Source organism: Chelonia mydas, chromosome 8, assembly GCF_015237465.2.
Source record: "Chelonia mydas isolate rCheMyd1 chromosome 8, rCheMyd1.pri.v2, whole genome shotgun sequence".
NCBI classification, from domain to species: Eukaryota; Metazoa; Chordata; order Testudines; family Cheloniidae; genus Chelonia; species Chelonia mydas.
Window position 1 is genome coordinate 88,214,734 of NC_057854.1, and position 222,531 is coordinate 88,437,264.

Here is a 222,531-nt window from a genome sequence, read left to right on the forward strand (position 1 = left end):
TCCTTTCTTCCCCAGCCTCTCCTGTATGTACATGCTACCTTTACGCTGTGCCAAGGGAGGGGGCTGGAGCCAGTAGTATTAGGGTGACCAGACAGCAAATGTGAAAAATCGGGACAGGCAGTGGGGGGTAATAGGAGCCTATATAAGAAAAAGACCCAAAAATCGGGACTGTCCCTATAAAATTAATTTTTATCAATGACACGGGAGAAAACATGAAATAATTTTTGATAACATTTTCAGGCAACACAAAGATTAGAGGAGTGGTAGATAATGAAGAGGACAAGTCACTGATGCAGAGCAATCTGCAACACTTGTTAAGCTAGGCATAAGCAAACAACATGCATTTCAATATAGTCAAGTGCAAGGGCATACAAAACAAAGAAAGAATGTAGGCCATACTTGCAGGATGGGGGACTCTATCATGCAAAGCAGTGACTGAAAAAACTTGGGAGTTATGGTGGATAATCAGCTGAACATTCGCTCCCAATGCAATGCTTTGAGCAAAAGAGCTAATGCAATCATTGAATACATAAACAAGGAAATATTAAGTAGGAATAGGGAGGTCATAATACTTCTGTATTGGGCTCGGCTGAGACTGCTACTGGAATACTGTGTCCAGTTCTGGTGTCCACACTTCAAGAGGCATGTTGATGAATAGAAAAGAGGTCAGAGAAGAGCCACAAGAATGATTGTAGATTGGAAAAAATCTATTCTAAATAAGTTTTTATACCATGCTCATCAACATAGTATCTGAGCTCCTTCCAAGAGTGCATTAAGCAACATGACAACACATCTGTCGTGTGTTTGTTCTCTCATCTTCTTTGCATAAGGAGAAGCATGTGCAGTGGAGTGTCTTGTTTTGATAGGGTTGTTTTTGTTTTGGTTAAGTAAATATACCTGTGGCTGTGTGTTTATATAAGGCAAGGTCAAAGAAATGCACCCTGCACTTAGAGCAGAAAGTGGTGCAGTTTGTGATGTTCCTTCGTTCATGGGGAGTTCATTCCGCACAGTCGTTATATATGTTCTATAGAGAGACTCAAGTAACAATCTATTTATCTTATCAAAAAGGTTAAGTTACTGGATCACAGTCTCTAACGATCTACATGGACAACAGACACTTGATAACGGAGGTCTCTCCAATAGACAAAGGTATAATAAGATCCAATACCTGGAAGTTGAAGCTAGACAAATTCACACTAGAAATAAAACACTTTTTTTTTTTTTTTTTAAAACAGTGAGGGTTAATTAACCATTATACAACCTCCTAAGGGTTATAATGGATTCTCTATCACTAGCAATTATTAAATCAAGATTTGATGTTTTTCTAAAATATATGCTCTAGTTCAACCACAGCTACTGGATATGAAACAGGGGAGTGCTGTTATTATTAATTAATTATATTAATTCAGGGGAGTGCTGTGGCCTGTGTTACGTGAGGTCAGACGAGATGATCACAAAAGTCAAATGTACCTACTCAGGTATTTCACCACTCACACAGCTACGCTACTGGCAGCACTGTTGAGAATGCAATGTACACAGGGATCAGACTCTCTTTATCACAGGGTCATCTAACCCAGAACTTGTCAACGCTACAGCTTTCACCATTGCTCCACCAGAGCTAAGGTACACACTCTAATTTTCCTAGTATGGACAACCAAGCTATTGGGGCAACATGCTGAAAAGAATATTGTGGTATCAGACAGGGGACTTCTGGGAAACTGTTTCTGTATTCATTGGGAAAAGGATGTCAAAATTATTTTCTAGGGACAGAAAACAAAATAAGTGAGACCAAAGGGTCTCCAAATAAGGGTCACCAAAGAGAAAGGGAAACTAAACAAAAAAACCCAAACCAAACCGAACCATGAAAAGTACCATGAAAATTGTGAAATCAAACCATTGGGCCAGACGCTCTGTTGTGTAAATCAGCATAGCCCCATTACTACTCTCATGTACACCAACTGAGAACATGGCTCTTTGTGGAAAGAAGAACTTGACAAAAATCCAGAGAAGTATTGAGAATTGTATGTGTTTTGTTCTATCTCTGTAATGCATTGTCACTCAAGTCACACAGTAAGTGACTGAATAACTGGCACATATTGAGAGAGGGTCACATACATCTCACTGTCACTGGTGTACAGTCTGATAGCTAGCTTGTAATTTACCATTGCAAGACATTAGAGTTTAGAGTGGACATTACACAATAATTCATAACTCTGTCCCTAAAAATGCAATAACTTATTAAAATGTGGAAAATTGTCAACACAGAAACCTTCCCACGGGCATTTTAAATTTATGTGAGTTTAAACTATTTTGCTCTTCAATAATAAAAAGGAATGGTTTCCACAGAAACTGTAATGTGACTTCTTTGCTGTTTGTGAGATACAGAAACACTTACCGATGTCTCAGACTGACTTCTGTATTTTTTTTTGTTTTTATGAGGAGGAAAAAAAAATCCACTCTCCTGTTATCCAGGTTTTCTGGATGAGGTTACAAAAATAACTTCCTTTGGTTTATGTTTTCAGAAACATTTTTTTCAGTCTGGCTGCAATTAAAATAAACAGATTTTGAGCTGTTAATATTATTGTGCAAGAATTACATCTTGTAGATTCATTACTAGAACTTGCAACTCTCGAAACTGTGTGAGACTCAAACAGAAATTCAACATTATGCCATTGGAATTCACAGTAGAATTCAACTAAATAAAATTTCTCTGAGAGAGAAAATTGGAGACAGAATATACATTTGGACCATAACTATTTCACAGACTTTCTTTTTTGCCAAATTATTTCAGCACACATCTGATTTTATTACCTATAGTTATGGTTTTAAGTTATCAGTTTAATCCATCAATTAAAATAAAGCTGGAAATGTTTAACATTCTAATGCAAGACCAGTCCATTACTCAACTGCCATCACACCATGAGATGCAAAATAAAGAATGAAGACAGGCATGTTTTTAAGGACTTCTGTATGGCATGGTGCAACAGGCTCCCTTCTCCAGCCTTTAGACCACCACCAACAGGCCAGATGCTTTTGAATTTATAAACACCAGTATTTTATTCATTGGGTCTCCTTCCCCAGATCACCAGTATAGCCTTGTGCAGCAAGTATCTTTCTTCCTTTTATCAGATTTTTCTTACGTGTCACCAGCTTTGCAACAATTTGAACAAATTTCTTTTGTGATCATAATTTTTGTTTCACCCCTTTGAACAGAACCTTACAACCCTGGTACTCACTATCATCGGCACTCATATACTGCTGCTTTTGTGAGTACTTCATGAATTATCTTGTTCCCTCTCTCACTTTGAATGGGCAAGGTTCAGATAACTTTTCATGATTTAAGTGCCTGATAAAATGCCTCTAGACAACTCATAACCAACTTTCCTTTCAAAATCACGTTGCCAAAGCAATAATTCCAACAAGTAAAAATAATCTCCTTTTATCCATTGTGAAGCTATAAATCCTGAACATGTAAACAGCTTCACTGAGCTGAGTGAACTAGCTGGGTTACTTGTCAGAGCCATACTTACACAATAGCCATAAAATCATCAACACACCATAATCTGTTAAAATTACTGAAGGCATTAAGATCATTTAGGATCAATGAACACATATATAATGAAGCTCATCATATCTTTAATACTGAACAGGCTTTAAAAAATTCATTTTCCTGGAAGAATGAAGAGAAAACGTGTGTAATGAGGCTGACTTAATTGACAGAGTTTCAGAAATCAAAGCAAGTAAAAATTAATGAAAGGCCACATGGTCTATTGGTTAGAGCTAAGATCCAGCAGGCTCCTGGGAACTCATCTGAGCACACAGTTCACTGTAGGTCCTTGAACCTCAGTCAACACAGCTGACTAACTGGGGAGGGAATGGCAGCAAGACCCTCATTAAAAAGAAAAATGCTGCAGCTCATCTTTTCTGGTTACATTTATTTCATTCTCTCACTCCACTAAGCATCCTCCTGTAGACAAACACTCGCACCTCTTTATATACTGGACTTTTTGTTTTGTCAGTCCAATAAATGTCTCACAGTGAAGCAGATTTGCCAAGAGCATATGTCCCTGAATGGGCATGGCCAGCTTTCAGCTATCAAAGTGCTTGGATTTGGGATTTGATTCACCTGTACATTCTGTAGACTATGAAACTGTGTCCTTGTTTGGCACTCTACAATAAAACAAGGGTATCACAGAAATTACAGTTGTCCTGTGTTCAACTGCATCTAAAAATAGCTAAAATTGAGAGGTCAAAACAGAGAACGGTTACTCCCTTTTCAGGGTGGCTGATTTAAGGGTTGGGGCAAAGAACCAGGCACTGTGTTGACAGTATGTTTGTCCTTATGTAAATCTAGGAAGGAACACATGTGAGAAAGGGCTAAGAACTTTGCCATTCACCTGGGAGAGATGACAATCACAGTACAACTACTTTGATTGCCAGGGTAGGGGCTTATATGGAGCTATTCACAGGCTCACTAATGATACCTTGTTGTTTCAGACTTGTACCACCTATCAGCTCAGGGCTTTAAGATGGCTACAGATCTAGAAACTCTCATAATGAAGTTAATAGTCTGCCAACACACCTCTTCTTATTTCTCAAGTTATGTAATAGCAGAAGCTTCAGCTGGTCTCATTATTGCAAGCACATATCAGGTGTCCCTCTCCATAGGAACTGGGCATACTGTAAATAGTTAAGAATAAAAACAACAAAACAGGTACGAAATACACACACCATGACCCCTTGCAGCTCAGCAACCTTCAAGGCTGATTGCTGGGGTTTTAGATTAAGCAACTAGCAGAAAGCCTGGACAAAGGAGATATGTCATACGATGCTTCCTGAATGCAGCTTAGATGTATTTCTGACAGAAGCAACTTCCAGAAACTAAGGCTTGCTACTGAGAACACACTGCTGTCTGTTTCTATCCACATTAGTAGGCAATGTTTTAATTTAAAAACAACTAGGTAAAATATTTCAGTTAAAAAAATTAGTAATTTACTTTCCGCTAAGTGGTTTAAGTATTATTAATCTGTTTTCCTGTCTGCATTCACACACATCAATAAAATAATTAGATATTATACATAGGATTTCCAGTTGAAGCTATTAAAAAGTTACAGTGAATACATTGGAGTAATGGGACATTGATTTCTAGCTCATAAATATGAGATTAACAAATTTACATTCTGTAAATAGTAGTGTTAGTTTAATTAGGGCTTTACTTACACGGCCTCTTTCTGATAGCGAAAAGGGGCCACATCCTCAGCTGGTGTAAATCAGACTGTACTTCAGTGGAGCTATACTAATTACATCAGGTGTGGATCTGGCCAATTGTATTTTTTTCCTTCATTTCCATTTATACTACTGTACACATAAAGAAAACTATTCTGGTATAGCTCAAACTAAAGGACTGGGGGAAAAGGTAGTATACTCCATTAGTTCAAGAGCCTCTACTAAGGGCTTGTCTATATGGGAAAGTTAGTGTGACATAAGCTAGCATTTGAAGTGCCATAGCTATTCTGAACTAACCCCCTGCATGGACACTTTTGTTTCGCACTGAGTGCCTTTTTGTGACTTAGATCAATCCACTTTAAAGTGGACTAAAATGAGAGATCTTTTGGGGTACTACAGGACTGGATAATTATCTAAGAGTAACTACAGGATTGTGCTTAATATATAGTACAAACTATTAACAAAATCTTTTGCAATTTTTATTTATTTCAGCAATTTCCATCTTTGAAGGCTGACGCATACATTCACTCTTATGCTTAACGTTTCTTGCCTCTTAACTACATATGCTTTTTGTTTTGCCTCATGCTAATGCTAAGATGGCATATTTTCCATTTCCCTTGGCAAACATGAAAAGAGTAGTTACCTATAGCTTATTGCCCAAGAGCCAGGTATTACCTTTGATTCTCACTCAGAACTCCCAGTAAGTTGGGCACAAAGATCAAAGATATTCTGTGCTCCAAAAAGAGAAACAAGATTCTAGCATGAACATTTCAAAACATGAACAGGATTTAAGATCTTTCAGGAACTGCCTGCTCAGCAAAAGACCCATAAAACCAGCAACAAACAGCAAAGCAGACACAACCACATTTTCAATACCTTATTTTTTCTATATGCTGTTATTATTGGCTATGGTAGGCTTGCATTGTGCTTGAACTTTCCCAGAAGATTTAATGTTCAAAGTAGTTACAAACAGGGCTTCTTAAAATAGATTTTTTAAAACAAATACTGTAAACTGCATGTAAAAATTAAGCCCATCAGAACTAGAGATAGAACCATCGAAATAGGAGATGAGTCCTGACTATCAAGGGGTTCATAGAACTTTCCTTGGAGACGCCCATTCAGCCACACAATGAGAGGGAAATGAAAGAGAATAATCTGAGTTCAACGAGAAGTAATTCACAGAACTATACTTTATACAGTTTATTTCACTAGAGATTGAAATTTTATACATAGTATAAAGGGGTATCCTGATATCACACGTATACTTACTTTACTGTACTGTTTATGAACCAATTTTTTTTTTTACATAATACAGTATTAAGTACCCTATTTGTTAAAACAGTATTCAGAAATCTTTAAAAAAAACCTACATAAATGGATGTTTATCATATGCACAGTGCAAGAATGTTTTTATAACATTTTAATCACACAATGTGAATCTAAAATACAACACTGTGATTTAAAACTAATTTAAAATTACGATGCCCCATGTTGTATTAGAGAGACTTGATTAATCACTGCATGAATCACAAAGCAGTCTTAAATTCCAGATAAACAGCAGCAGCTTATAATTACGATTTCAACAGAAACCTTCTGTAACAACCTGAATTTTACAATGTGTTTTACCACCTTCTGGTTTTGCCAATGGTCTAAGGAAACAGAGAAATGGGATGTATTTCATTTTGGAATTCTCTGATTGTTAATGCAGTTCAAATACTGTATTATTACAGTGAAGGGAATCCTGTGCCAGATCTTGAGGGCCTTTAAGGGTGGTCAGAGGTGTAAAGACAGGGAGAATACTTAGTGCTTTGGTAGGGAAGCAGAGGATTCTCCCCTTTTGCAAATTTAAAAACACCCAGCCTATTACAAATCAGGTGGTAAAGTTTACACAAAACGACTGTGGCTAGAAAACGTAAACAAATCAGAGAGTGATTCTTCATTTTCCCTTTTTGCAAAGTGGGGCTGTGGATGAATATCAGCTAAAAAGAAACAGACACCTTCCTTGGAAGAATGACTTCACCATCGCACAGAATATATGCTGTCCTTGTCAATAGTCACTAATGTGTTTTCCCCTCCCCCCAAAGTTCATGAATGTTTCAAGTTCAATAAATAGTAGAAAAATAATCCTTTACTTAAAAATCTTGAGATGCACTGTCCCAGGTCCCACACAGCAACTGTAAGAGCAATGTACTTTCTAAAAAACAAACGGAAACCTCAAAAAACCCATTTCTGTATCCAGCACCTTTTTTGTCTCTGGCTGCACAGATTTATACTCTTCCAGTTAAGGAAAGTAAAACATCTTCATCTTCTTTGAGCTCTCCCTTCTCTTGGCTCAGCTTAACAGGGTTCCTAAAGTTTCAGTTACTGTATAAACTTTTATCCCTGTGTTTGGAGGATTAACAGGCCTCCTGCTGCATTTTATTAAAATGTTATGGCAGGTCCATTCATCATGCTCATTTTCCCTCCATTCCAGAGCCAATGTTACATTTTGTAAATGTAAAGGTTGTGTGCGTGTAACAGTTTCTTTAGGAAGGTAGTTAAACCACTCCTGGTAAAAGCACAACCACAAAGCTCCCCATTGCTGTATGGATCGTTGCTAACGAACTGCATTTCTTTTGTCATCTTTTCCCAAAGAATAAAGTCTATTAGCATTCCGCATCCACAGTGTGCACTGTGACTGCCGCCTGTAAGTGGTGGCTGTGATGAAGAGTTGGATGGTGCAATCTGTAGTGGTGAAACTTATGACTCAAGAGTGCAGCTGTTTGAGGTGGGGTATCCAGATCTAAATCTTCATCATGGTTTCCAACATCAACACCAGCTGATAGTGGATCATTATTGCATGGAGGATTTTCACTGTCTTCCTGAGGACTCATAGTGCTATAGCCTAGAACACAAAACAACACAAAAGAACAGATAGTCTAGGGCAAAAGGCCCAACATTTCAAGGTGCTGAATACCCCCAAAACCCATTGAAATCAATGGAGGAACTCAGTAATTTATAGAATAGGGCCCAACAAACAAACAGTTTTAAAATAAAGACACACAGTAGACAATCTTGTACAGTTTTAAAATAGTTCCTTCCTCCCTCTTCTCCCCTGCTTTTAAATAGCCTCTTGGCAGCTTCACTTTGAAATATCTGGTTCCCTACCAAACAAACAAACCTACCTACCTACTGGCATTTATTTAAAAATACACAATAAAGAAGAAGTATGGTTTTGGAGGCAAAAGCCTTGAAAATTATTTGGACTTTGCAAATAGATAAGGAACAAAAACTAGGTCAAATTTTGAGCTATACTCTTTAAATTGTACATTATTCCCATTCCTAATAAACTAAAACTTCCTTAGAAAAGCCATCAACTATTCTAACTGTAAATAGTTCACATTATTGCTGTATGATTTTTTAAAATGATATTATATATATATATATAAATAAAATGAAAAAGGTCCTTGCAGATGAAAGTGTTCTATTTTCAAAGTTCTGAGATTTTTGTAAAAAATATTACAGAACTTTCCTTAAAGTTTCAGAAGTGACAGAATATTAATATTCTGCTGAATATACTGCAAGCATCCATCAGTACCTACCTATGAGCTGCTCTGCTCAGATTTGTGACAGCCAAACCAATCTGCTTGTGGACAGCTGAGTAGACATGTTTTGTAACAAAATATATACATATATATAAAACACACTGTGCTGAGGAGTTAGATCTAGTGAATCTATAAGAAAGTACGTCAAATGGATTAATCGAGCCAAATCCTGCAAACCGTTTTCTGGCTAAAATCTCATGAAATTAAATGACTACAGCAGGGAGACAGGGAAATACTCTGAGTATCACAATGTACCCAGGCTACCAGCTGCCTGAAATCTTGCCTGATCTCAGACAAGTGCCACAGCCTATCTACTGCAAAACCCTCAAAGCAGCCTGGTATGCCTGTGTTCAAGAAACCGCATCCTTTGCAACTGATCAGACTGGATATCTTACAAGAATATTAATTTGGTCTACCAAGAAAGGAAGATAATCAAAATACATCTTATATCACCTAACTCCTAAAAAGGCTTTCATATCATGTAGCTAGTTTGATCTAGAATACCAAAAGTGAATTTCAGTTTGGTCATGGCATTTCCTGAACTTACTTTATGTGCTGTAACTATGAGAACAGTATTACAGTTCTGAAAACAAAACCCACAAAAAATAGAAAATTTTGTTCTCTGCTAAATAAGGGCTTATGTTTTGTTACCTTTCAACTGTTTTAGGGTCTTGAGACTAACGTAAATTAGTTGCAAAACTGGTTACAGGACTGTTAAAATATACAGTTTAATTCTATTGATTTCACCAGGTATTTGCTGTGTGGTCTAGCAACCTCTGTCCAGCTGTTTTCTGGTCTTGCATTTCTTCTACATAAAAAAACTCTCTCTTATTTCTTTGAGAGAAGGGATACTGAATTGTATGAGGCACCTGAGATGACTCAAGTGTTAAATTGCAAATCTTTCACATATATGAAGGTGCACAACATATATGAATGTGCACAACCCTGCTGGAGAGTGCCTCGTTCCCTGGCCCCATAAGCAACCGTATTCTACTCCCAGGCAACCCCTCCCATTCCAAAGAGCACACTATTTTTGTTATCTGTACGATAGGTAGTTTTTATGATTGTTGAATGCCCTCTCTGAGAAGATACTGGCCAAGAGTAGTGAAAAGTGGCTAGTGATTTTGGCTGCCTCAATTTTTGCATTCTCAAATTCACCTTTGAAAATCAAGGTTCTCTAAAGATGTCTCACCTTGGGCACCTGAAATCACTAGTTACTTTTCACAATCTGAGTCATAGTGTCCCTATGACTGAGAGAAACCAGGAAAGGATATGATGATGGGGAAGTCTCATCTCTCCTATCTGTGATGAAGCTATGGATATCTAAAAGAGGAGGTTATTTACCTGTAACTGGAGATTCTTGAGATGTGTGGTCCCTACCTGTATTCCACTGTGAGGTTACATATCCGCACCACACGCCCAGGGTCGGAGAGTTTTGACAGCAGTGCTGTTGGTCCGTGCAAATGTCCTGGCTCGCTTTGTGCTTCCAACTGAGGCGATTTCGCTCCCCCTTGCTTGTTGATATAGAACACAGTTGCAGTGTTGTCCGACATTATCAGGATGTAGTAAGAGTGGATAAATGGGAGAAAGAACTCACATGTTTTCCTTACTGTCCAAAGTTTCAGGACATCAGTGTGCACACCTGGGACTCTTGAGGTGTTCATGTCCCTTGTGTGGTGGTGTGGTTGTTCACATAAGCTTTCCAGCCTAGTCGGGATGCAATGGTAATGGCAGTTTTGTCTGGAGAAGAGGGGGGACACCCACACATACATGATAAGGGTTTGTCCACCACTGGAGGGAAGGACAGTACCTTGGTGGGAACTGTGAAGGGAAAGTTCATAGATGACTTGGTGAGCGCACTGACTGTAGCCTTGCTTGAAGATAACTTGCTTGAAGGTGGAGTCTCATGAATGGAGTGATCTATGGGCATGAGGCCATGTGGCCAAGTATGGACAGGCATGCCTTGGTCATCACTTGAGGATTGCTCATAACTTGAGCTAATGATCTTGTTCATAATCTGGAACCTGTCTGTGGGCAGGTAAGCCTCAGAGTGATAGAGTTCAAAGTTGCCTCAATGAAGTCCACAGACTGTGTGGGGGTGAATACAGACTTTTCGATGTTTACACCGACTTCCAGAGAGGTGAGAGGATCACAGAAATAGATGTGTAGGCCTCTTGGCGGGATCTGGCGGTGAGCAGCCAGTTGTCGAGGTACAGGAAAAAAGTAGGCCATTATGTCTGACATGAGCAGCCACCACTGAAAATACCTATGAATACTGAATGGTAGCACTCTGTATTGCAAATGGTCGGATCCCACCATAAATCTGAGAAAGTGTCTGTGGGAGGGACGAATGTCTATGTGAAAGTACGAGTCTTTCACATCGTGAGCCATGAACCATGTGCCTTTATCTAATGATGAAATTATCGCTGCCAACATGACCATTCGAAATCTGAGTTTGTGGATGAAGCAACTGAGATGACAGAGATTGAGGATTGGTCTCCATCCGCCCTTGTGGTTGGGTATGAAGAAGTAGGTAGAGTAAAATCCCATTCCATGATATTGTGGTGGAGGAACACGTTCTATTGCCCCTCACTACAGTAAAGAGCTCATCTCTTGGGTGAGAATACTGTCATGAGAGTGGTCCCCAAAGGGATGAGCATGGGGGTTTTGGAGGAGGTTGCATCACAAACTTGATCGTATTGCCATAGTGGATGATGTTCAGCACCCACTTGTCTGTTTATCATACTCCAGGTGTCAAAAAACAGTGCTAGACGACCCCCAAATGGAGTAGTGCAGTTATGAGGTGTTAAGCTTATTGGTTCACGGATGTCGAGCTCGCATCAAAAATATCTCCTGGCCGGGGGTTGAGATTGAAATGTCGAGGCAGTAGCAGGAGACATGGGAAAGAGGGACCTTTGAACCTTTTGTTTTTTACGTGATGGTTTGGATGGCCTTCAGTGGTGAAAGTGTTGGCACCTATACTGCGGTGTGGTTGACTAGTGATGAAACTTCCTTTTGGGGGCCGGTGTATAAATGCCCAGTGATTGAAGGGTGGCCCTAGAATCCTTGAGGGTGTGTAGGGAATTGTCCATCTTCAAGAGGTGGGATTCAACATAGGGGAGGTCCTCAATGGTGTTCTGGACCTCCCTGGGGAATCCTGAAGAATGGAGTCAGGGCTCTCTTTGCATAATGATGACCGTAGCCAAGACCCTAGAGGAAGTACCAGTCGCATCAAATGCAGTTCTGGCTATTAATTTACCTTCCTCAATGAGAGCTTGGAAATGGGTAGAGTCCTACTGTGGGAGACTGCTGGTGAATTCCTCAAACAGCATAACTGAGGAAATCATATTTAGCCAATAGCGCTTGATAATTGGCTATCTTGAATTGTAAACTGGACGATGAGAAAACCCCTCCCCAATAGATCTAAGCACAGGCACTGACTTGTATTTTTCCTGGTGGGTGCTCCACCCCTCCCCTGAGGCCTCACCATCTCTCCAGCTCTTCCCCCAAGGCCCTGCCCTCATTCTACCTCTTCTTGTTCCCACTCTGTCCCCTTCCCTGAGGCCCCGCTCTCGCTCCACCTCTTCCCAACCTCGCTCTGCCCCCTCCCCCGAGGCCCTGCTCTCCTTGCTTGTTGCTCCCTCCTCTCTGTCCCCCCTTCGCCAGCGCATCCCACCTGCTGAACAACTGATTGGCAGCCAGCCCCAGGGGCCCCACCGAACAGCTGATTGGCAGTCAGCCCTGGGGGCCGGAACCAGTACGGCTGGTGGGTGCTTGAGCCCCTGAGCCCCCATGTAGTTGGCGCCTATGGGTCTAAGTATTTTCCTTTTTAACTAGTGGCATAGATCTAGGATTTTGCTGCTTGGATCTTTTGGAAGCAGCCTGAACCACCACAGAATTGGGAGGTGGGTGGGAAAATAGAAATTCTGAGCCTTTAGCTGGTACACAATAGCGTCTCTCCACACCCTTGAGGGTAGGAGCACAAGTGGCGGGCGTGTGCCACACCATTCTAGCCAGCTCTTGTGGGTGCTGAAGTATGGAGGATGTTCAAAAGCTTGTGTTGAGAGTCTTGGATTTCCATGATATTGTGGTGGAGTAACTCGTGCTATTGCCCCATATTGCAGTAAAGAGCTCACATCTTGGGTGAGAATACTCTCATGAGAGTGGTCCCTGAAGGGATGGGTACAGGGTGTTCTGGATCTCTTTGGGGAATCCTGAAGAATGGACTAGTATCCTCCTCCTGAGCCTCCTGCTTCCCCTCCAAGAATGCAGTTGTGGCTATTATTTACCTTCCTCAATGAGAGCTTGGAAATGGGTAGTGACTGCTGGTGAACTCCTCAAACAGCTTAACTGAGGAAATCGTATTTAGCCAATGAAAAGAACAGGAGTACTTGTGGCACCTTAGAGACTAAAATTTATTAGAGGATAAACTTTCGTGGGCTACAGCCCACTTCATTGGATGCATAGAATGGAACATATAGTAAGAAGATATATATATATACACATACAGAGAAGGCGGAAGTTGCCATACAAACTGTAAGAGGCTAATTAATTAAGATGAGCTATTATCAGCTGGAGAAAAAAACTTTTGTAGTGATAATCAAGATGGCCCATTTAGACAGTTGACAAGAATACTTGTCAGGATACTTGTCAGGATACTTAACATGGGGAAATAGATTCAATATGTGTAATGACCCAGCCACTCCCTGTCTCTATTCAAACCAAAGTTAATGGTATCTAGTTTGCATATTAATTCAAGCTCAGCAGTTTCTTGCTGGAGTCTGTTTTTGAAGCTTTTCTGTTGCAAAATTGCCACCGTTAAGTCTTTTACTGAGTGGCCAAAGAGGTTGAAGTGTTCTCCGACTGGCTTTTGAATGTTATGATTCCTGATGTCAAATTTGTGTTCATTTATTCTTTTCCGTAGAGACTGTCTGGTTTGGCCAGTGTACATGGCAAAGGGGCATTGCTGGCACATGATGGCATATACCACATTGGTAGATGTGCAGGTGAATGAATCCCTGATGGCGTGGCTAATGAGATTAGGTCCTGTGATGGTGTCACCTGAATAAATATGTGGACAGAGTTGGCATTGGGCTTTGTTGCAAGGATAGGTTCCTGGGCTAGTGTTTTTGTTGCGTGGCTTGTGGTTGCTGGAGAGTATTTGCTTCAGGTTGGGGGGCTGTCTGTAATCGAGGACTGGTCTGTCTCCCAGGATCTGTGAGAGTGAGGGATCATTTTTCAGGATAGGCTGTAGATCTTTGATGATGCGCTGGAGAGGTTTTAGTTGGGGGCTGAAGGTGACGGCTAGTGGTGTTCTGTTATTTTCTTTGTTGGGCCTGTCCTGTAGTAGGTGACTTCTGGGTACTCTTCTGGCTCTGTCAATCTGTTTTTTCACTTCAGCAGGTGGGTATTGTAGTTTTAAGAATGCTTGATAGATATCCTGTTGGTGCTTGTCTCTGTCTGAGGGATTGGAGCAAATGCGGTTGTACCTTAGAGCTTGGGCTGTAGACAATGGATCATGTGGTGTGTCTCGATGGAAGCTGGAGGCATGTAGGTAAGTATAGCGGTCAGTAGGTTTCTGGTATAGGGTGGCGTTTATGTGACCATCGCTTATTAGCGCAGTAGTGTCCAGGAAATGGACTGCTTGTGTGGATTGATCTAGGCTGAGGTTGATGGTAGGATGGAAATTGTTGAAATCATGGTGGAATTCCTCAAGGGCTCTTTTCCATGGGTCCAGATGATTATTATATTATAATAAATTATAATAAATTTAGCCAATAGTACTTGATAATATGGCCAGTTGGAGGGATCGATGCGTGCTCGTGGAGGTCCCATGCCAATGACTCAGAGGCAGATGTGGCAGTGGCTGTTCCCAGGGTCGTGCAAGTCTTTTGGGAAATGAGTAAGAGCAGTATGGGAGAGGCAGTTCTTCCAGTGGGTCTGAATCCCCCAAGGAAGAAAAGGTTGCCTGGGTTCCAACGATGGCAACACTGGTGCTGCCAGAGACACGTATGTAATACGTGGTGGGGGTGATAGGCTCAGCACTGCAGGCAGATCTTTCAGGGGAGATGAGTTCTCTGGGGACTGAAGGTCCCGATGGAGTGGGGGATTCTGGATCTGGGAAAAGTAAAAATGTCTTGTAGCGCAGCCATGGATCCGGATCTCCCATGAGTGAGACAGATTCTATCTGTTTGGGCTGCCGGAGCCGAAGATGGTATCCGACAGTGGTCGGACTTCACCGGTGTTGGGAGGGTCCTGGGTCTTGTGAGGAGCTCGGGACGGGCCATTCTAGAGGTGGTGCAATCCAGGCAGAGGATGGGGCATTAAGCTAAGGAGCTCGTGTTATAACACTGCTCTCACAAAAATAGCTTCATTGCTGGACGGTGTCATGCATTCAGAGGTGTCAAAATTGTTTAACTATGAAGCAGTAAGGGGCAAAGATTTTTTTTTTTTGGGTCTGGCATTATCTCCTATGTTGCCAAACAAGCTGAGAATGCAGAGTCATTGGGAGTTTAAAGGTCTTACCGTGATCGCTCTCTGTTCCCGATCGCCCCCAGTACCGACGTCTACGTTCTGGACTATGTGCGTGCCGCTCAATTACAGCTGCTATAAACCGTGTGTTGCTGACTAGGAAAGAAAAGAGAGCAGGGTTTGTTTTAAACAGAGTGTTTTTACTAAGTTATATTAATGGAGCAATTCAATAACAAGGAATCAGACATGTTTTATAAACTACTTCTTTCAGATGCTGCTATGAAATTCTTATAGGGATTATGAGCTTCCACATCACAGAAATGATGGGACAAAGGTTTGCTGAGAAGTGCATGTCCTCGTCCAGTGCTGAGAGCAGGATGAATATAACTCTGATTTACCCCACTGTCTGCTTTGATTAATGAAAGTTACGAAGGTTCCCTGTAGCAATGCCAGAACACAGAGACCTCGGAGGCATCTAAAGCCTGCTCAACATTTAAACTGAAAAGCAAGACTTACTAACACGAGCTATATTAGTATCAATGGATACAAGCTGCAGAACTCAGATCCAGCTCTGGTTTTTGAACCTTTGATGTTGTTCAGATATTGAATTTTGATTCAGCCCATTTTAAAGACAGGGCCACATGGGAAATTCTGATCTCTCCCAAAATCCAGAGGCCTTGGGCCCATCACTATACAATAGAATTATTATACACAATATTACAGTCATAACTGAACGGCAAAGAACTAAGTGCAAACAGGATTTACTGATTTTTCATTTAACTCTCTTGTTGAACTGAAGCTGGGAATTAAAAGGCCAGATTGTGCCTGCCCCTTCCAAGGCTGCTCATGGGCAGGAGCTTACACACCCCATGCAGTCATAACTGCAGTCCCGCAGCTCTCTAAGAGCCATTCCCAGAGCTGGTTGGGCCACAGAGGGGGCGCCCCACTACAGGAAGGATGTGGACAAACTGAAGAGAGTCCAGCGGAGGGCAACGAAAATGATTAGGGGGCTGGAGCACATGACCTATGAGGAGTGGCTGAGGGAACTGGGCTTATTTAGTCTGCAGAAGAGAACAGTGAGGGTGGATCTGATAGCAGCCTTCAACTACCTGAAGGGGGGTTCCAAGGAGGATGGAGCTCGGCTGTTCTCAGTGGTGGCAGATGACAGAACAAGGAGTAATGGTCTCAAGTTGCAGTGCGGGAGGTCTAGGCTGAATATTAGGAAACACTATTTCACTAGGAGGGTGGTGAAGCACTGGAATGGTTTACCTAGGGAGGTGGTGGAATCTCCATCCTTAGGGGTTTTTAAGGCCCAGCTTGACAAAGCCCTGTCTGGGATGATCTCATTGGGGTTGGTCCTGCTTTGAGCAATCTTCCAGCCCTAATCTTCTCTGATTCTCTGAGAGCTTGCCACACTGTAATATGTGGCAGAATAGGCAAGCTCCCACTGCACGTTAGTGGGCACTATATGGCCCAAAACTAAGAATAATTTTTTGGGGTGAGACTGAAGGACACGAAGGGTTACAAACTAAGTCAGTTAATCCTTTGGCCCTGTTATTTTGTAGAGCAAAGGTCACACTGTTACATCAAGGTGGTAAGAGAAAAGAAAAACCCTCCACACATTTTTAATACTAAAGCAAGCCAAAGCAAGAAGCTCACCAAATCTTAAGCCTAATACTGGCATATTTTACAGTGACACAGCTCAGCACTTACTGATTCCTCTGTCTTCATGGCTGTCATCATCTCTCTCATCCCTATCATTCTCCAGGTTGGACATACGCACTGACATTTCTACACACCATTACAAACAGAAAAATGCAACTGTTAAGAGAAAAATTTTGGATCAACTCATTAACGACTCTCAGCCTGGTGGAGTGGTGGAAGCACTCTGCATTATCGTGCTGGAGTACTATGCTTTGGGAAGGGGCTTGGGAATCCCTGTTTTGGGGCCAGTTGGGGACTAGACGTACCAGGAAGAGGATATGCCAGGTACCCTTGAAAGGAACTTTAAGACTTGAGCGATGCAGAAAGTTTAGAGAACAGGCCCAGACTGAGTCAGTATGGTCCAGTGGATAAGGCACTGGACAGGGAGTCAGGAGACCTGCGTTTTATTCTCAGCTCTGAGACTTGGGCAAATCACTTCCCCTCCTCATGCCTCTATTTCCCCTACCACACTTTGTGTGGTTGACTACTTAGATTGCAAACCTGAATGCCTTGATACAGTGTCTAGTACAACAGAGCCCCAGTTTCAGCTGGAGCTTTTTTTAGTATTCGTGTATTACAAATAATAATAATATTCATAATTTTGCTCTTCTTCCCTTCCTTTTGTAAGTAAAAGATGCCACAATGATGAATTTCTCTCAGAGTGCAAGTGAGGAGCCAGGGAGAAAAAGATACAACCAAAAAGCAGCTCCGACGGAGGCATTTTGAATATTATAATTGTAATAAACCGCTGGCAACAGCACTTATTACTTGCTAGAAAACAATCTACTATTCAGAAGTGACAGGACCAGTATTAAGCTGGGTTTACTGCTTTAGCTCGAGGAAAGTCATATCCACAGCATCCTGAGACTTGCCCTAGCATTTTCTGTCCAGGTCTTCCCAAGGAGACAGCAAGTCTAGCTGTGTACCCAGCAGAGGGCAGTAGCACACAAGTACATTGGATAGTAAATACATCATTTACATAAGGAGGGGAGTGGGAGATAAAATGGGGATCAGAAGAGAAGCAAGAATAAAGGATTCCCAAGGGATAAACCAAAAAATGATCTTTGAAACTAGGCAGAAGAATGTACAAAACAGCTAGATTTTTATCCTCACTGCTAATATCTCCCTCATGAGTTATCAGCTCACCCTGTGCAGCAAGAGGTGACATGTGCTGGTGACTCCTCCGGTGGATCTGGTGACGATACGCGTATACTGCCAGAACGAGCACCATGATGCATCCCATAATACCTCCAGCTACAGGACCAACGGGAGCACTTTTTATCATGTTCAAAGTGACCACCTCATCTCCTTAAAAAACCCGAAAACCAAGATAAAACCAGAGCATAAATATCTTGCAAAAAGGTTTAAATCAGCATTTCTATAACATTAAAATAAACTCAAGGCTTCAGTACATGATTTTTGTGCACCTACATTGATGGTGTATATAACAAAATACTGGCAGTTTAACAGTTAAATATGTATCCTCAATAAAAGACCAGAATTACCTATCGCACCCATGTCATCCACGTAAGGGCTTTTAGCTCCCACAATGCCACCAAAGCATTCCTTCTGAGGCGCACAGTAGGATTTATCCAGATGGGTCTTTCCATCGCTGTCCACCATACACCACTCACAGTCCAACACGCCAAAGCAATCCCTGGAAATGAAGAAAAAGGGCTGGCTTTACCTTAAAGAAAATCATTTTTGGTTGGGTGTATCTCAGTATATTTATAGTCACTAGACAACTTAGAACCAAAATTGTCCATAAAGCCTCACAGCTCTGATGCTTGGCTACAGAAGTGTCATAAGGGTTTAATGACAGGTTTCAGAGTAGCAGCCGTATTAGTCTGTATCCGCAAAAAGAAAAGGAGGACTTGTGGCACCTTAGAGACTAACAAATTTATTTGAGCATAAGCTTTCGTGAGCTACAGCTCACTTCATCGGATGCATACTGTAAGGAGAGTGATCAGGTAAGGTGAGCTATTACCAGCAGGAGAGCGGGTGGGGGGTGAAACCTTTTGTAGTGATAATCAAGGTGGGCCATTTCCAGCAGTTGACAAGAACATCTGAGGAACAGCGGGGGTGGGGTCTTGTTGGAGTCTGTTTTCGAAGTTTTTTTTCTTGAAGAATTGCCACTTTTAGGTCTGTAATCGAGCGACCAAAGAGATTGAAGTGTTTTCTGACTGGTTTTTGAATGTTATAATTCTTGACGTCTGATTTGTGTCCATTTATTCTTTTACGTAGAGACTGTCCGATTTGGCCAATATACATGGCAGAGGGACATTGCTGGCACATGATGGCATATATCACATTGGTAGATGTGCAGGTGAACGAGCCTCTGATAGTTTGGCTGATGTGAACACTTCAATGGTAACACCCATTGTTTCATGTTCTCTGTGTATATAAATCTCCCCACTGTATTTTCCACTGAATGCATCCGATGAAGTGAACTGTAGCTCACGAAAGCTTATGCTCAAATAAATTTGTTAGTCTCTAAGGTGCCACAAGTACTCCTTTTCTTTTTATAAGGGTTTAAGTTACACAAGGTAAATCATATGGGGAAAGAGCAGCTTTGTCATAAAGGGCCAAATGCACTGGCCTGCTCTCCTCTTTCTGCACCACTCAGGCAATGCTAAGGGAGAGCTGGAGACTCTCTCAGCATGAAGGAATCCCCGTCTGGGTCGTGTCTCTCCCTCTTCAAATGCTCTAACCAGTGTCGGGGCAGAGAATCAGTGAACTATAACTGGCTCCCTACCATTCCGCCAGCTCTGCCACACTCCACAAAACTGACTGCCTCAGAGAATCTGGCCCTGATCTTTGCTAGTCATGACCTGAGCCACAAAGCCTATTAAACTCATATCACAGTTTAGGTGACATACAGTTTATTTTTTGCTGACAGAAATCCTTGGGCACGCAGTGCCTACTCCCAATCTTTCTATGACCACTCTTTACCTTAAAGATCATCTGCTTCTCAAAAAGCGTAGGCAAATATTGTGGCACTTTCCTCTCTTGATGAGAGGTGGAATTCATTGTCCTTTCTACGGCTCATTTCTCCTCTCACTTATATTGGTGCATTCCATTGACTTCAATGTAGTCAAGAAAGGGTGTGACTGAGGGAAAATATGGTTCTCTGTCTGCTATTAACGGCATTAGGTGACTCAAATGGGAATCCTGAGGTCTCAAGTTTACTGCATGGCAGCATCATGGTATGAGGCTGCAATTTTATAACACTTCATTTATTTAATGTCAAGGGAAGATATGTCTGTATTAGAATAAATAACAGCTCCTAATAATTTCAAGCCCTGCACGTATTTTCAGAGAGGGAAAACACTGTACTTTACCCACTCTCCAGCCTCTGATTACACCGCGTGTTAATACATTGCGGAAGAGCATCCTGTAGGCTAGGATCAATTGCTGTGAATGTCATCGGTTCCTGGTGGACTTCACAACTAGGATTCCTACATTGGGGAAAACAATTGAGATCATGTCACAAAAAAGAATTCCAATATAGCCAATCAAGAAAATTAAACTTTGCTAAGTACAATCCAACTGTTTAATCACTCTATTCTACCGGGCATTGTATATATGGTAGCATGAGAAAGTAGTCCATATTCAAGGGTTATAACATGTAATACTCACAATAACAATGTTACTCGAGTTTTAGAGATACTTGTTCTCACCTGCTTTCTGCATTGGTGAGGTTGCCAGTACATTCATTGACCTCTAGAGGGCATTCACAAGGGCATTCACATTCATTTTGTTCCATTCTTTAGAAAAAAGAAAAAATGGCCAGTTGCATCGATATAAACTGAGGTCCAAATCCTAATCCCAGCATAGAGCCAGTGTTTCACATACCATGTACTGAAAAGACACCCGATTTGTAAGACTAAACTGGCTCTTTATTAAGAGAACTGTTTATTTACCAAGACGTTGAAACTTCAGCTAACATACTGGCCTCGTGTGCACTAGTGCCTTCTCCACAATCTACCCTCCAGCAACCTGGGCTCTTCCCTCCAAGTTCCATGCAGGTTGCTACAGCTGAGTCATTAGGAACTCATAGTCAGGCTGAGCATTAGGAACTCAGCTGGGAGAAAGGAACCCTCCCACCCCCAGGTGGAACAATCTCTCCGGCTCCTATTCTGAGTTGCAGATAAGGGGCATACCCCCAATGGGCCTGTGGAGCTACTAGCCCTCTCCTTGCCACATTTCCCAAGCCCCTGAATGTGAAGCAGCAGAGAAATCTCTTCTTCCTCCTTCACCCCATACCTCTTCAGGGTGGTCCCACCCAGAGCTCCTTCCCTCCTGTGCAGCTGTATCACGTTTTTATTGTATTTGCAGGGGCAGGGTGTTAAGGCAATAAGCTTGGCACCTATGTGACAACCCATCATATTCCACACCCAAAGGCAAGTGTTAATGGGCTGTAAAGAAGGTCTTGTCTCTGCAGACACTCAGACCTGGGAATAACTTTGCCCCAGATGAGCACTCCCATTCGCAAGCTAAATGATTCACATGCCTGAGCATTAAACAAAAAGGGAGCACTGGCAAAAGCCAAGGAACAGAGGGGAAAATGCCTTAAACTCCCACAAAGCTTATATGACCTTTTTTTTTTTTAAACTACTGTGCACCATGAAAGAGAACCTGATAAATCTGCAAACCCTTATAAAAAAGGATAATAACCCTACTCATTACAAATAAAGTACATTTTATTTATGCAGGTACAATATTTGTTTTGTTCTGACACAGGAGTTGCACCGTACACGTTAGCTTAGCCTACAAAACGACCAGCGCTCTCAGTCTTCATTTGAAATAACATAAAAACCAATACCTGCACTTGCCAATTCATTTCAAATCACTCTCTTACCTGTGACAGTTCAGACAGAGCCTGTCTACCATACTGCAGGCACAGAAAGCAAGAGAGTCACAGGTTTCATTGACTATTCCAACAAAGGCATTGGTTCCAGGTATTCTTGTCAGTCTGTATTTAGAACAGTGGCTGCCATGCACAAGGTTTGTCAGATCACCCTAGGGAAAAGCAAGGCATGTTGGAGATGTGGCAGGAAACATACTACCTAGTGCGTTAAAACCTTTCCCCCGCCCCAAGCACATTTATAGAACCATAAGCTGAAGCAAAATCTATGAGGAAACATGAACGTAGCATGCCTTTTCTTCAGATAATGCAACTATTCTTCAGATAACAGGCATACAAATTAACTCATCAGCCTGTTCGGGAGATGAGCAAAACTGAGCCAGTACTGGAGGACAAAGCACTTTCTGCAAGATTAACAACATTTGTTTATCTTATAACATTATGATGTGCCATAATGGTTTCCAGTTTAGTATCCTGCCTGACAGCAGACAATACCTCATTCAAATAAATCTCTCCTCCCTTTCCTTCCCCATCATACCAATCAAGGATGTGCACGGGGTAGGGTGGGAGGGGGGCCCCAAGCAGGGACATGGCTCCCCCTCCCCAATAGTGGTGGGAGCAGCCAGCTCCTCTGGCCCCCGGGGCCGCGGCGGGAGCAGCCAGCTCCTCTGGCTCCCGGGGCCGCGGCGGAGGCACAGAACGTGCCCGCCACAAAAGCAGTGAAATTTAAATTCCTGCAATGCCCCTAATGCCAATTACCTGTTACCCTCACACAGAGATTCAGTTCTGGCTGGCAGGCACCATCACAAGTTGCTGATAACTTGCTGGCATATGTACTATAAAAATATACTTCAGCTGTGAACTATCTGAAAAGCCAAAGCATTCCTGTTTCTGACTCACACAATGCAATCTAAATCTGTCCTCGGCATTTTCCTTTACAACAAAACTCCTGCCCGCCCTCCCTCCATCTCCAACCCATTCTGCATTTCGACTGTAGGAAAAATGTTAAAATCTATCCTGTTCTAACATAGATCCACTTAACTTGCCGGAGCTTTCAGAAATTTTCTTGACACTTTTACTAATAATCCTAGAAGACTGCGTTTAAACAACAGCTTTCTCTCACAGAGCCTTGAGTTTTTGACATTATTCCACAGTGATCTTGTAAGGACGGATTTGTGACACAGTAGTCAGTACACTCTGCACAACAACATATGGCTGTCATGAATGTTATATAGACAAGGCGGGTGAGGTAATCTCTTTTATTGCACCAACTTCTGTGGGTGAAAGAGAAACACTTTCGAGCCCCACAGAACCCAGTGTGTCTCTTTCACCCACAGAAGTCTGTCCAATAAAAGAGATTACCTCACCCACCACCTTGTCTCTCTAATATCCCGGAACCAACACAGCAACAACAATACTGCAAACAAGAATATTAGATTACAGTCTGTTTGCAAGATAAAGAACAGGGGGAAGCTCTATATGAGACAGCGTCACCAGTCTTTACTTGAGATTTTTAGAAGACTTCAATTTGACAAATTATACTAAGTGCATGTTGATATATTTTCTACTTTGTTACCTAATAGCTTCTATCTAGCTAATAGTGTAAAAGGCTCCAAATGAGAAGGGTAGGAGTAAAGAGGAAGACCCCATATGTGCACACTAGGGTGTGACAACAGAGAGGGTTGGTGACTGGACATAAGGAGCTTGGATCCACTGCAGAAGAATCCAAACCAACATTTTAAAAAAACCCTTAATAAAAAAGATAGGGAAGAGAATGTCTCAGCTCTCACTTCTGGGATAGATTATGTAACGTTTGGCAAATACTCACATTCATAATCCCTGGCACCACTCGTGACCACAGTTTGTACAATCTAGCCCACTGATTTTATGTTTCTACAGTGCCACCATGTGCTGCCCTTCACAAAGAGTTGGTTTTGGGTCTCTTTTTGCTGTTCCTGGTGATCAACATTGATTGACCTGTGCATCAGTCAAAGTAAATCCAACCCAACCGAAATACATTCAGAAAGTAAAACAAGAAAACAAAAAACACTTACCACTAGGCTAGTATTAAATTTATAAAACCTCTGAACTGTTCTGTCACTGAAACTGTTGCAGAGGTTTTTCTTCACAAAGTTTGGGTGGTTTAGAATGTCATTCGCTACCAAGGGTTCCTGAGAAGACAAGAAGAGAATTTTACCTTAAAAAAAAAAAAAGCATAAAAAGTGACTTCAGTACATTCCGTAATCTTTCAAAAAAGGGGGAAAAAAAGAAGAAAAAAAGAGGATTTAGCCATACCTTGTGTGTAATATGCTGCTGTTCAACTGGAGCATGACCTTTAGGATCAATGAGAGTTGGGTGTGCCACGAGATACCCTCTATCCTCCATAATAAAGCACCTGCCCAAGATAAAGGAAATGCATTATTCATGAAGTGTCTTTATGTTTTAAAGAAATGGGTAGGTTAAATATGGCTGTAAAAAGAAACTTTAACAAAAAACTCTGGGCAATAAAAAAAAAAAGTCAGTTAAAAATTCAATGGAAATAGTTTTTAAAAGAACATATCAATATTTCCCTGAAGTTTACAAACCAACCAGTATTGCAACAATATACTAATACTTGAGAATCTCAAGGTGGAATTGACTGGACACAGAAATAAGACCACTTGTTTTATTTCCATTGTCTAATTTGAGAGGAATGCACAAAGTAAACCAATAGCATAAATAGTGAAAAAACAGATTTTAGAAGTTTTAACAGCTTAACCTGAAATGCTACCAGTAACAAATGTAAGCACTCTCCTACAATTTTCCACCAGACATTGTCCCTTTAAAGTACTGTCAAGCTTTTAGTTTCATTTTAATGGGGAGAGTCACCTCCACTTAATATTCTTATGAAAACGTGAATCTCCATTAAACTCCAAATTCACACACCACTTCCCTTCCTATTCCCAGCTCTTCCAGAGTGACTTTGGGGAAAGCATGCAATCTGTGCCTTTGCCCCTCCATCTGTAAAGTGGGGTGTTGGGAAGCGTCATTCTATAACATTCATAAAGTGCTTTGAGATCCTCTTACAAAAGGGCTTACAGAAAGACAAATATCTTATTTTCCTTCTCTCCTATGTCCCTTTCCTGTCACCCTCTTTTTCCCCAGCCACTGTTGCGTTGTCAAACCCTTTTCTCACAGTTTCCTTCCCTCTCTGGCTCTGCAACGGCTAAGCCTCCTTCTCCTTGCAAGGCCTTTCCATCTCTGGCAGTCCCTCTGCACAGCACGCCTGCCTCCCTTCCTCCTTCTGTTACCATAGACACAGAAAGCAGTGCTACAGGGGAAGGCAAAGGAGCAGGCATCCTAGGGAGAGGGCTTAGTTTGTGCAAAGATCAAGAGAACGTGTGGCCACAGAAAGGAAACTGGAAGAGGTTAATGTAGGCCGCTTAATGCTCCTGAAGAACTCAGCAGGAGTAGAGCTAAAGTCCCCCAGCTTAACGGTAGCTTTGGTTGGGTCCTGCAGCTGTGCATGCATCCCCGCCTCCTGCCTGGGGCTATGAGAAACTGCAGGAGCTGCTTTACAAGTGTACAATTCCCACAATTGCGTGTACCGTGTAAAGTCCTGACTGTAGCACCTAAACGTAAAAAAACCCCATATACATAATTTTAAAGGTAACCTGCACAAAAAAAATAGATAGGCTTGTACCCTTCACAATATAAGAAGGAGGCGTGAAAAGTTAACAGAATTTTTTTCCTACCCAACTTTTGTTTTTACATGAGAAATTCAGCTCTTGCTGCTGTTTTTCCTGGAAGATGTTATAGACAACTGGCGAACTAGTAGACTTATGATCAAATATACCATGGGATGAATCCTGATTGATTGGAGATGGGAAATTATTTTTATTCAGACTGTTCAGTCTGACTGTTTTGGGTTGGGGTTTTTTTTTTTGGTCTGGCTTTGAGGACACCAATTTAAAATCAAATGCCTGACAAACACTTGGACGATATGCTCTTAAAAAAACCAAAACAGTTTCAACACCACAGCGCTTTCCAGGGCTGAGAGCACCCAATTCTGTGTCCTGTGATGGAGAGTTACAGCAAAGTACTTAATCCAAGACTTGATATTCATGATATTGTAAAGTTGAAAAAAGAATGAAGCACCTAGACAAAAACAAAAGTGGAAAAAAACAAAACAAAAAACCCCAAGCCAAAATCCCTGACAGGCCTTTTTTATACATCACAAAAGCATAAAAAAAAGTCACATATACATTTTTACCTTAATTCAAGGTCTCCTTGAAGCATTCCAAAAATACTTTATCAAGCTACTCTATCCATAATATAGAGGATTTTCGCTGTGTGAGTCTTCAGTGGAAGGCCAAGGGGAAAATGAAACATTCAGACATGCGTAGGCCACACCAAGTTAAAATTATGCACCAAAGAGGAGACCATGCATGTTACACTACATTTGTAGTATTACTTATTTGATGTGACAACTTAAACAAAATAGTTCTTAATATTTATGCTTCAAATCAATTAAGCGGATTGTGTGATTTTCATATGTAAACAAACTTTGTTCTTTCATACTGTCAGTGTCACCAGTTAAGTATCTAAAAATACTCCAGGATAAGAACGAGTAACGGAATGAATGGAAGCTGTGTTCATCTTATAACGGATTTATGGGCATTTGTATTAAGCCTGAATAATACAAATAAGAATGAATTATTTCCCCTTTTTATACTTTATTGGTTGTTCACATATGTTCAATGTCTGATATCAAGAGTCCAGATTGTCCTGATGAAGATAATGACTGCAGATTGCAATACAGAAGGTGAGCCAGAGCAAGGAACAGAATGTTTGAAGATATACCACATGAAAGGGAAGACTAATTTAACTCAGTAACCCAAAGGTGTACCTTATTTTGTTGCCTCCATCTTGGTTGCAAACTGGCAGCAAGTCCATTAGAACCTTATAGAAGTACCTTAGAGTAAAGTCAATGCCCATCACAGCCACAGAATGTCCTGAAGACATTTGTGCACTAAAAAGAAAAAGAGAAGCAGGTTTGAGAACTATATGAATAACTAAGCATTCAAAATACTTTAGATTGCTGAGTTTGATATGAAGTAAATACAGACAGGCATCCAACCCCTGCACCATGTAAATGACATCCACCCAGGCTCAGACCTGCACTCAGTTAAGAAGTGTAGCTCATGCCCCGTCAGGCTTATCTAGCTTAGGATAAAAGGTATTTTAAAAACACATTTGCTGAAATGTTTTAACGAACATATTTTGAAACCCACTGTGAACAGGACAGTTGTATCTTAACATGCAATTGGTGGTCGAGGTGAACAAAATGCCCCCACCTAGGTTTTACTTTTACCAGCTAATGCGTTAAACCTGGAGTATTTCTCACAATGGAACACGATCATGGCTGAGTGCTGAAGAAACCCAAAGCTATGTCCCTGCATTTTAGCTCATTTATATGCAGCCCACCCAGTATTTGCATAGTGATTCAGCTTGTATCCCTTGCATAGCAGAAAGCACAGTAAGGACCGGAGTCCTTCTTCCAGATGTTTCGCTTGAACACATCACTTGCACTCTTTCTATAGCAAGTCTGTAGAGAAGAAGAAAGCCTCAGATACCAGAAAGACTCATTTTCCACTGCATTCCCTTATGCCATATGATCTGGTCTTCATTACGCCGAGTGATTCTTTACTGGAAAGCGAGATGAAAGGCTCAAACGTGGTGAAGTGATCTAAGCAGGTAATTTAAGGGGCCAACAGATATTCACTTTCATTACACATATAATAATGTAAGTTAGGGTTAAAAATACCCTAAACAAAAAAGAAAACATCTCCTTCCCCCACTCCCCGGCATCACCACAGTTCACAGCCCCCTTACTCTCAGCACCAATTACAGAGCAATACACCTGCTTCCTGGGGGAGGATGCTGTTTAAAGAATCTTTTCAGCTTCTCGGGAACTGAGTGGCCTGCAGACCTTCTGCTTATTATAATTTTTATGGCTTTTTACTCACCCTCCTACTATGCCAAAGGGAGCATGAAGCCCCTCTTCAGATTATGTGAAACCTCCCCGGGGGGAGGGGAGGAAGGGGATTTGTTTTTATTCTTAATCCAAAGCTTTGTCTTTATTATTTATCTAGTTTAAACTTTTTAAAGTGTAATCTTCTCTAGCATAAAGAGAGGTTGCCCCCTTCTGGTCACAATGTTTATTACTTCAAATAGATTGGAAGTTACAAAGCAGAGAGCAAAACACAAGACGACACCATATTCCACGTTTTTTTTTAAAACCGTTTTCTGCAGTTCTTCAGAACCTCCTTTCTGCCTAGGACAGTTCACACCTCTGGCTTTTACGCCACTGAGGTGTGTGACTACAAACCTCAAAGTCAGCTGGCAAAAAAAGGGTTCATGTAAAAGCACATTAGGGGCTAAAAATATAGTTAATACTATACTAAACGCTCCTTGCAGACAAAGACTGTCATGTTTAAAATCCTATCAAGCTCATCATGGTTAACCCTGGAGTGAGTCCTAGCTGACATGTAGATAGACATATACTGAGGGCTAGATTGCATTGAAAATCATGTTAGTTAACGTGTTCTGCCACAATGTAATTTTCCAGCATAGAGAAACTGCACTTGGACACAGATTCATGAAAATTCACATTCAGGAATAAAGCAGGATCTTCAGTTTTTGTGGATGATTAAGACCTGCAGTAGCAGCTGCTGCGAATTATAGTATCCTGTCCATATGTGGAGGTCTGCTGGTGTCCCCATTTTGCTCAGCAGCTCAAGAATACATATGGTTACCTTAGCAACTGACACATCAAAGACCTACAAAACACAATCTTAGAGCGCATATGCCAAAGTATGCTTCACAACAGTGCTGGAAAGCTCTCCTATTCCTCAATCATTTGCTTTTATTTCCCCACCCGTGCTGTTTTCTCCATTAACTATGCAGTACTCCAAAGAGTGCTCGTGGCCAGAGACTGGTGGCCGGTTAGAAAGTTCACAGCAAAACAACATGCTTTCTTAGGGTTCTGGTTTGTTTAGAGAGTTCTTGTTCCACTAAAAGAGCCCACACCAGCAAAGTCTCCAGTGACATTCCCTTTAACGGTTAAGAGCCTGTGAAACTCCAAAACAAAACAACAAACAGGACATCACTTGTGTTTCCAAAGCTCCCTGCCTTGGCAAATCCTGTCTTTCTTTCTCAAGAGAGTAGCCTAGACGTTCCCTGTAAACTTCCCTGAGCCCAGCCTCTTCTAGATAGGACACCAACTTCTTCTTCTTCCCACCTCCACCCTCTGCCAGGATTTAACCCCCAAACCCCCATGCTGCTGTCTGGCTTGGCAGGGCCTCCTCCTAGGAGCACCACAAGGGCGTGACAGGAAGGAGGGACCCCCTTCTTTGGGGTACTGTATACCCCAGAGGTTCCCAAACTGTGGGGTATGCCCCCGTATGGGGGGGGTGCAGAGGAAAATGTTGGGGGGGAGCACAGCAGGGCACAGGCCAGCCCCCATGGGTGGCAGGAAGGGAGTGCCATCCTGCTCTGTTCTGCTCTTAACTCTGCTCCAGCCCCACCCCCAGCCATGGCCCTGGCTCCTGGCCTCACACCCAGACCTGGCGCCGCACCCAGCCCTTGTGCTGCTCCTGGCCACAGATCCACCCTCAGCCCGCTTACCCCTGTCCACATCTCCCCGGCCCTGGGAGCCACAGCCCCGCTTCCGGCCCTGGCTCCCGGACAGGGTGTTAAGGGGTGTGTGACCCTGAAAAGTTTGGCGACTACTGCTGTATACCCACTCACCAGAGATTATATTAATGCCTGTTTCCCTTCTAAGCACCCTATATATTGATGGGAGAATAGACCTATTTAATGTAATGCTATTTTGAAACTTTTTAAAAGAATATCATCTGTGAAGATAGAATAAAAAACGTCAGTGCCTAGATACAGCAGCCAGTGGAACGGGACAGCTGGCCTCACGATGCAGCGGGGGCTTCTTTGCCAATATTCCAGATGCTGACCATCTGATGATTTTTCACACAAATAAAAAGCAGATCAATCAGTTCTAGTGGATTAAAGAAACATGTCTGTGCTATGACTCCACCCATCTAAAAGAAAGCTGGCCTGATGAAGTGATCGTGCTCATGTTGTTCCACAATATATGCACTGAGGTCCATAATTTCAGTCAGTCCTAAAACTGGTCCCTGCACAAAACTGAGCCCGTACAAAAATTGTGCCTTTAGTTTTGTGAGGGCAAAAATCCTCAGAAACATGAGAGCATATCTATTTACATGAGCAAGTCAGGTAGACATCACAGAACACAGTTAGAGGATGTAAAGACCGGTTTGCATTCTCAAAAATGTTACTAGTGGCACTTTAGAGGATGGTTTTGCTAATTTAGCTCTTGAAGCTTTTTGTCCATAGCTATATTTTACCTAAAAATCCCTTTGGACATATCAAGCATATAGTCTTTTAATTGATATATTAAATTAAATCTGTTCTTATCTTAAAAAAATTCAGGGAGACAGGATTCCAGTGTAATACAATCATATTTGGTTCTATATAACAAGAAGGAGAACCATAATGTCCTGAAGATGGCCCCCCTCTCCCCCTGTAAAAGCCATACAAAAGGCTATTCTAATATATTCTGTATTAGAAAAAAACATTATTTTGTGCATGGACTGTCTTTTTCACAATCTTTGGAAGCAAATACTACGCCATATATAACAGGAACAAGAGAGAAGCAGTCAGTTCATGGATGTATTCTGATGACATCAATCATCAATAGAAGAAGAAGAAATAGAAGAAATTCAAGTATTGTGCACTGGCAAGGGATGAACAAGATGATCACACTGGCTGAGGGCATGGAAGAAGTTAAGAGGCACAATCAAGTGAAAAATTATATTTGAAAGAGGAAATTAACTTCTATTATTAATGACAATTTAGATTATTACAATGAAAACATCTTACTTCTCACTGCTGCTGCTTAGGGGTATTTCATTTAGTTTGGACAATAAAAATTTACTGATCTGTTTCACTTTTGTTTATAGGTCTCTTTGCAATTTCGGTTCCTGGTAACAGAATGCTGAAATATTTGGTCCCAAACACAGTAGGAACCGTTTTAATCTGAATAGCTGTTTCTAAAGAAAACATTAAGCCTTTGGAATGTTTTTTTAAACACAAAACCTAATTTGGGGGCTTAACCCACGGGACAATATCCTTTTGATCAAGCAATACTTGGAGCCTCAACGACAGCTATATAAGTCTCCCTAAAATGATCTGAACCGTCTCTTATTAAACAAAACAGAAGAAAAAATAAAAAATTTACATATCACCACAAAGAGCCAGTACATTTTCGTCCTCAGAGAAGAAGCTCTTATTCTCTTAAATGATTCCCTATGTGAAAAGCTCCACATAGTTACGTAGCCCTGACTGATGCTCCTGCCAAGAAAGATGGACAGATGTTTTTTGGCTGTGGGAAAGATCAAACAAAGTCTACATATTTCTGAAGAAAAACTAAAAGCAGCCCTCAATATTTTAGTGTTTAGAAACAGCACTGCCACTAATGTCCCCAACTCAGAGCTGGCCATGCGAACTATTTAGCAGAGCAATGCTAGAAACCAAGTTCTTCCTGCTGGGATGTTAGTTGGAGTGTGCATAGCAGACAGCTCGCCAATAAAAACGCTGGAAAATATTCTTCATACAAACCAAACTGAGTGGCTAATATTTATCTCTGAAATATTACAGTGTCTCTAGCAGGAATATTAAGAAGGTGTTCAATATGAAGAGAGCTATAGAAGTGAAAACTGAACTCTTCAAAGATTGTATGCCCTAATTTGATGGAATCTTATCATTTGGTTGAATGTCTGGCCTGAAGACAAATTATTTTAAATCATCTGATCTTTGAATCACAAAGGATCCTTTCAAATATTGAAGTGGTTTTATATATAAAGACCTCACCCCTCTCCTCAGAGTCTCTTGACAGTAATGACAGAAGACATGCAGCAATGAATATCAACTCCAGAAACGGAGTGAAACACAATGAACGTTTTCTTAAAATGAGAGGGCCTACATTAACTTTTTTTTTTTTTTTTTTTTTTTTTTAAGTCATAGAAGAATCAGCAATACACAAAATGTTTCTTCCTACATCAGGACGGTGTTTATAGCTATGGGTGGTGTGTTGTTCCAGAAGTGGGGATGGATCTTTTGTTTTGATTTGGTTCCTGTCTGTGCATGTAGAGGCTGGCATGTACAGTTTCTTCCCATATAAACAAGTACATTTTTGGACATTCTTACACAAAATGGCTAAGCTCTAGGTTTTGAATGGCACAGGCCAGGGGCTTTCAAAATTTCATATAGAGAAATTCAGGGTATGTCTACACTGCAATGTAAGCCCAGATTTAGTAGAGCTTGAGTTAGCAGACTCTGCTTTTGTTAACCTAGAACTTGAGTGTCTACACGCATTGGAAACCCCAGGTTAGGAATTGCTGAACCTTGGGTCCCAACCTTGGGCTCCAGCATCCACACTGCATGAGGTAGGCCGGAATCCAGCCACTCATATCCCAGACTTCCTAGCACCCTCTCAAAATGTGGCAGCTCTAGCCCTTTGTTTGTGGTGCAGTGTAGGAAAACTTGACGGTCTAGAAGACAAAGAAAGTCAGCCTATGGGACTGTGGGTATTTTTGGCAGACTCCCAGAGTACGAGTCTAGTGGGGCCGAGCCTGTACTGCAAAGCAACAGGGCTTGACTGCCGAGTCCCAGCTTGACTCAGACCTTCCATCCCCATGGGGTCCTGGGTCAGCAGAATTTGTGTGTAGATGGAAGGGGGATTAGGTGTTAGCCTGAAGGGGGATTAGTCTGAGTTTGATATACCCTCAGAGTGTCTTACGGCCCTACCTTCCCCATTTGCAAGTGTGCAAATTACCTCCCCTCCCATTCAACACCATGCAACGTCACTATGGCCAATACAGCAATTACTTACATGGAACAGTAATTTCAGGAAACTAAGGAAAAAGTTGATCAGTCTATTTGGCTATCTTGTCTTCCTCTCCTATCTGTTCTGTCCCCATCTGCCCCCCGGTTCCGCTGCCTCCTGCTGCCCTTCTCTTCTCCCATTGCACAGGCTTTCCTGCTCCTCCTCCAGACCCCCCGTAACCGCTTCACAGACCAAAGTTTGGGTACTGCCAGCACAGACACAAAGCAGCCAACTGATGTGCACAACATTGCTCACACTGGTACCCATAAGACAGACCTGAGTAAGGCCATATTGTAAGTAAATAACTCAAGCTACAAGGATCTGAAAATATACCGGAATTGAAGGAACGAATGGAATAGGAGAACGTTCTCATTTTAGAAAAACAACTAGCCGTGTTAGATGAAAAGCAAATTAGAAGAGCAGGAGCTTCCAAAGGGGCTGCACAAATTATGCTCCCAGATAGTGTATATGAAGGGGCTGACAGCTGATAGTGCAACATGCTAAAAAGTTCAGGGGGACACAGATATAATCTCCCAACATACATATCACAGTTTAAAATTTGTATGAAATCTGGCTGCTCTATTTCCTTTGACCCACAGTATAGTCCATGACCGATATGCCATGACATTCATTATGAAAACTAACAAAGCTGCTCTCATGCATAGAGCATAATATTGTGGCTAGCCATGCACTGGCACACAGGCAGCCGAGGAGGTTAGTGCAAGCTACCTTCCCCTAACTTCCTTGCTTTCCTGATTAAGGGTGAAAACCTGCACACAGCCCAGTGAGTGCAAGGGCTATAGGGGTCTCTCACCACCAATGGCACCAGACTCCTCAAAATGGGAACAATGGTGTAGGGAACTGGCTGTGTGCAGAGTGGAGTGTATACTGCACCATTTCCTAAGGGCGTTGCACGCTTCCCCTGTGTTCTAGGAGGCGTTGTGCCACGGCTGCACCACACACAGTGAAACTGCTGGCTGATAACCACAGTCTGGCTCAATGTTAATTTTTCTTTATTAGACCTTATTAAGAGAAGAATGTTGTCTCAAGGAAATTAAAAATTGTATGCTGGGACATACATGGCATATACTTGGTTGTGTTGTGCAGAGGAGGGGATGGGAAAAGAAGAGGGCAATAAGGGGAGGTTATTAATATAGAAAAGAGAGGGAGTGTGCGTAAGTGACCAACTGAGAAAGTGTGCATTTCTTAAGACTACACTGGAAAAAACAGATCTAACAAGAGTACCACTTAGAGCAGGGGTCGGCAACCTTTGGCACACAGCCCATCAGGGTAATCCGCTGGCGGGCCGCGAGACGTTTTGTTTATGTTGACCATCCGCAGGCACAGCCCCCCCGCAGCTCCCAGTGGCTGTGGTTCGCCATTCCCGGCCAATGGGAGCTGCGGGGAGCGGCACAGGATGCATTGCCTGCTGCTTCCCGTAGCTCCCATTGGCCGGGAACAGCGAACCGCAGCCACTGGGAGCAGCGGGGGGCCGTGCCTGCGGATGGTCAACATAAACAAAACGTCTCGCGGCCCGCCAGCAGATTACCCTGATGGGCCGCATGCTGAAGGCTGCTGACCCCTGACTTAGAGAAAGAACACACATGAAACAAGATAAAGCTTCTCCTTTAAGTAGAGGGGGAAGGACGTAATCAAACATACACAGAAGTTTAACTAGAAGATGGGCTTATTTTCTAAAAATTCTCATCAAAAAGCTAGTGGCATAACACAAGGGGTGGGGGGAATAGGGTATACACCAAAGTCCTTGACTCAAGGGGCATTTTTTTCATGTCTACATTTTATGTATTTCAAAACTCTACTCCAATTCACCCATAATCACATTCAGGCACAACAAACCTTATAACTCAAGTTTTGATAAACCTCCAAAATCTGTGCAATTCTCCCCCAGAATGGATTTTCCAAAAACAGAGCTTCAATTGGATGTTTCCCCTGCATCTGTATATGTTCTTTCCATTTTACTAAAGGCTCTTTTGGGACAAGCATTGTGCCTGCTCCCATTGGGAAGCACCTGGCCTATTGCGGCTCCATCAAAAATAATTAATCACAGATAACAACGTCTTTACAAGTCAATTTCCAGATTTTTGGATTGATCAAATGTTCAAAATGAAATTTTACCTTGAAGAATGAACAGTGTGGCTGATTGTAACAACATAGCCAGCTCCTCCAACATCTAAATAGGGACCGGTGAAAGTTATTAGCCCCGGATTAGCCACTGCATGCAAGTACCTAGTAAAGACCAAAACAAGCGTTATTTATGAACGAAAACCAGTCACTTTGAATGTAAAAAATGAGGCTTACACAAGTATTTAACTGAATGCCCTGTAAGCAGCACTACTGAAGTCAAAGAGACTGCTCACTGTGTTGGAAGTTAAGTAGGAGTTTTTATGTAAGCAGGATCAGGGCCCGAAACAGGCTAACTCCGTAGGATAATGTTACTCAACATGAAAAATCATCCTACATTTTTCTATACAAACCTATTTCACTGTATCACATTAAAGTAAAATATTTAGATTATTTAAATCAAATCTTATTCTGAACATTGTTTGATTTAAAAACCAACTGGGTCATACATCCTTGAACAAAGTGTGGTTAAATTCACTTTGTAGAAAATGCAGGCGGAAAGGAGAAAGTATTCTTTTATACAAACAAAACTCACATGTGCAAACTTAAAAAGCTGTTAGAAAATGAATATTACATATTATTAATTTGAAGGGTTACTGCCACCTAAAATAACTCACACTTGCATCAGAATTTTTTATCATCATTGTGACAAGTAACACCTCAAGGTTCTCTAACTGTAAGAGGTGAAAGTAAAATTCTCTCTCACTTTTTCCAATTTATTTACTTTGCACAGTTGACATCACTTTGAGCAGAGACAATTTCACTGTTGTCTGCTTTATACATTTTTCACACGTCCCTGCGGCCCACTGCTTCCCGCAGCTCTCACTGGCTGGGAACGGCGAACCATGGCCACTGGGAACTGCGGGAGGCCATGCCTGCGGACAGTCACGGTCAGCAAGATGTCTCGTGGTCCGCCATCAAATTACCCTGATGGGCCGTAGGTTGCCAACCACTGCTGTATATAGTTCATTTATAGTGTGAGCTCCACAAAGCCATCTAATGGCGTGAAGAGAAAAATTACAGCAAAAATCTTAAATTTATGTTCAGTATTTTGACTACAAAAATGTAAATGATTGAAGAGTGGAGCAGAAAAAGACCAAAAGAAAGGTGAGTACTCCCAGTCCAGAACTATGGTCATTATTTTTCAGGGGAAATGTGGGGCAGTGGAGCTGTGGAACAAGCAATGCCACCAGTGATTTAGAGCCGTGCTGATAGAGCCACAGGGTAGGAACCCTAAGTTTACTTATGTACCCCAGTCTCTAACTTGATTGTTCAGAGCCATACTGCAGGACCACCTGCCTGGCTTCTTTTAACAAAGCATATGTTAAAACACACTCAAGAGCTCTCTCGTGTCAAATCTCATTTGTTATATATATTATATATAAATATTTTCCTACATCATATGTTAACTGCAGCTATTAATTATGCACTTAGCCAGAAAATTCCCATTTGGAAATACAGTAAGAAAATCCATCGCAAACAAAAAGTGCTGCATAAAGTATCAATAACCAAAATTGGCATGAGGAGCTGAAATTAACACTGATAGATCCTGAAGGATGAATAAAGTAACAGCATGGACTTCAGTTTCATGTGTAAATATTTTTACTCTTATCCTGTACAAAGGGATAAGAAATAGAAACTATCACCATAAAGAGTTATGATTTACAGCAAATAAAAATTGGAGTAAAATTACTATTAAACACAATGTGTTTTACTGAGCATATAAATTATTTAATTATAAATGTATTTAACTATCCTTTACAAACATAACCTTTCTAATAATCCTACATGAAATATTTTGCCCAGTTCAATATTATCACCCTGTAAGATTTCTGAAATCTTTGATAATGGGACCCTAAAACTCACCATTGTCTCCTAGTGGGATCAAATGCTTTGTCCATGAGAGAACCAGGATAAATTCTGAGCACCCCATTGGGCGTTGCTATGTAACGGCGGACAATGTAACTGTTCAAGCTACTCATTTCCATTTGTGTCATCCATTCATCTGTGACGTGACTGGTAGCCATTACTTCATTTCTGACAGAGAACTGCAAAACAAAGACAGACCTAGCAGGGTTCCTTTAAGACTTGCATGAAAAGATAATAAGCTGCTTGCAGGGTTTCCTAAAGACCTATCAGAGATAATCTAAACCCAATTACTTCTTTAAAATCTTCTCACACCAGATGGGAGTTAGCAAATTCCAAGTAAAGAAAAAAGCTTATTATAATGAAATATTGTTATTATCTGCACAGCTTTTAACATTTGCTTTTCACTTCAGGTAAATATAAATACTACCCCATTTGTACATAAAACAAAGTTTTCTCATTTAAATGTATAAACACACAAAGGCATCCCCTGACCCAATGTTTATTACAGCACCGTTCTGCATATTGTTAATTCTAATTGCAGCTTGTAAACTTTCTTCCTGGGGAAAAGGGCCCCTCCTCCCACCTCTGTGGTCTCTGAGCCCCTTCCCCCGTCCAATTTCTCCACCACCCTTGAAGCCCTCATGTCAGAGCCCCTATCCACCCAGCTGAGGAGTGGACAGGATTCCCTTTCAACCTAGTTCACACTGCTTCTTCAGGTGAGAGGGGTTGCTGTTGTTCAACAGGGGTCGCACTCATCCATCCCGAGGGCTGAGCACAGTGTCTCTGCAGCAAGAGAAGAAAATCCTAGTATCCTACATGCCCAAACTCCCATAGGCCAAGAGCCAACCCAAAGGACACATGTGAAATGGGGACCAGCATGGTGACCAATAAGGGCAGGACGGGGGAAGGGAGGGAGAAGAGGGATTTAAATAGCATACTTTAAGCCCAGGGTTAGCAATAAGACGAGTGTTGTCGCTGAGGTATGCCGTGTAGTGTTCCACCATCCGTTTGGTCTCAGGTTGGCTCAGATGTTCATACGGAGAAGAAAAACTACCTGCAGCCAGCATTACTGTGGGGCTTTCTGAAATAATAAAGTATTAGAGAATTAAAAACAAAGCATTATAATCGGTATATAATACAGGCCATCCCATCACAGAACACCATCTGATGTAGTATCCTGTCTGAGACTACAGCCATATAATGAAGGTACAGTACTATAGTATGGATGGCAGGGAATCTCTTCCTGACACAAGCTGATCACCAGTTTTTGCCTTGAAACATGAGGATTATCATCCCAAATAATAACAGTAAGACTTATAAGCGCAGATGACGTCCTCTTTTGTTTTGAAACCTACTTTTCGTTTGAAACTTTGGAATGTTACAATAAAATGTCTATTTCACAGTCATATGAGCATGGCTTTGAACAGGCTGGCTACGTGAACCTTTTTGTAAGGTAGAGAAGGTTTGAGTGTCTTGCTGTCGGTTTCAGTTTCTTAAGGGAAACAAGCAGATCAGTAACAGCAGCCTCACTTCACTGCCTGTCTAGCCATTATCAGCTGACAGCGTTCTGCAGGCATTGCAGAAGAAGCAAGTCTTAAGGTGGGCTCTTGAGGAAGACAGGGTAGTGGCTTAATGGGGATTTTAGCCCTGGGACAAAAAGTTCAAACGTGCTGGTAAGAGAAACTGACGAAGGTGTGATGAAGGCTGACATGTGGAGTGAAGGGATGGCTAATGACATGATAAAATAATATAAATAATTTGTGAAGGTAAGCACAATATATGGAGAATGGGGAAGCTAATGATGAGACTCAAAGAACTTTGTGGAAGAAAACTGGGTTTAGGTGGGACTATGCAGAGGCCACCTTGAAGAACAACTGTGACTTTCAGGTCGTTAACACAGGGAGAGGCACAAAAAACACAAGTCTGCCAAAACGGTGGAGGGAGTTTGCTAATATGAACAAGGGGGCAAAAAGAGTAACTACAAGAGATGTACAGAATAGTCTGGGTGTATTGCTTCCACTGAGCAAGAAATGTGATATTTAAAAAGCAAAGCCAAAACAGAACATAAACAAAAAAATCACACAATGATAATGCAGGGGCTGGGATGCTGAGAAATTGTTTTTTTTCCCTTGAATATTTAATAAAGGGGAACCAGATAATGTTCATCTTATTGTTTTTCTCAGTGTGCAACTGTCTCCAGGGGAAGAAATTCCCAGCACCTTAGAGAGACAATACTTACACAATGGAAAGGTTCTCCATTTTCCCACACCGCTCCCAAAGCATGCCACTGCACATCTAGCAGCCTTATCTATCCGAGTCATCACTTAATAAACCTCTATTGTATTTCCTCATCAGCTTTCCAGACTTAACTGTCTGAATCAATTATATTTTCTCTCACACTGAGTCTCTCAACATTATTGGCGTGCATCGCTGGACTTTTTCCATTAATGTCATGTCTTTTCTAAGGTGAGACCATTATGTGGTTCCCTTTTATCAAAAGCGGGCATTATATTCAAGACAAGAACGTAGTGTTTTATATAATGACACAATAGTTTACATATCATCATCTAGTTCCTCTGTAATACAGTCCAACATCTTATTAGCTATTTTGAGCACCACCATACAATGAGCAGATGTCATTGCTGAGTTGTCTAACAATGATGCCTATCTGCTTTTTCATGAATAGTTACTCTGTTCATGAATAGTTTAGTTTAAACTCCACGGAGAAATCAGAATTTTAATCTTCAAATGTGTAAGATTGCAAACCTTTCAAACTTGTATACAACCTCTAGATTCATCTTTCTTAAAAGGATTATAAAAAGTTCTCTCCTTTCTATATATTAAAACATGTATTATCATATAATTCTGAGGCCAAATCCCTCTGTCCATGACATCAATGCAAATACGGAACTGAATGGAGTTGATTACAAAGTTTGATACATAGAAAGATGTACTATTGAACTTGAAATTTTTATGTAGGTTTAAGAGGTCTGGAAAATCTCACATTAAAAGATTTCAAAGAATATTAAAATTCTGACTTCCTCATGAGCTATATCTTCTGATTTCTTCACACAGATGGATATTAAATATTTATGTCTGTGAATAATTTGCATAAATCCAAAGTCAACAGCCCCTATATACCCCATTTTCTAAGAAAGACTGTGCAACTCTCATTTCTTTTAGTGAGCACTTACTCACATAAGCAGTCCACGAATTGCAGTAGGAATACTCAGGTGACTAAGTGCCACAAATGTAAGGGCTGCACAGTTTAGCTATAATAAAAAAAAGTGAAGCAGTGAAAAAAGTGAAGCAGGATAGAAAATTTCCCTTGAAAGGTTTTTTTTTTTTAAAAATAAGAAACATTTTTACAGGGATTGTAACTAAAGATGTTTTCTATTTTCCAACCAGCTCTACAAAAACGTGCATGAGATAAAGATGAGTTGAGGGATTGCTGTACCTAAGGTCGCCAGCTGCTTGAAGTGCAGACAGGCACTGGGCTGACCCAATAGATCCAGTCGATGATACAGTAGCTTGCTGCTAGGGACAGTGTTCAGATTCTTGAGCTGTTTAACAGGTATTTCTGGCTGTATTACCACAACACAAAGAATGAAGGATGTGTCTTGGGCCTGAAAAACAAGGACTAAAAATTAAACTGAAAAAAAAGTTGGAGGTTTTATATAATTGATTTTCTATTTATCCCCCTCTCCCTCCTTTTTTAATTCCTCAGTTTCTTTTACACTAGAAGGTGGCATCACCTTTCCCCATACTCCAGAGCAGCATATTCCCTACTCTCTCTGTGAAATTAATCACCTCTAGAAATTGCTGAATTTCCCCATACCCCAGGAGAAAGGCCCTGATCCTGCACAGATAACTTTTGTGGGGAGGGGCTGTATGGGTGCTGGGGCATACCCAAACCATTCTAAATGCAGGATTGAGGCCTTAGACTTTAGGGTTTCCAATGGCAGCAATACAGTACACATAACTAAGGTATGTGCTTTGATCAATTATCTCAAGCAATTAAAGCCATTGAGTTATATACTTTAAAAAAAAAAAAGAAAGATTTCTTCAAAGTTGATGCTTCGTGCACACATTTTTGTTTTCACATTTTTTTTTAAACATAATATCTAAATTCTGATGCTTTTGTGTGGATACTTCATGAAACTTCATTATGGGCAAGAGAGTTTCAGTTCACAAATGGAAACAGAATACAATGTACCTCTTTGTAACCTGTTTCCATTTTTGAAAAATGCAAATTAACAATAATACAAGGACATCATCATTATTCCTCCAATCCTGTGTTGGATGGATTACTTGCTTTGCTGGTTTGAACACATTCTAAGTGCATCAGGTTAGAAAAACTTGGCAGTAGCATTGCCAGACTCTAAGGCTGTCTGATATTTAATACAACCTTTCAACAAGGCAACACTAGCTCCAGGAACACACCTACATGAACTTCTGGTATGTGACGACAGATTTAATCTCTTAAAGCCGCTCAGCATAATCTCTTAGATTATATTTAAATTAATTTAGGGAAACGATACACCAGTATCTGCTAGGTTTGTTGACACAAAGCAATTAGCCAAATTATTCTTGGTATTAGCAAAATTTGCCTGGATCATATCTAGTTGTAGATTTCATTTTATTCCCTTGGTCAAGATAAGTACCCAGATTTGTTCACAAAATAAACTGAAAAGTGAATGGGCTGCTAGAATCTTTTTTCCCCCTTGGAATTGGGTAAGATAAGAACAGCTCTTTTCTCTTCAAGTTAATGATGCTGGGCTGCCAAATCCTCCCATTAAATATGATCTGTCTAATGATTATAGCAGGATTAAAAGCTTCCATATAGCTTCCATTCCATTTTAATTGATTTTATTCTGTAAGAATCTAGCAATTATGAATTCATCTAGATTATGCATAGGAGTTTTTTGCTCCACTGAGGGTAGTATTTGGGAATATTTTGTTGTTTTAATTGGTGTTGAGAGATTTCTGCAAGGTATTGCATCTGACTTGAATGCAAAATATGTACTGGGGAAAACTAGACACAGCACTGAAAATAAAATACCTATGAATATGAAAGTACTTGACTCAGCCTTGCATATTACAGGATAGACTAATGCCCTATACAGATCTAAGGGTTTGCAGTGTTGCATAACTACAACTAATGTTTAAAAGGAAATTTTAATGTCTTGATTGTGAACAATGTTGTTAAAGTTTATTCATATTGGCCTTTCTCTCCAAACTGCATTAAGCAGTATACAGCAGGAAGGGACAATGTAGCATTTAAAATGACACCCATCTACATCCACCCCCAAAAAATTCAGCCACTGATTAGTTTAAAAATGTCCAATAAAAAGTTTTTTTTCCCATTTTTGTTAGTATCAGCATTTTAACAATAATAAACTACATGCAAAGACTATACTGTAAGTCTGTACGTTTATCTCGAGTCTCTGTGTGAAATACGTTCAACTACTTGAGATTTGTTCTAAGACTTTATAGTGTGACATAGTTCAGTATAGACTTTTTTCCTTTAGGAAAATATGTACTATAATTGTGTGTGTACATCTATATTATATAACATATAATGGATGCGTACATTAATAGCACACACACTTTACACTTGCCTGTATGCGTGTCTCTGAGAATTAAATTATAATAAATTTGAAGCTACAATTTGAATGGAATGTGAGGTTATTTACCACAATAAGAGATGCATGCATACTGTTTCTGTATAATTTAAAATTCAAACTACTCAAGCTTCAGTATATTAACATACATTGAAACTATATACTACCATTCAAAAGTAAGATCTCTTACCATTTTCCAGGCATAGCTAACGTTGTAGGCTTCTTTTCCAATTTCTCTCAGTTTGTTTACATGCCAAGACAGTGAGGAGTTCACTGGGACTGTAATAATCTGACTGCCCAGAGGGAGGCTACAGTGACAACAAATAATATCCAACATTTTATTCAACACTGAAAAAGTTGTGAATCAAGCAAAACCATCTATTGCATTTTTATACAAAAAACAGGATTAGTCATGAAAGGGCTGGATAAAATCTGCTTTTAATTAAGAAAGAACAGAATGCTTTGGTTTGCTGTTCATGCATTTATCTATTTTAACGCTAATTTACACTCTTATGTGTAATGTAGTACGGTTGAGTAAGCATTGCCTTTTTCAGTACAAATGATGAAGCAGAGGTAACTTGGTTCCTAAATTTCTACTCAAGAATTCATATAGACAGTGTTTAATTTGTGTGGGGCTTGCCAGGGCTGAGCCCTGGCACCTCTAGGCTTGGCAGGTCATAGCCCCAGCACTCTGAGGTTGCCGCGTCAATTATGAGAGTAAAAAAAAAAATTGCCTGAGCCCCAGCACCTAATTGCTTGAGCTCCATCACCTCTTTCATTACAATTTAAGCACTGTTCATAGAGAACACAATTACAGTTCGTCCTGGCTTGAGATAATGTTGCTAGTGGAATGGCACTAATTAGCTCTCTAGTTCAAAGGAACAAAGGGACGACGGGCTTAAAATTAGATCTAAATTACAATTTCCAGAACTGTTCATGCACATCATGCTGTACCTCTGCCTATTCCGTTTTTGTGAGCAGGATAGGATATTGTCAGTTACTCTTGATGACCGAGAGTCTTCTGTATTTTAATACCACGCTTGTGTTTAAGAATGGAGCTAAGAAGTAGAGCTGGAGTACAGGGAATATAAATACAATATGTACAAGCACTTTCCTGAGACTGTTGTGGGAGCGTTACCCAGCTAATAAGCAGATTTTTGTTCTTCTTTTCCTCCACCATGTCACATTAGTTGGGGTTGGCAGCTCTTGTTAATCTCCAAACGTTCCTGTTAAGTGCGTCTTCCAAGCCGACACCAATCTTCTTCATGTCCTGCTTCTGTGCCTTGAACCGCCTTTTTCTGGGTCTTATAGTTTTTGTCCTGTAACTACTAGATTATATACTCTCTGACCAACATATCCCATGTCTCATCATCTCATATGTCCCAGCCATCTCAGTCAATGCACCCTTAGCTTTTCCATGATGGGGGATTACCAGCATCTTGGCTCAGACCATTTCATTGTGTAACCTGTCAGTTCTTGTCTTACCCAGTGTCCATGGGAGCACTCTCATTTCAGCAGCATGAAGTAGTTGTACTTCTCTTTTCCACACTGGCCAGCATTCCAACCCATACGTCATGGCTGGGCTAATCATGATCTTATACATTTTGCTCTTTAGTTTAACTGGCACATTCTTATCACACAGAATTGCCCTCAATTCCCTCCATTTGCACCTAGTGCTTTTCATGCAACTGCTAGCATTCACATTCTTATTGTAACTCAGTACTATTTTTATTGGTTTCTTGTTGTCCCTTTCAATGCAGCCTCACATGTATTCAGTCTTCTCTTGGTGATTTATAAACAATTTTCTTCTAATGCAGCCCTCTGTCTTTCTAGATATCTTCCCAACACAAAAATGTCATCTACGAAAAGCATGTTCCATGGAGCTTCTCCCCTAATCTCCTGCATCAAGGTGTTCATTACAATCACACTTAGGAATGGGTTTAAGATTTATCCTTGATGTAGACCTATTCTCATAGTGAATGGCTCACTGCAACTGCTTCTTGTTGTTGTACTACTCTCATACATGTCCATAATATCTGAACGTACGCCTCCGGAAGATTGTGCGACAACAGGCACCACCATATCAGTTCTCTAGGAACTATACTATAAGCCTTCTCTAAGTCCACTAAGTTTCTTGCATTTCTCCCTGTACTTCTCCTGCATTATTCCCAAACCCAAATTGGTTGTTGCTTACTTGGTAATCTAGCTCTTCATGAAGTCTTTTCTTGATAATTCTTTCCGACCATTTCATCATTTGACTCATTTTGATGGGTTTTTGTTATATGTATTATATTGATTTATTTATTTAGATTTAAAATAAAAGAGTCACTTATCCAAGACTCTACGCACCCTAAGGCATCATTAACAATACAATAAATATAATAAAATACTAGCAACATTAATCATTTCACCAAGAACTCAGCCAGCCAAGCACTTACAGAAACTCCTTTCCACCCCTTCATCATTTGCATACCCCCTCAGTCCTGTCCAACAAATGTATCAAATTCACCTATGCCTAGTTTCCAAATGATTTATTTAAACAGTAAAACAAACTATCAATTCCGAGATGACACATCCCATGCAACATCAAGCACCTCACCACCTTATCTTGTGTATTCCTCCTTCTGCAGCTAGCTCCCTTCCTCAAAGACTTTAAGGCCAAAAGGGCCCATCAAGATAATTTAGTCTGACCTCATTCACATTGCAGGACACAGAACCTCACCCATCGACTCCTGTAATAAGCCCATAACCACTGGCTGAGTTGCTGAAGTCTCAAAAACTAACAGCAACATTTTTCTTAAGTACATCAGAAGCAGGAAGCCTTCCAAACAATAAGTGGGGCCACTGGATGATCAAGGTGCTATCGGAGAATTCAAGGAAGATCAGGCCATTGCGGAGAAGCTAAATTAATTCTTTGCATCAGTCTTCACTGCAGAGGATTTGAGGGAGATTCCCATACCTGAGATTCTTTTTAGGTGACAAATCTGAGGAAGTGTTCCAGATTGAGGTGCCAATAGAGGAGGTTTTGGAACAAACTGATCAATTAAAACAGCAATAAGTCCCAGGACCAGATGGTATTCATCCAAGAGTTCTGAAGGAACTCAAATGTGAAATTGCAGAACTACTAACTTTGGTATGTAATCCATCACTTAAATCTGCTTCTGTACCAGATGACTGGAGGATAGCTAATGTGACACCAACGTTTAAAAAAGGCTCCAAAGGCGATCCTGGCAATTACAGGTTGCTAAGCCTCATTTCGGTACCAGGCAAATTGCTTGAAACTATAGTTAAGAACAGAATTATCAGACACACAGATGAACATGATTTGTTGGGGAAGACACAACACAGCTTTTATAAAGGGAAATCATGCCTCACCTATCTATTAGAATTCTCAGAGGAGGTTAACAAACATGTAGACAAGGGTGATCCAATGGATACAGTGTACTTGGACTTTCAGAAAGCCTTTGACAAGGTCCCTCACCAAAGGCTCTCAAGCAAACTAAGCTGTCAAGGGATAAGAGGGAAGGTCCTCTCATGGATCAGTAACTGGTTAAAAAACAAGAAATAAAGGGTAGGAATAAATGATCACTTTTCAGAATGGAGAGAGGTAAATAGCCTTGTCTTCCAGAGAGATCAGTGCTGTTCACCATATTCATAAATAATTAGGAAGAAGGGGTAAACTGTAAGGTGGCAAAGCTTGCAAATGATACAAATTACTCAGGATAGTTGTGTCTAAAACAGACTGCGAAGAGTTACAAAGAGCTCCCACAAAACTGGGCAACACAATGGCAGATGAAATTCAATGTTGATAAATGCAAAGTAAGAAACATTGGAAAGCATAATCTCAACTATATAGACTAAACGAAGGGGGTCTAAATTAGCTGTTATCACTCAAGAAGGCATCGTGGATAGGCCTCTGAAATCACCGGCTCAATGTGCGGCAGTCAAAAAACCATTAGGAAATGGATAGATAATAAGATGGTAAATATCATAATGCCATTATATGAATCCATTGTACACCCACACCTTGAATACTGCGTGTAGTTCTGGTTGCCCCATCTCAAAAAAGATATATTAGAAACGGAAAAAGTACAGAGAAAGGCAACAAAAATGATTAAGGATATCGAACAGCTTCCTTATGAGGAGAGATTAAAAAGTCTGAGTCTTTTCAGTTTGGAAAAGAGATGACTAGGGGCGATATGATAGAGGTCCATAAAATCATGAATAGTGTAGAGAAAGTGAAAAAGGAAGTATTATTTACCCCTTCACACAGCACAAGAACCAGGGGTTACCCAACGAAATTAATAGGCAGCAGGTTTAAAACAAACAAAAGGAAGTACTTCTTCACACAATGCACAGTCAACCTGTGAAACTTGTTGCTGGGAAAGTTGTGAAGGCCAAAACTATAACTGGATTAAAAAAAGAATTAGATAAATTCATGAAGGATAGATCCATCAATGGCTATTAGCCAGAACCTCATTCTTCTGATGGTTAGAAACCTTCACCTAATTTCAAGCCTAAACTTGTTGATGGCCAGTTCATATCTATTTGTTCTTGTCCCAACAATTGTCCCTTAGTTTAAATAACACCTCTCCCTCCCTGATGTATCCTTCCATAAATTTTCATAACAGTGAATAGCAATAGGAGCGCAGCACTTTTGAAAATCTGTCCATTTATTTAGGTACTTGAGTATGGATTAAGGCACTAACTTTAGGCATCTATTTCATTAAAACTGTGGCCCTCACCTTTATATAGGAGTTTTCATTAATGAAAATAGTAGTAAACTTTTTGGCTGGGATTTTCAAAGAAGCCTAAAGGATATTTGCCCAAATCCCATTGAATTTAGGTGCTTAACTCTCTCAGGCTGCTTTGTTAGCCTTGATCCTACCCTACAACAGATTAGCCACTCTACAACACAGTCTGTAAAATGTGTCACTTCTGGAAGACTAGCATCCCAGATAAGGTCTTTGTAATTTTAAGGCTAGTGGGTACAATAATAGTGTTTGAAACTCTCTCTGCCACCCCAACAGGCACTTGCCAAGCTGGTGTAGCATCAATTTTCCCATGTCATCATCACTGATCTCAAAGCTGACCTGACTCCAGAGATAGGAGTTGATTCAGTTTTAATACTACCTTACTCCTGAGCTTCTCGTAAGCAGAGAACGCCAATCCTGTCTAATTAAATTGTCTGGTTTTTTTGCAATCTATATTTCTATTCAATAAAGACACTGAATTTAGCCCACTGAGCAGATTTGTATTCCAACAGCAAATCGGATTAAAATAATAATTATAGAAAAGATCAAACCATCTCAGACACAGAGAATTTTAACAGAGCACTCCTCTGACAGCGGGGGTGGGGTGGGGGGAAGAAGTGGTGACACAACTCAGTTTTTGCATATGAACACAGCATCCTGACTATGCAAGATGTGAACACTACTAGGAGCATAATCATGACGTGCTACGTGCCGACGCAGGGAAGTATGGGGTCACAAGGGCCCTCTCTTACTGCCACCGCTGGCTACATATATCACCAGTAGTAGCATCAGGGAGAGGGGGCAGCCTCTATGGAGTTGCTACTACCCCCTTCCAACCCAGGTGAGTGGGCACAGGCAGAGTCTTTGCTCCATGGCTCCCAATGTGCTGGCCTGCACAGCTGAGCTAGCATGCCAGTGCAAGTAATCTGCAACAGATTTTGGGCTGGCACAGATTACTTTCCCCCTGGAGCAAGGCAGGAATAAGGCAACAGATTGTGACTCTCCAAGTCACAGTCCAGACCGTAGTCTGCTCCTGGGACCAGAAACATCTTATTTACTGTTGTGGCAAACCCACAAACCAGCCCTAAATTCAGGAAAGGACGTATTGTATTACCCTTGATGTTGTACACTCAGTGTACATTTATAGTTCAACTACCCTTTCTAGAAAGTCATTGTTATTACATGGAACTCTTGCATAGTCCTTCATACACATTTTTTCTCCAAGAAAAAGGAAGTATTTCCAATATCTAAATGATGTGTTTTATAAAGATAGCTCAGCTAGTTGTACGTGCACAGAATTGCAAGTCAGGCGCTCCCATGTTCTAATCCTGATTTGTACACAGATTTCCTCTGTGGCTTGGGCAAGTCATTTAACACCTCTTCTTTCATTTCCCCATCTGCAAGTGGAGGATCAGGAGACTTACACACTTTAGAGAAGAGCTGTGGAGACTAAGGTTTATAAAGTCCTTCGAAGATGAAAGGCTCTACTTAAGCGCTAAATACTATCATTATTTTTAATTGGGGCATTTTTGGATTGTAAATTTAGAAATAAAGATAGAAAAATTGAGATTCAACAAGAAAAAATAACTCAAAATGCAAATATTCCGTGAGAGACGGAACACTGAGAAGCAGTAACGGTGAAGGAGCCCAAAAGGACAGCAAATCACACATGGTTTAGCAATGTGGCAACAGCCAGCAAAATAGGCCAATGTCAGATTCTCTCTCTCTCTCTCAATCATGTATTGTCCCATCAGCCCGTACTTGGGACAGAGGGTGTGCCTCTGTTCTCCGTGCAATTGCACACACAGAGGCATCACATCATAGAGCAGGGAGGAGTTTCTCCCCATATGTCTAACGCCAAGTATATACTAAAGAGTTAGATCGACCCAGCTATGTCACTCAGCGGCGTAAAAGATCCCCACCCCTGAGCAGCACAGCTAAGCAGACCTAACCCCTGGCATAGACAGTACTAGGTTGATGGAGGAACCCCTCCCGTTGCCGTAGGGAGTGTCTACACTGAAGTCCTACAGTGGCGCAGCTGTGCCGCTGTAGCAGTTTAAGTGTAAACCTAGCTTCACTCAAAAGCCCTTTGAAGTCAACAGAAAGACTCCCAAGGACTTCACTGGATTAGGTCAGGGTCTTTCTGGATATGGCGCAACCATTCCTAGGGCACCACTGCCGCATACCCAGAATACCAGACATTCCAGCACTTCCAGTAATGGTATGGGCCCACCCCTGCCAGTGTGACCTTGCAGGCATTGTGTGGGTGAAGTCATGCTGCATGGAGGACACCATTTTGAAGAATGCGCCACCATGCCCCCCACTGGTGAGACTGCATGGAACGCCATTTTGAAGAGCGCGCTGCTCCAAGCACCACCAGTGTGACATCAGGCTGGTGGGGGCGGAGTAGAGCACTCTTCAAAATAGTGTCCCCCATCTGTGACCCAAGACAAAATCATGTCTGACTTTATCTCAATACCAGACAGGGAACCATAGAAAAAAAAGAGAACTGTCCGGCTTAAAACCGGATAAATGGCCTGCCTAACCACACCTGAAACAGTGAAAAAGATCTAAAAGCTGGAGAATGTTCAGAAAAGAACTGCAAAAATTACAAAGGAGGAGGATAGGGGCTGGAAGGATTGAGGGAAAATTTCAAGCAGCAGATATGCATACAGTAGTTTGATTACTTATTTGAACCCCATGGAGTGAGAGAAGTTATTTAAGGTGTTAACTAGGAATTACTGTCTGAAATAGAGGAAGGAAAAATCCAGACTGAATATTAAGGAAAACTTCCCAACAATCAGCTCTACTATTAGATTAGAAGAGTCTCCCAAAGGAAGCTGTGGAAACTATTGCTGGGCACATTTAAGGATAGAATGGATAATGTGGTAGAAAACACAGTCCCGCATTGGCAAGAGATTGGGACTTCAATCCCAGCAGGGATTTCTGGGTACTATTACAACAGAAATATTAAACACAGTAATAATAATTCTATAAAGTAGCTCCCATTAAAGGGTTTTGCACAAACACTTCTGAGTCCTGTGAATAATTGACCTTAGCAAGCTATGAATCATAGAATATCAGGGTTGGAAGTGACCTCAGGAGGTCATCTAGTCCAACCCCCTGCTCAAAGCAGGACCAATCCCCAACTAAATCATCCCAGCCCAGGCTTTGTCACTTTGACCTGAGTCTCAGTTCTTCCTTACCTAAGGATGTTCTGCCGAACCAATTCAAATTTTGGAATGTTCTCGTAATGTATGATGTCAGTGTGAAGTGGTGGTTCAGACAGCAAATAAGGCCTTGTAAGGGATGGATGCATAAGAGTATACCCTAAAAAGAACAAAATACGTGTTTAGTACAAGTTTTGGTTCAGTATGTAATAAGCAGAGAACATAAAAACAAGTATACTGATCACATGTATGAAAGTCCTCCAATTTACTTAAGAAACTACCCTAACAGTAACCATACCATCACATCATAAAGCAGTTTACTGCCAAGAGAATTTTAAGAACTTGTAAATTAACTCAAACAAAAAATGACTAAAATGACCATGCCACAAAAAGTGAAAAAGCTTATAGTATAAACAAAAGCTATAGTTTTGGCTTTCTGGCCTACAAATGTGAAAACAATCGATTTCATAGCAACATTTTTATATCAAGACCCCTGTACAATAAATGCAAACCATAAATCTGCTTATATACAATTACTGTTAGACAGAACTACTCAAACAACTGACACACAATCTGTTGAGAAACAGCACTGTTCACTTTATCGTTCTACTTACAATTAAGGAGCAGAATAAGGAGTTAGTTTTCTACAGTCTAATTTCACCAAACAGGAAGATAGTGTATTTATGTATCTGAACCACAAAAATCACCTTTATTGTCTATGAGAAATGTGTAGGAAGCCAAAGAATCTTGATAATAGGTGACATCCTCCAAGATATATGCCAGGTTAACATCCACTCCCACAATCCCAAGCAGCATGTTTCCAAAGTAACAAGGTTTACTTACAGTCATTATCAGACCTTGAGATAAAAGGAAGAGCACAGAAGGCATTAGCAATAATGAACTTGCCAGTTAATTAATATAAAGTGTGTTCTTCACCAGTTGTGCTAAATAGAAAAGAGGGGACGTTAACTTGTGTAACCAGGTGACAAAAACATCCTCTGTCCAGCAAGTTCAATTTTCAAAAAGTTGCTACCGTACCACGTAGGAGTATTTTCAAAAGCTAAAATTAAAGACTTAGCAAGTAGGCCCCGATTAAACTCCCAATCAAGTCAAAAGACTCCCACAGGTTTCAATGGGTGTTAGATCAGATCCATATGTAGGGTTCCCTTCATAAATCACAGTTCTGTGGATTTCACTGAATATGCATAATTCAACCCTCTGTACAAGTTAAGGCAGTTTTAACCCATTTGTTGCAATTGTTTTCCTAGGACCATGTGATATGGTGACCCAGTGAAGCACAAGTAGTGGTACTATGATCATCTGATTCAAGAAATGCTTTCAGTGATAGATGTCAAACAATGGTAATGCTTGAAGCTCATGATTAAACAACAGCATTAAAGATAACAGAAGCTCTACCAGTTCTGACATCTCTTACTGACAGCACTTCTGGAGTCAGAATATAGAACTGCTGCTAGCATTTAACAGTAGAAATATGGGAGTTGGGGCTTGGCGACAGGACGGAAGGCTGAGAAGGGGAGGTTGAGGAAGCATGTGAATTATGCTACAACACATTAGCATAATACCCTCATATTATCCACTTTTTACTTATCTGGTGGTGAGTTAAGAAGGTATATTGAATATACCATAAGTTATTAAAATACACAGTGCTTTTTACATTTTCTGTCTTCATCAGCACACAGTTAGATGCCTTAGGGACAAGAATGTGAATAAATATAAAAAGGACCTAGATTCGCATTTTTTTTTTCTTTTTGTATTTTTCTTATGGTCTGCATTTTTACTTTTTTCCCCCCATGCAGCTATAAAAATTTTAACAAAAATAAAAAAATCTTACTTGTAAAATATCAATTGGGATGAATTTTGCTCATCTGATTATATATGTAGTATGTTAGCCTCTTCTTACTTAAATCCCAACAAGGCCACTGTACTGGGTATTATAACCAAAAGCATTACAATGGTTTTTAGAAACCTCTCAACGCCTGAGGTAAAAATATAGCAGTCCATTTCTGTCTTACTTTCTGTGTCATGACCACATGGAAACTCACTCACCCTTTTAATATAAAACAGATATCAAATTCATCTCCATAAATGAGGTTTTTTAAAAATAAAAAAACCATGCACACTCCTAATTATGTAAGCCAAATCTATTCAATTGTACCATTTATAATCCTTATGTTGTACAACTTCTCCACTATGCTTGGATGTGGATGTGTGAGAGATGAGTGGCAATGCATCATGCAGAGTGATGAGAAAAGGAGAAACTAGGCTATCATTCTGCATGAGAGAAGCATGTCCAGGAGCAATCTCAGCACACACAGAGGACTTCAGACTCTCAAGAGTCACTCTGATCAGGTGGCAAATAAGGACAACCTGCCTGAGAGGTCTGAAAACCCTGCTGAGCCATACTCCTCAACCCCTCCTCCATAACATCACACAAAAGAAAATGGAAAAGAATGTCCGGAGAAATGCAGGAGCTGTTAAGCTTATTAACTCTAATAGTAATTACATAGCACCTGAAATCTTCAAAGCACTGGGAAAACACTAATGTAATTCCCAACTCCCCTATAAAGCAGGGTTTTTTTCTCCTCACTTTACAGAAGCATAAGCAGAGGCAGAGAAGCATTGCTTTATAGGCTAGGTCGTACTCTGTCTCACAATGACAATCATGCCAGTGCAAGAGCCTATATTAAAGGCCCTCCAAGTCCCAACTCCTCCCATAAGCATATGAAAGGGGCCACATGTGGAACGCCATGGCCTTTGCATCCCTTTGCACTTTTTATGAGGGCTCTGTGCAGGACTGGCTGCATGTATTTTGCGGTCCTAGGCAAACATCTACGCATGCCCTCATCCCCTGCATTATTCCATCTGATCTCACTATTGCATCCAAATAAAAAAAAACATGTGAACATTAGGGTTTATGGAGGATTTAAGCAACAGGTCAGATTCATGTCCACAACCGCAATATGTCAGCATAAAGTGGTCTATAACTGGTGGATCTGGGCAATGTATTGGGAGAAATACTCCACTGACGTAGAGCCATCATAGAGACTCCGATTCCATCCTAAACCTGGCCCCCCGGCAAACAGGGTGTAGTAACCAGGATGTTGCTGCTGATCCCTGGCTTCCAGAATGGCCATTCATGCCAGGGTTCAGGCTGCTCTGTCTTGTGCTGAGGATAACCACATTCCTCAGTCTTTTTTGAGCACAGCTTAATCAGAACACAGAATCTGGTCAAATATTTAGCAGTTCCACCGGATATGCTGGGTCCTTCCCCAACCCTGTATGACTGCTAGAACCTTCTGGAGTCCTACTCTTCCAAACCCGGGAAGGTATGGGGTAGAGAGTCCAGAGCAGCTGCTAAACTGTTTGGTGAGATGCTGCTCCATACCTCAGCTACTGTGGGGAAGGAAGGAAAAGGAGGAGGAAATGGCCAGCAGGAACAACCCCTCATGAAGCTGTGCTCATAGCTCCAATATCCGAGGAAGGAAGGGGGTTTTCGGCATCTGACAGGAATGCCACTTCCTCCATTATGCTGCCCTATGCACCCCTGTGGTCTGCTTAGAGGGCAACTCCAGCTCTGAATGGGCCCGCTGGAGTGCAAGGGGCGCCATGGCTGCCATTACAGCCTGGAACCATGCTCCCACAAACCCAGAGGAGTTTCCTACACAAATCCAAATTACTGAGGCTGTATCAGTATGCCCGTGAGAGACAATTTCACCTTTCAACCTAAATCCATTAGTTGTCACATTACCCACACTTTCCATGAACAGGCCCCTGTGAGTGTAAAACTTTACATGTAATCCCTGCATGAAGGACTTAATTTTACACCTTCCTTAGGGGCAGACCTAAAAACACCTCCTTATCTGTTGGCTAGAAACCTGGGGGAAGGCAGACAGAAGCCTAATCTCTGTTTTTTTTTTACCTGCTCAACTTCAGATTTTCTAAGCACTTACCATCTCCCATTTCATCGGAGAAGGGCAGGCTGAAGACCGCCTCATCAATCATTCGATTGGGGAGGTTTGTATAAAATCGACCCACTGTGGTTTCCAAGTTACTGAGCTGGTTCAAGACCATCATACTCCCCTTGATCACAGGTAAGGCAGTTCGATCAGGCACTCCATACTTCACTGAGTTCTGTTCTGCCAGATCTCGGAGAAATGCCAGTTCTTTTAAACCTGTCACTCCCTCTGAAAAAAAGAGATATTGCCAGGATAAGGGAGGAGAAAGTAGGAAATGTATTTTTAGTTGAGTCTCTTACATCTTACTCCAAATTAAAACTACAGTACAGTACGTACTTTGTGTTGCCAACTCATGCAGTTAGTCTGAACATAGAGAATGCCTATTTAAGTGGAAGTGTGGAGTACTGTTTAGTGACTAATACTGGTGGGGTGAATTATAATGTAGGTATAATCAGTCACTAAAGGATTTAAAGGTGCCCACTCAGATAACTGTTCCACTGTACAGAAACTCAAGATGGTTGCTCCCATGTCACTATTTAGATATTTTTACCATTTTTTTTTTTAAAACAGAGAGCTTTGTGTAACCCATTGTCTCCCACCAGTGACTAGTCCAGGTAGAGGTTTATGAATCTGCTATGCAGCCTTGGAGTTAATAGACCTTGTCCTTTAGCTCAAGCAACAGTCTCATGCTGTTAGATACAGATGTGCCAGGATTCAGTCCCTGCAGATAACCTAACAAAGGGAATTCTTGAAAGTGGGGACCCAAATGGGGATTTGAACTGCTATACAGCCATACAGTGTGTTAGTGTGGCTTGCATGCAAATTCTCCATGGCCAGGCATAAGCTTCCCTGGATGGGGTGTCTGTGCAACCCATGCTAATAAGACAGTCTATTGCTTTCTGTGCTACAGATATTTTTGAAAAAAGGACTATGATTCCACTGGGTCAGTGCGCGTACATTTATATTTAACTTTACTCTTGGCTTAAGCCCCAGTTCAGCAAAGCACTGAAGCACATGCTTGACTTCCAGCTCAGACTTAAATCCCATTGATAGCAATAGGAGCTAAACACATGCTTACATGTTTGCTGAATTGGGGCCTTAATGGGGAAACTCTTCCAAATTCAGGCTTGGTGTCAGAGGGTGAGGCTCCAGCAAACACTATAGTTATACCATGTATTGAATTTGCCCCATGGTGCTAGGCATTCAGCAATTCAGGCAACATATTTTAATCAGCTCATTTGAATTCTGGTTTGCAAACATATGACTAAGTAGTTTTATGTCCCAAATAGGAAACTGTTATAATCTGGGGAATGGCCTCTGGATTCTAAGGGCCAAAACTCACTTTTGACCCTTTCAAACAGACACAGAACAACACTGCACTGGGTTACTAGAAAATTTTAATCTACCAGAAATTTGGCACACATTTCTTACCGTTCATGAGTGCATAAGTGAGAATCATAACTGAGTTATTGAGGAAACTATTTTCTTCATTGATGACACGGAGAGTAGCCTTTTTATCATCATCTGAAGCATCTTTTGATGTAATCCCAGCTGACAGGTAAATTACGACCATATCTGTAACTAAGCAGAAATATATATGGCAGACAGTATATTAGATTCCAATTTACTCGAGACATTCAGTAATGCAGTAAAAATCCTTATGTCAGTAAAAGAAGATAAATGTGAAGTTATCAACAACCTTACTTATAAGAGTTTCAGGTATCTGCAATGGATGAAAACACTCCCTGTGTGGTTGTGAAGGCCTTTATAATTCCCAATGCACTTTCAGTTCCCACAGTTTCAGCTAACAAAGATTCATGAGTTTCAGTTCACACATTCTAACACACTATATAGTTTTCTAGTCCTAGGCTGTGACCTCACCAGATTTCTTGGGCTAGACAATTTCTATCCTGGTCAGAACATGGAAGGGAAACATTCAAGGAACAGAGTCCTGCAGGAAGTTCTTTTACTGATTCAATATGGTGACACTCCTCCCTTGAGAGGGACAAATTCATCCCACATGGACAGTCCTGAGCCTTCTCTTAGCTGAGACCTAAGGTGCATGTAGTTACTCAAGGTCCTGTGGCAGGAGTTGGGGTGTTAGCCTCCAAAAACAAAATTTCCCTATAGGTAATTACATTTTGCCTACCTTAGCTCTCCATGCCATTTTTGCTGGTTGGCGTATTCTTCATTTTTTGTCCTACACTGCTAAACAGTGAAATGTCCCATCCCAGGGATGGATGCACTTGAGTGATTCCTGTTTTTAAAGAGCTCTTGGTGGCTTTCCAGCTAATGTGGGAGTTGTGTGGAGGGTTACTGCACCAGTGGCAGTTGTCAGCAGCTGCCTGTAAAAGTAACTCTTACACCTCCGTTTGTACTTTGGCCACCACCTATCTGTGATCACCCACTATGTCTCCCACCTATTCCCAACATGACCCCATTTTGGGCTGGAATGTCTCTGGTCACACTAACTTGAGATGACTTCTATGTCGGCATTCTGGCTGCCTAAGTGAATGGGTATACAATGGTAAAGTGGGGGAAAGAGATTCTTACACCCTCACCCCCTCCTGTGCTGGGGCAGTCAGAATTTAATCCATGGCTTATGTGTTTGTACAGCTCCTAGCACGATGGGGTCCACGACTAGGGCTCCTATGTAGTATGGTAATACAAATAATAAACAATAAACACCACCACCACCACCTGATCTTTGGGATCCTAAAGGGTGGAAGACTATGGATACACAACATTGTATGTTAGAGGTAGTATAACATTTGAAGAATAAGACATGACATGTACTTACCATTCATCACTAAGTCATTTTGCCCTACTTAGACTGAACACATATCAACATATTTTTCAAGCTGTAAAGAATGTCTTATGTTAACGGCCTATCTCAAAGCCTCAAGGAAATTCAAATCAATGCTTACACTCCATCCTATACTTCAGCATTTAAAGCATCTTGTGTATCAGTTAGGGATCATACATTGGTCCTACAATACCAAAGCACACTGGAGCATATTACTGAAAGACTGCCAGCTTACCTCTGAATTTCCTTGCTTTGGTGGAAATGTCAGGTCTTGCCCGACTGATTTAAAAAAAAAAAAATTTGAACATCAGTTTGCTGTTGTGTGTGTTGTGAACTAATAGCCTGAAAATGATTTAAATCAAAAGTGTTTTTTGATGCAAAGAAGCACCTGAAACTTCTATTTTCCTTTCCTTTTTTATTTATTTCCCCCCTCCCCTCACCCCTACTCTTTAACTAGAGACAGCTTTTAAATTTAATCTGGTTAAAAAAAACACTCCTCCAGGAGTATCCTCTTATTTCTGGGAAAGATTTTATGACAATTATTAACCTTTATTTTCAATCTACACTACAGGAGCTGTGTGCTGCTGTTAGGGGCACTGAGATACAACTTTACTTTTTTTTATTGCTAGCAAGGGTGATAAAATATAGTTGTCTGTGCTAGGAACCCATGCTTTAGCCTAGGCTATAGCCAGTTCTCCTATACAGTTAATGAATCATGTTTTCCTTCCTACAATAGCACTGGAAAAAAAACAAACAAAAATTTTACAATACAAAGCCCTTAACTCTCCCAAGAGCCCGGTCTTTAAATTTTCTCCACTTGTGCAGCAGGCTGTGCATTACTCGTCCACCTGGAGCGTCCTGTAAATCCAGGAGCTACAGGAGTGCTGTGGCTGTGGTGTATATATACCATTTGCAAAGCACTTTACAATACTTTGGGATTAAAGGCACCACAGGAATGTAAAATAATTACTAAGCTGCTGGTGACACCAATATAATAGATATTGACAGCAGGCTGGGGAACACAGAAACGTCCATCTTTTCAATATAATTCTTATCTTACACACCAGGAATGCCTCAGTTTTTTCCATTATTAATTTACTTTTCTGCATGTGAATGGTTTCTCTGACACGCCTGCAGATCCTGTTAGGGAACAGGGTGTTAAAAATTCACAGTAAAAAAGAATAATATTATCTTGTTTCTTTTTGTACCAGAAACAAAGAATAGACAAGAAGATTGTTTACAATAAAATGGAAGTGCATCACACATCCTCTTCTCAGCCTGTCTCCCAGGCTCTCAGGTTTGTTGTACACATTATAAATTTTTAAAATTCTTTTGTTCTTACACATAGCCAGAGAAGGAGAGCATGTGCACTGAACTTTGAGCTTCAAATAATGTGTCCTTATGTACCAGTGCCTAAAATATAACGAGTATTATGCATGAAACTGAAATAAATCCACGTGTTTTCACACTGCAGAATATGCCAATGTCTTCTATTCCAATACACACGAGCAAGAATCTATTGCCAACATTCTTTGAAATAACTAATGATAACTAAGCAAGACTTACTCCAGCCAACTTCAGCTGCATTAGATTTGTTATCACCAGGCCGCTACCCTTCCCTCACTTTGTCAGAAGTTAAAAGCCTTGCCTGTTTGAGCTGATCTAGACATAAATACAAGATAGCATCAGATAGGTTGGACCTCTAGCTCAACAGGTCCCAATGCTTATCAATCTAGAGGAGTACAAAGTGAAATGGGAGCACAGTTCACTTCATTGCTCTGGATCGAGCACTAAGCTCCTTAGATGTGTGTTACTGCTTTCTTTTCTTAAAAGTAAGAAAAGGGTCTCTCCAATGCCCATTTGAAATAATGGGAAGACTCCCATTCACTTGAAGAGGCATTGGAATGAGCCCTTAATGTATACATCCAAAATCAAGCTGACCAAACCCCCAAATTAGCCCAGTTTCTCCACCCCGCACTGGCACTGGGAATGTGGAAATGGCTGAGGAAATGTGACAGAGCTTGATTGAACAAATTCTCAATTTGAATGCAATCAGTTACTAAAGAACACAAGTCTTAACTCCCGCCCTTCCTAAAAAAAAAAAGTCTTCTGGGCAGTAGAATCTGCCACCCACTTTCCCCTCTCCCAGATATCTTTGTTAGTTTGGCTATTGTGTATTTATTTTTGAAGTCAAATAGAAAGCATGGGACTAGATATGAGTAACTCTACAAGTCTTTACACACAAAAATTCAAGCAGATTTTCTTTGATGAGTAAGAATACAATTAGGCCACCCTCACACATACATATAAATATATCATATTTCAGACACAGTGGTTGTTCTCTGTGAATGGTTTTTTGATGAGAAATATTGATATATTCCTAAGGATTTTACATAGCCAGAGCACATCTGTGCAAATGGGAATTTTACCTGACTGTCAAAGAAGTTTGCTGTGCTAATGATTACCATTAAAAAGGATCCACATCTGGGAAATAATTCAAAGATCTAGCAACTCATCCCCATAATTACATATTACAGATAATAAGGGAGGTAAAGGACAGTGGGTGGAAGAAGCAAATGAAATGTAATGGACAATTTTAGCAGCCACTAAGTACGTGGATTTAAAATTCAGTATATCCTATTTGATCAACATGGTAAATATTTTTAATAAGACACTGCCCTGCCCAGGCTTCTGCTAATGTGAGCAATTCAGACAAAAAAGAAATATGCAAACTTAAAAAAAATAATATAAAGGTTTGTATAAAAACAGACTTACTTCCTTGGAGCTTTGTGCCATTGTTTGTATTTCGTATTAATTGAAAAGCCTTTTGAAATCCCACTGCATGCTGGGTAGGGTTGTCAGATGACTTTATACTACTAACGAAGGTGGACATCTTCCTTTTTGTCTCACTAGTGGCAGGAGACAAAAATGTCTTATAGCACTGATCCAGTGAGCAGGTTCTTACTGTGTCTGCCACAGTTAGCACTGAGATCTTAAAAAAGAGAAGAAAATATATTGGATTATTTTACCATTTATAATTCCTTATGTACTGATATAGCATACACAATGATAAGCCAACAGAAAAGTTTCTGTGGATTTAAAACCAATTGTTAAAAAATAAAATGCTTGAGGCATAAATCCATCACATTTGAAAAGGATTAGACTTATGCTGATTAAGGTAAAAAGAGACTTTGGCCTTTTTTTCTCAGATTAAATCTGCTTCATTCTGCTCACACATAATAGTTACCATACTCTCATAGGCAAAAATAAATAAATAAATAAAAATCTAAGCAAGCTATAGATATCTCAACCCAAAATCTGCAGAGAGCATTTTCAATAAATCTCCAGTGCCTACAGAAAAATGGAGTGCTTGTGGAAAAAACTAGGAAATTTCCACAGGCAAACATGATGAGCTCTATACTAACTTACTGTACTTTTAATATTTTATTGAAAGTGAGCCAAATTCACAACCATTTTTTATCCTGTAGATAAGTTAAAGAAAGCAATGATAATCCTTGCACTATTAAATGTATCAGTAAGATACAGTTTATGAAGTGGCATACTTTATTATGAGCTATGACTGATGCAAAAGTAGTGACCAAATGAAAACACTGCTGCATACCACAAGAGCCGTAAATGTGTGCCTGTAAAACAGATTTCAAAATTACCAAGTTACTGCATAATTAAAGTGTTGTTTTAACTTATAATAAATATTTCCCCTTCATATAGTCACTGATTCAGCAAAACACTTAAGCACATGCTTAACTTTAAGCACACGCTTAAGTGTTCTGCTACATTGAATCCACAGTACCTTCTACCATAGGATTTGAAAACTCTTTCCATGCACTAAGTCTTATTCCTATATTATGGATGAAGAAAATTAGGGCAGAGAAAGGTAAAGTGACCCCAATGCCATGCAGAATGTCTGCAACATAGCTGCAAAATGGAACCCAGCCCCTGTGCTTTAGCCTTCCCCTTCTCTTATCTAAACTCTCTGGGAGCTTTGCAGACATTAATTATGTTTCACACCATCCCCGTAAGGTAGTGAAGTAAATTATCTTCATTTCACAGCCTGGAAAATGGTCTCCGAGGTTAAATGATTTGCCCTAGGCCACTTAGTGTGCCAAATGGTAGAGTAGGGATTAGTACACAGCTCTCCTAACATCTGGTCCTGTACCTAATGCACTGTATCACAATGCTTTCCATTACAAAAATGGTTACAAAATGTTTCCTAAAAAGCTGAAAGCATTACAGATAAATAACTCAGAAATAGGATTTTGTTTTAGATAAATGAAAAAATGAAAATGTAAAGAACCCCCCACCCCCCGACGATGGTTAAAACCACACTAGTGGCTTAGTGCAAACTCACCTTATCATGTTCATCTATAGAGCTCAGAATGACCTGAGCTGCATCTTTGGCAATTTGAAGTTGTGTCTCTGTGACTGAAGCCCCATGGTCCACAATGATAACTATGTGTTTAGATTGGGGTCTAACCGTAGAGACGTAGACAGGCCTGAAATGACACAAACATATTGACATCATGATGACCTCTCAGCATACAGTTTCCATAGCAGTTTACAACTGAAAAGAAAAAGAAAAAGAAAAAGAAAAAAGGAATAATTGTTTGGCATCATGAAATTTTACATTAGCGAAGAATACCTTGAAAACTTAACCTGATGACAGGTTTCAGAGTAACAGCCGTGTTAGTCTGTATTCGCAAAACCTGATGAGTTTACGAGTAGGGTTGCAGGGCTAGGAAGCATTAGTCAGGTAGCAGGGTTCACAAAGAGAGTGAGATAAGGTCCGTGCCCCAATGAGTTTACAATCTAAGGTCCAAATCCTGCAACCACTTAGTTTTTACTTCCTGCTTTTGAGTAGTTCCATTGAAGTCAAAGGGACGGTTCACGCGAGTCAAGTTAAGCTTGCACATAAGTGTTTGCACGATTGGAGCCTAATTTCAATGACAACTGACAAATGACAGGGAAGAAAGGGGCTGAGGAAGGACAATAACAAGGCCACACAATGACTGTTTTGGCAGATGGACGTCCAGAGGTTCTGCAACCTGTAATTTTTTTAGAAGTGTATTAACTCAGTGACAGTCTGAACAAGTCCCCTGCACAATAATCGACTAAAAGAAGATTCCAGCTGCTACAGAATGATCCACACAACTGACACCGTGGCTCGAATATTTAGACCAAATGGTCAAGTGTGAGTACCTGCAGATTAGACACCTAAATCCTGATTAAGGCACTTAAATAAAAAGGGCTTGATCTTTAGAGATGCTGAACCCTCAACTCCCACTGATTCTAATGAGAGTTGTGGGCGCTCAGCACCTCTAATAATCAGGTCTCTTATTTTGGTGTCTATTTATGTAGGTGTCCAATTTTACGTCCTAATTTTGGAACATTCGGCCTTAGTTATCAACCAGCAACTCTCTTCAGGCAGCGAATGACCTGTTTTGTTAAAGCATTAGTAGCGACAGTGTTCAGGGATACTGTCTGTAACTATCTCAGCAAACTATCTGTAACTATCTCAGCTGTAACTATCTCAGCACAAAGATTTTGGAAACAGAATCAGTAAGAGTGACAAGAAGTAACTGCTCATGATGACAGGTTTCAGAGTACCAGTCGTGTTCGTCTGTATTCGCAAAAAGAAAAGGAGTACCTGTGGTACCTTACAGACTAACAAATTTATTTGAGCATAAGCTTTCGTGAGCTACAGCTCACTTCGTCGGATGCATTCAGTGGAAAATACCACTGAATGCATTTTCCACTGAATGCATCCGATGAAGTGAGCTGTAGCTCACGAAAGCTTATGCTCAAATAAATTGGTTAGTCTCTAAGGTGCCACAAGTACTCCTTTTCTTTTTGCTCATGATGAATGCTTGATGCAGTTTATCTTGGCCATATGGAGAGATAAGTACAATACTGGATGTTTGCTGGTTACACGACAAGTAAAAATCTGTGCAAGCTGTGTATAATTGCGTTAGCACAGTAGGTTTGGTTTATCACAATGAGAATAAAGCTCCTGCCAGGAAGGGCTTTTCTACCAATGCATTGGAATGTAATGTACATAGGTCATGCTCCACAAGCCCTTCTTATCTGTGCATTTTTAAACTGGATTATCAAAATTTGTCAAAGTCTGCTAAAAGCACTCAGCGTTTTCATGTATAAGTTTGCCAACATCAAAATATACTACTTGGTGAAACGTTCAGATATAGTTTGATACCGTGAGGTATGTGAGAAAGATTTACTGAAGATCTCTTTTCAGGGACTCAAAGCTGGAAGAAATTAGAAGGATCTTGAATAAGGAAGTCAAAAACAACAGAACCCTTTTTCCCTGTTAACATAGACCCAAAACTACTTGACTTTAAGCATGAGTTTGGGATCTAATTTTTAGTACAGCAAAATCACCCACAGAAGTCCTTTAGAGGAAATGCAGAAGATTTTAGAAAAGGCACAAACTAAGTTTAGCTGGCACAAACTATTTCTTAATTATAGAACAGGCTACAGCTCTACAGTGGTATTAATACTTACCATTTACACACTACTTTTGATCTTCAAAGCACTTAAAGATTAACTAGTTCATCCAACAAACCCTCTCAGGTAAGTACTGGTAAAAAATATTCCTAATTTACTTATGGAGAAATTGAAGCAGAGATTGAATAATTTGCACAAGGTCACAGAGGACCTCTGTGTCAGATCTGAGATTAGAACTCAAGTATTCTTGGCTCTCAATCTTTAGACCACACCCTTCTCAAACCACAGTATGTTCAAACAAGCCCAGCTACTCAGATCATATGACGACGACTATGGGGTAAACACCTACATATTAGATTAGATTGCTCAATATTGACAGATAAGTGAAACACATTTTTCAGTCTCTATGATCGTCTCTCTCTTATATGGAAATATTCCTGTATGAACTAATATCTCCTCAGTAAGATTCATTATCCAGCATGATTAGCTAATATACAAGGAGAGAGTCAGGTGACTAGATTTTCTCAAAATACCACCACAAGGTGCCTTTTTATGCTGGCAAGCAAATTACAAAGCTGTAAGGCCTTTGTAAGTAGTCCATTACCTCCAATGTTAACCATGCATTTAAAAAAATTGTAACTAGGAAAATTCAGAGGCCTTTCTACAAAAGGGAAGTAGGCCTCAATCCTGCAGTCTCCAGACAGGCAGAACTTCTCATTACAATCAGTGAGGAGGTCCTTCGGAGAAAGGACTGCAAGATCAGGACCAATAACTGCATTACAGCACTTGCAAAGGAGTATACATTTCAAAATGGCTGATGTGAAATTCAACTGTAGGAATGACTTAACATTACAACCTTTCACCAGGTTGATCTATGCATTGGTGCTAAAATTCATATAGTGAAGGGCACTAGAGCCCAGGAAGGAAAAAAATTGTACTCAAGCTACTTTCCAACAGGATTACATCATAAACAGATTATTAGCATGGCTATCTGAATCATCCAACCGCTTATTTCCTAGTTTATTGTTCAATTTCAAGTAAGAACTGATTTTCTACCATCTTCTGTGTTTCTCTACCATCTACAAAATGTTAGCTGGTTGAGGCATTACTTACAAATGTTTACTGGCTGTTAAGGTTATTAAGCTGAAGCTAGGGAAAGGTGAGTGTGTTGGAGGGTAATCTTATTTTATCCTTCCAAGCAAAATCGCTACTGAAAGTTTGATTTGCTGATTTTTAGAACAACCTAAAGATTCAATTTTCAGAGTGATAGCCGTGTTAGTATGTATCAGCAAAAATAATGAGGAGTCTTTGTGGCACCTTAGAGACTAACAAATTTATTTGGGCATAAGCTGTCGTGGGTTAGAACCCACTTCATCAGATGCATGGAGTGAAAATGCAGGAGCAGGTATAAATACATGAAAGGATGGGGCTTGCTTTACAAACTGTGAGGTCAGTCTAATGAGATAAATCAATTAACAGCAGGATACCAAGGGAGGAAAAAAATAACTTTTGAAGTGGATTCAATGTTCATGAGGATCCTCTAGAAAAGCAGGATGCTGGATTGAAAACAATATTTTGAGAATATAATTTTAGCACTTGTTTCCATCTGAGCACAAAAGAATAAAATCATACCTGCTACGATGTTCGTAACTTCCCTTACACCGGAACTTGTGCGCTGGAAACACAGTAAAAATGCCTTCTTCTGAGCTGAAGTATTGCCATTTAATTCCTGGGTTAGACTTCAGATTGTCAGCAAGAACTACGGAGTGAAAAGGAAAAAAATGAATGGGACTGCAAAGGAAAGTCAAAGGAGACGTGTGCATTTATACATGGCATCTTCAAAATATCTCCTGTTTACATGAATAGTTAGAATATCCAGAGTTATAATACCTAATGCCAACAACAACAGGTAGTAGTATTGGAAGGGAGATAAAACTTCATGTCTCAATCATGTATGTTCCTGATTTAACATCTAACATCCAGACTGTTCAGTTTGGTCATGTCCTTAGTGATACTTTAATATTTTTTGTGGAGAACACCACATTTTCCCTAGCCATTGTTTCACTGCCAGGAACTCCACTTCTTAGTATACAATGAATTGATGTAATACATTGTAACAGCTCCTTTAGCACACCTGGACATTTCCTTAGTACCTGCATTCTCCATACAATTCATAAAGCTGCTCTTTGAGCCATTGTGTCCATGCAGCTTCTCCTGGAAGATGTCACGCGCATACAAAATATCCACTTTTCCCAAGGACGAATCCCCAACCACTCAAATCCTCGTTGAACATTGTCCCCTCCAAATACCCAGAGCACTAGTGCATTATTTTCCTACCTGAGGGATGATGGGAAGAGGGGCCCATAAGACAGTAGAGGAGGAAGGAGGGTAAAGAAAGCTGCACAACCACCAATCCTCCCCACTGCAAACATACTACTTCTGTTTCAAGCAACTACTTGAAAAACCTCCTGCTTTCCCCTCCAGCTCAGAAGAATGTGAGAGCAGCTCATCTGTACATGGCTACAAGAAAGCAGCTTGCAAAAAAAGCTTCACTTTGTTGCTTCGATTCACAGCTTGGCCCGCTCCCAGGAGCACAGGCAGCCTAACACCAGGAAGCCAGCAGGGGAGGAAGGGAGAGAGAACAAAAACACAAACAAAGCGACATTAGTGGGAAGAGGCACCCAGCAATGGGGGAGTTTCCACAAAAATAAAGTGGGAACCACTGCACTGATCTGTAGTATGGAGTGGTGGGGCTCTGAATTAGGAGGCTGTTTTTTAAAGTGATTGCCCAAAAATACACCTGAAACCACTAGCTCTTTTGTAGTCCTTTCACTTGAAAATGGCTGAATACACACACACACACACTTTACAAATAAATCAGCACCACAAAAGTAAAATCCATCCCCTTGCCTAGCAGTACTGACTGCAAAATATTTATGACTGAGGTTACATACTTCTTGAAATTCAAGTTTGTGATGGAAACAACGATAAGCAAGTTACATGCAAATGTTACTATTACAAATAATATTTGGGCGGAAAATGTTCAGAGAACCTTAACTCAGGATGATACTGAATCTACTTGTAATGGATACTATGTGTCTACAGAAAACGGAAGTTAAAAATTAAAGGGAAGATTATTTTTGTAGTTTATACATGAATCCCCCCATGCATTCTGGTCCATTAGAAAAAGTTCCTTTACTTTTCTCAGTGACAGATCATGAGTGTGCTGCACATTCTTTGTATCAAAATAGCCTCAAAAAATAACTAATAGATGGCCAGTAATGAGGCTATGGCCTGATTTGCTAAAATCATCTGGCTTATATATTTTCATGATCTGGTACAAATATATTGTGGAACTTTCAGTAAATACGGTTCCCATCAGTCAGGGCTCAATAATATCTGGACCTGAGAGTGCGCCAAAGGGATTAAAAGGATACAAGAAGCTTTCTCCCAATTACACCACACCCTCATTTGTGCAAGGGATGGACACCAGTGGTGATCCCTGAACCCAAGGACTGCTCCAAGCTTCCAGAAAATGCTTCACTATAGATAGGGCCCTACCAAATCCACGGCCATGAAAAACACGTCATGAACCGTGAAATCTGGTCTTGTGTGTGCTTTTACCCTATACTATACAGATTTCACAGGGGAGACCAGCGTTTCTCAAATTGGGGGTCCTGACCCAAAAGGGAGTTGCAGGGGGGTCACCAGGGGTTATTTTAGAGGGTGTCACGATATTGCCACCCTTACTTCTGTGCTGCTGCCTTCAGACCTGGGCGGCCGGAGATTTGCGGCTGCTGATTAAGGGCCCAGCTCCACAGACAGCAGCACAGAAGTAAGGGTGGCAATAATCATACCAGGCCATCCTTACTTTTCCGCTGCTGCTGGCAGGGGCTCTGCCTTCGGAGCTGGGATCCCGGCCAGCCGTCGCCGCTCTCCCGCTGCCCAGCTCTGAAGGCAGAGCCGCCGCCAGCAGCAATGCAGAAGTAAGGGTAGCAGTCCCGCCATCTCCCACCCAGCCCCACCACACAATAACCTTGCAGCCACCACACAGTTCTTTTGGGGTCAGGACCCCTACAATTACAACACTGTAACATTTCAGATTTAAATAGCTGAAATCATGAAATTGATAATTTTTAAAATCCTGTGACCGTGACTTTGGCCAAAATGGACTGTGAATTTGGTAGGGCTCTAACTATAGAGAACAGAACCATGGCCCTGTCACCCTGTACCAGTTCGCAAAGCTGGCTGCCTGCCAAGGGAACACAAGCTCTCTGTCAAATGGGGATGCAATGACCACACTGCTGAGCCGCAGTGGCACCAGAACCTCCTACCTTGGGCTATGGCTTTACGTTGTAATTGTGCCCTTTGGCCTTAATGGGCACACAATTTTATTTTAGAAAGTATGTGTCCTTTTCGCACAAAATGATACTGCTTGATTTGGTCGTTGTACCAGGCACTTTTATAGCACTTTTCATCCAAAGCTCTTGCAAACCCCCCTTATGGTAGGTTAACATTATTACTCTCATTTTACAGATGGAAAATGAGGACCAAATAAGCAAAGTAACTTGTCCAGGGTCATACAGTGAGTCAGCAATAGAGCATGAAATATAGCTCTTGGGGACAGGATCCCGAAGCCCTACTCCAGTACCTAGAGCATGTTCATTCATTCCCTTAGACTGCACTTGCTTCATTATTAAAATAGGAAGCGCTTCAACAAAGTTTTAATTTATGAAGAGAGACTCAAAAACTTTATGTAGACATTTCATCCTAGAGAAGAAACAGCTGCCGGACACTACAAAAAAGTCAGCACAACAGCTGTATGCCAGTAATTTATACCCGATGACATTAACAAAACAGACATGGCTCAGTGAGAAACACAGATTATCTAGTCTGTCCATGATAAGGTTGATATATATATAGATATATAATCAGGAATGGTTAATATTGGATGCTAAACTAACATTATTTTACAGACATTACAGAAATCCGTATTAAGTACACTAAATTCAAGTCACCAGAATTAGACGCTCATATTTGTATCACCTCTGACAGAACACATTAAAACCATGAGTCCTGGTCTCCCAAAGAACCCCACTCTGAGACACAGAAACAGCACTTGGATTTTTTTCCCTCTTACAGTCATATGGAGATTTCCTAGCTGTCACTTAAGGTGTGTACCTCTCCTGTTACCAAAAAAAGACTGACACAAGATGAAGGAAGCAACAGACATGCAACACAACTGCTAGGTTTCTCCTACAGATGACATTAGACAGCTGCACTCCCACTGATCCTGTTAAAGCAAGAGGAAAAAAACACTAACAACTCACAGAAGAGGGAGAACACCAATCCATTAGCATAAGACTCCAATCTGCATTCCACCAGGACAATGACAGGATTCAATTGCACGCAAGCCAAATTGTCTTTTCCACTTGTGACAAACTAAAACCAAACTTTTAATTGCTGAATTACTTTGGCATTTTGCCAAACAGTGTTAACGGGACTGCATCAGCTTTAGATGGATGCATTTTGTTAAAAAAAAAAAAAAAGTAGATTTCCTTACTTGTGTTACAAACACCTCCTTTGATTAGAAACTTGAAAGAACTTTGGGAAAAGATCTAATTAACATTTCACCTTTAATAAAGAATTTACTTCTTGCATTTCCCTCAGGATGGATGCTGAAAATAGGCAAGTCAGTTTCATGTTCTGGTTCTCATACATTATCAGGATACTGCAGTATTCGGGATGGAATCAATGCAGGGGAATATTTCAAGCCACACCCAGATGATGTACTTCCAATACCTGAGAGTTAGATTGTTATTTGAAGTACATCCTCAACAGCTTAGCACCTTCTTTGGTTTCCCAGACTGGTTTGTGACTATATGGCTTCTCTCTGTCCAGCTCAGTGCATTTATCTTGTATAATTATTGCTATTTTTGTCCTTTATCATTATGTGTATTTCAGTAGTGCCTAGAAATCCTGAACAATCTCAGGGCTCCATTGTGCTTGACACTGTACAAACACACAGTAAAGAGACAATCCTTGATCGGAAGATCTTACAACCTAAATAGAAAAGACAGAAAAAAGACTAAAGGGGATGCAGAGCTGAAGTGACTTGCTCAGAGTACCACAGTAGGGTCAGTGGCAGAACTGGGAAGACAACACAAATCTCCTGACTTCTAGTCCAGCGCCCTCTTCACTGCCTCTGACTTCCTCTTCAAATAATGATTTAACTTTCACACAAGAGAATGAAGCTGAGAATTTTGGCCTCTCTCTCACTCTCTGCGCTTGGCCAGCAACTGAGGTCAGTTGCGATGATCAAAGTGTCTGCCCCAGATGTACGAGTAATCAGCATCTATGGCCTTAGCATTCTCAAGTGGAGGGCTCACCACTCTAGAATTCATTTGCCCTAAAAGGTCAAAAAAATGTGCGAATATTGCTAAATTTCCTAAATGTTTTCTGAGGCTGTGGGGTTGGGAATAATTTTTTAGTGTTACTCTTGACATGTCAGTGTAACAACACCGTGATAGCTGCACTATACATATTTAAAAAAAACAAAAACCAAAACACTAGTAGTTAGCTCATAGGATGCAAACTGTAGGCAGAAACTTTGTTTAGCCATTGTCAAGATACTTTCTTTGGGATGAGAGCGGTTTATGTGGAGTAGAAATCCTGAGTGATCTGAAAAGTTTTTGTGTTGCCAACTTTTGCAATACTATTGAGCATATCATGATATTTCATGTTTTTCTTTATGCCCCATGACTCCTGGAGTCATGTTATTAGGTGTCATTTAAAAAAAAAAAATCCAGAATTTCTAGTCCTCATAGTTGTGGAGAAAAGCTTGAAAAAAATGAACCATAAAGGCTCAAAAAACACAAGGCAAATGGAAAAAAAAAACCCCAACATTTAATATTTTTAAATTTTCATGATTTTTAAACAAATCGTGATTTGTGGAGACTGACTCACAATTTTTGAACACTTAGGGTTGGTAATGCTGAGTCTGTCTCTTAAACGCCTCGTCATAAGATTTCGGATACAGCATTCACACAAACCAGTTTTGTACCCTCTTTCCCCTCCCCAACATTAAAATGTAGAAAAATTTACTTTTTTTACATTTTGAAACAAGAGACTCAACATCTCTGAAAATCAGGCCATCAAAGTATGTGCAGGAATATTTTGTAGCAGAGTACTGAACTCCTGTTCGCTATTTTACACTTGCATTTTGTTATTAGTTTCCCTGCCTGGCAGCGGGTTTTGCAAGTCACAAGTACAGGCTGTTGGAGAGAATTGCTCAGCTGTGTTGTTTAGTGGGTGGCAGATGAGAATACTAAAAGACTGCCAGCAAACATTTTAGCTGTTTGCTCTTGGTCCAGGTGTGGAATAACTGACGGAAGATGTCAGAGTGTGTTCAGAACTTTTTGGGCTCTGCGCTTAAGCAAAAAGATCACAGTTTATTTGAAGATTCTATCGGTTCATGTATGTGCTGTGCCATACATTTGAGCTCTCAAGAAGTTGTGAACACTGGATATTTAAAGTCAAATAGCAGCAGTGTAGATTTTGGGATTTAAGCACTTTTCAGTATTGAGCAACCCCCAACTGCACTATTGTGTCCAGTTCTGGGCACCACACTTTGATAAAGATATGGACAAATTGGAGAAAGTCCAGAGGACAGCAACAAAAATGACTGAAGATATAGAAATTATGACCTATGAGGAAAGTTGAAAAAACTGGGTTTGTTTAGTCTGGAGAAGAGAAGACTGAAGGGAGACATGATAACAGTCTTCAAGTATGTAAAAAGTTGTTATAAAGAGGAGGGTTCTCCTTAATCACCAAGGACAGGATAAGAAGTAATGGGCTTAAACTGCAGCATTGGAGATTTAGGTTAGACATTAGGAAAAACTTCCTAACTGGAACAGAGAACCTAGGGAGGCTGTGGAATGTCCCTCACTGAAGATTTTTAAGAGCAGGTTAGACAAACACCTGTCAGGGATGGTTGAGATCAGTGGTCTCCAACCTTTTTACGCCCAAGATCACTTTTTGAATCTAAGGGCAACTCAGGATCTACCCTGCCCCTTCCCTGAGGCCCCGCCCCTCTCACTCCATTCTCCCCCCTCTGTCGCTCGCTCTCCCTCACTTTCACCAGGCTGGGGAAGGGGGTTGGGGTTCGGGAGCGGGTGCGGGCTCTGGGTTGGGGCCAAGTGGTTCACAGTGTGAGAAGGGGCTCTGGGCTGAGCCTGGGGCAGGGGTGCAGGAGGGGGTCAGGGGTGCAAGCTCTAGGAGGGAGTTTGGGTGCAGGAGGGGGCTCCGGGCTGGGGCAGAGTATTGGGGTGCAGAAGGGGGTATAGGGTGCTGGGGTGCAGGAGGGGGTACAGGGTGCTGGCTCTGGGAGAGGGGTTAGGGCTGGGGCAGGGGGTCGGGGCACAGGAGGGGGTATGGGGTGCTGGATCTGGGAGGGGGAGTCAGGGCGCAGAAGGAGGTATGGGGTGCTGGCTCCAAGCGAGGGGCTCAGGGATAGGGGTTGGGGTGCGGCCTCCCGCCAGGCAGCACTTACCTCAGGTGGCTCCCAGTCGGCGGTAGGCACAGGGGCCAACGCGTCCCTGGGGTGTGGAGGGCAGGAGGCACGTGGCTCCGCATGCAGCCCTTCTCAGCAAGCACCGCCCCCGCAGCTCTCCCAGCCAATGGGAGCTGCGGAGGCGGTGCTTGCAGGCAGGAACAGCACACAGAAGGAGACCCCTGCCCCCAGGGCTGCAGTGGCCGCTTCCAGGAGTGGTGTGGGGCCGGGGTAGGTAGGGAATCTGCCTTAGTTGCAGCCACACTGCACTGCCACCAGAGATCACAATCGAACAGTTGGCGACCACTGGTCTAGATGATACTTAGTCCTGCCTCAGTGCAGGGGACTGGACTACATGACATATCGAGGTCCCTTCCAGTCCTACACTTTTATTATTTAACAAAGTGGTCACATCAACAACCCTGACAACTAGATTACTAATCTCTCACTCATATAAAAAGGCTGAATTTCTGAAATGTCACCAAAATAATTTTTTTAAATGGGTTTTAAAAATATATCTTTGACTGTTACCAGTGAAGAGTCTGGGATTTAACCACTCAGTTAAAAGTAACTCAAAGAGTATTATTCCATCTATAATATATAAAAAGTTTGCAAAATTTAAAAAAAAAACTTAATTGCTGCATTAAAGCTAGACTCTATTATTTTGCTAATGAGACATGCTTTAAATTCAGCTCCTCTCTTGATGAAATAAAAATGTTCACTTTCCTAATTAACCGATTGTTCTCAAACCTCCAACTAATTACCAGAATCACTACCATCCTTAATGGCCTCTCTTCTTGCTCTTCCTTTTCAAAAAAGTTCTACTGGTTCATTTCCTTCAGCTAGTGAGTTAGTTTAAGGCGGCCTTCGCCAGAGACTGCCAATTTTATCATAACCCCCTGTTTATTTTTCTATGACCACAGCATACTATCTGCTGTCAGATAAGCAAGGACTACTACAGCTGAAAAAATAAGCTTTATTTCCTTCAGGTGCACTCTTATTTTCAATCTCCTAAAGCAGCAAGAAATCCCTGCAGAGTCTTCCTACTTTCTTGTTCCCTGCTACAAAACCAAGCAGATATTCTTTTTAGGTTCTATTCTTCCTCACCCAAACCTTTTAATCTCTAAAATGATTGACTGTACTTTAATATCTCATATTTCCAGCAAAGCCAATCTTGGGACAGGTTCTATAAGCACAAGAGCCCGACAAAATGTATCACAAGGTGGACTGCCTGACTTCTAACTTAAGGCTGCATTTGTCAAACTTCTTTCAGTTCCAGAATTACAAGCTAGCTGGTGCACTCATGAAATAGTGCAGGGCTTTTCGCTATTAATTTTATTTCGTGTGTCTCCAAAGACCTGGCCAAGACAGTGGTCTTTATAGATCTCCCTGCTTTCAGCTCAAGATGCACTTTCTCCTCCCTTTTCCATTTGCAGAGTCTCCAGGACAGTTCTGAAAAGTACATTACCATAATCTCTCTAACATGTAGGATGATATACATACATCCTGTTTAAAATGTACATGCTAGGATAAAGAGACTGAAACCAACCACGCCACCAAATAAAGGCCCATTGTTGGACAGAGGTTGTGGAAGCTGAATGTTCAAGATTTCAACACTAAGAGTGCAAAAGCTTTTAATTTCCTTAATTCTGCTGTAAATATGAGGGAAAAAAAGTTTAAGAGTACTAAAAAAACAGAGCACTTAAGGATATTCTCTGTCTCTCCCCCTCCAATTACAAATTGCTACCAAGGCATGAAGGACTTTGAGAAGGAGACCTCCATGTGATGGAATTTTGTAAAACTTCAAAGAGAATGTGATAATGATAATACTTAGCACTTATAGACTGCATTTTACATCTTCAAAGCATGGTAGAATCATTAACTAATTAATCTTCAAAGTGCAGCACAAACATTTAGTAAAAAAAAATTCCAAAAAAAGATTTAACATGATTATTCATTATAGAACAGTTACTTATAATTCTCTTGTTGAGTATTAAATTTGAAAGAGTGCCATAGGCTACATGGGGCACACCCTTCAAAAAAGGATGGTATACTGCATATATACACATGTAGCAGTTCTTTAAAGAGTGACTCTAAATAACAGCATCAAGGAGAACCTTGTTTATTGTTTTTCAATGATTCCAGAGTGAACTTGTTAAGTTTACAATTAAAGAAATGTTCTTTCCACCTGCTAGCCCTGCAAATTTAACCTTGGATTTGAAAGTCAAGTTGTGTCCTGACTCATACATTATCATCATCAGGGATAAAGGATTCTGTGACTGCAACCTAACTAACATTCTACTTATGTTGTGAGCCAGAATTAAATCCAGCTCACTCTTGGGTGGCTCTGTTGGCTTTCCAAGGCTAACTAGTAACAAAACCTTATTCAGTAAGGTTGGCAGACACAATTCCCTAAACATAAATGAACAGGCTTGATGACTAAAAAGATGCCAATTTATAGCGTCACTTCTAAAACTATGTCAGCTCTTTGCGTGAAACTCACCCTGTTGCAGTGGGCACACAAAATCTCTCTCCTCCCCCAACACACTTAAGCAGAGGCACAAAGTGGCTTTGCAGGGCCCTGTACCTTCTCTACAATCTGCAAAAGGAGGTTACAGTAGCTCTAAATAGGCTGAGAAAAATCATTTGGGGCTAGGGGAGCTGTGCTGGGAAAGGTTCACAGGAATCATGCTTACTGAGGGGTATAAGGGTATGAAGGGATCAAGTAACATGATGGCTTTGGGAGTGACGTTCACCTCTAGCGGTAAAGGACCTGTTACTGTCAGTTAAAGAGTTCTACTTTTGTTCAAGTGATAGAGATCTACAATTTGCAGATGAAGGCCCCAGGATTCAGACTTGATTCTTTACATGTGTCCTATCCATCTACTAGAGCTGGTCAAAAACTGCAGCAACCACCCTCCCCCTCAATGGAAAACTTCTTTATAACCAAAATAAAAAATGTGAAAAAATTTCATTTAGAACACAATTTTTCATTTTTCAACTAAATATTTTTAATTTCATTGGGGGGGGAGGGGCACCACATCACACTCACCCTCTCACACTTTTTTCTACCAACCTTCCATTTTCCATGTGCAAAAGTATTTTAATTTCTAACCAAAATGAAGGTGTTTTTTTAAAAAAATGTTTCATAGAAATAATGAAATTTGACATTTTCCATGACATATGAAATAAATACATTCAATTCTTTTGAAAATTTTCATGAAATATACTTACCTTTTCTCAACTACTTCTACTGCCTACTAATTGAGTCTATTGTCAGGTTATGGATTTTCTAGAGCAGCAGTTGTGTTACAGTCCTGTGGTTTGCCAGGAACCTGTGGTGTGAATTCCAGTTCCCTCCAACCCCTACAAATACCCACCTCTAATCCTAGTTCCCGAGGCTGTGTGGCATAGGCCAAAATTAATATTTACAATTTGAGGTCAAGGGAGAACACAGTAATGTTTAAATTTGTATTTTCCACATGGTTTCTACAAACCAGATTATTTAAATTGTGAGATAGCTGTTTAAAAACAAAACACTAAAGGGGCAGTATAACCTGGCTCACAAATAAATTGGTCTGGCTTGGATTTAAAAAACAGTAGACCCAAACAAGAAAGCATTTTGAACTCCTGCCTGTTGGAAGATGTGATAGGCTCATGAACCCGTTGTGTAACCGAGTGGCAAGTTTCGGGCCCAATCACAAATATGCTGCTGCATCCAGATACAAACTCTGCTTGCTGGGAGTTCCCCAGAATTCAGAAGGAGCAGCGAAAGAAGGCAGAAAAAAAAATATCAGAGATCCAGAAGCAACAACACTTGTTTACACTTAAAAGTTAATACACAGGATGTGAATTTAAAGAGAAAAAGCTATTCCTGAATTACTCTTTACTCTATGTGTGCATTCTCTTGCTGCCAAATAAGAGTGTCTTGTTTTGGCTTACTCCAGTGGTGTCCAACCTTACTACACAGGAGGGACACACAAACCTAAGCACAATCTTGTGTGGGCCAAACAGATTCTACACGTTTTAATAAGATTTAAAGTCACCTGTATTGATTTATATTTTAAGTTAATCTTGTTTAGCATGTAGGTAGGTAGGTTTTTTCTACGTACAGTATTGTCTATTTATACACTTGTGTAAACTAAAATGATGTAAACATGACAAAATGCTAATGAATTGGTCCTTAGTATATTGTGTTGAAACAGGCCAAAGGCCTTATGAAATGCTCTGATAGGCCATGTATGGCCTCCGGCTGTAGGCTGGGCACTCCTAGTTTAGCTTAATCCACTTTGAAAGGTATTCTTATTCCAGAATAAGTGTCCCCATACATGGGCTATTTCTGAGTAATTTTATTTGTAGATAAGCCCTTAGTCCTAAATTTATCATTTAAGTAACAGATGCCACAGAACTAGGTCACAGCAGTGGTGTGGGAAGATCCAAGAGGCGGCAATTCCACAAACTATCAAGAGATAGCAGCTCCTAAACAATCACCCTAAAATTTCATCCAGGGTTTGAGCTCTCCATCCATACCCTAAACCTTCTACCTAAACTTTCCTACTTTCCTTCAGCAGTACTGTGTGGAAGAGGGATTTGGGGGAAGAGCTGTATCAGCTGTCCAGCTAGGGCACCAACATCACTCTTAGTGAAATGTGTTGGATAAATTCCCATGTGGAGTGAAGTTCTTTATTCATCCTCAGAATGGGAGGCTGAAGTCCTCTATCCATAAAACAGATGAAGCACACCTAGTAGCAGGGCAAGTTTTCTCACACTGTCCTGCCAGATAGTCAACAAGCCTCATTCCAGAAGGAATCTACTCCAGGGATTAAAGTCCATTCAAATCCTTGGCCTCTCTACTGATTCTACCAATGCGGTAGCCAGTGAGCAAGGGACAACTACAGAGGTGGTGATGGTTTTTATGATGCGGATTTTTGTTCCCTGGGAATTACACACAGGTTGATTCATTTCACATAGTCCACCACACAAGCATTTGATAAGGATGAATTAGAACCAGCAACCTCCTGATGACTCCAGGTCTCATTTTCGATTGCTTGAATTTTGTTGTTGTTGCAGTTTCTTTTGTTTTTAAAAATTTCTTTGAGGCAGCAGAGAGTTGGCTGCTGCCATTAGTGACAGTACAAAAGGCCTTATACAGTATATGTCAAACATTTTAACACCACCCAGGGAAGATCTGTGTTCCCATCCAGAAGCAATCCCAATTGTTCTGTTTTCAGAAACAGAAATAGCTGGGGCAGCAAATAACAATTTCTATGCTAAATCTTCTAATTTCAAAACATGGGAAACAAAAAGCTGACTACTTTGGAAATGCTCCAAGCAAATTTGAAAATCTTGAGACAAGCTCTGGAAGACACGTTCTATCAAACTGACAAGAGGCTGGCAGTTCTGCCCAACATGTACATGTTCTCTCTGGTCAAGTCTTTTTCCCACTAATCGTTAAACATCTAACTTTCAGGTTCCATTAGGCCTGAACCTAGCAACAACCTTTATTTCTATACTGGTTCCAAACACAACCCGTCACACCCCCTTCCCATGCACCTGCCCAAAGTTTCCCCATGCTGTTCTAGTCTCTCCTACTGGCACCCTGTTCCCTGATCAGAACGTATGGGCAGAATGAAGAGCTCCCATTAAAGGAAATGCTTTGGGAGCAGCCTAGGTGGGAATCCAGAATATCATATACACTCCAGGTAAAAATGCTGAAGCACCTCTCCAGTGATACAGTACTCTTGATCCTCTCTCCTCTTGCTTTTAACTGTCCATTACTCCTGCACTGCTTGATTTTAGGATGTACACTCATTAAAGAGTCGGCATTTGTTGGCAAGTAGGGATAAGGGTGCTATTTAATTGTTTGATCTTGTAACCTGTGTCGGGGGGGGGCTATAAGCCTTGGATAGGTGTCAGTTTTTTGTTTGGTCATAAATCCAAATTAATTAATTAATTAATTAAGACATTTTAAGGCAATTATGGCTCCAAGTTATTTTTTTCATAAGAGCTTCTACAAAATGTAATACCAACAGGCATTCTTCCAGAAGTAAAATAAATGCTTTCACAGGAATTTGACTTAAACAAACATTCCCTCCATTTCAGAGTTTGCAAGTCAAATATCACAGCACTCTGCTATTGTAGGGGAAAGTGAAATGGACTGGAAACTGACTGAAAAAATATATTAAAAAAAATGTAATTCTCCATAGTAAAAGCAACCAAAAGAATAGGTGAACAGATGTCATAAATAGTGAAAAGTGTATTAGATTTTTAAAATTCTTTCAGTTTTAATAATTTACAGTAAGGACATTTGTTGTAAATATGATTTTAAGCTGATACTGCCCCAGATATTTTAACGAACATCAAATTAAAACTTTAATTTAAAACACTAACTAAAACTTTAAAAAAAAACCTAAAAACATGCCTTGGGAGCCAAATGTAGCCCATGGACTTCTATCATGTGGTTTGTGACTGCTCCCCTTGAATATGGATAGAAGTGTGTGGCCTTCCATTCCAATTATAGCGAAGCAGTGTATGTATGTAGCTGGAAGGGCATACCATGTGTGTTCCTGCAGGGATCAGTTCTGGGTCTGGTTCTGTTCAATGTCTTCATCAATGATTTAGATAATGGCATAGAGAGTACACTTATAAAGTTTGTGAACGATACCAAGCTGGGAGGGGTTGAAAGTGCTTTCAAGGACAGGATTCAAATTAAAAATGATCTGGACAATCTGGAGAAATCGTCTGAAGTAAATAGGATGAAATTCAATAAGGACAAATGCAAAGTACTCTATTTAGGAAGGAACAATCAGTTGCACACATACAAAATGGGAAATGACCGCCTAGAAAGTAGTACTGCGGAAAGGGATCTGGGGGTCATTGTGGACCACAAGCTAAATATGAGTCAACAGCGTAACACTGTTGAAAAAAAAAAAAAAAAAAAAGCAAACATCATTCTGGGATGTATTAGCAGGAGTGTTGTAAGCAAGACACGAGAAGTCATTCTTCCGCTCTACTCTGCGCTGGTTAGGCCTCAATTGGAGTATTGTGTCCAGTTTTGGGTGCCACATTTCAGGGAAGATGTGGATGAACTAGAGAGACTGCAGAGAAGAGCAACAAAAATGATTAAAGGTCTAGAAAACATGACCTATGAGAGAAACTGAAAAAACTGGATTTGTTTAGTCCAGAGAAGAGAAGGCTGAGGGTGGAAATTTCAAGTACATAAAAGGTTGTTACAAGGAGAAAGGATAAAAATTGTTCTCCTTAATCTCTGAGGATAGGACAAGAAGCAATGGGTTTAAATTGCAGCAAGGGAAGTTTAGGCTGGACATCAGGAAAAACTTCCTAGCTGTCAGGGTGGTTAAGCACTGGAATAAATTGCCTAGGCAGGTTGTGGAATCTCCGTCACTGGTGATTTTTAAAAGCAGGTTAGACAAACACCTGTCAGGAATGGTCTAATTAGGGGTTCTCAAACTGGGGGTCGGGACCCCTCAGGGGATCATGAGCTGTCAGCCTCCACCCCAAACCCCGCTTGCCTCCAGCATTTATAATGGTGTTAAATATATAAACAAGTGTTTTTAATTTATGAGGGGGGGTCACACGCAGCGGCTTGCTATGTGAAAGGGGTCACCAGTACAAAAGTTTGAGAACCACGGGTCTAAATAATACTTAGTCCTGCCATGAGTGCAAGGGACTGGACTAGATGACCTCTCAAGGTCTCTTCCAGTCCTATGATTCTATGTTGGGACATCTAGCCTCTCCAGGCCAACATCTGTGTTGAAGGTGAGGATGCTTGAAATAGTGCTGTTTAAACAATTAAATATGGCCTTCAGACTCCTAGCAAGTTGAAAATCTTGAGTGGGAAAGTTTTAGCATCCCTACCCCAGTCAATCAAAAGGGGAAGTGGTGAGTGCCCAGAGAAGAGGGAAGGAAAAACAAGCTGAATGTTGCCGCCAATCCTAAATTTCACAGCATTTATGACCACAGAAATGAATTACCTAGAGACCACTTGGAGCTTTAAAGAGGTACACAGCCAGAAGTTCTAGAGTCAAATTTGTACTTCCCTTATCAAATTTGTTGCAAGATCTCCAAATTCTAAGTCACTACAGAGGACTGGGATAGGGAGAAAACCCCACTGGTGAGAGGTTGAAAACACCTTCTTCTTCTTATAGAACCCACAAGAATCAAGGTTGTGTGCATTTCCTTCTGGTCCTGCATCAGAAGTTAAATAAAAACCACGCTAAATGGAAGTCTATAGTTAAAATACAGTAGTTTTAAAAGTTACAACCCAAAGCCATCAATGGAGGCAAAAAAATAGCGACTTTAAAAAAAAAATTAAAACCCATTTATTTCAAATTCTACAGGATATTAAAAAGAAAACCTGTGGCATAGGACCAAAGGCTGAATGCTCTCGGGGTAAGTCAGACACCTTAGATTGTAAGCACATTTCCAGTTTTAAAGTGTATCAAGCAAATGGGTCAACTCTCAAGATACAAACTCCATGACAAGTCAAAGAAAGGAAATATTTTAAGATGTCCTTGTACTTTTGCATATCATTGCAAAAGCAGCTGCACATTATCTGAACTCAGCTAAGAAGATCAGAGACACACCTCAGTTTGGCACCATCAACACCTGACACTACTGATGCCATAGCAGACAGGGCTAGGAAGGAAAGCAACTTTGGGAACAGGCGAGACGAATAGGCACAAAAATCACAGCGCATTATACGTGGTGTGCTGGAATAAGTCTTCATGACATTTTTACATTTAAAAAGTACTTAGACTAAGGGCATTACTTTAGGTATCATCTTTCAATCAGGAAATCTCAAATTAGGAGCTGCATGCCAGTTTTAGAGAGAAATAAAAGCATGTTGCTATAGCGCACTATGTTAATCCTCTGTACCAACAGAATGTTAAACTCTAATGGAAAAAAAAAAAGAACAAAACCAAATAAATATATTTGTATTACTTACCAGAGTTTAAATCACGTCCAGGATTGAAGGCTTTGCTATTAACTGTGGTAGACAATCTATCACAGCTAATAGTTCTAGAAACATTGGTGTTAAAATTCCCATCAAACCTGAAATGACAAACAACAAGATTAGCAAAGCAAAAGCTGACTTTGTAAAAATGTCTAGCCAAGGATTTATAGAAAAATTATCAGTTCGTAAACAGCAACTGGAGTTCCATTTGCATTTTTAAGGGCAAAGGCAAAGGAATTTTCCTAAGCACAAAGTGGGTGAGTTAAAACTCGCCACCTACAGGGCATATCCTACTCACTAATCCAATGTGCTGCATATTTTCATTTTATCCCTTGTGACACGCAAGCAATCATGAAATTAGAGTTGTAAAAGGCTATGTTAATCTGCAGGCCAGTGCTGGTTTGTTCCCTGGCAGAATATTTGAGTTTTGTCCAGTCCAGTTGTAAGAGACCCTAAGTCAGGGTGGCCAACCTGTGGCTCTGGAGCCACATGCAGCTCTTCAGAAGTTAATACGCAGCTCCTTGTACAGGCACCAACTCTAGGGCTGGAGCTAGAGGTGCCAACTTTCCAATGTGCTGGGGGGTGCTCACTGCTTAACCCTTGGCTCTGCCATAGGCCCTGCCCCCACTCCATCCTTTCCTGCGCCCTCCCCTAAGCCTGCCATGCCCTCGCTCCTTCCTCTCCCCCCCCCCCCACGATCCTCCTGCACGCCACGAAACAGCTGATTGGGAGGTGCGGGGAGGGTGGGGGAGGCACTGACGACGGGGCTGCTGGTGTGTGGGAGATGCTGGGAGCAGGTGGTGGGAGCTGCTGGGAGGCTGCTGACGTATTACTGTGGCTCTTTGGCAATGTACATTGGTAAATTCTGGCTCCTTCTCAGGCTCAGGTTGGCCACCCGTGCCCTAAGTGGTGAAGATCCAGCTTGGGAGATCACATCATTAGGAATGTTTTCCAGGTATTCAGCTTATGTTTTTCTTCTCTTGGTTTCATTCCATTGCTCTTAATTATACACCCTTTTACTAGCCTGAACATTTCCTCTTCCCTGACTTGCATTCACGGTTTTCAAACACTGTACTTGTACACGGCTACATCTCTCACCATTACATTTTGGTCTTTGGAAGTCTCTATATAAGGCAGTTACAAGCCTACTTTCTGTAGTAAAGAATGGGGACTTCCAGTGCAATTAGAAAGGCTGCCTGCAGTATATTTTATTACATTTTTATTTTACGTTTTCCATATTTACCAGGTGAAATAATTTAGAAATGGTAACTGAACTTCATTTTAGATACAAAAATATAAATTAAACCCATATAAAACTCCGCAATGACTTTAATGAAGTCAAGACATTCTCCATTTTGGTCTCTTTTTTAAAATGTCACATGTCAAGGCTGAATCCCCACTCTGCCACTCTGAGTGCAGAAGTGGGGGCCTGCAAGGATTTTTAAAATGAATACTTGCAACTCCAGGCTTGTATTACACTCCCAAGGTTACAGCTTTTCTCTGACCTTGGCTTGGTAAACACTGCCACCACCCAAATGCAAAAAAACCCCTTTGAACCCAGGAAGGAGCATTTGGGAATTCCTCCCTGTGGGGTACCCTCAAGCCCCTTCACCCCCCACCCCCCTTCCGGGGAAGAGCTGAGAAAGAAAACAAAGGAAATTAGATGTGGCTACCAACTAATCAAACGACATGTACAAACCTCTTAGGACACCAAAAATCCAATCCTGTTCTTAAAAAAGGTAAATTTTAGTAAAAACAAAAAGAAAGAAAAGACATCTGGAACTTAGGCTCTTGTTAGATTTTAAAGAGCAATTCAAAAATCAAGCACCCAAAATAGCTTTTTGTGGGGTTCAGCTTAAAGGTTACAAGCAAACAAAACCATCTGGGGTTAGCACAGAGGAGTCCACAAGCGAATAAGAAATAAAACGCGTCTTTTTAGACATTCCCTAATTTTACTTACATATCTGAGGCTCCAGATAAGTAGGTTAGAGGTATGAATTGATAATCTATAATCATACCTGGTTTAAAGCTGGTTACAGCATTACTGCTCCGTGTCCCTGCAGCCCAGAGAACAACAGACAAAAGGGAAAGTTTCTTTCCCAATTTTAAAAAGTTCTACCTTCCCATTGACTCTTTTGGCCAGGTGCCCACTCCTTTTCTTTTATCTGCAGGCTTGTTAACCCTTTACTGGTTAAAAAAAAAAAAAAAAAGCAGAGAACAGACCAAGAGGGATTTTACAGCTAATTGGCTGGCTGGGTGTCCATCAAAGGGAGCTACTCCCCCCCCACCCCTTCATGTATCACACCACATAACAATAAATGTGCTTCCTATTTAAAGTACTTAGATAATAGCAGCATTTATAAGCCTTTATTTTATTAGAATTACAAATCAAAATCTGATCAAAGGGAACCTTGTCATCAGCTTTGATAAAAATAACAGACGTGATGCATCAGTGTACCTTATTTGCTACGGCTTAAGCCCAGATTTTTAAAGATATTTAGGCTTTGCTGCACTCATAACACCTAACTAATTTAGGAGCCTAAATCTCATTTTCAAAAGGCCCTTAGACACTTAGGAGTCTAAACTCCATCAAATGTCGATGGGATTTAGGGCACGTCTACACTACAGGTGCTCCTGTGGCGCAGCTACAGCGCTGTAGCGTAGACACTTCTGACATCAACAGAAGGGATTCTTATGTCAATGTAGGTTATCCATCGCCCCAAGAGGCAGGAGTTAGGTCAGTTGAAGAAATCTTCCATAGATGTAGCCACATCTACACCAGGGATTAGGTCGGTATAACTGTGACACTCAGGAGCGTGAATTTTTCGCACCTCCCGAGTGATATAGCTAGGTCAATCTAAATTGTAAGCTTAGATCAGGGCTCAGACTCCTAAGTGCCTAAATCCCTTTTGACAAGGAGATTTAGTCCCCTCAGTTAGGTGTTGTGATGCTAAATACCTTAAAAACAACGCTGAGCACTTTGGTAGGATTTGACACCCAGTTGTATTATTAAGGAACCTCATCAATTACCCACTTCCTGTCAAAAATACTCTGCCACTAATCTATACCTAGGAAATCATAATGCATTCCCCTCCACACTGAGTCTGCATGAGGTGAGGTTCTGAAAGAACCTTGACTTTTTTTTTTTTTAAAAAAGAAGTTGGTGGAAAGCAAGTTTAGGAAAGAAATTGGTGAAGGAAAGTTCTTCAAGACTATCAAATTTCCAGTCTTATAGTTTTAGTTAAAAATGCTAATTGTAGAAAATACTTTGGTAACATTAAATCAGTAAAAATACTGGCCAGGCGTGTATTTATAGAATATCCACCTCACCACACTCTCATTCATTTATTTGGACCCACATTCAGTAAAGGATTTAAACCTCATTGTCTTCAGTAGTGACGGGATTCAGTTGCTTAAAGTCAAGCACACACACAAGTGCTTTGCTCTATCAGGGACTAAAATAGTTAGAGGTGAAGCTGCTGGTCATCCTTCCACCACCGCCACCAAAAAAAAAAAAAAAAAAAAATCATCAACAAAGATTTTCTTTTAAAAATAATATTTTTTAACTGACAAGCAAGTGGTCAAAAATTCAAAATTCAGAAAAAATTCTGATCAGCTCTACAAAGAAGCACACACACTAACCTGGAGCTTGATAAGATGAGCAGTTCCGCTTTAGCCACATTAGAAACTAAAACAGTAAATAAGCTCTTAGGGATAAAGACTGTCTGCACTGTGCTTGTACAACTCTTACCACGGCTGTGGCTCCTAGGCACTATCACAATGCAAATAATAAACAAACTTCCCAGTGAGCTTAGCTAGAGAAACAAGTAAAGAGAAAATAAGAATGAGATATAGAGGAAGCAGAATTAGAGGTTGCACACTTTGTTGCTCGTGTAGGCAGAGGTGTGTGTTATCCAACATTTGAAGTGCATAATGCAAGCCTGGGTGTGGGAGTGGTCAGAACGGGGACAGTGCTGGATGTAGTGGGGGCAGAAAAGGGCCAGCTGTGGGAAGGGGCATGACTGATATATAATTTACAAAGTGTGTTACCTGCTGGTAAACTTCTGCCCGTGATATGTGTAGGCAGCAACAGAGGGTGCCAGAGAGCTTCCTCTGCCTGACGTGCCAAATGGGCAGGCGGTAGGCCTAATTCTAGTAGAAATCAGTATTTTCCAGTTTTCATCAAAAACCAGTAGGATCTGCCACTGATACCTAGACCGTTCCCTGGAATTTTGAAATTGATTGGATGTGGTTTTCAAAAATTACTGTGTTACAGACAGACAAGTTGAGAGCAGGGCCTCGTGTGGCTCCAACACCACAGCATTATCTCACATTTTGGGAGTGCTATTCATGGCTCCATCCTCCATATTTGAGGATGAGTTGAGGTTTGCACTTAAAATAGGGATTCAACCACTTTTTAATGTAGCGTGTTTCTGAGTTACAATTCATTTTTTAAAAATCTTGTAAGAAAATGTAGCACTTGCATTAAACATTTATTGATCTTAATGATTAAGAATATGGATCTTAATAAAGGAATAGCACAAAGTCTAATTTTACATGTACTTAGAATTCATTGGAATCTCATGCAATGGGTGCAGTAGAAGAAATAAGATGGCATTTAAACTTAAGTATTCATGATTGTTATTTCTACCATGCCCTGTGGTGACACCATGATGTAAAATGGTTTTAAAAAATATCAAACGTGTCTCTAAAAATCAGTTTAATCTAAGCCTTCACCACAAACGCTATAATGCCTTAATCATAATATATGGTTATTGAAGGTATCACTAAAGGTCAGAGATTTGGCTCTTTGGGTGCCTTAACTGTGTAATTTCATACCATAACATGTTTGGACTTCTTATAAATTTAACATTAATTTTTATTATAATGCTTGTTTTTGGACAATTAACACCCCCTGGTTTTTCTCCTAAAATAATTTATATGAAATATTAACCCTAGTTCCATCTTAATGCAGTATTTTTGTCTGGGAAGATATATAGGGCCTAATTTTTTGCACCCTAAAGATCCCTAAGCACTTTATACACTTATATATAAATTTTATAATGCATACTACACATTCTCACATGCATCTATACACGGTTATTACATATATGCCAATCAACAACACTATTTACTCTTTCCCACCCCACATACCCTCACCCATCACTGAAGTACAACCATGTGGCGGGATATGGAAGCTGTTTAATTTCATACAGCAACACTGCACAACAGTTTAAACAGGAAGAAGAAAATATGGGGGAAGGAGGAGGTATGGACAGAGAGAATGTAATTATCCACCTGAAATGTCACCAGGGTCCTTGCTCTTACGAAAAATACGGTGTGTTCTTCACTTAGCACATTTGCTCAATGCTGCTTGTTGCATCTCATCCAAAAAAGCACCATCAGAGGCACTGGGTCAGTGTTGGTGCTTTGATTCAGTACTGGCTTAGTTGGCACTGGTATTACCTACTGCATCACCAATACCACCCTTCCGCAGTGCCTGGGATTTCTTTAGAGATCTGCCTCCGAGTACCTCTGAGACCCAACCTTGCTGAGCTTGTGAGATCACAGCCAAAAGCAGATCTGCTGCAGCAAAAAGGGTGATGATACAATAACTGAACTAAACCAAGAAATACCACCATCACTTAATGGGGAAAATAAAGAAAAGTGGGAAGAGCTTCAACTAATTAGCACAAGTATTCATAGTCCTAAAAACCCCCAAAAGTCTGCACAGAAATTAAAACTGATCTTAAATTACCATTAAGTTACAGAGACTGAAGACAGGATTTTTTAATATTTTTTTTAAACATGGATAGATGGAGCAGATCTAGAATTCTAAAATGGAAAGAATACGTTCTGGCACACAGAGCCAGAACACCCCCCCCCCAAAAAAAAAAAAAAAAAAGCATATAGGCAGGGCTGGTAGCATAACATATTAATAAGGTTGTCTGACACCTCCCATTATAAGAGGTTGCAAATAATTTTGCCCAACTTGAACCATTTGGGCTGATACCTTCCAGGCTGGGTGCTTGCTTCAGGCTGAATTTTACTGAAAAAAATTCTACTAAAACAGTTCAGAGGTTTCCAAGAACAAGGCTAGGGGAAGTTAAAAGATCCTGGCAACCTTTTCTTTGAAGAGCTCTAGTGCCCCATGCTTTGGAGCAGGGACCTGAAATTTAGCAGGGAGGGTGGTCTTTGTGTCAAGAATGTCCCTTTTGCTGTCCCCATGAAAATCTGCCCCAAATTGGTGAAGTCACAAGCCTTTGAAAAACTGTACTTCACACATGCTCAGTAGAGACTATTTAGATTTTAGCAGCTGTAATCTCCTAACATTCCATTGAGCACACTTGAGCCTCTGACAGTGCCTAGTACTAACCAGACTGCGCACCCTTAGGGTGACCAGACTACTAATGTGAAAAATCAGGACGGGGCTGGGGCATAATAGGAGCCTATACAAGAAAAAGACCCAAAATCTGGACTGTCCCTATAAAATAGGGACATCTGGTCACCCTATGCACCTTCCAGCCCCGACTACAGAAATTAAGCTGGATGTTTCCTGTAATTGCTGCTCCAGGACAGGGTAGGCCAGGTACTGGCATGAAGAGCAAGGAGCCTGTCTCTCTTCTTTGTTCCCAATGCCCTCCTTCCCCCTTTTGCTGGCACCCAGACAGGGTGGAGGAAGAAACTCCCTGACTTGAAAGCAAAGGGGATAAAAGTTGGATGGGGAAGGGAAAGTAGCATATTGAGACAAGGATTTTGGGGAGACTAGGACTAAATGTGGGGAAGAGAAATGGTAACTGGGAGCTGGGGGATACTGGGACTGGTTGGGTAAGCAGGCTGGTACTGGGCTGTGAGAAGGGCAGTGATCAAAACTGGCTGTGCAAAGAGACTGGGTGTAGGAACTGGTGAGGGAAATGGGAGGAGGTGACACAGCTTAGACATGGAGCTGGAGGGATGAGGAGAGACTGGGACTAGGAACCAGTATGGTATGGTGAGGAATGAGGGTAGGAGGAGGGGAAACAGATCTGACAGATCTGGGGGAGAATCTGGAAGCCTGGACACATAGACTGGGCCTGGGATGAGAAGCCTGAGGAGTGCAAACTGGGACTGGATAGGCCAGGAGAATGTGACTGGGACAGGGGTTCTCAAAGTGGGGGTGCGGACCTCTCAGGGGGTCGTGAAGTTATTACATGGGGGGGTCGTGAGCTGTCAGCCCCCACTGACTTCCATTGCAGCTGTGAGTGCACAGCACTTCTGCAAATTAGACCCTAGGGTTTCAAGTTGGGCACCTAGAAAATGAGGAACACAGTTAGCGACCACCTGTGAAAAAAATGTGTTAAGTGACTAACACAACATAGCAACTCTGTGGCAGCGGCAGGGATAGAATCCAGTTCTTCATGGCAGCATTCAACAGCCCAAACTACGAGGCCCTCCTTTCTCATGCTGCCTCATTCACTATATGCCTTCCAATTTCTGTGACAAATGAGGAGGGATCCTACAGACAACAGCCTCCTTCAGGACGCAACCTTGATTTACCCCCAGAAGAGCTCTCTATGCTGTGCACTGAATGAGGCAGGGGTCCTGTGGAAAAAATAGCCTGTAAGTCACATAATTAGACTATCCTACTGCCTACACACAAGGGGGCTGAATTAAGATTGCACACACACCCTCACTTCTGGCATTTCTTAACTCTGAGTGCTTGACTTTGCAATCTTAATAATGGTCTTTAAACATTTTGTGTGTGTCCAGCCCCCTGTGGTGAGGCAGAACCAAGCATACCTAGACCATCTCTGACAGGTGTTTTTTAAAATGTTCTTAAAAACTTGCAATGATGGGGATTCCATAACTTTCCTTGGAAGCCTCTTCCAGTGTTTAACTATCCTTTTAGTTAGAAATTTTTTCCTAATAGTTAACCTAAATCTCCCTAAGCCATTTCTTATTATCCTACCTTTGACACTCAGAGAACAACTTCTCTCTGTCCTCTTTATAACAGCCCTTAACATATTTGAAGACTGTTCTCAGGTAGCAACTCTGTCTTCTTTTCTCAAAACTAAACATGTCCAGTTTTTTAACCTTTCCTCATAGGTCAGGTTTTCTAAAACTTTTTATCTTTTTTGTTGCTATCCAGTTTATCCACATCTTTCTTAAAGTGTGGTGCCCGGTACCGGACAAAGTACTCCAGCCAAGACCTCACCTGTGCCGAGTAGAGTAGGACAGTTATCTTCTGTGTCTTACATATAACACTCCAGTTAATTCACCCCAAAAGGAGATTGCCCTGTTTCATAACTACAACAAATTGTTGACTCATATTCAATTTGTGATCTACTATAACCCCCAAATATTTTTCAGCCGTACTACCGCCTTGCCAGTTATTCCCCATTTTGTAGTTGTGCGTTTGATTTTTTCTTCTTAAATGTAGTACTTCGCACTTATCTTTACTCAGTTTCATCTTGTTATTTTCAGACCAAATCTCCAATTTGTCCAGGTTATTTTGAATTCTAATCCCTTCCTCCAAAGTGCTTGCAACCCCTCCCAGCATGGTGTCATCTGCAAATTTTATAAGCATACTCTCCGCTCCAATATTCAAGTAATTAATTAAAATATTGAACATTCTATACATATATTGTAAATATTCAAAACATATTCTAATATCAAATAAATAATACTGAGAAAGGCTAAGGAAATGTGAACTCTTATGGGAAGGATCCTGACATTTTAAGATGATAGGAAATAGCCAAGGTGGCCTATTGGTGCTGACAGCAGGATAATTATTTAATAACTAATGTAACATACCTCATGATATATATTTATTTATTTAAGAGCATCTGGAACCTTCTCAAGCCCCGGTTTTCCTTCCTCCATTGTGATTACCTCTCTCACACATGTGCACACACACTTTCCTAGACTCACTGTACTACTGAAATTGCCAGCTTTAAATTACCTGGTAGAGAAGTAATAAATACCTTGATTTAAAATGTCAAGGCACAGCAGTACTTTTCTTCTTAGTGCACTTAAAAGCTGCCAGACTGAATCCTGGATCTGTCAGTCAGGACAGGACAGGTAGGATATGAAAAAGATTTAAAGAACAGGAACAACAACTTGTCCAATTTTGACACACCATCTGGGGAAGGGACTAGTAACAGAAGGTATTACTCTCACTGATCCCTCTCCTCTACCTTCCTTATTCAAATGATTTTCATCTCATCCACAGACCAGCACTTGCTCCCTTTCTTACTGCCCTTTGATAGAGAAGCTTCATCCAAAAAGTGTCCTATGCCATGAGAGGTGGGTGTTTCAACAGTAACACTTTATATTTACGTAGCACCTTCACCCTAGCGTGTCAAAATGCTTTCATGCAAAAATCGGCCAACCAAACCAAACAGCATACCAAAGAAGTAGGAGTATTATTAGATTCATTTTCCCAGTGAGTAACAATTAGGCCCAGAAAGGTTGTAATATCCCCAAAGATCTCAGCAGCAGAGCTAGAAAGGAACCCAGGAGTCAACCCTGTCCTGTTCCCTCCTCACATTCTTCTATTCCTTGTTAGTACATTCAAGCAGTTAAAACAGCAGAGAACATACACAAAACAGATAAATTTATAATATGGAAACTATCTAATAAAATATGCAGAATAAAAGATTAACAGCAGCCCTGAGACAGAATTATTATCGCATTTGCTAGTAGTGAATGCTCCAGTAAGGCTTAGACTGGGAACAGTATTTACATTTTTTTTTTCAGTTATTGTTCACTCAAACTGCTACTGCACGTTTTCCAAAAGGGATTTGTTTTGAAAAGGTTAAGCTAAATCAGGTTCAGCCACCTTTGTGGCAGGAGGTAATCCATGTTCCAAATGAAATGTCGGCGGTCACACAGCCATAAACTTGTTGGGGTTTTGCGGGTTTTTTTTTTAGTCCTGTGTCAGAAAACAAATGTGAAAAAAAAACAAACAAGCAAACATTTCTGCATTTGTAAGATCGTGTTTATAATCTGTATTTATGCATAGACACAAGAATTTACCATTTTTTCTTTCTGACTTAACTTAAAGCCACATCAGTTAGGATGTATTGCTAAATTATTTAGCAATGTATCGCTACATTAAATCAATTTTTAAAGAATTTCCTGGCTTTTGATGGCTTGATTTCTTAACTGAAACTTGACATTAATTCTAGCTTCTGTACTTATTTACTTACAGATCTTGTAACTTCCCTGTATGAAAATATACATACAACCTGCAAAATCACTTATTTTGGAAGGATATATAAACTCTACAAAAGTGAAACTTGCAGGCAACTGTTGATTGCTGCCACTGCTGGATATAAATAAGACCTAATTTTTAGCAATATCCTACATTTTTGCTAAAATACTAGCTTGTAGACTAATTGGGCAACACAGATGACGGATAAGACCCCTTCTGAAATCAGGCCCAAAATGGTACAGGTGACAATATTAAAATCATTGTTTATAAAAATCCCCCCCAGAAAAACTATATAGTTGGTGGTAATTAGTGTCTGTACGTACTTAAATAAGATCAAACTGTTGGCTGAAATTCAGTTTTAAGAGAAGTAACATTCACTGCAATTCCCCACTCCCCTTTTCATATATATAAAAACCCTTCCTTCTGGATTCACTTTAATGAACAACTGATCGAAACTGCATCCCGAGGGAGAAAACAGAACTGTGACTCCCACTTTGATCTCTTCCCCATGGAGAAATTCACTCCCTGCCTAGCTTGCAAGATGTTCATTTGATTGGCATTTGCTCTGATGTGCAAACTGCTTTGAACTTCAGACATTTAATTCCCATCAGGCTGTAGTCATTTTTATTCTCCTTCAACAGGATTTACAAGCAGGAGATCAGCAAATGCAGAAGATAAAATAAAATTTGCAGGAGCTTTGAATCTTACATCAAAACAGTGTTGAAGTGAGCTCCAACTGGATTTCATTCGGCCTCAGTTCAATGTAAATCAACTTCTGTGCAATTTCAGTTTAGAAAAAATAAGGGAACATTTATAAAAGTGACACATCTGTTGGGGTTTGCCTATTATATTAAGGTCGATTTCTTTTCTCTCACCCTTTGTTTAAATTCCTGTAAAGGTGGTTTTGGTGGGTAAATGCAGCTATAAAATACATTCGCTCAAAATTCAGCATTTTCTTTAAAATTCTCAAACTAGCATGTTTTATTGATAGCAAGACATACCTTTCTACATACATATATATATACATATATACACATACTGTAGGATTCAAATATTTAAATAGTTTCAGAAAGAAACAGTTTTTTGTTTGATTTTTGTTTTTTTAAAGTTAAGTGAAAATGGCCTCATAGGTAAATCTACTGATGGAGGCCCCAATTCAGCAAGGTACGTAAGCCTCTGCCTAACTTTAAGCATATGAGTAGTATCACTGACTTCCAGCAGTGCCTGAAAGAGGAGGAGCATGCTTCATATCAAGAAGGTAAATTATCTGAGTCATGTGTTTGGGAGAAATACTGCAACACAGAGTGCATCTAGTGACACAAGCTGCTGTAGCAAAACCCCCTCTAGCCAGAAGCGCAGACACATTTCCTCTCACAAAGGAAAAGTTACATTCCAAGACAGCCAGTTCCTCAATGCCCGTTAATTTGAAAGTCTGTTTTTATACATATAACTCCAAGGCTCACACGACAGAAGCCTTCCAGATTCCCTGAACACCCACAGCCATTGTAGTAATTGGCATAATTGTGGTCTGGGCAGCTCTAGCCAACAGAGTTTAAATTTCCTTTAGTAAGGTCCAACCCAGTTCCCTTTTGGAAGTGCAGCACTTTAAATACTAACCAGAGCAATACATTTTAAAGGAACTGATGGGATTCCCCTTATCTCCCACTTAACTGCTCATGAGAGGAAGGATAAACAAAGCAAGAGCTGTGATAAAATTGAACAGCATTAGCAAATATTTAACCACCTGTTTAAAAAGGAGAAAAGCCCAGACCACTTCTGAAGGATACTATCACATTCATAAAGTAAATGATCTTCAAAAATAGGTTTGTAGGTTTACTTATTTAAACAGCTACACTAATGGATGTACTGCAAAGTTGTCAAGTAATATGTAATGGAGTAATACTTATCAGTGTATCTTTTCACAAATTGAGACAGATAAAAGCATTCCATAAACTCTTATCAGCAGTGGGGACTAAAGCACAGAAAACAGACATCAAGCAACCCCAAAGATGCGTAAACAATACCAGCTAAACGTAGGGAAAAGTTGCGTACTCTTAATATGAAAAAAATACCATTACAGGGTACTTTAAATAAATATTTTTGGAGACTCCTAAAATAATTTCATATAAAAATTAGTACTGAAACGTATTTCTCCCGGGCAGAGGGAGGGGTCTGCACATGTGTTCGCGTGCATGCATATGCCACACACACACATGCAAATAAGTTCCTCGTTGCTCTCAGACATGACCCGCTGTGGCCACTTGCAGAATGCCATCGATACAGCATTGCATGGGGAGGGGTTTTTAAAGCATGGGGGAGGGAGAGGGGAAACCCAGATTGGGTTAGAGAACATTTTGTCTCTATCTCGAAGGAAGTCAGTTCTCTGCCTCTTCTTTTCTTGAGTGAAGGGTAGTTCTTATGAAGATTAAGAAACTGACAGGCCCCTGAAAATGGAGTCCTGTCTTCAGGACAAGGATGGAACAGGCAGCAGCAGAACTAGCTCCGTCATGTTACCCCCACACATACACTTGGGTAAGAGGTTGTGATCTCTTCTTTCTGAGATAACTCATGCTGCAGTTATCCATGGCTTTGTGATCCCCAGACTGCACCACCGCAATGTTCTCTATGGCCCCAAGGTACTTAGCTCTACACTGCAAAAAAAGACCTGCAGCTGCGAGTCTCCGAGCCCAGGTCAACTGGCTCGGGCTCGCACGACAGGGCTGAAAATAGCAGTACAGACATTTGGGCTCAGGTTCCGAGACCCACAGCCCAACTCTGGGTTTCAGAGGCTGGGCTCGTATGTCTACAGTGCTCTTTATAGCACCATAGATCAGTGGTTCTCAAACTTTTGTATTGGTGACCCCTTTCACACAAGCCTCCGAGCGTGACCCCCCCCCCCATATAAATTAAAAATACTTTATTATAAATGCTGGAGGCAAAGCACAGTTTGGGGTGCAGGCTGACAGCTTGCGACCCCTATGTAATAACCTCGCAACCCCCTGAGAGGTCACGACCCCCAGTTTGAGAACCCCTGCCATAGCGTGGGCCTGAGTCAGCTGATCCAAGCTCTGAGACTGATTGCCACGTTTCTGGTTTTTTTTGCAGTGTAGACATATCCTAAGTGTCAGTGGGACTACTCACAGGCGGAAATACTTTGTTGAAATGGGGCCTATAAAGAAGCTACCTTTGAAGACCACTCAGAAGAATAAGCTAGTGCAGAACATGGCTACTGTCTTTGGACCCAATCATGCAAGAAGCCGTACATCTCCCAGGGGACCTGAAATATAGCTAGGTAATACATCTTTAGTCCTTTAAATCAATGGAAGCTAAAGCCCAGGGAGGAGGCATCAGGTCCCGAACTCCAGCCTGATTCACAACTTCCAAGTGCTGCCTACACAGCTATTTTAGAGCCCTAGCGCGAGTCCCATTAGCCCGAGTCTGTCAACCTGAGCTGGGTGGCTTGTTCCCAATCACTCCAAAATGCTGCATAGACCATCACCCTAAATGGTTTGTGCTAATCAAAACTCTCTTCCCTAAGCAAAGACAGAGTACAGGGCATCTGTGCAAGCTCAGGACGAAGTAGCATCCATGGCCTTCTGGGCAGCCCCTGCAGTGCTGGGCTACTGGATCCATGTAACTGTCGGTTAACTAGCCACAAACCCTCATTCTCAGGCTATTGTGAAACTGTGCTTCATGGCTTAAAGCGGATGCAGAGACAACCCTGTATTACCTCTCCCATGCGCCATAAAGTGGGCTGCTTCTGCTGCATCTTGGCCCCTTACTTAAGCCAGAAGATTTGGTCCAAAGGAATTGACCTTGCATGAGCTGACCATGCAGACCCTGCTACTGCACACCATAAGTTCTATAGCATGCTTGGATCTACCCCACTTTGAAACAGGAGTAGATACAAGTGCACTCTGGTACTTTACGTGCACGGGAACAGGATTCACACGGACAAGAAGCCCACAGACAAATGTAATGGAAGTGCATGGCAGGTTAGTATGAGGTCAACTTACCCGCCAGCTTGGAGTACTAACTGTGCGTATAGACAAGTCCATCGTGAGACCTCATGTAGAATATGCACTCAGTTCTAATTGCCTTTTTCAATACAGAAATACAGCGGAAGGCAACCAAAATTATTCCAGGGTTCAGGAATTCAAATTTAACGTATGCTGAAATGACTATGAAACACACAGCTCTAAAACCTAGGACAGCAGATCACACCTCGAACAAAGTTAACCAAATTTTAACCAATATTTAAAGGGTATCAATTGAAAAAAATTCTGCTTGAGAATTTTGTACTCGGTGTAATAAACAGCACCCGGGCCCCAATGCCCAAGGTCATTGCATGTGAGTGCATCTCTGTGCCGGTATTGAGCCCCACCGACTTCGGCGGGGCTCTGTGTGGCTGTCATGGTGAATCTGTATGCAAAGAACTGCAGGGTCAGAGCTTAAGTCAGGGCAAAAAAAAAAATAAAATCCTCTCTATTTTTACAGCACATTTACTTTGTGCATTTGACAGCACTTTATGTTTAACTTACTTCCACTGTTTTGTTGATGGTCTGTTAGAGCCCCTTTTGTATACAGTACTAACAGGGTGACCTCACTCTGAGGCACTGCTCTGGGAGAAACTCACATGTAAGTTTTTTTCCTAGGTCCTACAAGAAGGGATTTACTAGTAGCTGCAGTGATATTAAAGCATGATTGCCAAATCAGCACACAGATAAATGGGCAACTTGCATCCGTAACAGTTTCCAAACTAGTTAATTTGTGTTTCCTTGGGAGAGGAGTGTTTTAAGCATTATAAAATGGGCTACATAGTCTTATGCAATGGGGTTTTATTAAGTCAAGGAGCAATGTAATTCAATTAAACTGTGTTTCTGTTAAAAAAAAAAAAAAAAAAAAAAAAAAACCCACCCCCAATTCAATCATAAAGTATGTCTGGAGCCTGCATGACATCTGTTTTTCATGGCTTCTTCAGGCTCCTTTAATGTGGAAACCCAAGCTTAATTTTTCCCAGGAGGTGTTATGAGATTAAAAGAGCCGTACTATTTTCCCCTCTCCGCCTTCTCTTCTCCTTCTCAACCGCACAGCAGGCTCGCTTCCCTTCTAGCTGAGAAGGGCTGGGCACAGCTTTATCTGCCTCTCATCAACATTCTTCTGGTTGGTTGGAGTAGTGATATGTGCTGTCTCTTCCAAGGGCTCAGTGTGCTGGCACGGCAGCGTTCCCAGTCTTTTAAAGCCTTGGAACAGGGCACAAGCTCAAATCTGTAATTCTGATTTCCTGACCGCCGATATACTTCGTTACCATTGGACTGCCTTGGCCAATACCATGTTTTTGCACCATCTGCTTCTGTACTAAGCTGAGACAGCTTGCAAACCACCTGTCTGACATTAGCCCCTTTCTGCTCTGCAAGAAGCCCAGCCATATGTAATGGAAGGTGGGGAAGGCTGGCCAAGCACATGCTTTCTCAGTGGAATGCTCCTTCAAAAAGGACCTCAATCTTGACTCCTCATCAGCAGTAGAAAACAGACCTTGTGAGTTCATTTGTGCAGGGAGTGATAATTTGACTACCAGTTTCCCCCCGCCCCCCAACCCCCAGAAATACGGAGTTATAACTACTGATCCATACAGAAGGAGTATTTTAGGATGTTGGAAAATCCCTAGGAAAGAAGTAGACACCCCCCCCCCCCAAACCCAAGGGATTTCTGGTTCTTTAGAGGTTATCCAAAGGGGCTTGCTAACTTGCTTAATGAGGTAAATCATGTCCTCATTATTATACAGACTAACACGGCTGCTACTCTGAAACCTGTCATTATTATAGTGTACTACATGGAATTCTTCTTGGGGTTGACTTTTAAGTTCCTTTGAGAGAGCAGTCCTCTCATAGGCATAGCTGGCTCTTTCTTCCACACTGCCCTTCTTTGGGAGAAGATAAAGTAGATTTGTACCTGTCTGTAGTCTAGGCTGGATATTACTTTGTCTTTAAGAAACAGACAATCTCTCCAAGAGTTCAGGTGCAAGAGGTACACGAGGCTTTGGAGTTAACAAAGGGCCCAGACTCAGGACATGCAAAACCTCACGCAAAACCTCGTGTCCGGAGCTACCAGACTGTGGAGGCAGAGACCCCTCTCAGAGAATGCAGTCCTTATCTATCTGAGCCTTGGGAAGACACCCATGGAAGTCCCACTGCAAACATCTGTGGGGCTTGAAGTACTTTATGAATCACTCCACTGCAGAAAAATTGGTCTGCATGTGATGCACTTGCATAATGCTTTCATCCCCTCTCCCCCAGTTACATATTGCTATTTTCTTCTGTATTTAAACCTTGCTCAGCTGCACCTGAAGCAGAGAAACACAAAGACTGGCAAAGAAAGGTACCATGCTCTGTGATTCTGATTCAGGAGTCCATCTCTATTTAGCAAAGCACTTAACTGTGTATTTAACTTTATGTGATTAAATCCCACTAATATCAGCACCTGCTTAAACAGTTTGCTAAATAGGGATGGATTTAAGCATATGCTAACATGCTTTGCTGAATTAGAGAATATAGAGAAGTTGGTGCCAAAACTGCTCAACAGCCACTTATTGCTCTGCCTTGGTGAGAGGACTCGAAGTGGAATATAACACATGTAAGTGTGTGTGTGAGTGAGAGAGAAAGAGAATTCCGAAACAAAAAACATTCCTCTGCACACACTCCCCTCTGGGGAGCGGATGAGTGAACACACACATGACAGGATATCAGTCACGTTGCTTAGTGCACTACTGGAAAGCACTCAGATACTACAGTGATGAGTGAGATATAATAACCTATACAGAATAGAATAGTACAGATTGGGGGCTCCAAGTCCAAGAAATAGTGTTATGTGTTCCCATTCTGACAGCAGCAGTTACCCAACAAAGTATCATTTGAATTCTGTCATCCACTCATTCCATGATTCTGGTACATTAACGCAAGCTGTGTATTAGCATGGTTGCTGCTGCTGCTAAATGTAAACAGCCCTCAGCTGCACTTGGAACACAGTGGGTGGCAGGGTCAGATGACAAATATATTTTCAAACTTCCATTGCAAGTACAATAAAATACAAATTAAAAATACAAAAATACTACTAGTCAGGGTCTTGGTAAGCAATTTGTAGTAGTTTTCCAATAAATCCTACATCAGTGCAATTCTAGAAATCTTAAACATTATAGAGGTATGGTTTAACAAGCCTGTATAAAACCAACTGTTCATATCAAACTTCCTCATACACTGTTATAAATATTGTTCATTTGGACTCTGCACGATATGAGCTTTATCTCCAGTGCTACATAATGGCAATAAACTACACATTGTTTTCATTGTCATTTCTCACTACTTTAATTAAAGTAGAGACTAAAATGTCAAGCTTATTTTATGTTGAATTTCCAATTTTATTGGTTCTATTTCTTTTTTATTGGGTTTTTTTTTTACTATCTGATTGCTGTAATCTTGTGTTTTCATTCATCTTAAGCAATATAGCAATGTATACATTTTACTTCTAAACCAATGCTCAGATTGCCAAGCTATATACCAACAATAAACTGTCACACTTTAATCATCTTTGTCAAAATAAAACCCTTCTCTTTCACGCACAAACACAAAAAAACCATTCCGTTAATTAGTTTTTTCATACTAGCCTGCTACCAATACTTCATTCCAATTTTCCATAAGACGCTGGCAAAATTCCACAGTACTGAAATTGCAGGAGAAATATATGGAAAATCAACTATGAAAATAAATGCTAACAATTTGCCTTCTGATTACATACAGAACTGAAATGGCTATGCTTTCTGTGGGTGTCTGGTAATAATCTGATCCAATAATTTGATTTATTTTAGAGTTCTCTTACACTAATCAAAATGCTTGGGTTATGCTCCCACCTTTACCACCAGGAAGAGACAAAGAGTGAAGTATTAAATGGTGTCATATCCTTTGTGTAAGAGGGTCTTATGGCTTGATGTCCTAAAAATAAATTATAACTAAATTATAACTTCAGTGCTTGAGCATTCATAGTGTGGGATGATGTGCTTAGACCAGTGGTGGGCAACCTGCGGTAACCTGATTGCGGGCCGCGAGACATTTTGCTGACATTGACCGTCCGCAGGCACGGGTCCCCCACAGTTCCCAGTGGCCACGGTTTGCTGTTCCAGTGGCCATTGGAAGCTGCAGGAAGTGATGGCCAGCATGTCCCTGCGGCCTGCAAGACTCCTCTCCTCTTATGGGCTTATAGGTCGATAGCACAGTACATAATGGAGATAGGGTCTTCCTGACTCTTCAAATAGACAATCTGAAACAAATGTCTCTGACAGCTGTGAACTTTCTCACCTCCCTGTTCATCACACTGGGGTGTTAACTCTAAGACCCAATAATGCCACCTTAAATGTCACCTTTCAGAGTAACAGCCGTGTTAGTCTGTATTCGTAAAAAGAAAAGGAGTACTTGTGGCACCTTAGAGACTAACCAGTTTATTTGAGCATGAGCTTTCGTGAGCTACAGCTCACTTCATCGGATGCATAGCATATCGTGGAAACTGCAGAAGACATTATATACACACAGAGACCATGAAACAAAACTTCCTCCCACCCCACTCTCCTGCTGGTAACAGCTTATCCTGTTACCAGCAGGAGAGTGGGGTGGGAGGAAGTTTTGTTTCATGGTCTCTGTGTGTATATAATGTCTTCTGCAGTTTCCACGATATGCTATGCATCCGATGAAGTGAGCTGTACCTCACGAAAGTTCATGCTCAAATAAACTGGTTAGTCTCTAAGGTGCCACAAGTACTCCTTTTCTTTTTTCTTAAATGTCACCGTTAACTATTCCTTTGCTGATCACTTTAGCAGATTAGGTGAGAAAGGGGACTGATGCCCACAAAATGGAACTGGGAGTTGCTGCAGGGAAAGAAATGAAGAAAGAAAGGAAGAGGACAGGCAGAAAGTCAGAAAAAGGAAAAAGGAAGAGAAATAAAGGGCAGAAATCAATGTTCACAAAAGTAAAGATATTACTTTTGAATGATGCTGAATGTGACAATAAGGCAGTTAATAAATAGTAACACTAGTGAAAACAAAGTTTTGTTCCATAAAAGGCCATGTTTTACTCCTTTTCTTTGTATAATCTTTCATGGACACCTGTGGGATATCTGCTGTGGATTTAGGGTAGTTACATAGTTGTGCATAATAATCCTGGCCCCCAGATCATAATTACATATTCAGTTTGGCCTTCTCCATAGAATTAGTTGGATGGCCCTGTCAAACAAGAGCAGACAACCAACTGGGAACCACGTAACTTATTCAGTATTATTCTGCCCACTAATCAGAATCAGAGAGAATATCTTTAATAGAACACTCTCTCTCACCTTCTTCTTCTATGTTTTATTAGCAGTGGCTCCCATTTATTTTATTTAAAATCACCCATCTTTCTCTTCTGGAAAGGCTGTTTAATCCAGTCTGGGTTTCAAAATCAAAGATCTCTGGGTTGAGCTTTCTCTCGTGCACTTTATAACAAGCCAAAAATGACTTCCTTCATCATTTACACCACTAAAATAAGAGAAGTTGGGACTCCAAAATAAATCAGCCAATGATTTCATCACAGAGAAAATGATTTCACAGAAAACCAGAGCTGCAATATTATCACCACTCACTTCAGTGTAGCTACACTGAAGAGTATTGTACTCCGCAATGAAACCCTTTGAAATAGATGGGTCTACTCACAGAGTAAGAGACTACTCAATGTAATTAAGAGCGACACAATCTGGCCTAACGAAACTGGTAAGAGCAGGATCAGGACTACAGTTTTATCATTTTCCAGTGGCAGACAACACAGTCTTTATTGCAAGCACTTTAATCCTGTACTATCAGTCTTTCTTTTTCCACAATTTAATTGAAAGCATAAAGTAATCTGAGCACTAAATACTTACTCCATCATAGACGGTGGAATAGTACAGCAGTCTTGGATTGCAGTCAGCGGTGATGTCAGGTGAGCAGTATATGAAGCTTCCACTACTTGCTTATTGCGATTCACTACATCCAAGTAACGGTTAAACTTCTCCCGAATTTTTTTTGCCAGCTGAAAACAAAAATATTTAAAATTAAACCAAAGACTCTTTGTACTATCTTCTGCCATGCTAATGAATCTGTGTTAAAAGAAAAACAAACTGCATACATTAAAGCTAAAAATTCCATGCTTTATGCAACATATCACTTAATTTTCACTGCGCAGGTTGAAATAGTCATCATGTGAGACATAAAATGGCCACACTAAGCAATCCATACAAAATGCTAAAATATATTTACTGTCTTGCAACATATACCCATTTTCAGCCATGCTAATTTTGCTTTAGTTGAACCAGACATTATGAAAAATCACTAATTTTTCACTGTGAAAATATAATTTAAAATGCATTAAAAATAATGATGTGTTGTAGCTGTGGTGGTCGCAGGATATTAGAGAGACAAGGTGGATCGGGTAATATCTTTTATTGGACCAACTTCTTTATTGGACCCAGACCAGGAGGAGAGCTCTGTGTAAGCTCAAAAGCGTGTCTTTCTCACCAATAGAAGTTGGTCCAGTAAAAGATATTCCCTCATCCATCTTGTCTCTCTTAAAAGTAATGAGTCAGAGAGTACCTTCATTTAATCGTTTTAAGTGAAAACTGGTACATAGCTCTCAGCCTTTGAAAGTTACCCAAACTTCATTCTCATATTTTACTCCTCACATCTTCTAGCACAGGACCTGATCTAACTCTCTTTCGAGTCAGAGAAAGTCTTTCCACTGCTGTCAGTCGGAGTTGGATCAGATCCTTTGTGCAGCGCTTAAGGATACTGCTGCTGCACTTACCATCTAACACAAGTATTTCAAACCATTTTTTCTGAGAAGGCCAAAAGACAATATGGAGATTCAACAAAACAGACCAATATTCTTCAACTTAAGTACTTAAGGCTGGGCCTCTAAATCCATATTTAGGGTCCTAAATAAACAGCCTGAGCAGCCCAAGCTGTACTGATTTCAATGGCAGATGTGGGTGCTTAGTGCCTTAAAAAAATAGAGACTCTTGCTGAATTTAGGAGCTTGACTTTAGGCACTCTCTATTTGGTAATTTTGGCTATTCTCTTTACATCTCTCTAATTTAAGAATTTTTATATCCCTGAAATGCAGTAAACATCACACAGGAACTTCCCTGGGCTATTTGCTTTTAGCCTGTCAGCCCAGCGGGGCCTGGATCAGCATTCATGTTGCACTCCCTGTCAGTACCCGGCCCGGGCCAAGGACGCTCATGATCTATCCAGCAGACCAAATTTGGTGATGAATCCTGGTCACATGCCACCTGAGGTACATTGCACATATGCTAAGAAGAAGATCCCAAACCCACTGAAGTCAGTGGAAATGGATCAGGCCCGAAGAGCATGATTTTGTTTGGCACACTTGGTAATATCCATGACAGTATATCCTCTTCAGCTTGCATTCTGAATGCAAGGGAATAATCTTTTAACAGTTAATTGCCAGTAGTGAATATTCAAAAATATTTCACTTCACATTTTAATTAACTGTATCTTCAGAGCTGAAGAAAGTTCTTTAATTACTATACATATATCATTTTGCTCCCTTCCAACTCCAACACCTCAGCTAAAGACATGACCAGACAACCACTAGTAAATTGTACACTGAGAAATGCAATTGGTCAGTTCAGGTCTCCAGGACTGACAAATGTCTTTCCTAACTATTACTAACGGAACATTTCATCATGATTTACTTTCTTATATGACTGATAAGGGCCACACTGATAACAGCAATGGATTTGCCTCCATTTTTCCATCAAATACTACAGCTCAATTACCGTACAGATCTCCAAGGAACATAGTTTTTAACAGACTACTGCTCAAATGAAATGACTTGTAGAATTATATCTATTTGGTTTTGTAGAATGATTTATTACTACCACACCAGAGGACTACTAATTGCCTCCCTCTTACATCTCTTTCAATGGTCAGATAATAAGTAGCTGAGTAGGTTCTCTCTTTTTCCATTTTCAGGCCAACTTTCTTTTTGATTATCTGTATTTATCAGTATATTAAATATAACACTGGAATACCCAGCCCTCCCAAAAAATATACAAGCCAAAATTTCTAAAATGTTTCAATACCATTTTCAGACATTTTTCTCTCAGTATGGGCAATTCAATGGCCGTGGTCAAGCTTTCATTCAATATTTAAAATTATGGGATGCAGAAAGAGGTTTGAGTCTGCTGATAAAATGGACGATGCAACTAACTGTAACAAAAAAATTTACACAAACCACGTGTAGAAAAAAAGTACATAAAACACTTAAATTAAAATGTATTAGTTTTTTTTGTTAACTGAATACTGTACATAATGAGTTTTTGTCATATAATTTGCGTTTTTACGTTAGCAGTTCAGCTGGTAATAAAACCCATGTCCCTATGAGCAACTATCCCTCTGTACATTCACCAAAGTCTACAGGTCTGACAAATCTTTTTGCAGAATTGTCTGTACCACCAAACATAGGGATTCCACTGAGAAACTGATGTAACTCACGAAAGCTCATGCTCAAATAAATTGGTTAGTCTCTAAGGTGCCACAAGTACTCCTTTTCTTTTTGCGAATACAGACTAGCACGGCTGTTACTCTGAAACCTGATGTAACTTTATAACACCTTCCCATCAGATGATCTCAAAATGATTCACACTCATTTTTCTAAGCTACCCAACACCTCCTGTAGTTGACAAGTATTGTCACCCACACTTTGTGGATGAGGCACAGAAAGCTGCAATTTGCAAACAATCTTCTGACACAGTGGGGCATGGTTGTGTGGTGTGAAACAGAAAATTCACAGAAGCCTAGAGCCCAAGTGGCTGAAGGAAGAAGATCACAGTACATCAGCCCAGACCCGTCACTACTGTTCAGGCTTACAATCTTCCATCTTCAAAAAACAGAACAGATTGAAAGAACTGTGTCAAGACCCAACCTGCTGTAAAGAACTAAAGAATGAACAGCATTTGTCATCACCTGTGCCCATTTGATTTCCACACAAAAAAAGTGTATCAATTGCAAACCAATTGTCAAAAAAGGTAGGGATTATGAGGTTATTGGCCTAGTGGACGGAGGGGAACAAGTAGATACAATATATCTGGATTTTAGTAAGGCTTTTGACACAGTCCCACGTGACACTCATAAGCAAACTAAGGAAATGCATTCTAGATGAAATTACCATAAGGTGAGTGCATAAGTAGTTGAAAAACTGTACTCAAAGAATAATTATTAGTGGTTCTCTGTCAAACTGGGAGAACGTATCTAGCAGGATTCTGCAGGGGTCAGTCCTGGTTCTGGTACTATTCACTACTTTCATTAATGACTTGGATAATGGAGTAGAAAGTATGCCTATAAAATTTGTGGACGACACTAAAATGGGATGGATTGCAAGCACTTTGGAGGTTAGGATTAGATTACCGTTTTGTGTTATGATGCTACCTATGTGTAATGCATTTCAAATGTCACCATTTGACAAATCAAGAGAATTGGTCATAATTCAACAAGATGAAATTCAATAAAGAAAAGTAAAAAGTACTTCATTTAGGAAGAAAAAAATCAAATGCACAACTGCATAATGGGGAACAACAGGCTAGATGGTAGTACTGCTGAAATGATCTGAGGGTTATAGCGGATCACAACTGAATGAGTCAACAATTTGATGCAGCTGCGTAAAAGGCTAACTCTTCTTCGGGGGTGTATTAACAGGAGTGTAAGACACAGGACGTAATTGTCCTGCTCTACATGCCACTGGTGAGGCTTCAGCTGGAGTACTTTGTCCAGTTCTGGGCACCACACTTTAGGAAAGATGTGGATAAATTTGAGAGAATCCAGAGAATGGCAACAAACACAATAAAAGGTTTAGAAAACCTGACCTATGAAAAAAGGTTACAAAAAACTGGGAATGTTTAGTCTTCCGAAAAGATGACTGAGGGGGGACCTGAGAACAGTCTTCAAGGTAAGGGCTGTGATAAAGAGGATGGTGTTCTCCATTTCCACTGAAGGCAGGACAAGTAGTAATGGGGCTTAATCTGTCGCAAGGGAGATTTAGGTTACACATTAAGAAAAAGTTCTAATTACAAGGGTAGTTAAGCTCTGGAATAGGCTTCCAAAGGAGCTTGTGGAATTGCCATCACTGGAGGTTTTTACGAACGGTTTTGACAAACACCTGTCAGGGCTGGTCTAGGTTTACTGGGTCCTGCTTCAGTGCTGGAGACTAGACTTGATGACCTCTCAAGGTCCCTTCGAGCTTTATATTTTGAAGATACTATGAAAACAAATTTTGAAACCTTGAACTTTGCTGTGAAATGGAAGAGTCTTCCTCCTGTCAGCTTGTCACAGTCCTCTTCAACTCAACTTAAAAAAAAATTGTTTTTCTTCTTGCTGTTCAACTTTTATCTCGTACTTATGTTTCTACATTTTCCCTTTTTCTTTAAGGAAGTGATACTGAATAACGATGACCCAGTGCTTACTCCAATCAGTGTAGTCATTTTACGTCCATTTCTTTGGGCAGCCAACATGCAGACCGTATTTTTTTTCTAGTTACCAGTCAGGTTAAACAATAACACCATTTTGTATTACGATGCTACTTATGTGTAATGAATTTCAAATGTCACCATCTCTACTGACAATGTTTCATCACAACATCAGTGAATTTCACTTTAATTTTTCCAGAGACATTTTTCTCATTGTGTATTCCCTTAGAGCCTTTTTAAAGCTCCTTTTACCTCTAAGCGCTACATCTCTGAAGTCTTCTTTTGGGGGGGGGGGGGGGAGGGCAGGGGGGTGTTTACAGAAGGAAAGTTACTGAACACACTTTATTTATGGCTGTATCTTAAAGTTAAATAAATGTCAAAGACTGTATTCAAAATATGTATCAATGAATTTGAAAGCATGGATGATATAACTGACTTACACCAGGGGATTAACATCCAGGAAAGTTTTACTTGTATGTTGAAGAATGTATTTAATATCTTACTTTTTAATTCCTTGTGAGTCATAATATTTTTGGCATCATGACTTTATAGATATCTTGGGGATTTATGAAGTCTCGTATTCTAGACCATCTCATAAATTATATTTACTCTTCTGTATCCCTTTTATTCTTAAAAGGCCCATGGCTGTCCTCCATACTCGGAGCAGACCACTGAGTTCTGCTTGAGTTAAGCACCTCAGGCTCACAACCATCCCAAGCTATTTGTAAATTGATACTAGAACATATAGTTTTAATTTCTCTGAATGGTACTGATAACACTTTTTACCAATATATGAAGAACCAGCAATTCTCCTTTTCTTAAAATAATGAGAGCCCAGTTCAGGCTCCCAGTCTTTCAGTACTTTTAGCAAAGCATCCCATAACATACTCTAGGAAACCCTGAAAGACTTTTCTAGTGGCTCAATTGTTGTCTACTCCAAAAATTTTAAAAGGGAACCCTAGTACCTTGAAAGTCACTCTGAAAACAATTATTATAATCACATCACTATTTATAGAGTTTGTTTTATCAATGTACCTTAAAAACATTAAGTCTCAACACCACTGGAAGTATATCCTCATTTTACAGATGTGGAAGCAACTGAGGAGATAATGCTCAAGTCAAAATGTCACTTAGCTAAAACAGGCTTCAGAGTAGCAGCCGTGTTAGTCTGTATCCGCAAAAAGAACAGGAGTACTTGTGGCACCTTAGAGACTAACAAATGTATTAGAGCATAATGAAGTGGGTTGTAGCCAACGAAAGCTTATGCTCTAATAAATTTGTTAGTCTCTAAGGTGCCACAAGTACTCTCGTTCTTTTAACTAAAACACTGATCTCCACATTCCTTTAGACAATGCATGGAGATGTATTTCTTACTGAAATCTGCAACTGAACCTCATCTCATGACTGCTGTATCCTTCAGAGTCACATTAGACAATCTCTTAAGTAAAAGGGCAGACACCTTCACACCTATTACTGGCTTCCTTTTAATTGGATCTCTCTCAGCATTAAGTAAAAATTGTCACTTTGAACATTAATATGAAGTGTTGGCATGCTAAACACCCCTTTAACCCTACAAGCAGCACAGAATACTTGTTCGACAATTGTGTAATGAAAGCCCTGTATCTAATAACCCTCACTGGTTATTTTTTTTAACATGTCCTTTTCTTCTGTCTTTCCTTAAAATATTGTAAAGAGCTTTGTCGACTGCAAGAGGAAAAAAATCAGCCTGCCTGCCCAATATGCTACTTAACCTTTCCTAGAATCCAATTTATGGACTACCGTACAAGATCAATTACCACAAATCCCTGACTTTTCCCATGGTCACTCACATCAAGACTGGCTGGGGTAGTGGAGCACCCAAGGCAAAGCTGGGTCATATCTGACAGATAAGGGACCTCTAACAAAAGGTCCCTTTTATTATTAAGGATCTTAAAGTGAAACATTGGTGTGTTTCTCCTGTTAATGTTTTGGGTATTCAGCTGAGGAACATTAGAACTGACTGACACTTTTTTAAGGTCAAGACGACATGGACAAGGAGTGCTGATATGTGAAACTGAGGGGAAGTGAATGGCAGTCAAGAGCATTATTCTTCCTTGAGTCTGGACTCTGTGGGATGAACTTTTTAGACAGTATCTGACCTGAATCAATGACAAATGCATCAATCTGATCCACAGATTTTTAGGACCAGAAGGACCACTATGATAATCTAGTCTTACCTCCCAGCTGTTCTGAGATTAACTGTAGATTCTTCTTCAATTTCCTGGTCTGTAGCCCCAAGAACCTATGTATTTCACCATGATCTTCAGACACTTTCTCTCGTGGATTGTGAAAGGGTTAAATTCACACAGGAATTTGTCCCTCCTTCCTACCCAAAATTGATTGGGCTCCACTCTGAACTAGGTGGTGAGCTACCATGGTTTGTATTATATGACACATTCTAAGTCTTTCCTCTGATGCAACAGGAAACAGAACGATTAGTGGAAATAGGAAAGAGCTAACACCCTAAACTGGGACTTGGCAGATCTGGGTTCAACTCTTGGCTCCATGCCTGGCTTTGACTCTATCTGACCATGCGCAAGGGATCAAGAAGGGATTTCTCTTCCCAAATGTATTCTGTTTTTTAACCTCCTTCTTCTGAAGCATCAGGAATGGCCACAGATGGAGCTGGGACATTGGATGGGGTGCACCAGGCCACTGAAGTGGCACCATGCATTCTCTCTCTCAGGTGCTTGACTGGCTGATTCTTGCTCACATGCTCAGGGCCTGACCAATCGCTATATGTGGGGTTGCAAAGGAATTTTCTCCCAGGTTAGACTGGCAGTGACTTTAGGGTTTTTTTTTTCTTTCTTCCTCTGTAGGATATAGGTGTGGATCACCTGCCAGGAGTATCTGGGTTTCTCACACTTAATCATTTCCTTGCCATTGCGGGGACCCCTCCCATTGCCCACTGAGGTTGTGGAACCTCCATCATTTTGGAGATTTTTAAGAGCAGGTTAGACAAACACCTATCAGGGATGGTCTAGACCACAGGTCGGCAACCTTTCAGAAGTGGTGTGCCGAGTCTTCATTTATTCTCTTCAATTTAAGGTTTCGCGTGCCAGTAATACATTTTAACATTTTTTAGAAGATCTCTCTCTATAAGTCTATATATTATACAACTCAACTATTGTCATATGTAAAGTAAACAAGGTTTTCAAAATGTTTAAGAAGCTTCATTTAAAATTAAATTAAAATGCTGATCTTACGCCGTCAGCCCGCTGCCATTCTGAGGTTCCGTGCACCTAGGCCGGCAGCAGGCTGAGCGGGGCCTGCGACCTGGACCCCGGCTGGCAAGGGGCCGGCAGCCAGAACCCTAGACCAGCGGCGGGCTGAGCGGGGCTGGTGGCTGGGACCCCAGACTGGCAGTGGGCTGAGCGTCTCAGCCTGCTGCCACTCAGCCCGCTGCCGGTCTGGGGTTCCGTCCGCCGGCTCCTGCCAGCCAGGGTCCCGGCTGCCGGCCCCACTCAGCCCGCTGCCGGTCTGTGAGCCGGGCCCTGTCCACACAGAGTGGGTACCTACCTTCTCCCTGGTTCTAGCCCATTCTCTTCCTCTCTCTCTGCACTGAGCTGAGGGTGGGAGTGTGCTGAGAACAGGGCTGGGGGTGAAGGAGCAGGCTGGGGGTTGGGTCTGGCCAGGAGCTAGAATGAGGGAGGGGTCTCAGAGTTGGGGCAGGAGGTTTGGGGGTGGAGCGCTTACCTGGGCAGCTCCCATTTGGTGCAAGGGGTGCAGGTGGGAATGTGTGGTGGGGGGTGTGCGCAGGAGCTCCCGTTTGGTGCTCAGGGTGGGGGTGGGAATGTGGGGGGTGCAAGAGTCAGGGCATGAGGTGTGGGGGGGCTGGGTATGTGTGGGGGGTGCAGGAGTCAGGGCTGGGTGTGTGGGAGTGGGGTGCAGGGGTGAGGGCAGAGGGCTGGATGTATTTGAGGGAGGTGCAGGGGTGAGGGCAGAGGGCTGCGGGTGTAGGGTCGTGGGGGTGCTCCTAGCCTCCTGCCCTGAGCAGCTCACGGCAGGGGGCTGGAGGGGATATGCCCTGATTCAACCCCCCGTCCCCACCTCTTCTCCGCCTCCTCCCTGGAGCAGCGAGTGTGTTGCGGCTCCGCTTCTCCCCCTCCCTCGCACGGGCCATCAGCAGATCGCGGCAAGGAGGGAGAGGAGGAGGGGCAGGAACCCAGCACGCTGGGGGAAGAGGGGGGAACTTGCCTGCTCTGCAGCAGCAGCCGGCAGGACCAAGAGATTCTTCACCCTGCCTGGTGGGGGGCGGGGGGGGAAAATAGGGTTTTTAATGGCATACTGCTGCCTGCCAGGGTCCCAGCCTGGGTTCGGCAGCGGGCCGGTGGCTGGGACTCGGCAGGCAGCAGCGTGCCATTAAAAATCGACTCGCCTGCCGTCTTTGGGACGCGTGCCATAGGTTGCCGACCCCTGGTCTAGATAATACTTAGTCCTGCCATAAGTTCAGGGGACTGGACTAGATGACCTCTTGAGGTCAACTTCCCATCCTACGATTCTATGAGTCTCTGCCTGTCACACACGATAGTTGAGTCTCCTGTGGATTGTAATACTTCGGTCTAATTCTGGTTGTTGGGTGTAGTGTGCGAGTGATGCTAGTGGCCTGTGATGTACAGGGGTCACATCAGACGATCTGCTGGTCTCTTCTGGCCTTAGGCTCTGACTCCTTCATCACCTCGCCCAGAAATTTCTGCACCAAGCCTACAACTTCTCGCTGAGCTACAACACATCATTGCTGGGTGGGTTGAGGGAACCATTGCTGTGGCCCCTTGTGGCATGTAGTAGTTTAGAAAGTTTAGTGTCCTTTTTCTTTTGTAGAGAAGCAAAGGGAGACAGGCCAGCCCTTGCCTACAGACAGCCCCCCAACCTGAAGCAAATACTCACCAACAACCACATACTACACAACAGAACCACTAACCCAGGAACCTATCCTTGCAACAAAGCCCGTTGCCAACTGTGCCCACATATCTATTCAGGGGACACCATCACAGGGCCTAATAACATCAGCCACACTATCAGAGGCTCGTTCACCTGCACATCCACCAATGTGATATATGCCATCATGTGCCAGCAATACCCCTCTGCCATGTACATTGGTCAAACTGGACAGTCTCTATGTAAAAGAGTAAATGGACACAAATCAGACGTCAAGAACTATAACATTCATAAACCAGTCGGAGAACACTTCAATCTCTCTGGTCACGTGATTACAGGCATGAAAGTTGCGACATTACAACAAAAAAACTTCAAATCCAGACTCCAGCGAGAAACTGTTGAATTCGAATTCATTTGCAAACTGGATACAATTAACTTAGGCTTGAATAGAGACTGGTAGTGGCTAAGTCATTATGCAAGGTAACCTATTTCCCCTTGTTTTTTCCTACCGCCCCCACCCCCCCTCCTCAGACGTTCTTGTTAAACGCTGGATTTGTGCTGGAAATGGCCCACCTTGATTATCATACACATTGTAAGGAGAGTGATCACTTTAGATAAACTATTACCAGCAGGAGAGTGGGTTTGTGTGTGTGTGGGGGGGGGGGGGGGGTGAGAAAACCTGGATTTGTGCTGGAAATGGCCCAACTTGATCATCATACACATTGTAAGGAGAGTGATCACTTTAGACAAGCTATTACCAGCAGGAGAGTGGGGTGGGGGGAGGTATTTTTTCATGCTTTGTGTGTATAAAAAGATCTTCTACACTTTCCACAGTATGCATCTGATGAAGTGAGCTGTAGCTCACAAAAGCTTATGCTCAAATAAATTGATTAGTCTCTAAGGTGCCACAAGTATTCCTTTTCTTTCTGCGAATACAGACTAACACGGCGGTTACTCTGAAACCTATCTTTTAGACAGATATCCAGTCTTGACTGAAATACTTCAAGTGATGAAGAACACTTTATTTGTTGGATCATTAGTGTGAGGGCAAAGCAGCTCTTTGATATTTATTAAAGGCTATTAACATATTTTGTAACATGTTTGCATCAGGTATTTCCCTGGAAGAAGGGGACTGTTGTATAGGATTGCTGTCTATAAAAAGGTTCTTGTCCTAGCACTGGGTGGAGGAAGGGAAAAACATGGGTATAGACACCATGGTGTTCTTTCCCATAGCTTAGATAGCTACAATATAAAATGTACCTGTCAAAGGAAAAGGTAATGAAGTTACGGAGCATCCAAGAATTTTGAAAGGGGAGCCCTAAGTGAATTAACTGGCAGCTGACCAAAGGAAGGAGCCCAGAGAGGCTTTAGAGAAGGAGTTACAGTATATATTTCAGAAGGCTAGCAGCAAACCTCCTGGGTATCTAAAGGGTTATAAAACCCAAATAGCTGCAGGGAAAATGAGTAAATGGAAGACCAGTAGGGATGAAGAACTCCCAGATGTAGGGGCCAGAACTGCCAGACTTTAGTCTGAATGTGGAACAAGAACCCCAGCTACAAAGGAATCAATAAGCTGAAACTCCAATGAAGAAGGCTTCAGTGACTGATTCTCTGGGATTTTTATGCTGTGTGCATGTGTTATTTTGTTCCCTTTGTTCCCCAACAAGCCAACTTGGCCTGTAAACTGGACATCTCATCCCTAAAACTAATTCTCCCAAGGTCCCTGAGCTTCACCCAGTGTCTAATTTACTTTGGTTGGGTCATGCATGATTCATATCCTTTACTGAGATTTTTAGAACAAAGTTTTATGTTCTGCATTCTTACACAGTGAATGAGTTATGAATGCAATATGGAAAACCAAGCATGAACATAACTGGTTTTTAAAAGAGGTACAAAGTCAAAATGGCTCAAAGAGCCAATCTCATTAAAGACATTATTAATTAGTGTCATTTCTTCATTGGGGGCAGAAAGAAGGAACAAATTTTGCATGTTAGCAGGAAAATACATCAACTTCAATTATCAGCTGTTGTGAAAAAAAAAGTTCCCATGTGGATTCAAACTAGAGAAATGAGGGTATTTGCTTCAACCACAACAATTTTATTACATCCTCCTCAGAAGCTGTTTTGTATGTTCCCTTGCCAAATTGCATCTGATATCTTTCCTTAACTCTCTGTTGGATTTAGGAAAGCTACTCATGCCCTTTCTGATGACAGGTTGGATTGCAAACAGAAGATCTAGGGAATGTCTGCTATCTCTCAATTGTTATGTATCCTATGGAACCATGCTAACACCTTCTGTAGAGCTTAGTGCTAAAATAAGTCTGACATGGTGGCTTGTTTATACAACAGTGACACTTCCTGACCCTTTTCACAAGCTGATTGATACAAGTTGTTGAATGTAAAATTGTTAAATGCTACTTCTGTAATATGCATCAAGGAACGCCCATGTCAGTTATCTCTTAAGCCCTGTCCTAGAAAATCCTACACAAACAGAACTTGTGTATCTTTTCATATGGTCCTGCTTATTTAACAGCATCTCATACAGAATAACTTTATACAATGGAGAAAAAAACAAAGAACTCCTTCAATTTTTGCGGGCTCAGAATTTCATTAAAAATCTTAAGTGAACTGCAAGCTCCATAAAACTCCTTGATCTTACTAAGTTGTGACAGCAGAATCAACAGCAGAGCGTAAGCTAGCCCATATCACTCTCCTACTCCTGTTGGGCAATCACTATCCACAGGAGCAGCAGAGACAAGGTATTTGGGGCACAGGAGCATAAAAGAGTGACAAACAAGAGTTTGTTTACAATTCACTGCTTGACCCCTCCTCTGGCTAATTTTCCCCCGGCTGTGCAAGAGTAATAGGAAATGAAGGAAGTGGAGAGGGCTTGAGAGGGAAAGCAAGGAGTTCTGTGTTAACTAGATTAAGTTTAATTTGATGGCAAGGGATCTGAAGGAGAGGCCAAAGAAACAGAGACTAAATGGATGGAGACAGATCAGGAGTGAAGAGGCACATTTGTGAATGGTCAGGGAGGGTAGAAATGGCAGCTGAAGTTTTGTGATCAAAAGAAATCACTCAAAGTTAAGATGTAAAGGGAAAAGAAGAGAGGGCCTAGGAATTGGTGGGAAACTCACAGACACTGCGAGAAAGGAGGCTATAGAACTCACTACCAGAAAAGTAACACCACGCATTGCATTCAATACAAAATACAAAACCCCTCTCCTCTTTGACTGAGCTTTTCCGCAATAAAAAATTCACAAACAAAGCCCCAACCATCACCACTGTCAAACTCCACACAAGAAGCTGCAAAGGAAGGAAGGAAGATGGAGAGAGATTATTTCTAGGTGAAAATAGGAGGGGATCAGATACTACTATAAGGAGGGTTCGTACAAATACACAGACTAGATGGATCCAGGAAAGGAGGTACTATGGGAACTAAAGTGAGGGAGGAGGTGAACTAGGAGAGGACAGTGTCACAAAAGACAAAGGAGAACAAGTTGTCATGGGAAACGGTGTGGTCAACAGTGTCAAAAGCAGTAGGGGAGTCATAGAGAAGAATGAGTACACCTAGCCAGATTTGAGGACCTTGAAACCATTAAACCCTTGGTGAGTAGTATCGATGAAGTGGAGAGAGAAGCCAGACTGGAAGGGATCCAGGACAAAGCTGGAGTATATGAATTTGAGGCAGCTATTGTAAACTTTTCACTCAAGGAATTTTGAGAAGAAGACGACGACGACGACGGTAGACTGAGCAATAGTTACAGAAGAAGGTAGGTTTGAAGGTTGGCTTGTTGAGGATGGGGAAAGGGGGGGGGGGGGGAGGAGGAGAATGGAGGGTGAGTACAAAGTTCAAATACTAGATCTCCTTTACTCTTTCTTCAATTCACTTGTGTTAAACTATTAAAAAAACTCTTGGGCCAGTCATAACTTCCTTCAATTCAACATATCTTAAATTGATCAAAAAATTTGTTCAATCAAAACTGTATCATTATGTAACTTTGACTTTGGATTCTAAACTTACATTCTCTGAACTATCAGGAACCTTGATGTCTGACAATCTTGAACAGATGCTCTCCACTCTCATCTGCAAATTCTCCTACTCTCCCCAGAATATTGCCTGTGTCATGTGCGACTTAAACCACCTATCTAAAGAAATGCTTAATCTTACCTTCCTTTCCTCTCAGGTCTGATGGCTATCATATTAAAACTATTCTTAATTCATGTAACTCAGTTAAGATTCAAACTCTCTTTATAGGGAAGCCACTGACACCATACCCCACATCTATGGTGCAAAAACTTACTTCAACGTGGAAAAGGTTACATGGCACTAGTAGTAAAAATGGGTCAGAACTTAATAACCAGGTAGTAACAGATCGTGAATCCCAGTGATGATTGAACCGTATGATATTCTGAACAAAAAGTGCTCTCAACTATGCTTGTAGCTTTATCCATTGCTTTACATGGACTCAGACATTCTGTTTCAGAGTGACACACAAAATGACATGGAATCCTACTGTACAGATTACTCTTAAGAAATAGACAGCTTTAGATTTTGAGAGCAATCAAGAGTCTTAGAGTTTTAAACTTAAAACCACTCCTTGTGTGGCATAAAGACAGTTGATTGTATTAAATCGCTGGTGCTTAAGGCCAACAGCTGTAGTTTCTCCCTCTCTGTTTCCTAGACGTCATTGTTTACATGGCGTTTTTTGTTTTGTTTTTCAAATAAAAATTGAGTGGCCTTCCAGAAAAGTTCTCAGTTGACAGAAAACGATAAATAATTGCCTTTGGCCATCAGTTGGTAAGAAAGTGTTAATGACTGACCAAAAAAAAAGGAGCCAGTGATAGGGGACTTAAATTTGCTTACCTTTTATTTGCATTTGTTCAAGATGCTCAGTTGGATGTATCGCTCCTACTCATAAAATTCCAGTTATACTACTCGTGATTCATTAGGACTGAAAGACTAAGTTATTAATAAAACAGAAGTGCTCAATTATTCTTCTATCCAGTTCAATACTGAGCTTTTAAACACAGTAATTACACTCTATTGGGGTCCCATTTTTCTTCTGTGACAGTTAAGTACTCATCACACTACTTACAATGTTTAGACATTTATTTATATCTGCTTAGAGTTAATGCGTGCATCTGTGACTGGGGTTTAAGCTAGTGTCATTTTTTTTCTCAAGTTAAAAAATAAAAAAAAAAAAAGCGTAGTGAAGGCTTCAATAAAGACGACCCAATTCAGTTTCTGAATTTCCCAAGCACACTTTTTACTTTCAAAAGCCATCTGACATGTATAATTTAGCCCATGTGACTTTTATGTGGTGTGCAGACCACCCAGAAATGGTAGTGAAAGATATTATTCTTCAACTTTAAATTAAAGCCAGTGAGCCCTTCTTTACCAAAGTCAGGATGATTTAAGGCCTAAAACTTCAACTTACCATGACAATTGCCCCATTTTGGACATGTTGCACACAAGCTCACACATTTGTGCATGCTCAAACAGAAACAAATTTCTTTACAATGGACTGCACAATAAGCCACATTTTTTCTAATACCATATACAGTATGGTATAGATTTTCAAGGCAACTAATGATTTTTGGTTGCTTCCATTTTTGGATGCCCAACCTGAGACATCTTATGGCCCATCCATAGAGTTTGCCTCAGCACTTTCTGAAAAAGCAGTCCCTTTTAAGCTGTCTCAATTTGGGCATCCAAAAACTAAGGCCACCAAATCACTACTCACTTTTCAAAATCTCGTCCCATACTATCGGGTAAAAGCACACAAAAGACCAGATTTCACGGAGGAAGACCTGATTTCACGGTCTGTGACACGTTTTTCATGGCCATGAATTTGGTAGGGCCCTACTTATAATCCATCTTTTGTAGTTAATAAACTTGTTTTATGTTTTAATCTAAACCAGTGTGCCTTTAAGTGAAGTGTCTGGAGAAAAATCTCAGCTTGGTTTAACACAGGCTTGTTGCATAGTCCTCTCCACACTGAGGGAGGGGCAAGCTGGGTAATAAATTCATACTGGTCGGGGTTTTGGCCAGGGCAGGACAGTAAAACTCTGGGGTCCTAGGCGGAGAAGCTGGTGATATCTTAGCTGTAGTCTCTCTATTGTTGGTTCATGCAGTGTTCGGCCAGCCTGTATGTAACTGCAGCTGGGTGTGTCCCTGCCAATGTGAATGTATAGGACCAGGAGCAGTCTACAGCTTGTCACAGCAGCACAGTGTGAGTGGGAACCCGGGCTGGTGAGTCAGAGGGCTCAGTGGTACCTCAGTTCCAGGTGGGAAACCATCACAATAAGTTCCACTGTATCTAAACTGGAAGAATATACAAGGTTCTTTCTCTCTTCCCCCACTCCCTCCCGCTCTCCTGAGTTAAGCACAAGCTCCTTTCTGCCTGCCCCCATCTTATTTACTTCACAGCCTTCATAACGGGACTAGTTTGTTGTCTGCAGTGAAAACCAATGACCCTTGAGTTTAAAATGAAGGCAATAATTGTTTTTAAACCTAGTGGTAACAGAGTAGCTTTTTAAATCCAAGTGGCCCCAGATTTTAACATTAATCTTCACCACCAGTGATTCTGGGCATGTTTATACAAATAGAATATGGTGTGGCACCAGGTTCAATCCAAATATTATATTGTGATAATTAACCTGGCCCTTTAAATTGGTTTAAATATGAGTGTACAGTATGTTAATTTAAGACTAGTAGTAATAGGAAAACTTTAGAATCCATCATTAATCCAGTATTTTTAAAATACTATATTACCAATATGCATTCAACTTCCTTCAAGAAAAAAATTAGGAACCTACCAAACAACATGACTGGCAACATTTCTGAAAATTCCAGACAATGAACATTACTATAAACTCAATTACTACTCCTCACTAGTATATAGGTTTGATACTATGACATGAGAGATCTCTTTTGGGTACAGTATAATCACTGAACCCTTTTAATGTCCCTAATGACAAAAAGTCATTTTTTGTACAATTATGAGAAAGTAGTGTCAATTTTTTTATGTTTTGAATAGTTGAATGATATTTAAATATGTAATACGGATGGATGCAGCTATACTAAGTACACTAAATTCCTAACAAAACAAAAGTAAACCTTAGTGCATAAAACACCAGTGAATTAACTAAATTAGAAATGTCCGCAGATCTTTTTTGGTATTATTATATTGTTTCCTCAACACTGTTGCCGTGGTTTCTTTGGGAACAATGCTGCATATCGCAATGAGTAATTAAATTTTAGAAAGGGAAACTGTCAGGTAGTTTAGGATAAAAAAATATATATTTAGTTAGAATAAACACGTTTGTTAAGACCTAATGTTAATTGAATTTTTATTTTATTTTACTATTTATATACAAATATTTTGCTGAAATATTAACTGAAAAGTGAATCCAACCTAGGCAATTAGGCAACACAATGAAACAGTTTAGAAATGTAGTGGTAATGCACTTGGGAAGAAATAATTTGAACTTCCCAAATGCATAGCTGGGTTCGCAATTACCTGTAATCACTCAAGAAAAAAATATTTTTGTACACACACACCACTGATATAATGATACAGGGGTGTCATTGGGGACAGCGTCAGCTCCCTAAAAACCTCTGATCGAGTTGAGTCACAAGAATAGTCTAAAAAAATAGCAATGAGATAGAGAATAATACTGAAACTAATACAAGGCCTTTATACCAAATTGATAGCACACCCTGAACCTCATTACTGTGTCCAGTTCTGATCACCTCAGCTTAAAAAAACAAACAAACCAGAAATAGAAGAAGTCCGGAGAAGGATAAGGAAAATTCTTAGAAACATGGAAAGTCTTCCACATAATTTAGTTAAAAGAGGCTACAAATACAAGGTGACTTAGATGCTGGAACAGAGCTATACAGGGGAAATAGAAAATGGAACAGAGAAGGTCCTCCTATCATACTTCCCCGTCCTCTCCCATATTACAATCACAAAGGAACTGACTCCCCAACTGAATTGAAAGGCAGCCAGTTTACAAACACATTTAATGCATGGAACTGACTGCAACAAAATACTGAGGCAAACTGCTTAGCAGGATACATTAAAAAGATTAGATATTCATATAAACAACATCATTTACAATTCAGGACACAACCCAACTGGTACTAGGGAAAAAAAACTTCTCCCACAGAGCACATGCTATTGCATAATATCCATTGCCGGAGTTTATCCGCCATCCTCTGTAGTGTCTATCTAGTATTGGTAACTGTCAGAGACAGGATAATTGACTAGAATCTCCCCAGCAGTTCCTATGAACAATGTTATCACACCAATCAATCTAGTTTCACCAACCTGCATGAATTCAAATAGTACACAAGAAGCACCAAAGATGAAGAGTAAAATTTCCTTTTTACCAATCTTTCAGTTTCCATAAACTAAGGTGGGCTTACTTACAGTGGGGGTGATTTTTAAAATGTCTGATTTCTTTTATCCGATAGCCTGCTTTTCATCCTGGGTCACATCATACGATCATACACAAGCATGAAAGCTGAGCTCTGATATATTATGCATCTTAATTTCAACTCCAGCAAAGAAGAACATTCTTAAAACTGAAGATTTTTTTAAAATAGTACCTAAAATTGCTAGAATTTTTCTTATATTATTCCATTTTCCACATATTAACTCAACTCCAAGAATGACCATAACCATATTCAAATTACTGTATTTCCTTTGAACTAGAGAAGGGCTGAGCTCCAATTTCAAATCCCAATTTGCCCAAAGTTTGAGTGTACTATATTTGAATCCAGAGTTTAATTCAAGCCCATCTCTATTTTGACTTTTTGCCCTGGAAAGCAATTCATGTCTGATAGTTACTTGGAGAGTTTGTTTACTTATCTGCACATCCAATTTAAATGCATATGCTGATGCAAAGCTGTAAAATGCTCTTGAAAGAGTACAACTGTCCAGCCACCAAATTAAAAATTACTTGCATGTTTTGAGGGCAATTCATTTTTCCCCTGGGAAAACCCTGCTCTGAGGCAGTATTGTTTTTACTGAATGTTAAAATAGGTTTGATGGAGTCTAAGGAGGTCAAGTTACTTGCATAAGGTCACAAGTGAGTTAGTGGCTTAAGTGGGAATCAAAAGCCAGTTCTTTGTTCTAGCCCCTAGATCAGTTACATAAAACAGTGTTTGCCATTTCTATCAAAATTGATCAAATTTAGCATGAGATGGAGTTCTGAGAATAAGCAAGCTGAAAGTAAAATTAGAATTTTAGGTTTGTCTTTTTCATTCAATCTGATCCTTTAGCCTTTATATTTACCCAAACATAACCTTTGTTTCATGCACGGCAGTGTATTAAAATAGAAATAACCAATGTGAGGGCCTACACTTACCTAATATTAAACTCAAGATTTTATTGTTTTTAACCCAAACATATGTTGAATTTTCAAATCTATTATTTTAAATAAACAGACAAATTTGAGTGATGCAAACAGATGTTATAAGCTAATCAAATACCTGCACATAAATCAGATGAGATTACATTTGAAAGCTCGCAAGTACACAACACTGCACATACAAATGTCAATGTGTTAGTGATCACTAAACATGCACCTAAAGTGAAGACTATTCAAAGGGCACAATCAACTTGAAATCTAGTCAATTTTCTTTTTTTAGGAAAGCAGTGTCAATACTATATCTGTCTCCAAGTCCTGTCTATACTAGACATGTTTTTCTCTCCCTTGTTGCTGAGTGAAAAACCCTTACAGAGAAGTAAATTGCCTTACTATTCAGGGGAGAGCAAAGCTACCAGATGGGTACAAAGTAAACAACCTTCAGTTATTGTTCACTCTGATTTCATGTGTAAGAATAGTCAATAAAATACATTCAGACAAAAGTGTGATATTTAAGTTGACTGTGTCCCTTTAAAAACCCAACACTTTCCCCCAACGGGTGGCCAGGGATTTTTATACATTCCATTTTTTCCTTACCTGTTGAACTTCACTTTCTCCATTTGAGATTTTTTCGGTGTACACAAAGGAGTTGAATATCCGCTGTAATAAAATCAGAAATGGTGCTTAAGGGACATTGGCATAATACTGATTTCAAGCAATATTGAAGGGAAAAAAACAATAAGAATGCAGTATGTTAGGAAAAGACAGATTTCATATTATGAGTCATTTAAAACAGTTTTTAAAACTGTCAACTTTACCTAAAGATAACCACGTTTATGCAAGCAAAATACATGCTTCTATAATTAAATAAGTAAAGCAGATGTTTACATTTCTAAAAAGAAAAATACAGGATGTTATTTGCAGAGCCTCTGCTATTTTATCCAACTGCTATAATTTAAAATATCTATGCTTCCTATTTAAAATCTGTTACCTCTGACTACTACAATTGTTTACAGATACTAAACATTTAACATAATAAAGCTCTTTCAAAACATTATTCTTTCCATATTCTCCAAATTTTTAATTCATTTCTGATCCTCCAGTTGTTGGCTTTTGCCTGCATCCAAAAGCCTGTGGGCTAGAGGTTAGAAGGTGGGTCTCTGTGTTTGTTTGGACGACAGGAGAATGAGACCTGATTTTGTATGCCTACTAGGAAGTGAGACTGGCATTGATGTAACAGCAATTACTATCCCAGTCTTTAAGTTTCTGGGGGGGGGGGGGGGGGGGAAAGGAATTTCAGAATTCTTTGAGGGGGTCAACAAGCATGTGGGGATCCAGTAGATATAGTGTATTTAGATTTTCAGAACGCCTTTGACAAGGTCCTTTGCCAAAGGCTCTTAAGCAAAGTAAACTGTCATGGGATAAGAGGGAAAGTCCTCTCATGGATCGGTAACTGGTTAAAAGATAAGAAACAAAGGGTAGAAATAAATGGTCGGTTTTCAGAATGGAGAGAGGTAAATAGTGGTATCCCCCAGGAGTCTGTACTGGGCCCAGTCCTATTCAACATATTCATAAATGGTCTGGAAAAAGAGGTAAACACTGAGGTGGCAAAATTTGCAGATGATACAAAACTACTCAAGATAGTTAAGTCCCAAGCAGACTGCGAAGAGCTACAAAAGGATCTCACAAAACTGGGTGACTGGAGAACAAAATGGCAGATGAAATTCAATCTTGATAAATGCAAAGTAATAATGCACACTGGAAAACATAATCCCAACTATACATATAAAATGAGGGGATCTAAATTAGCTGTTACCACTGAAGAAAGAGATGTTGGAGTCATTGTGGAGCGGGAGTCAAACATACACTCAATGTGCAGCGGGAGCCAAAAAGTGAACAGAATGCTGGGAATCATTGAGAAAGGGATAGATAATACGACAGAAAATATCATATTGCCGCTACATAAATCCATGGTACTCCCACATCTTGAATACTGCAAATAAAAGTTATATTGGAATTGGAAAAGGTTCAGAAAAGAGCAACAAAAATGATTAGCGGTATGGAATGGCAGCCATATGAGGAGAGACTAATAAGACTGGGACTTTTCAGCTTGGAAAAGAGACGACTAAGGGGGGATTTGATCAAGGCCATCCCTACCCATACCAAACTTCCTGGTGCCCCATGCAGCTGCGTGCTGCTCCAGCCCCAGCCCCACCCCACCCCTGCTCAACCCCGCCCCCACTCCACCCCTTCCCCAAAGCCCCCGCCCCTCCTGGCATATAGTAGCTTTCACCCAGATACCTGGCCTCAGGGTGCTTTGCAAGAAAAAATGAAGCCAACCATCAGAGGCGTAACTTTTTGGTTTGTATTGCAAAAACAACAAGGGGGAAAAAACTGTCTGAAATAGAAAGGGAGTGAATTGTTGATTAAATAAATATTACTTCAAAATTTTAAGAAGACTAAATACTACAAAAATAATTTAAAAAAAAAAAACCCAGTTGGCCCTTTGAATGTTAATGTTAAGTTAGGTTTAATATTTAGGGGCATATCTTTAAAAAAAAATAACAAAAGCCAAAATAAATTATTACTGTGGGATTTTTATACATATTGAAGTGACTCATTTTTCAGTGATGTTCTAAGAATCCTGTAGTAATGCTGCAGTACAATCTGTAGCCATCTGGTTCCTTATTGAAAGCTTTAACCAGTACCGCTCAAGATTGAAACTTTTGCTTCTGCACCTGTCTTATCATTTTACTTCTGAGAAGAAAAAAAGTAAACAACTGCCACCACAATCTAAACTGAAGTTACTCCACAAAAACTTACGGCCCAAGCAGCACTTTACCAATGCAGCCTCTCTACCATTTACCGGAGCCTCAGTGCATCACATAGGGAAGAGAGCGAAACATTGGGGATTACATTATAGACGTCAAAGACACTAAAATGTCAGTGACACAAAAGAAAAAACAAGAGGGCAAAATCCTGGCTCTACTGAAGGCAACGGGAATTTTGCCATTGATTTAAACAGGGTCAGGATTTCACCCAAAGAGTGGACATCGCATACATCAACATGGAGCCCACTGCATGGAAATGGAGCAGCAAGAAGACCAGTTGTTCCTGTTTGGCTATGTATGTGCCATGACAGCTATTCAGAGACACTATGGTGGAGGACATGAAGTTGATGGAATGCTTCACGTTTACAGCAATGCGGTAAGTCTGAAACAGACTTCCCAGACGCTCAGTTCAACTCTCCTAAGTTTTAACTATATAAAATCAGAATTATTTAGAGCTACATAAGGCGTTTAACATTGAATCAAATGAAGTTTAATAGAAGAAGTTGTTCAACAACTGCATGAGTTTTCCAGGTGAGAGTTTGGTCTATTTGCTTTTAGTCAGAACGTACACATGTACACAGCCAGCAGAGGCCCTCTGGAAAACCTTGGCTTATGACTGTCACTTTCCCTTATCCCTTTTCCTCTTGAGGACTTTAGGAATTTCAGAAATTTGAACTCTTAATATGAGAGCAGCATTTGGAAGGGCAGTTCACAAGTCCCAGGGAGCCTAGAAGGATAAAGAGACAAAAATGTGACTACTCTTAAGACATACATGCAGATTCCTTTTTCTTTCCAGACTTTTGTTAAAAGCTATGCTCAGGTACTTAAAACTACAAAACATGTTTTTTTCCTTCAGATGAGAAGAAAAATTTAACAGAAAAAATACATTAAAGGGTGTCATTTTGATGCAAAATGTTTTAAATGAATTGAAATTTTCTCCCCACATAGCATTTAATTTCTAGATATCAAAAGAAACAACAAGGAAACAGTTTGTCAGCTAGCAAGAATGAAGCTTCCTGTCCTTAATACAAAGCTGACCGTTCCCCTGTACCTTTAAATATAGCCGTGTTTATGAACTATCAAAATAATGAGAGAGTATGTTATGAACAGTTACGAAAAAAATCACTACTTGTAGTAATTCATTTGGCCACTGGAATAAAGTTTTTTATTTTAAACCTATTTTGGGTTAAGATCAATTTTAGTCAAATTCTTTAAAATATTCTTTTCAGGCAGAGAATTTTCTGAGTTTTATTAAAACTATATAAGAAAAGTAAAAACCTGTTAGCCAAACTGCAATTTTCAACAATGAATTAAACCAGAAATCCACACTAAATTAGGATCCCACCAGTTGGAGAAAGGGCTAGATAAGGTCCCCTGATCTTTCCCTCACGTTACAGATGAATTGCTCTTCTACCTCTCCCAGCAATTCTATTACTTAGATATCTGTTCCCTATTCAATAAAACTACCTGGAATTTTCACCTAGAGCAAAAATTATTTCCCTCTGCATAATCAGGAGAATTTTAATCTTACAAAAAAAAATCATCTCTGTACAAACATTCAGTTTTCTCATTTTTATTAAAACTATGCAAGAAAAGTAAGAAACCTATTAGCTAAAATGCACTAAGGATTGCACCAACGGGAGAAAAGAGTAAATCATAGAGCAATTCACAGATAAGATCTCCTGATCCTTTTGCCTTTTATTGTTATTTAACCAGTGTGCAAAGGACATGTGAACATTTACATAGTGTGTTATTTAATTTTCTAAATAGAAAAAGTCTCTTTTGTCAACTTCCAAAAGAAGTTAAAGAGATTCCACAGATTGAAAGGTAAATTTAAATTCCAGAAACTTACAAAAAAAGAGAAATATTTAAGAGAGCATTCTCAGTGCGGGTTGCACAATGTATTAGCATCTTTACTTTATTCTCCCCACCCCTTGCTGTTTAATTGAGTCTGCTTAACAGATGGCAGCAGAATCCTAGCTCACTTGAACAGGAACAATTACACAAGTGTTTAATGAGATGGTCATTCAAGATTATTTGTCCTGACCCATCATCACTCAGTCCAACAACAGCTCTAGGAACACAGGAATTGCCATGCTAGGTCAGACTCAAGGTCCATACAACAGGAGCAGGGACCAGATGCCTCTGACAAAGGTGCAGATAACCCTACAGTAGGCAGATGTGGGGTTATCTGTGCCCCTCCCCCAAACGAAGGTCTCATTCTAATTCTAATCATTAGAGATTGTCTTACACCCTGAAATGTGAAGTTTCATTTCTCTTCCAGTACTTTTTTTCTTGGCATCAATCATCATCACTTTGGTTATTCTTGTGGTTATCCAGTTCTTTAAATTTTGATAAATTATGTAACAAAGTATTTCCTTTTCTCACTTTTAAATCTGCAGTCTTTCAGTTTCATGTGCCCTTGTTCTTGTGTTCTGTAACAGGGCGAGTAGAAGCTCCCTATCTACCTGTTCCACACCATTCATTATCTTAGATACTTTTATTATGTCCCCACTTAATCATCTTCTTTCTAAGGTGCACAATCCCATTCTTTTCACTCTCTTCATATGAAAGCTTTTCCATCCCCTAATCAGTCTGGTCACTCTTCTCTGATCACCCCCTAATTCCATCAGGCCTTAAGCAGGGTTCGAGTCATGCCCGAGCACTCCGGAACACCATTAAGGCATTATTATTTTTAGCATTCTTATGAATGATAGTGCCGGAACACTCTTCTGGTACTTCCTTTTTAAAGTGAAAGTCATAAAGACTCATCAATAAGTCTTGAACAACGGTCATCAATAACTATTATTAAAAGTCACAGTAGACCATTCTAGGTTTTTTGTGCAGACATACATACATACATACATACATTTGAAAGTCTGGAAAGTTAGAGGTAAGTTTCCACAAACAACCCTAATTCTCCTCCTTATGTATCCCTCAATACCTTACTTTTATATTGGACAGACCGTGCACCCACTCAGTGTATCTTTTCATATTTCCAGTAGTCATAGATTCCAAGGCCAAAAGACACCATCGTGATCTAGTCCAATCTCCTATATAACACAGGCCATAGAACTTCCCCAAAATAATTCCTAGAGCAGATATATTACAAAAACATCAATCTTGATTTAAAAATTGTCAATGATGGAGAATCCACCACAACCCTTGGTAAATTGTTCCAGTGGTTAATTACGCTCCATGTCAAAATTGTACGCCTTATTTCCAGTCTGAATTTGACTAGCTTCAACTTCTAGCCACTGGTTCATGTTATTCCTTTCTCTTCTAGACTGAAGAGCCCATTATTAAATGTTGGTTCCCCATGTAAATAGCTATCAACCATAATCAAGTCATCCCTTAATGTTTTCTTTAAGATTTAGCTAACCAAATTGAGCTCTTTACATTTATCACTATAAGGCATGTTTTCTAATCCTTTAATCATCCTTGTGGCTCTTCTCTGAACCCACTCCAATTAATCAACACTCTTCCTTAATCGTGGGCACAAGAACTGGATACAGTATTCCAGCAACAGTCACACCAGTGCTAAATACAGAAGCAAAACAAGCGCTCTACTCCCACTCAAGATTTCCCTATTTATACATTCCAAGATCACATTAGCTCTTTTGGCCACAGTGTCACACTGGGAGCTCATGTTCAGCTAATCATCCACCACATCCCCCAAATCTCTTTCAGAGTCAGTGCTTCCCAGGATAAAGTCCCCTATTCTTCAAGCATAGCCTACATTCTACAAGGTGGTATGGTGCATCCCTATAGGTGCTCCACTCTAGGTGATTATCGAGTAGTACCCTCTGCAAAGGGGTGGGCTTCAGAGTCAAGTCTAGGATTGATGACAGAACAGTAGAACCAAATATGGCATCAGAAGCTGAGGCATGAGTGACTGCATAGTGTTCAGGAAATGTATGAGTGGACGTCCAAGTCACAGCTCTATGTCTTTCTGTGATGGGAACATTCTTAAGAATGGCTATTGAAATAAAGAGGTGGAGAGAGAATGATCCTTATCCTGAAAGTATACGTTAAATCTTTTTAAGTTTTTGTTTTGTTTTTAAAAACTATAAAATTACTACAGCTAAGTAACACAAAAGGAACTCATACTAACTAAATATTAATAATGAAAGCAAAATTCAGTAGAGGTACGCTCAACTCGGACACTGCTGAGGCAGCTGAGAAGGAACTGAGGGCGGTTCACCCATGCAACTCAATATATTCTCGGAACAGGGCACAAGGCTGCAGAGGGCACATGTGTGGGCCAAACAAACACTGCCACTTAAAATCTCCGATCTGAGGCACATGGGATGCAAGCACACCTACAGTGGCACTCTCATAGGGACACTACTCAAAGAAGAACATCATCAATTTTTACCCCAAATACAGAACAGAAACATTTATTGAACACTTTTGCCCTTTCTGTGCCACTATTGATAATGCTACCACTTCCATCCAGTAATGGACTAATACCATTGTCAGGATGCTTTTTGTTCCTAATATATTTTTAAAAACTCCCTCTAACTGTCCCCTCCCACAGCAATAGCCTTCTCCCTGTGTCCCTTTGCTTCCTCCATCAATTCTCTGTAGTTTTCAACTTCTGACCTATATTCACTACCATCAATTTCCACTTTCTTCCTTTTGCTATATATTTTATAGCTGCCTTCACTTCCCTTCTAAATCAGGTTAGTTTTTTAATGAGCACAGCCTTCTTCTTCACTTGTGGGACTGTGGCTTTTGGGGCATCTAGTGAGGTGTTCTTATACGATTCACCACCATCATTCACATTTTTCTGATTAAATTCCTCCTCTCTGCTGATTTGGCTCACAATTCTTTTTCAGCTTTGTGAAATTGGCCCTATTAAAGCACGATGTATACATAGGACTAATCTGGACTTTGTTCTGCTTGCACATTATAAAAGTGATCAGATTCATGATCACTTGTAGCTAAAAGCTACCATGAATTTTTAGTTCTGTGATGAGCCACATATCCCCTACTATAGTAGCCCATATGCTATCCTAGAATTTTGTCATTACACAGTGAATACCAATCTAGCCAGAAAACTCTCATATTCACCCTCCCTGAATGAGCCAGCTAAAACATCCAGTCTCTATCTCAACAAATACAGATGTGTCCCTCCCTCAGTGACATTCCTACTATAGTCAACAAGCAACATTTTGATGTATCTTAGCACCTACACATAGCCTTCAAGCATAATACACCATAAAGTGGGCCATGGCAAGATACAGAGGCAGAGTTAATGTTATTTACGGAACCTGAGCTTGGAATTTCCAGACATTGATTTGCCCCCACCCATATAGTTCTCCTGTCTTCGGCTGATACAGCTATACACCGGTGAAATGTACAAACTCTGGCAGATGTCATAAGCTCCACAAAGATTGATGAATTCTTCAGAGCGTTATAGTTTCATTGTTCTCTTGTATTCCCCCATATACCCATCTCTATCTGTATCTCTTTTCTTAGACTGTAAGCTCTTTGGGGCAGGGACTGTCTTTTTCTTCTGTGTTTGTACAGCACCTAACACAATGGGGTCTGGGTCCATGACTAGATCTCCATGGTGCTATGGTAATACACAATTCTCAAGTCTGCAGTATGGACTCCTATATACCCACATAAGAGCCCAACTGTACATGTCTTCTGGACCATACCCAGCTCCATCATCTGCTATTCAGAACCCTCTCCACACTACTCCTATACTTGACCATCAATTTCCTTTTCCCTTCAACATCAGAGCACACAGATTATGATACTTACATTGGAGTTTAGAGAGGAGATTACAATATCTGCAGGGGCTAATGTAGAATTTCCAATATTCAGCAAGGGGCTGGCGGATAGCAAACTAAAATCACAAAATATTTTTGGTTTCCAGAAGACAACTGTGCTACCTTTGTGTGGATAAGTATGTGAAACAACTGGAAGTCTTTATAATACAAAACCCAATTTCCCCAAACAGAAGTTTTCAGAAAGTTAAGACTCTACTTTTTGAAAGATACAGAAGTCAAAAACAGCTAGTCTGATTAACCTGAAACTTCCCAAAGCTCCTCTTTAGCATGTAGTCATGGTTTTGGGGTTTATATGTACTTACGCACTTTCCAGCACAGCTGTCCTGACTCACCAATGGCTTTGAAGCTTTCAAAGCCTTGAACAGATAAAGTAAACAAACCAGCAACCAATTTGCAAGGAGAAGGCAGCTTCTGATGCTGCCCAATTCACATAATCTTAGTGATGAGTGGAATAGGACATGGAGGCTTACCATGCAACATCTGAAGATGAAAGAAGTGAGGGGGTGTTTGTTTTTTAAACTTGGGGAATGGTTCTAAACTGGGCTCAGATCAGAAACTAAAATGTACACTGCCGAGTTGTTTCCTCCACTCCTGAAGATTAAAGTGAACCCAGCAGCAACATTCTGCAGTTAAAAAACACTTTCACAAACAGCCATCATGTGATTGTTAACACTGTATCTCTTCGTCAAGAATAATACAGGCTCACACGGTTAGTCAAAACAGTCAACCATTTGCACATCAGTTTTGTTAATCAGAATTAGAAATGGCAGACTAGAACTGAATCCAGCTTTCAAACTGGATGGCATTTTTTCTGCTGAAGATAAAACATACTGACAGCCAAAGACTGTCTGGAAAAAAAATTAAATGTAAAACATTTGTGCAACAGTCAGTGAATGGTAAATGAAGTGCAGCTAATTTAGCAGTTACATTACAAGTCATATTTTTAAAGAACTGTTTATTGTCTCTGTAAGTGCTTTGTTTCCAGTTTCCTGTGAGATTTTAAATAACTGCTGCCTCAGCCATGGCAGTAAAACTCTCCACTAGCAGACCACAGTAGCCTGTCTCTACACTGGGCAACTCTGTGAAAAATTTCCAACTGTGGCTATCACTGGTTCAGCTACAAGGGAAGGAATATTAGGGCAGGCAGGGCTTCAAGTGGCTGATGCTATTTTAACACTATCCGCACAAAGGCTTCCCATTGTTACCATTGGCAGAGCTATTTGTGGTAACTGTGGTGAGAAATATTTTTGGGGAAACCACACAACACAAAAGCAAACCCTTGTGGGAAACAAAGCCCTAGGAGACAAATGTTTCAAAGTTACCCACTATGTTTTCCAAACCAAATGGGGGTAACAGATCACTGTAAGGTCATTAGACCAATTTGTTCAAAACAAGGTGTCATGGTCTACAATGGTTTTTTCCTTCCCTAGAATAAGGGTTATAGCAGTACAATTATACAGTTACTTAATGTAGGCATGGGCACTTTTTGTGGTTCAGTTACAATTACTGATTGTGGATGACAGAAAAGAGGTGTTTTCAGGAAAGTTTTTTAAATTATCGCTCTTTATTACATTATTTGTTAAGCACAGTGTGCTTGGCATTGCACAAGACAAAGGAAGACATAGTCCCTGCCCAAGGAACTTACAATCTAAACCGATAGAGAGAACTCAGACACAGAGATAAGCTAAACAGGATCAGGCTAGGCCAGTACCTGTATGAGAGGGAGGGCTTGGGTGGTCCTCACCTCTGAGTTAATACCAAACCAATGCCCCAGTATGCTCTTAAAGACCACTGTACTGCTGAAAGTGCAGCCTTTTGGTTGAGGAATAAGAAGTAATTCAAGATTCCATGATGGTTCTCACAGGAGCAGAAGTGCTAATCTTGCAGTCCTGGCCTGGTTTATTTAGAATTACATATCACCTACCTCAACCTTCAGTTTCTTATTTTATTCACATTTTATGCGTTTTTTAAAAAGCATCAATAAGATCACAGCACATATTGCAAACATAAAAAAATCAATGGCTCCAACAACGTACATGCTTGTGCAAAGATGGCCTGGTCTAACTCTCATTGGAGTCAATGGCCAAAAGTCCACAATCCTGTTTTTCAGAGCAACCCCAGGCTCACATGGGCACTGGGACAGCAAAGCTCTTAGGCATGTGTATAATTTTAAGCATGTTATAATACCCATTGAAGTCAATGGGACTATTTGTACACGTAAAGTTACGCACCTGCTTCAGTGCTTTGCTGGATTGAGACTACGAGAAATGAGAGAAAGAGTCCCCATCGGAAGTCCGTTTCTGAAACAGTAAAGGCCTATAATGAAAGGCAAGGCCCTACAGTTTTGAAGTGCAAGAGACACTCAAAGAGATATACAATCTTGGCCTGAACCTTTATTGGTTAAGATATAGTTACACTATAGCCAAGTAAGCGAGTCTACAAAATAGCTACACATTCAGGAATAGAGAAAACATAGGTGCATTAGGACAACAATCCTGGCCTCGGCTGGGAACCACAAATAGTAGTCACCATCACCTGAATTACACAGATGACACTTCACTCCATCAAAAGCCCTCTGGGTTGAATCTTGACCACTCCCCCTCCCACAGTTAAAGTCAATGGAATTTTTGTCATTGACATCAATGGAGCCAGGATTTCACCCTGCTTTTTAACCAATGATAGTGTATATTTAAGCCTCTTCATTTTCAGTTTAAACAGATTTTTACGGAAAAAAATCCCAGGTTTTACAAAAAGTATTATATGTTTTTTTTCCCCGATTTTCACCCTACCCTTGTATCATTCAAATGTATAAAAAAACTTGAATTTACCTAATAAAATACAACACATTGCATGAGATATATGCATTATGATAATACATTAGTCTGTGTGTGTATATGCATACCTGCCTGTTGAAGTAAGGCTATGAATTAGTCTAGAAGATACACGCAATAAACAAACAAGCACGCACAGCTCTGAAGTGCGTGTGCATCTGAATGCACTGATGAATCTCATGCCCACCATGTACGCATTTGAAGCTGTTAGCAGAGAACGGGCCTTGGAAAAGATTCACTGAAAAGACTGCTGCAAATCTACGCTATACAGGACTTTTGGAAATTACACTGAAGGACTTCACATAAGACAATGAGTGTTTATAAATATTTTAAAATATTGGGCCCAACTATTACATGTAAATATTATAGGCTAATAGTTCTAAGTCTACAACAGTAAACGGTTTATTCAAATGAAAAGTTCTATTTGGGGATTAGAGATGTATTGTTTTCTGAAACTCAGAGGCGGCATTGTGGTTTGAGTTCTGTTTAGTTCTGCAGCAAACCACACTGAATTCGATTCATCAAAGCATTAATCTACTGAATATTTTTTCCCCCGTCTTTCCATCCACCAAAATAAACCCCGATAGTTACCCAGAAAAATTATTAATAGTTTTTTGCACCAATTTTCAGTTGTTTTTGTAGTTGTAGTAGTAATAAACACCGAAAAATTCCTGGGAAAATGAGGGGCGCACAGAGGAGGAGTGCACCAAATGGTTAAGGAGCAAACCACAACCTCCCGCAAAACATTTCAATAGGAAGTCCTCATAATGGTACCCAGTAAAAAAAAAATTTGTGGTGACCTACAAACCCCTCTAACCTCTCAGTTTATTCTCCAGGATGCCCACCCTAGTCTTCAACAAGTAAATTCTCTTTGGCCATGCCTGCAACCAAACTACTATGGCCATTGATGGAAAGTTCAAGGTTGGAGGCCCACTGTCATCATTAATCGCTAGGTCAGTTCAAATTCACGGTCTCTCACAGAGTCCATTTTGACCACAGTGGGTATGTCTACACTGCAGCTGGCCCATGTCCCAGAGCTCAGGCTGACATGGGCCAGCTGCAGGTTTTTAATTGCAGTGTAGACATACCCTGCACACACATCAGACATTTGAGACATTCATTCATTACCTCTAGCTGTAGTATATGATAGCCTCAGGGTCTTGTTGAGGCCAGGAGCCAAGATGATAGCTACTTCCAATGAAGGTTTGAACTGGAAATTTTGTTTTTTAAAAATAAAATGAAAATGAGATTGCTATACTTTGGCATGAGGCCTGAAAGAAGGAAAGTTCTGAAAAATAAATATTAAATTGCATTTGGTCAAGTTGAAGACAGGATTTATTTCCAATGCAGGCTGTAGCTATGGTAGTGCTTGGAAATAGCACTTGAATTTCATTTTGAACTGGCATTCTTCTTCACTTCCTGTCTTAATCTATTGTGTAGTAGTGTTGTTAGCTTTTATATAACTGCTCCATTTTACGCTGGAGATGACTACATTTCGCTAGTCAGTAAAATGATCACACACTCTGATCTACTTTGCAAGAATATTGTAAGGCTCTAACATCATTTGCTAAGCTTTTTGGCAGCTCTGGATAAACAAAACACTAAAAACCTTGACAATTAAGCAATTTTGATTATTTTATGAGTTAACGTCATACAAGAGGTCTGGATTTTTTTGTGGTAAAATTATGCAAAAGTATTTTTTACATAGTCAACTATTACTCAAAACAGAGACTGACAAACTTAGTTTTTCATAAAAAACTAATTAAAAATTCCCTAGCTTTCAAGATTTTTAAAAAAATATACCTACAATATAATACATATGATATAGTTTCATCATATGGTGATGACAACAATCCTTCCATTAACATCCGCCTGAGACCATCTAAACAGAAGATGCTAAAGATAGACATTTTAAAACAGCAGGTCCACATAACTTGCATTCAAGAGTTTTTAAAGAGCTGGCTCAGGAATACACTGGACTTTTAATGTTGATTTTTAGTAAGTCTCGGCGCACTGGGAAAGTTTCACCAGACTGGGAGAAAGCTAAGGTTGTGCCAATTTTTAAAAAGCGTAAATGGGACGACGTGTAAATAGGCCTGTCAACCTGACATCAATCGCGGGCAAGATAATGGAGTGGCTGATACAGGACTGGATAATAAAGAATTAAAGAAGGGTAATGTAATTAATTCAAATCAACATAGGTTTATGGAAATTAGATCCTGTCAAAGTAACTTGATCTCTTTTTTTTTCCATGAGATTACAAGTTTGGCTGATAAACATAGTAGTCTTGATGTAACATGCTTAGACTTTTGTAAACTGTTTGCTTTGGTATCCCACAACATTTTGACTAAAAATCTAGAATGATAGAAAATTAACAGGGTACACATTAAATGGATTAAAAACTGGCTAACTGATAGGTCTCACAATGTAACTGTAAATGGGGAATCATCATCAAGTGGGTCTGCTTCCAGTAGGGTCCTGCAGGGATTGGTTCTTGGCCCTACCCTATTTAACACTTTTGTCAATAACCCTGGAATAAAACAATCATCACTGATAAAGTTTGCAGATGACACAAAAATTGGGGGAGTACGAAGACCACAGCTCATTGATTCAGAGAGATTTGCTTCGCTTGGTAAACTAGACCCAAGTAAACAATAGGCATTTTAATATAGCTAAATGTAAACGTATACATCTAGGAACAAAGAATCTAGACTATATTTACAGGTTAGGGGATTCTATCCCGGGAAAGCAGTGACTCTAAAAAGATTTGGGGATCATGGTGGATGATCAGCTGAACGTGAGCTCCCACTGTGATTCAGGGTATGTCTACACTGCAATTAAAAACCTGCAGCTGGCTCATGTCAGCCTGAGCCCTGGGAGATGGGCCAGCTGCAGTGTAGACATACCCACTGTGGTCAAAACAGCTAACGTGATCCTAGGATGCATAAACAGGGGAATCTCAAGTAGGAGTAAAGAGGTTATTTTACCTTTGTACTTGCCACTGGTGAGACTGCTGCTGGAATAGTGTGTCCAGTTTTGGTGCCGATAATTGAAGAAGGATCTTGATAAATGGAGGAAGGCTCAGAGAAGAGCCACAATAATGATTAAAAGGATAAGAAATCATGCCTTACAGAGATAGACTCAAAGAGCTCAATTCCATTTAGCTTAACCTTAAAGAGAAGATTAAAGGGTGACTTGATTTCAGTCTGTAAGTATTTACATGGTAAAAAAGTATTTAATAATTGGCTCTTCAGTCCAGTAGAGAAAGGTATAATGCGTCCAATGCCTGGAAGTTGAAGTTAGATAAATTCAGACTGGAATAAGGAATACATTTTAACAGTGAGAGTAATTAACCATTGGAACAATTTGCCAAGTGTCGTACTGGATTCTCTATCACTGAACATTTTTAAAATCAAGATTGGATGTTTTTCTAAAAGATCTGCTCTAGGAATTATTTTGAGTAAGTTCTATGGCCTCAGTATTACAGAAAGTCAGATTAGATTCTAGGATCACAATGGTCCTTTCTAGCCTCGCCATCTACTACTTCTAGCAGGAGTAACTGGTGTGTCTTTAAAGCCCCAATTATATCTTAATGAAGGTTGTGTCTCTAATTGAAGTAAAATGTATCTTCAGTATTTTTTAAGTACACCTATCACTGTAATAAGTGAGCACCATGTATGGTGATTAGAAGCAAACACCATCTGACAGGATCAGGGTATCCGCGTATGCAACATTTCTTCCATATTGCGAGTGATGTTAGAAGAGATGCTGCCCATTATCCTGCGGTCATCATTAATGTGGGATGTCTTGTGCAAACAGGCAGGCCTTGAACTGGGCCATAGCGGTGTCAAGATCCAGGTTCATCCTGTTCTCCAGTGGTACAAAGCCACATAGATAGTATTTATAATTTGGTAAATACAATAGGATATGGGATATACTGGCCTTTATAAAGAGCAGCTCATTGTTTCAACAGTTACATGCACAACCAGAGAGTAGTAATTAGGTATGACATTCCCTGAAAGCAAACATTCAAGCTGGAGTACAGTACTTCTAGACATGTCCCCTTAGTAAACTGCAGGCTTTTACAATGAGAGAAAAGTAAAGGAAAACTGAAAAACTGCCAAAAATGCAACAAGGTACTGGATTTTTTTTCTTTTTAAAGGGGGGCAAAAAAGGGGTGGGGGAAAAAACTAGTTCCATATGTTAAAAAGATTCAGCATCTAGCCAATATAATTTGACTAAAGTTATATTCATGACAATGTGCATGGCAATATTTCAGAAAAGGAAAGTTATGTTACCCAACCTTAAAATGTAAAGCAGATGGTGGAAGTAACCCACAACAACTCACTAGGACTTGCCCTCCCTCCCAAGCTTTACAGAAAAATAAAAATTATTCATTCAATCCTACAAAACTTCATACCCAAAAGTATTTATATGAATTGCTTCATGTTTATGGTACACATAAAATGGATGATTTTTCTGTAGGTTGCTCTGGCAAGTTACACTGCATCTGGTTATAGAGAGGAAAATGTTGCATCTGAATTCTGAGGTTTGGGCTGGGAGTGTTTGTATTCTGAATGCTATAAAAAAAACAAAAACCACCACCCCAATTGCATCTTTGCAGTTTATTCTATTTCTAACAGATATAATGGTGGCTTACAACCACCCTAGAAGGGAACTTGATGGTCAGAATCCATAATGAGATCATTAGTTCATACCTAAACCGATCTACCAGTGGCCAAAGTCATTCTAATGATCCCCGTTCCTGTTAGTTTCAGCAAAGACCAAAGACTGAATGAAGTGCTGATAATGAGCTATCCTCTCATCCCTAGATGCTGTCCCTTCCTACCAGGGCTGAGACACTTGTCAGGCAATGTCAAGCTTGCACTGTTGTCTGCCTGAGAGGAGCCCGTTCTGTAGACAGAGGATGTCAGTTTCCAGAATTCAAGAACATTTCTATAAACTACTTTTAAAGTAAATTGTTTTTAAAAATTAAAGTGATGTTACTACATCAGTGTTTGTTTGGATTCCCCCCACTTCCCCTTGCAAGGATAAAAAACAAACCCAAAATCCAGAGAGTGAAATCCTGACCCCATTAAAGTCAATGGGAAAGCTCCCACTGACTTTCATGGAGTCAGGATTTCTCCCAAGGTATTCAGAGTATGCTTAAATCGTCATGGATACTTAACTTTACTTTGGGCTAAGATCTGCAGACAATGGACCATATAAACTCCACAGTCCACCCTCCTTCCCAAAGGAAAACATTAGGTGTTGCAGAAGCACCTGTTGGAAGCTGATGTATTTTTTTTGGCTCTCGCAGAGCAAATCTTTCATCATCTCTTTCACTCTGACACACTCTTACTCCTCCCGGAGTAGGATTTACTCCACAGTGAGGCACAGACTGGGCAGCCCTTCCTACCTCCCGCACCAACGTTTCTGACACAGTCTTACCAGCGTTCGGCCTATCTGTCAGGTAACAAGGTTGAATGCATCAGAATTAAAAACATATATTTTCAATGTGAATAATGTGTAGTATTTTGCAGATATGACACACAAAAATGACCCTTCCTGAATGACCAAATCTCCATGCAAGCTGCCCCAGAGGGGTGAAGCTTCCTTTCCTTTCATCCGTCTCCAAAGAGAGCTTAGTTTGGAGCACTTATAGGATCTTGGAGCATTCCAGTTGGTTAGTTTCCACATAATGAAATATTCCAGTGCAACAGAGGATTTCTGTTGTTTATGTTAATTTCAAAGATGATTAACTGAAAAACAAAACCAAACCTGGAATCCTAAACAGCAAATTGATACAAGCTGGCCTTTATGCCAGAAGAGTCTGATTTCATTTGTGATATGAGTGCTGGCCTGCTCTACTTTGCTGCTCTCCCAGTCATGAGCCAACACTCAACTTTACATGTGCCCCTGTAGTTTATATAACATTCCAGCTAGACCTGTGTAACTTTATACTGATGCCAAAAGAAAAACAATGTGCATGACATTGTGTGCTAATCTCATTAGTACAACCAAGGGCAGAAGCTGTTGGATTTCTCACAACCTTGATGTGCTGCATAAATACTAAGGCTAAATGACATTTTAAGTAAAAATCTAATTGAAACAGAGAGAGCCCACCAATCACAAGCTTAAACACAGGAATTTATAAATCATAAATCACCATATTAAACTTTTGTCTGTAAAGTGAATGGGGTGATGCTAATGTCATTACATAAATGTTTTCCTTAAATCTCCAAAGATATCATTTTTCAGGCTCTTTCACAGCAAGAATCACCATCACACATATCAAATACCCTGGTAACAGTCTTCTCTTGTAACCATTACAACATCATCTGCAATACTTTTCAACAATAACTGTCAAATAGCAACTTGACCTACTGCTGGCAGTTCAGAACTTTAAAACTACAATACAATCTGGGTTTGGTTTGGTTTTTACAAGCAATTGCTAGTAACATTCTTTCAAGAGGGAAAAGAAAACCAACAACTTTGAAGAGGCTGCCTGTGTGGAATATTTTATAAGTTATATATGCAAAGCTATAAATTTCTAACAATTACAAGCATATCTTAAAATTCTCCAAAATTCAGTGACATACCTCATTTTTGTTACGTTGCTTGGATATAATCTTCTGTTAACCAGTTGGTTTCAATAATTTAGGAGTTTAAAAAAAGAAAAGGAATACTTGTGGCACCTTAGAGACTAACCAATTTATTTGAGCATAAGCTTTCATGTGCTACAGCTCACTTCATCGGATGCATAAACATCGGATGCATCCGATGAAGTGAGCTGTAGCTCACGAAAGCTTATGCTCAAATAAATTGGTTAGTCTCTAAGGTGCCACAAGTACTCCTTTTCTTTTTGCGAATACAGACTAACACGGCTGCTACTCTGAAACCTTAGGAGTTTAAAGTATTCTAAAAGGTTCAATTCTGCAGTAATTTTTTAAAACTTGAAAATTTGGACTACAGAAGATCAAAGCTTTGAATTATCTTAATCATTGTCTCCAAATTGGATTTGAAATTGTTTTTATATAATTGTTTATGTGGATAGATACTGTACAGCAGTGGTTCACAACTGGGGGTACACGTACCCTTGGGGGTATGCAGAGCTCTTCTGGGGGTGCATCAACTTATCTAGATATTTGACTAGTTTTACAATAGGATACATAAAAAAACACTAGGGAAGTCCGTACAAACTAAAATTTCATATAGGCAATGACTTGTTTATACTGCTCTGTATATTAGACTCTGAAACTTAAGTCCAATATTTATATTCCAATTAACTTATTTTACAATTATATGGTAAAAATGAGAAAGTAAGCAATTTTTCAGTAATAATATGCTATGACACTTATGTATTTTTGTGTCTGATTTTGTAAGCAAATAGTTTTTAAGTGAGGTAAAACTTGGGGGCACGCAAGTAAATCAGACTCCTGAAAGGGGTACTGTAGTTTGGAAAGGTTGAGAGCCATAGCTGTACGGTTCTGAGACTTAGGAAAGTTGGATTCTATTCCAGACTCTGCCATGGACTTGCTCTGTGATATTGGGTATATCATTTCTCATGAATAAAATGAAGATAATGACACTCACCCAACTTTGTAAAGTGTTTTGAGATCTTTGCCTGAAAAATCTGGCGTGTTATAAAATAGCAATGAGTCTTACAAAAGTTCATACCCTCAATTTGCTGAAACTATGCTCACTAACTCACATATCCCGTCTTTGACATGGCTGGTTTTGCAAGCCAAATTAGATAGATGCTGTGGCTGGACTATCCAATTGTTGGTACCAATGATTAAAGGAAGAGGTATTGAAAACTATGGAAGAAATTAATGGATACTTCATATACTGAAACATTTTCCTCCCTGAAAATACAGTTTTCCCCAAATCATGTTCACACCAATCAGCTTTATTTTGGGCTAAATTATTACTAGACAAGCCAGATGTGTGATGGGATGGTAAGGATGGGTAATCAGCTTGAACAATGGTGGTTAAAGCATTCTATTCTCCATAGGTCAGAGGCAGCAAAAATGTGAAAAAAGGGATAAGCAAACAGACGCATTCACTGAAAGTTGGACAATTATCAGATTTTTGTTTGTGAATACCTTATCATCTCACAATGCAGCAAGAAAGAGCACAACCCACAAAAGGTGCATACCACCACAAAAGGTGCAGATCATCACCTTGAAAGAAAAGGGTCATTAGATTGTAACTGTTCATAAAACAAATAAAGAAAGATAGGCTGTAATTAAATTTCTTAAGATGTTGTTAGATGTTGAAAAAATATCTACCTACTACTTTTATAGTTTTCAGTTAAGAGCATTCCTTAAGAAATTTTTTTAAAAATTATATTGTTCTTCATAAATTATATTAATGTTCCTGATATCATCATTAGCTACTCTAATATGAAATGGGATACCATCTCATATCAAAATACTCAACTGGTTTGACCTATAAACTAATTTTTTTGTTCTGGTCTTTTCCTTCCATATTATATGGTAAATATTTTTTAAAAATCAGTTTCCAAATAGACCCGGTTAATAGCACAAGTTTCACCAAATGTATTTTAGTCTGTTTTCTGTTTAACATATTGTGAATTTTCGTCTGCAATTTCCCATAGCTTCTTTTGCTCTGCACTCTTTATCCGTTTTCATCACAAGTACTGGTTTCCTACTGTTAGGATGTTGACCATGATAGATAGGACACTTTCTCTTACAGGAAAAAAAATTATTAAAAAGTAATCCCACCTTCCTCCTTCTCAAAACCCATTTCTGTTGGTTAGCTTTCTAAAGCTGATGCCCTCTCCCTCCTGGTATCAGCATACTGCTTATAATACAATTAAATAAAATTAGTTAAAAGCAACATGAGACATGTTTCTCAAAGAGACTTTATATTGTGTTCTTATTATTTGTATTACAGTTCAGCGTACAAACCTTCAGCAACGAGCAGGGCCCCATACTGCCAGGCTAGTGAGAGACAATCCTTGCCTGGAAAAGTTTACAGTTTAAACTAACAAGGAGGGCAAAGGTTGGGGAAAAGCAAGATTATCCTCCCCATTAAAACAGATAGGAAGTGAGACCAAGAAATTAAGGGACTTGTCCAAAGTCAGACAAGGTGTCTGTGGCAGTTGGGAATTAAACTCAGATTTCCTGAGTCCCACTCCAGTGCCTGAATCGTAGGTCCACCTTCCTCTCTCCTTAATCTTTCTTTTCCTTTACTCCACATCTTTGTGTCTCATGTCCTCGGTTCCAAAGGAATATTTACTCAGATTGTAACTTTCTACGATATAAATCCCTATGAAAACATAAGGTACAGAATAAGAGTTGGTTGACACATGACTACTGTATTTTAAAACGTAAACAACAGGCAAATTATCTTCCTATTTGCTGGCTAACTTGCTTTCCATGGGTAAGTCACGACAGCCAGATCCCGGGTTCCTTCTCACAAACTCTGATAGGTGGGATGAACTGAAGACTATGGTAAATCCTACCTTGATCAGGTTGTACAACCTTCTCTTCGATCCTCTCTGCTTGGCCATTTGTGGTCCCTCACCCTCAGAGGTAAATTCCTGATACCGATCACCTTGGCTGGGTAAATAAGTGGCTCTCCTGAAGTCCTTCATAATAACCAGGTGGCCCTTTACTCCTGACCTGGCTGCTCCTAGAACTCCTCTTCCCCTTCACCCCACCAGGACACTTCCCTGCTGAATTTCTGTCCCATCCCTAGAGGTAGGAAGGAAAAAGCCTGGCAGATCTTGAAACTCAGAAGGGCCCTCAATGTGTATTTACACAAGCAGAAGCCTTCAGAGCAGTGGTGTGCAACTGCAGCCCATCAGGGTAATCTGATTGCAGGCTGCAGGAATGTGCTGGCCGCTGCTTCCCACAGCTCCTATTGGTCGGCAACAGCGAACCGCGGCCACTGGGAGCTGTGGGGGAGTCGTGCCTGTGGATGGTCAATGTCAGCAAAATGTCTCCCAGCCTGCAATCAGATTAGCCTGATGGGCCGTATGCAGCCTGTGGGCCGCAGGTTGCCCACCACTGCTTCAGAGGAATGGATTCCTTCTTACAAGGTTCAAGGAAAGACCTCAAATTGTCCAATAGGCCATGCCTAATGCATCAAATCCTGTATTGAGTAGGCTTACAAAGCTAAAGAAATTCCCTCTCCAAGGAGGCTTATAATTAAGTATATTACCATAGTGCCCAGGAGCCCTAGTGATGGACCAGAACTCCACAGTGTTAGGTGACGAGCCGGTTCCATAGGAACTGTGACCATTACTTGGGCTGGAGAAGGAAGCATCCATGGACAAGCTTTACAAAGCTGCCACTCAGAGTTCCCTCAACATGCAGGCACCCGCAGTCAAGAGATCTATCTGCAGAGTGATTAAAACTGGGCTTCCATAAAAACGTTATCCCAGACACAGGAGTGGGTAAATTGGGAAGAGGTTCCCACTTCCCTTCTTACACCACTCTTGCCCACAGGTTCCTTCTCTTAGGTCAGAGGTTCTCAAACTGGAGGGCACACCCCCTGGGGGTGGGGCGCAGAATGTATTCGGGGGGGGGGGGTGAGAAGCTTTAAAGAAAAAACACTTTCTGGGCAAATTCAGAATACGGATGTAAAAGTTTAACCAGTTAACTGATAAGCTTGATGCTTATTGGTTTCTGTTAATAATTAAACTCCGCCCGGGGTCCCGGCTCCACGCCCCTGGGGGCTCTGCTGCTGGCCATACCCGGCATCCTGGACGCCTGGGGTCCTGGCTGCCGCCACGCACCCAGGGCTCTGCTGTCGCCCATCGCAGAGCCCCGGGCAAGGGGCCGGCAGCCGGGATCCCTGGGCATGGGGCCAACAGGGGAGCCCTGCCTAAAACGTAGGGGTGTTACAGCACTCCCCCCCACACACACACAGACACACAGTTCCCTGGTTAAACATTTAACTGCGTAACCGATAGAATTATAATTGGTTACACGATTAGTTTTTACACGTTATTTACATCCTTAATTCCAAGCTGGGCGCTCGACCAGCAGCCGCAGCTCTCCAGTCTGCCTTCAGAGCTGGGTGACCAGAGAGCAGTGGCTGCTGGCCGGGTGCCCAGGAGGGGTGGGTGTAAACTACTACAGACACAAAGAAGGGGTGCGTGATCCAATACGTTTGAGAACCACTGTTCTACATCACCCTCCTTCTACAGGGTTGTTTCCATAACACACTGCTGTAGACAGCTGAATGTGCTGCTGCAGACTGAGCCACAGAAAGGCAAATATGTTCCCCCTCACCAGCTAATTTGCTTTCTTTGTGAAATTATAGTCCCCCTCACTAGCGCAGACTGACCACCCTACCGGGCTCCATTAGTAACACGAGACAGGTAAATCACATCTCTGGGTTATTTTTAACCCACTTTTCACTGACAGAGCAAAGGCACATTAATAACAAAATCCAAACACTGCGCCAGTCCATATAACGGGTTAAGGGATTTAATGCGGGCAGAAAGCAATTGCCTCACTAAGCATGTCTATTTATCTCCCAGACATTTTTAAAAACAGGTCTTTTAATTTGTTCTCCTTTTTTCTGGTCACAACAGTGCCTTTTACACAGATTAAATTTAAAACAAAAATACACAAAAAACCCTAAAATGGCTTGTAAACTATTAGAAAAAAAATCGGCATTTCTAATAAACTGCTTTAATTATTCAAAGTAATTTTAATAATGCCTTAAAAATCCTCACCATTAACATTAAGAGGTAGACAACATTCGTCTAACTTAAATAATTATATATGTATGCGTGCCAGTGCACACTCCCCTTTCCCCCATGAAAAGATCCCAGCAGGTGTTAATCCATAAAATTGGCTTTCCTCATAAAATAGCCACTCTTTGGCTCCATTATGTCACATCAGAAACTGATACCATTGATCCTTCTGTGAGTTAGCCTTATTGAAATTGTCACAACACATTTTTCTTCCAGACACTAAGTCGTGACAAGTTACACTGAACCTCAATTTAAAATCAGTCGGTACGGCACCCTTTTGATGAATTTCTGATTAACGATGTCAACTCGAACTATTTTTGAATTATTACTGCGTTTGAAAATGGACTCTGTAGATGAAACATAAGTTGAAATCCTACTAACTTAGTTTTTAAAAGAGGAATTCAGCTTCAAGGAAAATATGCTGTAAGCATGCCAATAAAAAACAAAACAAACCTCCAGCAAATATTTCAAATAGCAAAAAAGACACCTCAGATTACAAGCCGCAGGATAACCATCTATAATATAGGATTTGCTCGTTTCCACATGTGCATCATCCTCTCGTAGCCAATGGAAGAGCTTATCTTCAGCCATTTCAAAAGATCAACATGAAATCCTCTCCATGGAGGTCAAAATTCCTGTGGTTTAATATTTAAAGCTATCCATCTCAGATACACTTCAAGAGGAGTTTACTGCTGGTACCATCCCAGTTGTACTACTGTTCATCCCCAGAAGCTCCAGGAAAGAGAGATTAAGAGGTGTTACCGCAATCTATTTTCATCAGTACAGCTTGCGTACACAAAAAATCCCCTCAGCAAGAGTAAGGGTACGTCTACACTGACAAGTTTCTGCACCACAAGTTATACCACTTTTATTAAAATGCTGGAATTAAACCACTGTTAGTGTCCACACTGTGCTCCTTGTGACGCTGGAGCGCATCCACATTAGCAGCTCTTGCAACGACAAAGACAGCAGTGCATTTTGGTAGCTCTCTCACTGTGCACCTGGCCACAGGGTGCTTTGGGAAGGTTTTGCAATGCCTCATGGGGCAGGCACAGCGTCACATGATGCAGGTTTCCCAATGCCATTGTTCTATGGGCATCCTACTACATTGCCAGCTGCTTTTCAACTGCCGTGGGGGGAAGGGGAAAGTGTGTGACAGGGAGTGTGTGTGTGTATGGAGAGGGGGAGAGAGACAGTGTGTTTGGGGGGACAGAGAGGGTCAGTATGCTGTCTTGTAAGTTCAGACAACGGCAGTAAGCAACCAGTCCTGAGGCAGGGGGAAACCCCAACATCAGCCCCCGCCTCCCTCCCTGGGCTTTCTGAACAGCACACACACACGCACACCCCTCTGACTGTGTGTTCAACAGCACGAGCATTCCACATTAATTGTTTGTTTTGTATCCCACAGCAGATCAGCACAGCACACAACAGCTGTCAGAAACGGTGCTTTGAAAGGGGAGGGGTGCATGTTTCCAGGGCAGCCGAGTTCAAAACAATGAGCGGAGTGGTCATCTGAGGCATGATGGGGCAGCTCCTGAGGCCAATTACAGCGCAGAAAGCAATCAAGTGTCTACACTGGCAATAAACCGCTGGAGCCTCTGCACAAATAGCCTTACGACTCTCGTCGAGGTAGGTTTCAACTGAGCAGTTTCTGCACACAAAGTGGCTTGGCAGCGTGTACACAGCTGCAGTTTGAGCGCAAAAAGCTACTTTACTGCGCAGAAACTTGTCAGTGTAGACAAGCCCTGAGTTACTACAGGCTTTGGTAAACTATCATTTACATTTAAAAAAAATCATTAGAACTACACTGCCTATAGATTTAAGCATGGCGCTTCAAACGATCAACATAGATTAAGAGACAAAATACTTGGAGCTTTAGTAAAACTGATAAGAAAAATTATGTATCTAAAGTCTACCATTCATTTCTCATCCATCTTTACTGATTGAGTTCTAACAATTTAAAAGAGATGCTTTAAAGACTGAGTCCTAAAATTAAATCATCCATGTGTCTTAGTTTACCAATGTGCCATCTTGTAAATTGCACCATCCCTTCCAGCAGCCACCCACCTTGCTTTTCTGCTTTGTGCTCAAAAGGATGGAAATATCCAAGAGGTCTGTTTCTCTGCAGCCCTTTGAATGCAGTTTTCTTGTGTATGTCAAAGCCCTGCTTCCTCATAACAATGGAGTGGAAAGGCAGAGAGTACCACAGATTAGGTTTTAGCTCATTGTCAGCCATATATAAGGGGTGTTTCCCCATCAGTGTTGAAGCCTGTGTTTTGTGGTGTCAATAAGTTCTTCTGGATAAGAATAATTTAAAAATAAAATACAGAATTTTTACAGGCAGTTAAACTTTGGCTGCATCTGGTTTGAGCCTGTGTAAATTAGAGCAGAATAATACAACTTAATTTTCATAGTTTATTTAGGAAAGAATACAGAAAGCCTCTAGAGAATGCTGTGCACCCTCTTCTCACATCATCTCTACTTTGGCACCATTTTTATCTCCCCCCCCTTTAAAGATTGTCACAAAATAGAGACATATTTAGTGTTGCACTTAATGCCTTTATAAACGTGTGAAGTAAGTATCTATTTTGCAAGGATGTGCTCTGCTGAATAGGATAAAATGTTGGTATGGGTTATATTTTTAATAGTTTCAACCTGACAGCCCACATAAAAAAGAAAACAAAACAAAAAACATCAGGTTAAACAAAGCTGCAAAGCAGTCTACCAGGGCAGACCTTTATGTCTGCATATTCAGCCATGCCTGCATGTCTCCCTCTGCAGGATGAAGTCCTTATTACTTCCAAAATATTCATTTACTCATCAGAGGACACATGACTACACACTATAAGCCTGAAGAAGGAAAAAGTAGAAATCTAATCAACAAGCTTTGAAACTGTTTATCCTTCGCCTGTTAAGATTTTTAAGTATTCATAAACAGCAATCAACTAATATTTATTACTTACATACTACTTACAGATATGCATGGTGCTGTAAAAGTTTAATTCTCTATGCTTAGGAAATGTTTGGAACTTTTCATTTATTACATTAGGACCCAACTCTGCAAAAAGTGTTTAATACTCTCACCTCCCATTTGAGTTCAGCATCCGCTAAGAAGCTCTTGGCACGTTCAGGAGATTGGACACTTACATAATAAACTGAAAAGTATGGTTAACCTACCAAAAGTCAGCGTGCTAAACAACTGCAAAACTTCACCCCCAAAAAGCGTGTATGTCCTTTGTGATATATATAGACAGCCTCTGATTTTTCTTTTAGTGGGGGGGTTTTCTAAGTGTATCATGTCATACATCAGCTGACCTAGAGTAAAACCAATTGCCTAATGAAACCCAACACCCGTACTCCTCGGATTCTGCACACCAAAGCCCAAATCTTGCAACTGACTGTGTAGAGGGTAGACTGCCACAATGTTGCAAGGCCCCATTGACTTCCTTCCCACGTACTGTCAGTTGGAGGATTAGGGACCAAATTTCCACCATAAACCAAGTTAGATGGCGGAGAAAAAGCTTTTCAAAACCAGGAAATTTATTCTGGAAATATTAATAATTCCTCTTACTATGATGTTACTGCCAGTTGTCATTGTAATACCTATCAGAAAGCTCAGCAAGGGTCCACATGTGTATAGGCAAAGATATTTTCTTTTTTTAAACTAACAAAAAAATTGACAAGGGGTTATTTTCCACTAATTTCCTAATGTTTATTTCAAACTGCTTTTTCCCAAAAACATTTATCCTCTCTGAAGTGAGTTGTGCTACTGCTGGTAAATGAGTACAATTAAAACAATTTCTATTTCAGCCAGAAGAGAACTATTTGACCATTTGATTTTTTAAATCTTCAATTCGGTTTTAACTTTGCTTGTCTAGATACATTAAAAGAAAGAGAGTTTTTTGAACCTCTGGAGGAAAGACTGCTAATTTACTGAAAATAAACCTCGACTGTGATTTACTTCAGAAGAGCCTTATATTAACTTCATTATTTAAGAAGTACCTGTGCTGATCTTGCAAACAGTGTCATCTTCATTAAAAATAATTAAGATTCCCTGGACAGACATTAATACTTGACACTATAAAATCTCAATGTTTCATAGTACCGAAAGGTTTTGTAATACTCATTCATATTTAATTTTTGAGGATGCTTCACTGCACATAAAATATTTATCAGTCGGAGGGGTTTGAAACTAGAATACTAAATGTCAGCTTCTTCCTCAAAATAGTTTTCATTTTATTTTCAATAAATTGTCTGGACTTCAACTCGGAAATGTCTAATTTTTACCCAATGTAAGAAATAAAGGGTGATGATATGAAACTGACAGATGACAATTTGTAACCTACACCTGTTACGCAACAGGAAAAAACGGATTTTAAAATAACATCTTTCATTAAATTCCAAAAACTATTAAGTATTATACAATATCAAAGCTCATCTACATGGAACGGGTTGAGTTGAACACACAACGCAACAAGTAACCTTGCTAGCAGCCCAGCTTTTGCTGCATTCATTCAGAATTATGCACTAAAAATTAATGCATGAGAAACAGAGTAAAATAAGAGAAAGGGGATAGAAAAACCTAATCTGTGAGAGTCAGATTAAAATTTTGTGACAGCATCTTGCCATAGAGCAAAATAGCTGCATTTGCAAACCATTGCATTCACATATTTGTGTCAATCAGGAAAAGCAAATGTTAACATTCATTTTGGTCTGGAAAGGGTCTGGTTCGACGTATTTTTCATCAAAAATATTAGAAATCAAATCATTTGTTGGATTTTTTTTCTTCCTTTAGTACGTGTTTTGACAATTTACATAACTGTCATTGCTTTCTGTAGTGTGAGGGCAAGTTCTGGCTTTGGCTCCTGATGCTGACCAACATCTTAAAAGAAGGGATTTGCAGAGCACAAATTCTACTCCTTAATTTGGGCTCCTCCAAAAATCTTTGACAATGACACTCTGCTAATCTGCTGTATCACTGTATATACTAAAAAACTGTATCATTGCGATTTGAACCACTGGGATTGCACTGCTGTAAACTGCAATAGTATGCTCCCATTAACCATCCTGTTTTGGGTTCACACAGTGCACGATGTCCATACACAGAGTTTCCAGGCCTGTGGATTATTGCATCTATGTCCAGCTCCCTGGACCTGGTACATTACATCTCTGGCACACAGGACCTGATTTTCAGAAATTTAGAGCATCTGCAGCTCCCACTGACTTCAGAGGTGGCCATAGGAAGGTACACAACATCTTTGAAATCAATCCAATTATGCCTGCTTGAAACATTGTATGTTTCATTCTGTTTTAAATTCTGCTTTGCTGAAGTGTCAGGGAAGGGGGTAAAAGAACCCCGGAGGAGGGCTTGAGCAGAACCGAGACCAGCTGAATACCAACTTGGTTGCTCTCAGGTCTGTAGCCAGCAGCAGGGAAATGCCTGACAGATGACAGAGCCAGATGCTATCAAAGACTTCAGTGAAGAAAGCATGCAGGAGCATTGAGGGAATGACTGGGAGGACTAACAGCACTGCTACACCAGCACTTGCTGTACGTACTAGCACTGTAAGAGTGCAGTGAGACACAGCAGATGAGAATGTAGTATTTAGCCTCGTTCAGGCCAAGTGAGATTCACAACAGTAGTGTGTACACTTATGAACTCATGAGTAGGGCCCTTCCAAATTCACAGTCCATTTTGGTCAATTTCACAGTCATAAGGTTTTTAAAAAAATCATAAATTTCATGATTTCAGATATTTAAATCTGAAACTTCATGGTGTCGTAAGTGTAGGGGTCCTGACCCAAACGGCGACAGTAGGGGGACTGCAAGGTTACTGGGTGGGGGGGTCGTGGTATTGCCACCCTTACTTCTGTGCTGCTGCTGGCAGTGACACTGCCTTCAGATCTGGGTGGCCGGAGAGTGGCAGCTGCTGGCTGGGAGCCCAGCTCTGAAGGCAGCACCACTGCCAGCAGCAACGCAGAAGTAAGGACGGCACGGTCTGGTATTGCTACCCCTACTTCTGTACTGCTGCCTGCGGAGCTGGGCGCCTGGCCAGCAGCCACCACTTTCCAGCCAGCTCTGAAGGCAGCACAGAAGTAAGGGTGGCAATACCATGTCCATCCTACAATAACTTTACAAACCCTCTCCTCCACGCCATGACCCTCTTTTGGGTTGGGACCCCCAGTTTCAGATACGCTGGTCTCCCCAGTGAAATCTGTATAACATAAGGTAAAAGCACAGAAAAGACCAGATTTTACAGTCCGCGACGCATTTTTCACAGTCCATGAATTTGGTAGGGCCCTACTCATGAGCCCTGGTGTGCACGCAGGGCTTGCAATGCAATATGTTCTAGCTTAGATCAGCCTTATAGTCTGAGATGAGCAGGTGTGGGGCCTCATGGCGAGGGGTGTATTCCATGGTGTTTTAGTGCACACCTGCCCCCGGTCTGCCTGAGGCTTCATGCAGGTGGGAAAGATACTAAAAGAGATACTACTGAGTAGAATCAAATCAGTGCTACTTTTGCAGCATTCATTCATCATCTTCTTATAATAGGTGCCACTGGTAGTGTGCCAGACATCTAGGTTGCCTAATACTTCCCATTATCAAAGATTAATGTGACCTTTTTGACAATCTAAAACCTCTGGTGTTTGCAGCAAAACATAGAAATCTGGCAGGGAGCAAATTCTCAGGCTAGGGGAGTGCCTTACCCATCATTTTTTCCCCATAATCATAAATCTGGTATCTCCTAATTTTCAATGGGTAACTTTGCAACCTAAATAATTTTCTTTTAAACCTATTTTTATGCAATTATTTACATTCTGGCAGTTCTTAAAGACCCCACACCTTGTATATATGTATACACACAAAATAGCACATCGTGATGCACTGTCACATGAAGATTAGTGCAGAGTTCAAATGCTAAAAAAGTAAAATGAACAAGCATCACTTTAGACATTGCTGAATGGAAGTAGTTTAACATTACAGCACAGAGTAATGAGATGCTAAACACAGCTATTACATTTATATCAGTATATGGAAGACAGAATGTTCAAATACTAAAACCCTGACAGTGTCCTCCTTTTAAAAAGAGGATTTTGATTAGTCTGATAATCTATTTGGCTCTTCCTCCCTAACTGGATATGTGAATTCAGAACCATGCCTGCTTAATATTCCCTTGCTGCAGTACACGTGCTGTAGTTATTGACTGGAGATTCGCTGCTCTGTTCCATTTGTCACTGAAGAGAAGAGAAATGGATTGATGAAAGAGCGGCAGCAATAAACAGCTGCAGGAAAAGGCTCTCTCTTTGCTTCCCCATTAAAATGAAGGAAAACGTTTATGTTTAATTCAGGTTTTTTAAAAAATAAAAAGGCACATTGGAGAACAGAGAAGGTTCACATTAAAGCACTCTTTCTAGATGAAAAATGCCTGGGAGAAAGCAAAGGACTAGTAGGGGAGGTAGCCCAGGAGACCTCTTTCCAACAAAATGGTCTGCAGAAGAACACTGTCCTTCAGAGAGTCTTTTATTCCTTCTCAAAATTCCCTGGTTGGGAAACTCGAGGGCTTGTGAATCACCAGCACTTGCTCAGACAGTGTATCAATACCTCTTTCATGCAACTGTCTTATTCTCCAGAATCTGTTTTCATTTAAAAAAAAAAAAAGTCTGGAACTGTTATGCATGCAAAGATATCCATGTTGGGTCAGTGCATGAGGCACTACAGAGTTATGCCCCAAAATTCAAACCTACAGAATTGTACAAAAAAATGGCTTAATGCTGCAGCCTGGACTTCTTTCTTGCCTCCACAACTCCCGCCTCCTTTTTCCACCTTTCTTTTCAGTTTTTAATAAAAAGATCTAAACACAACATTAAAACGACTGCAAATTAAAAAAACAGAAAATGCAAAAAAGACTCCCATCACCTTAACTTGCTCAGTTTGCATCTGGTTTATGTAGCATAGTCCTGTGGAGCAGCACTAGTTACTCCACAGTTAAGGCTGAAGCGAGCTCCCCATTATAAACAATTTTCAACCCACCTTAAAATTCCCTCAGAAGAAATTAGCCTTCCTTAAATTTTGCAGGTCACATCAATCTAGGAAAGATTTTTTTTTTCTGTAACTTGTAGTAAAAACCAGACAGAGCTTTAAACTAATGGTCTTCTGCTTTTTTGGCTCATGTACCCTGTAAGTGAAGAAGGAACATATGGTGTTATGCAGTGGCTGCATCTCTTAAACGTTCCTTTCCAGACAAACAGTTTTGATTTTGCTTTAATTTGGAGGTAAAAGAATTATTCTCTGGAAATGAGAACAACTCTGCCAATACACATTTTCAACCATTTCCTACATTCCTGGTTTGCTAGTTTATATTTTCAATGCCTAGTTAAACTTACATCGCAAGTTAATGTTGTATTTTCCACTGGTAGGTGGTACTACCAATCTGTGCATTTGAGTCTTCCCTGCACAAAGTGAAATGTCCAATAATGTCATTATCTAATAAAAACATAAAACATCCAAGTAGAAAAAGCACCAGAGTTAGGTGTCTCTGTGCATATGTTAGGAATTATGAGGTGGTGACCTTCACATTAAATTATGAAAAAGAGTGGAATGCTAGCCAAATCCTTCAAAGTTATTCCACAGATGTCCAAATAATATCCAAGAATATCATCTAAGGAACAGTGATAATTCCAAAAGCTTAAGCAATTTTACAAGCCACTGTATTTGATCAATACACCAATCACTAGTTGCTTATGCTAATTCAATATTTCTTCATACATTTGCATCCAATTTCTGCCCATTTCACAACCAAAAGCCATTATTCACATTATAAAAGTGATCTGGAAGGCTGATGTCTTGCAGCAAGCTGCTCCTCTATTCAGCCAAAGCAATAAGGACACAGAGGTTTTCTTCAAAGCATGAAAAATCAGAGCAAAACCTTTACAGTCCTTTTCAAAGTCTGGGCTCCATTTGCATGACAAAGTTGAACAATTAGGAGGTCTTGGAATTTTTGTATTTCATTATACTGGTAATACCAAGAATGAAGCACAGAATAATTTCCAGATGGTATCCTGTTTTGCATTGATTTTTCAGTTCTGCGTTATTCTGAAAGCTTTTGTTTCCAAAGTTCCAACAAATCTGAGTCCATTTTATCAACCCAAAATAAAAATCCACCTCCTTCCTTTACCCTCTCTTACTCTTCCCCCATTTCATTCCACAAATGCGCCACCCCCCAAAAACTTAATGAAAGTTCTGTACAGCAGTGACTAAAAAACTGACAGCAAAAGTCTTAACTACAGTAGAACCTCAGAGTTATGAACCCCAGAGTTATGAACAATTCCATGAGTGTTGCCAACTTTTTAATCGCCCCAAACCAAATACCCTTGTCCCCCCATTCCCTTCCCCCCTTGTCTGTGGCCCTGCCCCCACTCACTCCATCCCCCCCTCCTCCCTCAGTCACTCGCTCTCCCCCACCCTCACTCACTTTCAGTGGGCTGGGACAGGGGGTTGGGGTGTGGGAGGGGGTGAGGGCTCCAGCTGGAAGTAAGGGCTCCAGGGTGGGGCTGGGGATGAGGGTTTGGGGTGCAGGAAGGGGCTCCTGGCTGGAGCCAAGGGGTTCAGACTGCAGGAGCAGGCTCAGGGCTGGGAGTTGGGGTGTGGGCTGTGAGAGGGTGTTCATAACTCTGTGGTTCTACTATATCACATCTTGGCTTTTTATTTGTAAAGGGAAGCAGTCATCTTGAAATCTAGTCAATTAAAAAAAGACAACCCAATCAAGTAACTTCAGATACTGCACCTGCCCCCGATCCCCCTTCTGCCAATATTTGTGGTTTTGCAATTGTTTGTTTGTTTATGTTTATTTTTTTCCTATTTTTAAAATGCTTCTCTCTTCTTTGTTGCTGGGTAAAACTGTCTATGTAAATGGCACTGTCAAATGTACAAAGTAAACAAACAAAAAAGAGGTTTTTCTCTCTAATTTCTAAATTACACTACTCTTGGGTTCTACTGGTAACAACAGTAGGTAAAATACAATTCAGACAGAAGCGTGATTTTTAAGGGGTCAACGTCCTTTAAAGTTTACAATTTACAAAGCAAATTTCACTTAGAAAGGTCAGCATTTCTTAGTCTGAACACTTAAATGGGACAGGAAGATCTGTGGAAACCAAAAATTGCAAGATTAAACTGATAAGGAAAAAAATCATAATAAAAGAGGGATTACAGATTAACAGAAAATACATATTGAGCATCTATTAGCTCTCTAATAAGACAGGAATGTACCTACTAAGCCCATATAAACTAGGCTTCTGCATCTGACAATCATTCAAATAGAAGCTTCCAACTGCTATACCATAGTCTTTTCCTGCAGGGTCCTCTGCAGCATGAAAGTCCCCACCTATGTAAAAGCAGTGACATACCTAAGACGAGACAAATATTAACCTAAACTGAGCTCCAAGTCCTACTTCAGTTCTTTCAACATTCTCATTTACATCAATACAGACTATGTGGATTTACCCAAAATGGTACCAAATCTGAGGACTTAGTTATTAGAAACAGTAAATTCTACAACAATCATTCCTTATTTATCTGAACATAGCAGTCAAGAAAATTCCAGATTTTTTCTTTCATGCATTATTGTGTCTCTCTCTGTCTATATGTAGACAGAGAGAATAATATATAAATATATATGGACACAGAAACTTTTGTGCATTTTTGGTGTTTATACCTATCTAATGGAGGAGTCAACAACAAATCTGCAGTTAAGGTTGCGTTGAAGTTCCACTTAGAGCAGCACTGAAATCCCCTCGTTCAACACTTTAATGACTGAATTTAGTCTCCAAGTTTGGCACAATAACTTTCCATAAGACAAGTTTTCTTTGTGATTTTAAAAGAATATGTACTAGCTTTTGAAGAGAAAACATTTTAAAACGCTCCCTGCTTAAAAAATAAATCCCTGTTCCTTTGGGTTCCTCTAGCTGAATAACACCGCCCCCCCTCCCCCCCCCATACACATGCAAGCGTGCGCACACACAAGATAACATCTCAGACACAAGCCACTTAAAAAAATTGCAGTTATTCCTTTTTCAAACTAACAGTGCTGAACTACACAAAGGTTAGTCAACAAAAATGTTTAGATCCCTCAGCCACTCCTGTTCTCCTGCGCTGTCAGCCTGCCTCCACAGCTGTGTCTGCACATATCCCAAGTGAGCCAGGCTAGGCACCAAAGAAGCTGATGTTGGTAGGATGACCAGACAGCAAATGTGAAAAATCAGGACAGGGGTGGGGGGTAATAGGTGCCTATATGAGACAAAGCCCCAAATATCGGGACTGTCCTTATAAAATCAGGACATCTGGTCACCCTAGATGTTGGAGATGGAGCAGGCTCTGACGGTGATCAGCAAAGTTAATGGGGATGTGCAGGAGACTGAGATGGCAGATGAGACCTGAGGGAAGAGTTTTTGAAAGGTTTCCTCAGGGCTGCATCAGCTCCTTGGTTCACCAAGTGGGGAACTCTTCATACAACTCAACTCCCTCAAAATTCCTCCTTGTCCCCCCACCTCATCAACCCATCCCCATTCCTTGCATCTGTTTCCCTGGCACACCACATAGCAGGAGGGGGGTCATGATCATCTGAGAGGAGAGTGGCTAGGTGTGCAAGCAGGGTTGTTGATGGTGACATGCAGATCAATTGGAGCTTGGAGGGAGAGAGGCGAGGAGAACTCTGCTCTGGTAAACCCATCATGGTACATTGCAGCACAGCTCCTCTTTCCCCATAGCTCAATCCCCATCTCTCCCTCATCCCCATCTGGCAGAACATGTATTTGTCTGTATCCCCTCCCCCATTCACACCACTCATAGCTACGGTGACCAGATGTCCCGTTTTGGGGGATTTTTTCTTATATAAGCATCTATTACCCCCCCCCCAGTCCCGTTTTTTCCACAGTTGCTATCTAGTAACCCTACTCATAGCTCCCTTTAACCACATGACCCTTAATCCCCCAACACCAAACACCGCTGTTCTCTCAGATCCCCCAACCCAAGCTTCCTTAGATATCAAGATCAGGACACTTCCCCTTTTTCCTAGAAAAAAATTACACTAAAATAAACGCTCTATGACCAAATCTGCAGGCAAGTTGCAACTGAAAGTTTAGAAGAGGCTCTCCATTATCTTTCTCTTCCCTTGAGGTGCGGGACTTAACCAAAATATTTTAGATGTACTCAGGCACTTATTTAAAAATAACATTTTCCTAGAAAGAAATGTTCTATATTAATATAATGTCAAGTAACTGCATCCCTGATACGCATTGAAAAGCTATACAATGCCCTGTGGAATTTCCAACCTAACATCTATGTCAAGAATTACCTTGTGCCCACTGACAAGCTATCTAAAAATAAATGCCCCATGTCAATATTGAGGTTTTTTACATATTTCTTCATATTTAAATGCTTAACAACCAACCCTTCTAATACAAGCTTACACTTCATGAACACGAATATATTTGTAAATCTACATTTTGTCGTTGCTGGTCAGATTTAAAGACAAGATCTGTTTGGAATGGAGTACTGGAAAGAAGCGTCCGTCTTGTTGCCATACATATGTCAGCTTCAGGTTACAGTATATAGTATCCCTGTCCTGCTCAAAGTTTTCCCTTGCAGTTTAATCACAATGACCCCTCAGGTATTCCATCAATTATAGAACAGATGGACACCTTTACAACAGATTTGCTCACTTCAGAAGAAATCAGTATAAACCCTGCAGTGAAGAATTAATCATGGTCTTCATACAGCGGTCATGCTTTAAAACTTGCCAGTTTCCTTAGATAATTACATACCTTTACATCAGCACTTGAAGTATTCTAGCTACTCCTTACAGAAACAGAAGAGAGTAATAGTACACATATTGAGGTAATTGTATCCATTCGCCTAAACCAAAACTGGAAAGTTGTTTTTAATGAGGTTGATCAACGGTTGTGCCAACTACCAAAGCTAGTCATCAAAGTATTTTCTAGGCCAGATTCTCATTTCCCCTTGACTGCTTTATATAGCAATAGCAGTGTTAAACAGCCTTAAAGTGAGCGTAATTTATTTTTGCATCCACCTTAAGGCTCCTTCACATAGTGGTGCAAAATGGCCTTCATGTAAATTAGAATTAGGCCCCTAGTCTCTCAAGTTGTGTCTACACTGGAGCTTCAGGTGTAATTTTCAGCTCAGGCAAACATACATGCGCTAGTTCTGATAGAGCTAGCATGCTAAACATAGCATGTGCCGTGGCAGCTAACCGCCTGAGTACGTACGCAGGGTTTCAGATGCGATCATACTTGGGTAGCTACGTCTGTGCCATGGCAGCTACTCTGCTATTTTTAGTTGGCTAGCTCGATCAGAGCTAGCACCGGTACATCTAGCCAAGCTGTAAATTACATCTCCCGCTTCAGCGTAGACACACCCTGAAGCTTATCCCTCAAACCAGCCTAAATGCCATCTTGTTCTTGGTCTCTTACTCCTTTTACAACTTCCTGAACTGCTACACTTAAAGGGAAAAGGGGGACTCGTTTATTTTATTATGTGATATTGTTCTGCCTGCACTGACAATGAGCAAAAAAAGGAGCGAAAACCTTCCATAATTCTCCCATGCTAAGCGTAATGTAGAAAAACTCCTTGTACGCACACGGATGCCTGAACCAGTTTGCCCTGAGAGCTCAGCCATCAGTTCCATTATGAAATAGATTTTAAAAATTCTTACAAAACCTCCTCCTATTGTATTTTTCAGCCTTCCCAGGCATTCTTTAGCTTTCTGCTTTTTCATACTCAAATTCCTCACAAGGAGTCCCAGATTCATTATTATATTTTAGTCTCTGAGGATAGAACAGTTTTCTGGGCAAGATTTTGAAGATATACTCTCAGATAATACATAAGCCTCAGCCTATCATTTTGAAACTGTCAAAATTTAAATTAAAAAAATACAGGATTTCCCATGTAACCTTTTGCTGACCCCTGGGGAAAAACACTACGAGTTTTTTCTAATATACGAATGAATTTCTTCACTTGTAAAATTCTGACCACAAAATGAAAGCAACTTTTCTTTTCTACACACAAGGTTTTCTACTCACTGAAACTCAAATGTCACACAATCAAACCAATTTGTCTACGGTGGACAAACTGACCCAAGAATCCACTTATGCGTTGGGACACAACCCTGGGATTTACTATTTCCAGCCACTGGGTTACTAACTAACAGACATGACATACTGGATTCCTCATTACTTACCAGTGAGTGACCTTTACTGGATGATTAAGGGCACACGCTCTAGAATCCATGACTTAATCATCACTTAAGCTATACCATGTCTTTAGTCAAAGGTTGTAGATCATATTAGCATCATCAGTGGCATATTAGCATCATCAGTGGAAAGACCAGTTTTCTGACTTAGGCACTGAAGGTAGGACACTGACTTCTGTTTGTGCACTAAAATAAGTCTTTTAGGTGCCCAAGTACTGATCTGAGAGCCCAAATGCAAAATTGGCTTTCCTAATCTAGAAGTCCATATTTGAAAATTGGTCACAGAAGGTATTACAAAGTTGCAGAACAGAAGAGAACTAAAATTCAAGACCATTGAATGACAAACATGAAAACTGATTCAGTCCTCATCACCACGTGCAATGCACATGCATACCCGAGGGCAGAGTCTGCATGAGAGTCTGTTTGTGATCTTATGATTAATGCGTGAATCTGAGACTTAGGTCTTTTCCTTGAGAACACTGGGGAAACATTTGTTTGTGCATACAGCACGTGAGTGAGCACATTAGACATTTTTCCAAGATAAAGTTAACTCCTGTCCTGCTGGTCTTTTTCTTTACCTCAATATCCCATTAGTAGGGCTCTACCAAAGTCACAGTCCATTTTGGTCAATTGCATGGTCATAGGATTTTCAAAATTGTAAATTTCATGATTTCAGATATTTAAATCTGAAATTTCACGGTGTTGTAACTGTAGGTATCCTGACCCAAAATGGGGCTGTGGGGGGGTCACAAGGTTACTGTATGGGGGGGTCATGCTATTGCCACCCTTACTTCTGCACTGCTGCTGGCGGTGGTGCTGCCTTCAGAGCTGGGCTGGTAGAGAGCAGCGGCTGCTGGCCAGGAGCCCAGCTCCAAAGGCAGAGCCGCCGCCCGCAGCAGCGCAGAAGTGAGGATGGCACGGTATGGTATGGACTTACTTCTGCGCTGCTGCCAGTGGGGCTAACGCTCTCTGGCCACCCAGCACCGAAGACACTGCAGAAGCAAGCATGGCAATACCGTGACCCCCCCCTGCAATAACCTTCCGACCCTCACCCCAACAACTCCCTTTTGGATCAGGACCTCCAGTTTGAGAAATGCTGGTCTCCCCTGTGAAATCTGTATAGTACCGGGTAAAAGTACACAAAAGGCCAGATTTCACGGTCCAGACCGGATTTCATGGTCCATGGCACGTTTTTCATGGCCATGAATTTGGTAGGGCTCTACCCATTAGCAAGAAGCAAAGCCAGTGCGTGTGTGTTCAAACTAGACCTATCTACTGTCAAATGTTCAGCAGCAGCTAGGGGTTGAATTCCTTGTTCACTTATATAAGAGGATGCTAAAGGTTTCACTAACAAAGTGTTTCTGGCTCTCTGAATTTTCAGTCAAATTAGAGCTCTCTGAACTCTTCATTTCATTCCTCACTTCACTCTCTTGCCTCCATGCAACATGCACAACTAATGATCCCCCTTTAGCACCACATCTTTCTACTGTCTATATTTTTCTATGTGGCCCCTATATTTGAAGTCTCCTTCCTCACCCTCTCTCTCATGCTTCCACCCCATCTTCCAAAAATCAACTAGCTAAAAACCCACAAACCCACTTCTTCTACAATGGGTATAATTACAACCTTTCATCTCAGAGTAATCATTTAGAAAAGTGCATAACTGATAAGTAACTAACCCAGTCCTGCCATTCCGTAATGCCCCCCATACTTGCTGATAGACCTTGTTTTCACTTTGTGCTGGACTGTGCAAACTGCACACAATTTATCCTAAAGGGCAGCATGGAGCTGAACAGCATGCATCAGGAAGCATTCTGCTTTATTGAAACAGGTGGTGTCCCATCGCTGTACCCCAAGAGCTTAAAATGCCCTCATAGCCAACCCTGATCCACCTCCTCCTAGTCCACCCAGCACCATTTGAGCCACCAGATGCACCGGGGGGAATATGGAGAGTGCAGGGGCACTATTCTGCTCCTTCCTTATGCAGGCTGCACGGGGCCGGGGGGAATGTTCCTGATGCCCTCCCTCCCACTCCCTACCCACAAGAGGGCCAGGCAGAATCTGACCTATAGAGCGTCAGCGCTGAGGTAAGATAATAGAGTAACATGTTCAAAAGTGCCTAAATTCTATTTTTAAGTGATTTGGGCTTCTAGAAGCCTTACTCCCATCGACTTTCACTGAAATTTAGACACCTAAGTGTCCAAGTCAGTTTTTGAAAGTCTCCTTTGAAAAATGGGACTTAGGAGCCGAATTCACCTTTGGGCACTTTTCTAAATTTAACCTATGTTATTGGTCACTAAAGCATCTCATACTCTTATGGCAGTATAGAAATCCTATCAGAGGTGAATATATTTTCTACAATAGTGTGCATCTAGACTAAAAGTTCAACCCACACACTAAGCCAGAGTCTATGCCCCACTACACACACTAGACAGAAGGCAAGTCTACAGTCTGCTACTGTTTGATTCCACATACTGACTGGAATACAAATCATCCATACTAGAGGAACTTCTAAGACCCTAAAAGCATGAAATGGGAGGTCAGTTATTATTCATAAGACTGACTGAGATTAGTTCTTGCTAACTAAAGGTAATATGGGGAGCAAAGGAAAAGGAAGGTTCACCAAGCAAAGAGAAACTACAAAGTAATTCTCATGTATCTTCACTTTGAAATAAGTATCCTTAGATAATGTCATCTTTGTGTAACATACCACAAGCTGCATTCATAGGTGGAATATACAAGTATTTTCTGATTATGAAAGTTATGGAAACACCTACCTGCTCCTCAAAATTATTGCAGATATTCAACAAAACAAAAACTGAGAAAATATATACACATCTAGCAGCTCCATCACTGGATGACTTTGGAAGGGGTTGCGGGGAAAACCCAGGACTACTGTATCAGAAAATATTTTAGAACATACAGACCAGCCACTCTTCCGTGAACACAGAGATATCGGCATGTTAGTTTAATTTCTGTACATCACCTCAGACCACCTGCATTCCCACAGTGTCAGATTTCAGGCCTTTCTTCATACATTAATTTTACATTATCCTCTCTTGCAGGCAGCCAGGGAGCTAACAAGCAGTCCCTGAGGCTCAGTCTGAAAGTGAAAACTGGCACATACTCAGCCAATGCAATTACAGCTGTTGCCTAATAAAGGTCTTCATATGAGGAAGCTGTGTAGCCACCCAAAATATTATCAGCCTGGCTGGTTTTAGATTTATTTTTTAAGCCAGCCACTTTAGAAAGTTAGCTGCTTCCTTACAACTTCAAAGGATGCAAGCTCATTTGAACTTTTTAGTTCTATGGCTTAATCAAAAAAGTCAAAGTCCAATTAGCCAGAATGAAGTTGCATCTGATTCTGTAAGGTACATCTACTAGCTACTGTGCCCCTGGTGTCCTGTGTGTGGGGAGTGGGGAGCAGCTGGGGATTCATGAAACTTGAAATGTCTTCTTCAAAGACTGGCAAACATTTGGATTAGATGGCTTCCACTTACAAGATGCCAACCTCTTGGGTTCAAAACTGACCAGGCTTGTTAAGTGTTAACTAAGGTGAAATTGGAAAAAGGAAACCTTTTGCTTTACTCACTCTGGCACATGCTAACAGAGATGGATACAATCTGTATAGAAAGAGAAGATGATACACAGGGATAGTATTTCCAAGGCCACAACACAACAGTGAAGAGTGTGGTGGAGACATTATTTAGGAGGTAATGATACAAGGAATGCTACAGACCTCATGACTGTGAAAGGTTCCTGCAACAACTCTCAAGCTACTCAAAAACCACAGGATGCTCATGGGAGAAGGAGGGAACTTTATCCAGAGAAGTTAGATAAAAATATAAAATTCTCTTGCTGGAAAGTTGCAGCTTAGAACTAGAATTTCTTAGAATTTAGAACGCTAACACACAAGAACCCCAAAACAGACAAACACAAATCAGGCTGCTCCCTAAAACTCTGAGAGGCACAACTCACTCCTCCTTATTCTAGGCTGGCTCTCTGCAGACTGACTGCCTGAGACCCAGATTGTACACTTCCCTGAAGTGCCCCTTAGGCAACAAGCAGGACCAGGAGACTCTTTACACTTAAAATGATAGCTGGAGCACAAGTTACATACACCATGTGGCAGCACATGTCTCAGCCCAGTAATCATCAGGCCAGCCCACATGCTTCATTTTTGACTAGGAAAATGTTCTTCGTTGTGGGCTTTTAGCTTAACAGCTGCCGTATGCAGTTATGAAATTACTCTCAATTATGGTGACTAGAGCGGAGAGAACAACTGATATTTTGGTTTCTGCAGGATTGCCAACTTCAAGAGATCAAAAATCATGAGTCAACCCCCAAAAGTCCTGAGATTTGAAAAAAAAAAGATTATATTGTATTTTCTAGGTCAGTCTCTTGATGCAGGGTGTGTGCATGTGACCACTTAGTGTTGCCCCCTTTCCCACACGTACTGGATAAGGGGATTTTGGCCCCTGTTGCAGGAGCTCTCACCCCCACATCTGCCCACCTCCGGCCCAGCAATTAATTCTGTCCTCCAGGCCCCCAGCAGTTGTGTCCTCACCCAACCCCGCCCCCCAATTCAGTCCCCCAGCTCCATCATCACAACCCCATCAGTTCAGCCCCCCTACCTCTACCGCCCTCAGTTCACCCTCCCAGTACTCACCCCATCTGCTTAGAACCCACCATGAATACAGCTCCCCCGCCCCCCCATCAGCCTCCACCCTCCTCATTTCAGCCCCCCTGGAGCCCCCAGGCCATAGTTCAGCCTTCCCAGCCTCACCTCTGCTCCTCTTATTGTTCATCACCTTCCCCTGGCCTGGGGGGCTGCAGTGGGGTCCCCCTCCCACTTCCCAGGCTGACAGCAGAAGCCCCACCACCTACGGCTGAAAAAAACAATCCTGAGATTTGAGAGTTCTATCACCAGATCACGAATGAGGCTTAATTTTACTTAGAAATTGCATCTCTCATGATAAATGTGTGAGAGCTGGCATGTCTGTTGCTGGTAATTCCAGAAAAAAACCAAAACTAAACCGAATTAGGTTCTATCCAAACTGAAACCAAAAGTCCTGAAAAATTTTGACAAATTGTAAAACTCAAATTTCACTTTAGGGGTGAATGACTATTTATACATAGCGGAACAGCTTCAACAGGAGAGACTGCCAGAGCTCCATATAAGAATATCTTATAGCCCAGTGGAGACGCAAGTTCAAATCCCTGCTCTACAGTAGGCAGAGAAGGAATAGAACCTGCGTGGTCTCCCACATCCCAAGTGAGTGCCATAACAACTGGGCTAAAGGTTATAAATCAGGCACGATTACAGGGACAACTTTCTCCTGCTGAATGGCTCTTAAGTCCTGAAAAACTTTTTTTCAGCTGAAACTATTCAGCAAATTCACTTCCAATTCACAAATAGTTGCGGGTCGACCAAAATTGCATTTTTGGCAAATAAACTCTTCATGCAAAACATTTCACGCAGTTCTAAAGATGACAGACTACTGAAAGGCTACTTGGGCCACATACGAATACATAACCACATGGCTGTTCATGTTAGTTTGAGCCATTTTAGCTTTTATTTGCCTTTAGTGTATATACAGGTCAACAGCTGATCAACCTCCTAAATTCTCTAAAGTTGTGTGTGTGGCTTTATGAAATCACAGTAAAGAAAACAGCAAAAATTTACATGATTAAAATCAAACAGTTGAATCAGTGACATCAGTTAATTGTATACCAAACAGGGTGATTATAAATAGAGCAAGTATATGCAATAACAAGCCATAAATTAGTAAGACAGACAAACTCAATATATCTTTGTCTACATTCTTTCTTCCCACCCCTCCCCACATAAAGTTTCTCCACTGCTACCACCTCCAATGCATCTCCACCAGCTGATGATGTTGTCTAACCTTGCTAAAATAAAGGTCAGAACATGTTGGTTAAAATGCCAACAGTCAGTCTGCACTAACGATCTCACCATTACTACAAACTGGAGCACTTGCAGTTGTAACAGTGGAAAATTTTGAGAAAATCTATAGTTGATTTTACAGCCAGTGGCACGAAGGACGAACTGAAGGCTGTGTCACAATTAAATGTGCTAAAGATTGTCCAAGGTAACAAAACTTCAATAGCTATTATTTTCATTTCTCTTCCCCCCAAGTTTCCTGAATGGAGTGGGGAGATTTAAAACAGTGTTACCTATATCTTTAAAAATCAGGGAACAAAAATCAGAGATCGAGTCTTGACTTAAATTAGTTATGAGAATGAATTGGAGGAGGGGAAAGGAGATGGTCAGGGAATGGTACCACCATTTGAATTAGCAAAACATGCTGCAAATAATCTCCATGTGGAGATTCACTCAGTGGATCAGTTTTATCCAGAATACTAATTCTGATTCCTGACTAGACACTAGCTGGCAACAGGCTGCCTCATATAAAATCAATTCAACAAGAATATGTTTTAACCATAGGATAGAGATTGCTCACAAGTCTGTAGCTACAGGTCAACCCTCGTCCACAGCTGGAACCACCAATCTCTCTCGACTGGAAGAACAAAATTCAAAACTGAAGAAAATTAATAGATCACTGTGACTATGTTAGGCAGAACATTAGAAAAACTTACATCTCATATTAACCTAGAGCTATTCAGGCATACAATTTTTCGAAAAGTAAATTTCACATCAGACCATTGGGAGCAAGATTCCATATGGTCTCGTTATTACATTCATTTCCTAAAACCATTGGGAGGCATTATTTAGCTCTGGTGCAAACAGCTACCCGTCATAAAACAGGTGCTTCTCAAAGTGTGAACTCCTTCAGTGTTAGAAGATTCTTTCAGAAATATTCAGCTTCCAAACTCATGCTTATTTTAAACTGCAGCCACTCTTGATATTAGGAGAACAAATAAAAACTGGATTCGGAACATCTCCCCTTTGGGTACATTTTGTTTAAAAATGAATGTAATAAGTTTCTCTCCGATTTATGCAGGTTCTTAGTTGAAGATTATTTTCTATGACTGAAAGAAGTTTTAAAATAAAAGGAAATCGATTTCTGAAGAGTGAAGTGATGAACTGTGTGGGATAATGGTCCAAATGGTCCAAGATAAGTTATATATATTTGATGCATGGGAGACCTAATTTAGTCCTACTTATTTTACCCTAAGCATCTTATACTGTAATAGATATCATTCAAAAAAGTTTATTTGTACATACATGAGGTTTTCATAGCCTTTTAGGGTTTGTGAGAGGGTTTCAGTTAATGGGAGGATTTACCGGGCTAGATCCTTAGCTCATGTAAATCAGCACAGGTCCACTGACCTCATGAGAACTATGCCAATTTACACTAGCTAAGGATTTGGCCCCCACCACTTGTTTTGTTTCTTTGTTTTATTAGCTCTGCCAAGAGGATCAAGAGTGTTGAAATATGACAACACCACTAACTGTGGCCTGTGTTATACCTGAGGTCAGACCAGATGATCAAATGGTCCCTTCCGGCCTTGGCATCCCTGACAGGGTGTGTCTCCAAAGTGAAAGTGGAGCCTTATATAGCTGTGGTATATAATTTCCCTGTATGGTTTTCAGTCTGCACAGATGACAACCAAGACTTACATGGGGAAGAAAAAAGGAACCCTGCTAATTTTTTCTGCAACTGATTTACACCACTTCAAACACCTTCCTTTCAGTTAAATAAAAACTAAGTTATCAGGTACTAGGAGTTCCCAAGCTGGTAAAAATAAGGATGAGAGAAGGAGTAACGCCTCCTAGAGGGCATCAATATTTTTGGTGCCTATTGTTACTACCTGATGCAATGACGGGCTCACCTTCAAATACTCAATCAGTCCCTGTGACTCCTATCACTGTAAAGTCTGCTCCCCTGTATACCATAAACAATGTAAATTGTCGAAGATCCAGAATTACACTAAATATGGTTTGTTGCCTTACACTGAAGTGATTTACCACAAAAGTCCTTTATTATGAATTTTACCTTATTGTAAACAATTATGTTCTGATACTGTCTTTCTGAAGGTTAGTGTCCACTGGTACTGCAGAAGGGTTAAATTTGTATCCCGACTGATCAGAATCCTCATCAGTGAACAGGATTTATTGATTTTAAATCTACATTTTCGTTCAAGGATAACTTTCAATGCCTTTTTGCACTGTTGCCATTTCAATAAACAGAATTACAGGAGAAACTGAGCAATGATCAAGTCTGAAGAAACTCTCACATTTTCAATTTAAGTGAACTAAATTTAAATGAGTTACAGTAACTGAAGAGAAGGCAACTGCTTTCAGCTGTATATTATCTTAACTAGGCACATCAGCCACACATCTTTCTAGACAGAAACATATTCATTGATTAGAGAAGAGGGAGACTGCAGAAAACAGATCTGCATCTGCTCATTTTCTGAGAACAGAATGACAAAACCAAAAAAACATTTTGTATCAAACAAAAATAATTCTGCAAGGCCAATTTCAAATGTGCACTAGTTATTGAATATCTGGTGCTGTTTAGATTTGGGTTTCAAATATAAATATATAAATTCCATTAAAAAGCAATCTTTGTGCTGCTTTCACTGATTTTAGTTTTTCCCTTGACTATAGGCACTACCAGGTTTCCTTGTCCTTGGAGTGTTTTATCTGGGGATTACACATCTATTCCAAAACACAGCTGTTCCACTTTTTCCTCCTTTATTTTTTCACATTAAAAAAACCTCCCACTATCAGCCATCCAATTAGTTGCTCACTATCAAAAGGCTGCTTTGGCCTTTCATCTTCTTGAGAACTGGATACGAATGACAGGGTGTCATGGAAACTGTAACTCCGGTCATTTCCTGGTTCAGTTTTTAGCCACCAACATATTAATAATACAGTTTTATCAGATGGAAATTAATGAGTACTTGTTGTTCATTCTGAAGAGCATGCAAAAACAACAAAATCATATTTTCCTTTTTTCCATACAGTCCATACTAACACCTGGCAAAGTGGAGGGGTTGGGGAAGATAAAACATAGAGGGGGAGGCAAGGGAGTTAAATGCACCATACATGTTTGACAGCCCTTTCCAGAGAAAGCCCACAACTACAAGATGAAAAGACGCAGAGATTCTAAGGCAAGAGTGGAGTTATAAAATGCCAAACAGAGGAAGGAAATTCCTTTTGTCACTTTTCTTTATGGCTCTATCACTCTTGTCCAGTAACCAAGTGTAGGTTCTCCTTTGATAAACGTGATTCTAACACTGGCTGATCTAGGTAGAATTTCACCCTCCTTTATATTGGTGCCTCCAGCTGGCAGCACTGGTAGAGCAACTTCCCCACCACACACAATATTTTCCTTCCTCCTTGAAAAACAGGGTAGGACAGAAAGCAGATGAAGTTTCAAGTATTCAAACACAACAGGACTGAGACTTCCACTTTGAAAACTCAAGAATTTGCAGAGCTCCATTTATGAGGTTGCACGAACACTAACTTACCACCAGTGTGCAATTTGCAGTATTTTTTCCTTTCTATATTTTGTTTAGACCAGCAGATTTCCCAGACATCTTTGATTTGTCTTGTGCTTGTTACAAACAAACTCATTTAAACCATAATATGGTTGCATTTCAAAAATATGAACTGAGCTTGATTTTTCTTCCAACTTGTATTGCACTGAAGAAGTTTAAAGTTCATGTTGTTCCAGCCAATATTGTCTGACACCATATTTGAATTCATTGTCTAAAAAAATGAAATTTTTATACAAGTCTAGCCAGTTTTGTAGTTTACTAAATATACTTACCAAAACATCCATATTATTCTTATCAATTAGCAAATAGGAAACAATGTGTATTTATGGTTCTATTCCTAGCATTTAACTTTTAATATAATATAATCACTTTGCAAAAAAATTGCAGTTTTACAATACATTTCCTTTAATATGGTAATAAAAGTAAGTAATTTTGATATTATTACAGTTCCTTCTGCAAATTTTGTGTCTGTTATTGTGACAAGTAAAACGCCCAAGCAAAGATAAAATGCTTTAAAAATAAAACAGTTTGTTTATTTTGTATATTTGGTAGCACTTTGTGAATAGCTTGTTTAGCTGTGTTGTAAAGGGTCAGTTGTTTCCTATACAGTTCTGAGGGGAGCTGACACACATGCTGTTATCCAAGCTCTGAAAGAGGCTGATTGCTGCTACTGTAATTGGTAAAGGCACAACTGAAACTTTAGAATCAGCAGGCAGGTGTCTGTACCAGCAGAAAGGGCAGGGAGGAGGCAGGATGGGGCAAGGATCCCCAAACTCTGGAATGGGTACCACACTAGTGGTACTTGAACTTGATGTTCCATCCATACACTTCAGCATATTTGGTGGTGCTGCTCTTTGGCTCATCCAAAAGATCCTTATAAATAAAGGAAAGGGATTTTCAGCTTCCTATAAAATATTTTCAAGTAATTAAAAAACACACTTCGGGGCATACTATTTCGAGGGTACTGTAATCAAAATACTGAGTATTTTTAAATTAGTTCAATAAAATTTATGTTGACCGTGTCCCTTTAACGAGCAGGAAGAATCTATATGCAACTGAAGCAATTTCTTTGCACAAACCATGATTAAAATAATTGAACACACTGCTGAAGACATCATCATAATCAACAAAAAGCAGAAATTATTTCAAAAGGAGCAGTAGACTAAAGTTTTGGGAAAGAAGTAGAGGACAGAACCACAGACTGGATGTTGGGGATTAAGACAGCCAGCTGATTTAATTTAACTGAAAGAAAAAGCAAAATAATTAAAGGAAAACCATGGTTAATAGGCACCTTATTATAAAAGAGTTATTTTCCCCCCATAGAAAATGTATGCTGTAATTAGAAATGCTTGCTAGTTTGTCCTTAAATCAACTGTATTTATGAGGTTTTGGTTGCCTATCAGTATTTATGATATCCCAAGAACCAGCTGCATTTTATAAAAGCTGAGTAAAAAAACAAACAAAATCAACATCACACTCTCCCTGACTTTGGTAACAGGGGTAGGATTTTACAATGAAGCATCGTGGTTTAAAAAATTAAAAAATATACACTGGTAAAATACTAATAGTCTGAATCTTTATGTAAAAAAGCAAGTAACAAAATTGAAATATGCCAATCAGGTGACTGTGTGGAAGCTTTGCTGACAGCAAGTTTAACATGAATGTTACAGCCTTCAGGCAGAGGAACGAACCCAAGCTCTTAATCTGAAACCACTGCCTGTACTAACGAGAAATTGATTTTGTACCTTCACCACATTCTCTCAATGTAAACAGTTTTGAAACATCTTGTTTTCTTAAGCAGGGTGTATTGGAAATTTATATTTTTCAACTTCCTACCTATGCTTACTTGATTGCTTTATGTATAGTATACTCTGAAAAACTATAGTTGGAGGAAATACTTGGGGGTAGGGGGAAAGGGAACAGATATTTTGTGGAGGACCACAAGTGCTCGCTTGTCAATATCTACATCTCTAGAGCAGCTGGTTTCTGGCTCAAACAGCAGAAACTGCTCTTCCCTAGTCTTTCAGCCCTGTGGGTTGCAACTCTTCTTTCATTTTCAAGATCATATATCACCATCTCATGCTTTTAGAAACACAAAATTCACTGCATGAGATACAGAAAAGATGGGATCTACACTCACAACCCAGAAATGCTGAAGTCAATGAATTAGAGAGCTTTCATCCTAAAGAACATGGGGGGCGTGGGGGGAGGACAGCAAACAAAATTAAAAACTTATTCTTTGTAATCAGAAATACCAACTTATTGGACCAACTTCTGTTGGTGATGCAATCAAACATATAATAATCAATAGGCCATTACTCCCTTGCTGGATTTTTTCTCATTTTGATGATAAAAAGAAAAGTATGACAAATTCAGTAAACATGGCAAATTTCCACTTTTTTTTTTTTTTTTTTTTTTTGGAAACCCAACTTCAAATAACATGCTTGGTTAAAACAACAGCCCTTTAATCTTGGTTTTAAAGTGCTAGGGAAAGGATGGACCATCTTCACCTTCTGGAGAGGATTTGATCAAGGATTTTGGTGTTTGGCCATCACTTCTGTGAGGAGAGCTAGTTCTGGAGAAATCCTGTCTTCTGCAAGAAGATGCCCCAGAAACTGGATGGCATTTGGAACCTGACCCATTTCAAGAGAGATTGTAGAAGGCCTGGGAGAGGGATCTTGCCTTCATCCAAAAATTCACACTTACCTAGAACCACGTAACAACTTCCTATGCTCTGCACAAAGATGCTAGGTGGAGTAGCTGGGCATGTGGGTGACTGGGTGATTTATATGACAAGAGTCTTTCATGCTCTCAATCGGCTCAGAACAGAAATTATTAATTAACTGAATCTACATCAAAGCAGCACAAGAGGGTTTCCTGCTATGTAGGCAGACGAGACAGTAAGGGCTTAAGTATTGGAGGAGGATGGAAGAAACTCAGTCGTCTTCCATTTCATGCCAGCAGCTCTACATTCATTGTAGAAACATGGCAGTCCAAGATCCTTACACGTTTTAACCCAATATATCTTTGCTTTCCTTTGAAGCTACCTCAGGTTACCCTTTCTTCAGCTTTCCCTCTCAGTTTATGCCACCTGGCTTTCATCAGAAACTTTGCTAGCCTTAGCAGCCACTTGTGGCTAGGCTTCCTTGTCTGCTATGTTGCAACCTGTAGACTTTCAACTCACACAGTGGGCCTAATTTTGCTCACAGCCTGATACTGTCTAGGCTTACCAGGTTCCCCCTCATTTCTACAGTCCCTGTATCTCCTTAGTAGAGCTGCTCAAAAAAAAAAAAGGTGTTTGGAGCAGGCATGCAGAAGATGATCACATTTTTTCCAATTTCTGTTCTTGTTTTTCTTCAAACATTTTTGAAGTGCGCTGAGGAAGTTGAGTCCACCAGCCCTTAAAATAATAATTATAATGTCTATTGTGTAGATAGCATCCAAAGATGCCCCAATTCACTGAGTTTACAATCTAAGGACAGTAAGGGTGTGAAAGATAAATATATGTTATTAGAGCAGCGGTCTCAAACACGTGGCCCGCGGAGTTATTTGCTGCGGCCCGCTAAGCTCCCCGCACCCCCTGGATTTATTTCCTGCGGCTGCCAAGCTTTCCTCCCCCGCAGCGCGCTGTGTCCCTGCTCCTCTGCCTACCTCCAGGTGCTTCCCACCACCAAACAGCTGTTTGGCGGCGCTTAGCACTTTCCCGGAGGGAGGGGGAGGAGCCGCATGCTCAGGGGAGGAGGCGGAGAAGAGGCGGGCAGTGGCGGGGATTTGGGGAAGGGTTTGGAATAGGGGCAGGGAGGGGGCGGAGTTGGGGTGGGGACTTTGGGGAAGGGGTCGGAATGGGGGTGGAAAAGGGGTGGGAAGAGGCGGGGCCTCATGGAAGGGATGAAGTGGGAGCGGGTCCAGAGGCAGAGTGGGGGGCTTTTGTATCTTTATATGAAAAGGTGTCAGTGATGTGGCCCTCGGGCCAATGTACTAGTCCTCATGTGGCCCTCGTGGTGATTTGAGTTTGAGATCCCTGTATTAGATATTTATTTTTGTCTTCCGTTTTGTCTTAGGCTATACAGAACGTGGGGGTTTCTTTAGATTAGTTTGTTATTTAGATTGTGGTTAGATTTGTTTACATGAATTGTGATTGTTCAGGTATGCATGGACCTCTAGTTTTTAAATATATCTGTTAATAACTATCATCAACTTTGTTTATAAAGATAATGCTAAGAAGCTGAGGCTTTAGTGTTCTGAGAAAAGGCTAACACCTAGTGCCATTTAAGGAAGGAAGTTATACATATATGGCTGCTGTAATAAGCATGCTGCAAGAAATGAATTAGTATAGGCAGGATTACTAGATTGCATTCTAAAATTAAGGCAATTTACAAAAGCCTGTGTTATTTGTTCAAATGAAACAGCCAGTTGACCATGTTGCTTATTTATTACATCTCATTCAGAATGCAACTTGATCAAGATGTGGGGCAGTGATGTCCTCCCTTTGGAAGTTTCTCTGTAAATTACTTAAAATTAGGTTTAAACCAAATTCATCAAAAATTGACCCACCTGTTGCCTCAGGAGTTACCAAGTCCTCCCAACCTCTAGAGGACAACATTGCACCAGAGGAGTGGTAGCCAGAGGGGAAGCCGGACCAAATCTGAGTGGTGCTGCAAACACACACACCCCCCAGGTTGCAACGCGTGGAGCAGAGAACTGAGCCAAGCCCGGCGGGAGATGGCCCACTGCTTCAGAGTAAGTGCGGGGCAGGCTCAATCCCCAATGTGAGCCCCGAGGGCCTCCCCATCCACAGTGGACAGGGATCAGGGTTGTGGTGCCAGTGTACAGGGTGTGCTGCAGGCGACTGGTGTCCTCTCAGAGGAGTGAGGAGAAAATGACAGTAGCAGAAGAGGATGACAACTCTGGCCTATGATTATGGACACCCCGTCCAACTTTGGACCGCAGATGGAGCCACGAAAAAAATCAAGTTAGGAAGTCGCCTTAGTAAAAAATTTGGAACCAGGGGCTTAAGGCTTCAAATATTAGCAACAACACTGGAGGGTAGTTTGTTGCCGAGACGTCAACACCACATGAATTCGCAAGTCAACACCACATGAATACAGACTAACACGGCTGCTACTCTGAAACCACCACATGAATTGTTTTCTTCAGTACAGAGAAAGATAATGGTCATTAAGAGGGATTAGAAATAAAGCATTTACATCCTTGGCTATGAAAAAAGAAGGAAATTTCCATTATTAAACCAAAATGTTCCAGGTTTTTGCTCTTCTTTAGATATGAATATTCACTCGCATCTTGTGCAACTTAAGCAGTTTGTCAGTTCATAACAAAAGAAACCTGTGAACTCACCACCTTGTTATTTAAGACAGAAAATCCTTTCCATGGCAACAAACCATGGTGCGTCAAATACTAAAGTTGTCAGTCCATACATTAGCCAATCAATAGCTGAGATATTAGACAAGAACTAAAAGTGCCCAAGAAAAAAGGAAATCGATAAAAATCGACAAATCTAATATTGTTACCTAACAAAGACTATCTGGGTTGAGAAAAGTTCTCTCAACTGACTGGGATAAGAAGCGTTATTGTTGACTTAGAGAGAGAACCACTTTTACTTCAAAAACAAGGAGGAGTCCTTGTGGTACCTTAGGGACTAACACATTTATTTTGCTGATACTAACCCGGCTACCCCTCTGAAACTTTTAATTCAGGAATAGCATGGGCCTCATTGTAAATGCAAAGCCCCAGTTGGGGGTAGGAAGAACTAAAAGTGTTAAATGCTCAGATCATGAGTTCCAATACCAATCATCTCTGCATTCCAAAGCGACTGATTCCCCTCCCCCACTCCCATTCCCCCCCACCCCCATTATTCTCCATTCACGCTTAAAGTGAGAAGGTCTTTTCCTCTGCCATTCTATGTCAGTGAGACTTGGGAAGCTCCACAGGAATTGCTGAGAGATCCAGAAATGCACAAAAGCTTCCTTCCACAAAGCATTCTTTCATCGAGGCAGTGTGTCTATTAAATACCTCCTGTTAATGTGCATACATTTTTATAAAGAGATTATGAACTGAGGACTCATTCACTAAATCAACCACACAATAAGATTTTTCTATCCACTACTAGAAAAACCAGAGCTTAAAATTAGTTGCTGGAGGTGTTTCAGAGCCAAGCCAGTATTTCATAACTTCTTTTTGGTAGCAGTCACATAGATGTCGTACCCAAAAAGCCACTGCAGCAGCAGCTCAGCTCACACTTGACGTGTTTTAATATTATTATTATTTGTAATGTAGAAGTGCTTGGGAGTTTGTCCTGGAGCAGGATCCCAATGTGCTAGGCGTTGCAGAAACACAAAACAAAAGACAATCTCAGTACCAAGGAGCTTAGTATTTAAGTACAGCAGCTGAGCTCTAACTTGGTGAGAAGCAGCAGCAGCTTTCAGCTTTCATCATGTTTTGAAATGATCCAAAATTACCACCATTTCTCTCCTCTTTAAGTTAGTGCTATATCGTATGGTATGGGGACCAAGCTTTAGCATGAATTTTTCCAACCTGTAATATGATTGCTCTCTATAAACATATCAGAGGGATAAATAAATACCGGGGAGGGAGAGGAATTATTTAAGCTCAGTACCAACGTGGACACAAGAACAAATGGATATAAACTGGTCATTGGGAAGTTTAGACTTGAAATTAGACGAAGGTTTCTAACCATCAGAGGAGTGAACTTTTGGAATAGCCTTCCAAGGGAAGCAGTGGGGGCAAAAGACCTATCTGGCTTTAAGATTAAACTCGATAAATGTATGGAGGAGATGGTACGATGGGATAACATGATTTTGGTAATTAATTGATCTTTAAGTATTCATGGTAAATAGGCCCAATGGCCTGTGATGGGATGTTAGATGGGGTGGGATCTGAGTTACTACAGAAAATTCTTTCCTGGGTATCTGGCTGGTGAATCTTGCCCATATGCTCAGGATTTAGCTGATCGCCATATTTGGGGTCAGGAAGGAATTTTCCTCCAGGGCAGATCAGAAGAGGCCCTGGAGGTTTTTCGCCTTCCTCTGTAGCATGGGGCATGGGTCACTTGCTGGAGGATTCTCTACTCCTTGAAGTCTTTAAACCAGGATTTGAGGACTTCAATAGCTCAGACATAGGTGAGAGGTTTTTCGTAGGAGTGGGTGGGTGAGATTCTGTGGCCTGCGTTGTGCAGGAGGTCAGACTAGATGATCATAATGGTCCCTTCTGACCTTAATATCTATGAATCTATAAGTCATTTAGGTGTCATCACCGGAATATGAAATGGAACAAACTCAATAGGCTTACTCTTCAAACAGGTTTAAAAATGGCATATCGGTTTCACATTTTCCCTTTTACCAAGGTATGCCTGTTAGTCCTAGTTACTTCTATCAAGGTTGTCCCTTCACCTCTACTGCCTTGAAAGAAATTCAAGTACCTACTTTGTATACCATGGTATAAATATAATGCTCTCTTCAATTTATATTTTTAGTTTATAGACCCTATATTCTACTGTTGGACATATACAGAAAAGCTAGTTTTGGATATTTGAGGTTGCAGTTAGTGGAATGTATTTTCTACACTTGTAGTTAAGTTACTGCATAAATAGACATGTGGGGGAACCCTGCCAAAATTAGATTTATGTACTAGAGAAATGGTACGCCAGTACTTGTGACTATTTTAAAATGCATTAGACTTTGCAGACCTAATTTTCTTTCACATGGAGATATCTAACCCAGAAACCACTAATTCATATTGCAGATTACTAGCAAGAGCCCTACTTAAAAATAATATTTGGGGTATCTTAACTGTGAGCCTGAATCCAGTAGTTTTAATGACAATATACTATAGTAGGTTCACTACGTGTAGATCGATAACTGAAACGTTAGAAGGCAAAGAGAATTTTTGGAATGAAGTACTTTTCCGCCGGTTACTGCTGCAGTCAATAGCTGCTAAGAAAAGATCAATACAGTAAGCATAATGCAGTTTCCATGGCAGTGAGCAGTTTGACTTTTAGCTGACAGACCATAAATACCCTATGCATTGTTGTTAAATGAAATATGAAGTTGAACATTCATTAATATCACACGGTTTGTAACAGCAACAACAACTTCAGGGCCAAGTATTTCATGGCAGCTATTGCCCAGCTATAGACCAGAAGCCAAGAAGCCACTGACCATCAGAAAATATGCTCGTAACTGCTTAGTTATTAAATTAGAAAGGCAATTTGTAGATCCCCAACTACTCTGGATTAAAGAAGCAGGTACACGTTATAGATATCTGGTGAATGCAGCTCTCAGGATATACAACACTCATACTTTAGCTCTGCTAGGCCTGGGTTGGAACATTTAAACAAAACAAATAAGGAAGCCATAAAAGTTCACACTTCTTAAATAAAAGGTGGATTTTATCTATTAGTTGATGTTTGTAGTGATGTGATGGATGTGCAAATCCAAGCAGTTTGAGATTTTACTCTCTTCTCCCCACATACGTTCTTCTTATGAAAATTAAATTAAGTTTTATTCCAATAGATAGAGGGAGGAAAAATAAAATCTTGAACCCCTTCTTGTTTTCACGCATCCGTAACAAAACTTAAGGCCAGTTTCAGAATGAAGGCTTTTTACTCACTTGCTAACTCTCACCCATTTGTATGGATACTGTAAACAATATATACATTATTCTGAGACCTCTGCAATATGTAACATGATGGTGTGAATTAGGCACTGAGTGAGAGACCTTTTTCAGATTTCAATGCACAGTGAATGACCCTTAGAGCAGTTACTGAGGGCTTGTCTACACTACAGCTTACATAGGTATAAGCTATGTCGTTCAGGGCTGTGCATATGACACCCCCTGAGCAACATAAGTTACGCCGACCTAAGCACCGGTGTGGACAGCACTATGTCGGTGGGAGAAGTTCTCCCACCAACATAACTACTACGCTCTCGCAGAGGTGGTTTTATTATGCCGGCAGGAGAGCTCTATGCCATCAGCATAGAGCATTTTCACCAGCTGTGTTACTGTGGCACTCCTAGTGTAGATTAGCCCTGAGATGATCTAGATGATCTGCAATAACTCTGCTAACCACCTACAATACCAAGGGGAATGAGCTCTTGCTGTGTGAAAGATTTACACAAACATACATGGGAGGGGGAAAACATGTTAAAAAATAGGAAAGCGTGCTCGTAAAGTAAAAGAAATCGGCAGTGAAACTCAGGGGCAGTATTTGAAAGCACTTAACTCATTCTTGAGGGGCAGATTTCAAGTTAATTTTAGCACCAATTCTGTTATGGGCGGTTTTCAAATAAACACAATTAAACAGATACTCCATCTTACAAACAATTTCTGTTGGTAAACAGATGAGAGATCAGTAAGGTTGAAAGCAGAGGTCAGGTTTTTAAGTGACCTTAGCTTTGTATTTTCATACTTCAGTTTATTCACCCCCACCTCCTACGTGTGATTTCAGCCTTAAATTTCCAAGCTAGTATCAGTGTTCAAGAAAAACTACAACTGTCTCTTAAGGGTTTTAAATAGTTGGTATCATTCCTGCACTGCTTCATGAAGTGTTTTGCCTTGTAATTTCGGTGTATATTTATGTGGCCAAGAACTGAAAATCTCTATTACACATATAAATGTGCAAAGTGGCAGATTTTACAAAATTAAAATCTCAACATTAACTGCCTTTTCCATATAAATGGTACATACTGTATCTTTCCAGTGCATTCTATTCTGTACCTGTGATTAAATATTTATTTGTTGTTTAATTTTTTCAGGCCTGATTCTGCTCTGACACTGATGAAAATCAAGAGCAACCCCTCAGAAGTCAATGGAATTACACTGGTGTAACCAAGATCATAATTAGGCCTCTTATCATCTACCTAGCTAACTTTGAAATATTTAATTTGGGAGAGGGAGCAGAGATGGTTAGACTAACTATACAGATGGTTAGAAGAAAAATTAAAATCAAAAGATTTCAGATTTTTTAAAAACAAAAAATTAATCAGAAACATCAAGACAATTTGTTGGAGGGTTTTAAATTACGTATGATTTGCATTTTCAGCTACTTCTTGAAATGTATGGCCTGCTGATTATAGGTAGCTCTTTTGGTAAAGAAAATATTTTAACTGTTTTGAAATTAAGATTTTAATAAATTCTACATAATTTTAAAATCAAAATTATTCAATAATCTGTGCTGGGAAAAACAAAAAAATTAAAGAAGTTTCAAAACCAATTTTATATTAAGTTGTTTTGAAATGAAGAGACAGCTATTCAAGCTTCATGTCCCAAAAAAGTAGTAAAATTGTTCTTTTTTCTGTATCTCAGACTCTTTGAGAGTTTTAAAATTCTCCTGATTATGAAAAATACACCTGCATTTTTGTTTCCTAAAACTCCATATAAGGATTTATCTGTCAAGCTGCAATCCAGGAATGGTTAATGTATCATTTCTAAATTTTAACATCTGATTACATACTTATAGATGCTCTGTGATAATTACTCAGGCTTTTTCTTTACCTCTTAGCTAAAAGTTTGAACATTTATTTTCATTTTCCACCTTAATCCCCATACAGTATTAAAATTTAAAAAGAAAAATCAAGGCTTCTTAAAATAAACATTGAAATTCTGTGCATCTGGCTACAACAGACTTTCTAATTTTAAATATGCCAGACCAAAGACTTTGGCATTTATAGTAAAAATAGAAGCATAAACATTGCTGTATAATTTGTCAAACTGGAAGTCCCCAGTGTTTATTCCGATGTCCCTGCAGGGCCCAGAAAGTGTAATTTTCTCTGTAACTTGGTTTTTTTTGAGGCTCAACTCCACCAATCCAGACTGGGGGAGTAATTCCCACAGCACACCGGACAGTCATTGGGTAGTCAATAGCAAAAGGAATAAAAAAGAGCAATTAAGGACTAGTACTGGAAACATCACATAGGATTCTGTATTCAAATGATATGCCCAAGGAGGCTCAATGATCTTCTGTCTAGACCAGTGGTTCCCAAACTTGTTCTGCTGTTTGTGCGGAAAAAGCCCCTGGCGGGCCGGGCCGGTTCGTTTACCTGCCGCGTTTGCAGGGTTGGCTGATCGCAGCTCCCAGTGGACGTACTGGCCGCCGCTTCCAGCAGCTCCCATTGGCCTGGAGCAGTGAACCGCGGTCACTGGGAGCCGCGATCGGCCAAACCTGCGGATGCGGCAGGTAAACAAACCGGCCCGGCCCGCCAGGGGCTCTCCCTGCACAAGCGGTGGAACAAGTTTGGGAACCACTGAGCTAGACCATAGTTTCATTAGTGTATACAGTGCATGAACACCCAATTTAAACTATTCCTTCACGAAAGGCCTCTTCCCTCTATTCCAAATAAGATGAAACTATCACATTGAACGGAACTCTAAATTTTAGAGGGACCTGTTATACTTTATCTAGAAGCAACAAGCCCGGGGGAAATGGCATACAAACCCCATATTTTATCTAAAAAATGCTGCTTTGGAATCTTTGGTGCATCATTCCAAAACTGACAGATTAAGTTCTGCTATAGGAGAGTAGAACCAGACCCAAGTCCTCAGAATACACAACCCTTTCAGCTCCTAGGCTTAAGGAATTAACAGTCACAGCACCTGATTCACTGAGCCATGGTGGTCTTTGATGCTTCCATCATCTCATCTTACAACTTTCACATATCGGAGGGGGAGGGGGAGATGATCAAAAGCCCTCTCTCACCTTTTCCTCCAAGTAATATTTAGTTCTCCAAAATCAACAGACCACCACCAGAAATTGAGGCTCAGAGAGATTGACTTACCCAGGTCAGGTAGAGTCAAAGTCACTTGCGGAGCCAAGAATTGACCCCAGATTGGCCGAGTCCCAGTCCAGCACATGAACCCTTTCCTGTTTCCAGTAATCTACCTGCTTCTTGTTGCATCACTACAAAGACTTAGTATGTATCATACACTACAAGCCATGGTAGCTCACCTCTTGGTCTGGAGTGGAATTTTGGGAAGGAAGGAGCGACAACTCCTGTGTGAATCTCATCCTTTCAAAACTCAGGGGAGAGAGTGAGTGTCTGAAGATCATGGTAAATAACATGGGTTCTTGGTGTTACAGACCAAGAAAGTGAAGAAGCATCTAAAATTAAAATCCAGGAACACTAGATAAGATTCTGGAATCAAGCCTGATGACGCCACGTACAATGATATCACTCTCATCACCCTCGGTTAATCTCTATTTTCCAAAAAATTGTTTAACATCAAAAGGAGAGAAAACCTGTATCCTGGGCAAGGGAATTCAGAATGCATCTGTTACTGGAGCTCTCTGCTCATTGGACCTTCTAGAAGAGGACACAAGCTTAGGATATTGGTCATGACTGCCAACAATTTAGTGGAGTTCTCTGTCACCCACCCCACAAACGAACATGCTACTCAGCAGATGGAGCTCCTGAGGATGATGTGCCCACTCCCTGAGTGAACTGATCTGTGGCTGTGGTATGTTGGGTTAAATCGACTATTTTTGACATCACACTATCACACATACATACCCATTACGCTGAATTTTCTGGAAGAACCAGCCTCCTTAGCCCTCCAATGAAGTGAGATGCCATTTCCATCCCTGAGAAGGGGAAGTAGGTGAGTGTGTAGGAGGCCTTTTGCTGTTATCACTGGACTGGCAAAGTAACTTTATAAATTGTACATTACACAAAGTGATGGATTAATCCTCTTAGCACCTCTAAGAGGAAAGTGACCTGTGGCTGACAATAGCCATTTGCCACGCTCTCCATATTGGCCTAATCATCATCCAAATGGCGTTGAACACTATGATGTCTATATTTGCCCTATCACCAAATGACACCGCATGTGAGGGGGGAAAGCAGTAGTGACCAGACGATCAATGGCTGACATCCATGAAACCACCAGGTTATTTTCCTCAAGTAAAAAAAGCCCTGGAATAGGAGAGGTCAAGATTCTCCTGCTTGTGCGGGTGACTTTGAATCAAAGCCAAGGTGCTCTCTGGCTTCCCGTTCATTTTCATCTCCTGCTCCAGGTCCCCGTCCTGGCACTAAAGCCCTCAATAGACTCAAAGACGCCTCTCCTTTCATGACTCACAAATATAGCTGCACTCATTTTCAACAAATAAGCTACTGTAGCCCTACATGAACTTTTGGGGGTGGGACAGTGATGAGTCATTTCTGAATGGAGGAATCTCATAATTAGAGTCAAATGAGCCCAGACTGTTTCTGATCTTGATGAAAAGCTCATCGTTCTGTCACACAATAATGGGATCTGCAGAACAATTAAATGGGAGGGGAAAGGGCTCTAAGGAAATCCAAGTCTAAGCAGCAAAACCCAAAAATGGAAAGAGCAGGGCCCACTAGAGATTTACCTTTTTGCAACTGTTTACTTCTATACTTACAGGGAACCCAACTCCACAATACCTAGATCCTAAAAAAAAGGCATAGATAGATGACTATGTGGGCTGTGAAACAACAATTGTGATCACTGTTTGCCTAACACAACACTCAAAACCTAAGGGATATTACACCTGGACACAGAGAGAAAACTGGATGGCCTCATGTTATTGAATAAATATAAACCTGCTCCTACTCTTCTTTCTCCCACTGTTCAATATGTAAAATTCTCTCTGCTTCCTCCATCATCTTCCCCGGGGTTGGAAATGTTTCCAGCCTTGGCCCAAACAGGCTCCCACTCTAGTTAGTTTCGAGATTTTGTGCCTCTCCCCTCAGACTCTTTTTGTTCCATATTACTTCTGAGGTAATGGATCAGGAGCAAGTACTTCTAATGCTTCACTTACTGGACGTAGAGAGAGAACAGTGAAGCTGAACAGAAGATGAATTGATTATGAAAGCACCAGAATTATTTGGCATGTTTGTGGCACTATTTATTATCATATCATGAGGCTGGACTATATCCATATTGGATCTGAACGTGCAGAAACAGGAAATCCCCTCCCCCAAAAAAAAGTCAGTGTGCGTCTATTTCAATAGCTGTCTTGTGGAAGTTGTGTCAAGACTCCTATCTATCTAAGCAAAGCTTGACAGTGGACAAATGTTGGAACATATACTCTTCCAGATGGTTCTTGGAAGATAAACTGGCATATAGAACCTAATGTAATTTTATAGAGAAAATTCACAAATAGCAGCTGCAGAAAAGAGTGGCCACTTCACCCACCTCAGCAAGGAAACATACATGAAAAAAATTAACCTGGACACAAAGCAAGTACAGCAATGTTGATCAAACAGATGACTGCAGCTAGGATTTGTTTAAAAACCTTATACGAACACCAGCTCCATTTATCCTCTAAATTTGCTGGGGACAAAATGCAGGTTTTATAGTGAAATCTGCCAAGTTCTCAGAGAAGCCCTTTAGATTCTGGATATTGGGGACTAATATGACAGGGCAGGGGTGCTGTCTTGAATAGTACTCAAATATGCTCCAGAAATGCAGTACAGTACAAAGGAAGACATGCAGTAACCTTACCAGAGGAAAAGGAGGAAGAAGCACTGCTGAAGATTTCCAGACTCTGCAAACCTCTTCTAGAACTTCCCAGTGTGTCTGTTTTAAAGTCTTTTCCTCTGGCCTAATTTCCATCTGTGGTGATCATATAGTTAGCCAGAAATTTCTGCTAGGTCTTAGGGGTATATGAAAAAGATGGGGGGGGGGGCAGGGGAGAAAGCATAAAAATACCTAATTATAGTGCCCTATAAAGTGCTGGCTGACATACAATTGTGGCTTCTCTCAGGAGGCATTATGGTTTCTGTTCTCTAACTAGTAGAGTGGTTGCAGCTTCAAATGTCATGTCCAAAGGCAAAGTGAAGACTGGGCATTTAAAGAAAGAAGGAAGTTCTAGCAGAAACAAGGACTTATGGGCTACTTCTGCTTAAGAGCTGTGAAGCAGGAAAACCCATCAGTATGAATTGGGAAGAGCAGTCTTCTTGCCAGCTGTTTGTAGCTGTGCAAATGTACTTGCAAATGCACTCTTACACTCTTTTGAAGTCAGCCTATAACTGGTAGTAGTGAAAAGTGATCTGATTTAAGCCTTGCCTCATACTGTGCATTACCACTGCTGACTTGTAACATTCATAATCATGTTCCAAGAGTCAACTTGAATTTCTTCTGCCAAACCATATGTAGTCTTAGTGGCAATGCTGGATTCTGTGGGCCATAGAAGAGGCCATGAAAAATTGACACCCCAAGTCCCTAGACCAAGAGAGCTCAGAAGCAGTGCTGAGGAAAGAGAGGGATGCACTTGGATTCCAACACGAAAGTGAGTAGAGGGAGAAATAACCTCACTATACAAACACCTCCTGCTAACGGGTTACCAAGTTCCTGATCCTAATTCATATAAAGACAGCTTGGAGTATGGCTGCTTGAAAGTTTTCCATCAGAACTGTTTTTAGACAGAAAATTGGAATTTTTACACAACTAAATTTTTCACAAATGGTATCTGCTTTCCATGGAAAATTCCACTCCCCTCCACCCCAAACCCCTCCCCTCCCCTCCCCCCCCCCCCAAAAAAAAAAAACCCAAGAAACTAAGTGTTTCTGTTTGGCTGTCATGCTGCAGTGACTCATGGGAGTTGTATTCAGTTGCAGTATGTCCCCATTCTCCACACTGGGTGAGACTCCCCAGCCAGATTACTTCTCCCATGATGTACCAACCAGTTCTGGATAAGTGTCACCCTGTTTTTACTAATGAACTTTATTAAGCTTTGTTTTCAATTTGTGGCCTAGCATTACATTGTTCCATAAAACTTTTTATTAACAGTTTCACTGTTGAACAATACGGAATAGCGCTACAACAAATTACAGGGAAGTTAAGATTACTAAAGGCTAGATTCATAAAGAAACACAGGTGCAGCAAACTGAGTGTCACCACACCTAACTTTTAGTTATCTTAAAAAAAGAAAAAAAAATTAATGGGATTCATACCTAGGGTCCCTGTACAGTGAATGGGGAGAAGCATCTCAATATGAGATTCACAAAAATCAGCAATGCTAGCTGGCTCCTCGCCTAAGCCAGCCAACAGGAAATGCAGAGGAGAGGGGTATGTCCTAAGCCCCAACCCTCTCCCAGGCCATGTCTACACTACCCGCCAGATTGGCGGGTAGTGATCGATCTATTGGGGATCGATTTATGGCGTGTAGTGTAGATGCGATAAATCGATCCCCGATCGCTCTACCGTTGACTCCAGAACTCCACCACGGCGAGAGGCGGAAGCGGAGTCGACGGGGGAGCAGCGGCCATTGACCCCGCGCTGCGAGGACGCGAAATAAGTGATTCTAAGTCGATCTAAGATACGTCGACTTCAGCTACGCTATTCTTGTAGCTGAAGTTGCATATCTTAGATCGATTCCCTCCCCCCCAGTGTAGACCAGGCCCCAGAGTTAGGCACCTAAGGCCAGGATGCAAAGAGGTGCCTCCCTCTGCTCAGCTGCAAACCCTCTCTTGATGTTAGAAGCCTATATTGTTTTTTTCAAGAAGCAAGGGGGGAGGACATCAGACCTCCCACATAACTTTAAACCCAGTGGTTAGGGTGCTCATCTGGAATGTGGAACACCAATGGCTCAAATCCCCCTCCACATGAGGAGGAAAAGGGATCTGAACAGGGACCTGCCACCTCTCAGGTGAGTGCCTGAGCCGTGGGCCATTCTGATGTAGGACCTGCTCAGTCTCTCCTCTTGAAGCTGTTCCACAGTGGATAAATAATTGAAAATGTCATTGGAACAGGGGGACTGGATCCTGGGTCTCAACCCCCAAGTGAGTGCTCTAAACACCACGCTACAGAGTCATTCTCAAGCCTGCTCTCGCTCTCTCTGGCCCACCGATTCCTTCATTATTTATTCACAGTGGATAGCTTCAACAGGAGGGAGACTGAGGAAACCCGGCAAGAAAACATTTTAAAGCCTAGTGGCTACTGCACACACCTGAGAGGTGGCAGATCCCTGTTCACCTGATGAGAAGGGACTTAAACGCGGAGAGTCTCCTACATCTCAGGTGAGTACCCTAACCACTGGGCTAAAAGTTATAAGGGAGGCGGCCCTCCTCCTGCTCCACTGGCCATTTTGTGTAAACTCCTCTATGGGGCCCAATCTGGTACGCAACCATGGCACACGCCTACCGGATTGGCACAGCAGGCCGGTTAGGCCAAGGAACATACCCCCATTTGTACATCACTCTGAGGCTTTGGATCTGGATGGCTGGCACAGAGCTGCAGTACGCACATTCTGAGACAGAAATGTAGGCTCAGAGGGAACTTTTACAGGAAAAACCCAAATGAGTTTAGGCACCTATGGGGCTTGGCTGCAGCTGAGCAGGGGTTTTGTGAATCCCATTGAGGCCTGATTCTGGAATTTAGGCCCTCAAGTGGCAGTCTAGCACCTAAGTCCTTTTGTGGCTCTGGCCCTAAGTGTTTTCCTTTGCAAGGCCTTCCATAACTGCATAGTATGATTTTTTTTTTTTTATTACTCTTAAGCATTGGAACGGTGTAATACATCAGAAGATAGAACTGCCATTAGTTGATACCCACAGGGTAGAATTTTTGATACATCCAAAAGAAGGTATTTAAGGCTACGTTTTTATTGTATTATTTATGATGTTCAGAAAGACTTATAAAAAAAGAGGCAAAAGATTGGAGTTTAAAGATATAGCTATTTATTATATAGCCCTGACCCTATGCTCATTGAAATCAATAGCAAAGTTCCCCTTAACTTTAAGGGGCGCAGAATCCAGAATCCAATGAAAGTGAACTGGTGTGTTATGTACAAGAAGCATACAAACATATAACATCCTACAGTTATTACATTATTCTCTGCATGGAACACTGATACCGTTTAAACTCAGATTATTTTTTAAATTATGTTGAAACCAAACATTTATTTTGTCCCCAAATGCACTTTAACCGACAGTTTACATTTTTGTAGTTATTCCTTCCTATTCTGAAACTCTCATAAATTGCAAATTTATTTTTTAAATTAACATGTAAAATATAAATGTTAATTTCTTTGCTACCAGTGCCAAGGTCAGGCAGATGGAACCACTGCAAGTACTTTGCTATATTGTAGGGATCATTAGGCTTTTGCCATTTCCGCTTTGCTGAATTAAGCTAAGAAAAAGAATTGGCTAACATATACTGTACTTACTTTGTGTGTTTCCTTAACATATGTCTTATCAGCCTTGCCACAGCTGAGAGATTTCAAATTGCTTTATGACATACTTGGATTTCCTCCCGTTAATAATTCCTCCTTTCTCCCTCCCATGACTGGCAGGGCTCTTCAACACAGCAGTAAAGTGGGACAGCTAATTATCTAGCAATCCACCTTGCTGCACCACATTTTGGCAACTTTTATCTGCACAGGACAGCTGCGTTCTCTGTGTTTGAAGTGAAATGTCAGTCTCCACTAATGCAACAAGACTTACATCACTAATGATGTCTCGACACTTTGAAGAAACAACTCAAAGCCTAATTAAAAATTCAGATTCATTCTCCTAAGCTTTACTATTTTAAGTGCCCTTCCACCAGGACCGCACTATATCTTTTTGAAATGTTTCATGAAAAAAAGTCCAAGTGGAATAGGATGAAAAACTGCTGCAGTCTTGGGCTTTCACAGAGCCTTCAGAAAGATTGTTATGATTGGATGCAAACCAAGACATAATCATGTAAAACAGATGAGATTTTACTCCACTGGCTTCCACTCCATAATTACTATAATGTATACTATTGAATAAGAAAAAACAGTAGCTCATAAACTATTTATCAACCTGCACTTCTTAATTTTTATTTTGTTTCACTCTCCCAAATGGCTTTCAAGCACAGTAAACCACAACCAGAAGCCAACAGAAAAAAAATACATAAAAATAGATACCTGTTCTTCTATTCTGTATTCAAGTGGATGCTTTAAAAAAAATAAGTAGATATGAAATTAGAAAAGTTTAATTTGATAAATGTCCTTAATTTTGCAAACTAGAGATCTTGATTTAAGATCATGATAATGATTGATGGTTTACAGATTTTCCCGTGGCACTAATCACCCTAGTATCTAAACACCTTACAAAATAAAACCATTAATGTCTGTAACATCTGTGAGAGGTAGAGAAATACTGTTATCCCCATTTTAAAGATAGGAAACAGAGGCACAGATTTGCCCAAGGTCACCCAGGAAGTTTATGGTGGAGCCAGAAACAGAACCTAGATCTAAGTTCTAAATCTAATGTGTTATCTACAACTCCAACCTTGAATACCTACCTCTTTTGTGAAGTTTGCTTTTGAGATTTATGGATGAAAAGTGCTAATTCTGGTTACTAGAATTCTTGGTTTATTACAACTCTATCAACAGCATCAGACAACAAACAGTGGTTCTGTACTCTTCAAAATAAAGGTGACATTATTTCCTTCCACACACAATGAAAATCTGACAGCATTCCACTTGTGTCTGTCAACCTGGCCTGTGTCCCACCCTGCTTTTACTGAAAAGCATTATATGGCTAAACATGCTACTAGTATAATAGTCTCCCAGTTGAGCTGGAGGAGCCTGTATACCATAGGTTTTTCTATTGTGCCCATTACCACAGCATCTGAGCAAGTATTAACACTGTTAATCAGAAACCAGAGCACTGTAATTTAACAGACAGAAAAATGTAGTTGTTTTTGTCCTTGGGAGTAGCCGACTGCCATTTTAGCAGTCAGGGAGGTATTTTTTTCCAACTGTGCTCCCATGTTTGGAGATGGTGGGGGGAAAGAGAAAGGAAGAATTGTACTCTTCTAGCACAATAAGCATAAAGGATCAGGATGAGAAAGTTGTCAAAATATTCTAAATCCTAAGGGCATATTGCTTTCTTCTGGGCCTACATGGCTTTAAAGTTATGTACGTACTCAAAATTACAATAGATATTCCTCTACCAAGCATTCATTAATCCTCTAAACACCCTGTGAGGTAGGTAGGTAGGTATATCTCCATTTTATAGATAAGGAGTCTGAGTTAGAATGAATTACCCAATGCCACTGAAAAAGTCAGTATTGTAACTCAGGAGGTCATAGGTCCTGTGCTTGTTAAAAAATGGTCAACATTTTCACAAGAATTGTGTCCTGTTTTTCCAGTCAAAATTTGTGAAGTTTTTCAACCAGCGATCTACACTACAATTACAATGGAAGCAGGGAAACCAATCTGGGATTAACCAAATAACAGAACATAGTTAAGGGCCAGTGTACTCTGTTCGAACTGGGTTAGGACACAATCTCCAACTTGTAATTTTAATGTAAAGCCCTGCAGTTTTTAAATGACTGCCAAGTGCCAACTGAACAGACAACTCAGAAGAATACACAGAATTTGCCCATTAACCTGTTCATTCAGCAAAGTACCATCTTTTGTGGCTTGTGACATTAAGATAGTCCATTAAATGTATGGTCTACCAAATGATGCAAAGTAATATGGCCGCCTTTTAAAATCACTTGGAGCACACAAACATAACTTAAATTGCCAGTTTAAGCATCAGGTGTTTTCAGAACACACATCATTGCCAAAACATACTGTAGCTGCTGCTCTACACCCACCTCCCCAGAACCCAACAGCACCAGCCATACGACAGAAGAACAAGAATTGCCAAAACAAAATTTCACAGTAAAATCAGACGGTTTTTGTCAACTTGAAGTCTAGCTACTGGTTTGGGCAGGGATGGGTGGGTAAGTAAATTGTAATTTCAGGTACTATGCTTGCCCCAGAATCCCACTGTGGGTTTACAGTCACATTTCTTTGAAAAAGTTTTTCCTCTCCCTGGGCAAGCAACAGGGTAAACAGACTACACCGGCGAAACAGTGAAACAATTTACAAAAGGTTAAATGTTGCCCCTCCTTTGTAAAGCACTTTGAGACCAACCAATGGACAGGGCTATAGAAGAGCTAGACATTATTACATCAACAAAGAATTGGCCCAAAGTGTTGTCAAAGGCATACGGTAAATATATTTCTACATAATACTTGTGATACAATATTCCACAAAGTATATGTGTAATGGGGGCACATATTTGTTCAAAAATAAATGTCCTACCTGCCCACGGAATGCTGCTCCTCACACAAGAAATCACACAGCCATGTTATCCTTACTCACAAGTATCTTTATTTGCAATATTGTTTATGGTATATTATTCTATACATTCAAAGGCTAATTTGAAAGCAACACACTTCCAGCAATAGACCTATGTTTAAAAACATAAAACTTGGTTTAAAAAAAAAAAAAACCAGCTTCTGCACTGATGCCTTTCAGCTCACCGTCTACAAATAAGATACAGCTGTCCTAATACCAAGACAATTGTTAGAACGATGCTGTCACAATAACTATCATCCTTACTATCCACGCAGAATCAGTATTATTCTTACTATTCACAGATGCATGCATCCCATTCATTCCAGTAGGATTTTGCTACTCTTAGAAAATAAACTATAAAAAGTAAATGTTATATAACAGGATTTCAATACAAGTCCATAAAAACAATGAGCCTTCCTATCAATATTCCAGATACATTTTCTTCACATTAGTGCTGTAATAATTGTATTAGAGGAAGTAGATATAGCATCAAGGAGACAGATTTTGTTATAACACTAGCCATGTCTCCAACCTTTTGGCTTTTATATATACACCCTCCCCTTTCACGGGCTTCTAAGGCTCAGTGCTCTCCTAGTTCCTCTCTTACCTCTCCAGATGCTCCTTTAATGTTTCCTCTGGAGGCTCCATCTCATCCTCCCTCCCTTTCTCTTTTGGTGGTCCCACCTTCAGTTTTCTCCTCTTCGGACTCTTTCCCAGATTCACATACGCCAAATCAACCTCTCGCCTTCAGTCTATTTACGGATTTCCACCTGCCTCTCTGATACTGCAGCCTAACATTCATTGGATATTTCATTGCCACCTCAGACTCGATGCAGCCACTAAACTTATTGTTCCTTCAAATTCCTCTCTACCTCCCATCTCCATCCTTCCCATCACCAAAGCTCATGACTTTGGAGTCACCATTGACTCCTCTCGCACTCTCTTCTTTCTTCACATTCAAGTTCTTGTCAAATCCTGCCATTTCTTTTTCTATGTACGCTCTCTCAAAAAATAAAAATCCATCTCTCTCTCTCTCCATCTCAACTGACCACATACTACAGAATGCCCTATTTGTTTCATGCTTTAAGCACTGCCACCTTTTGCTCCTCTCAACTCCAGTCTATGCTGAACATTGCTGCCCAAAATCATATCTAGGTATCTATGCTAGTTTCCCCTCTTTACTTTCCTGGCTCTCCACAACTCGGCCCTCATCTCCTCCCACATTCCCTATCATGCTCTCAACTCTGCCCAAGCACTAATCCTAGCCACTTCCTTTGTCTCCTTCACTCACTCCCGCTTTTGGGCCTTCTTCCATGCTTAGAGCAATCTCCCAATTAAGGTACACAAAGCTCCCTCATTCTTTTTCCAAAACTCCATAAGAACGGCCATACTGAGTCAGACCAACAGTCCATCTAGTCCAGTATCCTGTCTTCTGACAGTGGCCAGTGCCAGATGATTCAGAGAGAGTAAACAGAAGAAGGCAATTATCGAGTGATCTATCCCCATCATGCAGTCCCAGCTTCTGGCAGTCAGAGGTGTCAGGGCACCCAGAGCATGGGGTTGCTTCGCTGACCATCTTGGTTAAACCTCATTTGTTCCTAAATGCCTTCCAGTAGGAAGGACCACCTGATCACACAGTGCAATACAGAACAATGTAGTATAACAATCTTTTGCCCACAGACTGACAGCTCTTTAGAACATGGAACACGTTGACTGGCACAGCTCTCCTACCATATAGCCCACTAACAGCACTACATAAATACCAAAGATAATAATTCTGTATTAATTGCATGCAGCCCTTTTTGAGGACTAACTGCTTAAATTTAAAGAGTTGAAATTTTATAAAGATTTTTGTTCAACTGTTGGAAGAGATCATCAGAGAAGCTTCTAAAATCACGGGGAGTTTGTTTTCAACCAGTTTTTAATCTGAAACAGCTGTAGCAATGTACGGAGGAAGTGGGGAACGTTCAAATTAGCTTGATGGGACTTAAAACGGCCAAATATTTTAAAGAATCTAGGGCTCATCCTGTCAACTATTGGCTTCACTGTATTAACTGCTTTTGGCCTCACACGATTCAAGTAACAATAAATGCACAGCATTTAGTGTTGTTATTTTGCATACCTATATCCTGGCATCAAGCTTGCTTCCTAAGCCAATAGCCACGACCGGCTACAATTCTTGTGGAGGAACCTGGTTCATTTTATGCCTGCCTACAACACAATGAGGTGTTGTTATGGAAGATAATTTTGAGCATATGTTTTATGTGAGCTGACTTTAAAAAAGAAACAACCTAAAAACAAACCAAAGAAGACACGTATTGAAGCTGCTAGCACTTGTCAAGAAGGTTTTTTTTTTGTTTGTTTGTTTTTTTACAGTGGAGAAATAAGTTGAGAAATATGATCATCCTCATTTAATTTCCATTAACCAGAAGCTCCACCATTTATAGGACTATATATATAATTTTCAGGGGGTAAATATGCCTCTAGATCTCTAGACAGAAAAAGTGATTTCCCTAATGTTCTCTGCATTAATAATTTACTTCTATCTACCTTGTTAAGTGAAGTCATTTACATACATGTGTGATTATAAAAGACAAGACAACAGCTTGGTATTTTCCTGGACAAAGCCCCAGCCCTAGGAGGCCAGCCAACACAATGATGTTTCAAAGGTGGTAGAATGAAGCCAGTTTGGAGAAGATAAAGGGCCATTTGGGGAGGGACCCCTGCTGACCACATAAAAGTGTCACCTACTCAATTTGTGAGGCTTTTAAAACTGCGTTTGGTACTGCCTATACCTTGGATTGCAGTGCATCTGGGATCCGATTTCACTTTTTGTGTGTGTGTATGTTGTAGTTGATTGTTGTAACATAGCTATTAGCATCCTATGCAATTCCAGCCAGTGATTACAGAAATCACAGTAGTTTTACTAAAAAGAAAAGGAGGACTTGTGGCACCTTAGAGACTAACAAATTTATTTGAGCACAAGCTTTCGTGAGCTACAGCTCACTTCATCAGATGCATTCAGTATTTTTACTGAAAGTAGTTTTACTATCATTAATATGCAACCACGAAGGCAGGGATACAAATAATTCCTAATCACCTCTCTCCTCCTGGAGCTGAAAGAAATTACAATGTCAGGAAATGAGATGCAGGAAGATAATAAATTTGTCAAATTGCATATTCCCTTCAGAAAGGATGGTCTCCCTATCTCATCATCATCTGTGTGTAAATTCCACATATAAAAAAACCTCTCCTTCCATGAAGGAACTACAGTTTGTGATTTACTGACATCAGAAAGAAAAATATTCGGAGATGAAAAAGCTAAAATTGTACATGGACCTGAAGGACTTTGTTCAAAACCAGTTAGTATTAAATTCAGCTTTAAATATTGCTATACTTAAAGAAGTCTCAAAATATCCACCTTCAATTACAGCTTGTTTTATAAATAAACCTAAAGTTTACAATTCAAAACCTCTTTTTGAATCTTGCGAAATAAAAGTTTCAGTATTCTTAATTTAAGAGCTCAGAATATATATATATATATATATATACACACACACACACACATACACACACACACATATATGCTGTTGGTTAGTTTTCGGGAATTGTATATAGTCATGAATATAAACAAAAAACAGAAACAAATTCCAAGAAGGAAGTACTTTTTGAGTTTTAAAACAATACTCAAATCCACCTAAAGATTTATCAAGGATCAAGCTTGCCTCTGCCTCACAAAAGGCACAGGTCCCTGAAACTGAAGAGACAAAAGTATGCAAAATAGTCAGTTTCAAGACCCTCATAAAATACAAAGTATCCCTGCCCCACGAGGCAACAGCCTCGAACAGGGAGTCATGTTTCAAAACTTTATAACGATGCACTAAACCACAACGATCCAGGAGCTTACTGATCAGCAAATGGCAACAAAAAACAACCCCTACTGACTGGAGGGAGGACGGGGGGTCGTCTGTGTGTCAGGCAAAGCTGCATGGTGGGGGGAACTGTGGCCACTGTGGGAAAAGACTCCACAGCCACAGGGCTCTCACCGGCTCCCTGCAAGTCGGGGCAGAAGCGAGGGGCTTGCGGGGGAGAAAGGCGACCGCGGGTGGGGGGGACAAGCGGGAGGGAAGTTTGCAAAGAAAGAAATGGAAAGAAAAACAGGAATGAAGCAGAGGAGCGAGAGGAGGAGGGAGCGAGAACTAGGAGAAGAGGAGCCAGATAGAAGAAAGAAAACCAGGAAGAAAGGATGAAGGGAGAGAGGAGCAGAGGCAGGAGAGAGGGAGCGCACACAGGGAAAGGAGAGGAAGAGAACAAGGGGCAGGGAAGGAAGGAAGGAGAAAGGGGCAGGGGGGAAGAGAGGCGTGGAGGGGGAACGGTACCTGCATAGTGACGACCCCCAGCTCCTCTGTGGCAAGTTTCTTCATCTGAGTGGCTAAAACTTGCGCTTCATCCAAGATGGAAAACTCCGTCTCGGCCGCGCTGAGCCTCCAGAGAAGCGCCATGTAAACCAGCCAGAGGGGCCGCTGGAAAGCGCTGCCCCGACGCCAGGGGGAGAGGAAGCGGGGGTTCCGGCGGCCGGAGGAGCAGCGCGCCGGCCAGGCGGCCTCCTCCCGACCTGCCCCCCTCGCCATGCTGCCGCGGGCGCCTCGGAGAGACCCGCGGGGGGGGACGGACCCTCCCTCCCCGGGCCGCAGCGCGCAGCCCCCCGCAGCAAACTTTCCACAGCGCCTCCCAAACTTCTGGGCAGCCCCTCCCTGGGCTGGAGGGGTCCCACTAGGGCGCGGGGCTCGGGGGCGCGGCGGCCCACCCCTCCATGCGGGGGACGCGAAAGCCTGCCCCTGACGCTCCTCCCCGGAGGGCCAGCCACACCAAGCGGCGCCCGCGGCGCGCACCTAGCTCGCCCGCCCGCCCGCCTGCCTGCGCTCCCGCTCCGGGCGCACTGAGCCAGCTTCGGGATCGGCTCCGCTTCGCTGCCGACTGAAAACAGCGGTGGCTGCGGAGGGAGGGAAACTGCGGAGCAGGAGGAGGAGCCGGGCCGGGATCGGAGTCACCAAGGGGGGAAAGGGAGGTGTCTGGTGCCACCAAGCTGCTCGCGGGCTCGGTGCACGCCTCAGTGGTGTGCTTGAAACGCGGGGAGGGTAGTGGGGAGCCGGGAGGGGGGTGCACACGCCCCTTCGCAGGCCTTCAAACCTTCTGCAACTTCCCAGCCAGGATTTTCCTCTTCTCTGCGGGTCTGGAGTGTGCACTGGTGTTCGCTCAACCTACATCAGGCCCACCATATTTACCTGGCTGCGACCCCAAGGGATCTCACACTGACAGCCAGCCTGCCTTTTCCGGAGGCCTCACCCACCAGCGAATGGGGTGCTGGAATTCTGACTTTGATAAACGTGTGAGTGTGTAGACCGGTTAGAACCTCCAGTCCGTTCCCCAAGGATGGGTAGTTCCCCGCTGGAAGACTGAGCAGATATTAAACGGATGCGACACACTTGATCTTTGGGAAAAGGTCAAACCTGAGGGTGGCCAGGACACAACCTTGTGGCAAAAGCTCAGGTCTGGGAGGGAAGAGATCTGAGTTTTATTCCTAGCTGGGGCAAGACATTGCATAGCTCAGGTTCCCTGTCTGAAAACAGAAATAATAATAAATGTTATTTTAACGGGTCATTTTGAGTCATTAATGTTTGTAATGTGCACTGAGATTCTCATGGAAGATGCTACAGAAGAACAAAATATTGTTCCTATCATTAATTATAAATGGTATAAGTTTAACCTGTGAAAATCTCTCTCTTTCTAGGTGTGGACCAGTTTCACTATACTTTCTGTATACAAAACAGGGTTTGGGACAGATATTCTTCTAGGAAAATTAGGTTTCTATGTACAGACTGCAAGCAGCAGAACAGGGAAAAAACAAATTCAAAACAGTCATGTCACGTAATAGAAAATGAAGTATGGGCTCTCGGCAGCAGCACTGGAAAGTATGCTGTTTGTTTAATATTCTATGAGCATATTCTTAAAATATCACCACACGTCTTAAAATTTTCAGTGCGCAAGTATGTGTGACTTCGTCTCTTCTTGAAGCCCTGAGCAATAAAACACCCATTCCAATGTGGCACAGCATAACATAGACTGGTGTCAAGCAATGGGTCTTAAGAAAATATTTATGATGCAACAGAGAAAAACAAAAATGCATGCAACACAGAATGACAAGTTTCCTCCTGGGTAATGCAGCATAAAGAGGAGAAAATATAACAGGCCAAAAACTCTGGCAAAATATCTCCTTTGACTTCTAAGCAGTGAAGCACTCTTATGGGAACACAATCACTTTGAAAGTGATTCAGAGAAATCTCTTTAACCACTTTAATAGAAACCACTGGAATCAGTGGATACTGATCCCTGCCACATGAGATAACATTTTAATCCAGTTCTTGTGACTGGCATCAGGAAGTAATGATCAGCCTCTCCAACATTCCCGCTAATCAGACCTTTATTACACCACTTTTCTATCACATGTCAAGAAGAGGAACTATTATAAATGAGAGGCATAATGTCCACATTGGAGTTGTAAATTAGGAAGATAGAAACAGAGGTATTAACATAGTGGATCAGACCCGTGGTCCATCTATTTAATATTCTTTCTCTGACGGTGACCCCATACCACATAATCCTGAGGAAGGTGCTAGACACCCCAATTATGAAATAACCTTCAATAGGGAAGTATCTTTCTCATCTCCATCAACTAACAGTTGGTTTATGTCCTGAAACTGTTTAAAAAAGCATCCTGTCTACTATAACTGGATATTCACTATATCCATTTAAATGGTTAATTAAAAAAAAATTATACTAAGCTCTTGGTATCCGTGATATCTTGCAGCAATGAGTTCCACAATAATACATTATGTATAAAAAGTATTTTCTTTTATCAATTTTAATTTTTTTGTCTTTCATTTCTATTGACTATATCCTTTTTCCAGTACTATGAGAAGGGGCAAGTGGGATCTACCTTCTTTATAGTACTCATGTTCTTTATGGTATCTTCTCTGATTCATTGTTTTAAATAAACAGACCCAGTGTTTTCAGTTTCTCTTTGTTTATAGCCTTAACATGCCACTGATAATTTTCGTCAGCAATGTCTTTTTTTGGTACAGATTGACCAGCAATAAACAGAGTATTACCTAGTGGCATTATTATAGTTTCAGTATTATTTTCTAATCCATTTCTTGTCCATCCTAACCTTTAGTTTGCTTTTTAGACTAACTTTGCAAATTGAGCAGGAATTTCAACTGACCACTCCACAGTGATGCCCAGGTCTTTTTCCTGAATGGTTATAGTTAGTTTAGAGACAAGCAAGGTACCCGAATAATGCAAATGTAACCTTCCAATGTGCATCACACTGCATTTGTCAACACTGAAATTCACCTCCCTTTGTTAGGTCCTTCTGAAATTCCTCACAATCTTCTCTAGTATTGATTAACCTAAATAACTTTATGTCTTTTGCTAATTTTGCCACTTACCTGCTCACCTTGCTTTCCAGATCACTGATAAGTAAATTAAACAACATCAATTCTAATACAGAACCTTGAGACACCACATTGGTAACCTGTTCCCATATTAATAATTGAGTAATTTCCCCTCCTCTTTGTTTTCTGTCACATGGGCTCATCTTCAGACCCACTGATTGAAGATACTGTTGTGATGAGGGCCATATAACACAGATAGACATACTGAAGTCACTGGGGTTCAGCCTGAGCACAGAAATCTGGTTGTATGTACTTGACTTTCATCCCATCATTTTTTAAACAACTTCTTGTAAGAGCTTTTGTCACAGGTTTTTTTAAAGTCCAAATAAATTATGTAAGCAGGTTCTCATTTATACACACAACCACTTCTGTACATGAGAGAGAGATGATTTTAATTTTACAGAAGCCATGCTGATTTGTCCCTATCACATCATGTTAATTTGCATGATTTATAATTCTCATTTTAATTATTGTTTCAACCAATTTTTCTGTTGAGGCCTTCTAGTCCAGCACAGATTCTGTAAAATAAAATCATGCCTGTCTAATCTACTAGACTTACAGTGCCCCTTATTTCCTCTTTTAAATATAAGTATGGTCCTCTGGTCCTTCAGTGCAGTAGCTGATTTTAATGAGAAATTGCAGATTTTTGTAAGCAGCTGAGCTACTTCATTTCTTCAGAACCCTTCCAGTCCTGATGCATTGTGGTCCTCTAATTTATGTTTGTTCCAGCACCTTCTCTTTTGTCAGCCCAATCTCTGATAGTGCCTTAGCTTCATTGAAGAGAGGTAGATATCTCCCCAGCATCTTTTGTGTGAGGACTGAAGGAAAAAAAAATTTACTTTTTCTGCAATGTCCTTACCCTCTTTAATTGCTTATTACTTTTAAAACTATTTTTATTTCCTTTTCAAATTCCCGTTTAGCCTTTACATTTTACCTGCCATAGTTTGTGTTTCTTTCTATTGGCTTTAATAGCATTCAGATTTCATTTGCTGAAGGATTCCTGTTTGGCTCAAATAATTCTTTGAACCTTACCATTTAGCCTTATTGTGTTTTTACTTATCTTTTTGCTTCCTTTTCTGATTGCCTTCCTTCTCTGGCTCTGTGCAAGCATGCTTAAGTAGTGCACGTGTTCAATCTGAGGAGCTGAATTTCCTCACTTTGGACTTTCAGGGCTTTCAATTAGTTTCCTCATTTTCTTTGAATCCCCCTTTCTAAAGTTTAGTGTCTTTTTGTGCTACTTTTGAGTATGATTTTTCCTCCAAGAATGTTGAACTTGATTATACTATAGTTGCTTTTATTTAGCAGCTCCACTATGATTACTTGAACTAAATGCTACATGTTAGGACTAAGCAGAGAATAGCATCACCTCTTCTGTGCTCAAGAACTAAGTGTTCCAAGAAGCAGTCATTTAAGATGTCAGGAAATTGCTCCTCTAAACCTTGTTCTGTGGTAACGTTTGATCAGTTTCTGTGCAGGTCATCCATTGTTACTGTTTTATTTAGAGTTAGCTGCCTCTTTGATCTCCATCAGCATCCTTTTCCTGATCAAGAGAGCAGTTATATAAACCTGTTAGCATGTGATTTGGAATCCATAGCCATACTTTTCTTACTGTCTGGCCCTTTCCACTCAGAAATTTTATCTCAGAATCTATGGAATCTTTTAGGTTCATAGATTCATAGGGTTTAAGACCAGAAGAAACCATTAGATCATCAAGTCTATGCTCCTGTATATCGCAGCCCATTACATTTCACCCAGTTACTCCAATTTTGATAGTACCTAAGCAGTCTTTTCTCTGTAGTTTATAGCAAGGAAAGGAAACAGAAAAAACTGGCCTGTGACTGTGTATTTGAGAACATTCTTTCCACAAAACAATTTATTACTAAACTATATTTTTAATCCAAACCATCATTTTATGTAATTTCTGAACATGTGGTGTGGGATTCAAAGTAATTGTGTGGTGTCCAGCTGTACAATCATGGATTGACACAAGCTCCAAGTTAGCAACATATTTGCAGCATAGCCATATTGGAAGTTTCCTTTTTTAAAAAAAGTTTCCTTTAAAAATCAGCACCACATTCTACTTGTTCAAAGGTGCTGCAATAAAGAAAACAATAAACAAAAGCAGTAGGCACCCGTGGACCTTAGGGAGTCTTCAGACTACTCCCACATCAGTTTTCAAATATCTAGGCTAGTGCAGAAAGAACCCCTGAAAAGCACAAATTGGGAATTGTGGTAGCAAGCCAGATAAATGTTGATTTGGCAACCTAAAGAAGAAGCAAGTTTCTAGAGTGATATTAAGGATGGAGGCATGCTCAGGTGGACTTCCAAGTAATTGCAGACTATTAAAAAGCAGGTCAGTAAATTGTCTAGGTCAGTCCTTCTTCCTTTATTCATTTCTTCTGCCTCTTATATCTCAGGGTGAAACAATGATGAAATACTATAGCTTAGCCATGTTGTTTATGGAGTGAAATCTTGGACCCATTGAGCCAACCACAGCCTTTAAAGAGAAATGCTCATTTACTTCACTCCACTGCCTTCAATACCACAGTGAGCAGTGATTGCAAGGTGTTGCAAACCAGGAGGCTGGAGTATATTCTCCCACCATGGATCTACAAAGAAACAAGAGGCTTGATTCCCAGAAGGCAGAACACTGACAACAGAAGAAGGATTTCAAATGTGATACTCGTCTTCAAGAAGGCTAGTGACCCAGCAGAAGTGGGGTTAAAAGCCAAGGAAGTTTGTGATTGGCTGGAGTGGAGGGCAGGGTGTCTATAGAAAGCCAACTAGTATTATAATTTGAGGTGTACTATATTTCCATTGGAAGCACTCTGTCTATTTTAATAAACAGTATAACTTCTAGTATTTAGCATTTTGAGGGCATCAGACACACATTCATTTCTTTGTATCTGGGGAAGGCAGCTGGCAAAACACATCTTCAGTAGTCAGTATGTAAATAGACACTGATACCCATTGTACATATAAGTATACTAAAGTAAATAACTCTTCTCTACAAGTATAGGCCCCAATACAGGAAAGTAGCCCAATTCAGGAAGGGCTCTCAAGCACATGCTGAACTTTATCAACCTAAATTTAAAGTGCCTGCTTAAGTACTTTCCTGAATAGCAACTCTTTTCAGCATGTGCATCAGTTCTTTCCTGAATCAAGGGCATCACAATTATTAAACATTTAACATTTTCATGCTTGTAGCAATTAAAGGTTAACTTTCAAAAAGTTAACCAGCTTTTCTGAGTCACATTTTTGTTCTGTTTAGTCCCCTCACAAATCTATTGGAAAAACCTAATATAAGCTAACAAAATGGATGAGCATCATGTATCTCTAATTTACTCCCTGTGATAAAGATGTGATTTGGGGGAAATTGACTCATAGGAAGTTGCAACTTAAAATTGCATTAGATTTCTTCTCCTCTTTTAAGTCCTTTCCATTGTTTTCAGTAGTTTCATGCTTGAAATCTTTTTTGTCCACACAAGTATAATATTAAACATAAAAGCCAGAACTGCTTATCAAGGAATATCAAGCTTCCTGAACTACAACAATGGACATTACTCACCAGGCCAAGACGTCCCTAAGGATAGAAAACAGAGTAACAATAGTAATACAATATAGATAATACAATGACGTTTCTTTAGAGGAAAAAATATTAAGCGGAACTTGAAGGGTCAGTTTCCTTCATGGGCTACTCATAAAACTATAACAGCTGTGAAACTCAGGCCTTGAATTAAAACTAGTTTAGAAAGCAATCAACTTGCAAACAGCTAGAAGATAATAAAGTGATAAGTAACAGTCAGCATGGATTTGTCAAGAACAAATCATGTCAGACCAACCTAACAGCTTTCTCTGACAGGGTAACAAGCCTTGTGGATAGGGGGAAAGCGGTAGATGTGGTATAGCTTGACTTTACTAAGGCTTCTGATACTGTCTCGCATGACTTTCTTATAAATAAACTAGGTAAATACAACCTACTATAAGTTGGGTGTATAACTGGTCGGAAAACCATTCCCAGAGAGCAGTTATCAGTGGTTCACGGTCAAGCTGGAAGGGCATATGGAGTGGGGTCCTGCTGGGATCAGTTCTGGGTCCAGTTCAGTTCAATATTTTCACCAATGATTTAGATAATGGCATAGAGAGTGCACTTATAAAGATGATACCAAGCTGGGAGGGGATGCAAGTGCTTTGGAGGATAGGATTAAAATTCAAAATGATCTGGACAAACTGGAGAAATGGTCTGAAGTAAATAGGATGAAATTAAATAAGGACACATACAAAGTACTTCACTTAGGAAGGAACAATCAGTTGCACACATACAAAATGGGAAATGACTGCCTAGAAAGGAGTACTGCTGAAAGGGATCTGAGGGACATAGTGGATCACAAACTAAATGTGAGTTAACAGTGTAACCTTTCCAAAGATCGTAAGGCATTTGGTGAAGCTGGATATTACATTCCACTAAATACCCTGCTTTACAGTCTCACTTCCACATTGACACTGATTTACACCAGCTGAGGAAATGGTCCTTTATGTTCATACTAATTCTAACCTGAGATCTCAGTTCTGTTTTAGTCTAAATATGTCAAAGCTTGTATATAAATAAAATCTGTGGAGGTGGATTTTGGGTTTTATATCTCTTACACGCCAAAAAAACCCTACATTAAGGCTCCCAGTTCCAGTCTCCTTGCCCAATCAGTCTCAGTCCGCTGTCCCCCCACTGGGTCCCATTCTTCTTGTCTAAGCAATCCCATTCTCCTCACTCCAACTCCCCATCAGTTTCTTTTTACCTCCTCCAATCACAATCTCACCAGACTCCTTATCCCCATCCTTTGCCTCCCCCGATCTGCTTCCCTCCTCCTCGCATACGAATCTGACAGATTCAGGAAGAGGGTCATTGACAGCACTGGAGAGACAGACTCCCTGTTCTCAATCCGTGCCTGACCCCACCTTGTCACAGAGCAGCTGAAGCAGCCATTACAAGGAAAATCCTTCTGAGTCCCCATAGCCTTGGGCTGAAGCACACTCAGTCACTGTGTAAGGAATGGCACGTGTACAGGCTGGTCACACACAGGAGCTGTGAGAGGACGGAGCATGGTCAATCACACTGTGTGGGGATGGTGCACAACAGTCTGGTTAGCACTAGGGGCAGTGAGAGGCTTGAGCATGCTCAGTGAGGATGGAATCTTTTATGATTTTAGCTGATAAGCTCCAGTTAGTCTTCACAGAACATGCGCAAAGCGCAATCTTTTAAAGTTTATAATTTGGCCAGATTTGAGTGGATTTTTCACAGAGATAACAAAGGCCATGCCCCAGCCAAATGTCATGTCTCTGTTCCAAGGCATGGGGCACTTTTCTTTTCTCAAAGGAAAAAACAGAATTATTTAACATGAGCAAGACTGTGATGGGGTGTACAAACCCCACACTGAGCAACAAGGGCTTAAAGGCTCATTTTGGGTTCAGCCAGCCCTGCCCTGCCACACCTGCAGCAAATGCTCCATTTGCTGGAGGAATTAAAAGGCATCAAATTAGCTCAATTGGTGAGTAGTGTGGAAGGTGAGCAGACCTGTAGCCCATAGCTCCAGCAGAGTGAAACCTGAAGGCTCTGACACAGCTGCCCAAAGGGGCCCTCTGTGAGGAAAGGGAAGACCCACCACAGAGACAATCAGAGAGGGACATATTCTGTGGTCCTGGACAGTGGCAACGCCCTCTTGCTTTCTTGGGATTTGGATTTTCCCATCAGGCGAAGGCCTTGGATTGAGATGACCCGAGGAGAGGAGAGGAGAGGAAGAGGTCCAGGGAGGACAGCCTTAAGTAGTCTTGGTTGCAAGGTTACTGGTAGCTAAAAGGGCCCTGGGTTGGAGCCTGGTAGAGTGGGAGGGCCTGGGCTCCCCTCCCCATAACTCCCTTGGTAGTCTAGGGTTGTGGCCGTGACCACTAGACCATGCTTCCCAACAAGACTCTGAGTGGAGACCATTACAAAGACATTCTTGGAAACAGCTGAACCCTTATCTGAAATTAAACAATGAGCCTGAGGCAGATTCCCAGAATGCAAAAATTTAGCCCACACAGCTAAAGTTTGGCCAAGTTATAAGCAATTGAAGATATTCTTTTCTCATGAGAAGTGTCAGACAATCTGAATTACAGGTGGAATTACTAGCTTTATCTATATATTCCTTGGGCTGTCTGTTTTGTTGCTTGTTTGTTTTTGTCCTTCTTCCCTCTTTTAGCTTCTTGTTGATGTCATGAGTTTCTCACCAACATCCCTCCATGGGAACAGAGAGCATTAATGAAAGCATGTTGCTTCCATTGTGTAATGGGGGAAAACTGGAGCACCGAGAAAGATCTTAATGGTGGAAAAAAGGAGGTGTAGGGTTTTGGGTAGAGGTGGGATTGGGAAGGGACAAATATATAGCTAGTGAATGCATTGGCCTACCTTCTGCTGAAAAAGGCATAGGGGAACAGCTATTACTGCCAATCTCTGCCCCAGAAAGCCTCTGAGCAAATCTTATTCTTTCATACTTTGCACAGGGGTAGGTTTGCCCCATAGACTTTAAGCCCAATATTATGTTATTTTTATTATCTAGTGCCATAGGCATACACTGTGTTTTATAAACACACAGACTGTCAAGTTCTTTGTCTCTGAGAACTTACATTCTAACAGAACGCCACTAGCCATCACCTTCAGCCCCCAACTAAAACCTCTCCAACGCATCATCAACGATCTTCAACCTATTCTGAAGGACGACCCATCACTCACACAGATCTTGGGAGACAGGCCAGTCCTTGCTTACAGACAGGCCCCCAACCTGAAGCAAATACTCACCAGCAACCACATGCCACACAACAGAGCCACTAACTCAGGAACCTATCCTTGCAACAAAGCCCGTTGCCAACTGTGTCCACATGTCTATTCAGGGGACACCATCATAGGGCCTAATCACATCAGACACACTATCAGAGGCTCGTTCACCTGCACATCTACCAATGTGATATATGCCATCATGTGCCAGCAATGCCCCTCTGCCATGTACATTGGTCAAACTGGACAGTCTCTACGTAAAAGAATAAATGGACACAAATCAGATGTCAAGAATTATAACATTCAAAAACCAGTCGGAGAACACTTCAATCTCTTTGGTCACTCGATTACAGACCTAAAAGTTGCAATTCTTCAACAAAAAAACTTCAAAAACAGACTCCAACGAGAGACTGCTGAATTGGAATTAATTTTGCAAACTGGATACAATTAACTTAGGCTTGAATAAAGACTGGGAGTGGATGGGTCATTACACAAAGTAAAACTATTTCCCCATGTTTATTCCCCCCACCCCTCACCGTTCCTCAGACGTTCTTGTCAACTGCTGGAAATGGCCCACCTTGATTATCACTACAAAAGTTTCCCCCCAGCACCTGCTCTCCTGCTGGTAATAGCTCACCTTAAGTGATCACTCTGGTTACAGTGTGTAGGGTAACACCCACTGTTTCATGTTCTCTATGTATATAAATCTCCCCACTGTATTTTCCACTGAATGCATCCGATGAAGTGAGCTGTAGCTCACGAAAGCTTATGCTCAAATAAATTTGTTAGTCTCTAAGGTGCCACAAGTCCTCCTTTTCTAATTGGGCAAAGTGTCAAGCAACTCTTGGGAACAGAGAGTGGTGTGATAGTGTCGGCAGGCTGTGGGAGAGGTGATCGGCAACAGAAGGCTAAGTGAAAGCATACATACAACATTTAAACCTCTTAGCTCCAACACATAAACAAAACTTGAGAAGAGTGGGAATCAAGTACTATGAGATCTGCACAGTAAGAGCTTAATCGCTAAAAGGTTTTACCGTTCCCTGTGAAACAGATGCAGCCACAAGGGAGATAACTTGCTTCCTAAGTACCTAGCAGTGTTTGTATCATTCTGGATCTTTCATACCAGTTCAAGATGGCCTCATTTTCTTCCCCTTTATGCATCTCTACCAGGAAGCTAGTTCCCAAAATAATGGTTTAAGTTACCAGTCCAAATGATGGTGTGTAATGCAGTGGTTATTTGTTACCATATTGTATTCTGTTTCTCCCTATCAGGTATGGTACTAAAAATGCTCACCAAGATCTACTATTTTTCCCTTTTAATACTCCATCTCCCTGCCACTAAGGAATAATCCTCTCCAACAAGCAACACCATAATTTTTCCACCAGATGCATTTATTGGTTTCCTCAATGTCAAAATTGCCAGCCGGCCGGCTGAGACAGGAACAGAGGCAGGCTGGAACAGGGCCTGGCTAGCATGGAAACTGGCACAGGCTAGCGTAGGAGCAGTCTATTGACACTACTGGCAACATGAGCGAATATTCCTAGCTAGGTATTGACACTGAGCAGACTAGAGAGACTGCTTCCCTTAGGAGCCTGTATACCGGTCTTGGGATCACCTGGGTGGATCCTTGCCTATGGATTGGCTGAATCTTGGTTGAATCACACTATCTGAGTCAGGAATGACTCATCAGGCTTAAGCAGGTTCAGAGGTAACTGAATACACTCAACAGGTCATTCTTTAGCAAACCGAGAATTCTCTTTAGCATCTTCTCTCCCTCCCAGGAGTCAGCACTTCCCAACTCTGATGGCTGAGAAACCATCAGTCTCTAAGGTCAATGAGGCTCAAATGTTGATCTCCATTTTGCTAGCCCTTTGACCCTGCCCCTTCGAATACATTATCTGAGTCATTTGTCATGACAGTCTTTTGGATAAACAATAATTCTGGATAAGGAATATTTAGATACACAAAACATACCTATATATGGAAACTGAATTTGTAGGAAGTCAGGCACAAAGCTGGTTTTCCCTGCAGAATCCTGCAGGGAGGGATTTGCAAGATCCTGTAGAAATAATCATAACTATGCTGAATTGCTGCCCTGAAGGATTTTTAAACCTGCAAATACATTAACATTTCTTTCATCTTTAACATTTCCATTAGTGTTTTTCTTTGCATATATATGCATGTAAGCTGCCATGTTTGAATCAGTAAAAATTAGGTCTAGGTTACAGCCTAAAACAGATTTAATATTTTTGATCATGTAATGTCAGATTGAGAGCAAATTTGCCTTTGATATCTAAGATTCCTTTAATTTCAAACAAAACAGCTGCAATTTTAGAGGCGCTCTCTGCTAACAAACAGTAAAATACACTGGTTTCAGAGTAACAGCCGTGTTAGTCTGTATTCATAAAAAGAAAAGGAGTACTTGTGGCACCTCAGAGACTAACCAATTTATTTGAGCATAAGCTTTCGTGAGCTACAGCTCACTTCATCGGATGTAGTCCAATGAAGTGAGCTGTAGCTCACGAAAGCTTATGCTCAAATAAATTGGTTAGTCTCTAAGGTGCCACAAGTACTTCTTTTCTTTTAGTAAAATACACTCTAACTCCCAATCTATTTGTTGTATTTGTTGCCTCTTGTCATATACTTAGATCATAAGCTGTTTGGGCAGGGACTATTTTTAAGAACTTAACATTAGAACATATTGGATTAGACCAATGGTCCATCTAGCCAAACAGTGGACAGTGCCAGATGCTTCAGAGGGAATGAACAGTACAGGGCAATTATCCAGTGATTCATCCTGTTATCCTGTCCCAGCTTCTGGCAGTCAGAAGTTTAGGGACACTCAGAGCATGGGGTTGCATCACTGACCATTCTGGCTAATAGTCATTGATGGACCTTTCCTCCATGAATTTATCTAACTTTTTTAACCAGTTATACTTTTGGCCTGCACAACTTGCCTCGGCAATGAGTTCCACACATTGACTGTGCCTTGTGTGAAGAAGTATTTACTGGTTTGTTTTAAACCTGCAGTCTATTAATTTCATTGGGTGACCGCTGGTTCTTGTGTTATGTGAAGGGGTAAATAACACTTCCCTATGCACTTTCTCTACACCAGTCACGATTTTATAGACTTTTATTATATCTCCTGTTAGTCATCTCTTTTCCAAGCTGGACAGTCCCAGTCTTATTAATCTTTTCTCATATGGAAGCTGTTCCATACCTGTAATAATTTTTGTTGCCCTTATTTGTATCTTTTCCAATTTTAATATATTTTTTTTGAGATGGGGTGGCCAGAACTGCATGCAGTATTCAAGGTGGGGGCATACCATGGATTTATATAGAGGCTTTATGATACTTTGTCTTATCCATCCCTTTCCTAATGGTTCCAAACATTTGTTAGCATTTTTGATTGCTGCTGTACAGTGAGTGGATGTTTTTGGAGTACTATTCACAGTGATTCCAAGATCTCTTTCTTGAGTGGTAACAGCTAATTTAAACCACATCATTTTGTACGTATAATTGGAATTGTGTTTCCAATGTGTATTACTTTTCACGCATCAGTTGGTAGTTGGGGGACCTTGTTATTTACTTCCTTCCACTATGAATACTGACCATTTATTCCAATCCTTTGTTTCCTATCTTTTAACCAGTTACTGATCCATGAGAGGACATTTCTCTTATCTCATGACTAAGGATATGATTCTGTGACTTTCTGGGACCTCCATGACTTCTTCGGTTTCAGCCAGCCGCAGCAGCAGGGCTGGAGCAGCTGTCAGCCCCCGCCCAGGAACAGCGGGCCAGCGGCCAACCCATTGGTGGAGCAGTAGCCTCTGGGCCACCAGAGCAATGAGGTGGTGGTCAGCCCTTGCCAGCAGAGCAGCGGCCCCAGGAACAGCTCGCGATTTCCATGAATTTTTGTTCAGTGCCCATGACCTGTCTGACTTTTACTAAAAACACCCATGACAAAATCTTAACCTACTCATGACTGCTTATTTTGTGTAAGCACCTTTGGTATGGGACCTTGTCAAGGCTTTCTGAAAGTCCAAATGCACTATAGCAACTGGATCACCCTCATCCACATGCTTGTTGTCCCCCTCAAAGAATTCTAAGAGATTGGTAAGGTATAATTTCCCTTTACAAAAACCATGTTGACTCTTCCCCAAAGTATCGTGTTCATCTATGTGTCTGATAATTCTATTCTTTACTATAGTTTCAACTCATTTGCCTGGTTAGGCTTACTGGCCTGTAATTGCCAGATTGCCTGTGGAACCATTTTTTTTTTTAAATCAGCATTACATTAGCTATCCTCCAGTTGTCTGATACAGAAGCTGATTTAAGCCATAGTTAGTAGTTCTACCATTTCATATTTGAGTTCTTTCAGAGCTGCCGGATGAATACCATCTGGGTCTGGTCTTCCCATTATCCCACATGTGTGTACAGTGCCTAACACTGGGGCTCTGAGCCCTGGCCCCAGCCTCTAGGAAATGCCATGATACAAGTAAAAATATATGAATAATGTAGAGAGTGGATGAACTTTGTAACTGCATGTTTGGAAGACAGACTTACTAATCTGAATGTCTTTAAGGCCCTTACCCTGAAAACTGTTTTGTGAGCAATCTCTTGTTCTAAGGGGAGCACCTCTGAAGTCAATGGGAGTTTGCGTGCATGCAACAGTTTGCAGGACTAGGGCCTAAATTAGTATAATTTCAATCTTCTTCTAGTATTCCTTTTTCCCATTTTCTATTTCACATCATCTTTTATGTTGCTGTCCCTTAGGTTGGAATGGCAACCCACAGTTTGTCTGTGAAATATCCTTTCTTTCAGTCCTTCCATAAAACTCACTCCTTTTTGTAAAAAGAAAAGGAGTACTTGTGGCACCTTAGAGACCAACAAATTTATTTGAGCATAAGCTTTAGTGAGCATAAGCTTCACTCCGATGAAGTGAGCTGTAGCTCACGAACGCTTATGCTCAAATAAATTTGTTAGTCTCTAAGGTGCCACAAGTACTCCTTTTCTTTTTGCAGATACAGACTAACACGGCTGCTACTCTGACTCCTTTTTGTGAAGTCTTTCAATTCAGATCTCACCCCCATCATCATGTATTTGATTTCTTACTCATCATGTTTATCTGTCTTAAGACTTCTGCAAAATCTTAGTTTTTGGATATCAACGGAATTTACTCATGTGTATAAGGGACTACAACATCAAAGCCTAGATTGTAGGATGTGCAAAGGAGGGGAACAGATTTTAAAATAATTATTTTCACTAGTAATAGAAGTAGAAGAAACACTGATCTGGCAGCAAGATGGCGATATAAATAGGCATGTACATTAGCTTACAATTGCTGTATTTTAAACACTGTGGGGAAAATAATCTTATTTCTCTTCTGCACAAAATGTTTTCTAGTTTAATACTAAAATATCATAAAATCTTGATGTAGTTTATCACCTTGGACTTGCATTTTCTAGACTGATATAGTAAACAAGCATTTCTGAACTGAGAAAATAAAATCCATCAAAGAAATCGGTTAAGTAGTCTGCTCATAGAATATAATAATCTATTATAAACCAAGTAGGTTAGGTGTTTATTCAACAGCTCATCAATAGTCAAGTTAAATGACAGTCAAGATACCTACCTTGCAATATGAACCAGCAGAATACAAATCCGCTATCTAGTTATGTAAGATTTTGGTTTAGAAAACAGGAGCAAATATCACTGTCATCTTTGGTGACAGTCTTTTCAGTGATAGAAACATTCCCCTAAAATATACTGATATTATATTTACTCCTAGACTTTGAATATATTGCTAAATGATACTGCTAGCTGTTAATATTTTAAAAAATGTATCATGTAATAAAGCCAACTTAATATCTTAATCATCCTTTTAAAAATAATTCAGTGTAGTTATTGTTGTTAAAGACTATAGATTAAAGGAGAAATTGGGATTTATTTATTTTTTGCATGCCAGATCATCATGGTATGTGTCTCCCCTTTTCTATTTTTTGTAACTGTTTCCTTTCTCCACTATGCTTTTTCTCATCATCATAACAATACACAGCCAAGATAAAGCTCCCATCCTGCAAATGGTTCAAGAGTGTGAGTAGTCCCATTGAATTCAGTGAACTAGTCATGTGCTTGAAGTTAAGCACATGCATAGGTCATCATAAGATTGTGGCTTTGGAGGTATTTGTCCTTAAGAACCTCAAATCTATTTCTAAAGGAATTGTGGGTTTCTTCAAGAAAATGTTTATACTTTGTATATAATCTGTAGAGAAAAAATATTTTGTCCACACTTCCTCACCAGAAATCATAACACTTGTTATTTTCCTACATTTGTAATATTTAACATCAACTCAATAAATCTTTGTTTGAAGCCTTAAAGCAACAGCCTATTTTTAAATTAAAGAGCGATTGGAGCAGGATGTGAGGTCGTCTTATTCACTTTAAGGCTCTAGTGTTAGATAGTTTAGAATTCCAGTTCCGTGAGATCCACTCCAGGCACTGCTTAGAACATTCTATTTCTAAAAAAAGGGATGGGAACTCATTTCCATGTTAAAGGTACAGTAATGTTCCATTTAGCAATATGCATCCTTATCAGTGACATACCTTTTCTGTTTAGCTATCCTTTAATTCTTTCAGTTTGATTATTGATATAGTAATCAGAATGCCATTTGATACACATTTCCAAACTGCATGGCACACATGTAGATTTAACTAAAGCAACCAAAGAAAGTGAAAAATCCCAGCTGGTTTTCTTTTTCTTCTCCTCCCCATCAATAGGATTAGAATACTTATCAGTCCTGCTCTGCGTTCAGATTCTTATCACAGATTTCAGCTTCGCCAGCTAATGAATAGCTGAAAAGTGTCAGAAAAAAAGGACTTTTATTTTCCAGCTCTGAATGCCCTTAATCATGAAGGGTAAATCTAACACGTATTTTTCAGATGCAGTTTGTTGGTTGCTCACATATAAATAATCATAGTACAATATGTGCAGCCCTTCTTATCATTCTTTGAGGCCACAAATGGGGGCAGAGAGGCAGGCAGGGGAGAATGATAGAAAGCTTTTTACAGATGCGTGTGGCAGGTCTTGCAATTGACAGCAAGTTGAATTAATAATCTAATCACAAACTGATTTCACACACAGTCTCACTCCCTGTGCTGGCAGGGTCTGGAAATACTGCTAAGGCAGCATGCTCGCTCCCTGTTGGGGAGGAAGTGTTTTGCAGTGCTCAACACTGCCCCTTCAGCAGATTAAGGAGAGGTGTTAGAAGGCTCTGAACAGCATCCCCTGTTCAGATAGAAAGAAGGAGGTTCTGAGCTTTAGCCTGAAGAGTGTAAACCTGTAGAAACTGGGAGGCTCTACGATACTCCAAAAGGAAGAGAAAAAAATGTAATGTAGAATTACATTGTTTATTTTATGTAGGTGACCAAACTAATGTAAAGTTGTCTCAGGCATTCATTGCTGGGAAAATGGGGACAAAATGGATTGAAGTTCAAATCCATTTGAATTTTATGTGGACAATTTACTTACCAAATCAAAATTCTGAAGCAAATATTGTACTGATTTGGCTAGTGGGGATATGTAGCACTGCCCTCCACATCATAGAACCAAAACTGCTCAGATGGGTAGGCGCGTGCATAGGCCCAATACTCCTGACAATTAACAGATTCTTCTTTCGCGCCCGCGAGAGCGACCTGTGCTTTGGAAGGATCTGAATTCTAGCCCAGTTGTAACCATGAAGTTCTGAATTGCCATTGGGACAACCATGAATTGGTCACGGATTTGTTACAAGGTATTTGCATTTCATTCATAGCACTCGCTTATCTCATTATATAATTAATTGTCTGATGCTCTCTGAGGAATATAATAGAATAATGATCCTTATTCTAATCAGAATGGAAAAGTTAACGTGCATTGGTCTTAATGTAATGTTATCAGTATGTAAATTTTATGTAAGGTATTTCCCAAAGTACCATCATAGTGGTATCCAAAATTTGCCCCAGAGTAGGAAACTAATGTTGTTGCACTGTGAGCTGAAGATATGATTTACAATAGGCCCTTTCCCAAAAACGTTTTAGAGGATACCTTTTAATGATGCATAAAAGCCAGAGAAATAGTAATTATGAAATACTCCTGTTTGTAGATTTATTAGCCATTTAAACATACTATACAGCTCCTGTATGTACTCTGCAGTATGTGTTTATATTTGACAGTATTATTGGAAATGAATGTATATTTAAATCACAAGAGATATAATAATCCAATCACCACAATAGATATGTAGCAGTGTTGAACTCCAGCTGTCACAAGAAGTGGAATGTTTTGATCATATTGTCACAAATGGCCCTTTTAAATTTGATTGACAAGGCCATACCGCCTCCTGGTGTAAACAAGGCAAAGAAAATGGTCTCGGTTTTCTGAAGATCTCCCAGCAGATCTTTTAGTTACTACGCAGTGTGAATTACAAATTAGGTAAGAAGGAGGCGCACGTACAGCAGACTCAGATATGCCAAGGGGAAACCACCATTAGTCCATCTTTTAGCAGAGCCATGTTTTGGGTTTGGGCTTATGAGGCTATTAATTCTTTGCCTTTTGATGTGTATTGTTTAGCAAATATACAGTAGTAATTTTAAAGTGCAGTTCTAATATAAAGCATGTCTGTAAAAGATGGCATGGATGTGTTTCATGTTTATTGTCTGTCAATGACTCCTGCTCAAATGTGCTCAGTTTACAAGAGGCATTTTTACTAGTTGCCGGCAAAGTAAATCTAACCCAAGATCAAAAGCCATGTCTATATTACAAAACTTATAATGGTATAACTAAATAAATTTAAAGTGATCACATTAAGATTAAAGATTACTTAAACGGGTTTAAGTGCATTTCTAAGGGCTTGCACAAGTGCAATAAGATCAATTTTGATGCAAGTTATTTAAAATAGACAAGGCCTTCTTGAAGACATCAAGGATAGATTGCCCCTCAATTATGCCTTTGTATCCTTATAGTCTTGAAATTATGGACTTATCTCTGTGAAACTGTATGGTCTTGAAACTAGGTCCTCCATTTTTACTTGGACACTGCCTGCATTGTCCTCAAACTTTCACCCTTATTCAAGCATGCAGTCCTGTTTAAGTAAATAGGGTTACTCACATGATCAAGGGTTGCATTGGCCCATTGGGTAAACACAGATGTAACTGATTGGAATTTAACAAAATTCCATTGATAATGCTCAAGATGGAATAGAATCCATCTGGGTCTCCTTTAGGTGTGTTGTCTCTGCAGGGCTAAGTTGAGTAAAAAGCAGTCCAAACTTTGGCCTGGTCTACACTGCTGCTTAAGTCTATGTAAGTTACGTTGCTCAGCCAGTCTGGAGGGGGAAAAAAAAAATCACACCCCTGAGTGACGTAGCTTACATTGTCCTAACACGGTGTCTGCAGCGCGCTATGTCGGCGGGAGACGCTCTCTCGCTGACTTACCTTCCCCCTCTTGGGGAGTACTGAAGTTAGTTGAAGGCAGAGCGCTCTCCTGTTAACGAGTGTTCACCAGACCCGCTAAATTGATGCCACTGCATCAATCACAGTGGTGCTGATTTAGCGTGCCAGTGTAAACAAGCTCTTATTTTGTCACTAAAGTCAGAGACTAATTCTGAATGCACAAAAGGAAGACATAAGAAGGTGCTATATTACAAAGAAACTTTTCACAGCAGAACCACATTTTAAATAGTTCAGTTTGGCCTTGGTCCATATTTAGTTCTTAGAGAAATAACCCTTTACATCCACCTCTACAGAAGCCAAAATCTGCATATATTTTACCATGACTGAAACATAATACAAACTTAAGTTTACTTAAAGTTCTTCTCTCATGCTGCATTATAGGTTATACTGCACCCTGTTACAGTTACACACAATAAAACAATCCTGGCTTAAGACTGGCTGCAAACAGTCACATGGTGAATCAGTAAGTTTCTCTTGTTTAGGTCTCAGAGGTCAGTAACACTGAGGTATTGCTAGTCAATCCATTAATATATACAAAATAGCACATCCTAATAGGCTACTGCTGAATAGGGCTGGTTCAGACAATGCTGTAAAAACCCGTGGGCAATGGGATCCTGGGCCTTCACTTCTGGAGCTGTGTGGTACTGGTTGCTTTGTGCTCTGTGAGTATGGGAATGTGAGCCTCATGAAGAAGTACACTATTTCCCCCTTTATCAGAGCTGTGGCTGGGACAAATCATAGATTTCCTCCTGTGCTCCAGTTAAAAGGGAAAACTCCATGAACTGTTCTCATACTCCCTCCATGGAAACATGCACCAGACCTGGACCCAATGAGCCAGATTCATCCCTACTGTAACTCCACTGTAGTCAATGGAGTTGCAAGCACAAGGGATGAATTTGGCTCACTATTTTCTCTCCTCCTTCCTTCTCTATGGCATTGAAAACCTCCTTCCCCTGGCCCAGCTGACATGCCCTAGGACCCTTGGACATGGATGAATGCTGAATCATGGCCCCTGGGGCTTGTGGGGGCAACTGGATGGCTTGGATTTGCTTTAATTGGTTCTGCAGAAAAGTTCAGTGGAAATGATCATTGAAACCTCTTAGGTAGCGATGAATAAGAGGCTTTTGCTGGACCTCTGAATTTGTTTCCCCTTTGGACTATGTCAAAGAAAAAAAAATCTGCTGAAAGCTAATCCAGTGAACTGAATTCTGACTCATCAGTTTGAATTAATGTACTCATAAATGTACAGTACCATGGGTTGGATTTTCAGAGGTGCTGAGAAATGAATGGGAGTTGGGCTACTGATCATCAGTCACTATATACAGGAATACTTGTATTGACAGTACCCCAATTACTTTTTACCTTTCTGGTCAATACACCTTGATATTTACCTCAATAGGGACTGTCTTTTTGTCCTGTTTGTACAGCACCCAACACAATGGGGTCCTAGTCCATGACGAGCTCCTAGGTGCTATGGTAATACAAATCAACAACAGAAGTCAAAATCTGCTTATTATTTTAGTATGAGTCAAATATAATGCTAGAGCATAGTTGAATTATACTACAAATATTCAGAAAATATACTGGCTTTTCACAAGCGGATTTTCTAGCAATAGAAAGTAAGACTGGAGAATGATGAACTGGTACAAATTATGACAGAGATAATTCTCAGGGGCTAAAGCAGACTGCAACAGGAAAAGTGATTTGTACCTAAGCAATTTAACAGAGAAGCAACATGCTATACAGCATACAATTTGTAGTTCTAAATATTACTTTTTGGCACATACAAAGGTACACAACTGTAAGCAACACAATCTGAAGGATGGGTTGGGTGTATGGGGAAATAGATAATTAACATGTGGATTGTTACAATTTAAAAAAATTACAAGGGCTGAAATGTTTGTTCCTGGTTCCATTGAAGTCAACGAGAATGAAGCCATTACATTCAAGAGGAGCAGGCACATTGGTAAATGCATGGAATATACATACTGCACCAAACAAGTACTAAATGAAAGTAAATGCAGAGGGATGTAATGGTCCAAATTCATTTCTGGTGTCAATGGAATTTGAATTTGGCCCCTTGTGTCTAACAGATATATTATGTAACAAGGATAACAAAGAACAGAAAAAAGCAAAACCAGATGGGATAATGCTGAACTAGAGAGTTTATAGCCGGGATAGACACAACAGTGCAGGTGGAAGCATGCCAATATGTGTCAAGGAGGATATTGTGTCTGAAGAAAGAATGAATGTCATGCAATATATAGTTTGGCAAGTAGTGCAGAAATGGTTTGGATTGAAATAAAAGATAAAAAAAAGAGAAAAAGAATATTGGGAAACTATTATAGACCATCTGGGTCAGATAAAAAAAAGCAACCCAAAATATTTATGCAGATAAGGGAGCCAACAGAAAAGTTCATTATAGGCTATGGCAGATCACTTGAATATGGACTGAGACAACAGGCTACAGAGCGTGCTCTCTCTCTCCCCATCTGCAATGATTTACTGCTTTTTATACTATGCAAGCTACAACAGGTTTGAGACCTTGGTGCTCTTACAGGTCATCACATTCAGCAGGGATGTAGGCTAGCCTATCAAAATCTCTCTTTTTTCTTTTATCCAGGTCTAGGGAACAATGTTGCACAAGGAAAGGAGAATCTGTACTAACAGCCTCTTTTTGTTCCAGAGATCTTTGCATCATCCACCTAAGCTGTGAGCTGCAGATGCAGATTGAATTCTTGACTGGCTGGGGAGTTACTCCATCCAAAAACAAGGGAGGTGCTCTCCCATGCAGCTGTGGATCAGGGACCAAGTCCAATGACCCAAGCCTAAATTAACACAAAAGGTTTAAAAGGAAATACCTGGTGTTCTACCCAGAGGGAATTCTCTCTCTTCCCTTGGTCTAGTAGAAGGCTTTCTGTTCATCATAATCATCATCACTCTTTTTTTCGACTGTCTTTCATTTGATGACTGACACTTAAATCCATTTATGCAGTCAGCTCAGGAGAGCCCACCCACTGTGGGAAGATACAGTACGACTTCCTAAGCACACTAAGACTGATATTTCCCAAATGCTCTATGATACCATATCATTCTTAGCAGGAGGAGCCACAGGCTTTGCAAGGTCGGGTATGGGGTGCACGAAGGGGCTAAGGGAGACCCTGGCAGTATGCATTATATTTCCATTTGCACTCCTGAATCAAGGGACCCTCTACATTGGTGGAACCAGACAGGATCAGTGCAGCAAACCAAAGGACAGATGGCTACATAGCTCATTTCCTGGAAGAAACATTTTTCCTATTCTATGTTCTCATGCATTAACAAAGCATGATGTAAGCATGTTAAAGACTCCATTTTGGAGGAGTGATACATTTAGGATACGGATGGGGAAAAATGGATCTCAGGACAGTTGTAGAGGCACAGAAATTAAATCAAGTGGAAGAAATGAAACAGTTTGCTGGAAAAAATAAAGACTGGTCTGTTATTTTGGCTACCTTCTTTTATTGTAGTATTCCAGTTCTCTGCTGTGGTAGTGGGAGGTCCTGCCAATTGCTTATGTGTACACAGAGCGCTCCCCCCCCCCCCCCGCCCGCCACTCATCATCCACTTAGTGGAGGTTGCAATAAACGTCATATAACCAATTAAAAAACCTTTTGTATCTGAGTCATTTGGTTTGACCACACCGGAGTATGGTTAGACCTGAGACCAAAAAAGGGCTGTGGAATGTTGGCCATTTCCTACCGCATTAAAGCATAGATACGCTGACAGACTCATAGGGAATGTCTGCCAATTATATGGGAATTTAGACTGGATTATATTAAATAGCTATTTGTTAATCATGAGGCTTTAAAACAATGGATAATAGATTAAACACAGACATTTGCAAGTGCCCTTCTATTGTTTGAGATGATGTTGATTTGCCTTTGGTTCCCTATATGGACACCAGTAAGACTGGTGCATTAATATTACTGATTGGACACCACATGGAAGGTAACCTATGCTGGCCAGAATCTTCCCCCTGGAGTGGTATTAAAAGCTATTTTTAAATAAGAATTTTGGGCCATTTATTTAATTAATATTTACCATAACAGATTTGAGTTCACTGGGTCAGATATTCTGATCTCAGTTACACCAGTGTCAATTTGGAATAACTCCACTGATATAAACTACCACACTCAGGAGTTACACGGGGGAACTGGTATTGTATGTGTATTCTGATAATGTTCTATCAACTCATTTTCAAGCATATCCATTGGGCAATCTGAAACTAGTAGGGAGATATGCCTAACGAATAAGCATTAATAGAAATTGCTGATGAAATTGTCTTGTCCGCTCATTGAAATACCTAGAAAGACTTCACAGATCATGATGGAGGCTAAGACAGATAAAGAACACAAAGATAGATGAGAAATACACAGAGAAGATGGATAGTCAGAATCCTTCTCAACTCCCAAATATGCCACTTCAGTATTAGATATGTTGTTTTCGGAATAAACACAGTCTCAATGTATTAAAATATTGAGAACATTTGCAGCAGCAGGAACGCGGTCGCAGAGGGGCCTTTCTGATTTCCTTGCTCCATACAAATTATCAGACTGGTGTACTTAAAGCTTTTGGACAGTTCATGTTTTACTGCTGTTGCTCTGATTCTGGATTCTTGACTCACTGAAGGCCTCAAGTAACATGAGTTTACTTCCTGTTTAAAAAACAAAACACAACCAAAAAACCTACATTCTTCAGAAGCCACAGTAATGGGCACAGAAAATAACTAGTACCACACAGCCATGTGGGTAAACCTGCTGCATTTTAGTCTTCTCAGTCGTGCAATGAATGTGTGGACAGCATTGGTTGAGAAAGAATCCGTGCTGTAGCACCTTTGTAGGCTCCTAATCGTCAGTATCAGAGTGATGATTTATTTTGTGTGTTGGAGCTCCACCCCAGAGCTAACGATTTTTTGCTCTCTGTAGCAGAACTCCTGTCCACCATGTCACAGTACCATGCACAGTGCCAGCCTAAGTAGTTTGCGGGAGCGGGGGGCGTTAGTCAGATGATTCTTTGGCATACTCCCATTCCTTAACTGGCCCTTTATGAAGGCAGGGCTACTTAAGGATAGGGAGCATGCCAATGTCTTTTCCTTTATGAAGGTAGGGCCCCCAAAGTGAGGTGAGGGATGGGGATCTCAGGTATCCGCTTCTTGGGCCCACAAAGGCCAGCACTGACCTTCAGCACCCTCCCCCTCCATTCCATTAGCTGGTCCTGGCCCTGCTGCCTCTCCTATAGAGTGTCAGTAAAGAAGACAAAGCTGCAGCACTTATCCTTCCCTTCCAGCAAGTTGCAGGAGGAGGAAAGTGGAACTGGCAGGGACCAGCTACGGAGAGGAGACCAGAGAGAAGGATGGAGGGAGGAAAAACATGCCAGAGGTATCGCAGCCACACTTCCAGCGGTTTTGAACATCATTGGCCAGATTAGGGCAGACATTGGGTACACAAGAGAGAGGAAAGTTTAGGGAGTTCCAGCCCTTGTGACCACTGAGTGGGGGCTAGCTTCAAGCCCATCTCTTTGCTACTGATGCAGGATCTGCCCCAGGACACTAGTCACCCCTAAAGATGGCAGGGAGGAGGCAAGGCCATGGTCCTGTCCACCCAGCTCTCTACACTAGCAGAATTGACTGCAGAGGGAAGCATATGCCGCAACCCTGTATGGAGTATAGAAATCGGTGCATCCGTACTGTATGCTGGGCAGTTCCGTGAAGCACAATGGTTACTAGTGCTTCTGCTGCGGCAGTGAAATTTGGCACATTCCCAGTGCAGGGTTGTGGCTCAGAGGCCTATATAATCACCCTCATTCTCTTCATTTTCTGAAAAGCTCAGGGAGAATTAGCTTTCTGAACAGTTTCTTTAAAAGATTATTTGTTTTTGTTAAAATGTTGGAAGACAAACCCAATCCCCTACAGGTGTGTTGGATACTCTGTAACAGGCTTCTCTGGCAGGAAAGGATATGATTTGCAGTAAGACTGAGTGAGAGTGAACACAAAATTCATCAGGCTGCCAAAAGAAGTAAATCATCAGGCAAGGGAATTGCCATGACAAGCCAGACATTTGGGCACCGATGAGATTGATGGGCCCTGATATTCTACTGGTTGCATCATGTTGTGTGATAATCAGCACCGATGTGCTAGGGTAGAGGCTCTTAAACTGTCATCCATGAAGCGCTTGCTAGTAGTCTGAGGAGAGCAGGTTGGTTATGTGGTTGTAACTCTCCTCCAGGGGTTCAGCTGAGACCAGACAGGAAGAAGAGATGAAATGAAGAGGAAGCTTGGAAAGCATTAGCAACTGCTTCCAAAAAAATGCACGCACTTACTACACTGATGATAACTGTACACACACACACACTTTCTGAATATTGTTTTTCCTTGTAAGCAGTTGCTGAGGAGTAGTCATCATAGGGATGATATGTGATTGTCAATGGGAAGGAAGGTGGCCCATACAACCATCTCTCTTTTAAGATGCTAGGAGACACAGTGTTGTGAGAAAATGCTTCCATAAACTCTCTGTAGCCTCAATCCATTTGGTAGTCTCGTTAGAACTCCAGATTAGAGCTTTCAATACTGTGGGCTGACCCCCACTATCTTTACCTAGGTGAAATTCCCATTGACTTCACTGGGAGTTTTGTAAAGGCTGACAAAGGATTTGATCCCAGTGTTGCCCTAGGACCATGCTTTCAAATGAGTTGGGCCCTGATTCAACAAAGCACTTAAGATTAGTATGAGAGAGTGAGTTTTAATAAAGAATCAGAGAGTAAAGTTGGGCTGGTTGAAATTTTTCCATTTTTGAAAATTGGGTTTTCAACTAAGTGATTTTTTTTCACAAGTGTCTCCTTTCCATGGCAAATTCTGATTTTTCATCAAAAATATTAAACACTCCAAACCAAATTATTTCAATATGGATACGCTGCTACAGTACCCATGGGAGATATATTTTGGGTACTGTAGCAGCTTCCATTCTCCACTATGGGCCAGGCTCCTTTGCCAATGTATATCTCACATGACCATAGAATCATAGAATATCAGGGTTGGAAGGGACCTCAGAAGGTCATCTAGTCTAACCCCCTGCGCAAAGCAGGACCAATCCCCAACTAAATCATCCCAGCCAGGGCTTTGTCAAACCTGACCTTAAAAACTTCTAAGGAAGGAGATTCCACCACCTCCCTAGGTAACGCATTCCAGTGCTTCACCACCCCCCTAGTGAAAAAGTTTTTCCTAATATCCAACCTAAACCTCCCCCACTGCAACTTGAGACCATTACTCCTCGCTCTGTCATCTGCTACCACTGATAACAGTCTAGATCCATCCTCTTTGGAACCCCTTTCAGGTAGTTGAAAGCAGCTACCAAATCCCCCTCATTCTTCTCTTCCGCAGACTAAACAATCCCAGTTCCCTCAGCCTCTCCTCATAAGTCATGTGTTCTAGTCTCCTAATCATTTTTGTTGCCCTCCGCTGGACGTTTTCCAATTTTTCCACATCTTTCTTGTAGTGTGGCGCCCAAAATTGGACACAGTACTCCAGATGAGGCCTCACCAATGTCAAATAGAGGGGAATGATCACGTCCCTCGATCTGCTGGCAATGCCCCTACTTATACAGCCCAAAATGCCATTGGCCTTCTTGGCAACAAGGGCACACTGTTGACTCATATCCAGCTTCTTGTCCACTGTAACCCCTGGGTCCTTTTCTGCAGAACTGCTGCCTACCCATTCGGTCCGTAGTCTGTAGCGGTGCATGGGATTCTTCCATCCTAAGTGCAGGACTCTGCACTTGTCCTTGTTGAACCTCATCAGATTTCTTTTGGCCCAATCCTCTAATTTGTCTAGGTCCCTCATGCACCATGGCCAGTTACTCTCACAATGCACTGCCTCCCCAGAGGGGAGACCATGGTGCTATAGCAGGGTCAGCCACCTCCTGTGTACCCCCTCATGGCTGGGGGTGCCTCTGCAATGTCCTGCTAATAATTTCTCCCTCAAAGCCTTCTTAAACTCCACACAGGCTTTTCTTGTCTATCCACCACTCCTTCTCAGGGCCCACTCATGTGTGTTCACATAAAGCTCCAAAATAAAATTCAGTCTCAAAACAAAGTCCCTCAGTTTTATGCTCTTGTCAGGTTTCCTGCCTGTAGTCTCAACAGGGAAACCCCATGTCCCAGGTCTTTCTGCTGGAGCCTGCTCACTCCTAGCAGTCTCCAATTCATCCTACTCCCAAGATTTCCTGCATTGGGGCCTTTTGTGATTTGGTAGGCCACACCCAGACCCTCCTTGGCTGGAGCCTCTGGTTTCTGCCGCCTGGTCTACACTACAGAGTTAGGATGGCCTAATCACCTCGCTCACGGCTGTGAAAAATTTCACACACTGTGCAATGTAGTTAAGCCAGCCTCAGCCCCAGTGTAGACACTGCTAAGTTGATGCAAGAATTCTTTCATTGACCTAGGTATCACCTCTCAGAGAGGTGGATTTACTACAGCAGTGGAAGAAGTCCTTCCATCACTCTAGCAAGTACCTGGGCTTTCCCCTTCACTGCAGCCACTTGCTACCCTTAACAGGAAATTACTTGATCCAACCCAGCTGTACCTCTTTAGTAATCTGGGTTGAATCACCCCAAGCCCTCCAGCTCTTAAGGGCAAGCCCCGCATTACAGTACATTGTGGAGATGTAGTCTTGCCAGGGAGCCCAACCAACAGAGGAGAATGGGAACACGAAGCACCAGAATTATAATTCCCCCGCAACGGCAGCATTTCTCAATCAATTTTTTTTTTCATTTTCTCCTGAAATATCTAGGTAGAATTTTCCATTAACAACATTTCTGATCATCTGTAAACAGTTGAGGTAAACTGGAGGGTTCTGAGGAACGTGCTGCTTGTTGAAGAACACATCGATCCGCCCCTGCGATGGCGCTGTAAAGCAGCCTAGTGGAGGTTGCTGAAAGTGATTAAATCATAATGTGTAGCTCCAGCGTTCTGGTCTCTTTCTGAGAACAAGACTAGAAGCCTCTGAAGTCCCATGAATGGACATTGCTAACTGGTTGAGAGTAGTCAAACTTAAGCCACACAAGGTGGTGAATCAGAACACATAAAAAGACCTACAGAAATCAGAACAAGTAAAACAATGATTCAGCAACACAAAGCTACCACAGGGCAAAGTAGGTGCATATTGATTGGAGGTTGTGACACTAAGCACCCCTGTATTCACACCCTACACACTATTGTAATAATTTTTATACAAAATATTCCTTGTGAAGTGTCATTTGAAAAGTAAACTCACTGATCGTTAATATTTGTGTGTGATGTATATGTGCGGGTGGTTATTAGGAAGTATGCTGGAATCATTACTAAAGTGTGCTTAACCCACGCATGTTAGTGAGAGTTGGTAAACAGGTTTGCCTTAGTCAAAGGAATGTGTATTTGCTTCTCTAACAAGCCTGATCTTCAGGCAAAGATAATGAAGGTCCATTTTTACATATTAGATAAACAAAGCTATTAAACTAACATGCGGGGGAAGAAAGAGCATGGAGCTTCCTTAACCACCAGACTCCATGTTATCTTACTCACAGCTTGAATAAACTTTACTTCATGGTGTAAAAGACAGGGGTCTGAACTTCAAGTGCTAAGCAATTGAATCAACTGATTGTATATAATATTACTGTATTATAACGGAGTGAGATTTTTTTCTGGAAGCTAATGACACACTGGTGACTAATAGCATTAAAAATGTATTTATTAACACTATTCAAGGAAAAATGGATACTTAATGATATTATACTTTAGATTCTGTGGCCAAATGGAGAAACAGATTCCCCCTCAGACAGGAAAGAAGGCAGCTATTTACCTGTTTCCTCTGTAAATTAAGCATGGTGGAATAAAACAATGGAAGCCCAATTTTTCACACAGGGAGGTGGGAATCCCACAGGAAGGGAAAAATAGCATGAGGTCATCCTGTCCTTTGAAACAAAGTCGCTGAACTTTGAAAGATATCAGCAAAGACAGAAGCCATCTTTGGCATCCATCACTAGAGAAACAAAACTCCTGCAAACTGAGAAAGATGGGTCCTTCAACCAATGGGGGCGTTGAAGTCTCTGGAAACTGAATCTAAGCAAGAAATCATCTTGAATATCTGCCCTTTACCAGATTAAATTTTAGATGCATGTGTTCACTTTTATTTGCTTGTAACCCTTTCTATAATTCCTTTTACTTGGCATCACTTAACCTATGTCGTATTGTTAATAAATTTGTTTTATTTTTACCATAAGCCAACTCAGCGCTATGTTTAAAGGGAAAGGTATATTTGCCTCTGTTAAGTTAATCAGCTGTAATGTGCTTTTGTCTCTTTACAAGAACAAACCTTATTATTTCTCTGAACTGTCCGGGAGAGGGCTGGACATTGCAGAGCACATGGTTTGGGGAAAATCTGGGCCTGGGAA

At 40.7% G+C, this 222,531-nt stretch overlaps 1 protein-coding gene across 1 annotated transcript; it reads right to left on the bottom strand.

Moving 5' to 3' along the window:
* Nucleotides 1–6,411: 6,411 nt before the first annotated feature.
* CACHD1 (cache domain containing 1) lies at nt 6,412–193,241 on the bottom strand. The gene is made up of 27 exons (XM_007063412.4): nt 192,636–193,241; nt 120,793–120,855; nt 101,297–101,445; nt 81,157–81,263; nt 65,270–65,396; nt 61,527–61,671; nt 59,933–60,149; nt 55,783–55,932; nt 54,346–54,579; nt 51,082–51,231; nt 50,411–50,534; nt 42,641–42,758; nt 40,284–40,452; nt 37,765–37,907; nt 36,824–37,005; nt 34,952–35,062; nt 26,741–26,863; nt 24,148–24,247; nt 23,907–24,023; nt 21,847–22,007; nt 20,666–20,752; nt 20,327–20,443; nt 18,491–18,642; nt 18,132–18,293; nt 16,995–17,072; nt 15,336–15,437; nt 6,412–8,110 (listed from the first exon to the last, which is right to left on the bottom strand). Exons 1-27 carry the CDS (start codon nt 192,885–192,887, stop codon nt 7,872–7,874), a joined length of 3,879 nt encoding a protein of 1,292 aa, XP_007063474.2. The 5' UTR covers nt 192,888–193,241; the 3' UTR covers nt 6,412–7,871.
* Between the last annotated feature and the right edge of the window lie 29,290 nt (nt 193,242–222,531).

Excerpts from the sequence above, each read along its gene's own strand:
- CACHD1 (XM_007063412.4), bottom strand. The coding sequence starts at position 192,887 with ATGGCGAGGGGGGCAGGTCGGGAGGAGGCCGCCTGGCCGGCGCGCTGC. Across the intron at positions 24,024-24,147 it reads AGCAGCATATTACACACAAG|GAACCCTTGGTAGCGAATGA; the intron begins GTATGGCTAAAT and ends TTGTCTTCTCAG. Across the intron at positions 8,111-15,335 it reads GGGAACAGAGAGCGATCACG|GCTATAGCACTATGAGTCCT; the intron begins GTAAGACCTTTA and ends TTTGTGTTCTAG.